Source organism: Onychomys torridus, chromosome 21 (assembly GCF_903995425.1).
Source record: "Onychomys torridus chromosome 21, mOncTor1.1, whole genome shotgun sequence".
In the NCBI taxonomy this organism is placed as follows: Eukaryota; Metazoa; Chordata; class Mammalia; order Rodentia; family Cricetidae; genus Onychomys; species Onychomys torridus.
In genome coordinates this window covers 19,247,078-19,490,870 of record NC_050463.1, presented here as the reverse complement: position 1 = coordinate 19,490,870, position 243,793 = coordinate 19,247,078, and the positions used below count along the sequence as shown (strand labels likewise).

Sequence of the window (243,793 nt, the reverse complement as noted above, 5' to 3'; positions counted from 1 at the left end):
GATTTTCTTAGATCACTGTCTGTTTGGTGACTCGAGACACAAGCTGTCAGGGGTCAAGAACCATCATGATTCCAGGGTGCTATCACTAACATGGCTTGAAGGCACTCATGATGTTAATTTTCCAGTGTTTCCCCATGAGAATGAAATTCATCTGCATATGAATAATAGGAGCTGCGTCCACTTACCTCGTATCTTCAGTAGGTTGAAATCAGTGATTTCAAAAGAGGCTTCTCCCTGTGGGACTCTCTTTGAACTGCCTGAATAGGTGATCATCTCTAGGACTGTCTATAACTGATGTGACATATATAATCAGTAAGGCATTGCGTAACTATTATACCGTAATCATCAGTGTCAAAGACCTTTTGTAAAACTTGACAGTACTGTGCTGGTAATATACCAATGCCTCAGATCCTTAAATGCAGTTCTAAGCAATAGAATTTCACTGTGGCTTCCTTCCTACTATAATGGGAGACATTTCAAGTGCTGTAATTTATCATTCATTACAAGCTAGGTCACAGTAACGGAACAAGTTCATGGGCTCTCTCTGAGAGCCTTGCTCATAGTTACCATGGTGACATTGAGAGAATTAAATTTCAGACTTGTTCATGAATTTCTTGCAGATCAATGAGAAAGATAATCAGTCACTTAGCAGAGAATCCATTTTTAATAGCCCACACCCATCATATCATTCCTGGGAGTATGTACTGTGGGTGTGTGTTTGCACTTATCGGCGCCCTTCATCTCTGCAACTTAAGAGCTCTGCTTAGGGACACTGCATAGCCACGGTTCTCCAGACTTACATAGCTCATTTCTCAGTCACATTCTGTCCAGAAACATTGAATTTTAAAAGGTAAACTATGATGAAAGTGAAAAAAGCAAACATAACCTTCAGAAGTCTGTCTGATACGTGGTGTTCAATGTTCAGCATTTTCCTGGGGTTTCTTTGCTGTGTATCAGGGGTGTTCATCAACATCTGTCCAGCAGCTGCCTGATGTGATCAGGTGACCAGCCTCATCATGTGGACAAGCACATGTACGTGTGACTTTCAGATGGCAGCGGGGCTCCTTAGCCCCACTGTAGAAGGCTTTCTCCAGCAAACCCAGAGAACTTTTTCCTGTATTGCTCTTGGTCAGTAATCACACACACTTTGGTTTTACCAAGTTCTTTATCAAATGTAAACATGATCTTTAAAACAGGCTTATTTTTCTGTGTCTAGAAAAAAAGTCAAATTAATCTCCCATAGGTTTATGAATTATTATTATTATTATTATTTACATCCTTGGACCAGTTCATTCACGCTTTCCAAGTACCACATCTCCCCACAAGCTGGACCAGCAAAGGACTTTGAGCAGTTTCCATTGCACTTGGAGGCCTGGATGGGTGCAAGGGTCACAAGTGGAATTGTTGTGATGGTTAGAAGACAACACTCCTCTGTTGTCCATGGCAGGCACACCTGCCCGTTGAACGCTTTCCTGGCTGGGATGGTAACTATCTGCTAATAAGGTAGTCCCGGACTTTAAAAACCAGTATCCCTAGGGTGACAAGCACTGGGATGAATGCATATAAGATCAGAAAGTTTGCCGTGAATCTGGATGTGGCCCCTGGGCAGGTTCTCTCGATGAACTGGATTCCTTGGGTCATGGAACACATTGGGTTATATGGCATAGAGGTATTGGAGCTACCTGCCAAGGGAAAGATTGACAGTGTCAGCGCTGATGCATTTCAGGTTATTTAATCACAAATATTTCCCTGATGTTCAGAAAGCATTCAGCACGCTAAGTAGCCTTCTTAAATGAAAGGCACATGATGTTCCGGGGAACCCGGAATTAACAGTGGAGCAAGAGTGAGTCTGGAGGTCCTGGCTTGGTTTGAAGATGGAAAAGTATTTGAGCGTATTTTGAGAATAGATACATTCCCTATTCCTGGTTGTTGCCTGCTATCAAATACCCCAAAAGTTACTGGTATTGTCATCTGAAAATATTTAACCACTACTCTCCACCATACACTGGGATTTCCGGTGGCTGTGGGCCCTTGTGTTCCCACTGCCCTGGCTTGGAGGTGGACCTTTGTCTTAAAAATTAATGGGTTTACCCATCTGTATTCTATACACATTTGGGGAAACAAGAGGCCACATTCGCTTGCTTTGGTTTGTTCAATGATCTAGGAATGATCTAGATATTACTAGCAATTACATAGACCTGTCACTTGTAAGAATGTCATGTGTCCTCAAGACTGTTGACTGGAGAGTGACTTGACCAGTGAATATTTCCCATTAAAAATCAGAGAAAATGGTGGGCTTTATTCAAATCAAGGCTTGAACATTTCATTATGAAAATACAACATTTCTAAGAGTTTGGGGAGATGGTTGTCACAGAAGCAAGAAGACCTGAGTTCGAGTCGCCCACATAAAAGACGGGGCACGGTGACACACACTTACAACCCCAGCACTGGAGAGGCTTGTGTCCCTTGTGCTTCCTGAAGCCAGCCCAGCCTAATCAGAGAGCCCAAGTCCCAGTGAGACTCAGCTTCAAACAATCAAGTGGGCGGGCAGCTTCGAAGGACAGAACTCAAGGAAATCCAAGGTCATCTTCTCTCTCGCTCTCTCTCTCTTTCTCTCTCATAGCATTTCATCCAAAAATACATTCCCCTAAGAAACTGCTCACTTAGAACAACATGTAAAAATAATATTGTAAAATGGAATACTTACCACAAGTGAAATTCAGCCCATAGAACTCATTGACTACAAGAATCTCACAACAGTATTTTTGGAATGTAAAATAACTCAAGATTTTAAAAGGAATAGGCATTTCTTCTATGTTTCTTAAGAAAAAGAAAAAAAGAGAAAGAAAATTCAATAAGTTCTAGTAAATAGTCTTATTACATGAACAAAACCAGTCTATTTTTCTAGTCTAAATATAATCTTCCATCTCTATTATAAAATGATGCTTACTATGAAGTCTTCAATTAACACTGAAAATGGTAAGTCTTCAATGAACACTGTCCAGAAACAGCTGTTGGCATTTTGGTGCTATGGTAGAAAATGTGTGTATTTATGAAACTCCCACTGTGTGGAACCAGGCTCCTCACACTCTTGACCTTTATTCTCCCAAATAGGTCTCAGCCATCCCGGCATGTCAGGAAGTATGGCACTTCGTCATTTCTAACCTGGCAGCTCATTTCAGTAGAAATTTTGGCTGGTTCTCTCGCTCTTGCTCTCCCTCTCTCTCCCTCTCTCTCCCTCTCTCTCCCTCTCTCTCCCTCCATCCTTCAACATTACTTATATAAAACATGCAAGAAATCATACACATAGCAATACTATATTAGGTGATGACTGGCGTCTGACTAAGCAGAGATCTGAAGGTCCTCAGGGTGATGTGAGGACCAGGCTAGCATAGGAGGAGGAAAGATGGAGGCTGCAAGCAGAAGTTTTTACTTGGGCTTTGGTTTGGCGGATTTTCGTTGTTTTGGGTTTGGGTTTGGGGGTTTGTATATTTGTTTGTTTTTGTTTCTCCCTTTCCTTATTCTTGACAGAAAAGCATGGTCCTCTCCAGTCTGTCTCAGGAGAAACTTCCTGCCAATATTGATTGCCTCTTGGAGCACAGTATGGTTTCTATCAGTAAAAATATATCATGGGACTGAAGAGAGAGCTCAGTGGTTTAGAGCACGTGTTGCTCTTGCAGAGGACCTGGGTTCAATTCCACACCTACATGCTGGCATACAGCCATCCATAATGCCAGTTCCAGAGGATCTGACACCCTCTTCTGACCTCCACAGGCACCAGGCACACATGTGGTACACAAACATACACAAAAGCAAAACATTCATACACATAAATTAAACATATATTAAATAATTTCTCTTTATGAGATTCTAATTCTAGGTGCTTTGGGGATTTTTAAAAGTATCCTATCCCTAAAGAAGTCATACCATAGTTAGGGACATAGAATATGTATCCTCGATTCCACAAAAATACACAGAAGTGAACTGTTGGTGCCAAGAGCATGTAAACAACCAATACCACATGTCCTTACAATTCTTATTTATTGTCTCACCTATTCCCGGGTGGCCCCTGAGCCCCGTGACTTTAGTTACTGGAAGTTTTCCAAGAGCACAGACTTGGACTGGAGAGGGTAATAGGGACATAGGAAAAACAGAGGAGAAAGGCCACTTACGGAGCAGAAATGTCCTAAGCACGGCCAGCTGGCCCCACTGCCGGGGCCGAATACTTCTCCAAGCTAGAACGGAGAATGGCAAGAGGCAGACGAGCTTGGAACAACATGGCCAACAGTAGTTCCAGGGTCTTGAAATGAGTTGACATTGAGTAACCATGGAAACGATCAAGTTGAAATATCGTTTTAAGGAAATTAATGTAGCCCCAACAAGAATGGACCAGAATAAGGGGAGACCAGTAAAACAGGGAGAGCAGGCCACGATAAAAACGTTCAAGGATGAGGTGGCAAAGACCTGAACAAGGTGGTGGCCCCAGGGGGATGGCTGCCCTGCTGTGTGCTGGCGCTTTGAGGTCAGAAGTGTGTGGCCTCACCTTGCCCTGTGCACCAGGCTCAACACAAGACATGTACTCCACCTGCACTTACTTACATTTGTTATCAGAAAGGAGCCCAACATAGCCAGTGCCTGAGTCCTGTGTGGCAGCCCAAGGAAGGTCATCCATTTATCCAACAAATCCAACAAATGATTTTTGCAAACATGCTTGGCTCTAGGTCGTGGGCTGACCACTGAGAAAAACTGTAGTGATAAATGGGGCATGCTGCTCTCCAACTGGTAGTCTCAAATATAGAGAAAGGATTCAATGCAAGATGGCCCTTAATGGGCCTTGGGGGGGGAGGGCTTCAGAGAGAGCATCTTCAGCCCTGGGGCCAGAAGGCAGGCTCTGCACAGGTGACAGGGGGACAGAGTGGAAGGCACAAAGGAAGAACAAGATCCTGCCACAGAAATATTGGACTGCTTTCAAGAGGGAGGAACCATGAGCTGTTTATTGACATGTGTTGCTGTGTGGAGGTTTGACCAACAACAGGAGAGTGTTTGCCAATATGGCCATGGCATCCCTTTTAAAAATGATCATCCCCTTACCCCCAAACCCAAGTGTGTGAAATCATGCCCGACTGGCCGGCATTCTAAAGATCTGAATATATGAAAGAGGAGACGTTGCCCACCCTGAGGTCCACCTCGTTGGCCTGATTCTGAACCTTTGGGCTGACTTGCACAGTTTTCAGAGATGTTACCAACCACTTCATCAGCAGAGACAAATAGAGTGTAATAGAAAGGTTGTCCTTTATGGAGGGAAATGTGGTAGCTCGCCTTTATATAGTCTAGTATGGTCAGCTCATAGCATGCTCTCAAACTGGTTGTCTTATGTACACCCCTAGCCTGAAGAGGTAGCTTCTTATCTCAAGATTTTATAAATGAGGAAACCAGTTCTGATAGAAAAAAAAAGTGACTTGTTCACTGTCAGATGGCAGCTACGCAATAGAAGAAGCTTCTGGTCCAGGGTCAGCCGTCTCCAGGAAGCATGTGCACTGTGAGCATCCTCTGAGTGAGCATCCTTTGAGGGGTGGTCCTCAAACAGCCAAGTCCAAGCCTAACTTTCTTACTTGAAAACAAATTACTCCAACCCTCACATAAATGGAATTACATTTAAATAGATGCTCACTTTTTCATTGTTTCTTCCTTGATTTTGTTGTACGTGGGGGCTGTGTGCATGTGTGCACATGTATGTGCGTGCTCATGTGTGTGCCCCTGAGCACACATCGGGTGGCCATAGGAGGATGCCATGTGTTCTTCTCTGCCTCTCCCAGTTCTGTTCCTGTAAGACAGGGTCTCCCACTGAACCTGAAGGCTGTGGTTTGGGGGGTAGGCTGTTTGCAGCAATCCTCCTGTCTCTGCATACCCTACCCTATGTGCTGGAGCTCCGGGCCATGCCTGGCTTTTATGTGGGTGTGGGGAAGCCAAACTCAGGTCCTCATGCTTGCAGAGTTCACCTTTTCCTACTGAGCCACCTCAGAAAGTCATCACATTGTCTTAGGGTTGTAATTTACTTACAGGGTCCCACATGTAATGTTGCCTGGAGAGATTTTACTCTTTACCTTTTTTGACCCTTTTGGCTACTAATTTTAAAAAGTATGTGTGTTGCATGAGTGTATGTTCTTGGTTCCAAAATGATATATAAGAGAAAAAATTATAAAATAAAATGTGATGAGGAATTAAATATCACCCAGAGATACTGTTAGCACTTGGCACATGTCCACTAATTTTTTTTTGAAGAGTACTTTATACTATTGGCTCTTTCCTTATCTAACTGATTTTAATTCCAGAGTACCATTGTCCCCTGTGACAAAATCTTTGCAAGCTAGTGGGAGAGTAGGATGAACAGGGCAAGCCCCATCCCCCTTTACCAGAGGAGGGAGTTCTAAAGAGATGGCTTAGCAGTTAGGAACACTGGCTGCTCTTGTAGAGGACCTGGACTCAGTTCCCAGCACCCACATAGTGGCTCACAACAATCTGTAACTCCAGTTCCAGGGGATCCTATGCCCTCTTCTGGCCTCTGTAGGCCCCAACACATACACAGTGCATTCAGGTACTCACACATACACATACTATAAAAATAAATACTTTTTAAAATGAGACTTGAGAGCTGGAATGAAGCCTCACTTGCACTAGTTAGGAAGGAGCTCACATGCACACTGGCTCTAAATTGGGCTGCGGGTTTTCTTAGAGAATCTAGGTTAGTTCCTTCTCTTGTTTCCCTAGCTTGCTACATATGAGTCACATCAATAATGTGCTTACCTTGTTGTGTCCTGATGTCCAATAAAAAGACATCGTACTAACAGACAGTGAACAGTTCAAGGTCTAAAGCAATCTTGGTTGGCGAGTAATAGAAACAGCCCAGACTACAAGGTGATCACTTCAACCTGCGCCACTCGGCTCTCTGGGTTTGGTTTATGGCAGTCATTATTTGGTGATCCTTGACCACAAATCATGACAGACTACATCTTTTCAATCATTTCCTCTTACCTGATAAATCCAGATCCAATGAGCAGTCCAGAAATGCTCAACAGAGCCACAATACTGTTGACAATATTGGGGTTTTGGACCATCCCAAGCAACACAAGAGTTAGAAATTCTCCAATTAAGTGGGGGGCCAAGAGAGCAGCAGAGAAGTACCCAAATCTGGCAGCCTCAGGATACAAGCCCAGAGTCCTAAAAAAACACAAGTCTTCAGGTTTCTCTCCCAGCACTATCATTTAAGAAAAAGATGATACTTGCCTCCTGTGAATGATTCCTTGCTGGCTAGTGGGAGGGTGGAATTAGCAAGGCGAACCACATTCCCCTTTGTCAACCCTCTTTGGGACAAAGCTGACATTTGAGCCCACTTATTACCATCGACTTCACCTCAATGTGAATTGCCTGTTATAACTTCTTCAGCTCTCGTGGTAAAATATTAAATTGCTTAGACAACAGCCATACAGGCTGGCAGATGCAGGGCTGTTAAACTCTCTGGGTCTCTTCATAAATAACTGTGTTCTTCCCGCCATTCCTATGCTAATGCTGAGGGCTCCCCCACTGCGCTGCCCAGCACCTCATCCCTATCCTTAGGATTATTGTCAGCATGAACTTGCTCACTACCTTGTCCCTATCTATGCATTACCTTCCCACTCCTTCCTATGAGTGTCTTTTAATCTGAGAGCCTTGATTTGACCTTCATGGCCTTGTAACAAGCTCACCTGTATCCGTGCATTTTCCTTGTATACGTCTATCAGCAAATTGTTCTCACCAGTGATCATGTGTCTTAAACTCTCATTAGACTCGGGGGGTCCATCAGTCCATTTGTAGAGCAAGGAAAAGAAACCCCCATGTTTCAGCTATGCCCTCCCAGCCAGTCTTGAAGGCTGTCCTTTCCTCTTGCCCAAATCACCATGTGTTTTAATTATGTTAATTTTCTTCTCAACCCATAGCCTTGTGGCTTTGAAAACATTCTGTCACCTTTGGCAGTTTCATAGTATGAGGACAAGGATCATCCTTTCCACTCCAGTCTTCTCCCTCACAGTCTTTTAACTGTCTTGATAAGCCATCCGTAGAAATGTCTCCTAGTCAGCTGCTCTCCTTCCTAACTTCAGTCACTTGCTGTGTCTTGCACAGAATCTTCCAATTACTCAGAATCTTCCAATTCCAAAAATTCAGACTGCAGTTTTGAAGTACAGCCTTCTGCCCCATGTCCCCAGATCCTGGCCCATTTCTGCACCGTCTCCTTCCAGGAGCCCTGTTCACTTCAGGGACTAGAAGTAAACACAGCATATTGCTACACCAATTGGACCCACTTTGCTACTTTGCTGCTGTGACTTGGCTGGCTTTGGGATCTGTAACTGTAATTCCTGCTTGATAACTGTTCTATTATATGTAATTTTACTATGTTAAAGTTAAAACATTCCTTTTTGATTAGCTAGAAAAGGGAAGTGCTGGGGGATGCCTTTCTGTATGCTGTGAATATGTGTTGCTACCATTGGCTATAAATAATGCTGTTTTGGCAGCTTAGAGGCAAGCAGGAAATCCAAGGAACAACATACCAGCAGACTGGTAAGCCAGGGAACACGTGGCAAAACATAGGTTAATAGAAATGGGCTAATTTAAGATATGAGAGCTAGCTAGCAAGAGGCCTGCCATAGACTATACATACAGTTTGTAAGTAATATAAGCCTCTGTGTGTTTACTTGGGTCCCAGTGGCTGCAGGACAGAGGGCCAGACAGGACCAGCGAAAACTTCTACCTGCAGCAATCCCGTAAGGTTTTCTCATTACATCTTGGGGTCCAGTCTCCTCTCATCATGGTCTCATCATGGCTCTCATAAACCTCGACTTAAATTACTTCCTCTCCTGCTTCCCCAATGTCAGGAAGAGAACTCACCTGTTCTATGAGTGTGTGTGTGTGTGAGTGTGTGTGTGTGTGTGTGTGTGTGTAGTTTCTCTCCATCTTCGCCCAGTGTGACTAGGTCTGCTTGCATCCATGATGCCATGTTGTTCGAATGCTCCTGTATGTGCAGCTCAACTTGACTACTTCGGCTTGTATTTCCATCTGCTCAACCTAATTATTCGCTTGCGTGCTAATTTCGCAGCGCCAGAGAACTCTAGGAAAGGAGGCTCGAGGGAAGCCTTCTATCACAGAGCTGCATCCCAGGTCCTCCAATAGTTTTTGATGGTTCTCCTTACCACATTCTAAGACAACCATTCTTTAAGCCCAACAGTCATGGGATGAGACATGCTGATTTCTTTCCCTTGCTCTCCGAATGGACTATGGGGCCCCCAAGCCTACTGAGAGTTTAAGACACACAATCACCAGTGAGAACAGTTTGATGAAAGACATGTACAAGGAAAATACACAGATCAAACAAGTGTCCCTTTTCATACTATCCTCCACCAGCTCATATCTTCACTGCTACCTCCAGCTCATGCCCTGTTCCCCTGTAAACTAGAGTACACTCCTGAAGCTCTTTTCGTGTCTTTCCTTACCTCCTTCAATCTGTACTGGTACTGAACAGGCTTATCTCACACACACACACACACACACACACACACACACACACACACACACACGCTGAGAGAGAGAGAGAGAGAGAGAGAGAGAGAGAGAGAGAGAGAGAGAGAGTGTGTTTTGTGGTCCTGGGGATTGAACCCAGGGCCCTAAGCATACCAGGCAAGTGCTCTGCCACACCCCAGCCTGTTAGCACCCCCTTTTGTTGCCCATGCTCTTCTCTGGCTTTGGTTCCTGGGCCTTTCCAGACATGGAGCCTCCCTGGGCCATCCACCCTCTCCATCTGAAGTCCAGTCTGTTAGTAAAGAGATTCTGGACTCTCCAGACCCAACACAAGGGAGCCCCTGTCTCCTGCAATGTCCTCTCTTATGTCCTGTTACCAGGCAGTCAGCGCCTCCCTGACCAGACCCCAAGGCTTTCAGTCTCAACTTGTGCTCCTCTCCCCAACCCTTCATCACATGACCACAGCACACCAAATTCTTCCATTACAAAGACCTTCTGTGAGTTTGCTTCTGAACCTGTGCCCTTGTCTGCTGATGGTCCCTGCTCCTTCCTCTCATTAAACCATGGCTTATTCAGTTTTTCTACAGATACCTCCAAACTTCCTCTCCCCAAACTCTCTGTCCACCCTTGAACACAGAAGATTTTGAGTGCTATTGAGTGTAAGACAAAGAGTGAGCGAGGTTGGGGAGCTGGACCCACTTGAATGGAGAGCCGCTGGCCAGGAGACATTTCTGTTCAAGACTGAAGGAAGGGACTGGTGTGGGAACAAGCAATTCGTGCATCCTCTGTAAGCCACTAAGATCATGCATGTGAGCTAGGATGTGTGCCTCAGTTTCCTCCTCTGTAAACAAGAATGTTTCCTTGTCACCCTCACAAAGTGGTCACAAGGATTCAATAAATGAATACATGCAGAGCTGGTGAGTGCTTGCTAAGTGTGAGCTGCCACACTGATTGTGAGCTGCTGGGCTGTGTGTGAGCTGCTGTGTTGTGTGTGTGAGCTGCCACACTGATTGTGAGCTGCTGCCCTGTTGTGTGTGAGCTGCTTTGGGCATCCTCAGCACAGTGCTTCTGCCTCTGTATGAGGCTAATCTTACACTTCCTTGAATTAAAGTTGCCCAAGGTTTGCTCCGGTCCACAATCTCTCATCTGAAATGCATTCAGCAGATGTATTTTTTGAATGTGGAAACTTAAGAGTTTTGGAAACCAGGCCGTATTGCAGTGGGGTCTGGGGCTCTCAAGCATGTTAATATTTCTGCTAAGCAGACTGTTCGTGCGGGGTTAGTATAGAGACCTGGAGTTGGTTCCAGTCGTATTCTGCCATTGAATGAGTTCAGGTGGGGCATGCTGGGAAAGAGCTGCCAGAGCCCTCTAGAATGTCTGAGGGGTCTAGATTTCAGAATCTCAAGCTTCAGGGCAGGACCCTTGAGTTTATTGTTCATGAATCTCCTGTAGCACCCAGTACTGTGCCTGACACAGTGGGCAGTCTGTTGCTCTTTTTGTAACTAGATGGAAGCATTTTCCACGTGGCTAACAGCTTCATGCTACTAGAAATGATTCTCCTTTTTTTTTTTTTTTTTTTTTTTTTTTTTGGTTTTTTTAGAGACAGGGTTTCTCTGTGTAGCTTTGAGCCTTTCCTGGATCTCGCTCTGTAGCCCAGGCTGGCCTCGAACTCACAAAGATCCGCCTGGCTCTGCCTCCCGAGTGCTGGGATTAAAGGCGTGTGCCACCACCGCCCGGCTGATTCTCCATTTTTATGTCTGAAAAATAGTCATGATGTGCATGCCCGGGCTCCATCTGGTTTAAAACCATACCCAATCTTCTCAAGTCTGGTTGAACCAGCTCTTTCTCACAGTCAGAGTCTAAATTAAAATCAAAGTCTTTGCTTCATAGGTCTTAAAGAGCTATGTGACTTAACGTGATGATCTTATTATATGCAGGACCTAATTCAGAGACTGGGATTCTGCATGTGAAATAAACCGGCCATCATCAGTCCATGGCCATGTTGAGTAGAAAGAGTCTAAATAAACAAAGCCTCCAGTTTGCACCCAGCCTTGTTTTTACTCAAAAATAATCCCATTTTAAAAATTTGCTCCCAGGACATGAAGGGAACATTTTACTCTGAATCCATTGTCCTGAGTGAGATAGGCCTGTGGCTTGTAGCACCAGTCAGATCACCCCACATTGTTTCCAAGCTCAGAGAAGAGGGGTGCCATCTGGGCTAGCAAGAAAGGCTATGTGGTTGCTGTCATGGCCTCTGTTGGAAGTCCACCCTCATGCTGACGGAACACAAGCAGCCTTATCTCTGTGAGTAAAAATGTCTCCCAAGAGACCTGTAAAGCCTTCATTCTGGAGCTTACACCAACATGCCCTTGGTTATTTTGCACGTACATAGCATGTGGTTTGTAAAAACAATTCATATTGTGTGTCATGGCACTGTGGTGCTAGCAATTAGGAGCATCTGCAGAGGAATCCAGTCAGTGAAGAGGAACGGTGTCTCAAGATCTGCAGGTTCTCTCTTGGCACAGCTGAGTGCCTTGGCACTAATGGAGTCAGGACAGGCCGACTCACGTCCTCCATGTCTTCCTGTGGCAGAGCCACATGGGGAAGAGACACGGCAGAGACAGGTGAGGACCATCCGCCTTCTCGTGACAACAAAGCGAGCGTCTTAACCCTGCACGTTTTGAGTTCTTTCTAAAGTTCTAAGACATGAAAAGGCCATCAGTCAAAGCTCACAGACGTGATGCTGTCCCCAATGCTTCTTCCTGTAGCCGCTCTGCTTCCTAAACCCTGTCAACCCACCAAACTGCGACGTCCTGGCCCGTCAGCAAAACTTCAGGTTGATGGGGCTGCTGCAGCCTTGAGAGGCCGCCTGAGTCCTCCACCTGGGTCCCAGCTCCTTGTGAACACTCTTCTCTAGCCCAGACCCTCAGAGCACGAGGCATGCTGTTCCCTGGCATAGTCTTGTTGGCCTGCTCTTGGGTCCCATGCAACCCTCAGTGGGGTTATTTGTAATAAAATGCCTGCCCTGAAAGGCAGGTCATTGCACCAAACATGGAATGGAGTTAGTTTGCCCTCTTGCTATCTTCCCATGTGTCCCATCCGCCCTCCACGGGGAGCCTGGCCCAGGTGAACGCAGTGCCCCTGAACACCACCTTACCAGTAGCACACACTGCTGAAAATCACAGTGGCAACGATGCTGAAGGGGAGCGCATGCAGTACGTAGGCCAGCAGCATCTGCCACTTCTGGTACAGGCCATCCTGACTTTCCCGGTCACTGACAGCTCTCAGCATGGGAACTGGCATGGAAGGCATGTTCCGAAAATGGTCAGTCCCCACACCACGGAGGGAGGAAAGGCTACCGAAGCTGAACTTGAGGTCTATCGGGGCTGGATCAAGAAGGCAGCCAAGCAGACTCCATGATCATGGAACAATAAATCCTCCCGCTTCAAAATTCTACACACTACCTAGGGGCAGTGTGGTAGCAAAGACGCCACACTTTACTTTCTTCTCTGTAAAAATAATACAATGGTGGGCCTTTGGAAGGTAGCAGCTGGAGCAGATAGATTTGGTGGGGGGAGAAATGTACCTCCCACCCATAGGCACTTACACAGATTCACAGCATTGAGCATGCCGGTGTACGGGGTGGCTCCCACGAGCTGATACAGCAGACCCACTCGGTCCTGGATAGCACCCTTTAGTACGTTGTTCTGGACCCGGAGAAGGTAGAAAATGAGGAACAGACCCATGATCAGATTCTGAACAAGACGCATAATCACCGCCTGCTTGTTTCTCATTAAATTTCTCGTTACTCTCCTGAAAACCAAATGAGATGGTTTTAATCCATTTTATTTCATTATTGGTAAATGTCTGTAAAGACCCAAAATGGGCCTTGGCTGTGTTTCCAAAGCTCTTACCTCAAGAGGACACCCAGCTTACAGAACACTCCGGGAGGATCTTTCGTTTTGAAAGGAATCATGGGTAAGGTTTTCAGGTGTTTCGTTCTTTCAATATTCTCCAGGATTTTGTGACAGATTGCCGATTTTTTGAAGGCAGATTCGAGCATCTGGACTCGCTTGTAGGTTTCTATTTCTCGCTCTCTGCTCTGGGTATCCACTGACGTCAAGTCCACTAAAAGTTTTCCCCAAAAGATATGACTCATGTTCCTAAATACACACACACACACACACACACACACACACACTCACAGGATGGACCATGACATACCTGACCCATCAGTTGTTCTGACCCTGTCCCAGCAGAGAATGACCATCTGCTGCATTAAAATGTCTACAGCTACCCAGAGAGGCCCTGAGAATCCCCTAACAACTGCCCGGGAGAATTCAGAAACTCAGCTCTGACAGAGTCTGAGAGAGAGGCCCCATTTTATTCTCTAGTAAGTCACTGGGGCAAGTTAATGGACCAGCCAAATTTACTCCTTGAAAAATAAAAGAACACCAAAACAAACAAAAAGCAAAAACAAAAACCTAGAAGAGCAGGTATCACGGAAATCAAAGATAAAGAAGGTTCAGGGCTGGCGAGAGGGCTCAACAGGTAGTGGTGATTGCCACCAAGCCTATTGACCTGACTTTGATCCCTAGAACCCACATGGTGGAAAAAGAGAACTGACTTCTTCGGGGCTGTCCTCTGACTTCCACATGTAGACCATAGCGCACGCACACACACAGAAATACATAAATAATAAAATCCTAAAAAAGATTTTTAAAACAGCTGTGATGGTGCAATTTAAAAAACAAAACCAGAAAACAAACAAACAAACAAACAAACAAAACAACAACAAAAACAAACAAACAAACAAACAAAAACCACTTACTATAGAAATCAAAGGGGTTGGAATGTTCAGGACAAGGGTAACCACACTTATTGAAGAAATCAAGCATTTCCTCTGGCGAGCCGCAGAAAACCAGCTCTCCGTAAGTCAGGATGGCAATTTTGTCGAAATGCTGCTTGGATAACAGACGGTGTTAGTGAGTGCTCAGGTGACCATGTCTTTATGGGAAATGCATTTCCAAGCAGCCAGTTAGTCCTCTGTTACCTTGGCCATGCATCAGTATTTGTGTGTGTGTGTGTGTGTGTGTGTGTGTGTGTGTGTGTGTGTGTGTTGGGGGAAGGGGTTCCATTGGAGACAAGGGAGGACACCCCTCTGCTTCCCTGCATGGGTTACCTCTGTGCATGATGGGTATTGCTGTATGGCACTGGGCCTCAGCATCACATTTAGGCAGAGAAAAACCACTGAGAATGATGTGGAGCAACCCGAGGTGTGTGTGTTGGTTGTGTTTGAAGTACTAGATCCTATAATAATAATAATATTATTATTATTATTATTATTTATTATTATTATTATTATTATTATTATTATTATTATTATAACTAAAAGGATACTGAAGTTTCTTCTGTGGATAAAATCTGTGATTTGGGGGGGTTGGGGATTTAGCTCAGTGGTAGAGAGCGCTTGCCTAGCAAGTGCAAGGTCCTGGGTCTGGTCCCCAGCTCCGGAAAAAAAAAAAAAAGAAAGAAAAAAAAATCTGTGATTTAGTGACAAAATGGAGCTTCAGTAGCTAAATGGGCCATGAGGCCATATTGCTGGGTGTGTGTGTGTGTGTGTGTGTGTGTGTGTGTGTGTGTGTGTGTCCCTCAATTGCTCTCCACCTTACGTTTGAGAAAGCATCTCTCACTGAACCTGTCACTCATGAATTAAACTGGACTGGCTAGCCAGCAAGCCCCAGAGATTTTCCTGTCTCTGCCTCCCTAGCGCTGGAATTACAGGTATGTGCCTCTGTGCCCAGCTTTTATGGGCATGAGAAATCCAAACTCATCCAGCAAGCACATTATCAACTGAGCCATCTCCTCCAAGCTACCATAGACAGCAGTTTACCAACTGTATGATATTGGCTCTATTTTGAGTCATTTCTAATTTAGACTCTTCTTCTGTCGAGTGTATATGTGGATGGCCGGCCCCAGGACTGCCTTGTGGACTGAATGATTGTGGACCGAATGATCTAGTGTATAGAAGAGGCTTGGCACACACTAGGTACTGAGTAAATCAGGCCCCTGGCCCTTTCAATCACTAGTGTGTGCTCTTTACCCTGCCCTGCCATTCCTGGTTCAAGACACTACACACCCTTCTCTTGAGTCGAGTAGGACATGCAATAGCATCCCCTTACTTGGAAGAGCTCAGAGCGAGGCTGGTGGATGGTGACGATCACAATGCGGTCCCTGCGAGCCAGCTCTGTCAGGAGGATGACAATCTGATTGGCCGTCATGCAGTCCAGTCCTGTGGTCGGCTCATCGAACATCATGACCTCTGCCGGCAAAGAAGGGTCAGACGTCTGAACCACTGCCCAGCGTGCTCTGGGCTTAAAACTCAGTAAGTCCTTCATTAGGCTGTTGCACCCCATCCAAACTGCATGGCAAGAAGGAGCTTTCAGCCTGAGCCCAGGAGATAGAACCTGACCTGGGGGGGGGGGGGCAGCTCTCAGCTCTGGTGCACACCTGGAGACAGGAGAGTGACCAGATCAGGCCTCTTTGTATCTGGGCTACTTGGGCTCTATGCGGGGAACACGCGCAGAGAACAGGGCTAGCAGGCAGCCTTTGGGGAAGTCAAGGGGATGAGCCAACAATTGCCTAGCCCCCAACCTTGTTTTCTATCAGGGCACTTTCCAGTACTAATGGGGTGTTTGCACAGCAGAAGAATGAAACCAAGTCGGAGATGGGAGGAGGAGGGCGGTAGATGGGCAGGCATTGGTTGTGTTCTCTAGTTTAACTGTAGATTATATCTACCCAAAAGTGACGAGGACTTCTTAGCATCCCGTGACCAAGCACCGTTAGAAGAGGCAGGCTTGTTCTACCACAGGGTGCAGGAAGAGTGGAGGTACAAAATGCCCTCTCCCAGGTGCATATGTGTGATGATGAGGTTTGTCAAGTTGGGAGAATGACCAAACCAGGTAGAAGGAGGCAGGGGACTGGCTACCCACTTTGCAGTACCTTCCCCATGGCATATACACTGTGCCAACTCATAAACACTTCTAACAGAACTCACTGGCCTTCCCTACAGTGCATAATGGAGCAGCCCTCATAAGTTAGGGTGGACAGGGCGGGTCTCATAGTCATGGAGAGGGTTCTGGCACACAGATACACAAACGGGATGCTCTTAGGAGATGGTCAGTGCAAATTGGTCCTTGTCATACTAACCCAGTAACCCCGTGGGTAAGTGAAAACATGGTCCAAGCCGAAGATGCATGTAATACACCTAACCTACTGAGCATCACAGCTTGGTAACACAGCACACTGGGGCCAGTTGTCACCCCACAAGGTCAACCAGGAGGATGGCTCACTGCTGCAGCCCGAATACCATGAGAGAAGGGGCCACCATTTCTCATTAGTCTGAGAAAAGAGCAAAGTCCTGTTGAGTGTTTATCTTTCACTTCACCATAAGGCTGAACTGTGTTAAGTTGAGTACTGTCTCCCGAAATGATAGGCTCTCACCAGGAAATGAACTACATAGCATTTCCCAAAACTGGGGTCTCTGGTTTGGGAAACCTCAGAGATTTCAATCCTACATGAACCGTTTCTCACTGGGGACTGTGAGGAAAGGGCCTCACACACCTAAAAGACATGGAAGATCGATACCCTGAGAGCATCTGGGAGCAGGTCTGTGTCCACTTACTAGGGTCCTGAAGGAGTTGGGCTGCAATGGAGACTCGGCGCCGCTCGCCACTGGAAATTCCCCCAAAATTATGGTTGCCAATCATTCGGTCTGCCACGTGGCTCAGACTCAGCTCCTCCATGACCGCCTCTGCCTGTAAGAGACATAAATTCCAGGGCTTCCACCTGTAACTACGGCTGATACTTCAGTTTATGGGCAGGTGATGGCCCAGGAAAGATAACACTTCGCAGAGAGCAAGGGGCACTCTTAGACTTATCATACCCTTGGGGAGAAAAGTCCATTACAGTGAAATCCACTTGGTTTAATGTGTAATACAAAGGTCAGATTTAAACAAATGTTTTTAAGTTCCAGGAGTGACAATATGTTTATTCTTGCCTCAGAAAAATATCCCCAAGGTATAATTATGACATATATTATGTTAAGTGTTTGGGTTTTGAATTTTATTATCATAAATACTTTCTGTGCTTTAAAAAAATTCCAACTTGGTTTGAAGTGGCCCTGTCTCTCCTTGGTAACCCTAGTAAGTCCTGGAGTTTCGAGTGACCAAATGTGGTGTGGCTTTACATCAAAGGAGTATAATCCAGCTTCCAAAAGTAATTAAAAGCCATTCCGATCTTTACTCAAATCTCTTCGAGAAACTTCAAAGGATACGTACCATGTAATCCACAGCTCCACTTCCATGCTTCTAATTCCCTGACTCCCTTCACTTCGCTTACACCCCTGCGGCTCCTTGTAGCCCCTCTGTCCTTAATCTCAACTTTCCACACCAATAACATTTAAAAACAATCCTTATTAACTTTCTAAGAAGACTGGCCTTTCTCCCGCTCCCCTTCCTCAGTTTATTGCAGCCCCCAGAGACCTTTGGAAAAATCTCTACTTCCACGTTTCCCCTTCCTTGATCCCGGAGTCTGCAGGAAGCCCGGGGGAAGCAGAGAGGACACAATGGAGCCGAGAATTTGTTCCCAGCCGCCTCTAATGAGATTGCACCCCTTTCAAAGTGAAAAAAGAAAGAAAAAACAGAAACCAGCACATTGCTTTGAAAAATAACCACAGTACTGCAGGAGAAGAGGGGATGACATTGCAGAGGAGGTCCAGAGGACAGGACGTAGCCAGCAGCGTAAATGGAGCTCTGGCCTACTAAAGATGCAAAGGGGGAATGGAGGCGGAGATGTATCAGGAAGTTAGTATGATCTAGTCTGGAAAAAAAAAAAAATCTCCTCTTGGAATCAGATTGAAGGGTCCTAGAACTGAGCTCTGTTTGACATGTGGGTGCTATGAATGGACCCCCGGTCCTCTGGAAGAACAGCCAGTGCTCTTAACAACTTAACCACAGAGTCATCTCTCCAGCTCTCTTCTTAAAAACACGTTATGTGGGATTTAGATTTTAAAACATACTAAAGCAATCGGGAATCTGCCTTTTCCTGAATAGAGACAGAAGAGGAGGGGGTTTGGCTGAGGTAGGTGGGGAGGTGGGGGAGAAGTCCTGGGAGGGGAGCTTGGGGGGGAGAGGTTGTGGCCGGGATGTAAAATAAATAGATTAAAAAAAATACTAATGCAAACAGAGAGAGCTGCAGGGGGGTTGTGAGCTGCAGGGTGGGTGTGTGTGGCTTGTTTCTTCCTCTGTCGCTGGTTAGGACCACCAAGCCGTGTGAACATGTTTTTGCACACCTATCTCTCAGGAGAATACAGGTGTCTTTTTCAGGCTGCAGAGTCCTTCAGAAAGTATGAGATGGGGTTAGAAGGTGTGGATGTATCAATATCAAGATGAAGATAAAGCCCAGCCCCCAGCCAATATTCCACAGAAGTGAGATACTGTATTTGAACAAGCCTGAGGAACTCCAGCCAGAGGCGAGACCAAGGAATAATCTAGAGAAACAGAACCTATGTAATAGCCTTAGGGGAAAAGACAGAGGAGGGATTGCTCTGTGAGGACTGGGGTCCTCTTGAGTTAAAAATCGCCTCCCAGAGTTATCCAGGATTCTCAAGTGAAAACAGCCTGTTCTCTCTCCAGGGCATTGGTAACAAGCCCACTTCCCAGGAAGCTGGGCCTTTTGCAGGTGAAAGCCCTACCTGTCTTATTCTCAGGAGAGTTGGGGGTGTCCCAGTCCAGACAGAACTAAGCAATATTGCCAACTAAGGCTAAGGTGGGTTTACTTACAGCTACTTCCAAACTGGTTACAAACATCCTGGAACCTAGCAAGAGTGATGACTCCATCGTGTTTCTTCATGGAGGAAACTTAAGTCTGCGTTTCATGAGGCTCCTTCAAGACGAGATGGCTTCGTGGGTAAGGGCACTTGCCACCACGCCAGAAGCCGCAGGACCAGGGGCATCATACCAAAACAGATTTAGGTTGGACTGGTCACATTTCAGGTGTCCAAATAGCTCATGTAGCTGCCACTAAGGACCGCGGCAGCGGAGGTGGAGCAGAATAAGCAGAGATGAAAAGGGGCGGGCCAGGAGGTGGCAGGAGGAGGGACTTCTGAGGCCCAGGGCCTTGACCCCTGGGAAGTGGCCTTCACTTTAGTTTTACATACCTTCTTGTGGTAGAAGTCCGAAGAGCTACGGCGGAGGGCCAGCATCGCCGTGTAGCGCAGCGTCTCCCGCACCGTGAGACTGCTCAGAAAGACGTCGCTCTGCAGGAAAGGGGACATCAGGGTCGTCGGAGCCCCGGGGGCGGGGCCGGGATCCCGGGTGGGGCAGGCCCGAGACGCACCCACCTGCAGGACGTAGGAGAAGCAGTCTTGGAACTGGTCCCTGCGCAGCCCGCGGCCGTTCACAAACACCTCCCCTCCCAGGGTCCCTGTGCGCCGCAGCCTCCCGGAGATGGCGTCCAGCAGAGTGGTTTTCCCAGAGCCTGGTGGGGATAAGACAAGACCCTGGAGGAGCCTCCGCACGAGAATGGGGACACTTCTCCAGACCCTTTAAGCTTCAATGGAACCCTGACTGCACTTCTCCATGGCGCCCTGGGTGAAAATCCCCAGGTCTGAACAAATCCCATTTGTCCCCTGAGTGAAGAGGGGTCAAGCCACAGAGGCCAAACACCACACAGAAATGTCTTCTGGATTTGGTGACAAGAAAGTCTTGCCCTTGGTAGGGCTGGAATCAGGTCTGAAGATGTTCTGTATTTGCTCTTTATACAAGATGGCCCAGCCAGTAAAAGGCCTTGCAGCCAAGCCTGAGGACCTGAGTTCAGTCCCAGAGGTACACGGTGGAAGGAAAGAATGAATCACCAAACGTTGTCCTCTGATTTCCATATACATGCCACGGCATGCATTTGCGCATACATATACACACATGCATAATAAATAAATGCAATGAAAAAATCAGGGTAAGAAAAATACAGGATCAAAAAAAAAAAAAAAATTAAGCCTGGTGGTGGTGGTGGCACATGCCTTTAATCCCAGCATTCGGGAGGCAGAGGCAAGTGTTTCTCTGTGAGTTGGAGGCCAGGCTGGTCTACAGCATGATTTCCAGGACAGCCAGGGCTACACGGAGAAAGTGTGTGTCAAAAAAAACAAAGAAGAACAAGAGGAGGAGGAGGAGGAGGAAGAGGAGAAGGAGGAGGAGGAGGAGGAGGAGGAGGAGGAGGAGGAGGAGGAGGAGGAGGAGGAAAAAGTAAAATACAGGTACAAAATGGGAAAGCCAGGGAGGGCTGTTGGAAGCATTTGGCCCCTAGTACCTAAATTTCTTTTTGTGATTCCTTAGGACTGTCCGGTGCTACCTGAATCTAGATGACGTTGCTGGAGCCGTCTGACCTGTGGTGGTCTGACACCCCGAATGTAGACTCTCAGCCCTAGTGAATGTGACTCTGCTTTTCAACAAGTTCCCATGAGTGTTAGAGTTTGAGGGGCACACTGGCTTAGAGGCCATTGGGGGAGCAAATTGACCTCAGCCTGCACCATAGCTAGCCAGCTGCTACCAAGAACATCCCTGAAGAGTTCTAGCCTGGTACTTGAGGTAACAGGGGACATGTCTCCCCTGTTTTCTTTTCCCAAGGTCACATCACACACAACTTAGCCTGGGTCCCAGATTCCCTGGAGACAGGACAGACTTTTTCCTAGCCTTTCCTAATTCTGCCAGGCTGGAGGAGCTCACACAGGACCAGATACAAGGTTTTCTATTCAAGAGCCTTGTGGAAGCTGCTTTTACCACGAAGGGTCCTAAGATAAATTCCTATGGCAGTCATCATCTGTCCTAAACCATGTCTGACCAAGCTTGGGATCAGCACACCTGTTCAGGTACAGTGGCGTCGAAAGGAAAATGGTCATATCCTTGAAAAGGAACATGCTTTCTGGTGTCATCATTTTAGGATAAACCCTGTAAATGTTGATAATATGCTGCTTATCACACTTCGGTGTTCTCGAGACACACTCTGTTGCCTTTCTGCCCACGTGTATTGTGTAGTCTGTTTGCAATTGTTTTTTTTTTTCTGTGACATTAAAAGAATAGTTCGTGTGGTGAAACATCGGTTGTTGGATCCCCACCTGTATTTATGGGTGTTAACTCAACAGCTTCGCTAGTGGCAAAGCCTAATTATCACAGTCAGGGTACTTACAAACTGTCTGAAACTAAAGGGTAGGAGCAAAACCATCTTCTTGCATTTAAAGAAAAAAATGAATCGTGGGTTAGGGAAACGGCTTGGTGGTAGAGCACTTGGTTCAATCCCCTGTACTGCACACTCACGGGAGGAGAAGGGGAGGAGGAGGAAGAAGAGGAGGAAGGAGAGAAGGGGGGAAGAAGGAGAAAGAAGAGGAGAAGGGGGAGGGGTAACCTACGTGAGCCAGTGGGATTATATCCTGACTTCCCAGACACAGTCCCTGTGCTTCCCAAGTGGTTTTTCCAACCAGAGCCTTGAAGACCTCTTGTGCGGTGCCTGGTCCCTCAGTGGCACTTGGTGCCTCGGCCTGTCCTTTCTCTCTGTCACTGCAGGTGTTCACACTATCAAGGTTGAGGCTTCTCAGCCTCACATGGAGATCCTTGGGGGTTCTCCCCCGCCACTCTCTTCCCTCCAGCTGTCTATCTAAACAACGTGAAGTACAGACTTAACTCCGCAGCAGAGAAGGATGCCACTCTGGGGATAGAGTCTTAGTGGCGCACACACAAGCCTCCAGGTGACTGAAGTCTATTGGGAGCTGACTGGGGTCAGTGTGCTTAGAAAAGAGCTTGAGGGTCAGGGAGATGGGTCAGCTGGAAAACAGCACACACTTCAAGCATGAAGACTTGAGTGTAAACAGAGCCAACGCGGTGAGGCATGCTCCTCATCCTGCCGCGTGAGGATCCTGGGGCTCACAGGCTTTGCCAGCCTCAATGAACCAGTAAGTTCCAGGTAAAAGCGAAAGACCTTGTCTGAGGAAGACAATATGGGAAGCCAGGCATGGTAGCACATAACTTTAAGCACAGCACTCCGAGGGCAGAGGCAGACAGATCTCTGTGAGTTTGATAGCAGTCTGGTTGATGGAGCAAGTTCCAGGCCAGCCAGGACTACATAGTGAGACCCTGTCTCAACAACACAAAAACTACAAGTCTACCCATTAATAAAATACATACACAAGATAGAAGACACGCAAGGTTGGGCCTTCACAAACACATGCACCTGCACATACACACGCAAAATAATTTAATTAATTAACTAATTAAAATATAAAAGACTCGGAAGAGATCCCACAGCCCTTCCATTATGTGAATAGAGGCAGAAAATAACTACGTATGAAGAAGCCAGACGTGGCTTGAATACAAAATGTCTCTTATATCCCCAGTTGGCAGTGCCTTTTGGGGAAGGTTCTGGAAACTTGAGAAGGTGGAGACTAGCTGGAAGATGTTGGCCACCGGAGGTGCTCCTTGGGTATGTCTGGTCCTGCCTCTGCTTCCTGTCCATCATGATATAAGATGCGTTACCATAGCTCTCACCATGGTGGGCCAAACCCTCAGGAACCATTAACCAAATAATCTCTCCTCCTCTAAATCATTTCTGCCAGGTGTTTCATCCACGGTGACAAACACCTAATACCACAGCCCTCAGCACGTGTCAGATCTGTCGGGCCCTTGGGTGTCAGTCTCTTGCCCACAAGTCCCCCAGTGTATGATATTTTCTTACAGTAACCCAATTAGACTAAGACAGCCAGGGAATTCCTTTTCACTTCATCTTCTCTGTATCATTTCATTTGCTTTTAAGACATTGCCATACAGCTGTGCTTGTATTCAATCTAAGGCTGGACATCATAATCCCTCCTGTATTGCCTGAGACTGGACACCTGAGGCTGGGTGATTTGTACGTGTGTGGTGTGTGTGTGTGTGTGTGTGTGTGTGTGTGTGTGTGTGTGTGTGTGTGTGTGTTGACCCACGGTCTTGGAAATATAGAGTTCAAAATGGGATAGCCTCATCTGTTCAGCTCCAGGGACAGACGTCAGGCTACACCACATAGTAAATGGCACCACTGTGAGACAACACGTGAGAGTGAGTGATCGTATGATAAGCCAGGAAGCCAGAGGGGTTCAGGCACCAAGCCTTCTTTACATCAGCTTTGTCTGGTGAGAGCTAGTGTGGACACCTCAATAACCACATCAGTCTCTTCAGAGGGTTACACCCCCATGGCCTACCCACCAGGTCTCTCATCATTTCCACATGGGGGGCAAGCTTGTGTCACAGAGCTTTGGGAGACACACTCAGCTCTATCCAAACAGTGCCACACCTGACTCTCACCACAGACTTAAAAATGGCCTATTCCTAAGAAAGAGCAAGGCGAATGGACAGTGGATTAAATGCCAACAATTTGCAAGCAGCCGCTCAGTCAAGAGGGTTTTATGAATCTAACACGTCAGAATCTTTTCATTTACATAGGCAGGAGAACCGCTTGTCATGAACACTGAGGTATGCCGTGCAGAGCCCCTCTTCTGGGCCAGTGTACCCCCTCCCCAGTGGCTGGAATCTGAGGATTTACAGCTATAGGCTTTGCAGGGACAGGAGAGGAAACTCCTCTGAGGATAATGACTTGTTAATGCCAGAACACAAACACAAGCATAGAAGTCACGTTCAAATATTCAGCTCTCCCCCGGAAAGAAGAGAAGAACATGGGGAGGGCACACAGGGGACCCCAGTCTGGAATGCCCGACTCCTTCTGAGCAAGGCTCAAAACAAACAAAACAAACAAACATGGTGTACCGATAAGACTTGATGCTGACATGAATTCTTTCTTAGTATTCTCTGGCCTCATTTGTCTGATGACTCTCATAATGAACAAGGCCAGGGATCAAGAACATGAGTTGAGTTCCACCTGCTGAACACCTTCACAAGAACTTTCCAGAAGTGGAAATACCAAATGAAAATAGAACGAGGGGGGGCGGCACTGACTGCTCTTCCAGAGGTCCCGAGTTCAATTCCCAGCGACCACATGGTGGCTCACAACCATCTGTAATGAGATCTGGTGCCCTCTTCTGGTGTGCAGGCATACCTGCAGGCAGAACACTGTATGCCTAATAAATAAGTAAATCTTTTAAAAAAGAAAAAGAAAACAGAGCTGGGGCTGAGGCTTGGTGGTAGAGGGCTTACTTAGCATGCCCAAGGTTCTAGATTTTATCCCCTGTACCACCAACAATCAATCAAACAAGGAAACAAACAACTTACTTGTTGGGCCGGACTTCCCACTCTTCCCAGGGACTTTTCTCAATGCCTCACTTTGGTACCAAGTCTCATTCACAGACATGTCATTAGATTTCATTTCAGGGCCAAATGCACGGCCTTCTAGTGAAGCCAAAGCCTCACCACAGTCCTCCTTGGAAGTGTAGAAGCCCTCCAGTTGCTTACCTGAGCTGCCTAAGATGCACATTATCTGTCCACTCTCCATGTACAAGGAGACATCTTTGAGAATTTGCCTCTCCCATCGCTGCTGGAAGGATCTGATGTTCCACCAGGGCCCGACACGGTTGCTTTAAAGTAAATTCCATGAGGGCAAGAGCAGTGTAAGGTCCTGGAAGGGGCCAGACCCTTGCTTCCCAACCCCAAACCCAACTCTAGCCCATCCCGATATCCCAGCTGGTCCTGGAGAGTTTGGCAACTTTATTTCAGTCTCAATGCCCCCACTTTCCAGTCCTTGGAGGTATAGTGGCTGCCGATTGGCCACCACCCAAGGAACATGCCTCCTAATAGCTCCTCTGAATACTGGGTCTCTCTGGCTGGCTGCAGGATATTAACCTGCACAGTGTTTATTCTTGAGGTGAACCCTGCATTCCTTCAGCAGGCTTTGTTCCACCTTGGGCCCCCAGGACCCCCACTTTCCAAACCCTCTCCATCTACGCAGGGCCAAGGAAGGGGTGTGAATAACATAAATTGGGGCCAAGCAAATGGGCAGGGGAAGAGCTACTCACTGGTACTCACTCCCCACTGGCAGCTTTGCCTCCTTCCACCCTGATCTGTTAAACAGGAAGCCCAAAGCCCCCAGGCCCACCCACCCACTTGGTGGGACAAGGCAGCAGAGAGGTTGGGAAGCCCAGTTTTCTGCTGTGGGATACCCTTACCTGACGCTGTAGGAGACATGGAGGACGCTTAGGCTGTGCCGAGCCTCCGAGCCAGTAACAGATCCCTCCTCCAGGGAGCTCTGAGAACTTCTGTTGATGTGAGGCCCTCCGGCTCCTTCTGGACTCAGAAAGGGCAATCCACTCATGGTCAGCAGGAAACAAATGCAAGTGAGTTTTCTAGTGGCCTGTCCCTCTCCAGAGTAGCTTCAACTGAGCCAGTGGGAGTGTCCCGTCTGATTTTGCCCAGCCCTGGAATATCCCTTGTGAGACAGCAGGACACCGATTTGGCCACCAATGTCATTATCTGATGTACCTTTAGCCACAGCGTTCTTATCTCGACAATAGGCAGGACACACAGTGTGTGTGTAGGAGGGCTTGCCAGAGAGGGGAATGCTGGGAGAAAGTCAGCCGCAGAGAAGGAAGGCTCAGGTGGCCCTGCTCTAAGGGACAAAGACAGAGCACCGGCCCGGCCAGTAGCAGGGAAGGCCCGCAGGAGCCACACAGAGGGCACAGACATCAAGGGTCATGGCTGAGAAGTCCACAGAGGAGACCCAGCTGTGGAATGGGGCTATACTTCAGGATGCTTCGGTGAGTAAGCTTAGCCACCCTGGTCCTGGAGTGGGGTGGGGTAGAATTGATCTTTCTTTCCTGTCACAGGAGTTTTAGCCCTAATTCACCACCTAGACCTCAAGGAGAGTGGAAATGGGCAGCAGGGCCCTGTCTCCTCAATGTTGAGGGGCTGACAGGAGCAAATTCAGGAGCCAGGAGAACTGAGGTCTCTTCCCCGACGTTCTTGTGGGTGACTGGGAGTGATGTAGTTTTCCAAGTGACATTCCATCACAGAAACTCCCACATGCAGAAAAACTAGGGCTTTTCTGAAGGAGTGTTGGCCCATGTGGGTGTCAGCCCAGGAATCTCAGTGGTAGCAGAGACACAGAAACGAGAGAACTTTTATGGGAGCACCAGAATTTTCTGCTTGCAACCTATGAACTGGGGGAGAACTGGAATGAACAGACAGCAGCCAGGTGGCTAGGAAGGTCTGAGGCGTCCTTCCTCATCAAATCAGAGAAATGTTTGCTTGATAAACAGCCTCTGACTGGGCTTGTGGGAAGGCTTTGAAGCAGGAAGCAATATTGGGAGATACAAAGAGGATCCCCACCCTCAGCTTCCACATCCCGCCCACTTTTCTAGAGAGAAAAGACAAGAATGAAATGTACACATCTGACAGGGAGGCCACAGTTCCCTGTTCTGGCAGAGGTAGAGTTGCCTGGGATTGACCAATCCAAACACCACTATCTACCAATTCTACCGCCACAGCAACAGCCAACTCTGCTGTCTGAAATCCCCAGACACAGGCAGAGACACCCATGAGGAAATGACTACCTCTGTCGCTTGGGACATCCACGATCGCTTCCTGAGTAGGATAGAAAGTCAGTGGTGGCTTTGGGTCTTCAGCCCTTCAGGTTACCACCACAGCTAAAGAGGCAAAGAATTATCATTATCCCGAAGTGTGCCCGGGTCCTGCCACTTACAAGTCCCTCCTCCTCTTTGGTCCTGTTATTGTAGATGCCCTGTGGTGGTCTGCCACTGACGACCACAGAGGCTTGGATAAAAACAGTGAGACTGACGTGCCCTGTGTGCCCATACTTAAAAGCTGTTCAGTCGAGCTAAATACTGCCCAGTGGTTTTCACCCCTCTCCCTTCTGCACGTAAATTTAGAAAATGGAGGGCTTCTTGAGGAGCTGGTTTCTGGTCCATGCCTTACCCATCCCCTTTTCTGCCCACCCAGCATCTCATACTCCACAAGGAACTCATACAGGGGCCGCACATTCTTCTCACCCACATTCTAGTCAGGCCTTCTAAAGACAGCTGCTCTTCTAGCCTCTGAGCACGCCCCTTAAACAGCACTACCCATCAGAAAGATGGCCTGGGAAGAGGGATGAGATCAGGGCTGTCTATCAGGGAATTGTGGCATTGAGTATCAGGTGGCAGGGCCGGTGGTCCACAGGAACAGAGATAGGAAAGCCTCGGCCTCGGTAGAGACAGGTGAGATCATGTTTAGAGGTGTCAACAGAGGGCCAGGCATGTGCCTTGGGCCAGAGACTTACCCTTTTTGTCCCAGCCGGCCACAGTCCTCTACACATTTCTTCCTTTTTGCGCCCCATGAAATTCTGTACTTCTCTGCGCTTCTGACTCAGGAATTTAACCAGAAGTTAGCATGAGGAGTCATTACACTGTAGCCCTGAAGGCGCCGCACCGGTTACCTACAAATAAACCCGCATTCGCTTTTTAGAGTGTCACCTGTCACAAATTCAAATGATGTTCTGACAGTCACACTGATTAAAATGTCAGCTGAATAGATATTTAAGTATTTGAAAAATATAGAGAATTTGTCAAAACCTCAGGAAGAGTCTAACAAATCCTTCCTGGGTGCCAAGGGAAATATTTTAAAATGGAACAGAAGTCATCCACAAGCCAGACATTAATTTTTTTTTTTCCTGAAAGCTGATTGTCTGTGTGGCTGGGATCCATGGGCTCCGGTGACTCAGAGTAGCCAGCTGGGCACTGCTCAGCTGCATCCCTCTGTCCCTCTAAACCCCGGGATCTTCCTGTCTCCCAAGTCACAACAGCACAGGAACTTGAGAACTAACCACCAACACACCAGTCACAAAACGCCTGGTGTTCCTCCCTCAGCAGCCGCCCCGCCCCTGAATCCAGCAGAAACTTCGTGTCTGCAGAAGCATCTTTAGGACTAATTCCTGTCTGATATAAATCCACTAAGATCTCTCCCGAAGATCATTGATTTAAAAACAAGAAAACCTAGGGACTGGGGATGTGGCTCTGTCCCTCCAGCGCTTGGCCTAGCTTCACGCCATGGATTTGGTCACCCAACACAGAAAAACCAAAAGGCAATCCCACTCTAACTCTACTGCAGAAAGTGGTAGGGGAGGGGATGGAGAGTGGATGGATATTGGGCATTAAAATGAAATGGTGCTGAGACTGAATGCTCTGAAGCACATTGGGGTGATAATAGTTTTTATTATTATTATTATTATTATTATTATTATTATTATTATAATAATGTCCGAGAATGAGGCTGAAGAGGTGACTCAGACGTTAAGAGCACTTGCTGCTCCTGCAGAGGACCCGGGTTCAGGTCCCATCACACACAGGATGGTTTATAACTGTCCTGTCCGTAACTCCAGGTCCAGAGGACCCAATGACCTCTTTTGACCTCTGAGGGTACCAGGCATGTATGTGGTACACATATATACACACAGGCAAACACTCACACACAAAAAATAAAATTTAAAATTTTATTAAATTTTTTAAATTTCAATATAGATGACCAGAGGAGAAGAATGTGATGGTTTCCAACATGAAGAAATAATAAACGGTGATGGAGATGGAGGTGCTGAGCACCCCATTTGGCCATTACACATTGAATACATGTATTAAACAATCACACAGAAAATTCACATATATGCCACCTCAACAATTACAGAAGCGTAACCATTGTGGTGGTGATGAGGGCTTCCTCTGAAATGTCACCCAAAGGATATTCAAGGGCTTTGTAAGATGGGTGGCATCTTCACAGATGCTCTGGGTCAACTCGCCGATGTCTGTCCTCTCTCTCACAGCGTGTCTATTTGGCAGGAGGTGATATTAGGCCAGGTACAGCAAGTGAAAGTCTAAGGTGGGTTTACTGGCTCCCAGTTCCCTGGTCTGCTCACTGAAGTCTGGAGAGCCATTCTTTTTAAACTGTGGGTTCAGGTGCATCAGCCCGAGGCTGAGGGTCTCTGAGGCTGCAGCCGCCCTCCTGGAAGGAGATGTACCCCCATCAGTGTTCCTGTTTTCCTCAGAGCCCTGAGGTGCCGATCCCACTTCCTGTCAGTGTGGGATCTTGACCTCACTGCCAGTGGCTGCCTGTGCTGCTCAGGCCCCCTTCTGTCTTCTGGGTCCTCAGCTGCCTCTGACGGGGCCCCTCACCTGTCAGGTCTCCCAGCAGGGCCTCCAGGACAGCTTGTTCTCCTCTGAAAGTGACAACAGCCTCTACTTCACCTACTGTGGCCAATCCAACACTCTGGAGGTCAGAGATCTCACCTACCAGGTAGGGGCGCATGCCTGAGTGGAGGGGAGAAGAGTGAGCGGGATATTTGGGGGAAGAAAGGGTGAGCCCACTCTGTAAGTCTAACCCCAGGGACAAACTCTGTCTACCCTGGGGCAAGCTCACCTGCAGCGAGAGGTGGGGGAAGGGGTGGAGCCCCCTGGGAAGATGTTAAGGTTCACTATGAAGGCCTGTGGGGAATGTCTCTGGAACTCGTAACTTTAAAATTTGAAATCACTCTAAACATATATATGTGTGTGTTTATCATATATCCATGATATATGTGTGTTTATGTATAATGTATATATGACATAGCTATATTGTATATGTGCTATTATATGTGATATATGTAAACATATTATAGATAGATGATAAACAGATAAGTAGATGATAGATAGTTGATAGACAGATAAATAAGTAAGTAGATGATAGATAGATGATAGACAGATAAACAGATAGATAGATGATAGATAATAGATAAACAGATATATAGATGATCGATGATAGATAGCTAGATGATAGATAAACAGATAGCTAGATGATAGATAGTCGATAGACAGATAACAGATAAATAGATGATAGATAGATAGATGATAGACAGATAGATAGATGATAGATAGATAGATAGATAGATAGATAGATAGATAGATAGATAGACAGATAGATATCAAAGGGGCTGGAGTGATGGCCCACTCTGTGAAGTGCCTGAGACAGGAGTGTGAGGGCCTGAGCTCAGATCTCCAGAACCCAGAGAAGAAAATCTGGCCTGGGTGGTCCATGTCTGCAGTCCCAGAGCCAAATGGATCCATAGATCTCATTCAACTGTTCCAGGTTCAGAAGAGACCAAGTCTCAAAAGTAAGGTAGAAAACAGTTGTGGAACACAGTACCATTCATCTCTGGCCTCCACACGCATATGTGCAAGGTGCAATTTGCACCCACATGTGCATGTACATACCTGTAGAAAACATGCATAGCAAACCACAGTGCTTCCACGTACCCTGTCTGGCTTCCTTTGAAGTCAACATCTTATGAACTACATTGTAATTACCAAAACTAAGAAACTAACAATAGGCTCTTAACTAAAAGGAAGAGTTTATTGAAATTCCATCCTTTTACAGCTATCTATCTGTCTGTCTGTATGTCTGTCTATCTATCTATCTATCTATCTATCTATCTATCTATCTATCTACCTACCTGCCTACCTACCTATTATATATATATACATATCATATATATATATATATATACCTATTATATTTATATATATATATATATATAATCTATCTATCTACCTATATATGGTCTATTTTTATAAACTATGTTTATGCAAATAAAACATCCTGAATGAAAAGGCCACCATGGGAGGGTCTCAGGAATGCCCTTGTCAGAATTCAATGATCCCCATTCCTCCACTTCCCCAGGGATAGACCACCTGCTGCCCAAGTAGGATGGTGAACTGCAGAGTACCAAGCTGGCCTTTGGGTGGGTGTGGGCTAGAGCAAAGGAACGAGCCACATTAGAGCCTCTGCTCTGTCTTACACTGTAAGCTGTGTGAGCTCGAGTCAATTCCTTAATTGCTTTGAACGTGGTCTGTAAAACAGAAGCTGATAGTACCCACGCCATATGCTTGCAATGAGCAGTAGATGAGATAAATGATGGACAGTGATCATTGTCATGCCTTGCAGGAGGTAAACACTTACTGGTTTTCTGCTGGTTCACATGCTTTCTGGTCCCCTTAACTCTGGACTTGAACCAGATGGTGGGGCCTCACTGCCATGTTTGGTAAGATCTGGGCGCCTCAAGACCTAGCATGTCTCAGAAGCAGGGTGTCCCCTGAGAGAGGAGTTATACAAGATGCAGGAGAGCTTAACAGAAGCTGTTGAAGCCCTCTGAACCATTCAGCTTCCCAAGGACTCGGCTAACATTTCCCCACAGGTGGACATGGCCTCTCAGGTGCCTTGGTTTGAGCAGCTGGCTCAGTTCAAGATTCCTTGGAGGTCTCACAGCAACCAAGACTCCTGTGATCTGGGCATCCAGAATCTGAGCTTCAAAGTGAGGAGTGGGCAAATGCTGGCCATCATAGGCAGCTCAGGTACCAACAGAGGCAGTCGTGGGCAATGGCTTTTCTCCCCTGGGACACAGAACAGCCTTCGGTCATGAGTCCTGCTTGCAGAACTCTGGGACAGAGTAATACAGCAGAGTGGCTGAGAACGCACACAGACCTAGGCTCTAATGTCACCTCCTGTACCCACTGACTCCTGGGGGGTTGCTGCTATTGTGAACCTGAGTGTGACTGTAACCCACCTGAAGCTGCCTGCAGCCATGGTGTCTGCCTCCTGTTAACACTGAACTAAGACAATACACAGGCAGCTGCAGAACATGATGTTCCTCTACAGCCAGACTCAGGTCATGGACAGACAATGACTCGGCAGGGCCCGGACACCACTGACCCTTCCACAGTCCTAGAATGACCTTCAACCACCTGCAAAGATCTAGATCCTTGGAGGTGTCTCAGGCAAGCACTTCCACAGGTCGAATCTGAGGTTACAGAACCTCACAGGTGTGGAGGGCTTGGAGAACAGTACGTTTTCCTTATTGCCTTCTGCCTTACTCCCTTCCTGTCTGGAAGCATTTTAGGAAGAAGATTTTCAAATCTCCTAGTCCTCCATACTTCTAGAGTGTTCTTTGTGTGCATGCATGTACACACACACACACACACACACACACACACACACACGTTCATTTGACAAGTGAGAACACTAAAAACCAAAAAAGCCTAGTGAGTCTCCTAAAGACCCAGTTTAACTAGACTTGGGTCTTGCACTTATGCTTGGCTCTTCCTGGGACTCCTTTACACAGTATTAGAGAGAGTACTTTATACTTTTTAATTAATCATTTCCAGGAGGAAAGATTACTCAATGCTTTGAACATCTGTTCCAAACTTTTACACTCTTCTGATAGAGTTGTTTACTGTCTAACCAAAGATCAAATAAGCTACGATATGCAAACGCACTTTGTAACTGAAACAACATGCACACTCATTCAGGCCCTCTCACCTCGGCCCTGACCCTGTGACGCTGTTCTAAACAAGAGAAAGGGATTTCGACTTATCATGTCTGGTAGCTTTTCTTGTATCTGTCTTGCTTGGGCATCCAGGAGACACGTGGGTCATTACTCCGAATGTTGGTGAATACTTGGTCTATGACACTCTAGCCAGCAGCATCCCTGGTCTGTATGACTCTCTAGCCAGCAGCATCCCTGGTCTGTATGACTCTCTAGCCAGCAGCATCCCTGGTCTGTATGACACTCTAGCCAGCAGCATCCCTGGTCTGTATGACTCTCTAGCCAGCAGCATCCCTGGTCTGTATGACTCTCTAGCCAGCAGCATCCCTGGTCTGTATGACTCTCTAGCCAGCAGCATCCCTGGTCTGTATGACTCTCTAGCCAGAAGCATCCTTGGTCTGTATGACACTCTAGCCAGCAGCATCCTGATTTTTCATAAGGAAGGTGAAGTTCAGAGAGGCTGAGCAGGAATCACATTGAATAATGTCCAGCTTGAGGCTGCACATTGCTTTGCCTCTATATCACTTGAGTGAAATTGTTGAACCTTTCTTAGAAGGATTTATTCATTATGCTTCCTGTGACTTTAAGCACCTTTTTAAAAAGATTTATTTATTTATTGTATATACAGTATTCTGTGTGCATGTATGCCTGTAAGCCAGAAGAGGGCACCAGATCTCATTACAGATGGTTGTGAGCCACCATGTGGTTGCTGGGAATTGAACCCAGGACCTCTGGAAGAACAAACACTGCTCTTAACCTCTGAGCCATCTCTTCGACTTTAAGCACTTTAATTAGTATCATACACAGAGAATATGAATCTGCATACTAGCCATAATAATAATTTTTAAAAGATTCTTTAAAAAAAAGAGTTCCAAGCATTTACTTTGTTCTGTAGAATCAACCATACAGAAGGATTTTCCAATGAATAAAGTCCCTGGTGAGGCGATGGCAGCCACATTATAAAGCTCTTGAGTGCCGTGACTCTTTGGAGAACATTTGCCCTAATGCTCCAGGCACCCTCTTCTGGAAAGGCTGCCTCTGTCTATTTTTTGTTGTTGTTGTTTTGTGGGTGTTTGTTTGTTTGTTTGTTTGTTTTTTGAGACAGGGTTTCTCTGTGTAGTTTTGGTGCCTGTCCTGGAACTCACTTTATAGACCAGGCTGGCCTTGAACTCACAGAGATCCACCTGCTTCTGCCTCCCGAGTGCTGGGATTAAAGGTGTGTGCCACCAAGGCCTAGCTCTGCCTCTGTCTTTTGCCACAGTTTTGCTTAGGAAATGTGATCTTCCTGCCCTCTGACTGGGGATCTCCTGGTACCTGGAAATGCTGGCACAGGCCTGCACTCACCACAGAGCCTGGAGTCAATGTCTGAGGCTGAATAGGGAGCAGTGCTGAGGTCTCTGGTTCCTCTTGGGGATGTTTCATTCAATCGAACTTTTCAGGAAGCCTAAATAGGGCACACCCAGCAGGCAGCTGACAAGTTGCTCCCACTCCAAGCCGCTGGACAGTGAGCAAGAGGATCACATGCAAAGGCCTCTGGGCTCTTGGATTTTGCCAGCAGCATGTGACATGTTCCAAGGAGGACTTGTTACATACTGTCTATAGGCATTTGCCTTGCTTACAAAAGAAAAAGGAAAGTTATTAATTCCATAAAAGACTCCACTCTGAGGAAACCCAAACCTTTCCTGGGACATCCAGGCAGAATGTCTCCAGCTCAGTGATAGGAAGGTGTTTTCCAAGTTTGAGGCAGGTTCACATCACAGTTTAAATAGTCATAGGAACCAGGTGGTGGTGCACACCTTTAATCCCAGCACTTGGGAGATAGAGGCAGGCAGATCTCTGCATCTGAGCCAGCCTGGTCTACAGTGAGACCCTGTCACAAAACAACAACCATGAAATTAGTTCTAGGAGTGAAAACCTCATCAAATGCTTTTGGAGACTAGATCCAATATGATGCTCTCTTCTCCACATTAATACACATTAACACGTTGTTTAGAAGTGAATGAAGGAATAGTTTTCCTTTTTTTAAGGCAGAGAGAAAAAAGACACTGATTTTGAAAATGAGAAAGGGCTATAGATCTATAGATACACTTAGAGACTATGCATTATGCTATGCTTGAAAATGACATCCCATCTATTACTCACCTATTATTTTTCCCTTTTATTTCTCAAAGTAGGTTGTAGTTTTGGTATTTTTTGTGTGTTTGTTTGTTTGTTTCTTGAGGCAGGGTTTCTCTGCATAGCCCTGATTGTCCTGGCGTTTGCTCTGCGGACCAGGCTGGCCTCCAACTCAAAGATCCACAGGCCTCTGCCTCCCAAGTGCTGGAATTAAAGGCATGTGCCACCATCGCCACGGTACGATGCAGTTTTGAATTCTTCAAAGACAGGCTATGAATGTTCCAAATTAGTCATTTCCACAAAGCCACTTTGGAGCCAAAATAATGATAAATGATGAGATGCTGCCAAGGGTCTTTTTCAGCCAAAAAAAAAAAAAAAAAGCTATACTTTGCGATGTAATTAGCCCCAGCCTTGATTGGGAGAAAGCCATTGGTTTGCAGTGTGGGGGCGGGAGTGGGGGGATGGGGGTGGGGGAGGGGTTGGAGGGTGGGGAGGGGATGCAGCAGGCTTGTAGCAGTTGGGACTCCAGCCGTCTTCTATCTGACACCTCATTGTCAACGTGTCCCCACACACTCAAGTCAACTGTAGAAGAAAAACCCAAAAAAGGTGCACCTGCTGCACTGTCCTGTGCAATCTAATAACAGTGTCCATTTGCCCCGAGCTTGGTTGCTTCTGGAGAGCAGTCCTGGTGCTTGGAGAGTGTGTGGGGGAGCGGTAGCTGGTAGGCAGGCTGGCCCCGCAGAACCTCTGCCCTCAGGGATGTCTCTGGCTTTGCAGGCTGTGGGAGAGACTCACTCCTAGACGTGATCACAGGCAGAGACCATGGTGGCAAGATGAAATCAGGACAAATCTGGATCAATGGGCAACCCAGCACACCGCAGCTGATAAGGAAGAGTGTGGCCCATGTGCGCCAGCATGACCAGCTGCTCCCCAATCTGACTGTCAGAGAGACCCTGGCTTTCGTGGCCCAGATGCGTCTGCCCAGGAGCTTCTCTCAGGCCCAGCGTGACAAAAGGGTAACCAGTTGGCTGGTCGGTGATCCCTGGTGTCTGAGACTGCCCTGCTTTGCCAGAAGACCCAGCCAAGCTGGAATTTAACCAACCCACCTTACACGCCAATGTACTTAGCCCCATGGGTTCCCTTCCTGGACCTGGTCAAGTGGGCAATAAGTGTGTGTTTATTTGTGTAAGGCTTTTGGGGTGCTTCATGTGAGGGGGGGCAATTATCTGGTCTTAGTACCCAGTCTGGTTACCAATGGACAACCTGGCTGAACCTAGGGACATAACAAGGGAGGCAAATACTCCTGAGGAAGCCTGTATGCTAAGCCTGTCACCCTCAGGTAGAGGACGTGATTGCGGAGCTGCGGCTGAGGCAGTGCGCCAACACCCGCGTGGGTAACACATATGTGCGTGGGGTGTCTGGGGGCGAGCGCCGGAGAGTGAGCATCGGGGTGCAGCTTCTGTGGAACCCAGGTGAGGGCTGGAAGCCTGAGGGGAGGGGGCCTGAGAAGGCATCCGGCATCCTGCCTGTCATTGGGGCTCACTGGGCGATGTCCCCAGGAATCCTGATTCTGGATGAACCTACTTCCGGCCTTGACAGCTTCACCGCCCACAACCTGGTGAGAACGTTGTCCCGCCTGGCCAAAGGCAACAGGCTGGTGCTCATCTCCCTCCACCAGCCTCGCTCTGACATCTTCAGGCTGTTTGACCTGGTCCTTCTGATGACATCTGGCACCCCAATATACCTGGGGGCCGCGCAGCACATGGTGCAGTACTTCACAGAGATTGGCTACCCTTGTCCTCGCTACAGCAATCCCGCTGACTTCTATGGTGAGTGAGCCAGGCCGGGGCCTGCAACCTGGTGCACAGCTGTGGAGCAGACACCCCTCCCCGCAGCCAAACAGAAGAAAATGAAAACAAACAAAATTAAAAAATCAGGAGATACTGGAAAGATGTAGGGGAGACACTGTTACCCGTGCGTCAGATGAGGAGGAGCCAGGACAGAGTGGTAGCATGCAAAGAGGAAAATGGTCAGTTTTCCAGGATCAAATGCAAGGTGTGAATACAGCAGTCTTCTGACAAATTGCCCCTCTGTGCAGGACACGTTAAGAATAGGAGAAGTTTGCAGATGGCTGGGGTGGGGGCACAATCCAGGAAGTCTTGGATCAGGTTGTACAGTTGTGGTCTTCATGCAGTCTGTAGGAAACTACACACACACACACACACACACACACACACACACACACGCAGGCCCTTGTGGTCCACAGAGTCAGACAGCATAGGAAGAGGGGACCAGGGCAGGGCCAGGGACAGACTGCTTGACTTACCTTTCTTGGTGGTCCCAGGCACTCAATAGTCCATGAAGAACACCATGAACCTCTTCATTTATGGGGAGCAATGGCCCTTTCAGGACACCTCCCTATAAAACCCCCCTCAAGAGTGCTGAGGAATAGCCTGGGTACTGAACAAGTGACTACTTATACCGGAGCCTGGGAAAGCAGCAGCTCTAGCCAGTTCCCTAGGTGACCAAGAACTCCAGGTTCTTCCTAGGATGACAAAGTGCCCAACCTCACAGTGTCTCCAAAGTCAGCTCTGGCTTTGTGTATTACCCGAGGAACCTCACCCCTGGCCTCCTATGCTCTAGCATGCCTGTGGGGGCAGAACCAGAGCTCCCACAGGTGTGCCTGGCCCTCAGCCTTGACTCCTTAGCCACGCCATCCACATGGTCATCCCAGCTCCTCCAGCTACCCAGGAGGAAAGGCCATGTTCCTGGCTCCCTGCCTTGCCCTGCGAACTCATGCTCTCTTTGAACTGCCACAGAGGTCACCTCTCCTCCCCCATGCTCTGTTTGCCATCCTGACTTCCTGCCCATGTGTGACACTCTGTCCAGTGTCCTCAGAAAAGGGGGCAGAGGACAGCTGCCAACCGGGATACCAGGGGAAGTTTGAAGTGAAGCCTGGGAGGGCTGCCCCAAACCTCCCAAAGTGCCCATGGGAGACTTGAAAACTTCTATTATTATTTGGAGACAATAGGGACAGGGTCCTTGTCTACTAGGCTGGAGGCAGGTGGCTATCACTAATCTAGGATGTAGGAGCTGCTCACATGGAGCCCAGGGTGCCCAGCAAATGTGATATTTGAGCTTTAGCCTGCACTGAGGGAACCTATGTGGCTCCTATGTCCCTCCCACAAATGATCTTGTGATGGCCAATGAATGCAGAAGAGACCCCAGCCGTGCAGAGTCCTGGAGTCTCCCAGGGACAGGACAGTCCTGGCGGTGACTGGTGGACCTGGCTCTTTCTGGCACTGCAGGCACATTGGAGGGAGGAGAGGGCTGCAGGGTGGGCCTGCCACGTGCAGGGTGGCATCTTCTCAGATTCAAAAGGTAGCTCTTCCAGTGACCTGGCTACAACTGGGTAGGCTACCCTAGACCATTCTGGGGCAAAGCTTAGCATGGGTAATGTGAGCACTGTACTTGGCTGGTTCCCAGCACCCTGGCCACTTGGGAGGTCAAATTATAAATTCACAGTGACAGACAAATAGATATACAGCTGAAGTTAGAATTATTATATAACTATGATGAGCCACCTGGCCCTGAGGGCAGCTGCCTACTCTAGGAATACGCCGGGATGAGTCTGGGGGTGGGGCTGGGGGCTGGAGCCAGGGCCTCTGCTCTTGGCCACTTCCTGATCTATGGCCCACCTGAGGTATCTGCCTATATGGTCAGATGAGGCAGAGCAAGGGAACCAGGTCTCTCTGCCTCTCTGCTCTGACCATTGCCTCATAGCGCCTTCTCAGAGGGTGGGGAGAGCCGCCAGGGACCACGTTGCCTATGGCCCCGCATCTTCTGCTTACAGTGGACTTGACTAGCATTGACAGGTGCAGCAAAGAACAGGAAGTGGCCACCATGGAAAAGGCTCGGTCACTTGCAGCCTTGTTTCTAGAAAAAGTGCAAGGCTTCGATGACTTCCTGTGGAAAGCCGAGACAAAGGAACTCCACGCGGGTACCTGTGCAGTCAGGTACTGTGGGTCCACTGCCTGAGTGGGAAGCCCCCTGTGGTGGGCCCCCCTAACCTGACCACACACTGTTTCCCAGAAGCCAGGCCCTCCCACAGGACGTGGACAGTGGGACTGCTGCGAAGCTGCCCGGGATGATACAACAGTTTACCACCCTGATCCGGTAAATGTCTCTTTTTTTATTTGTCCCTCTGCTCCCCCATGCCTCTGAGTATCAAAGTAAAACATTCCTACCCAAGAGACATCAAGGGAGGGAGCAAGCGATGAAATGGTTTGAAAACCAGCATCCCTAGGACCAGCCTAACCCTCCCGTGACACGGAGCGCTCCTGATAATCTTAATCTCGAAACAAAAAGAAAATCATGTTAGTGGTAATCATCATGGAAACCGCCATGTAAGAAACTCGGACCTGGGAAGGGCAGCATTCCTACTGTACCACGCTCAACAAAAGCTAGGTACACTCGCCACACCCGTCTTTCTGGGGGGGGTCTGTGCGGACAGAGACAAGGGAGCAGGCTCGTGTATTGTTTAAGAGCTGTGTTCTGCTCCTCTCTGATTAGAGTCCTGTGGCTTAGCCATTTAGTCCAGGCTATTTGGATGGTCTCTCTATTTGGGAGCTGTCGCCATTACGAGACACACCGTGGCCAACATCTTTACGATATATCTGATTTTTTTTCCCTGTAAGCAAACTCACCACTGATGATAAAAAGTAATCATTCGCTGTGTGTGGTGGTGCATGTCTGAAATGTCAGAAATGGGGAGGAGATGAGGCAAGGGGATCTCAAGTTCGAGGCCACCCTGGGCTTTCTAACAACAGACCCTGACTGAAAACCCAAACAAGAAAGACACCCCCAAACAATAATCATATATTCAGTACCCACCCTGTCAGTTTTCTTACTTGTCATAAACATTCAATGGTGGGTATTACAGTCATGTTTTACACTTGCGGACATAAGGTTTCTGGCAATGTTATGACATCCCTAAGGCCATAAAGTTTTGTTTGTTCCTTTGATGCTTCTTTTTTCTTTTTCTTCTTAAAGTCGTCAGATCTCCAATGACTTCCGAGACCTGCCCACTCTGCTCATCCACGGGGCGGAAGCCTGCCTGATGTCCCTCATTATTGGGTTCCTTTACTACGGCCATGAGGACAAGCCGCTCTCCTTCATGGACACATCGGCCCTCCTGTTCATGATAGGAGCACTTATACCTTTCAATGTCATTCTGGATGTCATCTCCAAATGTGAGTGCCACCTGCTCTCCTCATCTGGGCTGTGGGGCAGCTGGGCACAGGAACCTCGGCAGCTAGACAAGGGCTTCAGCCTTCTCCCCCTGCGCTAGTCTGAGGCTGACCCCTGTGTCTCTCCCAGCACCTTGGGACAGTGGCTTTATGGAAACATTTCATCATGCTTGTGTAACAAATGAGGCAATTGTTTTAAGAGTTTGCACATTAATAGGAGCATACAACGAAAGCAAATCACGGTGTCTTAGCTGTTCCCATCCTAACAGGATGTATGCTTGGCAGCGACAATGCTGCCATACCTAGAGAGCCTGTGGGGAACATCTGGAAAGGCTTCACCGTGCCTACAATTAACAAAGCATATGAACAAATTTAGAAAGTGTAACCACTCCCCTCCCCCAGTGCCGGGGATCGAACCTATAACTTTGTGCAGGCTGGACAAGGGTTTTGCCATCGAATAACACACCAGCTTCAGATCACCGCTTTCAACGGTATTACGAGAGATAAATGACATCCTCAGGCGCAGCCATCAGTAATAATCTAGATGACTTTCACTCTTTTGTTTCCTTCTCCTCCCCCTTCTAGGTCATTCGGAGAGATCGATGCTGTACCATGAGCTGGAAGATGGGCTGTATACTGCTGGTCCATATTTCTTTGCCAAGGTCAGGGCTGAGGGCAAGGGTTGCGGGGCAGGGTGTGGTACAGACGCTGCAGGGAAGGGTTCTGTGGAAACACTTGGCCATGCATTCTCTGTGGCTGCAGACACCGAATTCTCTGGAAGAGTCTCAGAGACTTGCCAGTCATTAAACGGTCCACAGGAAGGTCGGGACTGAGAAGCAGAAATGATACTTTTCTGGGCAGCCAGAACCAAGAGAGAAAGAAGTGGGCGACACCAAGCTGTACCTTACACCTCCAGAGCCGCTGAGCAAGCCAGGCAGGCGTTTCCAGAAAGTGGCTCAGAGAGGTTCTCTGACTCCCATAAAGCCACACAGCTGCCAGTTCTGGGCAGGAAGGGTGGAGAATCGAGGTCTTAGCACAGCAGAGACCAGCTCCCTCCATGGAGCACAGCTCTGAAATGGGCCTGCAGTAGAAGCCCAGGTCAGGTTCATCGGCCTCACGGGCCACCTCCTCCTTCACCCAGAAGGAACACTGGCATCCTAGGATCTGCCACTCCTTAAAACATCTTCCGATAACAGCCAACGGGGGGTTGGCCCCATCTTCCAGCAAAGGCTGTGCTTTGCAGGTCCTGGGCGAACTGCCTGAGCACTGTGCCTACGTCATCATCTATGGGATGCCCATCTACTGGCTGACCAACCTGCGGCCGGTCCCTAAGCTTTTCTTCCTGCATTTCATGCTGCTGTGGTTGGTGGTCTTCTGCTGCAGGACCATGGCCCTGGCTGCCTCCGCCATGCTGCCCACCTTCCACATGTCCTCCTTTTTCTGCAACGCCTTCTACAACTCCTTCTACCTCACTGCGGGCTTCATGATAAACTTGGACAACCTGTGGATAGGTGAGGCCTGCTCCTCTTTGCTTGACCAAGCGTCTGTAGGTCTCTATGGCCGGGTAAGTCCTCAGCTAGAGGTGGAAGTTCATCGGTTAGGTGTGTCTCTCCAGGTCTCCATCAGCCACACTGCAGGCTGCAGGGTAGATGACGCTTCCTCGCAGCCTTCACCTATACCCAGAAGTCACCCCGACTCCCTCTCTCCCTCACCACATCCACCAGTGATCCAGGCCTGAAATATCCCCTTGGCTTTATCCCAGCCCTAGCCCTCATCATTGAGCCCCAGGCCACCATAATAGTCTGGTCTCTTGGTGGCCTTCTCTGAGGGAAAAGTTCCTGTCCTTCCTTTGTTCAAAGCCTCTCAGAGCCACTGGCTCCCTGATGTTCCTTGTCCCCCGGAACCCCAACTCCTGTGAAGCCTCCAGCATCTCTACCTTCTCACTGTGGATCCTGTGGGGTCTCTTTCCTGCGTTCACCATTGCCCATCACTGTCTCCTCAGCCAGCCTTTCCTGACATCTGGGCAGGGCTTGTAGCTTCGTCCTCTCCCAGCAGAGTACTCCCCAGGGTCAAAGTCCTCCTCTCCCAGCAGGGTGCTCCCCAGGCTCAGGGTCCTCCTCTCTCAAGAGAATGCTCCCCAGGGTCAGGATCCTCCTCCTCTCCCAGCAAAGTGCTCCCCAGGGTCAGGATTCTCCTCTCCCAGCAGAGTGCTCCCCAGGCTCAGGGTCTCTGGTGTGGGGCTGGCTGAGCATACGCAGCACAATGAAATGACTGTAGGGATTATGAAATTGGTAGGGATCAAGCATGTGAGTCACCCTGTCCTTGGCCTCACCAGCACAGTCCCCAGCCACAGATGCTGCTCCTTCGCCCCTTATCTCTTTTGCCCCTTGGTCCTCAGAGGACTCCTCTCCTGGCCCCAGCCAGCATGACTCCTCTCTCGGGGAGCGGTTGGAAACTTAGGCAGGGCAGCCAGATGTGGCAGCGGCGACCGTGCGAATAACCAAGCTCTCGCTGTCTTCAGTACCTTCGTGGATTTCCAAGCTGTCTTTCCTCCGCTGGTGTTTCTCGGGGCTGATGCAGATCCAGTTTAACGGATACCCTTTCACGATGCAGATTGGCAACATCACCTTCTCCGTTCCCGGAGACGAGGTGAGCGGTGAGGGCTGGGAATTCTCAATGCAAGGGCTGCTGAGGACGCAGTATCCTTGGGAGCTCACCAAGCGTCCATCCGTGTCCGCAGATGGTGGCTGTCATGGACCTGAACTCACACCCGCTCTATGCGATCTACCTCATCGTCATTGGCATCAGCTGTGGCTTCCTGTTCCTGTACTATCTGTCCTTGAAGTTCATCAAACAGAAGTCAATTCAAGACTGGTGATGCTCATCCAGGCTTGCTCCTGCTGGTGGGACCCTTCTCCCAGGCCTGGCTGCCTCCTGTGGAGCCCTCCTGATGCCACTAAGGACAAAGATCACAGATCTCAGCAGCGGCCGCCCCTTGGCGCTGCAGTGGCACAGGTCAGCCACAGGATGGCAGTAGAATAAAGACAGTTGAAAGGGATTTCTGATCACCGGCCTGGGCTTGTGATGGGAGGGGAAAAAAACGGGACTTGGCGCACCCGTAATGTTGCTCATTTATTTCCGTTGGTTATATCTTTATATAAGCAACCCAGTTTAGATATAAATTGAGTAGCCAGGACATGCAGAAATTTCTGGAACTCAGAGAGAGTGGTGGTTTAATAGCGAAATGTTGAGCTTTATCTCCCCCAGTCCTCATATCCTGTGTTGAGCCGTTCCCACCACAGAAGGTGACCTAAAACAGACTAGCGAGACGTTATTTCTTATCTTTGTGTGGATTCACAGACTCCAGCCCCCAAAGTTGAACAACTAAGAGTTTATTGAGCATCTACTCGACGGTAGGTACGGTATAAAGCATGGCAGGTGGCTATCACCACTTGTTCTCAGAACGACCCAGCATCCTGTTTTACAGGTGAGGTCAGTGAGGCAAAGACACGTTCAGTTGTCTCGGCTTACATGGTTGCTTTGTGGTGGAATCAAAAAGATCTTGAGGCCTTTGGGAGTTAGAGAGCAAAAGACCAGGCCTGAGATACTGGCATTGGAGTTCAAGAAGCTTCTAGAAATAGTTTAGAGAGGTTTTGCCAGTTCAGGCAAGCCTCGGAGTTGCATCCCACTGTCTGGGTCTCAGAATTAGCCTTGAAACTCTCCTAATGGCCAGAGGATGGATTGATTGCACACCCAGGTTATATGCTTCAGGCCTGTGTTGAGGACCATTTGACTCAAAACACAGAGATGGGAGGTGTTTGTTCCTAGACAAAAGCCAGAGTCTGGCACTTAAAGGAACAGTGAGGAGGGTGTTTGGGGCCAAGAGATGTTCTCCACCAATTTCCCATGTCCAGTGTGGTCCCTAGGGTATCATTGGGTGCAGATGAGGTAGGCAGAATCCCAGGGTTGTCCAGACCCATGGACTCAGCAGCCGTGTGTTCAGACTACCCTGTGACATAAGTGCAGACCCCAGTATGAGCAGCAACTGTCCTTCCCAGCACCCACTAGACTCATGGAGTTCACACAGCTCCATTGCCACCGTTCAGTGCACACATGCCACTTAAGATCCAGAAAGCGATCCACAGTGCCCTCCTTGTCCAGGGAGAGTCCAGGGCACCGTCTGACACCTGTGTCTCTTTGGGTCCTTTCAGTTTGGAATGCTCCTCAATGCTCCTGACTCTGGGGCAGCTTTGAATTTGGGTTTATCTGGTATATTTCATGATTAAATCTAGGTCGGGCACCTTTGGTCAGAATATCCAGAAATGACATTCCCCACCCCCATGTGTCCCATCAAACGGCACATATTGTCATATGCCAATGTTCACTTGGATCGGTTCATAGAAGGTATGTCTGTCTGTCTGTAGGACTCCTACACATTCACTATGTTCCCCCTTCCATAACGAATAAACCTTTTGCATGCCAGTGCCTAAGAACTATTTATCACTCACCCCTCATCAAACTTTCCATTTACTTACTGAGTTATTGGTATAAACTATGTACTTGTGGAATCCCATTTTAATCTAGCAAGCTATAATCCATTGCTATCATTAATTTTGTTGCTTCAGTTGTCCCTGATTTGGCCAGTGGAAAGCTCAAGCTGGCTTCTGCATCCTCTTGATCATGTCCTTGTCAGTCATTGAGGACCCCAACAAAACAAAGTATTTGGGGATCATCTTGAATTTCCCCAGCCCAGCCCTGGAATTGTCCCTGAAGATGCTTGACTCTTTTTAGTGGGAAGTGATGGTTAGAAGTCTAGATCTGAGTGAGGACTCTGCTCTGCTGCTGCACATGCTGCTTTAGGCTTTCAGTGGGCAGAAGGAACGAACACATGCATGTGTTATGGTCATGTATGTAGTCACAGTCATAACTGCATGTAAGTTCATGCACACGCTCTGTAATTTCATGTAATGTTCATGCACCCTGTAACCACCCAGGCTCTTAGCTCTGTCTTCCTCGGTCTCTGGGAGACACCTGGCTTCGGTGTCTGTATCCCTCATCTGCCGAATCCCACTTGTACTTTATCTCCCGTCACTGGCCTCCTGCATGGACATTCTGCTTACTCTGCATCCACAAAGCTCCCCTTCAGCCTGTTCTGGGCTCCCTCCCCAGAGCCCAGCTCTGTTTTGATTAGATAACCTGCTGTCTTTAGGCCTGGATGGAGAGGCTGGGAAGAGGAAAGTTGGCAGCCACTGAGAGATGTCATCTGACTTGGTGAGCTTGGTGATTTCTGTGGTACCCAGAACTCGGAGCTTAAGAGATGCTGAAAGTCAGACAGTTGCTGGTTCTTTGGAGCCTGTCTTCAGAGCAGGAGTCCTCCATCCTGTCTGCCCACACAGAGGCCGGTATCAATCTACCCCAGTACTCTGACTTTGTGGGTTTGTTTTGTTGAAAGTGTTCTCCAGGGCACACAAGGCCTGGGAAGAGAAGGGCCCTAGGGACACCCAATATCCTCCAGTGACCCTTCTCCTGCATTGCAAAGGGCCAGGATTTTCTTGTGGGTCACACATTTTCGCTGCTAAGGATACATATTTTAGGCTCTGACAGCCATCTAGCCTGCCACGATCTGTCACTCTGCTGTCCCGGTGTGGAAGCTGCCTCAACCGCACTAGAGTGTGGAGGGTGTGGATGTGTTCCAACAAAACAGCTTACAGAAATGCACAGCTGCCGGATTTGGCCCTGAGGCTGCAGCTTGCAGACTCTTGATCCGAAGATGAAGGTTTTGAAATTTACATTTTAAGCTCTCCAAAGTCAAGTTATGCTATTGATGGGGGATATAACAATTAAACCAAAAATAATCACCTGTGTTGACTCAAATAGTTCTCGTGATTTTTTTTTTTTAAACCGCTCTTGTTCTTATAAAGATTACTTGAGACATAATCTTTGAGCCTGTCCACAGAGGTAGTTCTCCTGCTTGCTTTTGTTTTTTGTTTTTTTCACTCATTCTTAAAAATCTCTTGATCTCAGATTAAATGGCTCACACACAGCAGAGATATTGAAAATTATGTCAAACCCAAGAGGTAACAGGACCTGTGGTGAAGGGTTCTTCCAACACTCACATTTAGTCACTTAACAGCAACGCTTAGCCCCGCACAGGGGACCAGCTTCTCTAGCACAGACCCACCATGAGGCACAGGGCGGGAGCCAGCTGCAGAGGAAACAAGTTCTTGGGTATTTCGCTGCCGACATAGATGTATTTGGACAACACAGTCACTGCACATGCCTGAAATGTTATTTGCAAATAGTCTGCACCAATCTCAACTCAGATGTCACTTGCAGTTGATAAATTGGTTCTTCGTCCAGGATGGTCCAGGTGAATCACTAGGGCCAATAGCAGAGAAAGAAAAAGAAGCTTTAGACTCAAGCCCCAACACTAAAACAAAAGAAAAAATTCACGGTCATGATCCAGAGCAACATCCTGTGTCCAGGTTAAGGTGGGCGGGTAGGTGGTGCGCAGAGAACAGCAGGTGTGTGGGCCTAACAGCTTGTAATTAAAACAGTAACATATAAGACGTGGGTTCAGCTTCCCCAGCACATGCTGGCTGCTGCCCATTGGCTAGGCAACATGCTTGTTTACTGTTTATATGACAGCCTTGTCTGTCTGTAAAGTGTTTTCTCCAAACTGAAGACAGCTCTGCTGTGCCTTCTAAAAAAGCAAGCTTTTGTTCCCGTTAACTCCACTACTGCACCACAGACTCCCTAGAGTCCCAGAATCTGCCTTGAGAACAGTTTTGTGGCTACCTCCTCCCCGCACGGTAACAAATATCTGAAGTCATCGACTTATTGGAGATTTTAAATCGTGACCTGTTGGCCTCGCTCACGATGCTTTTTGTGTGCACTTTCATTTTGGAGGACTCCTTGGGAGTCAGGTCCACTCTCCCAGCTGAGCCATAGGTGGGAATCCAAGAACAGCACACAGGAGACATTGTCCAATGTGCACTAATCAGGCATCTTACAAACAGAACTTGCAAGAGGGAAACATGGCCTTGAGTCCGTGTGATTCATTCTAAGAGACCTACTGGGAACTCATCAGGTAGATCTTCAGAACACTGGAACACTGCCCTTGGAAAGAATACAGAATGGTTCCCAGTGGCTGCCCTGGGCAGGGCAGTGAGGATGCTTCGGATGGATCTCAGCCCCAGCCTCGTCCAAGGCACCTTGCTGGGGTAGCAAGTCAAGTCTAGTCTGTCTTACCTGGCTCTGATGTTCCTATTCTTTATGCAAAAAAAGAAAGAAAGAAGTGTGTTCTGCATTTGCTAATGCAGCCATTTTCTTTATTTGTACTAAGGCTGCATAATGTGGGCTTTGTAAGTCTGCTGGCCTGAAAGCAGGATACATTTCTAATGGCAACACTCCCACACATGATTGTACAACAGCAAAGCCATAAATTACCGTGATTTTGGACCTCCTGTGGCTATTAGTCCCACCACACTTGAGGAAATGTTGCTCTTGCTTACAAATTCTACAAATATGTATTTTTTTTTTTCAGAAAGGCAAATATTAAAAGAAAATTGTGCTGAAAGCCATGAGGAAAAACATGCAGGATGTACACACGGCAGACTGGAGACGTGAATTATACCAGGAGTGATTTGCAACATAAAGCTCGCTTATAATTCGCTGGGACTCATAAACTTGATTATACCAGACATTGGGTATTAAATTAAGTGGAGGATTTTTTTTTTTTTTTTTTACAGTAAGATTTCCAGAAAGTGGGAACACGGTATTATTGTGAACACTGCACTATGTTTTGTTGTTTAAAGAGTCCAGTCTGACTTTCAGTCAGATTGCCTTAGTTTTGTATTCTCATAGGTACTTTGTATTTTAGTTTTTGAGACAGGGTCTGTGTAGTCATGGTTGGTCTTGAACACAACCTGTCCCTACCTCCCGAATGCTGGGATTAAAGGCATGCATAACCATGCCCAGTGGGAACGACTTTAAAGAACATTATTTTACTGAAGAGATGGCTCAGAGGTTAAGAGCACTGACTGTTCTTCCAGAGGTCCTGAGTTCAATTCCCAGCAACCACATGGTGGCTCACAACCATCTGTAATGGGATCTGGTGCCCTCTTCTGGCATGCAGGAATACATGCAAACACTGTAAAACACTGTAAATGTAATAAAAAAATCTAAACACACACACACACACACACACACACACACACACACACACACACACACACAATTATTTTACATTTGTTTTGCCTGCATTTAAATGCACCATGTGCATGTGGTGCCCAAGGAGGCCAGAGGCAGTTCTGGAGGAAGTTACACACAATGGAAGATCGTGTGCAATCATACAGGTGCTGGGAACTGAACCCACGTCCGTTTCAAGAGCCACCTCTCTAGCCCCAAGGAGAAGCCTTTATAGAAAGTCCTGGCCATCTGACTTAGTTAGGGCTGTGACTCTTTGCAAATGGACTCGTTTTCTTAGCCCGATAATCAGGCAAGATGTGATATGGCAGTCAGTGTTTAGTGCTAACCATACAGAAGCCATGGAACTCCCAACAGATAATCCAATTCAATGTGATTCTGCAGGTCTGAGGATAACTATGGAACCAAGAGCCAGAGTTCACAACCTGTCTGAAGGTAACATGAGATTCATGCAGCCACAGGAGCCTTGGGCAGGTAATGCTGACGGCAGTGAGCATTCCTGTTAAGAATGTGGTACCAAAGATCCTGTTGAATGTGAGCTCTGCAACCATCTCCCCAGAGCTTAGACATCTGCTCCCTTCACTGAGTGTCAACACATATCAGAACTACGGATCTCCCAATTCTCATTTCTTTGAGACAGCTTCCCCATGTAACCCTGGTGTCCTATTTGACCAGGCTGACCTTGAACTCACAGAGATTCCCCTGCCTCTGCCTCTAGTGCTGGAATTAAATGTGTTCACCATCATACTTAGCTCCATTTCTCAATTCTTGGCAACTCTGTTCCTCAGAGATCTCAGACCCAATTTATCCTCGGCACAGGTGAGTGTGGAGAACTCACTGGTTCTCCACAACAAACCAGAAGACTCCTGACTTTGATGGAGGTCACCACACAACTTCCAAAAATTCGAGACTGTAGTCCTCCGAGATAGCTTCAAGTCATCAAATATTTGATAGGAGTAAAAAATTTTAAAAAAGGCAGTTCACAAATAGTATATACTTTATTCAGAGAAATTCCCATTTAAATTATATTGGTTCCTTTTTAGAATTTGTTACTTTGCTCACTCTGTAGTTCTATTTATTTCAAAGTAGATATGACACATTGGGGAAGCACTTATAAGCCCACCTAGAATATACAATTATACACTATAAATATTAATATTCAAAATGGGAACAAAAACAGTGGTAGAGATACTTAAGCAAGCAGTCTTTGAAAACATATATTCAGAATGCTAGCTGGGGACTGCTTCAACACTCCTCTATCACTCCATGCAGATGTGACTGCACCTCTGGTTTCCAAAAATGACTGTGAAGGCCCCATTGGGCCCCAAAGATGTATTTCATCCAGAGGTGTATCAGTGACCATCAGGGAAACTTGAGCTCAACTACTTTGGGCTGGCAGAGACTGCCCAACTCTTTGGGCTCTGGAGTCCCTGGAGACAGGTGTGTAAACAGAGGCTCCTGGCCTGTCACACAACGGCCCAACCACACATGCAGGTTGTGTGCTGGGTCACGGTGTCTTCCAGGCTGGCTGAGCTTCTGGGTCTTGCATCTCACTTGACAAAGCCAAATGAACATGAAGCAAAGCTCACCCCAGGCTCCCAGGGACACACACGTGGCTTCTCTCCATCACCCTCCACAGGCTGACGCTGGACGAAGGAGGGTCAGTCCCACAGTCAGTAACTGCACAAATGAGAACCACAGTGCTACCCTGTGGCAAGGGGGCCTCCTAAACAACGGCAAAAGTAGACACCAAATTCAAATAAACACGGACTACAAATTGGGGGTAATTCTCAAAGAAAACAGTCCCAACATTTGTGATAATCATTTCATTCCCAAATATGGGAATGTTGCATATTAACTTAGAAATGGCAAATTCTCAACTATTATAATTTGCTTACTAAATTAAATTAAATCTACTTACATGTAGATTTTAACAAGTGTAAGGGACAATACAGGCACTACTGTCTATTTTACTTATTCCTATATGAATCACAGATGTACAGCTTATAAGTTTACAGAAATGGGCCTGGTGTAAGATGTAGCATGTACTAACAAAATCCTGAAATCAAAGAACTCAAGACCAAGATTCCATGTTAGAAGCTTCTAGAAACAGACGTGGGAAGCACTGTGGTAGAAGAAGGGAGAGGCTATGGAGCTGCAGGCTTGGCAACAGCACGGCCTCTGCTCTCAGCAGCTCCCCGGGAGAGCAGGGCTGGCCTTGAAGAGGCATCTTAGAGAAAGTGCAAGAAGGCCAGTGACAAATATATGACCTTATTGGTAACAAGTGGACAGTGTATTTATATACAAAAAGACACAAGCAAATTCAGTTTCATTTGTTTATTTTTCCTCAAGTACATTTTAGAAATAACACTTAGATGCAGGCATACACACACGCGCACACAGACACACAGACACAGACAGACAGACAGACACACACACAGACACACACACACACACACACACACACACACACACACACACACTTTCTCTCAGCGCTGCTTTTTTCACGAAGGGTTCTCCCTGGCTTCTTTTAGCTGCTTCACATAAAACTCAAAGCTTTCCTGTAAGGAGAAAGAGAAACGACAGACAGTTAGCAGCAAGCTCTGCAGACACTGAAACCACAAACCCTTGAACACCGGTGCTCCACGGCTGGTCACCTGCTCTGGAAGCCCTTGGGTTTTGTGAAATGCCAAGTTCAAACACCTCAAGTTCTGAGCTAAACCCAGCACCAGGGCCAAGTCACATGGAGCTCAAAGAGACACAAGAGAGTTGCCTAAGAGTTTGGTAAATTCACACCCGGCTGAAGGTCTGGAACACATCTTGCATTTACTCCAAGGCTACTGCATCAAGTCCCCAGCCCTCCCAAGGTTCTCCACAGAGACCTAGTTCTCGGTCATTAAGTATTCACCCTGTTTTCTGGCACAGCCTTAGTGTTCTTAGGTATTTTCTCTCTTAATTAGTACTCACCGGGGGCTCTGCAAAGGGGACGGGCTCGCCAACTTCCTTGAGCAAAGTGGCATAGCGCTTCAGAAACAGCTCATCCGGCTTCACACTCTTTGCTGTCAAGTGCTCGTACAGCGCTCTGGCGGAGGCTACATCTTTGTCTAAGACTGAAGGAGGTGCAGGAGAGAGGTAAACTGCAGGGAAGGGAACCACCCTCCCCTTCAGCAGCACCCTTGGCTGCTCAGGCGCTCCAGGAGCCAAGACAAAGGACGGATGGCTCCAGGAAGAGGCCACTGAGAATCTACAGACTGCCACTCCCTGACAGGGAACGGGGCAGGGCGGCCACCCAGTCTGAAGGACATCACGACTCCAGATCTATCACAAGGTCTCAACTATGAGGCTGTGAGGAGAGTGGGGATGAAGCAGCTCAGCCACTTCCTCTGTGGACATCTCTGCCCCCCCACCTCCCAGGGCCCTCACTCTTTGCCTCCTCCTGTCTAGGGCTCCTGGCCTGCTCTGAGGTCTACAGGACTTCTCTCTCCCCTTCTGGCCCACCACAGCAGCGCCTGTTTTATGCACTGGATACTCTTGAGGTTACTTATCTAAGGAGGTCTAGGATTTCAGCAGTTCCGAAAGACTGCAAGACTCCCGTGGAAACAAAGACGACTCACTAGTTCGGACTAAGTCCACTGCTCTAGCAGACTCTTTCTTGACAGCAGTGAGCAAGTGTGGGGGTGGCACACTGACAGGCCACCATGGCTTGGAGAGGACAGCATTTTATCTTCCTAGTGAGACAATGTGAGACTGGCTGACAAAGAGGAAACAAGGAAGAAAAGACTGAACTCCAGATGGGACGTGAGGCGACCCCCCCATGACAGTGGAGGAAAGTGGGAGGAGACCTGCAGAGGTCCCGAGTCCAGTGACTAGTGTCCACACGGTGGCTCACAGCCATCTGTAAGGGGACCCGATGCCCTCTTCTGGAGTTCAAAGACTGAAGGCTCACAGACATAAAAACCAAAACATTCTAGAGCTAAATGAATAATTATCTAAAATTTAGGATTATTCCTTTGAGCTGGACTCTTAGTTGACTATATTTAGCCTATTTACATCACTGACTAATGTAGTATGGTTAAGTTTATTACCAAAGCTTTTCATGCTGCAAGAATATGCTTCTCTCTTTTCACGTAATTCAGGAATCAGTTCTAACAAAGTCTTCAGAACTGGGGCCTGGGAAGGTAAACAAAGACGACAAACTCCTAAGAGCTTTAAAATCACTAATACACCAGCACTAAGGTCATCACAACACAGTCAATCACTCAGCCAACTGTGCACGCCTGTGTATCTCAGCATTTGATGTCAATCCAATAAATCATAGCCAGATAAAAATCACCATTTTCAATAATTAGTGGCATTTCATTTACATTTGTGGGTGCTTTCAAAAATACATGTAAATAATAAAATCAAAGCATTAAATGCTGACTCTTTTTCAACTGTTAACTTACCAAAAAGTTGTAAGATCTCAAGGGTAAAAGAAATAATGGATGTATTTTTGGTTTTGTTTTTTTCTGTGTAGCCCTGGCTGTCCTGGAACTTGCTTTATGGACCATGCTGGCCTCAAACTCAGAGATCCCCCTGCCTCTGCCTCCCAAGTGCTGGGATAAAAGGCGTGCACCACCACTGCCTGGCAACAGTTATATTTCAACATTAAAAAAATTTTTTTTTTTCCAGAATAAAATGTGAAGATTCAAAAATTCTGCAGGGTCCCCTATTTGGTCCTCAAAGAACGTATTCCTAGGATTTCACTGACCACTATACCCTATTTACTGCAGAGAAGATGGAACCTCCCCCACTGAGTGAAAGGAGATCAGCAATGAATTCCATGTATTTACACCCCGTTCTCACCTAACCAGAGAGCAATCCAGCTAATTAACTGTGGCCTGCTAAGGGCAGTGCGCCGGCACTTACAGACCCTAACTCCTCCTTTAGCATATTCATGTAGTCAAACCAAATCGAGATCCACGTCTTTCCTGAACTCCTGCTTGTCCAGCCAGCCCTGGGTACACACTAAGCAGGTTCTACCAGTGAACTATACTCCAGCACCAAATAAAAGGGGGAAAAAAAAGAAAAAAAAATTGGTTCTTAGACATGCACGCTCGCACGCATGCGCCCCAACTTTAAAAAGAAGCCAAATAAACAGACATGTCTTCCGTTCATTTCTGGTGTTTTCAGGTAAGGCGCTGAGCCACGAAGAGGAGTTCAAGCAGGAACAGGGTCGTCTGTCTCACAGGGCTGCTAGGAGGGAAGCACAGCACAGTACCTTTCCTGGTCTCTGAGCACTCCTGAGACAGAACACCAACAAAATTGGGCTTTGCTCGGCAATGGCACCACATCTCTAAAAAGGAAAACACTGTTCAGTCAACAAGGTTCTAAATAAGCAGCTCCAAGTGAATATTCCCAATTACGGAAGGTCACAGCAACACAGCGCTGTATCATTCCCACAGGGGAGCCTGCCAGGCACTCAGGCTTACTTAGGCACGAGGGGACAGGTGAAGGCTGTGCCAAGCACTGGAGAGAGTGCTTCTTTGCATCCAAGGAGGAAGTTTGTTTAAAAAGAAAAGGGAAAAATTAAAATAATGCTTCAACCAGCACAGAACAAGGCTTAGGACTGCAAAGGAAGAGGAAAAAAGAAACACGGCTCCTCTCCAATTATTCTGCCAAGCATTCACAAGTGAGCTAGGGATCATAAGGTTAATTCTACATTTAATAAGGTGTCAGGGAGATAACTGCTCATTTCTTTATAAAAATTAAAATGTACAAAGCACGTTCTCTTTAAAGTATAATTACCTACACTTATGCATACAAAAGGACCGATTTCAATCTCTCCATTTTATAAAAGGCTTTCATTGCAACAGACAGCCAGTGCTTGAGGAAGAGACAAAAGTTAAACTAAAAAAAAGTTTAGATGACAGACCAGATAAATCAAGTGTCTATCCAACCTTGGATGCTTTAGTCAAATCAAATATGGCAAGACAATATTTTAGTTTATACTCATTGCAGATGTCACCCTCTAAGTTTCTAAAGCACATTGTTCATTCAAAGCTTTAAAACACTGTCAGTGCTAAGATGAATAGTGTAAAAAGAACTTCTGTGGACTCGCAGAACATTTACATTATAAACTGATGTTTTCGACATCTGGGAATCAAACGTTCCTCACTAAAGCGGGCAAGAACAACACTTTACTGTTTGGCAAGCAGGTAAAGGATGGGGCTGCTGTGGATCAGCACGCAGCCATCAAGATCTCCTGGGTCTGGCCTGCGGCTAGAGGCTGCTCTGGCTGCGCAATTCTGTTTCTATGGAAGATGGGAGAGGAAGCAAGTGCCTCTTCTGGAGAACAATCCAAAGAGCACGGTCAAGGTGAAAAACCATCACACGTGTACTAGGTCACGGTGCTCACATCCCTTGGTGCTTCGCTGCATAAGCAGGAAAATAAATCATAAGGACATTCAAGAGACAACAATGGAGATCCAAAGTTCCCACCATCAATCTCCCACCAAGAGAAGTCAAGGAAGCACACCAAAGAGTTTCAGAAAGCAGAAGCAGTTTGCATTTTCATGTAACTGCTAACTCAGAGGAAAAGCTCCAGGCATGCCTTTGCAAAGTGGCTGGGGTTGTGCTGCCAAGCTAGATGAACTTGGATCCACCTTGGAGCTCAAGCCAAGTGGTACTGCATCACCTTCCCCATCTCCTCCTTAAGACACCTCACAGCTGGCAGGAACGTCAGTGAATGTAACACTATTTACTATCAGAATTGGTACCAGGCCTCAATCTGACACAGGGAGTCTACACAAACACAGTCGCTGGCGGATCACCGCGACTGTTTGACTGCCACCTGCTGGGAAGGGCCCCCAGCGGTGCCTGTTTGTGTACACTGCCATAGCAGCTTGATCCCCCACCGCTCCGCCACCATGCACTCGGCACAGCTTTCTATTTAGAGCTGTTAAAACGGCATGAATACGGTTGTCTCTTTTTCCTCAAGATTGCTAATTCAACAGAGTGCGGGCCACAGAGACCTGCATTTGTCATTTCGTGTGTCTGTGACACCTAAGTGAATAGAAAGCAAATTCAACTCTTAATAAACCACTGAGAATGTTTGAGTATTCAAGTGAGAAGCTGTACATGGAAAGCAAACATTTCCTACTTCTTGTTTGCAAACTGTGTTGCCATGGTGATGCACAGTATTTAGAGCATTACAGAAATTAGGAAATCAAAGGAATTGTTGCTTTGCATTACCCATCTTCACAGAAACATTCATCCCGTCTTCCCACCCGATGCCTATCCTTTTACAGGGATACTCGCAGCGTTACCTGACATCTTTATAGAATTGGCAATCTACTGCCCAGTCCTGCCATGTAATCTTGACTTACACTGAATTCCAGGGTTCCAGCAGGAGTGTCCTCCAGCTCCAGGCTGCCCCTCCCTCACACTCCTGTCTAGTCTTCTGTTTACATCCCATAAGCCACAAGCCCCATGAGTCTTTACCTCTAAGAGAGCTCTGGCCTCATCCACCTTGCCTGAATCCACAAGCTGCAGGAAGAGATCAGTGACAGGCTTGTAAAGTGCAAACTGATTGGCCAATCTCTCAGACATGATGCTTACTGCAAGGACAATAGGTAAGGAAAAGCTTTCATTGAAACAGGGCTGACTCACTCGCCCAAGAAACCTGCCCCAACTCCCCGAGGAAAGGAAGCTGACAACTTACACTGCTCTAACGCTGGCTCCATCTGTTCTTCTATTACTTTTCTGAATAAATATGACAAGCCAAAGTACTGGGGTTCTACGGTTCGACTCCCTGAAGTAAGCATGTGTTCAATATTTTCTATGGCGACACCTATGTTATTACTGTAAAAGAAAACAACTATAATGAAATATTTGCTTCTACAAAAATTTCAGCTAGTTTTAGTCAGAAGTTAGTCAGAAGTTAATTCATGTGGGCACTCATGCAGATATTTCAGAAAAAGGAAATTATATTTACAAGCAACCCGATTTATAACATTAAGTTTTCAAAGCAGATCTTGTAACATGACCCAGTGATGTCAGGTGATAACCACCACTGAGTGGCTCACACGATGGGGCACTTGTTTTAAAACAGTGAGAGACAAGACCAAACTGAATTTATCTTGAATATTTAATTTGATTTTGCAGCTCACTGGATATAAAATGCTATTATTTTGGCTTTATAAACCATAATGAACACTAGTGTGTGAAGCAAAGACAATACATAACATTTAGAGATTAAAAAAATAAAAAGATCACATAGTCAAAAAGTTGTCTTCATGGCTAACAGTCATGGGGATTTCTTTGCATCAGGTACCATACTTTTGAAAAAAAAAAAAAAAATCACTACTAGAATCCTCAGAACAGGGTACCTTTACACTTTACTTTGGGAGGAAAAGAGAAATTCTGTGTCCTTCCTGAACAAGGCAGGAAAAAAAATAAGCTCATGGCAGTCATTTTGATAAGACAACCGCAGCTAGTGTTGTGTGGTCATAATGTGGTGCCAGAAATCAATTTCATGTTGAAATTATTACATTAAAAATAAGAACTCTAATAAAAATGAGTATATGTTAGATCTTATGAGTTTAGGTAAAAAAATTATTTTCAAGTGATTAAAAACATGTTTTCTATATCATAAAAAATAATATATTCTAACTTTAAAATAAATGCTCACCTAGATCTAATTTTAAAACATGATATTTTTCTTATTAAAAAGAAAGTTTGAAACTCTATTTTGGGGAATAGTTTTGGAAAATATTTTATTTTATCTAAATATGGCCGTTTGCCTGCATATTTGTGTGGACAGAGAAGGTGCACGATCCACATGGCTGTGAGCACCAAGTGGTGCTGGGAATTGAATTCAGGGCCTCTGGAAGAGCAGCCAGAGCTCTTAACCACTGAGCCGTCTCTCCAGGTCATGGGAAATAGTTTTAAAGGTTAAAATCAAAACATTTTTTGCTAAAAGAAATAGGAATAAACAAACAAACAAAAAACCCTTGCAAAACAGAACTTTAATACATCCATACATCCAACACTGCCTATCAAGATTTCCCTCAATGTGTTATGAATATCAATTCTAGAGTTATTCTTAGGACTTTTTTCTGAGAAAGGTTTCATCACATAGCCCAGATTGTCATCAAGCATGTGATCCTCCTGCCTCAGCCTCCTGAGTTCTGGGATCACGGGCCTGAATCATGTTCAATCTTCCAGCAATGTCACACGTAGAAAACACTAGGATCAAAGGTATGCGAGACCACCACCTGGCAGAAATGTGTATTTTTAATAAGTTTTGCAGGCCCTGTTTCACTATGCTAACAGTGAGCTGCGACTCTAAAGAACTGCTGACTAGGGAATGAAATTGCTTTAATTTCTGTAAATGAAGTGTTTTGATAACAAGACATACACACACGCACGCGTATATTTTATACACATGTACATATTTCATATACATATACATAAGTAGACATGAGCACACACATATATACACTTGTGCATAACACATTCTATATATACGTGAGTTAGCAACTATGGAGTTTATTTTATGGATGATAAATGTTTAGTCTAAGATTTCATTAAAGATAAAATACATTTGAACATATCATTAGTTTTAATAGTAAATTATCGCCATAATTAGGATAGAAAATTCCTGTGTTGACATGGCTTCCAAAGGTGTCAATGGAGATGAAAACACTCACTTCTTCATCTGGGCCAAAGCAAGGTTATTGATGAAAACCATACTGGAGAGTCCAACTGCATCGAGTCCGTGTACCATCTTCTGAATGGCCTCTATGCTTTCCAGGTCACCCTTTAAGGCAAAGGCCTGGATGAGGCGGGTGATGGCTACTTTAGAAGGAATCTGCTCCAGATCCAAGGCTGCTTTTAGAGTTGCTAGAGCCGCTAAAACAGAGAGCAGAGGACTGAGTTTTTCTTAAATAACCCACACTGACTTTAACACATCCTGAAAACCAGCTTTTAGACATCAAATGGCTAAATACAAAAAATGAATAATTTATTCTAGATTACAGAAAACATTACTACTTCATGAAAAATCTTTACTAATGGACACATCTATCTGGCTGTGAAGTACAAGAGAGGGGCAAACTTCCTGTCAAGAAGAAGAAAATGTTATTGACAACAGGAGTCCTATTCAGGGACATGATTTCATGAGTCATCAAGGAAGGTGACAAGTTCTGAAAAGTATAAACAAGGAAGAACTTTTTTAAACTGAAGAACTGACCAAAAAACGAAAAACAAAAAATAAGGAACTTCTGCTCACGTTCATAATTGCCTAGATTTTTACTAAACCAAAGCACACATAATTATCAAAAACTTTTAACTTCTGTTTTCTTGACAATGGTCCAGACAGGATGGAACACACACACCAGCCGAGCTCAAATTCCACATGAACAGATTTATATCACACAATTAGGCTACTTGCAGATACTTGCTGCATTTAGTTTTCAAAGAAAATAAAGCTCATTCAACTCCTCAGACCACAGGCAAGGGGGTTTTGTTTGTGAAAATGATCACAATTACAAGTACTTGGTTATGGGTAAATATGGAATGCCGCTCTAATTTACAGACTCACATGCAAGTGTGGTGAAATCCTTGTATTAAATAAGGTACTCGATGGGAGGGCTGCACCAATACTTAGCATAACAATCACCTTTACCACCACTGAAGAAACTTCCCTGCTTTGTAGCAATTCAAGCACTGTAACCTAGACAAAGCTAAGGCTCTCTCTCCAGGCAGCTTCCAGAATGAGAGCAGCTTATCTTCACATGGGAAGGGAAAGGGTACCAATTAAACAGTCTGTTCAAAACAATACAGTAAAAGACACGATCAATTTAGCCTTCTTTACTGAATAAACTATTATAATTTCAAATTTACACATGATCCAGACCATTGACAGTTTAAAAAGTGGTAAGATGTTACAAACATGTACGCACATACCGGAAAAAAACTGCCTCTATTCTATCTTAAAATGGGATCCACAGAAAATCAGCTTGACCGTGTCCTGTTAAAGGGTGGTCACATACAAACAACTGTGCTCAAACATCCTTGGTGTCCGAGCACATTGTAGGGAATGAAGTTAAGGGAAAGGAGAGGAGGATGGCGGCTCACACTGCTGAAGCATTTACCACAGTGCAGGGGTGGGACTGGAAGCCATGCTCAAAGACCCCCTGAAGCAGTCTTACAGGCAGCCCACTGAGGCCCACGGCCAAAGAAAGTCGTAGTGCTAGTCACAGATGCCAAGCTAAGCCTGCACCCCGTTCCAGGTGCTGCACCTAGGGTACAGGAGCGGGAGGGGGAGGCAAGCAGTCTGCCTCTCCAAGGGGAATAAGAGAGCTTATGATCTAAACCATGCCACAAAATCTGCCGTCTGTGCCAGGGATGACCTAAGGAACACCAAGAATGAACACCAATGAATCACATCCCTCTTCCCCAAGTCTTCTCCGACTATCTCTCAGTTCCAACATTTCTCTGAATTATTCTCTAGTAATACTGAGTACATTGCTACACAGCACTTATCAACAGTCTACGAAAGTCTAGTTTATAAGTTTCTGTAAGATTTAATTGCCTACTTTATTGCCATGGGTAAGTTTGGTTAAAATAAGGTTGAAAAGAGGGGGCAGATCTGAAGCACATCAGGCACTCTCTCAGGCTAGAGCAGATGTGGACAGATCAGCACCTAAACCATTCCCGCCCTGGTGAGCACTGTGTCTTCACCATGTGTCAGTCTGGTGAGGCTCGGGCAACGAGGGCTGCTGGGTGGAAGTGGAAAGCGGGGTCAGGGGTCATGTGTGCAAACATCTGAGAACAGGTAAGACACCACACCAAATATGACCTTGGGATTTTCATGGGCACCTAGTAAAGGCTGGGAATCAGAAAAATGCCTGAAGTGTAAACTGAAATCTTGAAGTTAAAATAAAAGTCTTATTTTTCGTGGCTACAGAAACATTAGCTATTTAAAAATTTTACAAGGAGCAGATTTTAACTCCCTCTTTGTCTCTCTGAGACAGCCTAACTCTGCAGCCTAATGGCAGTCCAGGCTGGCCTCAATCCTGAACAATGTTCCTGCCTCGGCCTCTCATATGCTAGGACTGCAGTGTGCACTACCATGCCCACTTAAATTTTTCATGTCTTAAAATATAAATGAAAAATAAACCTCACAAAATCATTTCTATCGAAAATAAAAACAAGCCTTGATTTTACAAACAAGCCTTATCCCACCTCCCAATTACATACACCTGGAGCCTGTCCAAGACTGTTGGAGTGTCCAAGTGCCTGTGGAAACTCACTGAGGTACTCAGCCACCGTCAGTGAGGAAGACAGCTGAGGAGCAGCAAGACTAGGGACTGTTAGCAACAGAGACTGAGCAATTAGTTTCCTCGGAGGAGATGGAAGATTACTACGTGATGAACTGCAGAGCAAGGATCTGAACTTAGGGCAGCCAGGGGAAGGAACGAGAAACACAGGGGAAGAGCCAAGGAGCTGAACTTCCAACCTCAGTGTCTCCTTGATGAGGCAGCTAGTGGTGTTAACCAAAAGTCAACCGTGGAAGTTAACTGAAAAGCTACTTTCCTAACTTCAAGAGTCAAAACTGTCCCCTTGAGAGCTAACCTATCCCACTGTAAACCCAGAACAGCCTCCACGGAACCACCAGCTCCCACATCCCAATCCTCAAAGTCGCCTCCACACCTTCCCAGTGTTACCCTCTCCACACTCATTTAAAAACTCGATCCCAACAAACACTGCATTCTACTGCTGTTGGTATTATGAACTATTAAAAAAGTATTGGATTAGGTTTAAAAAAAATCAATATTACAATCATTTGGTGCACAATCCCACACACTTAACACTCAATTTAACTCATTTGCTATCTCATATACAGCCAACACAACACTCAAGAAATAACTGCTGGGAATTGTTTCAGACCTCCAAAGTATGTTAATTTCCAAAGCAAAATGACTTGTGCTGTGAATCTGAACGCACTTGAAAGCCTGTACTTTCTCGAGCTGGAACACAAATTTTGCATGTCTGAAGAGCGGTGATTCATCTTAAGAAAACCCATCTTGTGTTAAATGGAACGGAAACTGGACTAAGTGGTCAGATGACAAGCACATTCATATTCACGCTGTATTATAAATGCATGTACAGTAATTTACGTCTCTCAGCTACCACAAAAGGCTCTTGATAAGCAGGTAATTTGCTAAATGGACTCCTTTATCCAAGTATTCGAAGGGCGTTACAAGAAAAATCTGCAGAGGCATTAATGTGACGTAAAGGTCAAGCATTGTGACATACCTTTCAAATAATCCCGCCTAACTTGCGTTATGATGAGGAGGCTGTTGGCAGCATCGTTCAGTGTGAAGCCCTTGATGTGGGTCTCGGCGCTAAAAGAAGCAGACATTTAGAAAGGAATTACTGACATGCTTCTGATACGATAATAAATGGTTGAGCACCAAGGTGAAATTATAAAAACTACTGTTCGTATGTTAAAAATATTGCTGCAAAATATCGACCTGGAGACAGCTTTTGTGTTATCCTGTCAATGGTTATAGAAGGATAATTTTTTTTTGCATTCTGACAGATGACAAAGTTGGAAATGAGCAACAAAAGAAACAAAGTACAAGATTTTTTTTAAACAATCGGTTCAGATTCTTGAGTGCTGACATATTAGGTGACTAGAATAACCGTGTGCCCTGCATTGTTCGCTGTATCCAAGCTAGATACTTTCTCTCCTCTCTCTCTCCTCTCTCTCTCCTTCTCTCTCTCTCTCTCTCTCCCCCCTCCCTTCCTCATTATAAAATGTAAAACTATTCTTCCAGCAACAAAAATGAACATTTTATTTTCAGCACTGTATACTTTAAATACAAACTAAAGCATATTGCTAACCAACACCATATTATTTGGTTGATTAATTCTCAAATTTCTGTCATCTAGACACAGTTTTTAAAGCTTTTAAACAGAGCACAGGACCAAAACCATTGTTTCGATAAAATTTAAAATTCCACATAACCAGACTGAAAAACAAACTTCCTAACTTTTTAAAAACACAAGAGCAAAACCAGCTTTTACTTAGCACCAAATCCTAGAGGATTAACCAAAACCAAATAAAAACAAACAAACAAAACCCTAACCGGAAGTGGTTTGTTTGCCGTACTCTTTGGACATCTCTTGTGATGAAATTTTAGCATCCTTAATGCCTCCGAGCTGAACTCGATTAGGAAATAGTCACAGGTCGCAAGGAGCAAGGGTGGTTGAGGCCACTTGCCAACGGCTCAGCAGTGACCTCGCTGTCAATGCTCCACAGTTTACTGACAAGCCTAAAAAACCTCTGAGCACAGGACAAGAGAAGAGGGACCAGTATTCCTACCAATCCAAGACACCTTCTCAGTCACTCCGGCATCAAAGGCTCACCCTGCAGTCCCTGGACGTAGACTCCTTGCACACCCCACAACCCCCACAGCCTTCATTTTGATTTTTTTCCCCTTTGTCCCATCTGTCAAAGCTCCTAAGCCAACAACTCCTATGTGAGACTACCTGCTTAAAGGACTTGCTTTGCCAACGTGCAGCATGACTAAATAAAAATCTCACCTCTCACACCAATATTATTATACCATTATTCACTTCAGAGTATCGTTTACAGCCGGGTGGTAGCACATGCCTTTCTTCAGTCCTGGCACTTGGGAGGTAGAGGCAGGTGGATTGCTGAGTGCCAGGCCAGCCTGGTCTACAGAGTGAGTTCCAGGACAGCTAGAGCTACACAGAGAAACCCTGTCTTGAAACAACAACAAACAAAACAAAACAAAAAATCCAAAACACCCAAACAAACAAACAAACAAACAAAAGAGTATTACTTACAGTTTAAAACCAGCCTGGCATGTTAACTTAAGACTTTAATCCTAGTAATAACACTCGGAAGGCAGAGGCAGGTCTGTGAGGTCAAGACTAGCCTGGTCTATATAAGAGAACACCAGGCCAGCAAGGGCAACACAGTGAAAAAAATTGTAAAAACCAAACCAAACCACCAACAAATCCCCAAATTAACAACAACAAAAAAGCCATTAAAATAAGATGATAACTCTTGTCTCTCCACTGACAACAATAAGCAACGTAACATCATTTACTATCTTCAAGAAATTCCCTGTGCTTGTTCCAAATCCGAACGAAAGTGGAGGTTAGTATCAGGAACAAAGTTCCCCATCTAAGGCAGACAAGAGGGCCAAGCACAAGGAAAACGTACTCTAGTCTGGCCAAGAGAGAAAAAGCACAAAGCCACTCACAGAAGCCTTTGATTGGGATCTTTCAGACAACACAAAGAAACTGAATTCTGGGTCCTAACCATCAGTCTCATTTTTTCAGTTGCCAAACAAAACTTTCAGTTAAAAAAACATTCCCTTCTCTTCTCTATGCTATTCAATGGAATTAGCCACTAGCCACAGACAATATGCAATTAATTATATTTCATTTTACACATTTCAACAGTCACATTAAGGCTGGTGGCTACTGAAGTGGGCTGCACAGAATTTCAGACTTTTTTTTTTTTTGGAGCTGTCAAAATAAAGAAAAAAAAGGCATATGCATCATACAGCTTACCACTAACAGTAAATATTAATCTTTCTCAACTAAAGAAGACCAGATTTCAAGGAAAATTCACGATTTTCAGAGCAATGAATGGAATAACACTGCTACTTAGGCCACTCCACTCCGAGGTACAAAAACTGGCCAGCCCACTGAAAAGAAGACAGACTTAGCAGTGTTCCTAGACAGACAGACAGGGAGAATAAGAGAAAACGAGCACTGTTCTTACGGGTAAGGCAGGGCTGGCGGGAAATGAGTCTCAGCTCCCTACGAAAGCCATTCAGTGCATGTTCCCAGAAACTCAGAATCACTTAAGAGAGTACCCTGGACAGAGTTACGAATGGCACAGGCTATGGCAGCCTGTATGGTGGTTACCACACTAAAATCAAGTGATCTGCACAAAACAACCATTATTAAAAAATAAATAAATAAATAAATAAAAACTCACCTTTATACTTATTTGTGTGTGTGAATGTGCATGTATGTGGGCACACACAATCTATGTAGGTCAAAAGTCAACTTTCCTTCTACCAAGTGAGTCAGAGGCTGTCAGCCTTTGGACGCTGAGCCTCCTGACAGCAGATACAGAGGTAGGAGGGGAAAAGACAGCCAGGAAATGAATCCAAAGAGCTTAACAACACATGCTTCCAGTAACACAATTAACTGGAAATTATTCCCAGTCCAAGGGCTGTCCTGAAACTCTCTCTGTAGACCAGGCTGGCCTTGAACTCACAGAGATCCACCTGCTTCTGCCTCCTGGGCACTGGAATTAAAGGTGTGCACCACCACCTGGCTCTTTTCAGGAAAGGTACCCAAAATAGGTTTCACCCAGGTCATTTTATTGGTTCAAGATTAAGGCCGTGTAACCAATCCTGTTAAAGGACTTGGCTCTTGGATTCTCTTGGGTCCACCTAGCTACATAGAATAATCCTTGTAGGGTAACACTGCTGAAGTATAAGCACTCTGAAGTGTACAAAGTCTTACCTATATGAGGAATCTATAAAGAGCCAACACAGAAACAGAGAGTAGAATGGAGGTTGCCTGGGATGGGAGGATGGGAAATATGAAGCCGATGACTAACATGTACCAGCAAGGCAAGGTGAGTCCTAGAGTCCTATCCGCCAGTGTCTACAGTTACTAATACTAAGAGGGGAGCTCATCAGCAATTACACAGACTCAGAGAACCCAACAATGACAATGATGACGAGGATAAAGAAGGTGGGAGGAGCTCTGGATGGTGATGGATATGTTTACGGCCCTGATGCTGGAGGTAGTTTCATTGGTATATACTTATCCCCAAAGTTAATGAGATGTATACATTAAATATGTATATCTTTTAATATGTCAATCATATTGCAGAAAGGCTTCATCAAAACCTAGAGAGGAAGAAAGCCTATCAGCCTGTGTCTTACAGGCTGTGGGTGGAAGGAGAATGAAAGACCCATTCTTCCACCATTCAGGCCGGCCAACCACCTCTAAGACCAGGACCTGCAGCAGAAGGCAGGAATGCCGCTCAGCAGCTACACCTGAGCAAACACAAACAAAATGCATACCCATGGAAATCAATACGCCATAGAATCATCTTTACTACTTGAAGTGCTTGGTATTTTCCAGTCTGTTTCATTGATAAATGCTCATTCTGCCCCACTAAATAGTGGCGACTGCAGTTTGGAACTCTGCCAGGTCAGTGTGGCTTTCCTTGAGAGGAACACACAGCACTGACCACGCTAGGAGACAGGGAGCCATGAAATACACATGATACATAATATAATTCCCATTAAGGGGATGCTATCACAATGTTTTAGGCACATGACTCACTGATTATCTGAGACTTTTGTAAAATGCACAATCCTAGGTCATTCAAAATCAGAACCTTAGGCTCTGAGAAGAAGGCTCAATTGATGCTACCAAGACAGGGTCACTTTGCACAAGCCCAATTAAGAAGTTTTTGTAGGGCTGGGGAGACGGCTCAGAGGTTAACTGTTTAAATCTGTAGTTATTTTAGCCTGTAATTCAGAGTTATATACTGATTTTACGTCTCAAGATTCAAACACTTGGCAAATATAAGTGCTTTGAAAGTTCAGTGCTGGGGCTGCAGAGATGGCTCAGAGGTTAAGAGCACTGGCTGCTGCTCTGCCAGAGGTCCTGGGTTCAAGTCCCAGCACTCAAGAGGCAGAAGGATTTGCTGCAAGGGGGGCCGGCCTGGAAAACACAGGGAGACTGCTTCAAACAAAAGTCGTCAGCATGAGTGGCCTCTGGTGTTCTCTGTGTGCAGCCGAGACATCTGAGCAGTATTTCTGTACAGGCAAGGGCGTTAGCAATAAGCTCGTACTCACAAATCCTTCACTTGCATTGCTTCAGGGAAACTGTCCTTGTGCAGCAGCAAGCCTATCAGAGTGCTATACGCTTCACTGCTAAACACGACGCTCTGCTTTTGAGCTCGGAGGAAGATATTATATGCATCTGTAAGAGAGAAAAAAGATGAGAGAGAGCGAGAGGGAGGGAGGGAGGGAGGGAGGGAGGGAGGGAGAGAGAGAGAGAGAGAGAGAGAGAGAGAGAGAGAGAGAGAGAGAGAATGAATAAGAATACATTATTCTAAATGAGCAAAAACATAAGAAACAAAACCAAGACCCCAAACTCTGTATCTACCCACCGTTACCAATTCTCAGAGATGGGCACTGACCATGCCATCATCTTTCAAACTATGAAGACAAAGGGCAGCTGTAGGAAATACTGCTCCATTTAAAATGACGGTGCCTGAAAGGGTTTCTTTTCCAAGTTATTTCTTATCCTTGCCTTAGGTCAATAAATTATGTTCTTGCTAATAAAAATGAAAATCAGCTCTTCTGACTTCAAAAGATGATAGCAGTTTCAAAATAAATCACAAAACATGTGTTAAAGTCCAAATAAACCAGAGGTATAATTTAGATTGAGGGGCGCAAAAGATTCACTTTCAAGCTATCTTTAATCTATAAGTGGGTGGTTACAATGGTTCATATTTCAACACAATAGCATTAAAGTGAATATAGCCTATAATTCTAAAATTAGAAGATCAAATTATTTGGCTACGACAGGACTTATACAAAAACATACAATTTTCAAATATACAGATATCTAACAAGTAAACTAGGCAACATTTGTTTGACTGATTAACAGTTTTATTTCACTTGTTCACAATAACTGTCAGCGAATGAAAAGATGTTACCAAAAGAAGTATCTACACTTTTCAGTCACTTACTTTTCTGAAATAAAATTGCTTGGCTCTAAAAACTACAATCCACTCTTATGTGTATAAACACATCACAACAGAGATCGAGAAAACTGATCCACCACAGACGGCCCTCTAGGAACATAAAACTCAGTCGGAGAAAAACGCAATGTATTTAGATAGGTACAGACATGATGCTAGTGATCACAAGAACAGGCAAAAGTATTTGTGATTATATGTACAAGTTAGGGAAGTTTGTATTATCCTCTCAATAAAACTCAAGTGGTAATGTCCAAACTTTATTTAAAACTAGGAATTAAATTGGGAGGGGAAAAAAGATAAGGTCTAAGAATGTCTTAGTGAAGGAGATTAGGTTTGTGTGAATAGTCACAGTCATGCAAGTTAATCAGATTTTGAATAAGCGTTCCAAAGCACACTCCTGGTTAGTGATCACATTACTAAGGACCTTGTATCAAATTTCTGTTAATGCCTACATAAGCCAGGCACGAGGAGAAGGTAGAAAACACTCAAGGAGGAATTAGTTAATGGCTATGCCAACAGATACCTAGACTACTCAGTGTATTTTACCATCTGAAATGGGAGGAAATGAAATCTTTTCTCCTTTATTCTTCCACACAAATAAATACATACTTTGATCATGTTCAGCCTCCCAATTTTCCTGTCTTATCCCTCTGACATTCTCACCTAGTCAATTCTCCCCACAAGCCCCAACCCTACTTTCATGCTGTCACCGCTGTTGTGAGTGTGACCCACTGCATTTAACTGGGGTCGCTGGCACCAGCATGGGCATGTTGGTACTTAAGCAAGAGCTCCTTTCCAGTGGTAGTGCAACTGGGAATGACTCATCATCTCCCCAGCAACCACTGCCCAGATCCTCTGGGAGACATGGAGCCCCAGGAGTCTCTTCTCCTGAATGCCAGTATCAACAGCCATCACACACTTCAAAACAAAGCTTGATAAAATACAACAAAATTTACTAAAAATAAGTCCTTTACAATCATTGTACACAGAGTGAAGCCACAAAAGAATATTACCATGCACATGTTTTCTTTTACAGGGGACTACAAAGTTAGGATGTAATGTTAGTTCACACTGTTTGTTATGAAAATTCAGGCCAGGCACTATCTGAATATTCGAAATTAATAAACAAAACTAGAAAAATCTAATATTGTATTCTGATACCACAGGAGCTGAGTTCACTACTATCTATCAACTGTTTATGTGAGCACTTCAATGAACCAAACCCATTAACCACAACTATCCCAACAAATACTACTATAAGCACTGAATTTTCTTTTCTTTTAATATATAATTTATTGGTGTTTTGCCTACATGTACATCTGTGTGATGGTGTCAGAAGCCCTAGAAGTGGAGTTACAGACAGGTGTGGGTGCTGGGAATTGAACCCAGATCCTCTGGAAGAGCAGCAGTGCTTTTAACTGCTTAGTCATTTCTCCAGCCCTAGCACTGAATTTTCAAAGTACTTATATTTGCCAAGTGTTTGAATCTTGAGACATAAAATCAGTATATAACTCTGAATTACAGGCTAAAATAATTAGCTGAAAGACTGAGTAATATTTAATCACTTAGTTAAATATTTTTGTTTAAAAACAATCTTTAAAAAGGTAATATATGAGCTAGGCATAATGGTGCATATCTATAATCCTAGCACTTGCCCTAAGCTGAGGCCAGACTGGACTACAATAGTGAGACCCCCGTCTCAAAAAGAAATCCCAGCCAGCCAAGGCTCTCAGCCTCTCATATGCTCATAACCTAAACCTAACAATTATTCTTAACATCTGGCCAGAATTACGTTGTTCTGGTTTTCAACTTTAAATATTTTATAAAGATCTCAAATGGACACTGGCTTATAAATTATAATATTATCATAACTAATAAATTACTTAGTATCACCTGTATTATGCTGATAATTAAAAATTTCCCAAATGCGCCAATACCTTTGCTAATCTAAATGCACGTTCCTGGGGCACATCTGCTCCCCACAGCACATCTCTAGTGTGCCAGGCTCAGCCCACGTGTTGCCAGCTATAGAAACAAGACAGCATGGGCATTTACCTTTGTTCTTTCTCAATCTGCAGGCATTCAACAACATCTTCTCAGTATTGGTTTCTATTGCGGAGGGTGATGAAGAACTCAGGGAAGGTCGGTCATCTTCAAACCACAACTGTAAAACAAAATGACTCAGTTCAACAAAAACTGTTAAATCCAGCGACCTTTGCACTATAAAACTGGGCTAAACTAGGGCCTAGAAATGCATGGTAACAAAACTCTGCTGGGCTTGTGCTAAAGACAAATTACCTCAGGAACGTCAAAGGGAACTTCCTGGTTGCTGTTTTTCAGGATCTCTGCTAACAGTTGCAATGTCCTTTCCCGAGGGATAATGTTTTCCTCTTGCATTTTATTCCAGACAGCATCAGCTCGCTGCCAGTCACCATTTATTTCTGCAGAATTTGAGTAATCAAAAATCAATGACTATGCTAAGCAGAACTGGTAAAGGTTTAGGAATTTTTTATTTAGGTTCAAGAAGGCATTGTTCCAAATGCTGTTGTCAAGGAAAGGAAACATTAGTGACTGCAGCCCAGAGGTGAGATTTGTTTGTGTATCTTTCTAATTATGAGACACAGAAACACTTTCTCTGCCAAAACAAGCAAACAGAAACAAAATAGTAACAAACCACTCCAGCCTTTTATCCAAAGCTTTGAAAATCATGTTGCTAAAAGTTTTTTTAAAAGATTTATTTATTTATTATGTATGCAATGTTCTGCCTGCATGTATGCCTGCAGGCCAGAAGAGGGCGCCAGACCTCATTACAGATGGTTGTGAGCCACCATGTGGTTGCTGGGAATTGAACCCAGGACCTCTGGAATGTGTTCTCCACCGCTGAGCCATCTCTCCAGCCCGATAAGTTTGTTTTAAAAATAACTGGAAAATGCTCGATGTGAAAATCAAAATAGGAGACAAGTTTGCAAAGATAATAAAAACATGTACGCTGCCTCTGCACACCTTAGGAATGCTCGATGCATGTTTTTTGTTTTGTTTTGTTTTGTTTTGTTTTTTAACAAAGTAACGAATGTCCAGGTGCCTTGGCTTGGGTGAGGAGAAAGCTGTCTGTATCTCACCTGCTGGTAAAGGATCTCTGCCCAGGTGTTATACAATTCTTATGGCAACACTGCTGAATAAGTTTTAGGGCACAAGAAGTCTCTTGTAGAGGAAATAGGTAGATGTCTTTGTACCAATAAGCTACTTACTTCAATGTTGTGATACCTAGTTTTTACAAATAACAATAGTCCTGCTTTAGATGTCCTTTTCTTTGAATTAGGGAGGTAAGCTTGACCACAGTATCCTGGAAAACACGACTGTTTCTACTTCTTACATCAAGAGGGAAAGCATCACCACTAAAGTGAGTGGCACCCCAAGATTCTTCCTCTCCAAATCCTGCCCTCCAAAAAATATTAAGGTTTTTTAACAACTAGTGACTGCTAGAAGCACAAACTTTGACACACTTAACTAGCAATCAGCAACAGAGACAAAGACAAAAGGTGAGCAGGACTGGCACCACAGGCCCACAGCGGCAACTCCTGGTCTAGACAGTGGGGTTAACCTCCAGTTCAGAGTGATTTTATAGACACGATTAGAAAGTCAGTCTAACTGACATAAACCTCACACAACTAGCTTTTACAGCAATAGTCTTATAACTGTATCTTCCTTTTATTAAAATCTCCTCCTGTAACATAAAAACCTAAGTGTTATAAATATTTAAAAGTATAAAACTTGAGTTAAAAAAACCGTCCAAGCCCAAGAGCCCTTACTGTGTGCAAAGCAAGCCCAGGAGCAGTTCTTCTGTGGCACAGGTCGGGCAACAGAAGGGGGCTTCCAGGGTCAGGGCAGCAGGGCTGTGCGCTACATCTACAGCCAACACAAGGATTCTAAGCAATGAATACAAGATGGGTGGATGATTTACAGCTATCTGCCACATAGACCACAAACCATTGGAAGAGAATTTTCTTCTTTTAAAATAGGCAAAATGGCTGAGCTGCGTGTGGTGGCGCACGTCTTTAATCCCAGCACTTGAGAGGCAGAGGCAGGTGGATCTCTGTGAGTTTGAGGCCAGCCTGGGCTACAGAGTGAGTTCCAGGACAGCCAGAGCTACATATAGAGAAACCCTGTCTCGAAAAACAAGTAACACCCACCCACTAAAGAGAGGGAGAGAGGGAGAGAGAGAGAGAGAGAGAGAGAGAGAGAGAAGAGGAGAGAAGAGAAGAGAAGAGAAGAGAAGAGAAGAGAAGAGAAGAGGAGAGGAGAGGAGAGGAGAGATGGCTTTGACTGACAGCAACCAGGTCCAGAGACCTGAGCCTGCCTACAGCTTTAGCTCTAGAACAGGACACACACACTGGACACAGACTGGGTAATTTAAATATAAAAATAACTGAAACAACAGGTTTTTAAAAAATCCATGAATCCATTTAAGAAAAAAACCCATCAATTTTAGAGGTTTCAAGGACACCAAACTCTTACAAACTGAAAATAAAATATAAATTTTTGTGTTTTCCAATAAATGTATTTCTTACAGTTAAAAAAAAAAAAAAAAGCCCCAGAGTGTAGACTGAATTCAATGTGGAGTTCCAAACAACCCAGAATGCAGTCAAAACAGTGAGTGACGGAGGTCACCAAACAGAGCGCTGACAAGAACATCCTGGGGCAGGAAGTCTGCAGACGGAGTGCCCACTGACTGGTTCACACTTAGCCCGCAAACTGATGCTCTGTGGATCTTCAGAGCTCACAATATATCCATTTTACTAGCATGGCAATGGAAGGAAAGGCCACAGAGCATGAGGTGTCAGTGACTATATGTGCCTGAAGGAAAAATAAAACAAATAACTTCAAGTAGACTAAAACACTAGGGCTGTAAAATTATAAAAACCACAGCTGAGGAATTTTTAATGCAAAACAACAAATCAAAGGCAGCTGTTTTAGACAGAGCAATCTATGTATGCAAATAAACGTCTACTTTTTTTATTTATGAAGGTAGCAAGGCCTAGCTCGGCAGTGCAAGGCTCTGAGCCCAGGACTCAGGAGACAGAGGTGCTCAAGGCCAGCCTGGTATACACCTGAGTTCCAGGGAAGACAGAGGACAAAGTAAGGCCTGTCTCAAAACAACAGCAACAAAAAGAAAGAAGACCAAAACACCATGTACAAACTGAAGTACCTTCAACGTAAGAAAACAGTGACAGTGGCATTAAGGAAGCTTCCACTAAAAACATGTTTAAAAAGACAGGACCATTAACTCATCCGCTGTCTGTAAAACCAGAGACAGCTGGATAAAATGACCTCCACTTCAGTATCATAGCAACAGCCAAACGTGGGTGCTGGTATAAACAGAATAGAGCATTACTTGGTTATAAAAAGACAATATCTCAAATCACTCTCCAACCTTCAGAAAAATACCTGGAATTCAGTCACATGGAAATTAATGGTACAAACCAAGATTCAGGTACATGGAAAACTAAAATCTATTCAAAGAAACGGGGGACTAGTGAAATGAATTCTAGGATATCCAACCAGTATATTAGTACTTATAGATGATTAAAATGGAGAAAAAGATTGTACTTGAGTTAAAAAAAAAAAAAAGTAATATGCTCATATGAAATAACAGTTTTAACACAGGTCGTGGTGGTGTAGGCCTTTAATCTCAGAATTCAGGAGGTAGAGCCAGGCGGATCTCCTTAAGTTCGAGGCCAGCCTGGTGTACAGAGTGAGTTCCAGAACAGCCAGGGCTACACAGAGAAACCCTGTCTGGAAAAACAAAAACAAAACAAATAATATATATGGTTTTTACACAGATGTGCATGTTCCTACAAGACCTATGCCTATATGTTTACAGCTATTACAGGAATGACTGGGAAAGCTACTTCAGGATTTACATAAAACAGGAGAGAAAAGACAGTGATCCTCAAAACATTCTATTAATATTAAATTCTGTGGCTTTGAGTTCTTTTTCTGTTCTGAGTTGGCATAAAAGATTTGGAAAACATCTACTCCACTGTGTAAAACATGAGTGCTCAATGAGCTGAGCAAGGCAGGTTGGCTTTAGAGACAAGAAGGAACCAACCCAACCACACACAAAACCAAACCAACCAAAAGAAAACAAAAGGACCCTGCCACACTAACTGGCCTGTTTGTAGACTTGGCAATTCCCATTCTCATTTATCTCCTTCTCTGTGTGTCTGTCTTTCTCCTGATTTCTTACAAGGTAAACTAATTCAGTTTGGGTTTGCTTAGCATGGATCACCATTTTGATCTGGCCTCTCAGGCCTAGTGCAGAACACTAGTATGAACCAATGGCTTCCTACCCAACTCACAAAACAGCGAGACCACTAAAGTGAGACCACTAAAGAGACCATTTTATGAACCCACTGGATCCACACTCAAGGTACCACTTAACCCTGAGCACTACTACTTCCTTCCCACAGAATCAGACAGCATGTCCTATGTCCCTGGTACCATAGGATGACCTCAGTTTTAAGAAGGAAAAACTATCAAAAAGAAATCTTTCTTTTTATACCCACCCAATCTCAGTGTCCGCCCCATCCCTCCTCACACAGGCAGATGTGTTAGGGTACACACAAGTCTCCAGCCTGTAGGTGTGAATGAGTACAGCAGATCTTGAACACATGGATGTGTCACCTGCCCTTCTGGGTGCCAGGAGCACAGAAGAAAATGACTGAGCAGAGGACCTTGACCTTCTCGTTACTGCAGCAAGGACCGTCAGATCTATAAACGTGTCTCAACAACATTGAGTGATACAACGTAATGTTCTGCAGGAAGGCCAGCTAGTCTTCCCTTTGGCCCGTGCTGAGGGCTCCTATTTGACAATCCTCAGACTTCTCCAGAGCCCAGTCAGTACTCCTTCCCTGCTGTGGCCTCTGCAGCCTGGAGGAGGACGGACAGGGGCGCTGTTACTTACTGTGCACTTTTAGTAAGCTGTAGTACATCTGGTCTCTATCACATTCAAACAGCTTCTGGGTCAGCTCCACTAACTTTTCAAGAGTTTCAACCTTAAAAAGATTAACAGATAGATTTGCACAATGTACGAAGTGTATTTTACAGTTAACAACACAAGCAGTGGACTGTAGTTGGAGAGCTTCTCTCCAGGTTCCACCAAGCCCCCGCGGTCCCACAACCCACGTATAAAATAATCATACAGACACTTATATTATTTAAACTGCTTGGCCATTAGCTCAGGCCTACCATTGTCTAGCTCTTACTCTTATATTTAGCCCATTTCTGTTAGACTATACTTTGCCACATGGCTTGTGGCTTACCAGTGTCTTTATATGTTGCTTCTCATGGCAGCTGCTAGCAGTGTCTCTTCCCAGCCTTCTCCTCTTCCTTGTCCCGCCTACCCTATCCTTTCCTGCCTGGCTACTAGCCAATCAGCACTTTATTTATACAGAGTGATATCCACAGGTTAACTCCACCAAAAGACTAAGTGTCAAGCACGACAGGAGGCCAGGCACGGCCTGCCTAACACCAGAACCGTGCATCGGAAAGTAGTTAACCCCATCACTCATGTTGTGAATATTTTACTACAGTAACAAGGTGCTTTAAAGTTTAAAAGGCCCTTGAAATCAAACAACACAACATGAGTCACAAAGTTATAGACTCTCCAGAGAGCGTCTCGATGGCATAGAACCCGAGGCAGGCAACAGTGGGGAGCACACAGGCAGGCAGCCTGACAGTGTGCTGCCTTGTGCCAGGGTTTTGCTTCTGTGATAAAAGCAGATGCAGTGAGCTTGGAGAGAAGGCACCTCCTCCTGCCACAACACACTGTCCACTGCTGGCTTGCTCACACCAAGTAGAAGGCGGCAGGTGGAAACCTCCAGAGCCTAGACCAACACTCTTGGACTTCTAATGTACCCCCAGGAACACAAACCACGCTGTAATTTATTTGGAGGAGCACTGAGCGAACACTGTGTCCACAAGGACATCTCGGGAACCCCCAAATGCTGGCACTTGCTTACTCCTGAGTTTTAAGTGCTTCAGACATCAGAAATCAAATACTGACCTGATTGTTGGAAATGCATCTATCACAAAACCACTGAAGTCTTGCAGGCCGAGCTCTAATGCCTGGAGTCTGTAATACAACCACCACATAACACTTGAGATTCGGCGTAATCCTTCCTTGAAGCCAGTTTCTCCCTCTAATAAACTTGCTGCCACATATGTGCTACAACCAGACCCCACTGTTAGCACAGACCTTTAAGCATATAATGGACCCCGTGTTTAACAGATATCTACAAGACTTAGGTATTTCAAGATGCTCCTTCCCAGCTCAATAGTTATTCTATAATCTTCTCGTTTTATGTGTTTGTTTGTTTTGGTACTAGGGATTAAACCCAGGGCCCTGCATGCCATTCTAAAGATCTTTAAACACTAAAATGATTCATTTTGTTTAGTTCAGGGAGAAGTAATTAATTAAATCAACCAAAGAATATGTAAAGATAAACACATACCTGCACATGCCAACTCACCCCACAACAAAACTCCATTCCCTCACTTCAACATCCCAACAGACTGGACAGACACAACTTACTAATTTGCTATGTAGAATCATAAAGAAATCCTAATTTTAATAAAACCCAGTAGCTTTCAATTTTAGAACATACTTTGATGAAAGTACTCTACCACTCGCTGGATGTGCTGCCGAGCATTTAAAACTAGCTAAGTCCTTAGCATTAGTTTAGTCTTGGCTTATTTCAATAACTGAGATGTATGTTAGTTATACACTCAATTAGAAATTCTGAAGGTTTAGTCAGTAACTCTGGCTTCAAGCACATATTTCACAATGTTGGATATTGGAATAAAAGACAAACCATTTCAACATAATTCCAAGGATTTGTACCTGTAATGATAGCATTTGCATCATCTGTAAGAGGGTTTCACCACGGAACGCTGCCTTTCAATCACAGCGTCAAGATAAGACAACTACATACTCATCTGCCCTGGCTGCGTGCCAACCTAGAGAAGACACTGTGCCTGCTCTCTCCACTGTCAAGCCAGGTGTCCCCAGAATGCCAGGGCTTATTTATAAACCCCAGGGCTGTTGGTATTTTCAGACTGAGGTATTGCTGTTGCCCTGGTTGACCTCCAGACTCCAGCGGTCCTCCTGCCTCAGCCTCTCCAGTAGCCGACTACAGGAGCACTCTACCACACTCTGCACCCCAGTATTTCTTAGTTAAAAAGACACTGCGCAAGTGGAAATGAAGAGCTGATGTAGAAAGTACCACACTGCAGCCTGAGTTGCAGGACAGAGCCTGGTAGAGTTTAAGTTGGGTGCTCTCATTTTAACCATGCAACTATCTGTACTCCGGGTTATAAAATCACATACTGAGTAAAGTGACCACTGGAACGCACTTTCAAATATTAACCTCTACATCCAGACATGGACTGTATTCAAGGATCCTCTCACATCTTCTTTTCAACATACATCTTAACAAGTATGAAATTAACATCAATGTACACAGAAAGCCCTTGAAAAAGAACAAATAATCCTCTTTAGAACATGGAAAATGCAAGGGCTACATTCACTTACAACCTCCAGTGTTATTGCTGATCCAAATCCATAAGATCTAAAGAGCACAACATGGAGCTAACTCTTCCTGTTCAGGGCTGATTAATCCCCGCTGCTGGCAGGACAGCTGACTTAGATGCTACATCTCCCCCTCTGTTTCATTTTGAAATTGAGAACTGTTTTCATATACAAACCTCAATCATCAAAAGAACATCTAGGTCAGATTAACTAAATCTCCTAGGCTGCTGGAGCAGCCAGCACTTCTGGCTTATCTCTGAGCATCTAACTAAAGTTAAACACTGCAGTTGAAAGCAGCAATAGAAAACGCAATCAAACACAGGGAAGAAGTGAATTCTAACTGGGATGTTAATATAACATCAAAGGCCAGCTAGTGCACATTCAAATAGTGAGGTAACCTCCAGTTCTTTCTGATTTTCCTTACATATAATTTATTTAGTGGATGGGGAGGCTAAATGGTTACTCTAGGAGAAAGACTGCCATGTTTGTTGTTTCTAGCCAAGTTCCTGTGCCCTAGAGCACAGCTTTCTGCAGTTCTAACAACACAACTGCATAGGCAGAAAGTTAAAACAAAATGTTTTCATCACTTGATAACTCTGTGACACCACTCTCTGGGTACAATGCCTATGCATGTTAATAAAGATAAATATAAAACAATTTTCAAGTGAAGGGACATGAACATTTTTTCTATTGCATTTCAACCTTTATTTCATATGAACTTAAATTTGTCTGGTAAGAGTAAATTTTTCCTTGCTTTGATTTTTCTTGCTAATACTAATGGAATGACGAAAACGGACTTCAAGGAAACACACTCCATGGCCACTCCCTCTAGCCAGCGCAGTAGAAAGTAAAATGACATGCACAGGGCTCCCCGACGCCGACTCAACTGGAGCCCTATCGCTAGGCTAGACCTGGGAGGACAGTGGGCACCACAGTGAGCCTTTTAGCCTCTCTCCCTTTCTCCGCAAATGTCAGAGATCAGGTGTATCAAAGAGCAAACCAAATGAACAGCCTATCACTAGCCATGGTCCTCTTCACCAGGCGTTACATCACAACTGGCATTAGACTCTGGAAGCCAGAGAGAACACTAGCTTTGAAATCAGCACAGCGTACAAGGACCGAACTCGGACCCTATTAAGGAAAGCAAATTGAGATCAAGTTTGTAATTTCCTCAAGTAAAGAACAAAGGGTAGGTAATGAAGACTGCACTAGAGTCCTAACTACTAGTGTTAGACCTAAAGGCACCAAAGACCAAAGTGAGAAACCCCCCACTACCCAGGACAGTAAGTTGATCTCAGTTCAATAAAATGGAAGGGAGAGGGTGAGCAGAGGAGGGACGATAACCCCAGAGAAAGTGGTTCTGATACATTCAAAAGTTGGGGCAGCATGTCCGAAGAGCATGGGTGGGAAGAGTGCCGGAGAAGCCACAGAAAATGGGAACTGTCCTGACCTCAAACTCCATGGCTGCCACTACCTGACGTTCTTTGCCCTAGCTCTTTCTCAGAGCGGTTCTCTGAGGCTCAGGATGAAAGTCCCAGCTGTCCTTACACTGCCTAGCTGGAGATGCAGGTTTGAGTCCCAGGGAAGGAGGCTGGAGTTATGGTAAAAGCTCACTTGTGACCAACGCTATGTAGTGCCTGGCCCACGGCCAGCAGTGAGTGACTACTGAGCCACACAGATGGCTAAGGATGGAGTTAGATGGCAGACTTCTTCATGGAAACTTTTAGGAGCTGTGTAAAATTTCACACCATTATTTAACCTTTCCTGCTCAAATATGTCATCTCACACAAAGTGGATCAGACAAAACCCATTTTATCTTATGCTCTGAAACATGCCAGTGCTAGGAGGTCAGTCAAGTGCTCAAACAGCCGCTAAAGGAACGAGGTGCCATTTTGTTTTCCTCTTTACAGAGAAATACCATCTGACCTGAACATAACTTCTAAAATGGAATGCTATATTAAAATTGGGAAGACCTGGTTTCTACTCAAATCTCTAGCAGGATGAACCAGAGAGAGGGTCTTGATTTCTGTCTTGATTAACTCACTGTCCAGAAACCACCTGGAGAAGATGGTCTGAAAACCGAGGATGCCAGCCAGATGTGAAGAGGTGGACAGTGTCGACTTGTCAAGGGAGGGAATTTCTCGAGGAGAAACTAATCAATTGTGTTTCATTTACCCATCAGACAATGTGACAAGACTGTAAGACATGATCTATTTGTTATGGAAGGAAAGAGAGAAATTGGTCAAAATGGGAAGCTGCTTAGATGCCATCAGTCACCTTAGCAGGAGGTTTCAGATGACAGCTAGCACATGTCCACCACTCATGGCAGGGGTGCTGTCAGTGACCGTCTGCCAACTAATGCCATTACACTCAGTATAATCACAAAAGATTCTCATGCCTGCAACCCTGCGATCTTCATTAACCTCACCTGCCTGAATCTCCCAGGATCCTCCTTGGGTGTACCGGGAATCTGTTACTCTTTGACTTACTTCATCTCCTTATTCTGGTCCCCAGCGTTTTTAACTCCCTTCTGAAGAGTTCTCAGTCCTCCCCAGAACAAACAAACGGGAGTGGCCATTCTTTGTGGCCTCTCTGTTTCCTAATGCTATAAACGCATGGATGCTTCCTTAAACGCATTTGCTCCACATGCATTTCCTCCTGAGGGGCCCCAATCTCTACACAGGGAGAAGATTGACTCTCCTAAATGCTCAGACCCCACACATTCCTCAAGCCAGTCAACATTGTAGATAGACTTCTTTCAGACCCCCTCCTTCTCAAGGAGTCACTTCAGCTCCTGGAGACTCAACCTACTGTTTAATTATTGTTTTCTCATTCTATTCCCCTTTGAAGAAAACATTTCTTTTTCCAAGTACAAGCTACTCACTGGAAGAATTTAGAAATTACCTACGATATTTTAAAAATCAGCTATAACTCACCCTCCTTTAATGACCCATGTATAGAAATAAAATACTACATAGCATATGTATACACACCAGCTCATTTTAAAAACAAAACAGGTCATGTTATTTATAAACTCAATCTTGCTTGTATCTTTTTGTCAGTGTTACGAATCCTCCCCATAGCTAGCCCTCCATTAGCTATGAACCCATTAACAAAAGCAAAACAAACCTGCCCTTCAGCCTTGACAATGAGCTAAACGTTCTCACATACCACACTCCCCACTGTCCCTTCCTGTGCCTGGCCACTGCCGTGGTTGTACCGTTCTTCTTTATTTTTCTGTGCATGTGTGCTGCATGTGTGTGTTCCATGCAAGTGTACATGCCTATGCTTGTATGTGTGGAGGTAGAGGTTTACTCCAGACATCTCTCCTAATTGTTCTCTTCATTTCCCAAGACGGTGGCCCTCACTCAACCTGGAACTCACTGATTAGCTAGACTGGCTGGCCAGTGACCCTCAAGAACTCTCCTGCCTCAGCCTTCTACTGCTGGGTAACAGGCAAATGTTGCTAGATCAGGCTTTTTCCACGGGTGCTGGAGTAGTGAACTCAAATGTTCGTGCTTGTAAGGGACGCTATCTACTGAGTCATCTCCTTCACCCCTACACAGATTCTCTATCTACTGAGTCTCCTTCACCCCTACACAGAATTAATTCCTTACTGACTCAACAGTTTTTTATACACACCCACTGTTTTTAACAGTCATCCTAACTGACCCATACAGGCAGAGTCCTAAGTAAAGTTTTAAAAGCCAGTTTTCTCTTGCCTACCTACATGACCTTACATTGAGCATCGCATGGAAATCATGTAGAACAAAGGAGACAAAACAATCCCTACCTTTGAGGGGCAAAGAGAATTAATACTATTGATCATTTACCATAATCCGGGAAATGTGCAAGCTTCTTTACACACATTATGTGACTGAGCCTTAAAGACAGGTATTACATTCCCTCTTATAGATAAGGCAGCTTAGGAAAGTTCAATGGATGGCAAAAGGGAACTCACTCTTAAGGCTCTGGTTTTTGTTTTTGTGTTTTTTGTTTTTCTGGGTCCTGCATATACTACAGAGGGACACAGTGTCCTGCCTCAGTCAGCGGCCCATGGACGGTGCCCCAGAGCAATAGACCCAGAAGAAGACAGTGCTTCCAGTTGAAGATCTCCTGAAACCATTTTCTAGACAATACAAATTAACTGTGGGAGTTTTAGAAGTGTTGTCTACAAGACTGACAAGTGTGTCGACAGACAAGACAGAGAAACTGAACAAAGTTCTGCCTTAATTCCACAATCTCCTATACTACATTTTCCTTCTTTAAAGACATTTGAAGATACAAGCCAGCCATGGAGGCCGCCTCTCATCTCAGCATCTGGAAGGCAGAGGCAGGTTGGCCTGCTCTATAGTGAGTTCTAGGAGCCAGAGCTACAGAGTGAGATCCTGTCTGGAAGACACAGCAATGACGTTCTGGGTCATGTGCCTACACCTTCAGTCCCATGACCAGGGATAATTTATACAAAAATAAGGAGACCGAGAGCCAACCTGGGACTCTGTACACTTTTAGACAGGGTACCAGCCAAGCCTGACTTGGAGCAATGTGATTTCTTTGGGGTTCGCACAGCAGTGGTTTCCGTAGCAAGGCGGCACTCTTAATGCACCACATCTGTTTTCTGTGGAATATTTTCTTACTAGATATAGAATTGTTTGATAATGAAATTAATCACCATTTGGACAGACTTTCCGTTAGCTGTTGCCTTATCAATTCTAGTAAGAAAAAATTCAGTAAAGCCTAGATAAAATATACTAATCCCAAAGAGGCCAGGTTTGTCACCTAGTTCCTATAAGCTGCTTACCATAGTGGGGACAAAAAAAAAAAAATTTAAATCAAATGCCAAACCATAGCAGACAGTACTCGTTTGGCTGATTAACTTGTAGACAAGCATCACAAATAAATGTGAGCCTGGTCTGCAGTAAATTGAATTTTACTGCTTTTGAGAACAAAGAATTCTTTGGCAAAGAGGATTAACAACTTTACACCCAGGAATACCAGTTTAATTTAATTGTTTCACAATTCAAGATGTAATATGCAAATATCATTTTGATATATAACAGTGAATTTAGCAAAGTGAGAAAACAAATTCAATATACAACCAGACTGCTTTTCTGTACTGTAATTATATACAATAAAGCTGGCCCAGCCACCTCCTCCCATTATTATTGGGATTGAATTCTATTAAGATGAATCAGAACAAGGATAATGAAAGGTTAAAATTTTTAAATGTATTCTAATTAAGAGTCTAAATAGCTGTACATTAGAACAGCAAAGTTGAAAAGCATACCTCGATGATCTTCTTGGCCTCTTTGTAATTTCCTGTCTGTAGGAAGGCAAAGAAGAGGTCATACAGCATTGTCATTTCCCCTTGCTCTTGGCTCACAAAGTCCATTGCTAGATAGCAGAGAAGGGAGAATACACAGAGCATGAGAAAACCAGACAGTACCATGAAAATCTAGATAAATCAAAATGAACAAACTTGGAGACTAGAGAGATTACAGCCTTATCAAATTTACTATCATAGCCTTATCTGATGGCACATATTGATGGCATTAAATACTGAAGACTAGCACTAAAGAGAGCCAGTGAGGGTAAGATCAACAATGGTATATTCATCAAGGCAGCTCACCAACACTAGCATGCACATGAAATAACAGAGGGGCAATATTCCCAAAGGAACAGCTAGCGAAAAGCAGGGTGTTTCAAATATTTAGAAGCACTTCCTTTCAGAAGACTGACGGTTTCTCAGGAAGTGTTTATCTGCTCCTACATTTTCCTTTCACAGCTCCACAGTCAGACTAAAGACTCAAGAATAAAAAGGTGGACAGTTACTAACCTTTCTGGATTAAATCAGTCTCCCCTTTCTCTATCAGCTTACACAAGACATCATGAATCCTGGGTAATATTTTATATTTCCCATGGCATTCAATGCTGGCTTCAAGCGCGGCAGGTAAATCACCCCTTGGAAAAATAAATTGACAACAAAGAAAAAGATGTATCTAAATTCAGTTTAGGCTCTCAGAAACAATGGAGACAAACATATAATGAACAAGGAAACCATCAATAGTGAACTTTCCTTAAGACAAAACCATTAAGCCCACATGGAGAAGACAGGACAACCTCTCCTCTAAACGAGAGTTCTGACACGTTCTACGGTTTTCCTCACTTTGATTTTATTGCTCTGCTTCTTAAAGAGTGTTTGGGGGAAGGCTGAAAAGATCTGAGTATGCACAATAAACCGCTATCAGGCTGTTACTTCTCAAAACAAGGCCTACTGACCATCACATTGTCTTCCCCACTAGTTCAGATCCCTTTGGAACCAGCCACAATTTCAGATTGTGGAAGCTTTTGGCAGCTGGCAGGTGTGTGCAAGCACTGAGCCACACTGCTGTGGAACTTTCCATCCCTCAGCCTCACTAGATGAGTAGGAAACAGCACCAGTTTCAGAAGTACAACAGGTCCTCCTAACACAGGAGATTATTTTTAGTGATCAGCGAACTATACAATTCTAAACTTTATGTCTTCTTGAAAAAAAAAAAAAAAAAGCTTCATTAAAAGTCACAGTAGCACACACCTTTAATCCTAACACGCGGGAGGCAGAGCCAGGCTGTGATCTCTGTGAGTTCGAGGCCAGCCTAGTCTACAGAGCGAGATCCAGGACAGGCACCAAAACTACACAGAGAAACCCTGTCTCAAAAAACCAAAAAAAAAAAAAAAGTCACAGCACCTTTTTAAATGTGATATTTAAAAGAAAAAGATAGCTTCACTAAGTCAGAGTTTCCTAAGCATGTACTTTTTCCCTTTGAAAGGACAAGTGAGTGTGAAGAATTCTGAAGAGTCCCAGAGATATCAGAGGCAATTCTCCTGGCAGTTGCCCTTCTTCTTTCTTCCTTCTCCCCTCCTCCCTCCCTCTCTCCTCCTCTCCCTCCTCCTTTCTTTTTAAAGAGGCCTCTGGAATCATGGCTTTGCCTGAAGTACAGAGTAAGCAGATGGCAGCCCTGGAGCAGGTCCCTGACTCTCAGCCCAAGCACTTTGTTACATACTTCACTGTGAAAACACCAGGGCAATCATTTGTTACTAGACTGCACATTTTTTTTTTTTTTAAAGATACCATGAGATCTATTTCTAAAGCACAGTTCAATCTATAGACAGAAAGCACACCTCGTGACAAGCAGAGGTTCCTTCTGGAGAAGGCATTCATCCTCTTACACACGCCGACAGTTCTCACAGAAGGAAACCTTTCACAACGTCGTTAGAAGCCTTACATTCTTCCCTTATACACGTTACGTTGCCCTAGGTTAGATGACTACTGCATCTGGATCAAGATTTTTAAGCTGCACCAGAAAGTGAAATACAGAGCTCCTCACTGTGCATGAGGAGCTGACATGGCGGGAAATGAGCACACCGTCAAGCCAAGTCGGCTGTACCCTGCACCAAGTCCTGTTTACAGTGCATCTTCTGGCACCCCACTGAGTCATTTGAATTTTTGTCATTTGGGGTGAAGACTAAATTACAGGTTAATTTCAAAACCGAAAGTAGATGTTGCAGGCTAGATTACTGTCATATGAAGGAAATGCTATAGTCGCTACCACATATGCTATAACGCTTCATATAATCAGTATTTTCCCTTGCTTCAGACACAGGCTCGGTTATTGCCTTTCCACAGTTCCCCTTCATGGAAAACTATGAACACATCTGTAAGAAGAAAACTAACACATACCATCTTTTGACACAGCAAGATCTGCTTTTTCAGATCAACTCCCAAACCAGAACAGCACTGTCTCAACTGTATTTCCCCTACATTAGGTCAAAACTATCAATAAATGAATGAATAATTGCTCTGTCAATCAAAGCGACATGTTAATAGTCTTCAGTCTCCAAATATATGCTTCTGAAGATTATCCATGCCCAGAACAACAACAGAAAAGACAAAACAGAAATGGAAATAATTCATATATGTTAGCACTCCCTAGGGCTGCCCACAGGGTAAATTCAATCTACAAAACACTCCCTACAGACTGGATGGAAGACAGAAGTAGAGGAAATGACTCGTTGGCTCCTTGCTCTCTTTATTCTCTACATGCACCTTGTGCATGCCGGTGTCACTTAAAGCAGAAAGTCCTTTATATCATTCTGACCTTTTCGGGTAGAACCTGGGAACAGGTGACGAAACTTGCACATCTGTAGGACTCCAGATTTTGACCTTCACCTAAGAGCTGTACCACTGAATGTGGGTCCTTCAGGTGCCCAGCTGGTTCTAATCTTTGCTGATTAGGGTCACGTGTCATGTACGTGAGTCATTCCAACAACCACTGATAAAAATACTAAGTAGCAAAGTACTAAAAGAAAAAAAGGGAAGATACTTCCTAGACAAAATGTGGACCAGCACATTGCCAGCCTCTGCATCCTAAAGTATTCTATGATTTCTTCATACACTTGGCAGACCAGAAATGACTGAAAATGTAGTTAAACACAATAGTCCTTTGGAAAAAGTCTTTTAATGTTAAATCTATATTCAAAAGATTTTTTTAAATCTGTTATTTCAAGTCTATTCTGTGCCTAGGTTTGGTATACAATTGCAAAGTCCATGCATGAAAACCAAATTCCAGCTACGGTTTTCACAAACCACCCCCCCCACCCCCCCCCCCCTCTCTCTCTCTCACACACACACACACACACACCCCTACTGCATGACACATTATTATTTCTAAGACAAAAATATATTTGCACTATCATTAAACACCAAAAACCCTGTTAAAATATGAGGGATCACATAAAATAATTCTCACAACTAAAACTGTATGTTAATAAAAAGCAGTCAATTTTGAAAAAATAGTATTTTGGCTAATGCAAACTTACAGGTGTTACCAAATCATAAATAAATAAATACAAATACCAGAAAATAAACACAAATATAGACATAAAATACAAATATAGAAATTAAGACAAAACCAGAGAAAAGGGGTTGGGGATTTAGCTCAGTGGTAGAGTGCTTGCCTAGCAAGCGCAAGGCCCTGGGTTCGATCCTCAGCTCAAAAAAACAAAACAAACAAAACAAAAAAACCAGAAAAGATGATTCTGCCATTCTAAATATTGAGGACATGTATACATTCCTAATAGAGTGCATGTCTAGTAAGAAATCTGACAACTGAAGAAGAATTACATTTATTAATCAGAGTGGCCCACTCAACATTCACTTGAGTCTCTTTCCGATTTGTGGGAAATGCGACTCTACATACAGACTCTACACTTGCACGAGTAGGCGCACAGAACTGAAACAGCACTTGTGATGCTTGCTCACACGGCAAATCTAATGCTACCGTCACTGCAGTCTTTGATAGGAAACCAACGTGTGCAAAGTCAACGACAGAAGAACACGCGCTAGCTCGGCTCAAGCTTGCGGACACACATCCACAGAAGCAGCCCTTCATACATGTCGTCATACACGTGTTCCACGCAATGCTGAACTACAGCTAGAAGACCTGTGACAACCGTCTATTCACATCTGTAGCTTTTGACTTAGTCTCTTCACACATCTGTAGGAAATGACTTTCGAATCCGAGGTGGATACATAATTTAAGCAACAAAAAATATGACAACTATTAGCTTCTAATTGGAATAAAGTACTTCAGCATTAAGCACAAAGTATTAGTGAAGTAACAATTTACTGAAGGACTTAACTGAACAGCCCTCAAATCAGAAATGGCAGAGATAAGTAGACGGAGGTAGAGGTGGGCAGCATTAAAAAAGAAGCAAGTAAGAACTATGTTTAGAATGGGGAAATGGTCCAGGAGGAACCACTGCCTTCACAAACGCTCTGTCCAGCACCTTCAAAGAGCCAAAGGGTTTTCCTTTTTGTTTTCCCCATTCATCATCTATAAATGAGAAATCTTCAAGGAGACTGGTGTTGCAATTACAACTAATCCTCCCAAAATTAACTGTGCTGAAGGCTTTGTAGCCTAGGTACAATTTAGCTGTCACTACTTGAGAATTTACTCAAACACGCTCGCTCAGAGCGGCGCTGACTTCGCATGTCAAGTGCTTTCCAGCCAATTGAGTCTAAACTGGAAGTCGGTGTTAAACAACTGAATGATTAGACAAGGTAGCTCATTTCCCTGCTCTTTTGTTCAGAGTAAAATGCCACATTTACATTATCAGGCTCAACAGGATTTTCTGACAGAGGGAGAAAAAAACCTCCCTGCACACTGTCCGTAAGAAGCACATGAAGCCTGTCATTTACCAATCATCCTTCAAAAAGCAATAGCCATGAATGTAACTTAATTACGACCCAATGATCCTTGACGAAAAATCATCTTATCACTGTCCTGTCCCCCTAGGGCAAATGAAACACTTTTTGTCCTTTGGCACTGATGATGCTAAATTCTTAATTGCAATAATGGAGTAAAAGAGCCAAGCCTCTCTAATTTCCTTTCAACATATAAAGAGTTTTACTCGGGAAGGCAAGCATTCCACATCTAATAAAAGTATCCAGTACAAATGAAGACGCTCAAATTGAAGGGGAGTGTTTACCCCACAATAACCAGCATTTTAGAAGTGGGCCTCCCATTTATGTGACATATATGTAGCTAGGCTACACTGTTTCAAATTTAAATTTTTACAAGTTCACCTTAAGGAAATTAGGACATTTATGAAGAACTCAACATTAATTTAGCAACAGTTCTGGGAAGAGAAATGAACAAAATGCATGCATAAATTAAAGCACAAATGAGCACACACAAAACTCCTTAATGGAAAGCAGAAATTAGAGCGCTTTGATCATCTGTACTTATTATAATCCAGTTAAGCAGCCTCGAATACTTTCCACACCAACAAACAAATGGATCTAAGGACCTGTGAGTGTGGAACAGCACCACACTTTGAGTTGTTTCCTTTAATATAGTGTGAAGACTACTCAAAAGCTCTTACCTCATTTTAAATAAGTCCTTTCCGCTTTAGTAACAGAGGACCTCTGTCATCTCCCCGAATCAATAAGGAGTTGAATCAAATACACACAATTTACAGCAAAACAAAATACTTAAGGGAACATTCAAAGGACTGCATGTAAATAAAGGGCTCAAGACTGTGACAACAGGAAGCACACAAAAATCCAATGCTCTTTCCTGTTCAATGTTAAATGTTATCACACGAATAGTATAAAGCAGGTGGTTTACCAAATCCTTTATGATTATGTCAACCTGTGATTATATTGCTTTTCCTTCTCAAATGCATATAAACAAAATGCATTATTTCCAAACCCACAAAACAATTTTACAGTGTACGTGTAACATAAGCTACTATTTCCTGTGTTTTATCCAAATGTTGAAAAGTCAGTTCAAAATGAAAGCCGACAGAATCTTAAAGACTTGCTATACAACTGTAATGTGAAAATGATATCCCCTTTAGAGTCTTGTATAGTGACATGCCGAAAACAAATGAAATGGAGATCCTTAAATTGGTGTTCTGAAACTGTTTTCATAATTTTATCTCAAGTTTAAATAAATAAATAAGGCTCATTTTGCAGATGAACTCATAACCTGCTAGAGTCAATTATGTGATATTACTGAAAAGTCAATGTTATTAAATCAAATCAAATGCCTGTGGCCATTTGGGTGGCCTTGTGTAGTTAATCTTGGTACTTGTCATGATTCTGAATTAATTAGCTGTCTTCTATCAGTCAGACATGAATTGAATCAAAGTTTCAAAGTTAATATCAGTTTTTACTAATGAAATGCTACTAGAAGGGTGGTTTGGTTTTGGGGGGGTAGTTTTATAAATATGAAGTTTCTTTTGTTTCAATTTTACTCTTCTCATGAATGGAGGGCAGTCAACGTGTTTTTAGTTATGACAGATCAAACAGAAAGACCTTGTCATGGAGGCTGTCTCTGGAAAGACAAACCAGACAAACCAGTAGATACTACAAAAAACGACCAAGAAGAGAAGGAACTGCCTCCTCCAAGTGTCTGCGTCCAGTGGCACCCACTTCCTCAGCCCAGACAGCGAAGATAACCAAATGTGACGGGAGACAAACATCTGCTGTTCTAAACACACAAGGACAGAGCCTGCTCCAGGTTAGCGCAGCTCACGCTCTGTCCACTTCCCCTGCCTGGTTCACGAGCCCCATCTGCAGACCTCTTCTGGAAACTTTTCATGTCTGTCTTCAAAGTACTCCTGTTTGTGAGACTCTGCCGTGACCTCGTTTTCTTTGTTAGTTATTTAGTTTAGCCCAGTAGTGTAGGAGGGCCTCATTCTTCTGGGCACTGGGCCCACTTCTTTCAAATCCCCGTGGAGAGTTCCACATGCAATTTGCAGAGATGGGCCTTTTAAACAATCAAAAAATTCCACTAGGAAGCATATTAATTATAGGATTTCTATTTAAAGTTGGCTGTGAGTGTGAAACTCAGGAACACAGAACTGTTTGAATCACTACTTCTTGAAACGGATAGAACCCTGAGATTGTGAAGGTGAAGATTTGTACAGTCATCTAACTTGGTAGCTGTTTATGATTGAATGGCCAAGCAATTGTTTTGGTTATACATATATCCAAATGCACAAATACACATTTCCTAATAGAAAGCTAGTTAGGAGAGATATTTTCAATTTTATATTTTAAATCCAACACTAGCATTTATATATACAGTCACTATACTACAAAATTAAACTAAAACTACCAGAAATTATGAGAAACAATGAGAACAATATATTTTAAACTATAAAGTCAGCCCACAGGAAAATCAGGGACTACTAGTCACAAGAGATGCACATTACAAACTACATTAAGCCAGGGAATAGATAACAAACAGGTAAAATCTAAAATAAAAAGGAGGCAAGAAATGCTTAATCAATCACCCGAGAACTCTTCCTCCTTAAAAAGCACTGATTTATGACTTACTCTACAAATAATGCCTTAAACTGGGCACCGACAAGGGCATTGCAAAGGGAAAAATGTCAACCTCAGAAAATCTTGCCTTACCAACAAAATTGATTTTCCCATAAAGAGAAACACTTCTCAAATAGAATAATTGCATTGGTACATGTGGTTGAATATCAAACAGGAACACTAGGAGAAGTCTGTTTATGACCTGGATAATAGTCATGGGGTATAAGAAGAAAAATCCAGAGGATCCTTGTTTCTTATATTCATTAATAAGCAGCACTTATTAGACACAAAACTCTGAAGAACCATTATTTCTTTAGACACTGGGTTCTCAATGTGTAGGCCAGGCTGGCCGAGAACTCAACAGAAATATGCCATCCTCTGCCTCTTGTGTGCTGAGACTAAAGGCGTGCGCCACTGTGCCTGATTTGTTTTTAGGTTTTGGAGTTTGGGTGTTGCTCTGTAGCTAAGGATGGCTTAAGAACTGACTGGTCTCAACTTGCTATAAGCCTCCAGCATCAACCTCCAGAGTGTTGGGATTATAGGTGTATGCCACCACACACAACCACAGATACAATTTAATGTGATACCATTACATGCTCCTTAAAAAATAGTCACCAGAGACCTCCACTAATAAGTAAGACACAGGCACAGGCTGCTGGTGTCTGAAGGGTTACCCTGGTGCACTTATTCACCAGCAAATGACTCTCAACGCTTCCAAGTCACCAGAGTACTTGCAGAGCATAATCCCAAAACGATCAGGCTCATTCTTGCAATTCCCACATCTACCATGGCAAATTCAATGAACTTACTTTTCCAGGTGCACAGTGACCAACGGGACACTTATGCTGGTGGACGGCTGTGCTAACCCAAGAGTCACGATGGCTTCATGCAACTGTTTCACTGTTTCCATTTCACCTCTTAAAGCTGCGCCATTTAGGATGTGGAAAAAGGACACTGTTGCATCTTTGATAACAACACCCTTCTCTTTCATCTCCTTTAGAATGTTAATAGCATCTACAATGAGGTAACACAAAAGACCCTTAGGTAATTTCATGTAGGGAAAACAAACTGCTATTAAAACAGCATTTCAAGCCCGGCAGGAATGTAAATTCTAGTGTATAATGCCGATTTCAAGTTAATTACTACTTGCATTTCTAAACGAGACTACAATTATAAATCCACAATAGCATGGTTTTATCATTTCCCTGCAACTTTGACTACAAATTACAGATAGGGACCGTGTGCCCACTCTGCACCACATAGCCCTGCATGGTCTGCCCTGAGCTGTAAGATCCTCCTAAATGGATGCTTTTATCGTTCAGCACTAACATCTGCTAAATCACACCATTGTTTCTTCAGCAGATGGCTTGTCAGGAGGCCAGATAATAAAGATGTGTTTACACTGTATATACAGCCAGACTAATGGTCTGATACCGATAGGGCCTGTTTGCTATGTCGATACTAATTAGCCAAGCAGAGCCAATGAAAGCTTTCCAAAAGACTGCATGTTAATACATTAGATTCATTAAGCTTCATTAGGAAGGCAGAAACAAACATTTTAGGATATGGAATAAGTGCATTTTTATAATATTTGTTCTTAATTATTACAGACAAAATGTTTTGACCACTTTACAAAAAGTGATTTTTAAAAAGCAGGCTAATTTGTGTTAGAAAGGCTTCCTAGGAAAAAAATGTCAATATTCAAATCAAGTAATTTCCCCTTCTGTCTCTTCCAAAAACCAAAGAGAGGAAATGTAAGGAGGAAGTTCCCATACAAAGCTGATAGACACACCAAGAACCTGCAGGAGGAAGACTGGATTATCAAGTGCAACTCATTATTATTATTATTAAGCTTAGCAATTTTTCAATGAGGAAATTAGAGCATGCAAATCATCCATGTTATCAAATTTGCTTTTTCAACTAAAATATATATTTTGTTAATGTTATTAAGGGTTAAGACAAAACTGCACAGTTCAGATTCTTATCTACCAGGTTATGTTTACAGGTTTTATGTTCAGCCTTCAGATCTCTTTAAGCAAAAACAAAGCCATTAGTGCAGGCATATAAGCAAATTGTGCCATAAGTCATGATCTTCAAACTCCATCCAAACAGCAATGCTAATAAAAACTAGCTGCAGAAATGCAAAAGGCATTGAGCTGTGCAAATGTAAATGACAAGCTTGCCAATCCATTAAAACTAATGGCCTACACTGTCCATGTAGCTCTGGTCGGATTCACATGCAAATTTGTATGCAAAGTGTTCAAGCTCTTTGTAGGACATGATATACCATTAATATCAATTCACGTGTTATTCCAGTGGCAAGGGCTGGCACCACATCTTTCCTCTACATCCAGAGGCTTACCTTGGAGCTTGCCATGCTTTGCCAACACTTTTACAAGGCCTATATACTTGGCAGTGTCAAGAACAGCGGAAGGATCCAAGCGGTCACTATAAAATAAACCATAGTTATATTAAGTCAATTAACTAAAAAAGGATAGTCATATTCATTTGACGACTTGCCAAAAGCTGATCAAACAGTTTGATCTGTTATGATACTGGCCTTGACACATAACATGATTGAAACCACATTTCAATCCAGTTAATTGAAGAAGTAAAAATGCACACACGCGCACACACCGCCTCACACGGCCTCACCGCACAGGAAAATGCAGATGAAGACACACTTTGCCTTCACAGCCCTTTACACGACACTAGCTTTCACTGCAAACACACAAGCACCTAAAAGGACGTGTTTCCATACTATAAATGACAAAGTTTTGTGTCCATGCTATAGGAAGGGAACACTACAGCTGGCAACCAGTCACCACCACCGCTCCTTGCCTTGGAGGCCTGGAAGGTTTTACTGAACTGAAGCGAATCCCCAAAGAAAGAATGACATAATTAACTAAAGAGACTTTCTAGCACAAAATTAAAAAAAAACAAAAAACCATTGACAACAAAAGGACTGTAAAAATGATGTAAGTAAAAATGATGTAGTCACTAACAGTCAACCCATCAGGAGCACTTCAGACACTGGCTGACCTGTTCAGTGCCAGGGTACTTACAATTCCTGTTTCAAGTTCAATGCATCTTCTGCATTATCATGTCGACAGCACACATTTATTAAAGCTGCATAGCCACCGATAACCATGTCAGACTCATACTTGGCTTTCACTTCAAGGGCTTTTTGCATATTCTAAAATAAAAGGATTTAGTGAAAAAGAAGAAAATAATATAAAGGTAAAAATATCATGGTTTTTGTTGTATTCAGAGTATAGGAAAAGCTAACAGGACTTTAAAAATAAATGGTTTCACACCCTTAACCCTGCCCAAGGGCTGTGTGTTGTGCGTGTGTGTGTGTGTATACGTATGTATGCAAGCCAGTTATAAATATGCAGGGCTTAAAAGATTTGTTTGTAATTAAAAATTAGAATATTATAATATTTCCCAAGTCTTCTCTAACAATCTAATTTCCAGATTTGGTAATACACATAATTGAAAAGTTCCTCAGTATACAAGGAATGTGACAAAATCTGTTTTAGAATGTAACAGAGCCACGATGTCATCTCAAAGTTAGTCACAGTATTTTCCCCCTAAAATCACAGGCATAAGAATAATAGTACTGAACCAGAGACTACCCTACCAACTTCAGATACCCTACCATGAACACAAAGTACACCGCATGCCCGCTGCAGAAGGCAAGGGACCCTTTATCTCAGAAAGCTTTTTCCTAGCAGGAAAATGGAATTTCAATCCCTGCATTAACAACCTCATGTTATTTGACTTGCAAATGACTGCTGCATGTATCCATTGCTTGACAATCTGGATATGAGAGACCGGAGCCATGGCTTGAAAGGACATTTGGCATGTATGATAAACCTATCACGGCTGTTACTATCATTCACTTTGTAGATTATCATAAACAAACTACAGCAACCCGAAAACATGCCATTCAAGGTGTCGCCAAAATTAGTTAACCTTCCATTTAATTGCACTGTTCTCAAGTATGACACCTACCAATAAAGTGTAAAAATCATAAACATTATTATATTGTGTTTTACTTCTGTGGTAGAAGTCTCTGTAGAATCTTTCACCCTAAGAGCATATGTGAAAGAGAGAACTGGTAATGGTACCTCTTCCGAACAGAGTAGCAGGATGAGCTGCTTCAGGACATCTCCTAGAGGCTGACTTTTAGCTTTTAGGTTTTCAAGTGTTGATTCCAAGTCAGATGAGGTAAGCTGGGAAGTCTACATGAGAAACAAAAGTGTACTATGAAAAGAAAATACAACCCTAGTTATTCCTCCTTTCAAGCTGGCTTTCTTAACTGTCATAAGTGCTGCAAGGAATATTAAATTTGGGGTCTGTGGATAGAGTGGACTCCAGGGGTTTATGATCCCCAAGATTATATGCTAATATCCTAGACCTGTTGGTTTTTCTGAGATGAGGAATAATTTTTCCAACTCAGAGGTATACAAGATGATTTTACAGGGATATTATTTGAAATTCTTATTAGGTGTATTTAAAAAAACAAAATAAAACACTACTTACTTTTCGAGAATCTACCTTCTCTTTGTCAACCAGCACCTTAACATCCTAAAATTGGGATTTAAATTAGTATAGAATTAGAAAACAGGGGAAAAAAAATGTTAGTGAATGTCAAAGGCAAATTTTGCAAGCATCGCCTCATTTTAATGCTATCTTTCTAAAATTCTGCAGAAATTCTATTCATATACTGCACTAACCATTATAATTAATGTTTTAGATGTTCCCTTTAATATGTAAACAGTTTCTACTATCAATAAAAGCTTTATTTTTATTGTTATTATTGGGACAAAAAAATTTCTGCCCCTCCAAATTAAATTTAAATGAGATTTTAACAAGTCTCTACGTATAGGTGAAGCATTTAATAAAGTTGGTTGCTTACACTCACACACCTTAATCAATTCAGGAACGTGGTAGTTATTCAGCAAATTACGAATGCCTCTGTAGATGTTTTCAGGAACTTTAACATTCTGTGAGAAGGAAAGGGAGAGGTAAAGAAAGCACTGAGTTTTAGACAACCAAACTGAAATTTGTCTAAGAGAAATTATCTCGGACATAATTTAAGTCTCTAACTCTTGCATGTCATTGAGAAGTGGTCTGGTTGTACTTAAAAGCAGCAATTTCAAGTCTAATAGATACATGTCAAGCAGGACAGGCATTATATAGCAAAAATGAAATGGTACCATCTCCTTCAGCTGATGGAAGTATTGTCTCAAATGCTCCTCCTTGGCCTGTACCTCTGAGTCACTCATGCTGTCAATCAAGTTATAAAGAAAATAGCCAACAGCTTCTGTGGAAAACAACAAGAGAAAGCATTCTACTGAAATTACCGCGACTGTCATGTTATCAAGATTAATTTATAAGAAATCATTTTGGTGTGAGATGTCACCCTGATGAGAGGCTCTGAAATGGCAACAATGATCACTGAGGCATAGAGATTATGTGGTTTGGGAGCACATATCTAACTGGTGAGTGAAAGGAATATTAATTATTTTCAGCCCGAGTGACAGCTTTGCAGTACAGAATCTTACTTCAATCTATTTTCTCCACCACTCTGTGACAGAAGCGGCTCTGCCCAAGGCTTCACCCCTCTCCTGTCCAAAGCACAGGTAGAGAGTGTAAAGAAATGTCTTTACATATTTCTGTACTAATTTTTTGTGGACAATATTTTGAAAATTAGAAATGATTGATAAATACTGAGCACAGAAAGTTAAAATACTGTTAATGAGCAGATACAGTAATCCCATGGAGACCTGCCTATTAGCCAATGAAAAACCAAGATTAACAAGGATGTTTTGTAACAACAGTAATTTTCTTATGCATTCAAGCATAAAATTCATAGGGCCATGTGTTAATGCCTATGAGGAGGTTTGAACTTTCAAGAAGGGTACTTTCTTATAGAAAACTATACAGTCCTGACTTCATTAAATGCCTGAATTATATCTTTTAGGTAAGTTATATTTAAGTGAAAAATCCAAGACCTTTTCCTACTTTATGTATGAAGTTAACCAAACTGCAAAAAGCTGAAAACATACAGACACCGAGCCTCCCTGGCTTCTAGACCTATCTCCACAGACGCTATGAGGAACACTGCTGTATACCTCAAAGGCTCCACATTTTGTCTTTAAAAAAATAATAATAAGATCATTGAGATCTCAAAATGCAGGTATTGATACAGATCATTAGAGTTAAGTGTTTTCAGATTTCACTTTCAAAATCAAGAGCGTTGACTGCTGTAATCCTTCTAGCCATCATTACGTACAAGAATGGGTTTGTGGGTTAGTTAGTCATCTAAACAGAAACGCTACCTGGAGGCTCTCGGCAGTACCGTCCACTCTTGTACAACAATTCTGTTATCTGGTAAGACAGAAAATCCATGCATCTCAGCAAGAGGAGCAAACAAAAACAAATATAATATGAAACTGAATTCTTGAAATAATAACGTCTGTCCCCAGTGAGGCATTATTCTATGTCACAGTAATCCCACCCACCCCACCACAGAGGTCATTTGTCTTTTAAATAATAGGTTTGTCTTCTAAAAACAAAAAAACCACACGAAGGAAAACTGCCGTATTTTATGAAACATCACAAAGAAAGGTGCTAAAGTGATGTTTAAATCTGAATTTAAACACTCAAGCCATTCTGCTAACTAGAAAATCTCCGAGGACTGTAAAGCCTTATTTCTCATTAGTGTTTATAGTCCACTCAGACGGGATCAAATGGCCCCTCTGAATGAAATACCAGGGAAACAGTAAGTAAAATGTGCTGGACCAGAAAATAATATGTACTTTTTATTTCTCAGTGACATTTTTTTCATTCACTTAATGAGTTTAAAATATGAGTCAAAGACTCAAATGTGTTTGAATTCAGATTCTTATCAATTCAATTCACAAATACTAAAACCATACACAAATTAATTTTTCAGCATTCATTTCTATGACCAATTTGTAACTTAAAAAATCCAAGAATACACTTTATAATCAAAATTAATATAGACCTAGGGTACTGAATTGTAACCCTATTTGAACCTACAAATCTTCAGGCTGAAGTCAGCAGAAGCATGCAGTATTTGTCTAAACGGCAGGGTCAGACTAGCCCGTGAAGTCTACAGCTGAGCTTTCCTGGCATAGATAATTAATGTTAATAAAAGCCAAACTTCAGTTACTTGTATCATCCCTTGGCTAATAAGGCAAAGTGGACAAAACTGATCCTATGCCACCATGAAATGCTTCACTTAATGGTAATCCAAAGGGTAGGTAAGATTAAAAGAAAAGTAGCCTTGTACAGGCTGTCTATTAAGCAGCAATTCTACAGAAACTGAGCTGCACAAATGTGTGAGACAGGTATTGTATTTAGTAACAAATCTGAACACCCATTTAACGAATAAACCAATCAAGTCTCTTAGGTCAGTGAACCCAACTGCATAGTAAAATCAAGTATAACGTCTCAACGGCAGCTGCAGTAAAATGAGGTAGAGAACTGGTTCAAACTACGTTAAAAAGCACTTGGGCCTGATTTGCATATGTAAGGCCTTGTGTTCACCCTTAGAACCAAACATGAAACCCAACAAATTTAAACTGTGAATTTGAGTCTGTATTCTGATCTTCTTGGGCTGAAATTTTTCATGAAATCGTGAACTGTTCTGGCATACAAACCAGCTGACTTCTTTCAAGGCAGTGGGTTGGTCTATGTACCATTACATATAGGAATACATATATACAGATACACATGGATGTATCCAGAAAACCGGGCTAGAGATGAGCTCAGTGAACAAATACTCACTCAGGAAATGTGAAGCACCCTCCCAAAAATTATTAGGTCTGTACATTCAAATGCTACCACAAGAGTTTTAGAAGTTTGGTTTTGAAAGATGAAAATCTCAGTAAGAATAAAATAAGTCAGACTACCTGAGTAACATTGTTCTTGCTGTTTTAAAACTACCAATATCAAGACTTTCAACCCATCAGCTTGTAGTGATATATCAGAAATGTGTGAAGCTATTAAAACTCACTCTTGATGGCTTTTCATGCATCACATTATGGTTTGCAGTATTAGGATCCTTACCTTGCTCCAAAGACCTACATCCATAGACCTGCAGAGGGCAGCAAAGGATTACAAATAAGCTCAGAGGTTCAAAAAGTATTTTAAATCAAAATACATCAGTAATTGTATTATGTAATATATAAAAATCACTGCTTTAAAAGGTAAATAAATATCAAATTGAATTATTCAAGGAAAGAAATTTTAAAATTTTCAAAATAAACTTTGGTTTGGATAGGAAGGAACCATTAAAAAGCCACCTCTACATGTTGAGGTCTAAGTCTGAAAGGGCAGGTTTATTTGCATGTACCCCAAGTATCATCTGACTTACTTGCAAAGGGGAAAACAGCAACTACCTTGACAGAGTGATCAAGACTAACATCACTCCTGGGGTGATAATGGATACTATGCCTTTGGACGTAACTCCCTGAAAAGGCAATCAAGCAGGGAAACACAACCAGAAACTTAGGGGGGGGGGGGGCATTATGCAGTACATTCTGTAAAAACTGCTCAGGTCATAAATGACAAAGTTATTCCAGAATACAGAAAATTGAAAATAGAGGAAAACTAACAGCTATCCCTGAACTGGACTTTGTACAAAAGAGTATGAAATACGAAATATGGAAAAGGATATAAACTATGTAAGCTAAAAATAGCCCATCAATGCTTAACATCCTAAATTTGTTAACTGTGCTGAGGTTACATAAGATTGTCCTTTTTGATCACATACTGAAATATGGAATGGTAGAGGCTCATAATGCTAATTAAGCTCAAATAACTCTGAAAAAGTTCATCTCATATAAATCTATTTTTCATACATACAAACACATGTAGAGGCAGTAAAAATGACAAGACAAAATAATAAATGCTGGAGTATAATATATATGGATTCTTTGTATTATAAAATCTGAAAACAATTCAATGAAAGAAAGAAAAAAAACCAAGAATCAAATATGGTCTATTTACATGAAACACCATTTTCAAAAAATGAGTGCTGGCTCCCCATGACTGCTGAGCTTTGTACCCCAGTGTCCAGAAGCAGTACATATCCAGTGCTTCTGTGGTAGTTTTACAGTGTTAACAATGTTCGCTTTGCAGGAAGGTGCTAAAGGATAGATAGCCTCTACTAAATACGAATAAAGAAGAAAAACATCGGGTATGGCTGCAGTGATCCAACGTGGACAAACAGAGAGAACTTCCAGGATGAAGGTCATCCAGCGGGAGGGAAGACCACTGTGAACAGCACATAATGGGTCTACACCACAGGCCACCAGCACCAGGCACCTATACAAAAATCTTTTAGCATAAGGTGCTGATGGGTCTAATTATCCGTCGATCGTGAACTGGTAGAACACTTCCTTACCTCTCCATGCCTGGCACTTGAAGTTGATGACAATATTCATGGAAGCATTTTCTTAAGTGTATGAGGGAGGCCATAGTGAGCCTATATTTAGTCATAGGTTCCCCAAATACACTGATCCCTATGCTTCTCAGGACTAACCTCTGACCTTCCCTACTAAACTTCCCCTGGAAGAGGCATTTACAGGCTTTTAGAAAACCTGCCCAGACACTGCACATGAGTCTCCAGGGAGACTATTGCTTTCTCTGTATGGCCAGGCTTCTGTTTAGTCGTTCAAAATTAAGTACATATTGTTGAGAATATATAAAATGGCACAATGGTAGAGAAACTCAGGGGAAGGGCTCACATCAATGTCAGGACAGCAGGGAGCTTCAGAAAGACATGGAAATGAGGAAGGATATGTAGAGGAACTTACAGAACCATAGACATTCTGTAGGGGACAGGTGTGTGTTTGTTTTATATGGTGATTCAATTCTGAGATACTCCTCTAAATGTATAACAATGTATATAACTCACATTAACAAGTGCAATAGAAATTTCCCAAGTCCTCACAACTAATAAAACACTGGACTCATTCTGAACCCAGATAAGATGTCTATGTATGAACCTTGGCACGCTCTCTGTATAATAAATTAACGAATAATTATTGCTTCTTTACTGTCTACAAAGAAAATAAGTTTCTGAGAAGATAGAATCTGCGTTTGAAAAACACACCAGCACCATTTCTGTTGAGGACTGACTGCAGGTTTTAAGCAAGCTTTTTCTAGAGGGATAATGGACTTTGGGAGGGTAATTTGTAACATAACATTAACATTTTGCTTCTGTTAATGGAGTTCAGGAGTCAGAAATGCCTGGGTGGCAATGATATGCTGCTCTGTTTCAGCCAGCACTGTTCACAACTATCTACCAGTACCTCCTTCAGAGTTTGTATGGTAAAAACACAGAGGGAGCTGGAACAGACAGACATTCTCATGGCCAAGAGGAGTAGCAGTGAGCCACATTATTTCATTCTATACCAGTTAGGAAATAGTTAGGAAGCAAACACCTCAATCCACCTCTCAGTGCTGGTGAGGTCAGGATACCATCGACAAGAAGGACTTGAAGATCTGACATTAACTTGAAGACTCCAGTGGGACTAACATTGGTCTTAAGTGCTTTAGGTTCCAAAACCTGATCTTCCCTTTCAACATATGGCAGGCAGCTATCCCTAACACTACAGACTTTTAACTACCAAGTTCAGATTGTTGCCAACAAGTCAGGAACCCCTTCTTCACCACAGATCTCTTCTGTAAGAAGCACTGGCCTGCATCTAGCCAGTTCTCCAACATCTCTGAAACATGCTACTGTCCCCAGCCACGTCTATGCTGGCTCCAGTGCCCTATCTGCCTAAAGACAATGGGTCAACACTTTGGAGCATTTTCAATTATACAGTCAAGGACGCTTTCTGGTTCTTCACGTAAACTTTGTTCTATTGTCGATAAAAGTAAAGCAATGTCTTACACATTCTACACACAACTTCATCCTCGATTTGACAGAAAACTTAACTTCCGAACGTGGTTTATTTCATTATTTGAAGACAGGATCCCAGGTAGCCGGAGTTCACTATGGCGCTGAGGCTGTGATAAACTCCTGCTTTCCCTGCCTCCACTTGTAGAGGGTTGAGGTCACAGGCACAGGTCATCCTGCCCCATTTCAGTGGTACTGGAACCGAACCCAGGGAAACATGCATGCTAGACACGCAATCTACCACCTGAGCTATGTTCTGAGGCCACAAAATATATTTTATATAGCTTCATTTTAAAGAAAATTTATAGTAGAAAATCTCTTTTATAATAGCCATGAAGCGATATTCCACCTACATTTAAGTGACTTTGCCTAAGCATGTTATTAAACAATTTATAAAATGGGACACTATATACAGACACACACAGATAAATTCTGGTGTTTTTGTTTTAAAAAGACAGCATGTTTAAAATGTTTATTGTTCCCTAAATGGTTTAACGAGGTCCAACAAGGTCCAGATAGAATGTTGCAGGTAAGTAAGTGTGTCCTCGAAGCAGGCATGGGCAGTATAGGTACCTGTGAACCATTTCGGGAACTTCTGACTCAACACTATTCTCCAAAAAACTATTTTCCAAAGAAATAAATAAGAAAGTGATGTTTTTCAAATTGATTATGTGATAGGGCTGGCAAAGTATCTCAGTTGGCAGTCCATATAAACTGGGAGGGTTGTGCACCTGAGAAGTAGAAGTATCACAGTTCCAGGTCACCCTCAACTGCACAGCAAGCTTAAGGCCAGCATGGGCTTCAGAAGACTTGACACAATGAGCAGGAAATAGAGACAAGACTAGTGAGAAGGTTCAGCAGATAGAGGGGCTTACAAGCCTGTCACCCCCATTTGACCCTCAGAACTCAGTGAAAGGACAAAAGTCAACTCTTCTGAACTCTACACATGCACTGTCCCCACCCAGTAATAATATTTAAAAAAAGAAAGTATATTGGTTAGATTTTTGACAAGTTGACACAAGACAGGGTCATCTAAGAAGGAAGAAACCCAATTGAGAAACAATTGAGAAAATGCCATCAGATTGGCCCAAAGGAAAACTGCAGCCTTTTTGTTTTTTTTTTTTTTGACTGATAACAGATATGGAAGGGCCCAGCTCACTGTGGGTGGCACCACCCCTGAGCAAATCATGGGAAGCAAGTCAGTAAATGGCATTCTCCATGATCTCTGCTTCACTTCCTGTTCCCAAGTTGCTGCCTGAGATCTCTTCACAATGGACTGAAATAAACTCTCTCAAAGGCAGAGTTGCTTTTGGTCATGGTGTTTTACAACAATAGAAACTTCAGAAAATCTGAGCCAAATACCTTACTGCCCAAACACGCTAGGAACAACTGGCCAGTTGGGCCCTGGGCCTACTATAACTACTAAGAAGGTTTTATTAAAGTTGCATAATAATAAGATATGTATCCAAATATCCTGTGGGCTTATCTAAAGTGACTTAGGTCTGTAATTTCCTGGATTTCTGATTAACTTCCTTCTGGGACCAAGTCTCTCCTGATGAGCCTTTATGTTTAGTGAGTGTAAGGTACTTCCTATGCTAACAAGGACCTATGGGCAATAGCATGGCTGACCCATTACGAGCCAATGTTGAGTCACGTTTTGTCCCAGTCATCAAAACCATTCTACATTTGCGCACATACAGCACGATGCTCCAAAGCACACACAACAGGTGGCTTGACTCCTGTGAGGAATGTTCTGAGAGATCTTAAAATATAATACTATTCATTTTGACAACAAATAAAAGACCTGACTATATTAATGCTGACGTAAAGGACTGTAATTACTCTCACATAGTTTTGAGTTTTTGTTAGTTTTGGGGTGAAGTGGAAGGGAAAAAAGGACCCCAAGTTACAAATGCCTCTGACAACACCCCTACTCTTATAGATAATGTTACCCCAACTTAAAATCTTCCTGTATCTACCACAAGGCACCGAGAGCAAAGCTGGGACACACTAAAGAGCTGCAGCAGGAGCCCCAAGACTTCGGTCCGCTGTCCTGGCACCCCTCAGGAGTCCGTCCCCGTCGATGACCTTGGCTTTATGGTCCAAGTACTTCCACAAGTCTCGAGTTTTGAAATATAAACTGACAAAAATACTGAAATCAAGCACTCTGGAGGCAGAGCCAGGCGGATCTCTGTGAGTTCAAGGCCAGCCTGGGGTACCAAGTGAGTTCCAGGAAAGGAGCAAAGCTACACAGAGAAGCCCCCCTATCTCAAAAACAAACAAAGCTGAAGTCAAAAGAAATATCCATAACTTGGAAGTTTCATCAAGGACAAGGTTAACGCCATCACAATTCATTTATTAACACAGTATGGGTTACTTCTTAAAAACCTGCTTCTATAGCAGTTCTATCTGTTCAACTATAGCCTATGCTCTGAAACATCTTCTGACATCCTAGCATTGTACAGATGTGTAGATGTGCAGGAGGGTGGGCATTATGGGAAGGACAAAGGACAACTCCTATGGACTTGTTGGTTCCAGGGACTGAACTCAGGCCACCAGGATTCCCAATGCTTTTACCCACTGAGCCATCTCACTTTTTCAGATTTTATCTTTTTTTAAAATTGTTTTTAAATGGGAAAGACTAGTCTATTTTTAAAAAATGTCTATGTATTTGTTTGTTTGTTTATTTATTATGTATAGTGTTCTGCCTGCACATATGCCTGTAGGTCAGAAGAGGGCACCAGACCTCATTACAGATGGTTGTGAGCCACCATGTGGCTGATGGGAATTGAACTCAGGACCTCTGGAAGAACAGCCAGTGCTCTTAACCTCTGAGCCATCTCTCCAGCCCAGATTTTATCTTTTTTAAAGTATGTAGGAGGTATGTATGCATTTATTTGTGCAGATTTTATCTTTCTTTTAAGTGTGTAGGAGGTAGGTGTGCACTTATTTGTGCAAGTACAATTGGGTGCACATGCAGATGTGTGGAATGGCTAGAGGCCACTTCAGGAATCTTCTTCAGTCACCTTCCCAGCTTATTTTGTGAGATACAGTCTCTCACTGAGCCCAGAGCTCATTGACTGGGCTAGGCTGGCCAGCCAATGAGCTTTGGGGAATTGTCTGTCACCTGGGAAGCACAGGAGTACAGTGGCAGCCATCACACCCAGCTTTGCACATGAATGCAGCCCAGGGCCATCAGAGGACAGCTTGGGCTCTCTCCTTCTCCCATGTGGGACCTGGAGACAGAACTCAGATATCCAGGGCTGGCAGCAAGTGCCTCTGCACACTGAGGAATCGCACTGGATCAATTGAAAACAGAAACATTTAAGCATGGACTTACGTCAACCAGATGACAATATACTTCAAGCACCTTAGGGTACAAAAGTACATGGTGCAACATCCAGTGTTGTGATGTCTACAACTTAGAGTAGTTCAGCAAAAAGAAACAAATGTGTATCTATACGCACAGCAAGAACAGAAGAAAGCAAGTCAACCGCACTTGTAACTGGTGAAATATGGAATAGGCAGGCAAAGAATCACTATTCTTTGATTTTGTGTGTGTGTGTGTGTGTGTGTGTGTGTGTGTGTATGTGACTATCTAAAAAAAATAACAAAATTTGAGGGTACTAAGGTATGGCTTCAGTTTCTTCCCAAGGGTCCACATGATGGACACTTGGCTCTTTCTCGCTGTGGCCTGAGGGAGACCTAACGGCCCTTGCAGCTGTCTTGGGGGTGGGTGGGTGGAGCAGTTCTCCTGAAACAACGGAGCCTTTCCCAGAGCAGGCTGTTGAAGTGAGTAAGGCCAGCCCTCAGCTGCTCTCTGGCTTCCTGCTGTAGGACATGACCACTTGTTCTCATCACGATGTCACGTGTCATCGTGTGCTTCAGCCAAAAAAGCCCAACCAACAAAACTCTTCTCTGTAAAGTTGGCCTGCATTGGTATCTCAGTGTAGCGACAGAAAACAGTAACACTCAGGAAAACTCACTAATTTTCCTTGAACACGTAAGGGAGTACAGGCACATACGGAACTGAGTCATTACAACTGAATGCTCAAACAGTAATCTGAATATGCACGCACATCGCTTGCTCCTTCGGTGAACAGAGCTGTATTTCTCAGAAAAGGTAATAGACCGGCTGTCCAAAACTAATTCAGCTCAGAGTAAGAGCTTGTCTCAAAAGTGGTTCCCATCATCAAGAGATCACAAGGACAAGGGCAAGGGCAATCAGTCCAATGACAGAGAACATTTAGGCTGGTAATCTTACCTCCGAAAGCCTAGAATTAGGCTGCTTCTCAAAGAATTAAACGATAAAGGCACTGTGTTCGATTCCACTGCAAAAGAAAGTGACTGTCAAAACATCCCAGGCCAAGCAAACAAAACGACCCACACCGAGCCACACATCATCTGGCGACCGGGTTCACCTACTTTATCCCGTCCAACTGGGAAACATTACTCAAAAGTAAAACAGCTCATGTAAAGGTACTTAATGAGGCAACACACACATTTGTAACAAAACACTCTTTAAAGCCTTTTGCTTTGTTTTCATCAAGTAGCAAATTCATAATTATTCCTTAATATAAATAGTAATTACTTGGATCACCTTGCTACATAACTGAAACTGTATGTTACTGGGCACTGTGGCACAGTAAGGAAATTAAAGATGACTTGGATCCTTACCAAAGACGAACAAAGTTATTTTCTGGGAGTTGTGCCGGGTCCTGGGGGACCAGTCCCTTTCCCACTGGGACCAGTGTCTACATTCACACAGGAGCAGCCGCTAACCCTTCTGCTCGACCACCAGCTCCACGGCCCTTTAACTTCTCTGAGTCCCTGCTTGTTTACTATACATACGGCATTGAATAGTGCACAACTTGCAAGGTTTCATGCTGATCGCTAAGCCTGACTTTTCATGTAAACGGCCATAAAACTTTTGGGCTGGGTAGTGGCGGCACACGCCTTTAATCCCAGCACTCAGGAGGCAGAGGCAGGCGGATCTCTGGGAGTTCGAGGCCAGCCTGGGCTACAGAGTGAGTTCCAGGACAGCCAGGGCAACACAGAAACTCTGTCTCAAAAAACAAACAAAAAGTGCTTTTATTTTAAAAAAGAGAGGTATGATTTAGTTGCTGTTGGTACTTTTGGAATCTATTATAATGGTATGGTCAAGTTAATTAAATCTTTACACTACATGTACAGTGGCTTTGAATGATAGAATGAATGGGATGAAAGAATAATAGAGGCAAGTCCTGAATGAGAAACACAACTTATAAAGAATCAGATACCTGGCTTAATTTTTAAAAGGCCATAGAAAGAAAATCATTATTAGTTTTAACTCACTCAAATGTACAAAAAATTTTTACTTCCACACAGGAACTGTTTTAAACCAATTATGAACCCTTTCACAAGGAGCTTAAGTTTTCCCATTAATTTCACAGCACTTAGATATTTCTTCAAAATATCTAAAAATCATTTACAATATGACCCCAATGAAATTATTCAAGAAACTTGAAAATGGACACACCACATGCCTCTAAGCCACCTTGAGTTTTGCCATGCCTACAAATAAGACTGCGTCCTACACAAATTTGATCAAGAGAGCACATCCATTCCTCCCCACAAGGCAATATTCTCTGTGCACACCTGATAGCTGCCAAGGGCAGACGCCCGCAAGTATGGCTCTTCAAAGACTCCAGTGGGGGGAGACTGTCAAAAAGAAGCTCAAATATTCTTTGGTCTTAGCTTTAACTCCTTTTTAAAGTTCAATAGACAACTTCTTACAAAAAAATTTGGGGGCTGGAGAGATGGCTCGGTGGGTAAAAACACTGGCTGCTCTCCCACAGGACCCAGGTTCAATTCCCAGCACCCACATGGCAGTTCCCGATTGCCTCTAACTCCAATCCCAGGGGACCTGGCACCTTCACAGACATACACACCAGCAAAACAGCAATGCACATAAAATTTAAAAAATAAGTAAATCTTAAAACAATGTTGATGGTATTTAAAATAGTATTTCAAAAAATACTGTCAAGTTTTTCCTTAAAAGGGTGGCCAGGAATAGCCAGGCAAGCTGGATGGCTGTTGACAAGAAGCATCTTATTCCCTTAGCAACAACCAAGTCTGAGGAGTCTAGAGCCTGACGACGGTGTACACCTCACAGCCACACTCCTCTGCCAATGCTTCCACCTTTGTCTTCTCAGTGTGGAAACTCTGTACATTACGATACAGTAGAAGGCACAGTCTGTAGACCTGGAGCCACCAGCTTTAGTAAACCTCTGACCATCACTTAACACTGGATGCTGGGTCTCACCCTACCAACATGAGCTAGTTTTAGTTGATGGACGATTGTGAACAGCAGAACGGGAAGCATGTGCTAATAATCTGCTCTTACAAAGCGTTGACCTGTCTTTACAGGTTACAAAGAAACACTGTCTGAGAGAGAGGGAGAGAAAGACAGACAGACAGACAGACAGACAGACAGACTGTAATTTATTAGGGCTGGAGAGATGGCTCAGCAGTTAAGAGCACTGGCTGCTCTTCCAGAGGACCTGGGTTCAATTCCTAGCACCTACCTGATAGCTCACAACTATAACTTCAGTTCCAAAAGATCTGACACCCTCACACAGACATACACGCAGGCAAAGTACCAATGCACATAAAATAAAAATAAATGAAATCATTTAAAAAACATGCCGAAAACGTCAAAGTTAAAAGCAGATTTTGCTTCTAGCTCAAAGAACACCTTGATCAAATCATTCACCCTCACTGTGCCTTTCTGTCAATGGATCTGACTTGGTGTGAGGTACATTACAATCAACTGTTACTTTTAAATGCTCAGCAAGCATTAACTGTGCTTTTTGTTAGCCAAATCCGGAAAGAGCTACCAGAAGCCTCACGAGATTTCCATAATCTCTACATAGGCTGTGACATCTCAATTTCAGAAAACTCAAACAAGTAGATGCTAACAGATTTCTTCCATGTCACCTACAAGCTCCTATGACAAACAGGACCCAGTCTTCGGGTTAGCACATGCTCAATGACAACTCTAACACCATGGCATCTTCAAGCTCCTCCCAACTTTAAAATGACTTCCAAAGCAGCCATGAGTTCAAGCCACACACACATATTGGGTTCTCAGTAGGACCTTACCACAGTTGGAACCATCCTTGCTCACACTGTACGAAGTATCACGTACATATTCTCAACAGCAACTGCAGTCAATCAGCACTCAGTCTGCTTATGTGGATACTTACAAAAGGACAAAATGTTCTTTAGGTTCCCATTTATTGCTTCATTTCTCACTTCGGCTTGAGCAAATTTATTACCTGTGGGTAGACATTCATTTTCCTGGGGACAAAGCACACATCAATGGTGATGGCCTTCATCTAACACTGTTCTGATATGCCATTCTAATGTCCCACCTTTCCAATATGTCTATCACCATGTACCAAGTCAATCTATTACCTTTTTAAAAGATAATCTTCTAAAACTAGATATAGCTGAGTAACCAAAACTTGGTAAGAAGAAACTTGATCCTAGAGGGCCAAGACCCCAGTAAGTACTATCAAGACAGATGATCATTCTCATGTTTACTACTCAGGACATGACAATCCTCTCATTAACAAAGCTTCAAGACAAAACTAAAATAGTAGTTTGAAAGAAATACACATTTTTACTTTATGTTTATGGATTTTTTGGCTTGCATGAATATCTGTGTATAAGAGGCATGCCTGGTGCCTGTTGAGCCCCAGAAGAGGGTGTCAGATCTGCTGGAACTGGAGTTACAGATAACTGTGGGTGCTGAGAATCAAACCTGGCTCCTTACTGCTCTACACCCCTGAGCCATCTCGCCAGTCCCACTAAAATGGTATTTTGACACAGATGGTAAAGATCAAATTTATTTAACGCTAAATGGTTTATCACATCTCAACATTAAATAATGTGTATGAGCCAAAATTTAGCTCAAATGCTTTTATATAGTACATTACAAACCACCCAGACAATAAAAGGCAAAGAATAAAAATAAATGACATCTATAAAATATCACAGAAGCATTAAAATGATTTGTTGAATTACATATTGCTATAGGATATCCACTTTTTCAAAGAGATTTCTTTCTTTTTTTTTTTTAGTTTTTCGAGACAGGATTTCTCTGTGTAGCTTTGCGCCTTTCCTGGAACTCGCTTTGGAGACCAGGCTGACCTCGAACTCACAGAGATCCGCCTGACTATGCCTCCCGAGTGCTGGGATTAAAGGTGTGCGCCACCACTGCCCGGCTCAAAGAGATTTCTTAAGCATATTCACATATGAAAGGAAAATGTTAAGAAAAAATAATCATCTAAAATACAAGACTATCTCAAGAAAATACCCATGGATGAGTTACATAGACTTACCAAGTGACTAGTAGTCTCCATGTATTAACGAATGAAATATAATATTGTCATAATCTTAGACTTGATGAAAATGATTTTTTTATTTTTATTTTTATTTTTTTGTTTTTCAAGACAGGGTTTCTCTGTAGCTTTGGAGCCTGTCCTGGACTAGCTCTATAGACCAGGCTGGCCTTGAACTCACAGAGATCCACCTGCCTCTGCCTCCCAAGTGCTGGGATTACAGGCGTGCGCCACCACCGCCTGGCGAAAATGATTTTTAATGCGTAATATTAAAAACTAAGTATTAAAAACCATAGTAATACCATAAGGTCTATTAAGCATTTAATAGCATGTTTGATTCTGAGCCAATAATGCTTAATTAATTGAAATAAGAAAGAATGTAATCAAAATTCACGCAAGTTCACAATTTAGGTCTAATTTTTTCCTAAGAGTTCAACAGTTCTGAAAAAACAAGTCACAAGACAGCAGTGGAACCTGGGGCTGCATTTCTACAAAGAATAAAGTGTGCAGAAAGTCACTGTTTACCAGGCATTTCTAATGTAAGCACACACAGCACGAGGCCAATAGCTTCTTTTGGGAGCTAGAGAAGAGAGCTAGGGAATGGAGCTCATTTGGTAGTTAATTCCTGACAGACACCAAGTCCTGGACTTGGGCCCTAGCACAGCATAAAACACCCAACATGCTAACATATGACTACTGTCCCAGCACTCAGGAACTGGGACGAAAGGTCAGAAGTGTCTCCAAGCCCCCATCTTCTACTGAAGAAGGAAGTGAGGAAGGTAAATAAAAGATACTCAAGATATAACTCCCAATTTTAAGATGATTATAATTATGAAGTTATTTCAAAGAAGGGAACATTCTTACAAAAATCTGGACAGCATGTAAATAACTTCTGCTCTATAGCTCTTCCTGGCAAAACACGTATTACACTTTGCTTTGAAATTAGAAATGTAAATTTGTTTTGTTTTGTTTTTTTGAGAGAGGGTTTCTCTGTGTAGCCTTGGTTGTCTTGGAACTTGCTCTGTAGACCAGGCTGGCCTCAAACTCACAGAGATATCTACCTGCCTCTGCCTACTGAGTGCTGGGATTAAAAGTGTGTGCCACCACTGCCCGACTTAAAAAATGCAATTCTTGCATGGTTCAAGTCAACTTTCTTTTTGATTTCACTATTTTATGTGTATGACTGTTTCCAGCACTCATGTCTATGTACCATGTGGGCCTAGTGCCCACGGAGGCCAGAACAAAGTGTCAGAGCGCCTGGAACTGGAGTTACAGACAGATGAGCTGGGAATCCAATCTGTATCCTCTGCCAGAATGGTCAGTGCTCTCTCTTAACAGCTTAGCCATCTCTCCAGCCCCCAGTAAACTCTTCAAATGTCACTCACAACACCTTGCCATTTCTGGTAGGGCCAAAAGCATGACAGGAAAGTAATGTTTCAAAGCCCACCAAAGATTATTTTTTTCAAATATGGGTTAATAAATATATTAGTAATAATGTATTTAGGAAAATTTGTAAGAAAAAAATCATTAAAAAAAAAAAAAACTGCAGTTTCTACAATGAGACCAAGGAGTGAGTCTTTTTTTTTTTTTGAGCTGAGGATCGAACCCAGGGCCTTGTGCTTGCTAGGCAAGCGCTCTACCATTGAGCTAAATTCCCACCCCCACCCCCTTTTTAAAAAATAATTTATTTAATTTTATTTTATGTGCATTGGTGTGGGGGTGTCAGATCCCCTGGAATTGGAGTTACAGACAGTTGTGAGCTGCCATGTGGAACTGAACCTGGGTCCTCTGGAAGAGCTGCCAGTGCTCTTAACTACTGAGCCATCTCTGCAGCCCTAGAGTGAATCTTGTTAATGCTTCAGCTATCAAGACAGTCTTATCAACACATAAGAAAGATGCTGTTTAGACTTTTTATTACATCTCCTAGCCAGTGTATTCATAACGCCTTAAGAATTGTATACACAAGACCATTTTGAGTTCTCTACTCAATGGGTGATTTTTTTACAATAACAAAACATTAGGGGGAAGTGTGTTCTTCAATTATGCCATTAAAAGCAGACTTGTACCCACCTGCAGAGCAGCTCGGACTGACTCTACATTATCAAAGCATGGAAACACATACTGTATGTATGTGTCCTGATCAGGATTTACACCCAACTCACTCATTATTTTGAGGACATCCATTATTCCTATGAGATAAAACACAGCAGGGCAGAGATAAATAAAGGGAAGTCACAAGGTTTAGCCTGGTTATTCACTGAATCTGTGAGGAAATGAATCCTCAGCACTTTGTCTAAAAAACAAAACTCTGTAGCAATTAAAACCATCCAAACTCTAGGGAAAGAGACATGATTGACCTGGGCCACTGTCACCTAATAGACTGTCACATAACTGCTACAATCAACCAATACACTGGCTTTTACTTTCAGGCTGGCCTCCTTCCAAACAACCCACCTTCATGGTCTTTTCTCTGTTGTTGAGACAGGGTCTCACTACGTAGCCCTCAGACTTGGAGAGCCAGCTGCCTCTGCCTCTGCTAGGATTAGAGGTGTGCTCAGCTCAACCCTCCATGTTATTTTGATGCCTCCTGACTATGTCAAAGAGAGTGTGGTCCCAATCCTGGGCTCCTCCTCTCATCCATGCTGCTTGCTGAGGACGGTCTAACGGTGCCTTTTCTCTTCATGCCACAGAGAAGGGCGGTAGTAAGAGGACGCAAAAGAGTCTTGTTGGAGTTCAACAAAAATGCAATCATCCTGTTACTGAATCTCGGTTCAATTTCATGCGACCTCTGGTTCCAAGGCTCTTCTTATCCCTTACTAAGCATTCCTGAGCAGCTGCGGCCCCAGGAGTCATCATACTGGACAGACTGGACCAAGAGCAGTGCATCTCAGCAGTGAGAATGGGGCTTTCTAGCCTTGCCGTAGGTCAGAAACTACACAGAAGCATACGGCCTCTTGACAATTACATGCAAGGCTACACAGAACACGTTCCTATCTTCAGAACCTCCAGAGGTCTAAAGAGCACAGAGGGCTTTTAAAAACTGAAGGAGAACTGACACTCTCCTGTACTATCAAGTCAGTTCCTCCAAAAAAGCACAGGCTGCTTCTGTATTTTTCCAAGTAAAACGTGGACTGGTTTAAAAATCTTGTTCCTGATTTTATGATGTCCTTAATGTAAAACCTGGCGTCTAATTTCCAAAGGACTATAACTCCAATTCTAAAAGGTCTTTAAAAACAACCCTGAATCATTGGGATAAATGCTGAAAGGTCAGAGAGACAAAGGAACAAGCCACGGCTACCAGCTCTTCCCTCACCAACTCCTCAGCCTGAAAAAGCCTCAGCCCATAGGCCTCTAGCCAATCAACTTCCTCAGCAGAAAAGCCTCTAGCTGAAAGGGACACTTGCTGAAAAGTCTTTAGTTCCTGTCTCCTCAACGCCGTATATACCTTTCTCCACCAGCCATCACTTCCTGGGTTAAAGGCGTGGGTGCTTCCCAAGCAAACGCATGAGATCTCAGTGCTGGTGTGCCACCACTGCCTGGCATCTATGTCTAATCTAGTGGCTTGTTCTGTCCTCTCATCTTCAGACAAAATTTATTAGGGTACACAATAAGGTCACCACAAAGGACAAGTGAGAATGTTCCTAAAACAATGTAATAGTTACAGAGTGGCTGTGACCGGAAAAAGTATTACAAAGTGCAGAAATCGTTTTTGATCCTGACATAGTGCCAGCATCTGTGGTCAGTCCCTGAACCTTTGGCTCTCAGTTCCCTCAATAATATATGTGAGCTTTCAACAAAGCATCCTCAAGTCTCCATTCTCAGATGGACAAGCCATCTTCTACACTCTTAGCTCACTCTAGCTACAACAGTCCTGGACTTCTAGGTTCACTAACTATTAATGTAGCAGCTACTTCAAAGGGTAGACATTACAAAATGGTGCAACCAGGAAGCTTACCTGATACATGGATATTTATTTCAAAAGGCACCAAAAGTATTTTCCTACCAGGGTCAAGATAAACAAGCCCAAGAGTTTGATGGGATGCTGTGACTGTCCTGTACTGCAGAAATACTAGGCTAAAGGGACTTCATGCTTTCAGAACTGGAGGATATACAAAGAGTTAACCAACTCATATTGTTTTCACAAAGACTTTTCTAAAAAGGATTTAGAGACTTTTATAACCAGAAACAATTAGGGAATACTTGTTTCCCTATTTCCTTTAAAGCAGAAGACAACCGTATATTTAAAATAAAATTGCAATGGGAAAGTCTGCTAAAAGCACTTTTTGTTGTTTGTGCATTCTGTTTGTCACCCAATGTCACACTAACAACCCTGCATCTCATTCCAAAGCACATTATACTGGGAGATAAAATGAAAAAGGACCATTTTTGTTTCCCCAAGGGGGAGGTACTTCTGTTAAAAGCATCTTTTTATGAGACTACTCTTTCTGATTACCAGTAATGCAAACCAAAGAATTAGATACTATGCTCTAAAATTTAATATTTGTTCCATTTCAGTCATATCCTATAGACATCCCATGTGTACAGGGAAAAGTATGCTAAATGCTTCCATGTACTTAAGAAGCTCAAAGACTGAGCACTTCTGTCTTCAATCAGCAGGCTGTCAGGTCACACAAGCACTACTTTACAATCAACGCCCAGAGCTGAGCGCAGGGAAGCACAGGCTGGCCCACTGAGGAAAGGGCCACACTTTCTGTTTTATGAACTCCACCATATATAACTTCTCTATGGCTAGACAAACTGTTTACACTACACTCCCAAGTATGAATATTTGTTGAAGAGGTGAACTAAGAAATGAAATTACAGTGAAAAACATCTACTTTAGTGTTACTTAGCACAATTCCAGTTTCTCAGGAGATCTAATTCTCAGAAATAAGTGTGCTTTTAAAGAATTCAAACAGATGTGTGTTTACTTGCAAGCACTCTGACCAATTATGAGTCCATAAAAGACAAACCTCACCTTGAACATTTTTTGTTTTCTGATGTCCAGCTAGCAATGGCCAGAAATAGTGAGTTCGGATAGGAAACCCTTCTTCCATCAAAGCCTGCATCACTGCTTTAGCCAAAGCTGAAAAACAACCCATCATATGTCAGCGTGCTACGGCAGAGAAACTCTGCAATGCTGGTCTGAACTGCAAGGATACAGTACCGGTGTTGTTGGCCAGGAGAGCACACTGGAGAGTGAATTGCAAAGAATAACCATGCAGCTTGGCTTCCTTCAGCTTCTTACAGTAGTCGATGAGCTTCTCCACAGGCTGAGGGGAAAGACACCGAGTCAGTTGGACAGCCTGCAAATACAGTCTTTGGCAATGAAAAGTCTCAATTTCTCCCTTTCTATCCAGAAATCTTCAACAGGAAAAGCTTCAGGTTGCTCACAACCTGTCTCATCTCACGAGTGCTCCCATTTTAAAGCATCTCATTTCACTACCGACCACACAATCTACAAAGTGAAAACAGGCAGAATACCGTATTCATAGTCACGCAGTGCCGCAAAAAGAAACTGCCAAATACATTTCCGTTCTCTTCCTTTGACACTGGTAATGCTAATAAAATCTGGAATGCAGTATCTTCCAACTTTTCAGTGACTAAAAGCAAAATGAGGTTCATTGCATCTGGGAAGAAAATAAAGACATCTGTTGTTACTAAACAGAGCGATCTGTTTAAACTGTAATCAACTAGTGAAATAACATGGCCAGCAGATAAAGGCACTTGCTGTCAAGCTGTGTGGTCTGAGTTCCACCCCCAGGAAAGATCTGACTCCTGCAAGTTGCCCTCTTTGACCTCCACACACACCCGAACACCAAGAACTGCAAATGCCAAGAGGATATATCTACATATGTAAAATACTTCCTATTACCACATCCTGGAGCACTCAGTTAACTAACATAGCTTCCTGTACTGACCACGAGTCCTATGTTTATTTCCCACAATCCACTACTATTAAGAAGTACCCTTTGTACCAGAAGTATCTTTGTACCAAGAAATAGTAATCCAGGTAATCACAAAAGTCATGTAGATAAAAAGTTTTAAGTACCTGGAATATATCTTCTTTCATAGGAAATCTTTTCCAGAATTTCTGAGACGTACTGAGGATACCCAGCCTTACTAAAGGTAGCAATAATTTGCAATAAATCACGGTCCATAAGATAATGATCTGACTTCTCCACTTTCTCCAGAATCTAAAGATGGTTGTAGTAATTAAAATGAAACATTAGAAGTATTAAAGCTAAGTAAAATAACAACACTTAATACCCTAATCCAACAGTAACTATCACATATCAACATCAAATTATCCAACTAATAATTTTCTTTGAATATTACTCTTTACAAGACATTTTTAAGACAGACACAGCTATGTTTTTTTGCTTCACATAAAATGTAGCACAAGTTCACACTATGACTTCAATATTGACTTACACAGCATGAACCATACCTGCTTAACATGGTCAATGTCACCCTTCTCAGCATATGCGTTCAACAAGGCCACATACGTGTCTGGCCCAGGTTCAATGCCAGTCTCTTTCATCACTGTGAGAATATTTTCTGCGTTCTCCATATCTCTATAAATTATTTCAAAGAAAACCTAAGATTGCTGAATAAAATTTTTCAGTCTAAAACATATGCATAAGCTTATTAAAATCATTAATTTTAAATACTACTGGGAATTATACCCAATAAGGACAACTACTTGTTAAATAGATTACATATTTCTGAAATAATAGAAACTATAAGTATCTGAAGCATTTATAGATAAGGTCACCCCCATATGTAATAACTGCATAAAAATTAAGTAAGGCACATTCTTATACTAGGTGTGCAAGGGCACAGGTTTACCTATGAACAACAGAGTAGATTACTCACTTGTGAAAAATAAAAATACTTCCCAGATCAGTAAACTTTAAAATTTAATCACCTCCAATCAAGGCCAATTTTTAACATCGAGTAACTGTAAATTCTGTATAACAAATTTCAGTGTGCTCCACCTCACACCAGATTGTTTGGAGGAATAGATGAACATGTCCTCTACAGTAATTTTCTAGGACCAAAACCTTGCTGACAAACCAAAGCCCCGTGGAAAATTACCCAGCTCTTGCATGGCCTGTAACAAGAGCACTGAACACTGCCTCTGTGACGGGAAGATCCTTTGTTTTCATAAATCCAAGAATCTTGCTGCAACAAAAGAGAAGTAACATTTATCAGTGACACTTGCTAATGCGCCTATGAACTGGGCCCTAAGTTCTTTCTGTTTAGCATAACAGGTCCTTCTTTAAAAAAACAAAACAAACAAAAATCATGGGGAAAATAGTCCCCTTCTTATAGTATGGTATTCCTTGAGGTGTCAACAGTTTTGAATCCCCTTGGTAGAACTACTAAGTAAGGCAGGACTGTGGCTCAGTGGTACAGGACTTGCCTCCTAACCTGTGTGAGAGGCCCTAGGTTCAATCCCAGCATGAGGAGGAAATAAGGACTCATTTGGGAGGGAAAAAAATTAATACACTGAGTTAAAAATGGATTGCATAGTTCAACCTACTCCTTATTTCCTAGGCTAAAATGGCAATAATATTTTTATAGGCAAAGAAAGACTGCAGTTAAATTTTACCTGAATCAGTGGGCAAAGAAAATATTCCTACTTTTACAAATGAGCAGTTTAAATGGCTAAGGATAGCTCCCTTAGAAAATAGTTTTTTAAAAACAAGTAAATCCAGGCCAGGTGGTGGTGGTGGCGGTGGCGGCGCCGGCGCCGGCGCATGCCTTCAATCCCAGCACTCGGGAGGCGGAGGCAGGTGGATCTCTGTGAGTTCGAGGCCAGCCTGGGCTACAGAGTGAGTTCCAGGAAAGGTGCAAAGCTACACAGAGAAACCCTGTCTCGAAAAACAAAAACAAAACAAACAAAAAAAAGGTAAATCCAGCTTTGCATATCATATCAACAATCTATATTTCGGTTCTAATTAAGAAAGCAACTTTTATTTCTTTCCCTTTTATACAACAATTTTTTAAAATCATATTACTAAATTTAATATATTAAGATACTTCTAAAAGAATTCCCTTTATAAAGGATAAATTTTCAAAAAAGTAGATACATTTTAGGATCATACAATTTGCAAATCTATTTGTATAAACCTATACTTAATGATGATGAGATAGTTTTTTTTGGGGGGGGCAAAGGAGCTTATGGCCAAGCCTAACAACTGGACTTTAACGCCTAGAGCTGAACCCCAGAATCCATGACAGACAGAGCCAACTCCTGCAAGTTGTCCTCTTGATTCCCAAACTCATGCCCGCCCCCATATACACACACACACACACACACACACACACACAGAAACACAAAATAAATAAAGGGAAAGGAAACTAAACAACAACCACATTTGTAAGACATACATACCTGGCACCTTCAATATCTCCAGCATCACAGTAGGCAGCAATCAACCTCTGGTATGTCACCTGCCAATGAAACAGGCAGCTTAACCTTTCCGACATCTACCCTTTCCTGGGAAACAGCAGACGTGGGCGTGGCTGCTCAGCGCCCACACAGCTGCTACCTACCCGATTTGGCTGAACATTTGCTCCCTCCATCTTAGCCAGGAAATCAGTAGGTGAGAATTTATGTTCATTTTGAAGATAGACTTTAAGTAACGCATTGTAATGACTAACGTCATACACGGTACCTATAGATGAAATTGAAATCAGATGTTTAGAAAAGCATTTACCATCATATCCTTAGAACAGCCAAACTGCAGATACTGAAGGCTGCTCACTTATGAACAGTAGTGTCTTCCTGTGAGGACATGCTGCCAACACCTCTGCATTTAGGTGACAGAGGCATTCCTCTGTGAGGCAGTCCTTACCATGCTGCAGATGAACTGTGACTACAAGTACTTTATCAAGTAGAACTGTTGGCAATTTTTCTTAATCTTTACCAGGTCACCCAAAGCCTCTGCCTGAAGGACCTGTTCCTCCTTTAATCTGAACACCATTTCCAGTCTGCTAGCATTATTTACCCATATTCTAATGTCCTTGTCTTCTTCCTATGGATACTACCTAAAGTCATATCTGTTAGGACTCTCCCCACAAATGACATTATTGTGGGCAGGGCAGTAGGATCTCTCACCTACAAATGCCTTGGGCTGCATGTGACCTTCAGGTCACAGATTGGGCACACTTGAATGAGTAACATGTTGCATTTAATTTCTATTAAATCTTTTATCCTTAGTCAATTAATTGTATGTTGCACAGTAGTGGTCATTATCTGGGATCAGTTTATAAGATTCTAGGCAGTTATATTAAATAAATTCTTCCTTGTTTTCATCTTTACATACATATAAAATACCATTTTTCAGGAGCTATGCTAAGGGGTACACACATAAAGGCTTGGTTATTATTCTTCACAGATTTTCAGCAAACACTTTTATTTTTTCTCACTTTACAGACAAGGGAGATAGATATTTCCTTCCAACTGTCTATAGTCACATAAATGACAAGAGATTGCAATTTCAGTAGCATGAACTGAAGCTAATCTCTTTTTCTGCTGTTTTGGGTCTTGCTCATACCCTCTGACTGTTTTAGGATCTGCTATCTAGATCAAGCCAAGCATCGAACCCTGTGGTGATCCTTCTACCCTGTCGTCCAAATGCTGGGATTAGAGGCATCACCACTGAAGGGGTCTAGACTCTTCAGTATTGTAACATTTGAAGTAAGGCCTCACCAGGAACTGTCAGTCACACCTGTAACATGAGTATGTAACAAGGTTACCAGAGAATGTCTTCAACTGTATATTTTAGAAGCCATAACACTTACTTAAAACAACAACAACAACAATCAATTTAAGGGTTGGAAAAGATAATTCACTCAGTCTAATTTTTGCTACACAAACAAGACCTGGGTTTGATCTCCAGCACCCATGGAAAAAGCCAGGTATGATCTCAATAGTCAACTTGGTAAGCCCTCGACTCACTTGAGAGACAAGTTTCTAGACATCTGTGAGAGATTACTTTGATTAGGTTAACTGAGGTGGAAAGACCTTCACCTGGGGATAAATCTCTAGGCATTTCTGTGAGGGAATTACTTTAATTAGTTAGATTAACTGAGGTAGAAGATCCACCCAAGGCAGGTGGCACCATTCCCCAGGCTGAGAACTGGGCTGTATAAAAGAAAGAAGTACAACATGCTGACTGTGGAAACAATGTGACCAGCTCTCTCTGGATCGTGCTGTCTTAACTACCCAGAAATGAAGGGCTTTACTCTGAAACTGTGAGGCAAAATAAATCAAATAAAGTTGCTTTTGTCAAGGCATTTTATCACAGCAAAAGGAATATTAACTAATACACCAGGCATGGTGATATAACTGTCATTCTACTCTTTGAGGAGCACAAACTGACAAATCCTGGGGCTTGCTGGCCAGCCTGCCAAACATAATTAGTGAGTCGGATCACAGTGACAGATCCTTAAGATCTTAAGAAAAGAAAAAGTGGATGGTACTTGAGAAAAACTCTATGGTGCTCTTTGATGTCCACATATATGCATACAAATGTGCCCATGTACCTGCACATTCACCCCCAGGTATTACATCATTTTTCAGTGTTCTTTCTTTAAAATTTTATGTTAAACTTATATCTGACTGCCTACCCTCAGAATAAAAATGGGTCACTAAAACCTGATTGAGTCATTTGGCTTCTGAACTGTGCTAATGTTTCCTATTTAATGAAGCAAAAATCTGTAAACAACAGTCACACTGGCAGTCCACCAGGCTCCTGGAACCATTTATTCAACAAGTCTCAAGTGTTACTGTAACAAAGTGGAACCCAGTCCATTCTCCAAAGACTGCCATGGCAAGGAAAACCTCTGACAAAATGGCAACCAAGTATTTTCATTCCTGCTAGAAAAGACTGTTTTCTATTTTAGACTATAGTCGTTTTTGCAAATACTTCTCTCATTTTAGCAAGTTTTTAAATTATACAGCTCACACAGAAACAAGACCTTTGCCCATGCTAGCCCTAGAAATTACCCTCTCTCCCTGTTCTCCTTCTTCTGTTTGTTTTGTTTATTGTTTGTTTGTTTGTTTAGACCTACCTCTGCCTCTCCAGTGCTGTGATTAAAGGCATGGCCAGTCCTAAAAGCATATATGTATGAGTACCATTCAATGGACTCAGCAGATTGGTTGGTTTTTTTTTTGGTTTTTTTTTTGTTTTTTTTTTTGGTTTTTCGAGACAGGGTTTCTCTGTGTAGCTTTGCACCTTTCCTGGAACTTGCTCTGTAGATCAGGCTGGCCTCGAACTCACAAAGATCCGCCTGCCCCCGCCTCCCGAGTGCTGGGATTAAAGGCGTGCACCACCACTGCCCAGCAGCATATTGTATTTACATAATCATATATATATGTGACAGTAAGTAAAGAAAAAAAAAAGCTATGAATTTGAGCAGGATGATAATACAAAGGAGGAGCTGGAGGAAGAAAAGGGTAGGAGGATAATGCAAAGCCAGTACTCATATGTGAAATTCTCTCAAAAAAAATTTTTTAAGCTTCTCCTTTTTATACTCCATTCATTACCACCTTTCTGCAGCTTTTATACTTAAAAATCCTTTCCCATTGTGAATCCAATATATACATAAGTATCTTCTAATTTTTAAAATACATTCAAAGCTGTGAGGTTAAGCTCACTCTTCACTCTACAGCTTTTCCATACAGCTATAGCAGAAAGGCCAGTCCAGACATCGTATGTGCTTGTCACTGTCCTAACTGGATCCTAAGGATTTTGTAATTAGGAAAGCTATAGGTTTCTCCTTTAGTATGTGCAGCTAATTACACTAAACTGACTTTCTGGGGCTCTACAGACCAATAACCACCTGCAAGCCAACAGTGCTGCTGCATTGCTGGCTTTAGATGTTAACAAGATGAAGAAACTTCCTTCTACCATTCAAGGACTTTAAAAATCAGGAATGAATATCAATTATCAAGTGGTCTTTAAAATTATTTATTTTTTAATATTAAATGTTATATGGTTCAAAAATTTTAATTTTGGTTATTTTTTAATTTTAATTTTTTTCTTTTAGATAGTCTCACTCTGTAGACCGGACTGGTCTCAAATTGGTCTCAAACTGTCTCTGTCTCCTGAGTGCTGGGATTAAGGACATGTGCCACCATGCCCCAGCTGGTTCAAATTTTACAGTATCAAAAAAAGGGCACTTGGCCAAGCACGGTGGCCCACACCTTTAACCCCAACACTAGGGGAACATTCTCTGTGAGCAAACTCCACACTAGCCAGGGCAGCATGGTAGAACCCTGTCTTAACAATAACAACAACAAATGTATGAGTAAAAATTTATCAGTGTTTATCATCCTTCCAGACCAGAAATATTTCAATATAGTGGATACATGTACATAGGAAAACTCACTGCTCATAGACGATGGTACACTGTGTATACTGTTCAACATCTTAATTTTTATGTCTATTTCACCAATATGTGAAGATTCATGATACTCTATCATAGAATTGCCATAATTTATTGACCTGATCCCCAGTGAAAGGCACTAGGATTGAGTCCCGTCCCTGCTTTATAAGATACAGTAGAGTACCCTTTTATGTGTGAGTACATGTGTACCTAAATTCTAACAATACTATAATACTGTAGGTTGAGTTAAAATTGACAGCCCAAATGTCTATTGTTTCACTTATCAAAATTCTAATTCACGATATGAAAACTATTTTCCTCTTAATGCCCCTAGATGTCACTGTAACTCACCAAATAGACATATTGCCAAAATAGTAGTGAGTCAAGAAGTCCTATGATAAAATAAGATTAGAATACTGATGTGAAGAACACTTTCAGTGGAACAAAAAACTACCTACACCTTTATGCATGTCATGCACTAAACCAATCATACCTAATTTCTGAAGTTTGTCCCATATCTTATGAGCAAACTCTGTCCTTTCTGCAAGACTCAGCTCGGGCAGGAGTGAACCACAGCTGCGCAGCAGCAGCAGGGCTTGATTACCACCTGGGCTACCTGCAGAAAAACAGTTGATAGATTACAGGGAAACAGAGGCAAACAGCAAAGCTCCATCTGAAGTTTATAAATTATTTGAAAATCTTCAGGCTTTTCAAAGGGATTAAGAAAAATATCCATTAATGATCCACAACCACTCCCCACCCGCCGCAGCTCACCAAAGACGAGAGGGTAAACAGCACCAATCCATACCACTATTAAACAGCACAACTGAAGTGTGTAGCAGTGGTCTGCTTTAAGAAATCCAAGGCTATGAAAGAAACCTACATACTACTGTGTAAGACTGATGGATCCGAGGAGAACTCTAACCCCTAAGCAGTGACTGCTGCAATTCACAGGCTCTACCTCTCAGTACCTTAATGAGCTCCCATTATCACAGCTAAGCTTGGTCTCCATGTCCCTTAGAGCAGACTTTAAGACAACACAAGAATAAACACTACTGTATAACTCCATCTACAAGTGCATTCGGAGCACGTAACTAAGGGCAGAAATCACACTTGTGTGTGCCTAGGACTGGAGAGGGTGGAAAGGGCTGGAGAGAAAACGCAAGTTCCTAAACTGCTGACGGGTGAGCATCTCTGAGTAGATGCCCATGACTAACGTCACGGACCTCTTTGTACACCTCATCCCTGGAAACTGCTCTCGAATGGAACGGATGCCCACCAACAGGCTCTGGGAGAGCCTTCTTAAAATGCACACAAAATTGTACAGGCCAGTGCGTTGCGTTTGTATTTGCAGGAGAGGGAAGAAGAGCCTGGGAGTGAAGGACCTGCAGCTCCTGTCAGACTATCCAAGATCTAGGCGCTCTGCCTGCTCAGAGGCTGACAGAACCGAAGGGAAATGGCTCCCAGTCTTCACTGTGCTCACCCCAGGAAAACCTGGGGCCTTCTCCACAGTGTACCACTGAAAGCAACTCTAGGGACCAGGGGGAGCAAATGGCTATTTGCTGAATCTGAAATGAACTCTGAACTCTGCCTGGGTGAACTGGAAGGACAGCAGGATGGTAGTCACAGGACACTTAGTATCCAAGATACTCCTTAGTGAGCTTCCACACACTCAGGGGGAAGTCCCAAATACCTGAGCGACATGTGCTCTCAAAGACTCTCTGCAGAAGTCCCTTTGTAATGCGGCCCGTTCTTCGGACAGAACTATCCAGTCTCATCAGAGCCCAGTCAAACTGACTCCTTCTCACAGGAGCAGGCTCCTCTTGAAGATCCCTCCTTTCGGCGACAATGGCATATAACCTGGCTTGGCTCAGCTGCTCTCTGTAAAATAAAATACAATTAGTAACAAACTAAGTAAATTGCTATCTAGTCAGGGCATCGCTGGTGTGAAGTTTATACCAAGTTCTGACAGTCACTAAATACCTAATATTGCAATGCAATAGCAGAAGTACTCAGAGAAGTAAAGTGGTAACAAACCAGTTTTCATTTTACACACAGACACACACACACACACACACACACACACACACACAGATATACACACACACACACACACACACATACACACACACATACACACACAGATACAGATACACACACACACACACACACACACACACACACACACACACACACAGATACACACGCACGAACGGTAAAACTCGGGTGGATTCTGAGTGTATTGATAACCTAACGTGAAATCATTTCAAACTAAGCAGCTAAAATTGAATTTCCTTAATGAAGGAAAATTAAGCAGCTCATGCAAGAAGCTCTTCTCATTTGTATAAACAAAAGGCCAAGGTGCACTCCAAACTCTAAAACTACCTTCAAGGATTTGTTCTGGCATGAGCTTATTACAAACTGACATTAAAAAAAAATGTTTTTCCCAACTTTTACATCAAAATAACTTTTTAAAAAAAGATTTATTATACATAGTGTTCTGTCTGCATGTGTCCTTGCACACCAGAAGAGGGCGCCAGATCTGATTACAGATGGCTGTGAGCCACCATGTGGTTGCTGGGAATTGAACTCAGGACCTTTGGAAGAGCAGTCAGTGCTCTTTAACCACTGAGCCATCTCTCCAGCCCAACAAACTAACATTTTACATCAGTTACTTAACACAGAAGGAGAAGTTTATTCCAAGTTAAGACTGCACATTTCCTTCACAGGATCACTCAAGCCCAAGTCATTTCCCATCTGTCTAAGTAAAGCAAGCATCTCAATTTCAGAGCTTTGCACTTTCCAACACACTATGTATACCTCCCTAACTCTTCAAAGTGGGAACCATCAAAAATAAAACTGTATTCTGGGCTCAAGCAGTATTAATTTTAAAGATGTCAGGTAAGAAATGAGTTAAGATCAGAATAATACATATTTTTACAGAATCTTTTTTGAGACAGCGTCTCATTTAGTCCAGGCTGGCCGGGAACTTCCTATGGAACCAACAATGACTTTGAACTGCTGATGCTCTTGCTTTCCACTCTGCTGGCATGCCAGGCCTGTGCCAAGGGTTATCCAGTGCAGGGATGGGACCCATGCTAAAGAGCACCGTACGTACTAAGCTAGACACCTCCAGAACAAGCAACTCTTTAATATATTAATAACGCAGTTTAATATACAACTAAACTTCTCAACTGTGCAGAGGTATTTCATACTACAGGAATAAATGCTGTACTTGATTTACAACTATCAAACCTAAAAAATAAACTCTACATGTAAAGAATACTGTCTTAAATCCTTAATTTTGAAAGGCTTTCTCTGAATTCAAATATCTCACTTTCAACATATTCAATTCTTGGGGATCTGTTCTGAATACTTTAATTTTAATTGCACTAAATTATACTAAGCATCATGTCTAAAACTATTAATTCAGAAAATGCCTTCAGGATGATGACCACACTTTCTGGCATAGAGACCTTCTATACCATATATCAGTGTTGAATGTAAGAATAAAACTATAGGAGCTAAGTGCAGAACTGAGCGATGGAACATGTACTTAGCATACAAAGCCCCTGGGTTTGGGCTCAGCCCCCCAAAAGCCATTGTCTTCCTATGTTATTAGCCAGTCACAAATTGACTGTGTATGTGAAACGTCATCAAAAGCTCTGTCACACAGTAATGTAAACTAGAGTCTGTAATTGATCCTGGAGTAGAAATTATACCATGGTGATCAGAGACAAATCACAACTGCCTAGACATCATATATAAAGAAATAAGTCAGAAACTATGGTAGGGGAGTAGGGATACTACTAAATACAATGACATCCTCTGTGTGCATGTGCGTGTGCGTGTGCATGCATTGTGTATGTGGATTGTGTAGACAGCTGCTGGTTAGGAGCGCAGAATTACTTAAATGATAGGTTATCATCCACAAACTAGATGCATGTCTCTCCTTATTTATCAAAGGTCCCAATGGTTATTCATATTTCACTGTAATAATCATCAAAACTATGTATGTCCTTGCTAGTGTGCGGTAAAGAGAGCAGCAGTGTTTCAATAATCCAGAATAACGTGCAATAATTCATATTCATGCACAATGTGTTGAGCAGTGGAAGTGAACTTGCTAATTTCTACATAACTCAAATCTGTGACTACTAAGAGCTGTGTGTGCGAGTGCACATGCACACACATACACACACTTGATGGAACTTTAAATGCTAGCGTACATTAATAATACAGTCCAGAATTTGTTTTTTCCCCGTTCATTTTCTTTTACAAGGCTGGTGACTGCACCAGGGCCTCCCACATGCAAAGCAAATGCTCTACCCTGACCTAACTCCAACCAGAACTGACTTTGATCGTCAACTCTGACGTGCCTAGAAGGAACAGGAGCCTTGGGTCACAAGCAATGGGCATGCTGTGATAGAAAGGAGGGGACATGCCCGTGGTTGGTCAAGCTGGGTCAATACGAGTTAGGAGTCCACCAAACGGGCTTGCACACGAAGAAGCATCCTTCCTCTAGATTCTAAAGCCTCAACTGATGTAGCCTTATCAGCTCATGCAGCTACCACTGATAACAGCTTCTTCGTGTTTTAAGTCAAACACCTTCCTTTACCCTGAGCCTCTGGTAAACCCCATTCATATTCCAGTTATCCATGGATTTCCTCTGGTAAAATCTGGCATTTTCAAGTTTATTTTGTTGCTGTCTTTTTATTTTTAAACAACAATAGTGTGGCAGAGTATTTATCATCCAGGCGAATGGATGGTAAACTTGAAGCCGGTGCCATTTTTTAAAAAGAACTTTTTTTAAGCATACAGAAAAGTACAGCTCACACACAGACACCTCCCTCTCCAGTTTTGCCAACCACCAAGCCACATCAGTGTTCTGCATTTGCAAGAATGACAAACTAACCACTGTTACCTGGTACCTCTCTGTCCTGGCCAGCTTTATGTCAACTTGGCAGAGTGAGAGTCCATCAGAGAGGAGAGGGCTTCAATCAGAAAATGCCTCCACGAGATCCAGTGGTAGGCCAGCCGGGGGCATTTTCTAGAAGTTAGTGGGCCCAACCCATGGTGGGTGGGGCCATCCCTGGGCTGCTGGTCCTGGGTTCTATAAGAAAGCAGGTTGAGCAAGCCATGGGGATGGCTTCTCCACTCCTACAGTGTCTTTTCCAGGTGTCAGACAGCTGCACAGTAACATGCGGCCATTTCAGAATGGCTTTTCCCCTTGCAATAAACATCTCAAGTTCTTCCATGTCTTTCCACAGTACGATGGTCCATTTCTTCTAATGGATGTATAATATTTCATAGTGTGGGTAAATTTACTTCAACTCAGCTACGGAAGGCTATCTTGGACTTGCCAATGTTGAGTAAAACTACTACACATATGTGTATAATCTTTGTGAGGACATAACAGCTGAGCTCACTTGGGCAAATACTTAGTGTGAAGTCTACATTTAGCTTTGTAAGTGGCTATGAAACTAGCTTTCAGAAGAGCTATGCAATGTGCATTCCTCCAGCAGCTAATGGGAGCTGTTTCTTTGTATCACTGGAGCGTTCAGTTTTCAGTGTTTGGGCTCCAGCAGACATTCTTCCAGGTGAGCTAGCCCGTCAGTGTTTTCATTTACAATTTGTTAAGGACCTATGAACTCTTAGGAAGTTTTCATGCTTATGTGAAGTCTGTTTTCTCTAGTGAGCTATCTGCTCAGAATTTCTGCCCAACTATAACCTGGGTCATACACTTTCTAAATACAGAATTTTAAAATATTTAAAATAAAATACTCTTTTGATACTCAAGTGTTACTCTTTCCTTTTAACTGAATATGCACTAAACTCATCACACACATTCTTCAAACTCTTCTCCCCTGGTTAATGATTTGGTTTAAAATCACTTTGGAGCTATCAGGGTTAAAGATAAGGATAGGCATATAAGACAAAAAGTGTATTGTTAATAGCTACTTTCTAATGCATGCTAGGTAATAGTAAATGATTATGACAACCCCCACCTTACACGTGAGAAAACTGACCAATGTTCCCCAGATCACAGAGAAGCTAGTTAAAGATGTGATGAGAATTCATATCTGCATTTGGGTGGTCCATCGCAAAGACATCACCCGGCTGCAATGCTGGAGCCGTACTTCAAAGTGGTCAAAATTAAACCCAGATAAGAACAACTAGATAATGTGGAGCCTCCAAAACCACAATTATAAATTACTCAGTCTCAGACACTCTTAGAGTAGCCCAAGAAGTCTCTACGCCTAAACCTTAAAAGGATGAGGCAAGAGAAATGCTCAGTGATTAAAGCGCACAGGCTGCTCTTCCAGGACCCAGGTTCTGTTCCCAGCACCCACATGGCAGCCAAAAACAGTTGCAAAAACAGTTCCAGGGAATCCGACACCCCGTCTGGCCTCTATGGGCACCAGGCACACATGTAGTATACAGATATATATGTGGGAAAACACTCACATAAAACTAAACATTTTTTTTTTTTACCGGAGCTGAGGACCAAACCCAGGGCCTTGTGCTTGCTAGGCAAGCGCTCTACCACTGAGCTAAATCCCCAACCCCAAAACTAAACATTTTTTAGCTGATAGAATAATAGTGTTTCCCTTACAGGAGCATTAACTGAGACCAGGAAGTTAGTCTACAACACACTTCTAGGCAAGATGGTTTTGAGACTGCATTTAGGCAAGGATTTTCTATTTCTGTAAGTTTTACTTTCTGAAAATTAAAAAAAAAGTAACTATCAAATTCAGCTCTTTTCTTATTAATGTTTTTGCTTAAGACAAAATAAAGTTATAAAAATGTTAGTTTAAGGGCTAGAGAGATAGCTCAGTGGTTAAGAGAACCAGCTGTTATTCTAGACCAGAGTTCAATCCCCTGCACCCACTTGGTACTAGCAACCATCTATAAATCCAGTTCCAGGGGATCTGACGCCCTCTTCTGGTTTCCATGGGCACTATATGCACATGGTCAACAAATAATACACATGTAGGCAAAACACCATACACAGAAGGTAAAAATGTTTTTTTTTAATGTCAGCTTTTTAAATGTCAGTTTAAACCCAAGACCAATAAAAAGAAAAATATTAAATATTTAAATAGCAAATACACAGAATGGGCCCCAAAACAAGTAAAAATCTGCAGACAGAACACAATGCTCTACATTTGGGCCACGCTCCCTTTGTAGACCTGGCAAGTCAGCTTAGCATAGGTCAACCATAGCATCTCCTAAAGCATGGCCCCTCTTCAGTCCATCAGATGAGATCTCAACACCACTCACCACCTTCAAAGACCTGTTCAAACCTAAGCTGCACTGTGACAGCTGCATGATTCAGGGAGACTCATTACTGGAATAAAAACAGCTGCCTAGAGCTGGAGATGCCAGCTCAGTGCTAGAGCCCTGGGATGACCCCCTGCACCACACACAAGTCTACCTTGTGAAGATGAGGGCAGGAGGCAAGCAGCTTCTCACCCTAATAAAACAGTACTCACCAAGTAACAGCTCCCCTACCCTTGGTTTTTCAAGACAGGGCTTCTCTGTAGCTCTGGCTGTCCTGGAACTCCCTTTGTAGACCAGGCTGGCCTGGAACTCAAGAGATCTGCCTGCCTCTGCCTCCCGAGTGCTGGAATTAAAGGTGTGCACCACCACCACCACCTGCCAAGCAATAGCTCGCTCGCTCGCTCTCTCTCTCTTTTTACAGTTTCTTTTCTTTCTTTCTTTCTTTTTTTTTTTTTTTGAGCTGAGGATCAAACCCAGGGCCTTGTGCCTAGCAAGCACTATACCAATGAGCTAAATCCCCAACCTGCAATAGCTCTCTTATGGAAAGCATTCCGTAAATTTGTGACTTTTCTAAACCTTTTGTAAAATTAAGTTGTAATGATTTTTCTCTTTGAAGTATTACTCCAAAAGCCTTACCAAATTCAGCTCTCTCCCAACATGGTTTCATGCTTTACGACAATCTAGGAATTTTAGGGCAGAAGGGCCACTTGCTCCAGCTGCTGTCCTGAAACGGCAATTCTTTTCAGGCTAGCTCTCCCCTCTGTACCAGGTTCTCCAGTCCAAAGGGCTGTATGCCTTATCTTAGTTATGGCAGAAAGTGCTGGAGAATGCCAGAACCAGACTTGGCCCTATGGTGTGAAATGAAGCAAGGTATTTTTCAGTCTATACAATTAGAATGGCATGGACTAGACTCTAGAGATCTCATCCAGGTCTTATATTCATTATGTACACTATATGTCATCCATTGCTTTTTAAGAAACATTTTTATGGCCTAAAAGATAGCCGAGCCACAAGAACCACATATCGCACTTGAGAAACACCCATGTTTGGTTCCCAGCACCCATGTCAGAAGGGTCATCTGACACCTTCTTCTGGCCTGTGCGGGCACCTGTCCTCATGTGCGTACACAGATCACATTAATAAAAATCCAATCTTCTTAAATAAATGTTCTAATTATAAGTCACCCTTCAGCATCTAAAACACATTCCAGACTATCTCAGAATCAAGAAGCACAGTCTGAGAAGCTTCCATCTCCCTACTTGTATTATCGGCCCAGAGAATGAGCTGTGGGTACTCCACATACGAAGAGTCAGTCTGGATCAGGGTTTGTACTAATGACCCTTGCTTGTCCTGGTCCCCAAATCTACCCTTCCAAGTTCTAACACTCACCAACCTCCTGGTCTCTCTCCAGGAAAGGAAGATTTTCAGTTCTGTGCCGCTAGATGAGGGCCCAGTCTGCAGCACCAACACCATTCCTAACTGGCAATGCTTCCTTCTCACAGTCCAAACAAATTTTGTCAAGACCCATCACATTCAAAATCCTCCTCTGGGTCGAGACCCTTCTACAATCAATCATGGAGCTAGTATGGCATCAACTTGTAGTACCAAATTTCACCAGCCTGCATAAGATCAAAGCGTGGCTTCCAAGTCCATGGACGTCTTTAGCCTTCGAACACTGAATCCGCAGTACATGTCCTCTTGACGGATGTGGCTCCTTCTTGGGCTGGGAGGTGCTCAGTGGCTAACGGCACTTGCCTCTAAGTCTGACTTGAGTTCTGCCCCTGGATCTACATGATGGAAGGAGAACTGGCTCTAGAAAGCTATCCTCTGACCTCATAAGCCCACAGTGGCACATCACCTACACACATTGAGAAAGAAACCTACAGGCGCGCGTGCGCGTGCACGCGCGTGCACGCACGCACGCACTCATACACACACACACACACACACACACACACACACACACGCGCGCGCGCGCGCGCGAGTGTTGGTCTCCTTCCCGAAAACAAGCCTGGCTGCCCTCCTCTGTGAAATACAATCTCATATCATCTTATGAGCATGTAACATCACAATGGGACTGCCATAGCTTTCACAAACTTATAAACAGAGCAGGGCTGAGTCTTAGGTTTCAGAGGCCCAAAGGATTCAGGCTCTAAGAGCTTTCCAAAATGCCAGTGAAAAGGAAAAGTTTTCTTCTGTCTCTATGCCGACTCTCATAAAGACAGGCAACCTTCACCTTTAGGCCCCAATTATCAATTTAGGTCCACTTTCATAGAGACTTAGCTTCCAGTTTATCATTCCTTAAAGGATTACTTTAAAATCTTAGGAGAAACACGGCTGCTTCAGAAAAGAATAGGAGAAAGGAAATCCTTCTCATCCTCCTCATGGAGAAGGTAAGGGCCAGAAGAATTTGCTTCCAAAAAAGAGACAAATACTAAAAAGTAAACTGAAGGGCAAGACCCAAGAATACAGGGGTGCACATTTCTGGGTGCTTCAATTTTGAAAACAGATCAAGCAATGCTACTCAATTACACCTATAATAATAATTCTACTCAATAATGCCTATTCATCTAAGTCAGACATAGCACAGCTGGAAAGCACAATGCAGAGCTGCACTACAGCACAGAGGTACTCCTAATCTTCATCTCGTACCATCCCTCTCTCAGTGTATGATGGTCCTTGATTTAGTCAACAAATGTCTGAGACCTACTCCATGAGCAAAGCAGACGTCGAAGGAGGCAGAACAGTAAGATCAAGTGTCCTTGCCTCTAAAAACTAACAACAGGTCTACAGTGGCGCAGGGAACAGCATCCGTTGCTTACACACAGTAACAGGACGAGCGGCATCTCACCCTTACAGGAGCTCACAAGAGGGCATCAAAGGAACACTCCCGTGGACAGCAGCTGAAAAGCCTTCAGAGGACGTGGATTTCTCAATACGAGAATGAGCATCAGACCCAAAAGCAGAAAGCTACGCACCTTGGCCCAGTGGGCCCTCCTGACTCAGCCCCACAGCACCTCTATTATCTGGAGGCTTGTTAAGACATTTTGCCTAAGTCCTGGCCAGATCTTTATAATGCACTTTCACAAGATTCCTAGGGAAACAGCCCTCACTGTAGTTTTTACAGCCTGCCATGCAAAGACAGAAAAGGTGAGGCATCTGGTTTTCCAAAGCACCTGGTAGGACCTTACCCTGGATACAGTGGGAGCCACCAGAGTGCTTCACTGTGAACCCGAAGGGACGCGGTGAGGGTTATCAGGAACTCTAGAGAAAGGATGATTGTAGTGGGTAGCCATCCCAGCATTGGCCTGGAAGTTCCAACCCCCATTGAGGCTTCGGTAATGGTCACGCCCACAAGGCAGGGCGGAGGAGGAAGCGGAAGACCAAGGATCGAGAGGAGGTCGCTCTCTTGGTTCCGGGACCCTGGACGCTGGAGGTAGACCGAGCAGAGTTCTCCAGAGAACACCGCCGGACTGCGCTATACCTTTGCCAGACCCTGTAACCTACCCCTTCATTTGTAAGTTACCCCACAAAATAAACCTCCCTTTTAACTACGTGGAGAGGCCTTAATAATTTCACCAATAGCTGATGGGGTCGGGAGAGATGGGGTATCCATCCCAAATGAAGCAGAACTCCAGCATTCTATCATTTGTTGATGAAAAGGGAGAATGAGATGTTAAGGGAGGGGAGGGAAGCAAGCATAAACACGTGTGGGCTCTTTCTAAGTAACAGAAACAGCAACACTCACAGCACAGACTTGGGAGAAAAGCTGAGTTCCACTCAAGATGTGCTGGGTTTGAGGTACCTGTGGCTAAGCATGAGGGAACTATCCAACTGACAGCCCATGTCCACGAGAAACAATGCAACCACAGTGCTAGAGGCAAGAAATGACTAAACCACCGAAACAAAAGGGCCATCTACAAGGAGAACGCAGAGTGAGAAGATGTAAGCTGCCGGCAGCAGAACCTCCCAGTACGTGAGCGCCTGACACACGACAGCAAAACCTCCCAGTACAGGAGCATCTGACATAGGACAGCAAAACCTCCCAGTACAGGAGAACCTGACATAGGACAGCAAAACCTCCCAGTACAGGAGCATCTGACATACAACAGCAAAACCTGAGTAGGAGGTAGGTGCAAAAAAATCCAGAGATGCAAGAAACTGACAGTGCCATCCTAGCTAGCACCGGGAAAGGGCCATCATGGAAAGAAAGGAAAGCTGGAGATGCCAGAGATTCAGGCCCAGAACACAGATTTGGTAGTCACGATGTCTTCTGCAAAAGTGATGTAAAACCAACATACAGCCACATATTTATAAATGACCAGGAAGATATACTAACGGTATACCAATGGCTCTCTCTGGGTGACAGTTAAGGAGGTTTTTGGTGTTCTCTCTCTGTAATTTAGTTGTTCCTCAAGGAACATGAATTTTACGATTCAAAAAATAATAATAAATGGGGTTGGAGAGGTGGCTCAGCAGTTAAGAATGCTTCCTGCTTTTCCAGTGAACCCAAGTTCAGTACCCAGTACCCATGCCAGACAGCTCACAACTGCATCTAACTACAAGTCCATGGGATCTGACATGCTCTTCTGGCATACAGTACACACCTTTAATTTCAGCACTAAGGAGGCAGAGGCAGGCGGTTCTCTGTGAGCTTGAGGCCAAGCTGGTACAAGTCCCAAGACAGCCAGGGCTACATTAAAAAAAAAAGTAGTAAGACATTGATGGCCTCAGGCAGAGGTATGAGAACAGAACAGAAGAGTAAATGAAGAAAAATGAGCAAAGGAGACAAGGGACCCTAAGCAGGAAAGAGACTAAGAAGCTTCTATAATAAATAGAGCCATGAGAAAAGGTTGTGTTTTTCAGATGCAAAGTTCTAGGCAGACTTAGAAGTTGTGGGATAGCCAGGCGGTGGTGGCACTCTCCTTTATCGGGAGCTAGAAGCAGGTGGCTCTCTATGAGTTCAAGGCCAAACTGGTCTACAAAAGAGACAGCCAGAGAAACCTTGTCTTGGGGGGGAGTGGAGGGATCAAAAGACAAAACAAACCAACAAACAAAAAGACGTTGTGGGATGGACAGGAGACTGTAGGGAAAAGAGTTTAAAGTCCAGCGAAAGTCAACAAATACTACTTTACTGCCTACTGAGACCTGAGCACACAGCTTTGTGAACCAAACCAAGCACTGTGCTCCAACGGCTTCCTCTCCACCACAGAAACTAAATTCATGACACAGGTGGGTCAGGCCACAGACAAGGCTCAGATTCATTAACGCCACTGCTTCCTTTTTCCTTCCTCTTTTATGTGTGCACACAGGTGGAGGTCAGAGAACAAGCTGCAGGAGCTTCTCTCCTTTGACCTGGATCCTGGGGGATCAAACTGAGGTCCTCAGGCTTGCAGGGAAAGTGCCTTTTCTAAATGAGCCACCTTGCTGGTCCGCAAGGTCACTTTTTGAATCATGTTAAGGCGAAGCTTCTTCTATAGAGACACTTGAGTCCTGAATGACAAAAGATCAGCTCTACAGAGACATCTGGCACCTCTCCCTGACAGACACAACTAACCAGTTCAGAGAAGCAAGTAAAAGGTCTAACATTGTGCAGAAAATAAATGGGACCCAGATCTGCTGAACATCCAGACCAGGAGTCTACTGCTAACATGTGTTCATTGTTTCCCAAACATGACAGAGATCAACAGCACTTCGACACTGACCTCTGGCCTCTGGCCTCATGTTAAGGACTAGAGTAGTGGTTCTCAACCTTCCTGATGCTGTGACCCTGTAACACAGTTCCTCGTGTTGTGGTGACCCCCAACCATAAAATTATTTAGTTGCTGCTTCATAACTTTAATTTTGCTGTTATGAACCATAATGTAAATATCTAATATGCAGGATATCTGATATATGCACCCCCAAAAGGGTCTGGGCCCACAGGTTGAGAACCAGTAGACTAAAGGAACGTAAAAGGGATTGGGGATGAAGGATGAAGAGATGTGGGGATGGCAAAGGCATTGACTGCTGAAGGTTCACCGTTCAGGCCTAACACACAAACACAGGCAAGGCCCCAAACTGCTTCTATTACAGCAGGAAAGCAGTTACTACATGTAGGCCCTGCATCTCATGAACTGCTCCCCACCTCAGGGGAATGTTGAGTGATTTGTCCAATGGCATAGTGCAAATAAATTGAAGACCCTCAGTCCATGGATCTCCAACTCCAGATAAGTTCCTAAATCTTCTTGCTAGACCCCAACGTTCTTCTGTGGGTCATTCAATTGTCATTTTCTATCTGGTGCTAAAACTGAAGTACCCATCTTCCTTTTTCTGGTGATTAGAATACGCATCAAATGAACACTCTTACCTCCCTTATAACCTCATTCCACGAGGACGTATTCATACAAACACTTGACACTAACTGGGTATTTAACTTGTTTTTGCATACCTAGATAGATCCCAACACAGTGCCATGCATGTGTTCTTGAACCTATTCTTTTGAGACAAAGTCCAACCTATGACACTAAAGGAAAACTCCATTCAACAAAACGCAGGCAAAAATAGAACTGGCCAGGCAAAAACCCGAACTGGCCATAATCCAAAGGTCATGCTCTAAACTACCCCTCGGTCACTCAAAACTTCAAACCCCATCCCCAGGGGGGGAAAGAAAAGAAAACCCCAAGTTTCCTATGACCACATACTAGCAGGTTACTGATCAACAGTGTGGGACAGTATCCAAGAAGATTACTCCTAAATAATGGCACAAACGCCTGCATCCACCGCAGCAGCACCCCCAAAACCCCTCAGCTTCCCGGGCCATCTGCAGCCGGAGGGCAGGTGGCGACCTCAAACATCAGGCCGGAAGCCAGCCATGCCCTCGACCATGACCTTCCCAAGACGCTCAACCCTGTCACCCCAAAATCACAGGCAAAGCATTGACCAAAGCATGGGAGGCTCATGCCTGAGCTGCCAGCAGCACGGTGCCGGAGCGTGCGAGCCCGACACCGGCCCGTCCGCCGGCAGGAGGAAGGGTCCCGTACTCACCCCGCGGGCGGCCTGCCACCAGCGGCCGTCACCCGGGGGACGGAAAACAGCCGGCCCGGGCCGCCAGCAAAGAGACGCAGGGACAGCGGGAGGCGCGGGGCCGCCGAGGCCCCGAGCAGCCAACGCGCGGGTCTCAGCAGGGCTGCCATGGTTCAGCGTGCCCAAGCCAGGATGCACGCTCCTGCAGAGGACCTGGAGGAACACGTGATGACGGGGTCGCCCCCAGTGGGACGGACCAAGAGCCAATTGGAGGGGGGCTGGAGCCGGGCCAGGGCACACACGAGAGGAAAGCCGGGCTGCCTGGGGCATGGAGATCCCGTTTTTGCTTTAAAACAGATCATGTTTGTGCTCTATCCTCAAAATCCCTATTTTCATATATCTTGTCCCCCCCCCATTCTTAGAGAGCTCGGCCAGATTCCCCCCCTATACTTTGCAGTTGGTAGAGCCCTTAGAGGTCGACTCCGCCCATGCTCGCGCAAGGGCTTGTGGGGGGCCAACTAGGTGCGACCCCGAGAGTTGCCGGGAAGGGCCGACCGTGCAGATCCCGGAGTGGCCCCGACGTTCCTTCCCTGCTCCTAAGTTGCTGCGGCGCTGCGGCCCTGGTTGCTCAGTGACGTAGTTCCTGCCCTAGCTCTCAGAAAGGCGGGCCAGAGGAAACCTTGACGAAGGAAAATGTGTTGCTGCGCTGTGGGTCCCCAAGTTAAATATATGCGATTCGTGTGATTGGGGCTGGGGATAGGGTAGACGAATAAACGCAGACCTCATCCTAAGCGCATCGGCAGTGCCTCGCTTTATGAAATCAGTGGATTTTAACAAAGGTCCTATAGTTTGAAATGTTGAGATTGAACTTTGTCTTTCTCACTGATCCGCTCCTCCTTTCAGTTAATACACCCATATAGCTATTCAGAGAATGGTGTGATTGTCTGCGGGTAAGTCTGGAGCTAGTACAACAAGTTCTTGTCTGCGCAGGGCTGGCGGACTGAAACGGTTCCCTGTGCGCTCTCCCGAACTGGGAACAGGCTTCCACCCTCTACCTTCTTAGCTGGTTCCTTGGCTGCCACCAGGTGAACACTCAGATTCTTTCTCCCTCTGGAAGTTTCCGATTCGGCTGTTTCTCCTGCTGGATAACAAACTCTGAGAGCACGGACTGCGACCTCTTGGGTAGTGGAAGCTCCTGCTCAAGTTGAGACACCCTCCATACGATAAGCATTTATTGAACGGATATACGGTTACGTTTCTTTTGGAGAAAAGGAAGCTTGATAACCTCAGGAAAAAAAAAAGAAAGATTAATTTACTCCGAGTTCCACTCTATGTTTTTTTGAGACAGGGTTTCTCTGTGCAGCTTTGCTCCTTTCCTGGAACTCGCTCTGTAGCCCAGGCTGGCCTAGAACTCACAGAGATCCGCCTGCCTCTGCCTCCCAAGTGCTGGGATTAAAGGCGTGCGCCACCACCACCCAGCTTCTGCTATGGCTTGCTCTGACCCCAAGGCAACTTTATTAATATACAAATAAAATCACATTTTACAAATAAAGTATCACCACAATGAGCAGGGAGTGTGGGGGTTGGACAGGGAGGTCATAGGGGTTACCTTGCACACATACACACACACTCACACACAGAGAGCTAATTTTTAAGGCTTAGACTTTTATATAGATGAGATGGAAAAAAAACATTGGAAAATTTGGTGTGTTGCTGGGGTACTAGTATTCACTTGCATTTAAAAAAAAAAAAAGATTTATTGTTATTTTATGTGTATGAGTGTTTTGTCTTTGTGCATGCATGTGACCACAGCACCCCATCTGTAATGATTTAGTGGGTACCTTGGCGAGTTGGAGCCAGGAGGTACCACAGTCATACCGTGCAACAGAGCTCAGGTGAGAGTTTTATTGGTGGGGTGGGGGGGTTGCAGAGGCGGCCTCTGAACAAGAGCAGGAGGAAAGAGCAGGGAGAGAAAGCACTTGCTTGGTATGAGGGGATACAGCACATGTGGGTAGGGAGAGTTCACTACTGTCCGCAGTAGCCAGGATCAAATCTTTGGCAACTGCTGATGACACGTCCTGCTGTGGCTCAGTTTCCGGTGTGAATGCCTGAATGCTAACGCCATCACTGCACTGGACTGTGTTAGCTACTTTTAACTGCGTGGCACATGAACAGCTTCCAAGGAGTAGTCTACTTTGGCTCACAGTTTCAAAGCTCTCAGTCGACCGTTTTCCTTGCCTGCCTCACTTGAGCAGAACACCATAGTGATGGGAACGTGGAGAAGCGGAGGTTTTCATGTTGGACAGGAAGTAGAGAAAAGGGGAAGAGACTGGAGACGGGGTATCAGTTTCAAAGGCATGACTTAGTGGTCTACTTCCGTCCCCGAAGCCAGTGGTTCTCAACTTTTCTAGTTCTGCGACCCTTTAATTGTTCATGTTGTGATGACTCTCAACCCTAAAATGATTTTCATTGCTACTTCATAACTAATTTCACTACTGTGATGAATCGTAGTGTAACTATCTAATGTGCAAGGTAGCTGATATTCGACCCCTGTGAAGGGGTCATTCAGCCTGAGGAGTTACAACCCGCAGGTTGAAAAATGATACCCCAAAGTTCCCACTGATAGAAAACTACAACATGTCCACAAGGTTGGGCTTGCCGGCGGACCGCCTAATTGTTTCCGGTCTCGCATGGCTAGGATTCCGTGGCTTTACATGGTTGCGTAAAGCGCCCACGGCCATGTAATCTACGCGCATGCGTGGAGTAGCCACATGCGGTCCTGTACGCATGCGCGGCTCACTCTTTAAAAAGCCGGCACCATTTTGCACAGGTCTCTCTCTTCTCTTCCCTCTCTCCTCTGTCTTTTGTCTCCTCACTCACGTGTGTGCTTCACACAGGTCTGTCACGTCTCTTCCTATCCTATATTAATAAACCTCTCTTCCGTGGATTTGTCGTGTTCGGGACGTGTTCCTCTCAGGGTAAGAGCGCCGCATAAATAACTAACACCCGCCATCTCCCAAAACAGCAGCACCAACCAGGGACAAAGTGTAAGAGTTTGTGAAAGACATTCCACATGTAAGCTGCAGCTTTCTACCCTTGGACCCGGAAGGGCCATAGTCATCTCATAATGCAAGATGCCTATAATCCAGCCCAAGGGTTCTCAGAGTCAGCACAGTTAAAATATTCTTCTTTGTGTCAGAAGTCCCAATTCAAAGTCACTGCTGAAACTCAGTGTACAATCTTAGATATGAGCCCATGTTAAAAAACTAAAAATAAGCTGGGTAGTGGTGTGTAGGGCCCTGGCTCCCTGTTTTGGGGTCGCTGTTGCCTTGCTTGCTGACCTTGACCAGATGTCCTCCCTATACTGATTCCCTGCCGGTTTGTATGCTCACCAGAGGTTCTTTGTGTATACTGCATTTGGTGTAAACAGCTTAGATGCAAGAATGTAGAACATTGGGTAGCGAACTTCTGCCCTCCGGGCTCCTCCACTGTGCTGTAAGCCTGTATTTAAGGCCTCCTCCCTCTTTCAATAAAGGGCATTTGGCATTCTGCTGGGGCGAATGACCTGCTGTCTCTTGTCTCTGTTTTTTTGATCCACAGCCCCTCGCTCGGACAAGGTGAACGGGTGGTGGTAGCACGGATGTTACCACTACAGTTATCGGGAACTATGTGGGTCCAGCCCCTCAATAGTCCCCTCCCAGGGTCCGGGAAGAATCTACAACCAGCTGATAATTATCTTTGATGAAAAGAAATGAATCTATGGGACCAGGCGGTGGTGGTGCACGCCTAATCCCAGCACTCGGGAGGCAGAGGCAGGTGGATCTCTGAGAGTTCAAGGCCAGCCTGGTCTACAAAGCGAGTTCCAGAACAGCCTCCAAAGCTACAGAGAAACCCTGTCTCAGAAAAACAAACAAACAAAAACTATGTACACGAAACTTCTTAGTTCATACACTTTATTATTCTGTGATTGTTTTCTCTCTACACAGCTTCTATTCTGCTCTCATGTCTAGCTCCTTTCTTGCCTGATTTCTCTCTATATTTATCTACTGCTCCCTCTAAATTCTATCTTAATTCTCTCATCTTAGTTCCGCCCCATGTAGGTTCTCATCCATCTAGTTATTTCCCCCTATCAGCTCCTCTCCCATCTCCTTCTCTCTCCTCTGGCTCTTCCTCATCTTCTTCTTCCCCATCTGGCTCTTCATCTCCCATCTCGTTCTTCTAGTACTCCCTTCTAGCCCTTTAATCAAGTTCTTCCCCATCTCAGTTTGTTCCTCTCAATTTCTTACCCATCTAGTTCTTCCATTCTCTTTTCTCTTCTCTGTGCTGTTCTCTGGAAGTCCCGGTGTAAAAAGGGAAGGTCCGAGCTAAATTGTGTAAACCTGTTACTTAATATCCACCTGACCTAGGCAGTGTCCCCTTGTGGAATTTAAGACAGGAGACTTGTATGTGGGCTGCTATCACTGTTAATCCTTGGAAGTTGGGCGCCCACCTGGGCGGTGTCTCCTTGTTAGTCCTTGAAAGTGGCTAAGGGAGATATCTGAATCCAGAGAAAGCCTTTCCTGAGGCTGTTCTCCAAATACCTGGAATGTGTATGTCCAGAGAGTGATCAGTCCACACTTTAGCCCTTCTTAGGGAAAAGTCAATTGGGAAAACTATGAAGGCACACATGATTTTCATAACAATACAGCTGATATATAACAAACCAAATAACACCAAAAACTCCTTGGAATTTGGCTTCCTCTGGAGGAATTCCCTGATATCTCCAGGTAGTGACTTTGCTATAACCAGCTGAGTTCTTATGATATATTCCTGCGGCCTGCAGCATACAGTGGTGGTGCACACCTTTGATTCCAGCACTCTGGAGGCAGAGGCAGGCTGTTTGTGAGTTCAAGGCCAGCCTGATCTGGAGACAGAGTTCAGGACAGCCAGGACTGTTACACAGAAAAACTCTTTCTCAAAAAAGCCAAAGAAAAAATTAAAAATAACAACAAATTACGTACTTCAAATGTACAGTGACATAAAGTAAACATTTCCATTCCCAAATGAAGCCATGGGGGCACAGGAAAGAGAGATGGGACCCCAAAAGGACCAAAACCCAGCAGAATAAACATTAATTGCTATAACTATGTCCAGCATCAAGGCATGTGATATTATAATGAAAGTATTGGACAGCCCCAACACTTGGCCTTGCCATTTGCAAGTTCGGGGGGGAGGGGGAGAGGCCCATTTTCAGTTCAGACCTTCCCAGCGTCTTCAAATACTACCTTAGACGTACTCCAGCTGGGTGTGACTGAAGAGAGGTCCAGAGGGATTGTCCTTGACCTCTCTTTGGCTTCTTCTGAATAACATAAAAGACTCAGAGTTGGTTAACTATCAGGATTTCCAGGGAATGGAATAGTCTAAGTAGAGTCTTACTGAGAAGAACAACTTAGAAGTCGAACTTTGCAAAAGTCTGAACACCGTGGTTTTCTAAACTCATGGTTATGTAAAACTAGTTGTCCTGGTTAGTTTGGATTGTCAACTTGACACAACCAAGTGTCATCTGATAAAACCAAGAAGGAGTCTTGACGGGGAGGGGCGTCGGCGGCAGAAGGTCCAAATACCAGATGAGGTCCACACAAGTGGCCGCCCTGAATAGCCCCAGCCGTCTTTATTTATTCTTCAAAAGCAGGCATGTTTTTCCCACCCTCCAGCACTAACCTCCAGTAAAAGCAAATATTTTTTTCCAAACTTTTACATCAAAACAACTTTTAAAACAAAAACAGTGCTTAGCAATTTGGTAGCTTGGTTAAATATCGAGCCAGGCACATCCCATCCTTACATAGGCACACATTCTCAAGAACAATATCTTCCAAAACTTAAAGCATACCTCCAGAAATAGGGGTGATTTGCCATAAGCTGCTTGCATAGAGTTAGCTTGTATTTCTTTAATGGTTCCCTCGTTTTACAAAATCATCCTGCAGGGTTGAGCCTCTCTATAAGAAACCTGCGATGCATCAGTTCCCCCCCAAAATTAGGGTAAAATAGTGGAGAAAAAAAATGGGGTTTCCAGCAATGATTACCTCTGTCCCATGTGTGATTGACAAAGTGAAACTAAAAAGCGCCAAGAGAATCATCAATATTATGAGAGAGAAGACAGTGTGCAGGCTTTGTGGTCTCAGCAGTGTTCTGCATTGTCCTAAGGTCCACTGGTCCTTGCCAAGTGAGAGCCTGTCTTCATGGGTCTTGCCTTGTGGAGAGCCATTGGATAAGCGTTCTTATGCTGATCCAAAACTAGGCCACATGACTCCCAACAGAGTCTCAACTGAAGGATTGCCAAGATCGGATTGACTTATGGCAATGTCTATTGGGAGTTGTCTTAAATGCTGATTGATGTGAAAGGGCCCAGACCATGTGGTGGTGCCACCTCTGGGCAGGAGGTCATAGATCATATAAGAAAATTAGTAGAACACCATCAAGAGTGAGCATGCCAGTATGAAACATCCATGGTTTCTACTTCACTTCCTTCCCTGACTTCCATCAATGACAGACTGTGACCTGAAAGAAGAAGCCAAATAAACCCTTTTCTCTCTGGGTTGATTTTAAAGGTCCTGGTGTTTATCACAGCAACAGAAAGCACACTAGAGACTCTATGCCTTCTTTCCAGGATTTGGAGAAATACTAGGTAGATAAGGGAGCTGCTTACAGTGCCATGCAGTTAGAGGTCTCTGAAAATATTGTAACTGTTAGAGGTTAAGCATTCCTAACCTCCAAATTTGAAGTGTGAAATATTCTGAAGCCCAGAACTTTTTGAGCAGTGACATAATGCTCAAAAAGCTTTAAATTTTGGAACAGCTTACATTTTGGGGTTAAGGATGCTCAAACTGGTAAGATGCAGCCAAAATATTCCAAAATCCCCATGGTGCCAAAATCTGAGACCTTTCTTCTGGCCCCAAGCATATTGAATGATTATTTTCCAACCTGTGTTATTGTTATTGTTGCTTTTCATGGTACACCTCACCAAGTTGAGTTCTTTACCAGGCTCCCCTTGCCGATCTGCATTTTGACACTAATGTCTTCATTGCCAAAAAACCTCTTGACAGTATCTTAGAACTCATATATTCAGTTAGATAATTAGTTTATGTAAAGCATATGCCAAATTACATTTCAGGACAAAAAAGTTAGTGTATTCCTCTTAGTATTGATGACTACACTTTATTTATGGAAAAAAGATAAAACTCTGTACACTAATCACATTATATAAGACAATGTAATGAGCATAACAAAAAAGAGGGTAGGCAAGTAACAGCTGGTTGGGACGATAAATGGTCTCCTGAGGGGAAGGGCATCAGCTTTTGGAGGTTAGAAAACAGTGCAACAGTATACGTGGTGGTGAGCAGAGAAGTCGGCAGAGGGGACAGGAAGTCAAGGTTGACAGCTCTCCTGCCTGCCCTGGACATGCCTCTTTAGTTGTAGAAAGGGAACATAGACCCCACTTTGGAGGTGTTCACTCAGAGCTTATCAATGCAAGGAGAGAGTCCCTAACCCAGCAGTTTCCAAGCCACTGTGACTGTGCCCAAGAATAGAAACAGTGTTTCACAGAGGATACAAATACACACACACACAAGGAAGTTTAAGACTAGGGAAGTAGCTTAGTTGGCAGAGAGCTTGTCCAAGTACGTGAAGCCCTAAGTTCGAATTTGAACTCCAGCATGGAACAAATTGAGCATGGTGGTACAAACTTGAAATCCCAGCATTTGAAGTGGAAGGCAAAAAGATAAGAAGGTCAAGGTCATCTTCCTCTATGCCAGCCTACACAACATTTAGACCCTATCTCAAAAAAAAGAAGATATCACAAAAGAATAGTTAGCTTTATTGGGTTATACTTGTCTCTTTTTTAAAAAATGGTAATTGACTTAGTATGAACAAACTAATTGTAGTGAGACATTTTGTTTGAGACAGAGTCTCACTATGTAGCCCTGGCTGGCCTGGAACTCCTTATGTATGACAGAATTGACTGCTTCCCACACTCTGGGATGCCACCATGCCTGACTAGAAGACACTCTTGAGACATTCAAGGCAATTTGAGTGTGCTGGATAGTTTTATGTCAACTTGACACAAACTAGAGTTGTCTGAAAAGATGGAACCTCAGTGGAGAAATTGCCTCTATACGATCCTGCTGTGATGGGAGAGGGTCCAGTTCGTTGTAGGTGGTGCCATCCCTGGACTGATGGTTCTGGGTAGTATAAGAAAGTAGTCTGAGCAAGCCATGAGGAGCAAGCCAGTAAGCAGCACTCCTCCATGGCCTTGGCATCAGCTTCTGCCTCCAGGTTCCTGCCCTGTTTGAGTTCCTATCCTGACTTCCTTTATTAGTGGAATATGAGCCAAATAAACACTTTTTTCCCCAACTTGTTTTTTGGTCATGGTGTTTTATTATAGCAATAGGAATTCCAACTAAGACTTGGAGTTTATACTGTGTAATACCAAGAACTGTTAATTTTTACATATATGATAATGGCTTTGTAATTACAGATGAAAATACATTTCTTTTCTTTTTTTCCTTTTAAGGGAAACCTATTGTCACTGACCTATCTATTTGTGAATTATATTAACATGACATCTAGAGTTGTCTTTAAGATACTTCCTGGGGGCTGGAGAGATTGCTCAGTGGTTAAGAGCATTGTCTGCTCTTCCAGAGGACCCAGGTTCAATCCCCAGCACCCACATGGCAGCTCACTACTGTCTAACTCCAAGATCTGACACCCTCACACAGGCAAAATATCAATATACATAAAATAAGAATAAATAAGTATTTTCTTTTTTTAAAAAAAAAGATGCTTCCCCAAAGTGGGATGGTGATGTAGCTTAGTTGGTAGAGTGCTTGCCTTCATTACAAAAAGTCTGGGCTCAATCCCTAGCATCATATAAAACCAGGTGTGGTGGCACATGCCTATAATCCCAGCACTCTGGGAGGCTGGGGCAGGAGGATCAGAAGTTCAAAGGCATCCTTGGCTTCATATAGTGAGTCTGAGGCTACCCTAGGCTAGCCTGTCTCAAAGGAAAATAAAACAAAACAAGAGAAACAAATGTAACAGTGCTTTGGGGATTTGAGAGGTCGTTTTACTCTTTGTAATTTAATGTGTTGAAAAAATGTTACATGCCTGGGATGTAGCTCAAAGGTAGAGCACCGGCCTAGCATACACAAGCCCTGGGTTCAGCTACTAATACTGAGAGAAAAACAATTCACTGAGAATTTAAACGTTGTTCGTGCTTTTATTTCTCTGCTCGTGGTTGGAGTGTGAGTCTTAGTTTTAGAAACATGTTCTCAGGCAAGTCAGTGTAAATGCAAGTAGACAGAGGCACCAGGCAGGCAAAGGTACCCACCCGTACCCAGGAGCCACGTGGCTGTGTGGCTGAGTGGACTTTTCCAACAAAGCTTTCCCAAACATCAAAACATGCTGTCAAGGGATTGGGGATTTAGCTCAGTGGTAGAGCGCTTGCCGGAAGCGCAAGACCCTGGGTCCGATCCTCAGTTTCACAAAAACAAACAAAAAAACCATACAGATGGCTGGGCGGTGGTGGCGCACGCCTTTAATCCCAGCAGTTGGGAGGCAGAGCCAGGCAGATCTCTGTGAGTTCAAGGCCAGCCTGGGCTACAGAGTGAGTTCCAGGAAAGGCGCAAAGCTACACAGAGAAACCTGTCTCAAAAAACCCAAAAAATAAAAATAAATAAATAAATAACAAATAATAAGTAATAAATAAATAAAAGCAACGTGCTGTTAAAGTGTTTTATGCAAAATAATGGAGAACTGATATTTTAGCCTTCATCGTCTAAGATGGCCATTTTCATTGAAGACTGAGGTTTCAAAAGGGAAAAAACCTCCAAGATTCTGAGCTGAGAAGGGGGCGCTTGGCACCCTAAGCAGAAGATGTTAATCGTATTTGGCTTTGATCAATGAACTTGTTTCTTGCCTGATAATAGATTGTGAGACTCCCAAAGAATCAGAAAGCAGCACTGCTTGGTCATAATTTCATGTTGGCCTCTTTGGAGTCTCCTTCAATCTTCACACAAACACATCCAAAATAGTGTGAGCACAGAAGCAAATGATTGCCTGGAGTTTAAATGCCTATTTTGCTTAGAAAGTCTTAGCATATTTTAAGCAGCAGATCTCATGTTTAGCCAGGCCTGGGTTTTCTCCTCAGGCAACTTAGCTGATGAGTCAGGGGCTTCTCCCATCTGTGACAACATTTTTCATATCCAAGTTTATTCATGTATGTAATTCTCAATTATTCCAAAAATATTCTGCTCAGCCCCTTGTTTGCATACAGCCCCAGGATTCTCCTCAAGAGCAGAGATCCAAGCCTTCATAGCTGCAGCCTTCAGCTAGCTTGTCTTCTGTCAAACAGATTCTTTATAAGTGCACAAACCAGGAAGACAGACGCACGGTCATTTACTATACGAAAATAACCCGTGCTGGCAAGAAGGAGTTGTTGCTGATATTTTCCCGATGTCTCCAAGTGTGAAGGCTGGCAAGTCTATGTGTTTCCCATAGGGCAGATAGTGTCTGGGTAAATCAATATAGAATGCTGCTCAAACATAATGGGCATACCAGTGCACTGACTGATAGACACCACTGACTCCCTTCAAGACAGGAACTGGTGATACCACACTGGAAACAAACTTTAGGAAGCCCTATTGAGCAAAACGGTTAATTACTAAAATGTGATGTGTCTCTTAATGTCCTGGGTGTTTGATAGTTTTTTTTTTTTTCATTTTGTTTTAAAGATTTATTTATTTATTATGTATACAGTATTCTGCCTGCATGTGTCCCTGCAGGCCAGAAGAGGGCACCAGACCTCATTACAAGTGGTTGTGAGCCACCATGTGATTGCTGGGAATTGAACTCAGGACTTCTGGAAGAGCAGTTGGTGTTCTTAACCACTGAGCCATCTCTCCAGCCCCACATTTTGTTTTTAAAAGAGCTAGAAAATGATTTCATTTTCTCTGAGCATATGTAACATGGAATTTCTGTTATTTTCTCCATGGTAAAAAGATAATTTCCCTTGAACACTTTTATGCAAATTTCCTTCTGATAATTTCAATTAAGTTAAGGGAAGGAAGACCAAAAGATTTTGTTTCACTTTAGTAATATGAAAGGAGATGTTGCTCAATGGTAGAGCACTCACCCAACATGTGCAAGGCCCTGGATTCAGTTCTCATAACTAGAAGGGAAATTGTTTTTAATTGCAATACGTTTCAAGAGCCTGATATATAGACTTATCTAGGTCTAACTAATATGTTGCCTTGGTCAAAGTAGTGATACTATAAATAAAATCTGGCCTAATCAAAGTTTTATAGGAGCTAGTAAGGGAGGTGTTTTAATTAGTGTTCTGTTATTGTAAAGAGATACCACGACGAAAGCAACTCTTATAGGAGAAAACATTTAACTTTCAAGAGTTGGTAGGAAGCAGGCAGGCATGGCATTGGAGCAGTAGATTTATATCCTGATTCCATGAGAGAGAGAGAGAGAGAGAGAGAGAGAGAGAGAGACTGACTCTAGGCTTGATGCGGGGTTTTAAAAACCTCAAGGCCCTCACCTAGTGACACACCTCCTCCAACAAGGCCACACCTCCTAATCCTTCCCAAACAATCCCACTAACTGAGGACCAAGCATTCAAACATTTGAGCCTATGGGGTCCATTCTCATTCAGACCACAGCAGAGGGTAGTGTGGTTTATAGAGGTAGGTGCTCTACAACCAAACTACATTCCCTGGGGAGGGTGTCTTAATGCTTAAGGCCATGGGACTTGAAGAATATGAAGACCTGCCTATCGACAGACAGCCTCTTCTTTGCTGTGTGAAAAGAGTTCATTTTCAAGGGCAGATACTAAGATCAATATATAGGAAAATGCAGGGAAAGAGTAAGAACGAGGCAGGAGAGAGGGGAGGAGAAAGAAAATAATGACCTATTTTGATTCTCCAGCTCTAGATCTCGCAGTATCTGAATTCCATTCTTGGGCTCTCCAGTAAAACAAGGCAGTATATTCCTGGTGGTTCTGACACTCAACCTGAGTGGGAGTGACTTTGAGATTTTCATCCAAGAGTCCTGACTAATGTGGACTCGATATGGAGAAATAGACTTCTATAAGGTGGTTATTAAGCTTAGAGTCTTAGAGAATTTCTTAGAAAAAAAAAAAAGCCAGCATATCAAGTATGTGTTTACACATACATACTGTCTTTTACTTATTTATTTTACTATTTACTTATATATAACTAAATGCACACTCCTCCACTGGGCTACATCTCTAGCCCTACAAGTTTGCTTATTCATTTTTGATTCCCAGCACTGTCCCGGCAGGGAGGATCAGGCTCCTTCCCACATTATTATTTGAGAGCAGAAGGAGACTGTCACTTGGGACACTCCACACTGTGAACACTGCCCTCCCTTCCCATCGTCACCAGAGGCAGCTGTGACTGCCTGAGCCAGAGTCTCTCGAGATGGAGCCTGTGGACATTCCTTCACTGAGTGGAAAGGGAGGCAGATTAGATGCTCGCTTGAGATGTTGGCCACTCTCTTATGCACCCCCTGCCAGCAATGTGTCATTGTGACCTGATTGCATGTGGTCCTGAGGTCTCAGGAAGTGCTAGAGGATATACATAAGGCAGGAAGTTAACTGAAGGTGGGGCACCACCTGTGCAATTATGAGGACATTGTCATTTGTGTGGAGTGAGACTTTTCTGGGGTGCTACTGTTTTAAGGTCACCTACGCTCCTGATAGTAGCCCCTCACCCACGCTCTATAGGTCACTCTGATAAACTCATTGGCCTGCCAAGTGCACTTTGATGGACTCAGACTTGGTCTGTGGCTGGTGCCCTACCTGGCATGAATAGGCACTTGTTTGTGTCTCCCCAGAGAAAGTTCACAGAACACACCTTTGTCAAACAGTGGTCTCTCCGGTTGTCCCCCAGCCATCTCAGATTGCTGACAGTCTGATAACACAGAACTTGAAGAGATGTCCTACATGGATTTTTAGACTTTACTCTAAATTGGTGTTTAGTTAAAAATCACAAGATTTAGAGCTGGCATCCAAGAGAAATCAAAAAATAGAGAGACGCCTTCGGATTGTTTTTTCCCAAGTCATTTTTCCGTACTGCTTCTCTGATCAAAGTAACAAATCCCGGCTCTGGCAATGGCCATGCTCTAGGACAACCTGGGATCCCATGACAGGTCCACACTGTCATTTCTCACTAATTCATATGTTGCCTGCCCCGGGGAAATACTGAGTTTTTGGAGGGCAGGAGGTCTGTCGGAGTGTGTGCCAAGAACTCCGTCTGTGGGTCATCACAAAGCGTGACTGGGCAGAGAGAGAAGTCAAATGAGAATTCATTTACTACTGAGGCCTCAGCATCCAGAGAGCTTCAGATGTGAGAGGTGTTGCCACATGACCGTATATGCGCTGTCCAGTAGCCAAGGAAGAGGCCAGTCATCCTGGGGCCTTACGTCTTCCGTGTCACATAATCCATGTGCATGCTTGGTGTAGCTACGTAAGCCCATATGCGCATGTGCGAGGGAATCCATAAAAAGCGGGTCACAGACTCCTCCCTGCTCTTCTTCTTCCTCACTCTCCATGCACGATCTTCCATAGGCCTAAGCACATGCCCCTCTGTTCCTTCTCTTAACAGACTCTTAGAGTGGGTTTTGTTGTGTCTCCTGGCTTTTCTCTCACGGTCAACAGCGCTGCTTAATGAAAAACACAGTGCCACATAGTAATAACTAACAAGACGACCCTTCCCAACTAACCTGCCTTCAGCTAAGCCAGTCAGGCCTTTGTGTCTGTCACTAGTCTCTTACCGTCTCAGTGATCTCCCGGCAGCAAACCATGACCATAGGCCAGGGGAGGCTTCAGGTGGCTCCCAGTTAATGTCAGCTGAGATCCACTGGCTCCCAGCACTCAGAGATGCTATGAAAATGAAGACTTCAGTCCTAACTGGGACGTATGTGGTAAACAACCTCTGCCACACCTATCTGTGTGGTGCTTCCTTCCAAGGGAGACACTGTTTGAAAGCTGTTGAGACTAATTGGGAGGATGCACCTTGACACGATCTTGGCATTGGTCACCACCTCCTGTGCACCCTACAAATCAGCCAGTTGACTAGAGTCCCAAGGAGAAAATGAAAAATGTACTACCAGAGAAGTTCTGACCCTTGCAAACAGGGACTTGAGAGTCTACAAAGCTCACAATCCTGGAGCCCTCTGAAGATGAGGGACGAGGAAATCATTTCATCAGGTAAAACCATTATAGCCAGATTACAATCAAGAGAGTCACTCCTGCCGGGCGGTGGTGGCCCACACCTTTGATCCCAGCATTTGGGAGGCAGAGGCAGGCGGATCTCTGAGTTTGAGGCCAGTTTGGTCTACAGAGCGAGATCCAGGACAAGCTAGGGCTACACAGAGAAACCAGAGAGAGAGAGAGAGGGAGAGAGAGAGAGACTCCTGGGTGTCTTGGAAAGGACGCTATAATCCCTCCAACAGGAAATTTCTACCTTTACCATTCTTAAATGAGATTTAAATTGTGATTACCTGATTTTCTTTCCACTTCTATGCCTTAAGCGTGTTTGGTGGGAGCAATCTAAAATTTAGACGCAGGCTGGTAGGTGCTGATGAATGAGAAGACTGTAAACCACCTGCAATTATGGAACACAGTAGGATGTAAAGAGGTGTTTCTGTCTTTGGGTTGTCTCCCACTCACTGGAGGGTAAGTGGTATTTTTCTAATTGAATGTGATTCAGTAGAATTATGTTAAAAAACACTTTTGGAATTAATTATGGAAGAAAGACATACAGTTATTGTTGCATATTTGGAAGGCTTTAGTAATTGATGCTGTACAATGATTTTCCTGTAGGCCTACTGTGTGTGGTAGATGTAAATGTAGGTATTTGTATGTGTCCAGCTGTACGTACGCGTTTGATGCACACTAGAGGTTGACAGTGAGTGTCTTCCTACTCACTCTCTATTTTCTTTTTTGAGACAGGGTCTCTCACTGAACCTAAAGTCCACTGGTTCTACTCAACTGATGGGTGCCTAGGCCCACAGATCCGCCTGTCTCTTCCTCTATAGCACTGGGATTACGGAGGTGTGCTGCCCTGACTGGCTTTTTATGTGGCTGTTGGGCCCCATGGTTTTGATACAAGCACTTTACTGAATGAACTGTTTCCCCAGCTTGTAAATATACTGCCCTTCGCCCCTGAGACAGGATTTCTCTGTGTAGCCCTGACTGTCCCAGAACTTGCTCTGTAGACCAGACTGTCCTCGAACTCAGAGATCTGCCTGCTTCTGCCTCCCAGGTGCTGGAATTAAAGGTGAACATCACTATGCTTGACTTAGACATACTTAGATTTTCAATGTCACAGAGATCAGCCTGTGGCACAGGCCTAGCCTATGAGAATTTTTAACTTTGGGCTAGAGGCATTGTTTCGGGAACCCAAACCAAGCCAAATACGATAATTCATCTGATGCTTCTACCTGCAGTTAGTGGGGAAGGAGAGCTGTCTAATCTTAGGGTTTGAGACATAAAAATGCAAACAGCAATTGCTGGGGATGACTTTCCTGCTCCTGCTCCATGCCAGTCCAAACCCTGCTGTATGAGAGAATGAGGGAACCACCTCAATCAGAGAGAGGCAAGGAGAAGGGGCTGATGACGTCATCCCAGTTGCTTTGGTTTAAGAGATTGTTTTGCAGTCTATCGTAGAAAAGGGTCTGACTTAGTACATGTTGAGCTTGGCCCGGAACCATCACTTTCTTCTTTAGATTTAGTCCTTTTGTTGTTGTTGTTGTTGTTGTTTTGGTTGTTTTTTGTTTTTGTTTTTGTTTTTGTTTTTGTTTTGTTTTTTTCAAGACAAGGTTTCCCTGTGTAGCTTTGCACCTTTTCTGGAACTCACTTGGTAGCCAAGGCTGGCCTCGAACTCACAGAGATCCTCCTGCCTCTGCCTCCCAAGTGCTGGAATTAAAGGTGTGCGCCACCACTGCCCAGCTAGATTTATTCCTTTAACGTCATGCTTCTAAGCATGAATTATAAGCTTTCATTCTGCATGGTTATGTGAATGTTTTTGTTAATCCTTTGCATTCTCATATGTTATTTTAAAATCATTTTGTGGGGTTGGGGATTTAGCTCAGAGGTAGAGCGCTTGCCTAGCAAGCACAAGGCCCTGGGTTTGGTCCTCAGCTCAAAAAAAAAAGAATCATTTTGTTAGTTAGAACTTCATTATATTTTAAAAAATGAAATGCTGAGGACTAGTGAGATGGTTCAGCTGGTAAAAGCATTTAAAGTGAAAGCTGGGGGGTGTGGTCTTCATTCTAAGAACATACATCCACATAAAGATGGAAAGAGAGAACTAACTCTACTAAGTTGTCCTCTGACCTCCACATGTACACTGTGGCATGTATACATACACACACACACACACACACACACACACACACACACACACACACTAATAGTAAATAAAAATACTATATACTGAAAATGGTGAGCTGGGCAGTGGTGGCACACATCTTTAATTCCAGCACTTGGGAGGAAGAGGCAGGAAGATCTATGTAAGTTCAAGGCCAGCCTGGTCTACAAAGTGAGTTCCAGGACAGCCAGGGCTCCACAGAACCTATCTTAGAAAAAATTATCTTAGAAAATGTTGAAAGACTAAAAGAGAACCAAGCTCTCCTCTAGTGTGAGACAGCCATTGTTGGACTACCCAGACCTTATCATTTAAACCAAACTAATATATTCCATATCCTTTTAGAGAACCCTGGCTAGTACAGCCAGCTCTGGGGAGGCAGAGATAGGTAGCTATCCCTGGTATTCATTGACCATCTAGCCTAAGCTGCTTGGTGAGCTCCAGGCCACTGAGAGAAACTTGTCTCAAAAAATAAGGTGGGTGGGGTTGGGGATTCAGCTCAGTGGTAGAGCACTCGCCTAGCAAGCACAAGGCCCTGGGTTCAATCCTCAGCTCCAAAACAAAACAAAACGAAAACCAAGGTGGGCAGCTTCTGAAGGACAATACTCAGGACTGTCTTCTAGTCTCTACATGCACACACATACACACATCCATCTACACTTGCACATATATGTGCACCCATGTGAATATGTGTGTACACACACATACACACACAAAATAATTAAGTTGAATTTAATGTTCCAAAAACATTCCACATTAAAATGGTGCAAAAAGTTAAGATGCAGTGTAGCCAAAGTAACATGGCCTGCCAACTAAAGGGCTTAGATATGAGACTTTGAAAGACAAAGCTTTCAATTAACTTCTATGCTCCATACTACCACTGTCTCCCCAGATAGAGACATTTTCTAGAGGACTGACTGTCTTCAACGTCTGCAGATCCCATGACATATACTTCAGATAACTTCCCCAGGAGAGGTTGTACACTACACTGAAATTTCACTGAGTACATTCTGTGTTATTTGGTTTCCCTACAGGCCTGTCCCAGCACTGGCATGCCAATGTAACCTGCCGTGATATCTCAGGCGCTAGTACTTACAGGTGGAGTTTTTCCTTGGAGCTGCCGACTCCCTAAATAACCACACAGTGACTAATTATTAATTATAAATGATCAGCCAACAGCTCAGGCTTGTTACTAACTAGCTCTTACAATTTAAATTAACCCATTTTTTTTTTATCTCTGCTTTACCACGTGGTGGTAACTTTTTTTCATGCTCATCTCCTGCTTCCTCTGCATCTGGCTGGTGAGTCCACTCTCCTTCTTCCCAGCATCCTCTCAGTTTGGCTCTCCCACCTAACCTCTTCCTGCCTGGCTATTGGCCACTCAGCTCTTTATTAACAATGAGTGCAACATATACTCATAGTGTACAAAGGATTATTCCACAGCAAGGGCCTTGCTGAGAATCTGCTTAGGCCCTGGTCCAGGGCTTGTGAGCTGCTACCTCAGGGGGGCCTGGCCCTCAGGTCATCTTGGTGGGATGGCAGATGTGGTTATGTTATTGGTTCATTTGACTAACACAAAAGAAGAGATTGACAGAGTGGCCAGGGCATATAGGGTCTATTACATCCCTGACCCTAAGGGTGAAGATGAGGGCTACTAAGTGGATAATACAATAATAATGGATTTGACTGGACCAAATGGAGAGTTCCTAGGTTATTTTGGCCAAAACATGGAGAATGCCTGTTCAATAACTACACACGTGGGGTCTCACAGGAAAATGATGTATCCAGAGTGGCAGGGTGGCATCACCAGGTGCAGAATTCCCTTGCTACAGGGGAATGGTCTCCCACAGGAGCCAGTACATAAAGCAACCTTTGGGAATGGCCTCCACACCCTGAGAACATGTTTTTAGATGGGATGCTATCCTTGAGTTCAGCCAAGATTCTCTGGTGAGTATAACCTAGCCTGGAGTTATAAAGGGCTAGAGTAAGCATGCCAGTGGAGGGTAGGCCTCACAGAAGCAATAGGGAGAGGCATCCTGGTACATACCCTTGGGAGCAGGCCCTCAGAGCAGCATTGCAGCCTCCCCATGTCTTGGATGTTGCTCATATGCATTATGGGCTCCTCATCATGTCTCAGACCTTGCTCATATGCATTTTGAGCTAAATTCTACAGAAAAGAAAGTATTATTTCCATAATGTTTTTGCTTTCTTCAACTTGAATGTTTGGTGGTTAATAGTCAAGACAGATTTTGCACCATTCAAAGTTAATTTTGGCAGCCACCTTTAGCTATTTTGATGTCTGTGGTCCATGTTGCCCCTGAAGGCCATGTTGGGGTTCATGGTCCTACTGCAGCTGGAGGCCATGTTGTTATCTGTGGCCTGTGTTACCACCGAAGACCACGTGGGTGTCTGTGGTCTGTGCTGCCACTTGAAGCCATGTTGCCAGGGGACATATTGGTGTCTGTGGGCTGTGCTGCCCCAGAGGCCATGCTGACGCCTTTGGCCTGTGCTGCTGCTGAGGGCTAGGATGGTGTCTATGCTCTGTACTTTGAAGAGGGCCATGTTGATGTCCATGGTCTGTACTGCCACCAGAGACACTGTGGCACTTGCTGATGTCAGAGACCACGTGGTTGTCCCTGGTCCATGCTGTCACCAGAAACCACGTGGAAGTCGATGGCCCATGCTGTCACTGACTGTAAAGGGCAAGGAAGCTTCTTTTGCAGTGGTATTGATGGCTGCAGATTCACAGTTGAGAAAGAGGGACATGAAAGGCTTCTGAGACACCCTCCACCCCAAACAGTAACAGCCTAGACAGGAAGCCATGGAAGAAAACTCTTAAAAATCATGACAAAATGCTGAACTGCAGCTCTCCACAAGAGACGGCTTCTGGCAGTGGGGAAGATGGGGAAGGACTCAGTTTTCTTTAAGGGGCTGGCCACTGGGAGTTTGTCCGTGCTCCAGTGAGTACTCGGGCAACACAACTTGAACTTTTTTTCCCTCTTTTTTCTTTTTTTGGGGGGAGGTCACAAGGATAGTGGAGGACCTGGGAGGACTGAGAAGTGAGTGTGACCAGGGTGCATGATGTGAAATTCCCAAATAATCAATAAAATATTATGTTGGAAAAGTTAATTGTGATACTTGGAAGCAGAAATTAGTCTTGTAAATGAATGCCACTGTGGGGTTTGCATTTACTTCCCATCAGCAGAGGCTGACTCGAGTACTGAAGAAGTCAAGGCAGGCCCACTCTTATTTAGAATCAACTGTTGAATTCTTGCGTGTGCCCATGTGTGTTTAAATAGCTAAATGATTTGTCAGGTTTTCAATGACATACAAAACGGAAATGGAGACTGACCGTGACTGTGATAGAGTGTATTTCTTCATGTACTAGATTGTACTGCATATAAAATAAAGATGTCCTCAGTTTTATGAAGGAAATAGTGCTATAAAGTAGATTCCGTCATTAACCCCGTTTTTATAAGAAATGGAGACACAGAAAGGACGAATCACTAAAGATCATCCTTCCAGCAAATGGTCACGCTGCGTTTGAAATCCAGGTAGGCTGATTCCAAGCCAATGTGTTTAACTACTTCTGTATATTATTTTAAAGAACGGCTTTCACACATAGGCCCAGCAAGAAGGATGGCAATTGCACACAGGTCAGCAGAAGATACATTTGAGCTCATTTGACCTGTTGTTACACTTCCCCCCAGGAGTTCTTCTGGCCAACATTGCTTTCTCTCATTCCCAAACTCCTGAAGCTCAGTGTACAGCCACTTAAACATTCCACAGTGCCCCTTCATGCTGCTCACCACGCCTTCTCAACTGTACGAGTCAGGACTTCTGGAGAACCAGCGTCCAGTTTTACAGCTCCTCGGTTATGAGACCTGGGACAGCGCCATGTTCATTGTTGGTCAGATTTGAATGGCCGAACTAAACTCTTGAACCCTTCTGGGTGTTAGGTTCACTATTTGGTCAGTTCCTATTCTTCTGCAGTTTTATACCCTTCACCGTTTCCTTCCTTCATTCAGGCCGGATATCTTTTTGTTGATCTCCACGACTTGGAAGTCCACATTGATTTCTGCTCATCAAACTGGTGTGGGGAAGGTGCAGGCCCTTCCTGAGGAGGAGAGCAGTCCCTCAGAGGTTTTCCTTTTGCCAAAGCATTTGTTTGTCTCCTAGAAATAAACACGCTGGGACAAAATGACTTAATCCAGATGCCAGTGATTGAAATGACATTCTAATTATCTTTCAAGGGTAAATCATAAAATGTGTCTCAAAACCCATTTGTTGAGCTTCTGAGCATTCAGGGAAAAAAAAAGAGTGGTTCACCTGGTACTATTAAAATAAGCCAGGTACTGGGAGATGCTGAAAGCTTGATTGCACTGAATTACAGATCAAGTCATTATTGACTTAACCTCCGGGAGGTGTCACATGATTGTTGTGTTCAACCTTCCTGGCTATGCTGCCCATAACAGATTCGGCAACACTTCCCTTCTCAGCACAGGGGACTGCCCAACCTTGCTGCAAAATCCTTGGGGCTGCACTTGCCCTCAGAGTCTGGAAATATCTAAGGTCTTAGGGGACTGCAAATGTGTTTTTTCCTTGTCTTAACTGGCAGACTGAGCCTCCGGCGTTTCCAAGTCCTCGTCATTAGTGTCCGCCCCGGTGATGCTAATCCGTCTGTGTTTCAGTCTCAGGACATTTTCCAGTTGCTTCTGCCACAACGATCTGTGCCATGTCAGTGCCCAACGTCCCCCGTGAATTCACGGAGCTCCACGGCGCCGGCAGGATGTCACAAAACTGATTGCTGACTCGTCTTCTTCATCTTTCAATGTCAGCCAAAGCCCTGAAGCTTCGTTCAAAGGGGGGCTTTTGTTTGGCATGTTCACATCTGAGTTAAGACAAACTGTTCTTGCTTTCTTTAAAAAATAAATCACCAGAAAAGAGACTCCCATTCTGAATTCAGGGCTTTAGTAATACAGTCTGAGGGACTTAAACTGATAGGTATCATATTAAAGAGAAATAAATACTAAAAGGAAGCGATATGAGGGTACTAGAAGGCAAACAAAATCAAGTCAAGTGGATGGTTGCGAGGGGTCCAGGATGGTCCCACGAACACTTGAAATGAGTGTGAGAAGGCAAACGATCCATGGTACATTGATGGACATAAGGCTCTGGGTTCAATCCCTAACTCTACAAAAAAAAAAAAAGTAAAAATAAAAAAGATGAAAAGATGTGAGCCATAAAGGGCTCTGTGGAGATACCTCAGTCAGTGATGTAGTTGCTGCACAGGTATAAGGACCTAAGTTTGATTCCCAGAACCCACATTTAAAAAACCAGGTGTGAACAAAAGAGTCAGGTGTAGTAGTTACGTATGTAATCCTGGCATTGGGAAGGCAGAGATAAGAGGATTCCTGGGGTTTGCTGGCAGGCTGCCCAGGCTAGTTTGCAAGTTCTGGGGCAGTGAGAGACCCAGCCTCAAAAAAAAAGGGTAGACCACACCCGAAGACCAACAACCAAGGTTGTCCTCTGGCCAAGGCATGTGCACCATAGCATAGACAGACAGACAGACAGACACACACACACACACGCACACACACGCACACATACACACACACAGTGGTGGGGTGGTGATGTGGGAATTGTCATGACATCTTATCCTTGTCCATTTTCCTCCAAGCTGAGGAAGTCATGGCGGTGGAGGGATGGGGAGGTTCATCTTCCTCAGCTCCCCCATCCTTCCATTTGTTAACATGACATGAAGCCAAACTGAACAGTGGAGCTGGTGGATGACTGTTAAGAGCCTTGGCCTTTTATTTAATTGTCAGCAATTCCAAAGCTCATGGTTGCTGGTAAAGTGCCAGGTTGATTATTCAGAAACGAGTGCCAGAGCTTGGACCAAACACTGTTTCATTAGCATGCAATGTCCATGCTGGCTCCTGGTTAGAGAAACCACAGAGACTACAGGAAGAGTCAGCGGGAAGGGAGTCAGAAGGAAAACATCCAGCTTTCCCTAGACTGTACTGGGAAATCCTACATTGACCCACTAGCTTTCTCCTGGGTACAGGGCCACTCTCCAACAACGTCCTGAAGATATGTGAGCTGATGATTCCCCCCTCCCCTGCATCTGTGCCCAGCCATCCTTCCTCTCACAAACCATTGTGTGCGAGGCTGACCCTTGCATTTATATTCAGATCCCACCTCCTTCTCTGCTCAGCTGCTCCGCGGCTGAAACCCTCTCTCCTTCCTCCTGCATATTAAGTTGCCCCTCTCTGCTAAAAGAACCCCATCAGTATATGTCATTATGTGCTTTCTATCTTGAGAAATAAAATCAGGGAGGGGTTCTCAGACTCTACTTCTCTTTCCAGCAAACTCCCCAACCAGTTTTACAATAAAACACTCAGGAACAAGTTTTTTAAGTTGCCATTCACTCTGAAGTTTTTTGTAATCAGGCATTCATTTCCGTCATTCTGTTTACCAACAGACTTCATGTAGCCAAACCCGGAGTGAATACCCCTTCTGAGTTCCTTTTATTGGGGTCTCCACTTTTTCCAACCTCTGAACACTAGGCTTCTTTCTTTTCTACCCATCTTCTTTGCTCACCCACTGTGCTCTCTTGACTTTGTACAACATTTCATAAGGGTGACAATGACGACTCAACCTCACTTCTCCCCAAGGGCTAACCTTCAGTCCCTGCCTGGATAGCTTCTGCTGTAGATATTGATCACTCTGTATGCTGTGAATGTGTTGCTCTGATCTGGTTGATAAATAAAATGCTGATGGGCCAGTAGCCAGGCAGGAAGTATAGTACAGGCAGGACAAGCAGAGAGGAGAATGCTGGGAAGTGGAAGGCTGAGTCAGGAGACACTGCCAGTAGCTGCCCCCATGAGAAGCAAGATGTAAGCCACAAGCCACGTGGCAACTTATAGATTAATAGAAATGGGTTAATTTAAGATGTAAGAACTAGATAGTAAGAAGCCTGTCATGGCTCATTACAGTTTATAATTAATAAGTCTCTGTGTGTTTACTTGGGTCTGAGCAGCTGCAGGAGCCAGGTGGACACAGGAAAACTTCAACTACAGTCCTCTTCCTGGCTCTTTCACTCTCCCAATTGTCCCAAGCCAAAGCCTGACTACCACCTGATGTCCTCCTCTCTAGAACACACAATGTCTCCAATATGGCACTCTGTCAACTCCACCATGAAGACAGTGCACAGCAAAGCACTCCTTACCACCATGCCACTGCCTTCCCACCCCATCAGCTCTCACCTGGAGAAGAGGAGGGCCTCCTAATTGTTCAACTGTATTCTGTTTGGCATGCAGCAGCCAAAGGCCCATTTTCTTTCCTTTTTAGAGGGTGAGGTGGAGGTGGGAGAAGCATTGAGTCCAGTTATCACGTAGCCAGACTAATTTTGATCTTATTTTGTAGCAGAAGATGATCTTGAACTCTTGAGCCTCCTGCTTCTACCTTCCAAGTGCTAGGATTACAGGTATATACTACTGTGTCCAGCTTCTAAGTAGTATTTTAAAATATAAACCTAATTAATGCATTCCCCTGGTCGGGAGTGTTATAGCTTTGTCATCACACTTAAAAGAAAAATTCTTGGTTACCATGTGTCTTAGTCAGTGTTCTATTGCTATGAAGAGACACCACGACCATGGCAACTCTTTTTTTTTTGGGGGGGGGGGGGGTTCGAGACAGGGTTTCTCTGTAGCTTTGCACCTTTTTCCTAAAACTCACTTGGTAGCCCAGGCTGGCCTTAAACTCACAGAGATCCACCTGGCTCTGCCTCCTGAGTGCTGGGATTACAGGCGTGTGTCACCACCGCCCGGCTTATGGCAACTCTTACAAAGGAAAACATTTAATTGGGGCTGGCTTACAGTTCAGAGGTTTAGTCCATTATCGCCATGGTGGGAAGCATGGTGGCATGCAGGCAGACATGGTGCTGGAGAGGAGTTAAGAGTTCTACATCTGTATCTGCCTGCAGCAAGAAGAGAGAGACACTAAGCCTGGCTTGGGCTTCTGAAACCTCAGTGCCCCCCCCCAAGTGACATATTTCCTCCAACAAGACCACATCTACCCCAGCAAAGTCATACCTTCTAATCCTTTCAAATGGTGCCACTCCCTGGTGACCAAGCATTTGAATCTGATCTATGAGCCTATGGAGGCCATTCTTATTCAAACCACCACACCATGGTTGTGTGGGATACAGCCTGATGTGGTCTCTGCTCATTTCTCCATCTCAACAACCTGCAAGCTCTGGGTGCTTCCTTCTACTCAAGATAGTCTTCCCTGAGTGCCTCAAGTTGGCCTTTCAGATGCCATAATCCCATTTGTCATTCATTGTAACTTCATATCATTTATTGAACTTGCTCTGTGTGAGCTAATACATTAGGTACTTAGCATGATAACTTGTGTGCATGCACATGTGTGTGTATGTGTTCCTGCACACATATCCAGAGGTTGGTGTCCTGTGTTTTCTTCAGTTCTTCTCTACCTTCTTTTTTGAGACAGAGTCTCCCACTGAACTTGAAGTGTACTGATTGACAAGACTCATTGTCCAGCAAGCCCCAGGAATCCTCAGCTCTGAGGTGTACATAACTGACTTATTACACAGATGCTGGGGGTCTGAATTCAGGTCCCATGCTTGAGCAGCAGGCATTTCACCAACTAAGGCATCTCTCCAGCCCCAACACAGGTAATTTTTCATAACAACAGTTACAGCCTCCATGCAGATGTCTACCTTCTCTTTAGAAAGAAGGAAACTGAGTTTCAGTGAGTCTTAGGTATTTTTTAAATTTTATATGTGTTTTAAATTTTATGTGTGTTCTGTGTTTGGCCTGTATGTGTGTCTGTGTGAAGGCATTGGATCCCCTGGAACTATAGTTATGGACAATTGAAAGCTGCCAGGTGGTTGCTAGGAAATGAACCAGGGTCCTCTGGAAGAGCAGCCAGTGCTCTTAAGAGCTGAGCCATCTCTCCAGCCCCAAGTTTCAGGTATTTTGCTCAAAGTAGCCAAGCTAGGCAGTGACACTGTTGGAATCCACATCCAGATGGTTATGGTTTTCAATCCAAATTCCTTTCTTTACATTGTGTCGCCTCTTTTATTTACTTTTATTATTTTATTACTTCTTTTTTTTCAACCAATTCTTATGTTTCTATGTGGCCCCTGGTTGCTCAGAACTCACTATGCAGAAAAACTGGCCTCTGACTCCCAGAGATCCACCTGGCTCTGCCTCCTAAGTGCTGGAATTAAAGGCATGCACCACCATGCACAGCTAGGCCATATTGCCTCTTTTAAATGTAATCGTTTCTGTGAGGTTTTAACTTTTTAGAGGGTAGGGGAGTCTGGGCCAATGTCTGATGCTGAGGAACTTTACCCTATGTGAAACTTCCTGGTCCTGAAGAGCAGTGAGAAGTATACACAGCATCCTGTTACCTGAGTGACAGGGCCCACGGGTCTGAGAAAACCAGCTCCCGGCAAAAAGCTGCGGTGAAGTCTCTCTTTTGTCTCCAAATGCTAATAGTTCTGGATTCAAAATCTTTTCTCTCTTTGACTGGACTCAGATATAATAAAACAAGAAACTTACAGCATATAATTTGGCATTTTACTAGTATGGTAAGCTCACAAAAATTTTGTTCTTCCTGACAAGGCTCAGCTAATTCTATCAAAATAAATCTCTGGAGGGGAAAAAAAGCTCTCTTTGAAAGACGACGAGAAGCCCTTTCAAGAACAAAAATAACACTTAAAACCGATATTCTGTGCATCTTCTTTTTCTTCTCTTTCAGAAGAAATCCTGCCCTTTCTGATAATAGGAAATAAAGAATGTGGTGGGAATGTGCCGACATTCAGCGTGCTGAGAAGAGAAGACATTTCCTCACACTGCACTTGGAATTCTAAAGGGTTTGGGGACACAGACTGTGTAGCAATCATGTTTCCACAGTAAGGTGTCACTTGCCAGTGCCCAGGGCTGTGACGTTGTACACCATTAGCCAGACCTTGGCTGGAGAGCATATTAAAATTTATTCTCCTTATGGTGGTATCTGAAGCAGGGCTGTGAATGAGGCGACCATGTTCTGAAGGTGGAGCCCAAACACATGGGCTGGTGTCCAGAGAGTGAGCTTGCCTTCTTCTCTACCAGAGGAGAATATCATAGAAAGACAGTGGTCTGCAACCCAGATGAGGGCTTCACTGGACCCTGGCTTAGCTAGTTCTCTGATCTCTGGCTTTTAGCCTCCAGATCTGGGAGAGTGTTTTTTTTCACCAGACATAATGGCACATTTTTAAAATCATGACACTCAGGAGGCTGAGATAGGAGGTTTATGAATTTGAGGCTATCCTAGGGTACTTAAGTAATGCCCCATACCAAAAAGGAAAGAAAGGGAAATAGAAAGAGGTGGGGAAGGGAAAAGAAAAAAGAAAAGCAAAGAAAAACTAATTTCCACTGTTTATAAGCCACCTAGTCTCTGGCATTTTGTTATAGCATCCCAAACTGACCAAGGTAGATAAGACAGTGTCTTTCCAGGTGACAATTCTGTTATTAACTGAGAATTTTTAGTGTTTATAAATCCTCTCTGTATAGGGATGCTCAAATCACAATTTGTTCTGCTCTGTGATCAAAGTATTAAGTTAGTCTTGAGGAACAAGATAAAATATTCACAACTTTGACCATTTTTAATGTAAGCACTGGGCTGGATGGACCTTTAGTTCTCCACCATGGTCCCAGAGTTAAAAGAAACAGCGAAATCTGCTGGGCAGTGTTTGGTCAGTACCACGGACAGCGCCAGCAGTCCACCTGCAGGCCAGGCACCAGGGCCATGGAATTTACTCTCTCTACTAGGCCCCTTCTCATTTCCACTGGGGAGGGAGCCTCACCTTTGCTCTCTCCCTGGAGACTTAGTGTACACAGGTGCACAGACACTCAAAGCTTTCTGAAAATCTAAACTAATTCTGCTTACAGAAATTGAGGATGCTGGAGGGGACGATGTGATGGTTTAAACATGCACTTTGCCCTTCTGAACTCAGTCTCTCATGAGAAGGTACAACGACTCTCACTGATGTGAAACCCAAAGCTTGCTTCTTGCTGTGGCCAAAGGTGTTAAAGGACCAAAAAAATCCACAGAGGTTTGGTTGCCTAATCCTAACAGTGTGTTTTTAATGTTTGGTTGGTCTTGGGTTTTGGGTTTGTCTGTTTATTGACTTGTTATTTCTCATCAGTAAATGTCTTTTAAAAGCCTAGCTTAGGGCTGGTGAGATGGCTTAGCAGGCATAAGTGCCTGCTGCTGAGCCTGAAAACTGAGTTCAATCCAGGGACCCACATGGTGGAAGGAGAGAAGGAACTCCCACTAAGTTGTCCTCTGACTTCCACATGTATGCTGTGGCGCGCGCGCGCGCGCGCACACACACACACACACACACACACACACACACGCACACGCACACGCACACGCACACACACATACTCACACTCATACACAGTCACAGAGTTGCACGCTAACACTCAAGCATGCTCTCACGCACAAACACACACTCACACACACACTCACACACATACTCACATTCATACAGTCACAGAGTCACACACTAACACTCATGCATGCTCTCACACACAAACACACACACACACTCACACACAAAATAAATAATACTTTTTTTTTTTTTTTTTTGAGACAAGGTTTCTCTGTAGCTTTGGAGCCAGTCCTGGACTAGCTCTGTAGACCAGGCTGGCCTCAAACTCACAGAGATCCACCTGCCCGTGCCTCCCAAGTGCTGGGATTATAGGCGTGCACCACCACCGCCCAGCATAAATAAATATTTTAACTCTAAAAAAAGATTTATTATATTTTATGTGTGTGAGTGTTTTGCCTGCATGTATGTCTGTGGAACTCTTGCATGCCTGGTTCCTAGAAGAGACCAAAAGTTGGTGTCAGATGCCCTGGAACTGAAGTTACAGACTGGTGTGAGCTGCTATGTGGGTCCTGGGAATTGAATCTGGGTCCTCTACAATAGCAGCCAGTGCTCCTAACCACTAAGATACCTCTCCAGCCCCCTTTTATAACATTTTAAAACAAAATAGAATAAAAGCCATAACTTAAATTTCAGCCTAAGTGACATTTCAGGGTTAGAGCCAGGGCGGAGTATTCATGGAAAGGGTCACAGGGAAGAATGCAAGGAAGCCTGTAAATGGATTTAAGGTTGTAGCACATCTCCTTAAAGTGGTGGTGGGGTGTTCTGCTAGGGGGCATCACCAGCCTTGCTGCCACTGGGGATATTAACACTGCTCTGGGAGGACCAGTTTCTGACTGGGCTCTGAGTCCTCAGGCTTTGGGCTTTCTGCATCTCTGATGAGGCAGTCTTCATGGTCCTGCTGTCAGACTGGCCCCTTGCTCACTGGAAGTCTCACTTTTTTCTTCTAGTGGTTTGTCCCCACTGGGCATCAGGGGTTTGCATGCTGAGCTCCCCACACCCCTCTACGTGGCAAGCTCTAAACACGCCACACATTTGTTTCTTCCTGAAGATGTTACCCATCTTTCATGGCCTTTGTTTTCCTAACTTGCCAATGGAAGGAGAGACTTGGTGGTACCTCCCATGCATAGCCTCGCTTTGAATTTGGATTATTTTGTTTGCGATAATGGCAAACTCCTCCGGAGAAGCTCTGTGACTTGCTTTGTTTGTAAAGAAAACATTTGAGGTATCAGTCTCCACCTGCACACCAGTCCTTCAATGAGACCTTCAGCACAGACCTTGAAGGCTGAGAACTTTCCTGAAGTGAAGGAGAAACAGATAGGGATGGTGTAGATGTCCATCAGTAACCCCTCCGTTTGTGAATTCCTTTGTAGCGAAGAGAATGCTCTGTTGATTCCCTCATCTAATCATCACTGTGGTTTTTGAGGCTCTTAAAAATTAACTTTGCCCCATGCCTTCCTAATGTGCCTTGACAACAGTGTACAGGTACTTTACATAACGGCTGTGTACCGGAGGTGTCTTCAATAGAAGGTAGTGATCAAAATCCAGATCCTAATTATATCCCGTCAGTGTTTCCATTATAAGCTCTCCCCAGAAGGATTTGTTTCTCGTTTGTTTAATTTGTGTAAGGCTTCAGCCTGACATGCAAGTTCTCCGTCCTGCGGCAATGCAGGGAATCTTTGTCTGCCTTAGCACATACCTTTTAATCCGTACAGCGATTCTCTGCGTGGAAGGCTGTGCTTGTCTGCTGGGAAAGCCAACCCAGCCAGTGCTGGACATTCCTAGGACATTTGTATTCTATCCCACAGGTGATTCTGACAGTCTGAGCTGTGGTATTGGTCAGGGTCCCCTGTGAGTCATCCTATGTATGAGACATTATCCTCGAACACAAATGGCTCAAGGGCTTTTAGGAACGTGAGCACCTGCGACTTTGTTTAAATCCTGGGGAAAAAAAACGCTAAGGACAAAATCCTTGGACATCTCTCGGGCGGGATGCCTGGCCTAGGCTATTCTATTACCTGCTCACCTTGGCAGCCACGAGTCCTCAGAACTGAAGGCTGTTTTCCTTACTGAGAGCAAACATTTTATTTCCTTTCCTCTGGGTTTGTTTTAACCGTTGAGTCTCGAGTTTGATGTCTCTTCAGTCCTGCTATCCTAAGAGCTTCTCATCTGGCGGAGCTGGGAGTGTGGTGGGAGCTGTTCGCCCATGTGGGAGTCTTCCAGGATCCAGGCCGTGTTCCACACCTGTCCTCTTTTGCTCCAAGCCTTCTTCTCTTCTGATACTCAGTTTGTTTTCAGGCATCTCCAATGGACTTTCCTTTCTTCGACTTTACACCCACTTCCTTTGGGACCTCTCTGGTACCAGAGAGTAGAAAGAGTGGAGACTGCAAGAATCAAGGGAATGGGAAATTAAAATTGATTTTTGGTTCTTCCAAGTCTCTTGCAGGAATTTCTCACAGAAAAATTTCTATTTAGAAACGTCTTGCTAACCAGGCATGGTGACACGCGCCTTTAATCCCAGCGCTTAGGAGGCAGAGCCAGGTGGATCTCTGTGAGTTTGAGGCCAGCCTGGGCTACAAAGCAAGTTCCAGGACAGCCAGGGACTGTTACACAGAGAAATCCTGTCTTGAAAAACCAAAAAATAAGAAAAGAAAAGAAGAAAAGGGGGCAAAGGGAAGGAGGAGGAAGAGGAAGAGGAGGAGGAAGAGGAAGAGGAGGAGGAAGAGTTACAACATGAAGGAACAAGCCATAAGATGACATAAATCCATGAAATGTATTTTAGAAGTTTACGTTTGCTTGTTTTCTTGTTAGCTTGTTTACTTGTGTATGTAGGGGGCTGTACACAAGCCCTGGTGCACATGTGGAGGTCAGAGGACAACCACATGGAATCAAACTCAGGTTATCTGGCTTGGGGGCAAGTGCCTTCCCCACTGAGCCATCTCACCAGCCCCAATATATGTATTTTTTTAAAGGAGGAAAAGATGTCTCCTTTTTGATCTGTGGCTGGATGCACAGTGTTGCATGTTGAGATGTAATTCCTATATACTTGTCACGGACTGGACAAAAGCTAGTTATCTTTGCAAACTTCCACCCAACAATCAGTATAGCCGGGTTTCCAGATCCACCATCACTCACCTCTAATAAAAGTGAACTTTTATACATTTCTATTTTGAAAAGCTCCTTTCTTAAGAAGCACTGAGCCGGGCAGTGGTGGCCCACGTCTTTAATCCCAGCACTCGGGAGGCAGAGCCAGGCAGATCTCTGTGAGTTCGAGGCCAGCCTAATCTACAGAGTGAGTTCCAGGAAAGGCGCAAAGCTACACAGAGAAACCCTGTCTCGAAAAACAAAACAAACAAACAAACAAACAAAAGAAGCAATGAATATGCAAAGAGGAGAAGTCTTTAAATCAAAGACCAGGGGCTGGAGAGTGGGTTCAGCAGTTAAGGGCACTTCCTGCCCCTCCAGAACACTGGAATTTGGATCTCAGCACCATGTTAGGCAGCTCCCAACTGTCTCTAATTCCTGCGTCAGATCCGACGCCCTCTTCTGGGCCACCATGGGAACTGCACTCCTGTGACACACTTTTCATGTGCTCCTTTCTGCCCTGAACACTGCTAGAAACTCCCAAACATTTCTTTTGTTTGTTTGTTTACTTTTTGAGATAAGATCTCTCCGTATGGTCTTGATTGCTCTGGAACTGGCTATGTGGACCAAGCTGGCCGAGAACTGAGAGATCCTTCTACCTTTGCCGCCCAAGTGCTGGGATTGAAAGTACGCGCCACTGCATCAAGCTCAAACCTTTCTTGTTTGGAACTTTTGTGTCTAGAATCACATTTCTTAGGCTAGCAAGATGGCCCAGCAGGTGAATTCAGTTGCTACCAAGCCTGACGACATGTGCTCAGTCCCTGAGACCCACATGGTAGAAGTCGAGAACTGACTCCTAACAATTGTCCTCTGGCCTCCACATATGTGGTGTGGCACATTTGCATGTCTGTGCACCCTTCACACACACACACACACACACACACACACACACACACACACATTCACACACTTGCACACACACAAATAAATGCAATGATAATTCTTTAGACTTTATAGTTACATGCTTTTATTATTATTTTAAGTCCTACTAGCAAATGATGTAGGTACTTTGTACTTCTGGATGATCACTCCTTCCATTAGAATATGCAGGAGAAAACACACAGAGCCACAAAGTATCGTATGGAAGGAGATGAAGGCTATGGAGATGGATTCCAAACTGTTACACACTTTCTTTTGAGATAAATGCATACAGTTGACTCCATATGCATACTATGTAAATGAATATGCATGCATATCATATAACTGAATCCATATACATACTATATAAGTGAATGCATGTACACACTATATAAGTGAATGCATATACACACTATATAAGTGAATGCATATACATACTATATAAGTGAATGCATATACGTACTATATAACTGAGTCCTCATACATACTATGTAACTGAATATACATGCTATATAATTGAACGTCCCAAATTAGTTTTCACAAGGCATCTATTTATTAAAAGATTTGTAATAAAATCGGGCTAATGTGAAATTTGTTATACTCAAATACATATCACACTTCCCAATATCCTCTGTTGTTATGTTTTCTATCTTAGAAAGCACTTTCCTTGTAGAAGATTATCATTTTTAAGTTCACCTGCAATTTTTTCTCTGGCCTTTTATGAATTTGTGTTTTATATTTAAATTTTTGGCTCATTCAAAATTAATGTTGACACATAGGGTGACTGATGTATAATTGGTCTATCCCCTAATACAAGACAAGTCACATGTTCTTAAGCTAATTAGTAAATTACCAATCTTTTTTTTTTTTCAAGACAGGGTTTCTCTGTGTAGTTTTGGTGCCTGTCTTGGATCTCGATCTGTAGACCAGGCTGACCTCAAACTCAGAGATCTGCCTGCCTTTGCCTCCCAAGTGCAGGGATTAAAGGTGTATGCTACTGCCGCCCAGCCAAATTACCAGTCTTAAAACAAGGTATGGTGGCACATAGCTATAATCCCAGCACTTGGGAGTATTCAGGTGGATCATAAGTTCAAGGCCATCCTTGATTACATAGTTACTTAGAAGCCAGCCTGGGATAAATGAAACACTGTCTCAAAAATCAATACACACATACATAAATATATAATTCATCTAATGTAGAGTTACCCTTTTAAGGCAAAGGAAAGGACTGGCATTCCTGAACCTCCCTGTTGCCAAGAATCCCATAAGGCACCCACTGACATGTGATGCCTAAGATACTCCCCAGAGATTGACTGTACAGAGGGAGGAGCCCAGGAAGTGACCTATGTTTAGCAAGCACCAAGCAATTTTTTTGTTGTTGTTGTTTTTGTTTTTGTTTTTTGTTTTTGTTTTTCGAGACAGGGTTTCCCTGTGAAGCTTTGCACCTTTCCTGGAACTCACTTGGTAGCCCAGGCTGGCCTCGAACTCACAGAGATCCGCCTGGCTCTGCCTCCTGAGTGCTGGGATTAAAGACATGCGCCACCACCGCCCGACTTCACCATACAATTCTGTCCATCTGGAAGAGGGGTATTCACTGGAGTAGACAGATGAATGTAGATAGTCTGAACCATATTGTTAGAGGCTTGATCCTGATATTGCTTAAGGGGCCTGTGAAGCTGAGTTTACCCATAATTCTTGCAGCCATGGCTCTTGTCTTAGTTAGGTTTCTGTTGTTGTGAAGAGATGCCATGACAGCAGCAACTTTTATAAGGAAAATATTTCATTGGGGAGGCTCACTTACAGTTTCAGAGGTTCAGTTCATTATCATCATGGCGGGGAGCATGGCGGCCTGCAGGCAGCCATGGTGCTGGAGGAGTAGCTGAGAGTTCTACACTTTGCAGTTAACAGGAAGTCAACTGACTCACTGGGAGATATCCTGAGCATAGGAATCCTCAAAGCCCGCCCTCATAGTGATGTACTTCCTCTAACAAGGCCACACCCACTCCAACAAAGCCACACCTCTTAATAGTGCCCATTACATTCAAACTACCACAGCACTCAATCTAAATTTAAGTCCCAGATCCGTCTCTCATTAACTCTCCCTGTCCTTGCTGTTGTATTTTCCTATCATTATCTCATGTAACAGTTTTTGTTTGTCAGTGGAGTTAGAAACAATGTTTTTTATTCACTGTTGACGCACCAGCACACCAGCAGGAAAATGGGTGATTTATCATACAGTAGGTTCAAAAGCAATCATCATTGAGCCAATGAATGTTTCTCTGGTTGAAAGATCCACTTTAAGATCTGGGCTGGCCTGGTCGATATTTCTGCTTGAATGCCTCATGGCAGAGCCAAGATTGAGCTCATCATTCCTTCCACCTCAGCCCAAACCCAACCTCCTTCCAGCACTTCAAGTTCTTCCATAAAGACACTGGTCCTTTTCTTACAGCTTTCCTTCAAGCGATCTAATTATTTCTCTCTGCCCCACCTCCTAATTCCATCATAAAGATTCTAGGGTTTCACTATAGGACTTTCAGGTAAGCATCTTTAGTAATTAGTCAACTGTCAGTTATAAAAATGATCATGAAAGGAATGTGTGAGGTGGGGTGGCATTAACTTCTCTTAGCCAGGACTCAGTGACACTGATGTCACTGCAAACTGACGTACCACTTCCAGGTAGCTTCTTCCCCCTCTTCAGTGACTGTCTATAGTTGGGCAGTGGTGGCACACACCTTTGATCCCAACACTCGGGAGGTAGAGGCAGCAGATCTCTGAGTTTGAGACCAGCCTGGTCTATCTACATAGAGAGTTCCAGGACAGCCAGGGCTCAGAAGTAAAATCCTGTCTGTCTTAGTTGGGGTTTCTATTGTTGTGAGAGACACCATGACTGTGGCAACTCTTATAAAGGAAAACATTTAACTGGGGCTGCCTTACAGTTTCAGCATGGTGCTGGAACAGTAGCTGAGAGTTCTACATTTGGATCCTTAGGCAGCAGGACGTGACGGTGACACACTGGTCAGGCTTGAGCTTCTGAGACTTCAAAGCCCATCCCCTAGTGACACACCTCCTCCAACAAAGCCCCAGCTCCTAGTAGTGCCCCTCCCTGTGGACCCAGTGTTCAAACACATGAGTCTATGGGGCCATTCCCTATTCACATCACCACACCATCTCAGAAAACAAAAACAAAACAAAACAACAACAACAACATGGGTGTATATGGGGCTGGAGAGATGGCTCAGAGGTTAAAGGTACCGACTGCTCTTCCGGAGGTCCTGAGTTCAATTCCCAGCAACCACATGGTGGCTCACAACCATCTGTAATGAGATCCGGCACCCTCTTCTGTATACATAATAAATAAATAAATCTTTTTTTAAAAATGACTGTATGTGTCTCTCATGGCCTCTGAGAGCAGGAGCACACTTGCTATTAGAACAGTAGGGCTAGGAACAGCAGCAGCTGAGATGGGAATCTTTTCCCACCTGCTGATATGGGACCCTTGGCCATCAGATACTTCTTCAGAAGTGACACTTTTCTTGTCACAGGTTGGGGCCACCAGAAGTAGGTTCTAAGTTCAAGCACAGCAGTCAGTGGGTCTATTGGGTATTGTGTCCACGAGCACTATCTATGGAAAAGAGAAGAAGAAGTTCAGGTTGGGCAGACGGGGAAAGTGAAGTTGTAATGTCCTCCCGATAAAGGCTTCTCTGACACCACAGAGGAGTCTGTTCACCAGAGTGACCCTGCAGAATCGTCCTTACAAAGTTGCCTCATATTAGGCTCTCACATCACTCTACTCCTAGAGGACAAGTGATCTTAAGCAGGAGAGTTTTCTTCATTCCTGGCAATTCCACTAGTGACTAGCAACCACCTCCAGCAGCTAGGGGAATAAACTCTTCACCACTGAAGGAGGATCTAGACACTCTCTCAGAATACCCTGTTCTAGCTCCCCGAAGTCATAGAGGTCCAGATGAAGCAGGGCCAGAGGGATGGCTCAGTGGTTAAGAGCACATACTGCTCTTGCAGATGAGCTCCCAGCATCCACATCAGGCAGCTCCCAATTGCCTGGAACACCAGCTTCGGAGCATCCAACTTCCTCTTTTGGCCTCCACTGGCAGCTGTACTCATGCATACACGAAGCCACATGTGCACAATAGGTAAAAATAAAATAAACCTTAAAACAACAAACAAACAAGCAAACAAAACAACAGCAGCCTTCAGCCCAAATGACTGTCCTCCCTTTCCATCCACTTCTGTGGTCGGTCAGTTTCCACCTCTCATTTTATTGAAAACATGGAAAAAAATCTCTTTCTCAACAGTTGACATGTAAAAAGAGGAGTGTGGTCTGGAAAAATAAACCACCCAACTGGAGAGAAGGATAAAAATAAGAGGAAATGAATTCAAGACGGACCTGAGAGTGGTGGGTGGTTGGGAAAGGCATCAGAACCCCATGGTGGATCTGTTTGGGTTATGCTAATGGCTGGTGAGAAGGTACCACATCAGTTCCGGGACAGATATAGAGGTCATTCCTAATTCCTCTTCCAGACACTGTATGAGTCCCTTAGACATATTGGGAAATTATTGTGGAAAAAGGCTAGAGTTTGCCCTCGCCCCTTGGCCAGCCGTGCCCTCCCAGCCGGCTCCAGATCCCCACTGCTCCAACCACAGGCCCTCCAGTGCACCAGAGATGAAAAAGAAAGAAAACATCGTTGTAAAATGAGGATAATATCCCCAGTCTCTGCTCACCCTAGAGGCTTATTTTGAAAAATCGCAGTGATTTAACTTGTTAGCAGTTTAATTCACTTTAAAAAGATTAACCAGACTAATTATTCATCAGATTTCACCATCTTTGTCAGCCTCAATAAGGATCTTTTGTTACAGTGATTAATGTGTTTTAATTGTAGCTTCTCTCAGGGCAATAATTCGATCGCACAGTATTTGCCGAATCCATGGAAATCTTGGAAATGCTTTGACAGCTGAGCTATTCTTGGGAAACGAAAGTAAAGGAATATATGTACCTAACAAAAAGTGTTTTATAGCATATCATTAATATGGATTTTTCTCTCCCTGACAGAACTTGCTCTGCCTCAGTCCATGGAACTGCTTACTGTGCAGTCAATTTTTCCATCCAGAAACATCAGGACAGAAAGATCAATTAATACAGGTGACTAGACTTTCTCCCATCAGTGTCCTCCATGCTTGCTAGTGACAGTAACAACCATGACAGATGCACATAGATCACACAGAAAGTCAGTCTATTAGCCAGTGTCCATAAACCATCACCCAATTAAGAGACGGGGTCCTGCGTTGTCTATTCAGTTTTCTACATAATACCACATCTTCATCCACCACCTAACTATGCAAGCTAAGGATTTTTACATTCAAAGATGTCTGCAGACACTGGACCAGAGACAGTTCTATGAGCCACTATGAATTTCCATTTAAAATGTGGGTTAGTATAATTTTTACGTTATGATGGTTCTAAAAATTTTGATGTCAGACATGGGTGGGTTTGATTCTTGACTTTATTATTAATTAGCTAAGAGGTATTGGGGGAAATTAGTAGCATGCCCTATCTGTGAGACTTATTTCCCCATCTGGGAATCAGGTATAAAAGGACTCAACTCACAGTCAGGATTTAAGAGAGCCATTGATTGTGAGATAGTGTGATTTGGTCTACAGTAATCACAGATTAGCTTTTGAGAAAGCCATGGCCTGGAGAAATGCCTCAATGGATAAAGCACTTGCCATACAAGTGTAAGGACCAGAATTCAGCTCTCCAGCACCCACATAAAAGCTGGGCCAACAGCATTCTAACTTTTGCCCTCAAGCAGTGAGGAGAGGGTATCCCTAACGCAACCAAGCTAGCTAGCTAACTGTCGCCTTCATGAACACAATGGTTATTTCATAATAGGGGCGGAGCAGTCAAACACTGGTCATCTGAACACTGGAGATGTCAATGAGCTGCTCAGTCCAGAGAGTTGTATGTCTCAACAGTCCCAGTTTGGCCACTGAAGGCATGGAGGATTTCTGGAGAGCTGCTGGTCTTCAGTCCCTAAAGCTGGGTTCCGATGTCAGTAAAGGATGAAGGTTGTGGTCCACCTAATTCAGCAGTAATGGTTCAGTCCATGAGGTTGGATGTCCCAGCTGGTCTTCAGTACATGCCAGGATCTGGAAGAAGTAGGCTCTAATGCCATTGAAGGAGCAGACTTGCCAGCAAGGGTGAGAACAGGCAAAAGCAAGCTTGCTTTTCCCATGTCCATTGTGTAGGCTGCCAGCAGAAGGTGTGGAACAGAGTAAAGAAGGATCTTCCCACTTCAAAAGATCACTATTAAAATTGGGTCTTTCCAGGGCTATTCTTCCACAGGATCCAGGTTCAATTCCCAGCACCCACGTGGCAGCTCACAACTGTCTGTAACTCCAGTTCCAGAGTACCTGACACCCTCATGCAGGCAAAGCACCAGTGCATATTTAAAAAAAAAAAAAAGTAGGTCTTCCCAGTTGAAATAATTTAATTAAGGAAAAAAAAATCCCTCACAGGTGTGCCCAGCTGCTTGCTTTTTGGTTAATTCTGGATGAAGTCAAGTTGTCAGCTAGCTAAAAAAATAACCATCACACTCACCGAATTGGTGAGCTCCAGGTTCAGGGAGAGACACTGACTCCGTGAAGGGATGAGCTATGGAGAAAGACACATGATGTCACCCTAGGGCTTCCAAGTGCACACACATGTACATGTACCTGCATTCACTGGTGCTTACACACATGCATGCACCCCCGACACAGACACACTTACAAAAGAGAAAATAGGTCAGAGCTGGGGAGGTGGCTCCAGAAAGCCCTGGTCTTGTGAGTGTGAGGACTTGAGTATGGAGCCACTGACCTCACACGAGAGGCCAGGCATGGTAAAGCACACAGTAATTCCAGCAAAGGCGAGGTGGGAGGTGGAGACAAGCAGATCCCTGGAAGCCGGAGGGATTGCTAGCCTTTCCCTGCATGGTGGAAGGTGACTGAGGAACGATACTTAAGATTATCTGCTGACCTCCACACATGAGCCTGGCACCCACATTTATGGGCATGCACACGCACATACACACCCAGGGAAGTCATCCCAAACTAGCTCTCATCTGTAATTCCAGAATTTGGGAAACAGAGGCAAGAGGATCATCATTTCAGGCTAACCTGGACAACATAGCAAGTCTTGTATGAAAAACAAACAAACTAACTAACTAACTAACTAACTAACTAACAAACAAAAAAACAGACCAACAAATAAATGAGCCAACAGACAAACAAACCAGAAAGTTGTACGTACCTCAGCATTGGAATTTTCTTCATCACTGCGGAACTAGTAGAGAATCTGTACTCTGTGTGTTGTTTTCAAACAACACAATTGGGCACAGGGATATGGAAACAGTTGTAAACATAGTACCAACTTTACTATTGTTGACAAAAATTAGCCTCGTTATTGGGACATAGGCATCACTAATAACCAGTGGCTCCAACGATAAGCTAGGCAGATTTAATCTGAAAGACAAAACCTAAGAGGTGAATAATCCCATCGTCCCCACTACCCCGATTTATAGCTGAAGGCACAGAAGCCAACAGATTCTAAATGATCTGTTTTAGAAGCAACCCCCGGGTGTGCCCAATTCCAGGATCTGTGTTTTAACCCTATGGTATTCAGACAAAAAAGGCTGTTTTAGAAAAAGGACTGATGCCAGGGATGGTAGCACAGACCTGCGATTCCAGGACCTAGGAGACAGAGGCAGGAGGATTACAATAAAGATTGAGGTCAGCCTGGTCTAGGTAGTGAGTTCTAGGCTACAGGTTTACACAGTAAAACATAAGAGTAATCATAAAATGAAAGTTTATGAAACTGGAGTTTTTAGTGAGACCCGTGATTTCTCTATGTTAACCAAGGTCAATTGCACTAGCCATGGTTGGAATTACTGTCATGGCGCAGGTACACAGCACAACAGGCCCTTTGTCTGCAGAGTGAGAGCTTGGGCACCCTGGCATCCCCGAGCATGGCGTCATCACTGACAATGAAAAGAAAGCTTTCGATGGTCAAATGTGAGTAAGCTCTCCCCTGGGTGTTCACAACACACATTTGCAGAGAAGGCGCAGGGGGAAAGCCTGCTTCCCCAACTTCATTTTGACCAGAGAAAGTTCTTTATAGTGATGGTAATTAAGAGGCCATTTAGTCCCAGAACTCATACGGATTAATTCATGTTCCAATAATCTTATGAGGCAGGTGTCTTTAAAATAATCTCTTGAGGTAGATGCTTTCACAGATCACAAGTTGCGGTAGTGAGTTGTAGAGCTAGGATCTGATGGAAGATGTCTCCCCGGAGCCTAGATTCCATGGAAGAGCTAGTTCATTACGTCACGCTCAATGATACCCCATATTTTTTCCCTAATTTAAACCTGAGACAAATACGCCACATCAAATTGCCATTTGGTTACATTGCCCCAACTAAAAGGAAATAACCAGACACATCCAAAACAACCAGACTAATTTTTTGTTTGTATGTTTTTGGTTTTTTGAGACAGGGTTTCTCTGTGCAGCTTTGCACCTTTCCTGGGACTCACTTGGTAGCCCAGGCTGGCCTCGAACTCACAGAGATCCGTCTGGCTCTGCCTCCTGAGTGCTAACAACCAGGCTAGTTTATCTGATCTCAAAAAGTGCAGTTTGGTCCTTAGACACTTTTGTATTTCCAGTAATAGACATCTACTTGGATTTTTTTAACCCCAGAATGCTGCGGTTTCGGTCTGTGCCCCTTCCCTAAATCCTCGGTGGAACAGCTTGGGAAGGCGAGAGGTTTTAGCGGGTAGGGAGCGGAGCTCAAAGACACACTAAGGCTTTTCTTATGGGAGCGGGTTATCTGTTGGGGTAGTTCAGCCTCCCTTTCTCTGTTTGGAATGACCCCGCTTGCCATTCCGCTTTCTGAGGCTACAAGTTGAATTGGGTTGAGGCCCTAACCCAAAGCTGGCAAGATTCCGGTGCCACCCTCTTGGACTTCCCAGCCTCTACGTCTACTGAGTTCAGTACTCTCTGTGTTACCCAGTGGCAGGCATGCCACGGCTGCAGACGACAGGAAGTGACATCCTCTTACCATCTCTTTCCTCAAGAAATAACCGCTTTCGTTTTTCCTCTGAGCCGTGTGGACCAGAATCAGACAACCGAGAGCGTTCACTCAGAAAGAAACGCTGGGGAGATGGCTCAGAGGGTAAGAGTACATAGTGCTCTTCCGGAGGACCTGAGTTCGGTTCCCAGGATCCACGTTAGGTGGCTCACAACTGCCTGTAACTCCAGCTCTAAGGGATCCAGTACCTTCCTCTGACTTCTGTGGTCCCCACACAGGTGGCTGGTGCCCGTGCGAGCACACACACGTAAAATAAACCTTAGACAGAAAGAAAGGAAGGAAGGAAGGAAGGAAGACAGGAAGGGAGGGAGGGAGAAAGAAAGGAAGGAAGGGAGGAAGGAAGGAAGGAAAGAAAGAAAGAAAGAAACAAAGAAACAAACAAACAAAAAGGAAGACAGGAAGGGAGGGAGCGAGGGAGGAAGGACAGGAGAGAGGTTTTCTTGTCCAGCAAGGCAAAAGGCAGACATTTTCCTTCTCGTTACCATTTCCTTTCCTTACTTTTTGCATTTTAAGAGGGGAAGTGGTTGGTGGCTGACAAAGTGTGGAACTCACTCATTTAACTAGAGATGCCTCAGCCTCGAAAAGGGGCCGACAGAGCAAAGCAGTGGCTTGAAAGCTTCCGGGACCGCCCATGGCCGCTCTTCTTTGATCCCTTCCCTACAGAATGGCACTTTTTTTTTTTTAAAGCATACTTTTCCAAGTTGTTACATTAACAAATTTGCACCGGGTTCTTGATCCTTGTCATCTAAAGACTGCCTTGTTGGCGGATGGTGAACTTTCCTTCATGCCAGGCCTGCTGCTCTGTCTAATGTCACAAATGTCTGCTCGCATTAGCTCCCGGAGACTGGAGAAGGTTCCGCATGGAGCCTTTCCGGCAAGTTGATTTGACAGAATGAGTCCCCATGCTAGCTCATGGCACTCATCCGTTAGTCAGCCTTCCTCGGGGACCAGAATTTAGAGTGCACCATATTCGGTTTCCAAATCAACTGCTGTCCCCTCAGGAAGCCCTCCGTTGCATTATTAAAAGAGATGCCTTCAACCACAGCACCATACTTAAAACATTCATCTACATTTAAACAGGCTGGAGAGAGACAACAGAGCTGTGTCCCAACTTGCCATTCTGTTAACCCTTTCCCCACAGGTTTCTTGCCTCTTCCCATGCTCAACAAAGAGCTCTGGAACTTTCTTAGGGAAGCATTTAAATATGCTTCCTTGCTCATTTTAAAATGATCTTTAGCTGGGTGGTGGTGATGCACACCTTTAATCCCAGCAGATTGGGAGGCAGAGGCAGGCGGATCTCTATGAGTTCGAGGCCAGCCTGGTCTACAAAGCAAGTTTCAGGACAGCCAGGACTGTTACACTGTTACACAGAGAAACTCTGTCCTGGGGGAGTGGGGGAGATCTTTATTCACAAAGGGCTGCTTCTCCATGACTGTGTTTGTCTATGCAACATTCCCTTGCCTTGTAAGGTCTAGGGCCTGAGGTCCCAATGCCTCTTCTTTGTAAGTTCCCATTGCACAGTTAATTCTGGGTGTTTAGCTGGAAGAAATAACAATGGCTTTGATTGCACGCACACACACACACACACACACACACACACACACACACACACACGTGAAGTGAATGAAATAAAGAATAAATTCTTTCATAAATGAACAGCCTTGGAACTCAAGGGTTAGTAAGTATACCTCTACAACTCCAGAACTTTCTAACTTTTAAAAGTAAAATATGTCCTTTATACCTTTATCTTTGCAGACAAGAAATTGGCAAGATTGCTGGAGAAAAGAGGAGGTCCTTTTAAAAGCTGCATGTTGATGTAAATATGAAAATGGATTAAACTGTGCTTCCAATTTCCAAACACGTGTACTTCAATGAATATTAAATGGCAGGCCCCTATCACCATTATGACTTATTTACTCACCAGAGTTTTTATCAGCAGGGGCCTGGAGTTGCTTCTGGAGCGTGAAAGCCTCCTGTAATTGAGTTTAGAGTGGGAAATCCACTAAACAGGCCATGGCCCCAGAGACACCCCCCGAAACCCACCTGTCAGTTGGTGTTAGATCACAACTCAAACGAGGCATGGCTGGCCGCTCCTGCTTAAATATTGCTGTGACCAGAAAAAAAAAGAAACGAAAAGAAAAGAAAAAGAAAGAAAGGAAAGAAGAAATTATCCCCCAGGGGCTGAGACAGGCTAGGGGCAAGTCATGGGGGTGGGCAGGGTTGGGGAGACCTCTTCTAACAGCTGCCCAGTGTCAGCCAGAATCAGAGTCTACAGCTCAGCCTGGGAGGGGAGCCGGCTGGGCCTCCATCAGTGAGGTGTCATTTCTTCATTTCAGCATCCATGGCCCGCAGGGCAAGCAGTTCTCCATCAGGCCAAGACTCAGAAAGCAAAAGCCAGAATTTCACTGAGGACTGAGATGCAGCAGCCAGAAGACTAATGGTTGCAGAAAAGCCTGCACCCTGGAATGCAGAGACATTTCTGACTAAGAAACAGGTCTCCCTCCAGGAGGTAGTTGGATATGCCTCAGTTGACTAAACCAGCCAGAGCAGGAAAAGAACCCGCCCTCTGTCCCATTAACACTGCTCACTGGTGCCATTATTGTTGCCATTGTTGAATTTATTAAGGTAACATGTAGTCCTTGCCCGAAGCAATTCGAAACACAATTGGGAAAAACATGGAGATAAATCCATTTGGCGATACCTTGTCAAGGGCTGCCTTAAAATAAGTCAGAAAGACTGTTGGGGGGATGTTGGTGTAAGCAGGGACTTTCAGGAGGGGTGGGATTTTGCCTGGCACAGGGGAAGGCAGGCATGGAGATAATAAGAGCAAGGAGACGTGTGCTCTGTGGAGGAGACACACCATTCAAAGACTGGAATAGGGGCTGGATAGGCTTTAGAGCCAGAGGCTGGGGCGGGTGGTGGGTGGCGGAAGGGGTTAGCGCTAAGTGATAAAGGACTTTAACAACTGAAACTCAGATGTTTAAATTCTCGAAGAAACAATAGATGCTTTTAAAGTCTAATGTTCATTCTGAAAGTTGTGGGGGGCACTGAGAAAATCTGAGCAGGGGTCACAAGAAGAAAGGAGGTTGTTACTCCCTTGCTCCGCATGGCTTGTGCAGTCTGCTTTCTCATAGAACCCAGGACCACGTGCCCAGGGGTGGCACCACCCACCGTGGGCTGGGTGGACCCTCTCACATGAGTCATTAATAAAGAAAATGCCCCCCAGTCCCCTGCATGCCCACAGGCCAATCTGACGAAGGTAATGCCTCCACTGATGTTCCCTCTAACCAGGTGTGTCTAGGTTTGCGTCAAGTTGACAAAAACCAGACAATCCCAAGCATCCTGGACGATTTCCTTCGGTCCATTGTCTGAAAGATGAACCAGAACAGAAACCACCAGCCTGCCCTCAGAGAGAAGAACAGCACAAACCGGGCATGGCAGCATTGTGTAAGTGGCCGTGGGCTGTCTACCGAGCTAAACTACCATAAACGGCACTCACGGGACCTGCAGTCCGCAGTAGGCTGCGGCTGTCCAGAGCTCAGGAGAGAGGAGAGCCTGGTGGAGGGAACTGGTTTTGGTGAAGATGGGCTTTACATGGGAGATGGATGCAGGATGGCTCAGAGGGGAACAATGCGTGGTGCCTAGTTTGGCCATTTGAGTTCCATCCCTGAGACCCATGGAGTGGTAGGAGGGAACTGAGAATTATGGGCAAGAAGGTCAAATGCAATCCTTTTCCTTTTCACACTTTGTTTTTCAACTCAACCTTAAACTCTACCGACAAGTTAAGAGAAATGATCCCGACACAGCAGAATAATGTTTAAAAGGTTTTATTTTTCTTTCCAAAGCATTTCTGTCTGTCCTGCCATACACTGATATTCGGCACTGCCAATACATTCTTTTTCTTGTTGGATTTTTGTAGTGCTGAGGATGGAACCCAAAGCATGGAACATGTTGAGCAAGCACTCCACTATTGAGCCACACCCTTGCCTCTAAACTCATGTAGCTTTATTTGGCTGTATATTTCATATATATATATATATTTTAAGCTGGGTGGTGGTGGCATATACCTTTAATCCCAGCACTTGGGAGGCAGGGCCAGGTGGATCTCTGTGAGTTCAAGGCCAGCCAGGTCTACAGAGTGAGATCCAGGACAGGCACCAAAACTACACAGAGAAACCCTGTCTCAAAAAAAAAAAAAAAAAACCCACAAAAATAAAATAAAATATATATTTTATTATTTATTTACATATTTCATGATCTGACTGCTGTTTCCTCTCCTCCCTGTACACCCCCCCAGCCACTCCTCCATTTCTATTCAGAGGCGGGCAGACCTCCCACAGATATTGGTTGAATATTTTATCATTAGCTAGGCGGTGAGTATGTCCTTGTGTGTTATGGGGTAATCTTTTTGTATACCATGAAGATTTGTCACTTTGATTGGTCTAATAAAAAGCTAAATGGCCAATAACTAGGCAGGATTGGGAGGCAGAAAGGATGATGGGAAGAAGGGCGGAGACGAGGGCAGTCACCAGCCAGATGTGTGGGAAGCACCATGGACATTACAAAGTAAAGGTAACCAAACTATATAAAAGAATGCAGATTAAAAGAAATGGGTTAATTTGAGTTATAAGAACTTGTTAGAAACACGCCTAAGCTATCAGCCAGGCTTTTATAATTAATAAGAAGTCTCTGTGTGGTTATTTGGGAGCTGGCAGGCAGGACAAAAAAATCCGACTACATTCATGTCCTGTGGGTATTTGGACATTTGTACATTTTCTAGTGGCTATTCTAGCGTTTGTGCAATTTATACATATGTAATTTTTTTAAGACTGAGATTCTCCGTGTAGTCCTGGCTGCCCTAAAACTCTCTGTAGACCAGGCAGGCCTCAAACTCACAGAGATCTGCCTGTCTCTGCCTCCCAAGTGCCGAAATTAGAAGTGAGCATCACCACCACCCAGCTGTGATATATATATCACAGCTTGAACTTCTGATCCTGTTGCCTCTACCATGCCGAGTCATGCTATACCAAGTTTGGCTCATGCAACTCTGCAGATTGGACCCAGGCCTTCATGCATGTAATCTCCGGTCCCTGTGTGTGTGACTGTTTTTTAATGTATTTCCACTTATAAGCACATAGGTGTGTCTGTTCCTCAGAGTTCTGTTGGTGTGTGTCTTTGCATGAATATTATGGACAATGCTAATCATTTTGCTTAGCTACTAGGCAGTCCCTGACTGATCCTGTGGAATGATACCTGAAGGATCTCCATGAAGTGGGGCGGCTGTGGGATATCCCAGAGGAGTTTTAGTGAGGATCCAGTGTGCCGGAAACCAGAGGCCTTGAACCAGACCGGTAGCTCATTGCAATGAACATTTGCTAGTAAAACTGACAGGACAAAAGGGTCTACCACATGACACATCGCTCCCAAAGCCACCAGGATGAATGAAGAGGGGTTTGAAGAGGCAGGAAAAGTAGAGAAGCAAAGAGGTTTCCTTTTGGTTTGGTTTGTTCTTGTTTTTGTTTGTTTGTTTGTTTGCTCTGCTTTGTTTGGGTTTAGTTTTGCAGGGAGGGCATTGCAGGCATGAGAGGATGTGTAGGGACTGGGAGGTGAGTGGAATTGGGGTGCATGATGTAAAATTCCCAAAGAATCCATAAAGAAACTATGTTTAAAGAATAAATAAAATATGAAATATTACGAAAATAATAAAAAATAAAAACCAAATAGGCAGTCCCTGGAATTGCCAACAAATAGCCTTTTCCATGTCTCTCACACAGGTGTCTCTGGGTTCATTTTGGAAACTGCGGAGTAGTTTTTAAGAGGTTAAAAAAGTTATATGTGTGTATGTGTGGGTGTTTGTGTTTATGTATACGTGCTGGTGCCCAAGGACACCGGAAGAGGGCATTTGATCTCCTGGAGCTCGGCACAGGCGATTGGTATGTTAGGAGTGTGACCTGCTTTGGGATCCCGGAAAAGGGAGCCTCAGGTGAGGCCTCATGCTCAGGAACTGAGGTCTGACCTCCAGTTTGGAGTGGGTTTCTCCTTGTTCTCATTACCCCCATCTTCAAAGCAGCCTGGCTCTGAGACTCTGCTTTGGCCAAAACCCCTCATGGTTTTCTTCCTAGAGGCAGAAGGCCACTGATGGCCTTGCTCCCAGGACCAAATCTGCACCTCTGCCCTTTGGTTTTGTCTTGTCTCCCTGTGTGTCCTCATGCTAGCTGCACATCTATGTCACTCAGGGATAAGCACTGGCCTGTTTCCCGCCTGCAGGTGTCCTTTGTAGAGCACAGGGAAAGATGCTCAGGGCCCCTCCTACTATGAGCCCCTTGCCAAATCTGGAGTTGTTTGTAAAGCCCCTTGAGAGTCCCGGGAGCCAGCATCCACTTTCTGGGTTTACCATTTGGTTCTGAAAGGCACAGCTTGGGAGGATATTGGGCTGTGAGGATAACTATCCGTGAATTGGCTGGTTAACCAAACAAGCCATTCTTACTCGTAAAAGACAGGCATGAAGCCCGGTGAGCGTGGGGGGTGGGGTGGGGTGGAGCACGCCTTTAATCCCAGCACTCAGGAGGCAGAGGCAGGCGGATCTCTGTAAATTCGAGGTCAGCCTGGTCTACAAAGCTAGTTCCAGGACAGCTGGGTCTACACGAAGAAACCTGTCTCAAAAATGAGAGAGAGAGAGAGAGAGAGAGAGAGAGAGAACCAGAAATGCTCATTCCTAAGGGGAAAACAGATTTAAAGTCGGTGTAAAAATGCACTTCAGTCAGGTTCCATGGAATCCACTATTAAAAATAAAATAAGGATGTATATGCCTGTGAAGAGGCTAGAATACACACAGGTGCATACACAAATGGTGTGTGTGTGTGTGTGTGTGTGTGTGTGTGTGTGTGTGTGTTATGATTTTATTTCTCTCAAAGTAATCATTTGCCATTAAATTGTTAGAAGCCTTTGGGTGGAGATCTGTGGCTACTTCTTGATTTTATTTCTTTATATTTCCATCAATAACCGTTCAGTCTGGAACGACTTTTAGTCATTTCCTAAAAACAAGCCCGTCCTGAAGTCAGGGAGGGTCCTGAGCCAAGACAGCTTGCTGGTGCCTGTACGGGCCAGATTTGAACACTAGATGGCAGCCTTGCCTTCAGGATGAGAATGCTGTATCCGTTCTAGCTTGGAACCCCTGGGCTTCAGTATTACCCAAGTCCCAACAGATTGCCAAAGGTGCGATTGACCCCCGGGGACGGGTCCCTGGAGGAATCTGGTTTGAGAAACCTGCTAATCCTTTTCAGCTACAGTAGAATCAAGATTTGGGCCCATTGCAGCTCAGACTTCATGGCATCTGGCTAAGGTGACCAGGCATTGGAGCAACTGCCATGCACTCTTCTCACCTGCCTTGCCCACGTGCTGGCCCTTGAAATACCTGAGCTTTCCGGGGGTTGGCTCTAGTTGCAAGACCTCCCTCAACATAGGGCGTTTGCACTTTATATAGACGGCTAGCAAATTGATGGAGGATCTCGTCCCGGGGCGAGGTGTGATGGTGGCGGGGTGTCAGAAATGCTTGTGGTGACTCCACAGAGACGTGAGCGAGATTCTGTGAACATTCAAGCCTCCTGGAAGCATTCTTATCCGCTGCTTCCAAACCCCTACAAACTCCCAGATGTAGACGCTCGGTTTAGCTTTTCTCCGGGGGCAAGACCCTTCCTTAGCTTCGTGCTCCATGTTCCCGGTGCTGGTGCCCAGTGAGAGTTCCCTGAATGCTTGCCAGATGAGGCAGTGAGGGAGCACATCAACGCCGGGACTACAAGGTTGCTTGCCTTGTTCTAATTCTGGAAGGTCAGGGGATTATATTTTGTGAGATGTCTGCTTTCATCTTTGCCCTTCTTCCCGACTCCTGCTTGCTATTCCCAGTCAGGATCTCAGTTTTCAAGTTCATGAACCCCAGCCGAGTGTGCACATACCACAGACAGACAGATCCCCATTGCTCTGATTTCAGTGCAAGCCGAGGGTGAGACACTGTTTTCCCTGAAGTTCTTCCTCGGGAATGTGAGGTGCCCAGATGTTCCTTGGAGAACATCTTTTAGTTGGAGAAGGCATCAGGGTGCTCCAATCCACCAACTTACAAAAGAAGGAGATTCTTACACACACACACACACACACACACAGACACACACACACAGAGAGAGAGAGAGAGAGAGAGAGAGAGAGAGAGAGAGAGAGAGAGAGGTGCTCACACATATGCAAAGCATATGTGAACACACACGCATACTTCCAAAATAAAAATCCATCAGGGATGTGGACACTGACAATGTGAGAATAATAGAGCAGAGAAGATGGCCATCAGCAAAGCAGGATGTAAAAGAGTTCTTCAGAAGGACAGAATTGGTAGATGATTATATACTACAAAAGATTTATTAGACTGGTTTACATGATGTGGTCTGGGTATTCTAACCATGGTATTCTGCACACTGGAAAGGCTGAAGGCCAGTAGCTCTTCAGTGGACAGACTGGATGCCTCAGCAGTTCCGGTCTAAGTCTGAAGGTCTGAGGGATTCCTTCAGTCGCCACTGGAAGGCTGAAGAAGCTGAGTTCTGATAGCAGTGGGGGATGGGAATAGCCGCAGTGAGGAGATGCAAGGACAGACCAGCAAACAGCATGGCTTTTCCCTCTGACCCCTTCCTGTATCTGGGTGCTGCCTGGAAGATGCTGCCCCCCATCTTGGGCTGGGGCTTACCACCTCAATGCCCCATCCCCAGGTCTGTCCAGGGCTGTGTCTTTTAGTTGATTCCAGATCCAGTCAAGTTGACAGTCAAGATTAACCATCAAACAGAGAAAGGGGCCTAGAAGAAACCAAGCCCACTGATACCGTGATCTTAGACTTCCAGCCTCCAGAACTGAGGCAGACTATTGTTTAAGGCATCCTTTCTGTGACTTCTCTCACTAATGCTTGTGAATACGAATATGATATGATAATGATATGCAGATGTCAGGCATATTCTTACAATATAATAAACATGACATACCATGGGATGTTTTGCTCTTCTGGCAACAATCCAGCCCCTCTAGAAATACTCTTTAACTGATGGGGTGGTAATAGGGTTTGCACACATGCCTCTGCTCCCTGCTCTTCCAAGGTGGATAGGAGGGGCAGGGGGAAGAAAAGCCTCCAGAACAGAGATGAGTTCACAGTTGGTTGTGGTATGAGCTGCCCTTCCATGTCCCTTCTTAAAAAAACAAGCTCAAACGTGGTGGACAATAGCCTGATTCAGGTCCCAGGAGACAGGGCTCCGGATCGCTACAAAAGCTAACCTCCCCAAGAGGTTAGCAGGTCCTTGGTGGCCTAAAGGTCATCATCCCATCAACACAAATCCATCTTGTCTGAGACAGAAGGTAACAACAGAGTCTGCTCTTCAGAGATTAGATGAGGGCAGGGCAGTACAAAAGCTGTGTGACCTGCGGATTACTGGCAGAGGATGGGAGGAGGGAGGGGGTGAAAGGAAAAGGGAGTTGGCTGTGGAGGTGACAGAGACAATGAAACTCTGCAGAAAAACAAACAAACAAACAAACAAACAAAAACAAACCTCTTCAGGGAATGCGTACATCTTCTGGAATGAACTCTTGAGGGGAAGCTGGGACAAAACAATGTCTCTGCTCCTGTGTCACATTAAGTAGCAGGAAGTGGTCTTTTGAAAGCAGACTGAAAAACAATGTATTTTCTTTACGGTGGATTTTCTAGGTCATAGTGCAGGTAGAGGGGACCATGATGAATGAAGGAATCTAAACCAGACTCGGCTCTCCTGGCTGTGAGGCCACAGGACATTTCCATGGCATAGCCTGACCTTCCCCTTCCTCACACGACCCACCAGAGACTTCTCTCATCTCCCATAATGTTATTAGGTAGAAGAGATTTTCTCCAACATGAGTAAAAGCAGAAGAAGCTATTGTAAAGAATGTCTCCCATCGTGGCACCGATCTCCAAAAAGGAAGTGAGAGAAAGACAATACCGTTTAGAATCCTTCCTTTGTCTGGCTTTTTTCTGCTGTCCCTAGTTTCCAAGTTAGCTTGGCTCAGAGAAGGGAACTAAGAACAGTCCTACCACTCCCGATGTCTTGTAGTCAGAACTCAGAGGATTTTCCCTTCTCTTCACCCCAAAACCTTACCCCTCTGCCTAACCCAGTTCCTCACCTGTGTACAGGTGGGGGAGGACCTAGTCTTGCACCACCAAACATGTATCTATGGACAATGGAGCTAGGAGCTTGTCCTTTAGTATTGGACAATACCTGTGCCCCCCAAGAAAGAACAAATCATGAACAGTTCAGAGAGCATCAAATTCACACCCCTGTTTTCATGATGAGACTGTTGGGAGCCAAATAGGGAAACTGCCTCCTGCAAGTTTAATAAAGATCTGATTAAATGCTCTAGTAGGTTTTATTAAATGTATCAAAGCCAGGAAGGTCATTTTGAAACACTTCTCAAGGTTGAAGACATAGTTCAGTTGATAAAATACTTACCTAGCATGCATGAAGCCCTGAGTTTGATCCCCAGCACTGTAAAAAGCTGGTGTAATGGCACACTCACCAAGACTCAAGAGGTAGATACAGGAGGACCAATTCAAAGTCATCCTTTGTGTACTGGGTTCAAATCCAGCCTGGGATACCTAAGACCATGTCTCAGAACAAAACTCTTCCCAGCCAGGTATGGTGATACTCACCTATAACCCTAGCGTTCAGAAAGCAGAGGCAGGGGGATTGTGGCAAGCTTCAAGGTCAACCTGGTAGGATTGCATACTAAATCCCAGACCAGTTAGGGCTCCAGAGTAAGATCCTATCTCAAAAAAGGGGGGTGGGCTGAAGAGATGGCTCAGCAATTAAGAGCACTCGTTGCTCTGTAGAGGACCTGGGTTCAGTTCCCAGCATCCACATCTTCACTAACAACCATCAGTAACTTCAGGGGACATGACCCCCTCATCTGGCCTCCATGAGCACTGCATGTATGAGGTGCACAGACATACATGCAGGCATACACCCACATACAAAAAATAAAAATAAATAAATCTTAGGAAAAAAAAAAAGAACAAGCCCTCCAAACACATTCCCAAAATAAATAAATAAAAATATGTTCGATACAGCAACAGCTCGAATTCAGTCTGTTTTTAGAGAGCCTGTCTGGATTACTTTACAGTCCCTGTAACTATTTATGTCAAATGAAATTCTAATATGTACGTGCATGCAAGGAGAAAGAAGGCTCCCATAAAACCATGTACGGATGTGTAGTCAAATCAGAACTGGGGTTGTACTTGGACATCAGCAAGACAGATGAAGGACGACAGCTGATTGGTGGAAGGAACTGAGAAGCCTGGTCGTGATAGCACACTGGAGAAACCAAGGATATTTTGCATGTAAAGAGAACACTACAGGAGATGTGAATGATAATGGTGAAGGTTAATAATAGGAGACATATTAATCATCGGGAAGAAACAAGGACCAAAACCTTGTCAGAGTCTGGTCAAAAGCAAAAAGCGGGGTTGGGGATTTAGCTCAGTGGTTGAGCGCTCAAGCACAAGGCCCTGGGTTCGATCCTCTGCTCAAAAAAAAAAAAAAAAAAAAAAAGCAAAAAGCACCCTCCAGTTATGATAGAAGGGGATTTTCTTTCCTCTGTGGGAAAAGGACAGGAAAATGGGTACAATATGAGTCACAAGAGAAAGACTTTAGGAAGATTCCCTCAGATTCCCTCTGAGGCGAGTTGAGGGCTGAGGGCTGGCCCTGGTGTAGCCCAGGCAGAGAGATGGAGAAGGGGTGGGGCCCTTGAATGCGTATATACTAAGGGGCTGCTTAAAAGGGGAGCTGGTGGTTCAGCCTCAGGGGTATGTGTGCAGGATGTGGGTACTCTGGGTAGATGCAGTACTGACACGTCCTGTGAGGGTTGTGGGAACGTTCTGAACGCCCGGTAGAAGGAAGGCCCGTAGCTGCAGCGTGGTTTCCTTTGTGTTTCTGAGTATCCGCTCAGGCAGTGGCCATCACACGTGAGATGTTCTTGAACAGGATGCTTGGCATGCGTGTGTGGCTAGGGATTAAATGTAGGGCCTTATGCGTGCTAGGCACTCTACTCGGAGAGACACTCTAGTCCCATTTAAAAGGCCAATGGTGCAGGTTCTGGCACACTTTGTGATCTCAGCTATTTTCAGTGGGATAGTGTGAGCAAGGTGTCGGTGGTAACCGTGGGAAGGCCACAGTTAGTGAAAACACACCAAATATTTGCCCACAGATGTTTTCTTTAACTCATACACGTTACATTTTCTGGAGCCAGGCTGCTGTATGTACTTTGGTTGTATGTTGCTCTACTTCTAGAAGCATCATTTACAACACATGCAGCTCTGACCAGCAGTTCAACATGCAGGCAGGGTTCCTGAGAGAGGCCAGGGTTTCTCACTGAGAGGGGCCAGGGTTTCTCACCGCACTGGACTGAAAAGGTCAGGACCCAAACAGCCCAGCTGGTGAGAGAGGAGCGCCCCGCCCGCTGTCCCCAGCAGTTCTGCGATGGACAGGCTTTCAGGACAGTCATCTCAACTCTCATATTCTCATATTGATAGCATTTCATTCTATTTTACATTATTCAGAGACAACTTAACCAGTATATTGCACGGATGGAAAACACTGAGCGCTTGCATCCCAAAGTCTAAGCGATCGGACTAATTTTAGTCTAACAAGATTTGCGATGGGAAAACTAGTGTGATTAAACCCCGGCGGGGGTTTGGGGAGAGTGGAGACACCACAGACCCTCACAATAGCTCACTCCATGCAGTAGGCTAATGAAATCATGTACCTGCTACACAGTGTATTTTCTGGAAACCGGAAACGTACTTCACATCTCCACAGTTGATTAGCCAGGCATTTTCCCCCCTATGGTGAAGAACATTCAGTTTTAAAAACGTATTCGTTATGTCTTTTTAATTTGCTAGGAAAAGAATGTACCAGTCAGTGCTCCCTAGTAAAGAATATACAGTTCTCTTGAGAGAAGCTGTCTTCCTTTCCAGGTTAGGAAGATCTTTGGAAAGAACACTGGCTTTGATATTAGAAGTGAGGGGGTGGTTAATGTGGTTGGGGCCAGTGGCTGGGCTTAGCATAAAGGATAGCTGGCCTGGTTTTCTGAGAGACTTGCATGGGAGATGCCTCTAAACCATTGATTCTCAGCCTGTGGGTTGCAACCCCCTTAGAGTCAAAGGATCCTTTCACAGATGTTGCCTAAGACCATTCTGCATATCAGATATGTACATTATAACTCATAACACTAGAAAAATTACAGTTATGAAGTAATGAGAATAATTTTATGGTGGGGGGTCACCACAACATGAGGAACTTTGATTGACTTCTCCTGGTTACCAAACTGCAGAAGTTCACTATGCCATAGCTGAGAGTGTAGCTCAGTTGGTAGAGTGCTAGCCTAGCATGCAGAAAGCCCTGAGTTCGGTCCGCAGTACCCCAACTGGGCGTCATAGTGCAGGCCTGTGACCCCAGTACTGGAGATGTGGGAAGAGGAGGTTCAAGGTCATCCTCAGCAACTTTGAGGCCAGCCTGGGCTACAAACCACATCTCAAAACAGCACAGCAGCCAAAAACCCTTCAGTGTTTCCTCCTGATGCTGCTCCAATTCCAGCTTTTGCTTCCACAGCCTCACAGGCCTCGTGCTTGCCTGGGTCAACACAGTTCCTGGTCCTGCCCAGTTGTGCTCTCCTCAGAGCATGTTCCTCTTAATTTGCCAGTCTTTCCCAGATTTCTTGGGTCCTGCTCCTTATCCTTCTGCATGATCTCTTCATTTAGATGCCTAACAAGCATTTTAATACATTCCCAACTAGACTCAGTATTTACTGTGTGATTTTGATTTCTCTGCATACAAGTGAGTGTTCAGGCCAAAAGTCCTTTCATCTTTAATTTTTTTCTCACAGTGTACAATAAATTCTTTTAAAAGATGATTGTTATTGTGGTGGTTTGAACAGGTATGGCCCCCATAGATTCATGTGTATGAATGCTTGATGTTGTGTGATATTTTGATTGTGCTCTGACAAATAAAGGTTGCTTGGGGTCAGAGGGCAGAGCTAGCCACTAGCTTACCATAGAGGTTTGGAGGACTGGAGAGACAGGAGATAGGAAGTGGTAAGGTTAGGCTAAGAGAGGACCTCTTGGCCCTTTTGGTTGGAGGAACCGGAGAGGTGGGAAGTGACTGTGGCTGCTCCCCTGCTTCTCTGATCTTTCAGCTTTTTACCCTGATATCTGACTACTGATTTTTTTTTTTCAAGACAGGGTTTCTCTGTGTAGTTTTGGTGGCTGTCCTGGATCTCACTCTGTAGACCAGGCTGGCCTCAAACTCACAGAGATCCGCCTGGTTCTGCCCCCAGAGTGCTGGGATTAAAGGCATGTGCCACCACCTGGCCTGACTCCTGGTTTTGTTGTTGTTGTTGTTGTTGTTGTTGTTGTTTTTAATTGATAAAGCTTAATTAGATTAACACTTCAGCTTGGTCCATAGGGAGTGGCACTATTAGAAGGTGTGGCCTTGTTGGAGGAAGTGTGTCATTGTGGGGGCAAGCTTTGAGGTCTCATATGCTCAAGCTACACTTAGTACCCACTCTCTCCTTGTGCTGCCTGTGGATCAAGATGTAAAACTCTCATCTCCTTCTCTAGCACCATGTCCTGCCGTGACAATAGTGGACCAAACCTCTGAAACTGTAAGCCAGCATTAATAAGAGTTTATAAGAGTTGCTTTGGGGGTTTGGGGATCTAGCTCAGTGGTAGATCGCTTGGCAAGCGCAAGGTCCTGGGTTCGGTCCTCAGCTCCAGTAAAAAAAAAAAAAAGAGTTGCTTTGGACATGGTGTCTCTTCAGAGCAATAGAAACCCTATGACAATTATTGTCATTATTATTTATGTGTATATATGTGCACCTGCATTTCTATGTATGTTCCACATGTGTGTAGTACCTGTGGAAGCCAGAAGAGGGCGTTGAATCCCCTGGAACTGAAGGTACAGGCAATTGTGAGCTGCTGTGAGAGTTAGGATACAAACCTGGGCCATCTGCAGAAGCTCTGACGGTCCTTAACCACCACCCATCTCTCCAGCCCCTACAATCAATTCGTGATCAAATCCTTTCAACTCTGCTTTCAAAATTGAGGATCAGGGCCCAGAAGGTTGCAGGTAAACATGCCTGCTGCACAAGCCTGGGGACCAGAATTTGGTCTCTAGAACTCACAGACAGAAGGAAAGAACTTCCACATATGCCCTGTGGCATACATTCTATCTCAACAGCCACCACAACAATAACAATATCATCTAGTGTCAGAACCTAATCTTCGCTCAGCACATCCACTGATACCACCCTGGTTGAGGTCATCCACATCTCCCCCTATGATTACAGCAGACCTAAACCACCATCTGCTTCTACCTCTCTTCCCTACCTTGAAGGCTATTTGCAACACGCTGAGCAGAGTGTACCTGTCACAGCTTGAGTCAGGTCATAGGATTCAAACTAGGGACCCTGATTTTTTAAAAAAATTTAACTATAAGAGGTGGTGTTTTATTTTCCACATTTTATAATACAAAAAACAAACAAATAAAAAACCCACTGTTTTGGTACCACTTCAACCCTCCAAACCTATTCTCATTGATGAGTAAGGGCAGGAAATCTTCCTTGTCCCACATAACACTTGACCTCACCAATCTGGCTATTGGCCACTCTGATCTGCAGGGTCAGGAAACTACTAGTCTCTTTCTCCATGGTCCTGTGGCCTCCGTCCAGATAAGAAGGGCACGCTCCCCTCTAAGTGCAGTAGCAGGAGAGAGCAGAGAAAGAGCTGGTGGAATTTGGACTGGAGTAACCAGGTAGGATCTGATGGGCAAAGAGAGCACTGGAGCTGGGTGAGCGGTGGCACTCGCCTGTAATCCCAGCATTCGGGAGGCAGAGGCAGGTGGATCTCTGTGAGTTCAAGGCCAGCCTGGTCTACAGAGAGAGTTCCAGGACAGCCAGGGTGGTTACACAGAGAAACTCTGTCTCAAAAAACCAGATCGAGAGAGAGAGAGAGAGAGAGAGAGAGAGAGAGAGAGAGAGAGAGAGAGAGGAGAAAGCACACTGCATCATGGGAAATGCCATAGGTAACATCTTCAAGGCAGTACGTCTCTTGGTGGTTTGGATCTATTGGGGAAGGGGACCTTCATAGTAGAGACTACTTGGAAAGGTGGGTGAGAGTCAGTGAGATGGTGGAGGCTCTTGCCTGCCATGCTCAGGACTTTGGCCTTTATCCGGCATTTTCCAGGAAACTTGGACATCCAGGGAGTGAGAATAGTCTGCAATTCACTTAGCATAGTTATCTCAGCTGCCTGCCAAGTAGTCTATTTAGTCCAATTCACAGGCAGAGCTTTGTTGAGCATTGAGAAGTCACTTGCTCCGTGTGAATCCAATCACCACGGCAGGCACACCTCAAAGAGGGAACACACAGCCGCCTCTGAAAAGCCTGCCCCACACTCAGGCGGCTCAATTCATGAATATGCTTTTCCAACGCCTGACGCTGCTGCTTAGCAAAGATATTATGGGACAAATCCTTGATTCGACCTTTTGTATCCCTATCCATCCCACTGTGCTAAAAGCAATTATGTGCATCTTGTGTGTGGCTGTTGGAAGAGGGAGTCACTTAGCGACTGGTCCTTTTCACACCCCAACTGTCCCCTCGTTCATTCCTCTCCTCTCTCACAAGGCCGGCACAGCAGGCCTCCACTGCTGCTTGGCAGAGTCTGAAATGGCATTAGGGGAGGCGAGCCTGGACGTAAACAGGTTTCTGTCATGGCGATTAGCATTCTCCTTGGGCAGGCACAGCGCTGGATGAAAGAATGGGGTTCTGAGGGGACAGGAAGGAGAGAGCTGGCTGGGGAGCGGGAAGCAGAAGAGGATGAACTCATTGTCCGAGGCACAGACAACTTTCTACAAAAACTTCCTCAAGAACAAAAGCCATCCTGGTGGCATCAGTGTGGGTGGTATTAGTCTGTCTCTGCTGGGGAATAGATGTCCTATCCGCTGTCAGATTTATGCATGTTCATTGGGTGTGTGGCTTAGTATGTGTGGAAGTATGAACACATGATAGGTGTGAATGTCTCTGCAGGACGGCATGTAAACAGCAGTTTCAAGTGTGTAAACTATGACTTATCTATGTGCATATACTTGCTCTGTTTAGATGTATGGCTGCCTCACAGAACATGTTAGTGTGTGTCTGCATGTATGTTAGGGTGTATCTATGCAACATCTGTGCATGCACACATGGCTGAGGGAGAGCCATGTCTAGGTGTGGTATTTTTCTCTGGCTGTACATGTGCATGTGGTATGAAGAAACGGTGTGTGGAAAAGAGTTCCCCTGTCCTCTTCAAGGGAGCTCTCAGCTTGGCTACTGAGATCCTGGCCAGAGGGAGGAGCCCTGATCTTGCTGAACGGTCTGAAATTCTGAAAAATTGCGAGAAGATAGAAGATTTGTTTCCTAAACTTTTTTCTTTAAGTTTTAGGTTTTTTGTTTTGATTTGATTTGGTTTTTGCTTTTGTTTATTTTAGGCAGGGTCCCACTATGTAGACCAGGCTGGCCTGGAAGTTGCTATGTAGACCAGGCTGGCCTTGAACTCATGGAGATCTTCTTGATTTTACTTCCCAAGTGCTGGATTAAAGGCATGGACTACCCTGCCCAACTGTTAAGATTTATTTTATTTTTAATTCTCTCTTTCCCTCTGTGCGTGTGTGTGAGTTTGTGTGTGTGTGTTTGCATTTGTGTATGCAAGTGTCCATGGAGTCCAGCAGAGGGTGTTGGAACCCTTACAGCTTGTAAGCTGCCTGACTCTTCTGCTGGGAACTGAACTCCAGTCATCTGGAAGAGCAACAAGTGGTCTTAACCACCCACCCACCTTTCCAGCCCCTTCCTGAGCCTTTGGATATAGTAATTTACATCAGGAAAGCGAGCTGGACTCTTGGGCAGGAGGCGAATGCAGGCCATGAAATCACAGCGAGAGTAAGTAAAATGGTCGGCTTCCAGCCCAGACTCACCCCTGCTTGGGTGGATGGAGATCCAGCTAGGAAGGGTAGGCACAGGGGCAGGCTGTGACAGAATACCTGGGGAGATCTATTTGAAGGAGGAAAGAGTTATGCAGGCTCAGGACCTCAGAGGTTTCCGGTCTGCAGTCTACAGTTACATGAGCCCATTGTTTGGGACCTGTGGTGTGGCAGAACATCAAGGGGGTGGAGTAAAGATGCTCCACTTCTTGAAAGCAAGGGAGCAAGCTTGCATTTTAACACTCCCCACCCCACCCCTCCCCCGGCCAAGTCCAAGTAAGCATTATCCGCAGATGGATTAAGCCATTTATGAGGGTACTTCCCAAAGTCTTCTGGACAATGCTGTATTAGAGATTAAACCTATAACACTCTTTTCCAGGGGTGGTGGGGTGGTGAGGGTGGGCATTCAAATCCAAGCCACAAAGTGACCGGCTCGTCTTGTCTGAAGACAGAGTCACTGCTCCCATTTTGATGGGCAGCACTGATTGTGGATGCTAGAGCAGGAGGAAGGGAATCGGCCATGTCAGTGATCACAGCTAAGGGTGTTACCCAAACACAGTCCCCAATGGCAGCATTTGCTGGAATTGGCAGCTTCTTGTCACTCCAGCTGCCAATCAGCCACTTGTGACCTGGCATGGTCTTGGCCCCTGCTGCAGATCACCTCTGGGCCTTTCAGATGGTTCTCGAAGCAGGGAGGAGTGTGATGAAACCTCAGGTTCAGGCCCTTTGCTTTTAAAATCATCCAAAGGGCTTACTCAGACAGGCCCTTCAGGATTGTACCTTGATTGTTCATTGTGTGAAAATTAGAAGAGAAAATAAAATCATCCGTGAGAGTACAACCTAGAAATAGCCAACACTGAGCATGCTGCTGGGTAAATGCCCGAGCTTGTTTCTGTCTGTCCACACCTACAATTCACTACACTTTTCACTTAAATCGCAGATATCTGTTTATGCAGCCCTATATGAATACAAAATATCCCATTGAGTGGGCTTTTTTTTTTTGGTTTTTCAAGACAGGGTTTCTCTGTGTAGCTTTGCACCTTTCCTGGAACTCGCTTTATAGACCAGGCTGGCCTTGAACTCACAGAGATCCACCTGCCTCTGCCTCCAGAATGCTGGGATTAAAGGCGTGTGCCACCACCACCCGGCTCAATTTTGTTTCTTATGTGCATGTGTGTGTGCCTGAATGCATGACTGTCAGGTAATATGTGTGTGCCTGATGTCTGAGAAGACCAGAAGAGGGCATTAACTGGAGTTAGAGACATTTGTGAGTTGCCATGTGGGTGCTGGGAATTGAGCCCCGGTCCTTTGGAAGAGCAACCAGTGCTCTTGACTACTGAGTCATTTCTCCAGCCCCTTAGTTAATATTTTTTAAAATATATTTATCCTTTAATCCCAGTGTTTAGGAGGCAGAGGCAAGTGGGTCTCTGTAAGTTCGAGGTTAGCCTGGTATACAAAATGAGTTCCAGGACAGCCAGAAAGAAACCCTCTCTCAAAAAACCAAATATATATACAGTGTGTGTGTGTGTGTGTGTGTGTGTGTGTGTGTGTGTGTGTGTGTGTGTACCACATGCATGCAGGAGTCCTTGGAGGTCAGAAGAGGGCATCAGATCCCCTGGAACTGGTGTTAAGCTCAGTTGTGAGCTGCCATATGGATGCTAGGAACCAAACTCAGTAAGTACTCTTGACTGCTGAGCCATCTCTCCAGCCCTGATATTTAACTAATACTTATTTATCAGATGCTTAAGGCTTTTGTTTTGTTTTGTTTTTTGTGGGGTAGCGTGAACCTGTGCACATGTGTGTGTGCATGTATGTGTGTCTGCATCTGTGTGCAGGTGGGGGTACATGACTCACGTATACATGGTATGGAGGTTAGGGGCCAACTTGGGGTGTCATTTTTCAGGCAACTTCCACTTTTTGTTTGAGACAGGATCTCTCATGATCCTGAAATGTTGTTAAGTGAACAATAAACCCCAGGGATCTGCATCTCCTCTCCTTCTCATCTCATCTGCTGGGGTTACAGGCATGGGTTACAGCGCCAGCTTTTTTACGTGGGTGCTGGGGACCCAAACTCAGGTTTCTCATGCTTATAAACCAAGCATTTGATGGTTTGAGCTGGCTCTCCAGCCTCTTTCATGGATCGCTTTATTTTGTTTTGCTTGGGGGGTAGTCTGGGTTTAATTTTTTTTTTAATTCAGTGATAGAGTGCTGTAAAGTACAGTTCAGGGGAGCAATACCTCTATTGAAGATTCTGTGAGGCTGATTAACTGATTAGAAGTTCATGAATAAAAAAAAAAAAAGGAAGAGAAGGAAAGGAAAGAAAAGATCCAATATGGAGTCAGTGCCCACCATCAACTAGAGAATTCTGGAAGTAAGTAGATCACAGACTGTTAGGAGTTACAGTCAAGGATAGATAGGCGCTATGGGGATATGCCTGGCACAGGCTGTAAAGCTGACCTGAAATCTGAAGGACACAGTATATTATCCAAAGTCCAGTCAGTAGATGAATGCAGGGAAAGAGCAGGATTACAGTGTTACCAGGATAAAAAAGTTGGGGCCATACTAAAGAGTCATACAAAAGAGATGGCTTATATTCCTGAACCCCAAAGACTTGTTCCATTGTTCCTGGTTCCCAGTTCTGATGTCTCTGAATAGATAGGGCTTAACATCCCACGGGGATGGGGAGGGACCAGTCTTTTATTTGGAAAAGAATAAAGAATTTGATCTCTAATTGTGAAGCTGTACAAGGTAAGGACAAAATCATTAAGAGGTGAGACAGACACTTTATTATTTATTTTTGTTTTATTTTATTTATTATTTATTTTGTTGTTGAACATAGACACACAGTAAGACATAGCCCCCAGGTTGTCACGTGATGCCACCTCGAGCGTCTCAGAGGCACAGAGGAGATTGCTGTAGTGAATTGGGTTGGGAGGGGTTGCCTACGTGCACCGATGTGACTGGGTGGAGTCTCATAGAATGAACGGAGAAAGAGAAGGGCTCTCATCCAGATTCATAAAGGCATGTTGACCTGGAGGGGATGAGAAATCAATATTGTTCTCTAGTGGAAAGTTTGATTGTGGATCAAAGTGCAGAAGAAGCAGCCGATGTTTCTCATCACAAGACAGCTCCTTGATGGTAGGCCTAGCTTGAATTTTGTGTTGCCTCCTGGGGCAAAGATTATAAAAGAGAATTTGAAAGCAGAAACATGCTCTGTTGCCCAGGGAGTTGCATCAGATCTGACTCTTAAGTTAGAGAAGGGGCTGTCATACAGGAAATGGAAAATAAGGGCCACCAGGGCCCAGGCGCTGCTTGGCTTTCTCCTGGCCCCGCACCGCTCAGGAGGACTACCCATTCCAGCTCCTGTTAACCTCTCCTGCTATCAGTTTCCCACCTCCTTTCTGAGAAAAACCTCTTCATAAATGTATTTGTTTGCATTTACCTTCCTTTTTAAATTGTTGAGTTCCTTTCTAATGGGCTAGCGGCTTATATAGTTTTCACACTCTCCTGGGGGAAAGCAGACACATACAACATTTACAACGCAATAATTTTTTTTAAACAGAGAAGTGAGCTTGGAGTAACAGGGAGAAGAGAGACCGCAATGAGTATTCAGAAGTTCAGTGCCAACACCCATTGCCTCTCTGTTCTGCTGCCAAGAAGCAGACAAAGCAAGGGCCCAACACAGAGAGTGGGGCGGGGTTGGGGAGTCAATACCGAGAGAACATGCCCTCCAGAGGGATACGGGTGTCACCAGGTTCAGTGACAAATTCTAGATGGAATGTTTCAGTTGAGTTATCCTCGGATCTTGGCTTCACACACATCTGTTCTCTTGCACAGAGAAGAAGGGCTAAGAAAACATGTTCTCAAGCCGTGCAGGGTCTCACTGAACCAACAGAAGCCAGTGTGATGGCAGATCTTGGTGATCAGCTTGATTGGTCAAGTGTACTTCTGAGTTTTTGCACCCCTGGCATATGGGTAAGCAAATAGGGGAACGGTACATCCTAAATGTGGATGGAGCCATCTACTAGGCCCAGGTAGGATAAAAAATTCAGAAAAAAGAGTGAGTCTTTCTGGGCCTATAGCTCTGCGTCTCTTGAACAGATGTGGGTTTGGCCTCTGCCATCCCTGGTGGCCATCAGACTCCAGGCTCTTCAGTCTTGGGCTATGAACTCATGCCAGCGACTCTCCAGGCTCGGTCCTGGCCTGCATCATTGGTCTCTCTTGATCTAAAGCTTCCAGCCTCTTGGACAACTAGTTCTAATGGCTACTGGTGTCTCTGGTGGCTTGGGGACAGCCATGTGAGACTATCCAGTTCTTGATGGCGTAAGCCAATCTCACAAGTCCCTCTTAGAGTTACACATACTTTCTGCTGGTTCTGTTCCTTTCAAGCAGGATTTCTCACGTGTTTTTTCCACTCACAGCCTCTTTGTATCTAAGACTCTTTTATGTGATCTCAGCTACATAAGTATATAAAATAGGATATGCATCAAACATTCCTGATCATTCATCAAGAAATTTATTTTAAGAGTTCTTTGCTATATACATAATTTCACCATTTACCAAAGATAAAAGCAAATTGCTTTGGTGAAATCAATGTGCTTATTTGTCTTTACAAAAATAAATCTTGGCTGGATATTTGATACTGCAGGACATAGAGTATCTTCAATGTTTTTTAGAGTTAATCAATATCTTTTATTTTATAATTGTCAATGCTGAGAATGCCACTTCACATAAATATGTGTAGTATAAAAATGGCAGAAGCCAGGCGGTGGTGGCGCACGCCTGTAATCCCAGCACTCAGGAGGCAGAGGCAGGAGGATCTCTGTGAGTTCGAGGCCAGCCTGCTCTACAGAGCTAGTCCAGGACAGGCTCCAAAGCTACAGAGAAACCCTGTCTCCAACAAAAACAACAACAACAACAACAACAACAGGCAGAATTGCATTTAAAGCCATTTTGGAAGTTTTGGAGATCTTCATGCTAACCTCAAGCCAAAATTCATGTATCAGTTTCTTCTGAAGCTCAAGTCAACAGGTCATACAGTCATTTTTGTTTATTGAACCTCTACACATAATATTTAGGTCTATTGTATGTGTATGAGTGTTTTTCCTGCATGAATGTATGCACACCATCTCCATGCCTCGTGCCTGAGTAGTTCAGAAGAGGGATCCCCTGGAACTTGAGTTAGGGATGCCTGTGAGCACCATGTTGGTGCTGGGAACTGACCCCAGGTCCCTGTAAGCACAAATGCGCTTAAATTCTGAACCATCTTCCCACCCGCCTCAAACAGCAACTCTTAAAAGCAAACATTCTGCTGGGCATGGTGATGCACACCTTTAATCCCAGCACTAGGGATGGAAGCAGGCAGATCTCTGTGAGTTCATGGTCAGCCTCATCTATATAGTGAGTTCTAGGACAGACATATCTATGTAGTGAGATCCGGTCTATACAACACAAAGCAAAACAAAAAGAACAACTATAAAAAAATAAAACATTCAGGCTGGAGAGATGGCTTAGAGGTTAAGAGCACCGACTGCTCTTCCAGAGGTCCTGAGTTCAATTCCCAGCACCCACCTGGTGGCTCACAACCATCTGTAATGAGATCTGGAGCCCTCTTCTGTATACATAATAAATAAATCAATCTTAAAAAAAAAAAACATTCTAACACATTGCACTTCAAAGATATGCCAACTTAATATTTACGTGCTGAGGAATGACAGGAAAGAAATATTAAGTCCCCATTTTCTATAATTAAGCCATGATGCTTATATAATAGCAGACAACTGTATATGTAGTAGAAACACTGCAGCTCATAATGCAGGACAGTCTTGAGTCTGAGAAGACTTGTTTCAGACAGTGTTCACAGTATTGCATGGCAGTATGGGCAGGCTGTATGTTCAGAGCCAAAGATGTAGTGTGGTCATATGCATGGCAGGAGAGAGAGCTGCCAGAACACACTTCAGGTTCAATTATGCATTTTATTTTGAATTAATTTTTGGTTCTTCTGCATTCAGAAAACTTGCTGCTGTCATGGGGAGGGGGCTCCCACCCATCTAGTTATGTGAACCTGATGGGGTTCAGAAGCCACCGTGAACATAGTTTTCTCTAAAACTTGGGTTCTCAACATGTGGACTGAGACCTCCTTGGGGTTCAATGACCTTATCGCAGGAGGCACATATTAGATATTCGAATTATGATTCATAACTGTAGCAAAATTACAGTTATAAAGTATCGACAAAAATAATTTTGTGGTTGGTGGGGTCATCATAACATGAGAGATTGTATTGAAGGGTCACAGCATTCAGAAGGTTCAGAACTGGCTGGAGAATCCTGCTAACCCAGAGAGCAAGCAGGCATGGGTAAAAGGGTTTTTTTCCTTCCTTTGTTTTATTCTAGAAGCTGAGTGCTTTCCAGATGGATAACAGAGACGTACTGGGCTAGTGTGATTAAATAGAGTGCTAACCATCTGTTCAGGCTTCCCGGATAGTTTAAGAGAATGGTGGGGGTACTTCACGATAGACAGTGGGTGATATTGCAAACAATTTTATGAATGTCATATTCTGACTGCAATGATTGTGGAGCTGTCTTTCCCCAATCCCCTCTTCCATTTCTTTTCTTTTGTTTTTTTGAGACAGGGTTTCTCTGTGTAACCCTGGCTGCCCTGGAACTCACTCTGTAGACCAGGCTGGCCTCGAATTCACAGAGATCAGCCTGCCTCTGCCTCCTGAGTGCTGGGGTTAAAGATGTGTGTCACCACTGCCCTGACTTCTAACCATTTTCTGGGACCAACTGTGGATGATTTTCACTTCTCAAGAATCATTGTTCTGTAGACTAGGCTGGCCTAGAACTCACAGAGATCCAGGACAGGCTCCAAAGCTACACAGAGAAACCCTGTCTCAAAAAACCAAAAGAAAAAAAAAAAAAGAATAATTGTTCTAGTTTATGTGATAGCTAGTGTCTCGAAAACTGTTCTCTCTCTCTCTCTCTCTCTCTCTCTCTCTCTCTCTCTCACTCACACACACACACACACACACACACACACACACATACATACACACACACTGGTGAGAGAGAGACAGAAACAGAGAGACAGAGAATGAGTTTCCGTACTGATCAGCAATAGATCTAAACAGTTCTAGGAAAGGTGTATCAGTATTTATACAGCTACACACAGTGGTGTTGTCTGATATTTTATTTGTGTTCTGATTTTAAAAAAACTTGCCTGGAGGGCAGAGGGCAGAGGTAGCCACTAGTTAAACTGTAGAGGCTAGGCAGTGGTGGCACACACTTTTAATCCCAGCACTTGTGAGGAAGAAGCAGGAAGATCAGGAGTTCAAGGTCACCCTGGGCTACAAGAGATTGATCCAATCTAAAAAAGAAACAGAGGTGGGTGGTAATGGTGCATGACTCTAATCCTAGCACATGGGAGGCTCCTGCCTTTAATTCCAGCACTCGGGAAATAGTGACAGAAATATAAGGTGGGTGAATCTTGGCACCATTCGGTTTGAGGATTCGTAGAGACAGGATCCCACCCATTCGGTCTTAGGATTCGTAGAGGTAAGAAGACTCTGGTGACTGGCTGCTCATCTCTGATCTTTCAGCTTTCACCCTAATATCTGACTCTGGGTTTTTATTGTTAAGACTAATCAGGATCACACTTCACAGTGGTGCATGTTGTAATCCCAGCACTCCAGAGGCTGGAGCTAAGATATGAAGATCACAAGTTTAGGGACAGCCTGGGCTATAGAGAAAGACTATTTCAAAAACTCAAAGTAAAATAAAACACAAATTTTATAAATACTTTTGAATGCCTCACGAGAACACAGAGAAAAGCCGCTCTGAGGCTGGCGCCATGCTCCTTCAATTCCTTATTTTTAAAATGAAATCAGTAAGGCTGAAAGTGCAGCTCACTGACGGGGTGTGTGCTTAGCAACGAGGAAGAACCGGGAGTCTCCCCAAAGGACAAAAGGAATGTGCTGGCACTGTGTCCCCTGAAATATTGTGCATGCTAATAAACTTATCTGGGGTCAGAACGGAACAGCTACAATATTAAACAGAGGATAGGCGGTGGTAGCACACGCCTTTAATCCTAGCATTCCAGAGGCAGAGATCTGCCTGGATCTCTGTGTGTTCAAGGAAACAGCCAAGCATGGAGACTCATGCCTTTAATCCCAGAAAATGAGCCTTTAATCCCAGGGAGTGATGGCAGAAAGCAGAAAGGTATATAAGGCATGAGGACCAGAAACTAGAAGCTTTTAGCGGTTTAAGCTTTTAGCAGCAGTTCAGCTGAGATCCATTTGGATGAGAACTCAGAGGCTTCCAGTCTGAGGAAACGGCATCAGCTGAGGAACTGGCGAGGTGAGGTAGCCGTGGCTTGTTCTGCTTCTCTGATCTTCCAGCATTCACCCCAATAACTGGCCTCGGGTTTGATTTTATTAATAAGACCTTTTAAGATTCATGCTACAAAGGACAAAAATAATGAGTACTTAAGTGACTTCTCACAGCTAAGTGGTCCAGCCTCCCAGCATCCAGACTCTACAGTCTTAACAGAGGAATCTTGGACTTCCCGGGTGTAGATCTTCTTTCCTCGTCTGACCATAACTGTCCTCTCTGATGAGCTAAACCAGTTCTCCTGAGCTCTGGCTAGAGGCTCTGGGGGAAGAGAATGATCCTGTCTGGCTAGTCACGCATCATCTCGGTGGCTTTGACTTTCTCTCAGCTCCGAAGCATGCCGTCCTCTCTATTCTACTCATGTCTCGACTGCCAGGGACATAGCCCAGCTTGAGGTAGTGTGCTAGTTCCCTAACAAGAGTGACAGGAATACTGTGTGGGAGAAAATGAATTTCTCTTCCGGATTTCCTCCATGTATTCTCTCCAGTCAGTCAGGAGCAGCCATAGCGTTGATAAAGAATCAAAACACATTTCAGGAGCTCTGTCTTTTTGTTGTTATGTTTGTTTTTAGAACACAGTTGGGAACAGCCTTGAGGTCATGTTGGAGAAGGATTTTTCAAAGAATTCCCAAAGTTTCTCTCTACGACTCCATATAGGAGTCCAGTTGTGCTGAGTACAGATACCACACCAGATCCTTTCACCAATGGAACTCCCTTGAGGAATTGTTCCCAGGGCTCAGGCGGACAGAGGGGAAGAATAAACCCTGAAATAGCCCAGGTAACGGCGGTAGGTGGCAACCGCCCCCAGCCCCCGCATAGAAACAATGGAACACAGACTTGCTCCTTGAACTTGGGGCCCAACGAAGGGCCCCCGCAGAGCTGTGAGGAAGAAGCAGCTGGCAGCTCTGTGAACACCAGGAGGTTGGGCCTGGAGAGCTGAAGGCCACTGAATGGCTGGCCCCAGCTCTGCAGAGAGCACTGTCTCCCATAGGGAGGACTCCCCATAGACCAACAAGCAAAAGGAAACCCTGTCTTCCTCCCCCGTCTTCCAACCTTCCCCTATGCTCCCCGCTGTAAAGTCTAATGAGAAACCTGCTGACAAAAAAGAAAGAAAGAAAGAAACTAGTTTGCAGAGCCCCAGACCGAGCGGCAGGACCGAAAAAGAGAGAGGAGCTGGAATCTTTTCCGATGGTCACGCGCTCACCAACACCCCAGGGGCCGGCTGACTTGGATGGCAGGATTTTGCTGCCAGCTGTGGAGTCCCCACCAGAAAGAAAGAAGTGCAGGTATAATGCTGGCTGCTGAGGGGAGCGAAACATCCTGCACTCGAATGACGGGTTACATTGGCCTCTGAGGGACCAGACCTCTGCCACCTGGCTAAGGTTGGGATAAGTTAACGGAGAATGAGGATGAAGGAGAGGGGGCACGTTGGCCAACTGTCCATTTTGAGTGTGGGGAGATTGGAGGCAGATGTCACTGACCCTGAGGGCTGCGGCAGGGGGGAATGGGTCAGGAGGTGTAGTGCCTGCTGTATAAGCACAAGGACTTAGGCTTGGATCCTCAGCACCCCCCTAAAAGCTGGGTGCAGTGGTGTGTATATGTAGTGCCGGTACTGTGGAGGCAGAGGCGGGGGGATCCCTGGGACCAGCTGGCCAACTCTCTAGCCTGATCTGCAATCTCCAGGTTCAGTGAGGGAACCTGTCTCAAAAACAGAGATGGAAAGTCGTTGTGTGCTATTTTGATCACATCCTGAAAATAAAGTTTGCCTTGAATCAGAGGGTGAAGCTAGACACTAGCCTATCAAAATTAACCAAAGAGGTTTTGGAGGACTGAGGACAGATAGAGAGACAGGAAGTAGTAAGGCGGGGCTCAGAGACGATCTCAGTCTTTTTGAATGATCATTCAGGTTCTTACTCCGATATCTGACTCCCAAGTTTTATTGATGAAGAATAATTAGATAAACCCAACAGAAAATGACTGAGGAGGACACCTGATGTAAATTTCTGGCCCCTGCAAATGTACGTGTGCATACACACACCTCACACACTGCTCAATCAGAGAAATGTACCCATGGATCAACCCTTCTGAGCCTCACCAGCTGCCCTATAGCATGGAAGAATCCAGAAGCTATCCTGGTTTATTGGGGACCACTGTCATCAACGCTTCCTTAAAGAAAGACAGGAAGCAGGAGTCAGGAGGAGGAGGTTGGGTTGTGTCCCTAACGTAATAAAGGAGGCTGTGAAGCTGGGCTGTTTTTCTCAGGTTTTCGGAATCAGTCGGGAGTTGCAACCTGACTTCAGAAGGCCTGCAGAACCAGTGCAGTCAGAGGTATGATCAAGTTGTTAGGAGGAGGTGGCGCTTCTAGGGTAATGGGCCACAGATGACCCCAACCCAGGGAACATAACTTGCTTTACACCAGCCGCAGTACAGAGGTGAAGGGGACAGCGAGGGTCATCTCTAGATAAGTAGGGAGAGACATCGCTGTGGGAAGATGGGATGAACGGCTCTGATCCACCCTAACCATATCCCTTTGGGGACAAAAAAGTGGAGGCCAACCCTCTCAGGATGGAAAAGACAGATCAGCCACGGAGCGTTTGGAAGACTAAGAAATTTGCATTTGAAGACGGATTTCTCAACTGAATCTGGGTTATCGACTTCCCACCCCCTCGCCCTGCCAATTTTTCAAAGCCAGATGGGACCTAATTACTTTTAATTAGGAAGTTTAAATTGTCACTTTACCCTGGCCGTGATGGAAATGGGTCCTTGAGAGAATGATAAAACTAGCTGTGTCCTTTTCTTAGACAGGAAGGTGGAGGGTGGTGGCCCATGCAGAACACAGCACAGAGGAGATGCCACGCTTGGCAGGGAACACAGTATGACAAAACAGGTCATTTCTGAACCCGGAGGCCACTGTTTCAGGATTTTCCCATTTTCTAAAAACCAGTATTTGACTTGGTTATTTTGCTGGGAATCGACCTCTGATATTGCAGTAGTTTGTCCACTTGTAAAATCAGACCCAGACACAGTGATGGATGCTTGGGTAAGTAGCAGAGGTCTTGCCTGGGCTATATAGTGAGTTCAAGGCCAACTTGAGCTATACAGCAACATCCCTTCTCAAACAATCTAGACAAAGAGTGAAAACCAGCACTGCCTTCCTCTTTTAACAGCACATTTCACTGGGCTTAAGAAAAACACAGATTTTCATAGATTCCTTTTCTTCCTGAGACAGGATCTCATGAGACCCAAAACTGAGCCTTATCAATTAGGCTGTACTGGCTGCAGTGAGCTCCAGGGATCCTCCTCCTCCTCCTTCCCCTCCTCCTCCTCCTCCTCCTCCTCCTCCTCCTCCTCCTCCTCAGTGTTGAGATTACAAGTGCTTGTCACCCCAGCTTTTTTTTTTTTTTTTAAGATTAATTTTTATTTCATGTGCACTGGTGTTTTGCTCTCATGTGTATCTGTGCTGGACCCCCTGGAACTGGAGTTAGACAGTTGTGAGCTGCCATGTGGGTGCTGTGAATTGAACTCAGGTCCTCTGGAAGAGCAGACAGTGCTCTTGCCTGCTGAGCCATCTCTCCAGCCTGTCACCCCAACTTTTCATATTGTCACTGGTCCTCATGCTTATGCAGCAAGCATTGTAGTGACTGAGCCATCTCCGCAGACCCCACAGTGGGCTTTTTAGACTTGGTCTGAGAAGAAGAGTGTGAAGTACCTCATTAATGGGCCAGTAGGATGGCTTAGCAGCTAGGAACACGTGGTACACCCACTTGGTGACCGGAGTTCAATCCCCAGAATCCTTATTTTAGTTTATTTTTTTAAAGGCCACAATAAGTGGTATTTGTCTATAATTCCAGCACTTCTGTGGTGAGGTAGGAGGTGGAGACAGGAGAATTAACTGGAAGCTCAGAGGCCAGGTAGCCTGAGGCATGTAGCTCAGAAGCAAACAAGGAGATCCTGCCCCAAAAGGCTGGAAAGTGAGGATGGACACCCAAGGCTGTTCTGTGACCTCCATGAACTCTTTGGCATGTACACACAGACACACACACACTGACACACAGACATAGATATATACAGACATATACACATACATGTATACCAACACACAGACACATACAGACATATATACACACAGACACACACACAGACATATACACATACATGTATACAACACACAGACACAGACAGACATATATACACACAGACATATACACAGACACACTTACAGATATACATACCATATGCACACAAACATACACAAAGAGAGACACACAGACACACATATGCACACATATAGACACACACAAGCACACATACACCATACACAAAGAGACTACAACTCCCTGTTGTGGAATATTACTTTAACTAGGCAAGATGTGCTACATTTGTTTATGCTGCATTTGTTCAACAATGTAAAGATGTGTTGCTTTGCCTGCCTAATGCACCTGATTGGTCTAATAAAAAGCTGAACAGCCAATAGCTCAGCAGTAGAGGGATAGGCAGAGCTGGTGGGCAGACAGACTAAGTCGAGGAGGAATCTAGGCTAGAGAGGAGAAGGCAGAGAGGAGAGAGTTGAGGGAGACGCCCGGGGCCATCCAGCCACCAGCCAACCAGTCAGTCAGGGAATAGGACACACAGAATGAAAGAAACGTAAAAAGAGGCAAAACGTAGATGAAGAGAAACAGGTTAAATTAAGTTATGAGAGCTTAAGATAAGGGGTAAGATAAGGCCAAGCATTCATGACTAAGACTCCGTGTCATGGTTTGGGGGTTGGTGGCTCAAAGGAAAGCCTGCTGTCACCCCAGTGTTCATGTTTCCAACAGCTGATTTTGAACAAGTGACTGATTTTAATCCATCACTTACTAGGTTTCAGTTGTAAACCAGGGGTAAGTGTACTAGCTCAGCTCGTGGCTCTGAGTTAAGTGGATGTAAAAGCTTTCCTGCACAGAGGACCTCAGCACACTCCTCAGTAAGAATAAGTAGTCACAAGCAGGGCATGGAGGTACATGCCTGTAACCCTAGTACTTGGGAGGTGGATGCAGGAGGATTAGGAACTCAAGATCATCCTAAATTACACAGTGAGTTCTGAACCAGCCTGAGCTACACAAGCCCCATCTAAAAAAAAAAAAAAAAAGCAAATCAAAACAACATAGTTGGTCATTTCTATCTGGTAAATTTTATAAGATGAATGTGAATATCTTATATGGAGAAGAGTAAGAGAAATTTGGACCAATTTAATTAACAAATAAAAACAATCTACTTTTGACTAAGCTCAGAAGCTCAATGCTGATGTTGTTTTAAAACTGTATATACTGTTTGCTTTGTTATGGTGTGTCTCCCAATGGCTCTGACGACACACACAGGCCATCACGGATTTTCTTTCTTTTGTATGTGTGTGTTTACATTTTTAAAATTAATTCTTTGAGAATTTGGTACAATATATTTTGACCATATTCACCCCCGTTCCTCTCTTATCTCCTCCTAGATCCACCCCCACCTCCCTACCCCCTCAACTTCCTGTCCTCTTTAAGAAACACATCTAGGGGGTGGGAGGCAGAAGCAGGCGGATCTCTGTGAGTTCGAGGCCAGCCTGGGTTACAGAGTGAGTTCCAGGAAAGGCGCAAAGCTACACAGAGAAACCCTGTCTTGGGAGAAAAAAGAAAGGGAGAGGGAAAGAGAGAGAGAAGGAAGGAAGGAAGGAAGGAAGGAAGGAAGGAAGGAAGGAAGGAAGGAAGGAGAGAGAGAGAGAGATAGAGAGAGAGAGAGAGAAAGAAAGAAAGAAGGAAAGAAAGAAAGAAAGAAAGAAAAAGAAAGGAAGGAAGGAAGAAAGAAAAAGGAAGGAAACACGTGTAGTTTAATTGGTTGTGCTCATGCACACTTGGATGTAGGACCATCCACTGGAATGTAGTTGACCTACCAATGGGTCACACTTTTAAAGAAAATTGACCCTCTCTCCCCCAGAAGCCATCGGCTATCCATAGCTCCTCAGTTAGGGGTGGGGCTCATGAATTCCTGCCCGCTTCTCTTTAGAATGGTTTTGAATGTTTACAGGTCTTGCCGGTGCAAGTGTGACAGTCCAGAAGACATTGTTTTGCTCAGGTCCTCCCCAGCCTCTGGCTCGTACACTCATTCCACACCCTCTTCTGCCATGCATGGTGATGTCCAAGGCTGGGATGCAGGGTGATGCTGATGTAGATGTCCCATTTAGGGCCGGGCATTCCACTGATGCTGTTCTCTGTGCTTTCACCAGTTTGCACGTAAACCACCGGCCCCCTGCCCAAAGCTAGTCTCTGATGAGGTGTGGGAGTTGCACTAGATTATAGATAGTTATAGACTTACAGGGCAGTTTGATAACATGCCCATTTAAAATAACAGAAGTAGGCTCACCTCTGGGGCCTATGAGCTTCCCAACCGTGGGTTCTCAGCCAGAGTCACAGCACCAAGCATGTTTCCTCATGTGGAGTGGGCCTTAAATCCAATTAGAAAGTGGTCAGTACCACCCACCCTATAATATTTGTGCTATTATTGTACCCATGGGCATGTGGGGTTTACAGCTGGATAAGACTGTTGATGATGTTCCCCACCCCTTACCCATGCCTGCAGCCTACATAGTACCGCCCAGCACTGTGACCACTACCACCAGCGAAAAACACCTCTTAGTAGTAACTTCATTTCTCCACATCCTGTGACAAACTTGTGTGGTGGGGTAGGCACTACATCTGACCCTAAAGTTCTGGTAGGCAATGGTACTAGCCTGCCTTGTTTTGGGGGGTCTTCAAGATAACTCTAACTAACAGCACAAGGGGTGGGATCCCACTCTTGGTAATGGGCTTTTTATTTGGCAACCTATGGCTTCTGGGAGAGCCACAATCCTCAGTGTAGGGTAATTCCAATTAAGTTCTATTGTATTAGTATATATATATGATCATATAACTGTATTCATATAAATATACATTCATATTTATGCATTCATATAAATATTATTCATATTCAAGCATCCTTAGTGTTAGCTATCCCTCCTCCATCAACTACATGCTCACAAACTCTAGGTGGAGTGCACTTGGGGAGCATTACAAGTGACCATTTGTTAAGTAATCCGATTCTCGCCGTCTGCCCTGTCCTTCCCCTACCATGAACGGGAGGGCAAAGTTGCATCATGGTTCTCCCTGGCACAAACAGTACACCAAGTGTTCCCTATATTTAGCCAACATGAAGTCACTGCAACCCTACGCCCGCTCCATGCAATCACGGCTTTGTCTTGTGGCCCACAGGGCCGATGCCCTGCCTGCCCTACACGGTGTGTGGCCTTACATGAATTTAAGGGCACTGAAAATCTTTTGTTACTAGGAAAGTTGTCCTTGGTGAGCAACAATTGCAATCCTAAACCAAGAGGACCCTAAAATGAACCTTTGACATCTCCTGCCACTAAAGGAGACCTTGACTGTTTTCTTCTTGGGTAAAGGGGGAGATGCCCTGAGCAGGCAGGCAGGGGAAGGAGACACTGCCAGTATTCCCCATTCAACCAGTCAAGAGATCTGTGGTTCCCAACTGTGGCTTCAACTCACTTCTTCCTGCAACCTGCAGGGTCATGCAGGTCCAGAAACAGTGCAACCAGGAAGGTAGACAATCCTCTTGGGCAAGGGCCAGGGAGGGTGCTGCTCACATGGCTTCGGAAGTTCCATAGTTGTCGGTCAATTGAGTCTTGGAGTCTACTTGAAGAGTGGTGTGTGTGTGTGTGTGTGTGTGTGTGTGTGTGTGTGTGTGTGTGTAGTTATTAACAATAACAACTTCCAGTCTTTGGGGGTGGTGTTTGAGACAGTGTTACAGCTATGTGGCCCTGGTCTGGAACTCACAGATGTCTACCCACCTCTGCCTTCGGAGTACTGGGATTAAAGGCGGACCCCAACCACACCCAGCTGCAAGTTACAGTCTTAAATCCCAACTTTTTGCTTCTCACTGTGGATCACAGGAAAGACGGCTCCTCCTACCAGAGGATCCCATTTTGTCTTGCTTCACAAAATAACGTCAGGGGTGTGGCCATGAAAGAAGGAAGCACTCCTAAAGGTAATTTTACCTAACAGAATTTTACCTGAAGCAATTCAATGCAAACTTTGGAGAAGACAGGGGGCATCACTGTTTGTCCTTCTGGGGTTTTCCTGTACTCCATTCTCACCTGGAGATTTTCTTCTTTCTGCTCTTAACAATAATTTATGATACAGATAATTTTTTAAGGGATATTGAATTTTATTTAGGAAAAAATTGGAGGCTAGACATGTAGCTCAGTCAAGTGTTTCCCTGGCATGCGTAGAACACCGGCCTTAACCTTTTGCACTTCGGAAAACTGGCTGGTGGTAAGTGCTGTACTCTCATTACTTTGGAGGAGGAGGCAAGAGGTTCAGAAGTTCAAGGTCATGCTCAGCTACCTAGTAAGTCTGAGTCCAGTGTGGTAAAAAGCACAGATCTTATCTTAAAGGGAATAAGAGAGTTTATATTGGAGTCATACATGAGTGACTATGGCCAGGAAACACAGGTTTAGCGTTTACCCCAAATTCCATGTTCCAACCTGGGATCAGTGTCATGAAGTTTTGTAGTTTAGAACAAAGGAAGTTATAAATCAAAGCAAGTTTAAAATATGTTGGTAAGAGGCCATCACAGAAAGATGGGGGCCTAAGATGCTATCTGATGATATTCTTAGCTTTGGGGTTGGTGGAAGCTAGTGGTCTGCTAAGGTAGATTCCAAAGACTTTTATCTACAAGTCAGAGAATATTAGTTGAACGCACAGGTGAATAAGGAACAGCTGTTCAGTGGGCTAAAGCTAGCCTGAGGTGAGGTAATTAGCCTCTGGACCTGCAACATTCCAACCTCTCCACATCCCTGTAAATTCTGTCAGCCAATCATTCTCTATAGACAAAGCCTCTTTGCAGGAATTCCCAGTGACAAACACTATTTGTTTCAAAAGTATTTTTCAAACTGCTGCTTTTACAACAAAGAGTACATAAAAATAAAAAGCAATTTGGAAAAGCATAAACCTGATCTCATTAACTGTATTTATAAATACAGAATGTATGTTTTAAATGTCCACGTACTCATTCATTTAATATTTATTGGGTGCTCAGTGTAAGCAATACTAGTGTACATTTCATTTGTTTACACTGTCTCCCATTGAATAATTATTACTTGTCTATTTTCATATTTTACTTTAATTTGCCCAGTTTTCATTATTTATTCTTAGAGGGTACAAGGTAAATTTAAATTTACAAATACAGCGTGGGATAATTAAGCAAAATATTTAACATATTCATTACTTCAAATATGTTTGTGTAGAGAACTCTTGAATACGCTCTAGAAATTATGAGTTAATCAGAGTTTTTATAATTTTATCAAAATATGTTTTCAGTATCACTTTACTTCAGTTGCAATATAGATTTTTCACTAATTCTTTTTCTTTAGGCAACATTAAAAAGAAAATGAGGCTGAGTGTGGTGGCATAAGCCTGCAATCCCAACACTCAGGAGGCAGAGGCAGGCAGAGCTTGGTGAATTGGAGGCCAGCCTGGTCTACATAGCAAGGTCTAGGCTAGCCAGGGCTACATAGTGAGACCCTGTCTGGAAAAAGAAGGAGGGGGATGAGGAAGAGGAGGAGGAGGGGGAGGAGGAAGAGGAGGAAGGGGAGGAGGAGGAGGAAGAGGAGGAGGAAGGGGAGGAGGAGGAGGAAGAGGAGAAAGGAGAAAATAAAAGCAGTCAGAAGAGCTCATTGTACAAGGCAATCCAAGATGGTCTTGGCTTTAATGGTGTTTCATTACATCCCTGTAGGCTATCACTTAGAATGACATGACCTATGGACAATTATCAGCACACATTTGTGTAAAATGTAATGTGTAAAATAGGCAGGCGAGATGGTCTGATACCTGGATTCCATCCCTGGACCATCCATGGTAAAAGGTGAGAACCAACTCCTGAGAGTTGTCCCCCTGCCCTCCCTGTGTGTGTTCTGGCTTGCACACCTCACCCCTTCAACCTACTTCCTACACATAGAAAAAAGAAGTAAATAACTAAATGCATCTTTTAAATGGAAGGAGTTTGGAAAGGAAGGCTGGGTGAACTAATTTCAAGAGAGGCTTCGAGTTAGCTCAGACTGACTCAATTATTTCAGACTTCAGTACTTATTATTAGTAACAAGTTAATTTCCACATACCCCGTCGTTTAACGAGATCGGCTGTGCTGGCTGGTTACCAGTCATCAACACCTCAGTGTGAATGGAGGGCTGGGAGGAGATTCTCAGAGGCAGGGAAAAGTCCAGAACAGTAGGCATTCAGAGCAAGGCATGGGCATCCTGGGGAGACATGTCACTAGAGGTCAAGTTCTGTACAAGGACACCTCTCTCAGAGACAAGAGAAAGTCCCACAGAGTCTAATTCCACTTGCTTCGAAGATCACAGAAGCCAAGTTCTTTAAAATTGTGACTCAGATTTTACTTTATCTAGACACTAGGATCAGCACCACTAATTATCAGGGCGAGAAAGAGAAGTTGCTTCTTTCCAAATTCATACATGGCAGGCTTTGAGGTCGCCATGAAAATGGTTGAGTGAATTTAGGAGCAAATGTGTGCTACAGTCTTAAAAATGATAATACAGAAATAACTATTCTCTAACAGTTGAAATATACCATATGAAGCCAGGCAGTGGTGGTGCACGCCTTTCATCCCAACACCTGGGAGGCAGAGGCAGGTGGATCTCTGTGAGTTCAAGGACAGCCTGGTCTACAAAGCGAGTTCTGGGATAGCCAGGGCTACACAGGGAAACTCTGTCTTGAAAACACACACACACACACACACACACACACACACACACTAATATAAAATAATTATTGTCAATAGTTCATTCAGGCCTTCATGCTTCCTGAGTTCCTACTCACCATAACTTCTCATACTGGTGAAAAGCATCTTGGCCCTTCTCACATAGCCAGGTTTCCCTCCTTCCTGATACCTATTTGTTCTCTTTCTAAAGGCAAGGTGCACCCACCCCCATTCTTCCTTTACAGATAGTCGTGGCCATGTCCAGTCTGCTCTCTTTTCTATCTGCTCTGGACCCTTCCTTCTGAATTCTCTCTCTCTCTCTCTCTCTCTCTCTCTCTCTCTCTCTCTCTCTCTCTCTCTTATTCACAATAAAAAGTCTTCCTCCTAATAATGGAATGGTCATTCACTACAAATATTCGAAATGATAATTTTTATCATAAAGATGATGGATTTCAAATCCGTATGGAAATGACAGTCTACTCATTAAATGACGTACCTATTTGACAAAATAAATATGAATCTCTGCCTCTCTCCTTATGTAAAATTTCTTTTCGTCTGGCAGTACTGAGGATGGAAGCTAGGTGAGCATTCTACCACAGAGTGACATGCTGGGCTGGAGACACTATGAGATCATAGGAGGAAACAGGTGCAGAGATGTTCAGTAATGTGCCTCACATCACCTATGCACATCAGATGTGGACAAAGAGAAGATGAGGTTGCAGCCCTCCCTGTTCGTACCCGAGGATGCCTTGGGATGACTGGGAAAGGAAACAGGAGAAAGGGGGATTCCCAGGCCCATCTGCTCAGGAGCTCCCAGGGCCTGTGGTTGGAGGACAACAACCCCCAGCCCAGCTCTGCTAAAGTCATTCATTACCTGCAGGGCAAAACTTGTTTCCAACGGTTGCAAAGACCTGGCCTGCCTTCAGATCTGGATGGATACTGATGCAATCTGAATGGGAACCAAGAGGAAAGCCAGATATGTAGAATGCTAATGGTCTTAGCCATCACTCAGGTCTCAGTCAAGGGCTCCCTAAATGTTCCCTACACACTCATGAAAACATAGGAATGCTTCCACCTGTCTCAGTATTTATCCAAGCAACCCCTGGCACATGAGGCCGTCATTTCAAGCATATAGGTGTTTGGTTTGAGGAGGGACCTGCAGTAAGTATTTAGGTTTAAAAAAGTGACTTCATTTAAAAATAGTATTAAGGGGCCAACGAGACGGCTCAGCAGAGAAGGTTCTTGTTTGTCCCCAAGCCTGAGAACCTGAATCCACATGGTGGGAGAGAACAGACTCTCGTATGTCATCCTCTGACCTCCACCAGACATGCTATGGTATGCCTGCCATCCACAAAGAAAATAAATAAGACCGGAAAACACAAAATGAAACAGTACTAAGGCCAGCAGAACATGCCAGTGCGTGCCTGAAACCCCAGTACTTGGGAGGTGGAGGCAGGAGGATCAGAAGTTCAAAGTTATCCTCAGCTACCTCTTGAGTTAGAACCCTGTCTCAAGACAAAAAAAAAAAAAAAAAAAAAAAAAAAAAAAAAAGAACAAACTTCTAACAGAAAAGTAATATTAAATAGTGAGTGTTGTATGTATTAATTGAAGTAACTGATTTTTAAAAAAACACAAATCTGTTTCAGTATAATATGATCCTAGTCTGGCCTGGAAAGAGATGTTTTATCATGCCCGCCTTCCACACATACACTCGTTGAGCAACTATGACAGAGGGTTTTACTCTTACATGTCTGGGCACCCTGGGCCACCTCTCACCCGTCTCTCTTCCTTTTTTCTCTCTTCCCATTTTCCTATCTAGGTACCTCTGAACCCTTTCTGACGGCAATACTTCTAGAGGTCCTTTATTTGTTCTCTTGCCATCTGCAGAACCTCTGCCCCCATCACCTTTCACCTGGACCAGATCCTAATAGCCCTTCTTCCAATCCAAGTCTTCGCCATCCATCCACCCTCACGCCACTGCCAAAACGCCAGTCTGACCCTGCCATGCCCCAGAGCACAGGGTAAAGTCCGAGCCTCTCGACAAGACTCTAAAGGGATTTGGCAGCTGTTCCGTGCTAAAGTTTCCGAACACAATCACTGCCAGAGTCAGGATGCCGGAGTCTTATTTCTCAAGCCTGGTGTCTTCTTCACGCATCGGACTGCTTGCCTCTGCATAGGGGTTTTCAGCCCACACAGGACGCCTGCAGAACTGGTTCCCACCTCTCCAGCACAAGCATTTTGAATAAATGACCTGGCATGGATGAAGCTATTTGAGAGACGCTCATCTCCCTCAGTTTGGCTATCAGACGGTTGAAATGAAGGACCCCAGGAAACAGGAATTCCCCCCAGAAGTCCTGTGATAGGAGAAGGAAAGCCTGATGCTTGAACTAGTCAGAGAGGACATTTCCACACAAAGGGATTTACAGCTTTTTAGAAAAGAAAATGATAGGCCTGTAGTAGGGAGGATCACCCCTTGACCAGGACTAGTTAGGTACATGTAACTTGGCCGTCTACTTAAACCTTACCCTTACTTCAGGACCCCGAGGATGGACTTGAGGGAGGTCCCTGGATCTCTTTGTCTCCCTTCCCGACACGGCCACATGGAATAGATTTCTTTTTTTCCTGATAATTTGGCTGTTTCAACCTGCTTATTGGGGGGTGGGTGATGAACTTGATTTGATGGAGCCCAGGCTGTGACCCCAAGGACACAGAATGTCATCAATTAGACCCGACATGGATCGGGATCTTGTGTTCTTGAACACATGGTGCAGGAGGTCATAGCTTGAGCCAGGGGATACAGAACAAACGACAGTGCTTAGTAGGTGCCAATGCCACGTAGCCATGGCCCGCGCTGTCTTCACTTTGGTTCTCTCACAAGAAGCAGGTGACGGACACTAGGGAGGGACTGGTGACTCATGAGTTGACTCCCCTCTGGATCAGCTCAAGAGGTGCTGCCACCTCCAGCTTAACCTTCTGTAAGGAGCGACACACCCCCTTGCCAGGGACACGGGGGACGAATCCTGAGATCCTGGCCCATCCTGGCCCTGGATGTTTCTGGTTTAAAGGTAAGTGTTAGAACCTTATAACCTTATATGCTAGGTGCTAGATTAATTACAGATATGCAGAGGTACACCGGTGTGCAAGACAGTTGGGGCTGTTTTCTGTCGTTTTAAATGTGTACATGGTTTCAGGTAGCTCAGGCTGTCCTCAAACTAACTCACTATGTAGTGAGGATGACTTTACACTTCTGATTTTTCAGTCTCCATCTCTCAAGTGCCGGGATTACACATGCTCACCACCGCACCTAGTTTACGTGTGGAACCCAGAATATCAAGCGTGCTGGGCGAGCACTCTACCGACTGAGCTCCATCCCCAGCCCTATTTGGAGGATTCATTTGTTTGTTTGTTTAAGATTTATTTTCACGTATGTCTATATGCTTTCATTAGTTTGTGTGCACCATGTGGATGCAGGAACTAGTTTCAAGTACTTGGATCTGCCTGCTTGAGGGTGCTGGAAACTGAATCCCGGTCTCAGGGAAGAGCAAGTAGACACTCTTAAACTCCAGGTGCCTCTCTAGCCCCAATTTGAATTCTTACCTGAATTCTCCATCAACACTGCTTCAGGAGGTGGAGGCGGCTTTGCTCACCATGGTGTGTTCCACGCCCGGCGCAGGCAGGCCTTGGCATGTGGAAGATCTGTTTCGTAGCCAAATGGGTAAACAAAGGATCCCTTCTGGATTGTTCCATCCACACCACCACACTCCCTTGGTCCTTATGAGCTCCTGACGGAACAGTTACAAGATGGCGGTTCCTTTGTTAGCCCTGGCCCTGACAGTCCACAATGAGGACATACATCGAACTTTGGTTTGGATGCAAATTATCCACCATTGTAATAAGCCACTGAGACTAGGGGATATAATTTAAATGTGAACACATACATATTTATGTGTCCTATGAAAACAATGATGTAACTATATAATCATGTGATCCATTCAAGCCTGGAAGGCAAACATTTTACACTCAGGGGATTAAAGTCGCTTGTTTGGGACTTGGGGAACTTGAGCATGCCACACACACAGTCTAGCACTAACTCACATTACCAGCCCTGTTTATTTCACTCTGGAAGAACTCACCAAGTTGCTCAGGCTGGGAATAAAAGCATGGACTATCGTATCTGGCTTAAGGGTTTTCTTTGAAAAATGAAAGGGGAGAAAAAAGAAGTTCAGAGTAGTGGCTGGAGCCCACAGTCCCAGTCCTCAGGAGAGGAGGCTGGGGTAAGAGTTCAAGGCCAAGGTGGGCTATATAATGTGTTTCTGGTTAGCCTGGGTAACAGAGTAAAACTCAAAAACAGAAGGAGGGAGGGAAGGAGGGAGGGAGGAAGGGAGGGAAGGAGGGAGGGAGGGAAGAATAAAGCCTTTCATAATGTTATGTTTAGTATTTTAACAGCACATAAAGTTATTTGCAGTTCCTGGGCTGGAGAGATGGCTCAGAGGTTAAGAGCACTGGCTGCTCTTCCAGAGGTCCTGAGTTCAATTCCCAGCAACCATATGGTGGCTCACAACCATCTGTAATGAGATCTGGCGCCCTCTTCTGTATACATTAAAAAAAAAAGTTATTTGCAGTTCCTTACTTCCTCCCCACAGAATTATGCATGGCCACACTTAGACATGGGACTTCCCAGGGCTTCCTCTGGAGGAGGCAGCATATATTTCTTATTGTACTCCAGCGCGCGCACACACACACACACAGACACACACAGACACACACAGACACACACACACACACACAGACACACACACACACACACACACACACACACACACACACACACACACACGGTGCTGTGTGAACTTGGGATTTGCTGTGGCCAGTAGAGTATTCAATGATATCAGGCTAGGAACTCCTTCTGGTTTTGCCTGGGTTCACTTGGGCCTTGAACAATGAACCCTCTGAGATGGGATGAACTTCCTTTCTGGTTCCTTTGCAGGAATGGAACAACTTGGAGTCGACCTGTGTGGGACCTTGAGCCTGGAGTCCTGCCTAGCTGGTCAGGTCAAGGCTGACTTTCAGGTCCATTAGCAAGAAAAGCATAGATATTTGTTGTCCTCAGCTGCTGAGATTTTGAGGTGGTTTGTAACACTTCAAGCAAATGAACTAATTTGAAAGTAAAGTAGGTCTTGCTTTTGTGTTTATTAAGTTAGAATTCGCCCTTCGTCGTCTTTTTGAGATGGTTGTCTAGGGTAAACAGTAATGTGGCTCTGACCTTCTCCCTCTCCTAGCACATTTCTGGGGCATCTCCCAGCATGCCGGTTGTGTAATGCAGAAAGCTGGGCAGCCTCTTTCTCACATTAGCCTGACAGGAAAGTAAATTAGGACTACCATACTCCTTCCCCCACCGAAGTCCCTGGGAAGCCTGAGGCTGCACTCAAAGTCGCTGGCCTTTGTCATGAGACAACCAATCCGCTGCTGCTCCCTAGAGTCTGAGGATTTTTCATTCGTATTTATTCACTCATTTATTTATTTTATCTAGGTTGCCCACTCGTGAAGACCCTGACCCCACGCATTTCAGCCCCAACATTTTCTAGCTTAGAGTTTATGCGACGTTGCTCACACTGTCCTCCAGGTGGCAGTAGAGAGCCGCTGCCTGCCCAGCTCGCTGACGTCACCTTGTTTACCCGGTTCCGGGTCATTTTTAGATCTAAGATCATAGGATGCTGTTAATCCGGCCAATGATTTCCCATTCGTTTGGCCAGAGGCCCTTCTCATGGGCATCAGGACAAGCATGGTGTCCTTTTGGACAAAGAAATTTTGCTGCGGAGAGTACTTATTTGCAAACACTTGGAATTTCATTTCTAGGAGATGGGAAAACTCTGCATGGGTCGGTGCTGTGGGCACTTGGGGTCACTTTGATTTTGCAGCCGGAATGCGAATGGCCTGAACTTCAGAGAGCCTTCTCAGAGGCTCAGGCGTCTTTTTGCTTTGCCTTCCCCTTTATTTACATAGTATTCAGCAAGAAAGCATCTGGACTTGAGGACCTGGAGGGAAAAGGAAAGGCGCCAATTTACTCTAGCTGTGTTTTGATTGCCTGGGAGGCAGCCTGGAGTTGAGGGTCTGGGAGGCCACTACCTCACATGCCGCATCCAGGAACCTCAAACCATCCATTCCCTACAGCGGAGCCTCTCATCCTAACAACAGCACTCACAGACTCTTCCTTATTTATAATTCCCGAGCTAGCCAGCTCCGGGAGAGGCAAGGCGAGCCACAGTAACTAAATGGTCTGGCTCACTGGCTCATCTTCCAGCCTCGCCTGGGGCCAGAACAAAAGGAAAATATCAAAAGCAGAGAAGGATTTTGTTCTTTCGATGTCAACTGGGGTGCGGGAGACAAAAGGGGCCGAGAGTTCATCTGACTGTTCAAGAAGCAAAATAAACAAAATTCTTCAGATGCTGGGTATGGGGTGCCAGCCAGTAACCCCAGCCCTGGTAGAGGCTAAAGCCAGGTCACAAAACCAAGGCTTATCTGGGCAACAAGAGGAGGTCAAAACTTGTCTGGTCAACTTAGCAAGACTCTGTCTCAAAATTAAAAGTTTATAAAATGAGGCAGAGTTGGGCAGTGGTGGTGCAGGCCTTTAATCCCAGCACTTAGGAGGCAGAGGCATGAGGATCTCGGTGAGTTCAGGGCAATCTACAGAGTGAGTTCCAGGACAGTTGGGGCTACACAGAGAAACCCTGTCTCGAAAAAACCAAAAAAAAAAAAAAAAAAAAAAAAAAAAAAAAAAAAAAAAGCCTTCAATTTTTTTTAAGCGCCTGTTCTCTCTATTTTGTCATTTGACAAGTTGCTGCTGTTGTGGCCACACAGAAACCACCTCCCAGAGAGTCCAAAGTCCCTCCTTCCCCAAAGGAGTCTGCAATCCACTGGAGGGTTCACACCATCCTGGAGAGATGGATGACTTTCTTGAAGTCAGGAAGAAAAAAGATATTTAATTCAGTTAGTTACAATGCATTTATTGAGCTCCAAATCTGACTCAACTCCTTGGCCAACACTACAGCTTATAAAACCATGAGAACATGGTTCCTGCCACCGTGAACTTTGAGCCTATAGAAATGGGCGTTTTGTTTTTTGTTTGTTTGTTTGTTTTGTTTTTGTTTTTTTCTGAACCTGTCCTGGAACTCGCTTTGTAGCCCAGGCTGGCCTCAAACTCATAGAGATCCATCTGCCTCTGCCTCCCAAGTGCTGGGATTAAAGGCGTGCTCCACCACCGAGTGGCAGACATGGGCCATTTTTTTGCTCCTTTTTTAATGCATAGAATGAAAGAAGTGTTGAGACAGACAGTATAACGGAAGGGCAGACTGTGGGCAAAGGCTTGGAAAGGCACTCCTCTGCTTTTTTGGTGTCTGCTTAAGAGTGGTTTGGGGACACGGATCCTGGGAACTACAGCAGAGCCTGGCCGGTGCTCTGGAGCTCCAAGGAGGTTGAGAGAGGCCGAGAGGAGAGGCTTCTTGCTCAGAGGCCAAACTGGGGATTTGGAGCTGGTCAGCAAGGGCCATGGGACTCTGCAAAGAAATGGTAAGTGTCCGGTGCAGCCTCTGAATGTCCAAGGTGCAGAAAAGCAATTCGACTCCACGGTTTCCTACACCTGGGACTAGAGAGAAGTGGGAGGTCAAAGGTCCACTCGTTACCAGTAACCACCTTTTCTTTCTTTTATTTTAGGTGCACCTTTGTCTGTGAGAGGGTGTCAGAGCCCCTGGAGTTACAGACAGGTGTGAGCTGCTGTGTGGGTCCTGGGAATTGAACCCGGATCTTCTGGAAGAGCAGCCAGTGCTCTTAACCACTGAGCCATCTCTCCAGCCCCCACATCACCTTTTCGAATGCTCACTGACAAGAGCCTGGCAACAATTCAGGCTCTTCCTAAGCATGGGGAAGGGCAAAGGAAGAGAAAGCCAACAACGAAGACTTGTTTTTTTTTTTGTTTGTTTTTGTTTTTGTTTTTGTTTTTGTTTTATGACTACCTGACATTTAAATACACTTTTGAAAGACTGTTTTGTTTGCACTCTGTGGTAGAGTGTATGTTTAACTAGTGCCAGGCCCTGAGTGTGAACGAAAAGCTTTTTAATTGTTTAATAAAAGGTGAATACAAACAACAACACGAGGCAAATGTACAGAGTCATAACGCATAAGGCAAAGGCTCTTGTAACGCTGCTAGCCAGCAGTCATGTCCAATGTCCACCGCTCGGCAAGAACTTTCAAGGCCACGGGAACAGTTACAGTCTCCAGTGATAAGTTAGGAATCCTTTACCAGGTGTTTTGAGGCCCGTGAAGAAGGCAAAGACACGTTAGCCCCCAGCCAAGCAACATTTGTTGAGCACCTATGGTCATGTACAAAGTAGGGGGGCCCTACTGTAGTTGGAGACCTTCTCTCCAGCCCCCCCCCCCCAAGCCCTGTCAGTCCGACAACCCACTTATAAAATAAACACACCGACGCTTATATTATTTAAACTGCTTGGCCATTAGCTCAGGCCTACCATTGTCTAGCTCTTACTCTTATATTTAGCCCATTTCTGTTAGACTATACTTTGCCACGTGGCTCGTGGCTTACCGGTACCTTACATCTTCCTTGTCATGGCAGTGGCTGGCAGTGTCTCTCTGCCTCAGCCTTCTACTTCCCAGAATTCTCTTCTCTACTTGTCCCACCTATACTTCCTGCCTGGCTACTGGCCAATCAGTATTTTATTTATATAGAGCGATATTCACAGCACCCTACCCCCAACATTTCCCTGAAAGAGATGAGAAAGGAAGAAAAGAAAGGATCTAGCATTTACCAAGTACCCTATGCTCTGCTTTTTTTTTTTTTTACTGTAAGATAAAAAACCAGCACTGCTGGGTGCTGGAGAGGTGGCTGAGCAGTTAAGAGCACTGGCTGCTCATGCAGGGGACCCACATTCAGTTCCTAGAACCCACATGGTGGTTCACAACCATCTCTAACTCCAGTTATAGTGGAATCCAATACCCTCTTCTGACCTCAAGGGCACCAGGTATGCTCATACATGCAGGCAAACACTCATACAAAATAAAGAAGTAAAACAGTACTATCACTGTAAGGTTGTTACTATCTCTATTTTTTACTTATTAGTTAATTCTTTTTTTCTTCTTTTCTTTTTTTACAGAGCTAGGCATTGAACCCAGAACTCTGTGCATGCTATGCAAGCTCTCCTACAACCGGGACACACGCTCGATCTTTTCATTATCCCTACTTTACACACAAGGGAATAAATTCATGGAGACGCTAGTTCTCCCAGAGTAACATAGCTCATAGGAGACAGGCTCTTGAGCCCAGGCAGCCTGGTGTGGTGGCACACAACAGCTGTAATCCCAGTGTTGAGAGGGTGGAGGGACAGGGGCTAAGATCATCCTCAGCTGTATCGAGAATCTGAGGCCAGCCAGGTCACCTGGGCTACGAGAGACTCTAGCTACAAACAAACAGACAAACAAAAATAAAATAAATAACAATTGCAAAGTGAGTCCTCTGGTGGCTGCTTTACTCTCCTGTCTTCTACATTACTCTCTCTCTAACTCCAGTTGAGGCCTCAGGATCCAGTGGCTCTGGCTTCTGATTGGCTGTACTCAAGTGGGACTCTTAGCTCAGGGGGAAAGGTCAGAAGCAGAATTGGGGTGTTACTGCCCCAGGCTGCCTCTGTCTGTGGCTTGTGGTCACAGCTGTTGTGAGGTGGCCCTAAACACATAGGACACACTCTGTAGGTTCTGATGACCACACCTCCCCTCACCCCTGCAGGCCCAAGGGTGGTCAAGTAGCTGTGGCTTCCCCCACATCCTGCCCACACTTTTGTAAATGGCCTCTTTATTCAACTCTCTTTAAATTACTCAATCGGAGTGCCCCATCTGTTTCCTGCCCAGCTCTGGCTTGGTGTAAATAGGAAGTCAGGAGAGCGGGAGGTTAGAGGACTTAGTTCCTCGTGGGTACAGGACTAGTCATAGGTGGATCAAGGTGACCTCTAATTTGAAGGACTTTAGGACAGTCGTGGCGTGTGTGAGTCACTGCAGAATGAGGTTATCCCTTTCTGGGGCATCCTGGGTCAAGACAAGCCACTAGTGAGAATATCGTTTAACAGATCTTTGTCACCTCCAAGAAGGAGTATATGAAGGAGGAAGGAAGCCAAATGTACAGAGATTAACGAGCGGGCCTCTATAATCATATCGCCTGCATCCAAACCCCAATGCTTCCACTTACCCAGCATGCAGAAGGACTGCTTCTGTGTGCTGCATGAACCTGGACAGTTACTTAGCCTCTGGCAGGCTATTTAACCTTCTCTTGCCTCAGTTTCCCCACTCCTAAGGAGGCATGGTACCAGCATTTGCAGTCCCTAGCTCGTGTCAAGGGCTCTATTGTTAAGAGAGATCTGACATCAATTGTTAGCTTTTGAAGATAAAGAAACAGATGAATCATGTGAGTGAATCAGTGGACTTTGAAGAGCCAGACAGTGCATCCTGGAGTGGATCATCACAGCTTGCTGGTCCAGAAGAGGAAGGCTTGAACATAAGGGAAAGAATCCTTCTGAGACCTCTTGTCCTCATCCTGAACTAGACAGCTATGTGAGGGCAGAGGGACAGAACAAACGAAGCTGTGTAGGAGCTCACACTAAAGACTGGGATGTAACTCCATGGTAGAACACTCTACTAGCATGCAGTGGCCCTATGTGTGACCCCCATCCCCACCACCAAATAAGTAAGAAAGCAAGTAAACACACATGAGACAAAGCCAAACCAAGCCAATGATAATGCTCTCCTATTTCCTCCCCCTGCCAGCAAATATTGTGTCTGTCTCCTGCATTACTCCCCAACTTACTCTTTATGGGGGTATTCTCATCAGTATCTAAGGATGCTCCAGTACTTGACATTTTCTTTTCATTTTCCAATCCTTGTCTACCTCTGTGGTTCCCTTCACAGCTCAACTTCTTTTCAGAATCGTCAGTAGATGTTGTTTCTTTCTGTTATCACCTCAACATGATTCATTATTGTGTCAGCCCCGGCCACTCCCCCAATCTGGGCTCACCATCTCTGAAATGCTCCACATACAGCATTATCTCACGGTCTCCACCCTATCTGTGCCAACTGCTCAGCCACCTTTGGCAAAGTGGGACACTCCTCACATTGAACCATCCTCCTTCCTTGGCTTCTGTAAATCTCCTGGACCAAGAATCTTGTGGACTGTCATGAATCTCTGTCCTTGGATCCTCTCTCACTACTGTGGGTTTTTCTGTCAGAGAGATCTTCTCACTTATCCATTCTTCACACTGCCTCAGAAGATGTGAAGAAACTTCAGTCGTTAGGTGACCAGTCGTTGTGTGAGACTGATGGAAATGGGGAAAAAAGATGGGTATGTGTGGCGGGGAGACATTGGGGCTGGTCCCCGGTGGTCTCCAGTCTTCCGCATCAGCATCCTCAAGATCTCACAGTAACCAGATGGTAACATTCACTTCCAGGCTTTTATGGTCAACAACACTTAATTTTCTATTTTACAGGGGGAAACAGTATTGCTAACAATGTGGGATTTATTCATTTCCCAAGCCAGGGGCACACAAGGAGAGGCACTATCCTGATGGATACCTTCCTCCCTGAAGAGTCTCTGGAAAACTCAGTCCCCAACACCTTCCAATGACTTCACCTGGGTCGTCTCTCTTCAGCAGCCTAGGGTCAGATTGGGACCAGAGCTTTGTCCCAAGAGGTCATCGCCACTATCCTTCCCTGTTTCTACTGGGCACCATGCTTTGTCTTTGGCAGAGAAATGTCAGAGGCAGAGCAGGAGTGAGGAAGAGACAGTCAGACACAGGAAACAAAGCTGGTTTTGATCTTGTGTGCAGAGGCTTTGACACGCAAGTGAGAGTCACGATTTCCCATGGTGGAGCTTGTGTGAAGGTACCTCGTGTTAGTCTTCAGACTTAAGAAGCTTATATGTTGTGGCATCTTTCTTAGGAGCCCCAAAGTAAAAACATTTGAAGGTGCTCCCACCCCTTTGTCCTGCTCCTTGAAGCAGCATCCAGGACCTTGGCTGAAGACCGCTTTGGAGGGGTTCGATGCCTTCACTATCCAGACAGTTACTGAAAGTGGGAATTCTGTTTCTTTATTCCCCCTGTCCCGTGCCATCAACCAACTACAGAGGCAACTTGGGTTATGCTGGGGCTAGGTCCCGAGAAGCTCATGTAAACTGAACATAGCATACAGTGGAAATGTACTCAATTTATCTAAACAAGTGTTCTTCTTTAGCAACACAGTGAACTGCAGAATAATCAACAGTTGACAATCACAATCATATCGCTGTATGGGAGCTCACTGTCACTGCCCAGCATGGGGGGGGGAGCAAGGGGATCACACTGTTTACCACTAGCCTACAGAAAGATGAAAACTGAATTTGATCTGTGTTGCACTACGCAAGTAGAAGATTTATACAAATGCATTTGTGCTCTTAGAGCTTAATTCACTCAACTGTAAAATAGAAGCAATAAGCATCTTTTTATTAAATGTTTTGTGTTGGTTGTTTTTGTTGTTTGTTTTGTTTTTTGAGACAGGGTTTCTCTGTGTAGCTTTGGAGCCTGTCCTGGAACTCACTCTATAGCCCACGCTGGCCTCGAACTCACAGAGATCTGCCTGCCTCTGCCTCCCAAGTGCTGAGGTTAGAGGCATGCACCACCAACGTCCAGCTTTTATTAAATGTTTTAAAGTCAATGTTTCTAGAGTCCTAGTACACATGATAGATGCTTAGTAAGCAGTGTTACACTATAGCTCCCAGTAGGAAGGATTTCCACATAAACCTCTGCTATACGTAAGTTACTTTCGTCTGTTAGAATGCTTCCAGTTGTGAGAAACAGAACATACAGGGGCCTGGGGTGGCACACACCTCCAATTTCAGCACTTGGGAGTCTGAGGCAGGAGGATCATCAATCCAAGGCCAGCCTGAACTATATAATAAGGGCCCCTCTCTCAAAAGCAGTAACAAACAACACAAAACAGCAACAACTAAACAAAAGCAAAGCCAAAACAACCTATAAAAATAAATGAACAACCGGGCGGTGATGACGCACACCTTTAATCCCAGCACTCGAGAGGCAGGCAGATCTCTGTGAGTTCGAGATGAACAAAGTAAGAAAGAAAATTGTATTCAGAGTGTCTTGACCATAAGAAAGCATCCAGAATGTCTGCAGGTGCCCACACCTACTTTGTAAGAAATCCAGAGGTACCACAGCTACAGGACTAGCTGATGCATCCTTGTCAATGTCACAGGAGCTACCCATCATCCCATCTTCCTGTTCTATCTCTTCAATCTGTCTATTTTATCCCCAGGTAGCCATGACTTCATGCTGGACACAGCTCTAACGTCATGTGGAAACATAACAACATCCAATTGCAGAAAGCTGTTTCCATATTTGATCCTCACTTCTTGGAATTTATTTATTTTATCCCACATGTATGAGTGTTTCGTCTGCATGTAGGTATATGTACCATGTGTGTGTTTAGTGCCTATGAGGACAGAAGAGGGCATCAGATCTTATCCACTGAGCCATCTCTGCAGCTTGTATGTTTGCCTTCTTAAATAAGGGATGCTTTTGAGAATCTCAGCAGCCTTCTTTTTACCCCATTAACCAGAGTTACCTCATGTGCCTGTGTTTGAGAAGAAATGTAATCACTTCAATTTGTTGTTTCAATTAGGTGTGATTCCTCAAGCGAGGAGGATCGTTATTTCTCTACTCTTTAACAATAGCCAAAACACACATATTTGGCACCTTTGCTCAAGCCCAGGAGGTTTCCAGTCAAGCACTGCATGTATAGAAACTAAATACTGAGGACCTTGACTCATAGAGAAAAGACACACGGAAACTGTTCTCCAAAGCTAGGAACTGAGAACATGATTGAGGTGCTTGGGCCAGGTTCACAAGCATGTATGGTTGGGAAGCAACAGTCGTAGAAGCAGGGTTTGGCAAAGAGGAGAGGAGCTCCCCACATTTCACTGGCACTCAGCACCCAATTACGATTCCAGAATTATTAGCTTTGATTCTGTGAGAAAGGAACACATCAAAGCCAGACTCTGATGAATTAAAACGTTGACTAATCGAGCTAATTATAGTTCAGTCATCTGAATTTTCACACAATGAACTGAGTTCTCATGAAAGCCTTTTCTTGAGCAGGAAGCTTTGATGATGTAGCAGCTATTTCTGCCCTAGACCCAATCCCCCTCATTCTGGCCAGGGACTCTGTCATGGGGTGCCTTTTGCCCACTCAAACTCCTCATGGATTCAGCCCTAGTTTCTTGAAAGCTAAGGCAAGCTCCATGGAGGCAGGGATTATAAAGATGCTGGGAGCAAGATCCCCTTCCTCGGGGAAATATCTAACCAGCATGTCAGGATGTCATGATGGCATTCTCATTTTCAATTTTATTCCAGATTTTCAAATACTTAGGTAATTTTCATAGCCTAATTCTACTTCAGGGAGAGCCTTCTCTCTTAGTGTGTCTTAGTTATCAGATACAGAGTGCTATAATAAATTTTAATCACAGTTTAGATGTTCCTTGCTGAAGAGTTAGTGATGTAGATGAAACCTAAGTATTTGATGAGCTAGCATGGTGAACTCTAGGTATAAGAATGCCTTTTCACTCGGCGGTGGTAGCGCATGTCTTTAATCCTAGCACTTGGGAGGCAGAGCCAGGAGGATGTCTGTGAGTTTGAGGCCAGCCTGGGCTACAGAGTGAGTTCCAGGACAGGCACCAAAACTACACAGAGAAACCCTGTCTCGAAAAACAAAAACAAACAAACAAACAAAGAATGCCTTTTCAACAGAGAATTCACTCATTCTGAATACCAGTTGGGTACCAGGAGAAATGATGTGTTGAGCCACACCCTCTCTCCCTGACCTGCCAGGGACATTTGTCATGTCTGAAGACATTTTTAGTTGTCATCACTTAGGGTAGGGGTGGTGGCAAGTATTACTGGCAACCTGTCGTGTGCTGCTGAACATCTTGCAACACACAATCCACTTTCCCACAGCAAAGCTGGGTGTGGTGGCACATGCCGGACACCTCTACTCTCAGAAGGCTGAGGCCCAGGGATTGCTTTGACTTCAGAGCTAGCCTGAGCTACATAGTAAGACTCTGTCTCACAAAACAAAACAATCAACAAAGACAAAGAATTATCTGACCGAAATGTTGCTAATGTCAAGGCTGAGAACCCCTGTTGTATTAATCACCTTCCTACTGCGACGGTATATGGCCAGGGCCGCTTATAGAGAGAAGGGTTTATTTGGGGCTTATGGTTGCAGAGGGATAAGGGCCCATCATCATCACGACGGGGAGGCATGGCAGCATGCAGGCGTGGTGACTGGAGCGGTTCAGAACTCACATCTCAAACCACAAGCCAGAGAAACCATGCTCTGGGGATGGCAGAAGGCTTGGAGCTTCAAAGCCAGCTCCCATACCTCCAGATCTTTCCCAGACAGTACCACCAACTCCACCACCAACTCCAGACTAACGCAAATGCCCGAGACTTTGAGGGAAGATCTTGTTCAAATCATCACATTCATATAAAAGGGGGAGGGTTTCCCTTTACATTCATATGTATATTCCTATCTCTATTCACATGTGTTCAAAATGACAGCAGCTTTACTTAAAAGGGGTTACCTGCCCCCAAGACCCATATTTATACAGACTGCTTTACAGTTAGCACTTCTGAAAAATTGCTAGCAGTAAAAAGTAGATTGAACATAAGTCAAATCCTAGTCTCAAGTCTTTTATATTATTATTATTATTATTATTATTATTATTATTATTATTATTATTGAGACAAGGTTTCTCTGTGTAGTTTTGGTGCCTGTCCTGGAACTCTCCCTGTAGCCCAGGCTAGCCTTGAACTCACAGAGATCCACCTGCCTCTGCCTCCCAAGTGCTGGGATTAAAGGCGTATGCCACCATGGCCCAGCTCATCTTAAGTCTTATGGAGGATGATTAATTCTTCTTCCTCAATATGCTTGCTTTTTGGGTCCTTGGCACTTGAATACGATGACATCTGATTACAAACGTGCAAGCCAACTGATGAACCAGTCTCTCCAGGGACCTTTGAGGAAGTAGTCATAAAGGCTGGGGAGGCGGCCCAGTTAGTAAGGTGCCCGCCACACAAGCATGGGGACCTTAGTTTGGGTCTTTAGAAGCCATACAAGAGCCAGGTACAATGGTGTGTGTCTATAATTCCAGCACTGGTGGGGGCAGAGACAGGTAGATCCATGGAGCTCATTTACCAGCCCACCTCGCCAAACCAGCAAGCTCCAGTCTAGTGAGAGAACCTGTCTCTAAAAAGAACACAAAAGTGAATGAATAAATAACAAACAAAGGGGGAAAGGTAAGGGAGACAGCTGGTGGTCAACTTCTGGGCTCCACACACTCGTGTGCACATGAACTCACACTGCACATACCTACATTAGTATATACATACACCCCATAATAGTTTGCTATTTTTTTTTTAAATCAACTTGACACAAGCTAGGGTCATCTGAGAAGAGGGAGCCACAACTAAGAAAATATCTCCATCACACTGACCTGTAGGCAAGTCTGTGGGGCATTATTTCTTCACTCAGGATTGACGTGGGAGGATTTAACCTGTAGGAGGCACAGAGATTCTTGTGCTCACTGATAAGCACTAAGGGAAACGTGAATGTTAAACACACAAGGTTGTTCCTTCAAAGGAAGGAATGCATAACTTGCTATCCCACCCAGAAGGCTGGGAGCAGATGCGATTAATTGTCTGGTGACTTCTGTGCTGTAGGTGTGGCCAAGACCACACAGTTCCGCCCTTGGACCCTGACCATGAGGTCGTTTTTCTCAGTCAATCTGCAGAACCTATCTTCATGAAAAGTGTCACATGTGCTTTACAAAGGTTTCAGTGAAGTAATGTCTGACTTTATTTGACTTACTTTGCTCTTCAAGGAGATTTGTGCATGCTTTGTTGTGCCCATGGGATCGAGTTAATTATCACCAAGAAAGTTTTCACCAAATTGTGCTGTACTAAATATGCCTTCAAATAAACTGCTTGGGGTCAGACTCCTGAAGTTTGAACCAGCACCAGCCACTTAGTCATGTTCAACTGACCTGCCTTCTTGCCTCCCCTGGACTGCTACTCTGCTGGCTGGGGTGGTTTCGGGGACCCCTGAAATTAGTACATGGTGGATGATGTCACTCCTGGGCATGTGGTTCTGGGTATTATAAACAAAAAAACAAACAAAAAACAAGCAAAAGCAGCCTGTGGGAAGCAAGCCAGGAAGCGGCATTTCTCACAGCCTCTGCTTCAGTTCCTGCCTCAGGGTTCCTGCCCTGTTTGAGTTCTTGCCTTTGATACTCTCGGTGATGGACTGTGATCTGGGACTGGTAGCCAAATAAATCCTTTTCTCTCCAAATTGCTTTCCATTATGGTGCTTATCTCAGCAATAGAACTAACACACACACACACACACTCTACACCACACAGAGAGACACAGAGAGAGACAGAGACACAGAGAAAGAGAGAGACAAAGAGAGATTTGCAGAACATGATTAATTAAGGATGTTTTGGTCCCTGTTTATTGAAGAAATTTTGGCTAATTTTTTATTTTTTCCTTTCTGTTTTTGAGATAAAATCTCTTATAGCTAAAACTGACTTCGAATTCCCAATCCCTCTGCCTCTGCCTCCCAAGGGTTAGGACTACAGGCATGCACAAGCATGCTTGGTATGGCTAGAATAATTTTTTAAATTATTATTTTTGGTGCTAGATATCGGACCCAGGGCCTTGTACATACTAAGAAGTGATTGGCCACTGAGCAACATTGCCAATTTTAATTCCTATTATAATGTAATAGATAACAATGAGAAATTCTAAAACCATGCAATACACAAGTGCAAATTAAGTGTTCTTGTTATTTTTATTTTTTAAAGACTTAATTTATTTATTGTGTATACAGTGTTCTATTTGCATGTATGGCTGCAGGCCAGAAGAGGGCACCAGATCTCATTACAGGTGGTTGTGAGCCGCCATGTGGTTGCTGGGAATTGAACTCAGTACCTCTGGAAGAGCAGCCAATGCTCTTAACCTCTGAGCCATCTCTCTAGTCCATTATTTTTATTTTATGTGCATTGGTGTTTTGCCTGCATGTCTGCCTGTGTGATGGTGTTGGATCTCCTGGAACTGGAGTTACAGGCAGTTATGAGCTGCTATGTGGGTGCTGGGATTGAACCCAGGTCCTTCGGAAGAACAGCCAGTGCCCTTGCTGAGCCATCTCCCCAAGTACTCTTGTCATTGGACTTAGCAGTCACCCATCATGTGTAAGTCCATTGTCAAGTCCTTAGGTCTCCTTGGTTCTGAATCTTCCCATGTTTCTTGACGTATTTAGAATTTGAAGTCAATTTTGCCTTTTCAACACTCTCCAAACTGGAAAGACCTCCTGTTCCATTTTGGCCTTTAGAAGAAAGGTCATTTTTCAAGTTTGTTTCTTTTTTAATGAATACATGCACATAATTGTAAAAGCCTCATAATAGCATTCAAAGGCTAATGAAGCTGAAGACGGGGAGTGGCAACCCAAACTCAGTTCCCAGCACTCAGGAAGAAAGGAGAAATGAGCACGAAGTCAGCCAGGGTTGCACAAGAGATCGCATCTTTAGGAGAGAGAAGGATGAAGGAAATTCAACAGTCCGACCCCTTTATTTCTTCTTTACACATTGCCATAACTTAAACATCATGCGCATACAAATTATTCCCTTTACCTTTCTCTCCCCCTTTGAAATCTTTAGAACACATGTAAAGGTTGAAGAAGGGGAACAGCTCCACAGGCGCCCTCTGACCCCCACACTAGTGCAGCTGGCACACGCGCTCCCTGCCCCCACATAGTGTGCGTGCACACACACAGACACACACACACATACGCCACACACACACACAGACACACACACAGACACACACACACCATACACACACACAGACACACACACATGCCATACACACAGACACACACACATAGACACACACACATGCCATACACACAGACACACACACACAGACACACACACAGACACACACACACACAGACACACACACACAGACACACACACAGACACACACACACAGACACATACACATGCCATACACACAGACACACACACATAGACACACACAGACACACACAGACACACACACACCACACACACACAGACACACACACATGCCATACACACAGACACACACATACAGACACACACAGACACACACAGACACACACACACCACACACACATGCCATACACACAGACACACACACATAGACACACACACAGACACACACACACAGACACACACACAGACACACACACAGACACACACACAGACACACACACACAGACACACACACATGCCATACACACAGACACACACACATAGACACACACACAGACACACACACAGACACACACACAGACACACACACACAGACACACACACAGACACACACACATGCCATACACACAGACACACACACAGACACACACACACCACACACACACAGACACACACACATGCCATACACACAGACACACACATACAGACACACACAGACACACACAGACACACACACACCACACACACACAGACACACACACACATGCCATACACACACACAGACACACACATACAGACACACACACACACATGCCATACACACACAGACACACACATACAGACACACACACAGACACCACACACACACAGACACACACATACAGACACACACACAGACACCACACACACACAGACACACACAGAGACACACACACAGACACCACACACACACAGACACCACACACACACACACACACACCCCACACACAGACACACACACACACACACACACACACACACAGACACCACACACACACAGACACACACATACAGACACACACACAGACACCACACACACACAGACACACACACAGACACACACACAGACACCACACACACACACACAGACACCACACACACATACACACACACCCCACACACAGACACACACACACACACACACAAACTCATAGTTTAAAGACAGATGTATCATTTTCCTAGAACAGTAAAGGAGAATTCAGCACTTGTCAAACATCCCTCTCGTTTTTCTCTATAATTCTTTCAATAAAAATCCATTGTTTTTGCTAAGTCAGCACCCGGTGTTTACACGTGTAAACTACACAGATCGTTTGTAGGGTACTGTGATTAAATTTGCTACTTCTCCTGCTCCCTGGAGCTAACAATTGGCTCGCTTTTCATTAGTGACTTTAACTTGCTTCCTTTATAGTGATATTTGGCCAAAAATACTGTACTTGTGACCTAATTTCTCTTTGCAAGGCCAAATTTAGCTGACATCCTGAGATTTTAGCCCCTGGATGCCATCTACCTTTCAACTCACTGAAAATGCCGCAGCCTAGAGGCATAGCCCATTTCCCATGATTGGCTGTACTTCCCCCAAATGGGTCATTGTTCAGTGAGAGGCTTCGATTCACTGGAATCTGCGGTCAGGTATGTTAGCATGCATCCGTGGTCCCTGCGACTTACAAGGTTGAGGCAGGAGGATTGTTTGACCCTGGGAGGTCAGTGCCAGACTGGGCAACACAACAAGAAAAAGCAAATCAAACGTATGAATAAAAACACGCACAGTCAGCAGAGCGCCTCCACAGACGGGCTCCTCTCTGGAAGCATGCTGACTCCTCTGGTGCTGAGGCAGCATCCTGACTGAGCCGATAAGTTCTGTGCTTGGGGAGGGCGGTTAATCACAGAGACTTCCGGGTCGTAACTGCTGTCAGCCGGTTAAGCCTGTGTGTCTGTCTACCCCCTTGCCCACGTTGGGGCTGGGGAAGGTAGGATTTCTCCTCATCCAAAACTGAGGCGTTATGGATAGAAAGAAGTTAAGCAGTCTCCTTTTTAAAATCATGAAGCATTCAGCTCCCTCTGCAAACCTGAGGACTCTTCTTCCAGCAAACTAGAGGGGGTACCCCAGATACTGAAACTCCCATGGTACCAGTTCATCAAGTTCAGCCTTAACTTTCTGGGCATCTCGGCTCATTTCTTAACATGGAACAAGGGGGTTTTGTGACACAGACACACCCCACATTCCGAAATAACAGAATTTAGTTTTACAGTTAGAAATACAGGAATCACTGCAATCATAGGATTAGGAGGTGTGTATATCTATCCGTCTTCCAAGGAATGCCTGTTTCATGTTAACATTTAAAATGGTCTCTTGTTCTCTGAGCACACAGACTGTGTGGTGGTGGGGGGGGGGGGCGGGGCGGTAGAGAAGACAGGCGGGTGGCATGGGGAAAGCTGACCTAGGATTAAAAATTAATTGTGCTCAGTTTTCAAATTAGATCATTGTCGGCAGATGGCTATGAATTTTAATGTGATTTCATATTTAAATTTTTCGAGGAGACTTAAATCTCTATTATTCACCAACTGGGCAATTTACGAACTCACATTTCAGCTTTAATTCTAACTGATCACAAGTGGAATTACAGGGCTAGGAAAGCTCCACCAACTGTCTTCAGTTGTAAAGTCCACACCCAAAGCCAACCGAGGCAAGAGGGATCCCTCATGTACTTTTAAGGCTTCTAATTTAGGGTACTCTGCCACTGTCTTCCTTGGGAGTGAATTCTGGTGTTCCACTTTTCCATTCAGTTAGTCTCTGCTCTAATTCCTCTTTGTCCTCTGTGCTCCATGCAGCTCCATGCAGCTGGACAGACAGACAAGCCTCCCACCTTCCGCCCCACAGCCCCATTAGGGTCAGGGCCTTGGTATCTACACAGGGGCTGCCATCCTGTCCTATAAGCTGTGATGTTAGACATGTTAGAACAGGCTGGAGCTGCGGGGAGACACGTGGGAAAGAAGGGGAACTCAGGGGTGGTGTGCTCACTTTAGGAGTAAGATTCCAGGCTGGAAGGGACTATCCCAGAAGCTGTCCCCACAGGAGTGCCGGGTTTATTCAAAACCAGCAGTCAGGGGAAAGGACAAACAGTAAGAACAGGCATACTGTGAGGATGGTGTCATACAGCAGGAAGAGATTCCAAACAGCAGCAACAGTGTAAGATGTAGAGACAGAGTTGTGGTTCTGGGGGACTTGAGTATCTATGGGATGCATCTGCAAATGAATGAGGGCACAGAGATTTTTTTTTTTCAGGGAAAAAAATGGGTAAGCGTAAGTGTCCTAGTTATTGTTCTACTGCTCTGAGGAGACTCCACAAGCAAGGCAAGTCTTATCAAAGGAAGCGTTTAACTGGGGGCTTGCTTACAGTTTCAGAGGTTTAGTCCATTATCACTATGGTGGGGAGCATGGCGGCAGACATGGTGCTGGAGCAGTGGCTGAGAGCTTTACATCTTTATCTGCAGGCAGGGGGCGTGGCTTGGCATGGGCTTTTGAAACTTCAAAGTCCACCCCCAGTGACACACTTCCACCAACAAGCCCACACCTCCTAATCCTTCTAATCCTTTCAAATAGTGCCACTCCTTGATGACTAAGCATTCAAATATATGAGTCTATGGAGGCCATTCTTATTCAAACCACCACAGTAAGGTAAGCTATCAGGGCCCTGGATAAACTGAGAGTCAGAGAGCCCTTAATTACAGGAGGGAAAAGGGAACTATTTCTATTGGTTATAACAGATGCTGGTCTGATGCTCTCAGATCTGCCATTCTCTTGCCCCAGCTTTCTGAATGCTGGGATATAAGCATGCATCACCGGTCCCAGCCACACTTACTATGCTTTTGAAGTTGATGACTACCTTGGACTTCCATTTCTAGAATGACCTGGTGGACTTCCATTTTTAGGTCTTCAGTCCAGGACTTTTTCCTGGACTCCAGACTTTTCTACCCAGCTGCTACTATACATAGAATCTCACTGTTTTGACTCACCCACACCTCTAAGGGGGAAGTGGATCCATCTTAACTCTGCCTTCTTCTCTCACTGACCACATTTAGCCTCCCATCAAGTCCAGCTTCATCAGTAGCTATTGCTCCAGAGTCTCTCCCCTCCTTACAGTCCTCTCCTCATGTCTTACTTCTGTTAGGATCCTGCCCTCGCTCTTTTTTCTCTTTAATCCATTCATTCATCCTTTCATAATTGTGTGTGTGTGTGTGTGTGTGTGTGTGTGTGTGTGTATGTGTGCATGTGTGTGCCACAGTACCAGTGTGAAAGCCAGAGGACAACTTGTAGGAGTCTATTCTCTCCCGATACCATGTGGGTCCCGGGATGGCACTCCACTCTTCAGTCTTTGTGGCGATTATCTGACTGAACACTTCCTGCCCTCACTCTTCCGGTATGGCGTCTTAAGTCATCAGGGGGCACTGGCAACTATGTACCCACTACATGGTCACCCAATCCCCTGCCTTAAAAAGCTGGATGCGGACCCCTCCCCTAAAAGCCAGATGCGGGACCCCATTTCCTCTCTGCTCCCTCTCCTGCCAGGCCTGGCTCCTCTCCCAACCCCCCTCCCATCTGTTTTCCCTCCTAATAAAGCTCTAAAAAGATACCACTGGGTTCTGCAGTGGCCTGTGACTTTTTCCCACAGGTAACCAGCACCACCAACCAGCACAGTATTACCATCAACTTCCAGTCACCTTTAGCCTTCACTAGAATTTGTATCACAACTGGTTAACTCTTCTCCCTTTTATTAGACATAGTTTTCCTTTGTCGGTCCTTCCTCCTCGATGTGATTCCGATTTCATCTTTCTTTGCTTCAACTGTAACCCCCTGCAAAATCAAAAAGCAGAACACACACTTCTAACATACAATGACACAGAACATACATTACCATTCTAAAGGAGAGCCAAGTGGAGGAAATACTGGACTAAAATGATACTGAAACCCAGAAAGACAAACTCCAAACTCTGCATCTCCATGTCCAACTTCAAAGAACTCCTCAGATCACCCACTCTTCCCAGCTCTGTTGACTGTAGCACATTTCTCTCTCGTGGGTTGGTTCCACACCCTGTAAGCCGCTCTCCTTGACAGACATCCCGTGACTCCAGCATCTAGTATCTTGAGGTCTCCAGTGTAATCCAGGCGTCACCTTCACAGCTCCACACGTGGCTGAAGTTGCCAAATTTTTCTGCTTGCTGGGGCTGAAAACTAGCTCCCACCTTGAATGGCGTTTGCGTAAATTTCTGCTGTTGTTTAGGCCTAGGGAATCCCTCCAACCTTTTCTTTTTCTCAAAGGTTAGCAGGTGGGGTCTCGCTCTGAAGCGACTGCTTCCTTTATTGCATTTGGAATCAGACTTTCTTTAAGTTTCTTGGATGAGAGGCCCGGAACTTGGCTCCAACATCACATTTCCTGGTGTTCTTTTCCTCCTCCAATTGTATGCACTGTATCCCTCTTTGCCCTGCTTTCCCCTTTACATGGTCGTTCTGCATAAGAAAGATCACTAGTAATCACACGACACGGTCAATGCTAGGCTGTCTTGAAATTGTCTCTGCCAGTGACATTGACCCCAAACTCTTCAATTCAGCCCCAGGCAGATTCTTAGGTCAAGGGCAAAACCCAGCAACACTCTTTGCCAAAATACCACAAGAATGCTCTCTAGGCCACTTGCTAATATTCTTCCCCCATGAGACCTCTTGAGCAGGGCCTCCATAGTCCAAATCTCCCCTAGCAGTACTGTCTTCCATGCTTCTATTAGGATGGTGCATTAAGCCCCACTTCAACTGTTTTTCTAGTCCAAAGTTCCAAAGTCTTCCATACTCCTCCAAACAGCAACAGGCCTGCCACAGCTGATATACCCCAGACCCTGGCAGCAACTTCTGACTTAGCTTTTGTTCACTTGCTGTGGAGAGACACGCTTGTTTCTGTCCATCCACACCTACATGTATCTGTAAGCTAGTTTTCACTACTTTTTCCCATTTATTAACCTCAGATATTGCTGAGAAGAGACACCAGGACCAAAGCAACTCTCATAAGAGAAAGCATTTAACTGAGAGCTTCCTTACAGTTTCAGAGGGTTAGTCCATTATCATCGAGGGCAGGAAGTATCACAGCAGGCAGGAGTAGTGATAGAGAAGTAGCTGAGAGAGAGAGAGAGAGAGAGAGAGAGAGAGAGAGAGAGAGAGAGAGAGAGAGGCTCGGCCTGGAGTGGGTGTTTGGAACCTTAAAGCCCACTCCCAGTGACACACCTCCTCCAACAAGGCCACACCTCCTAATCCTTCCCAAACAGTTCACTATCTGGTGACTAAGTATTCAAATATATGAGCCTATGGGGCTCATTCTTATTCAAACCAGCAAGGCTACTTCCCCCAGGAATCCTTCTCTACGGAGGTATCCTTTTTAGCTGCTCCCAAGTGGTCTTTTCTGGACCCACACTTGTCTGTCTTCCTAATGAGCCTGTCAACACTTTAAAACAGAAAACAGCTCCTTTTTGCTAAGGAGTAAACCCTGCAAAGGGGAGAATACTGGCTTTTAAATTCACCAAACCTGTGTCTGAAAGGCAGACCTGGGGTGACACATTTGTGCGAGATTCTCATCTCAAGCTCTCCACCTCATCAACTGTAAAATAGATCACACTTCCTCGTAAGCTATTGTGAGTAATAACCTAAAACACTTGGCACTGAACCTGACGGGTTTTTTTTGTTTGTTTGTTTTTGATGCATAATCATGTTGGATGAAGAAAGACAGGAAGAAAGGCACAAATAGGCTTATGGGCTTGTGGTCAGTCAGGAGAGGGGAGGCGATTTGGGTCATCATGGCCTTGGCAGAGAGATGAGAGAGCTAGGTGGAGACAAGGTCGGATTGTTGCTCTAGAGATGAAATGCTCACTCTGAGCAGGAGCCAGGCAAGGAAGACTGGGCATGAATACAGGCAGTGTCAGTGAGTCTATGCCCAGCGTTTAGCTATGGCAAGCCTTTCCTGGTGACTAGTGTCCTGGCAGAGGGCAGGCTTGCCGAGTGCCATGAGCTAGGACTGGGCATTAGGAAGCACGGTCTCACCCTCACTCTGGACCTTTGATTGATGATTGATGTGAGAGGGCCTAGCTCATCATGGGGGGGGGCACCCCAACTGGTGGTCCTAGGTGCTATAAGAAAACAGGCTGAGCAAGCCATCCCTACAGTGAGCCAGCAAGCAGGGTTCCCCCCATGGCCTTGGCTTCAGTACCTGCCTCCTGTTCCTGTCCTAACCTCTGTCCTTGAGAGACTATGATTGGGACATGTGTTGAAATGAACCCTTTTTGGTCCCCAAGTTACTTTTGGTCCTGGTTATTTTTGTCACAGCAATGGAATCCCTAAGACAATGACTAAATTAGAAAACGTCTAGTAATAACTATAATACAGAAAAAGAAAATCTGGGCATATAGCTCAGTGGTAAAGAACCTGTCTGGCATGGGTGAAACCTTGGTTCCATCCACAGAAAACCAACAACAAATCAGAGGACATGTATCTGAAAACTGCTTGGTCCTCTAGTCTATGGATTTCCTATTTAAAAAGATGCATAGCATCTATGAACTGAGCAAAGGGACTTCATTATGACCCTTCCATTCATGCTTCTAAATGTCCTTGGACTGTATTCACTCCCCCTTTACTTCTCGTTTTACTGTATACCCTGGGTTTCTACAACCTGCATGTCTGTTCTTTAATCATAGTTCCACAAAGGACAGGCTCTCCAAGGAGTGACTATGTTTTTATTTTTTAAGATTTATTTATTATGTATACAGCATGTATGACTGCAGGCCAGAAGAGGGCACCAGATCTCATTACAGATGGTTGTGAGCCACCATGTGGTTGCTGGGATTTGAACTCAGGACCTCTGGAAGAGCAGTCAGTGCTCTTAACCTCTGAGCCATCTCTCCAGCCCCAAGGAGTGACTTTATGACATGGCTCTCAGTGAAAGCTGACATTTTTTTTTTTTCCTGTGTCCCTGGTTCTCACTTGGTCCTGAAATGTCTGATCGTGCAAACAGGATCAGAAATGACTGAGTGTGAGGGCCTGGGGAATGTGGCTCAGTTGGTAGAGTGCTCACCTAGCCCTGGGTTTAATTCTCAATACACGTAAAACTGCATGGTGGTGTATGCCTGTAATTTTATTATCTTGGAAGCAGAAGCAGAAGGAGTAGAAGGTAAAGGACATCCTTGGCTACATAGTGAGTTTCAGGCCATCCTGAGCTGCAAGGGATCCCTGCATCTAACAAAACAGCATCAGGAAGAGCTATGGATAGTGAGTCTACCCAGTGCAAGCAGCATCTTTTCAGCTCCAGCCTAGAAAGGGATTTTTAAAAATGGTGGCCATGAGTCTGTAAAAAGTATGTTCTTAATGCCATCAGTGTAGAGGCCTGGCAGGTTAAATGGCAAACCCACAAAAGGCAGGACTGTGAATTCCCGACCACTGTGTGTCCCTTAGACACACGCCTTCCTGCCACCTTCCACCAAAACCAGTTCTTTACAAAAATGAAAACTTTGGAGCTGGAGAAATGGCTCCGAAGTTAAGAGTGCTTTTTGCTCTTTCAGAGGACCTGGGTTCAATTCCCAGCACCCACACAGCAGCTCACAACTGTCTGTAACTCCAGTCCCAGAAGATCCAGCATCCTCTTCTGGCCTCATGTGAGCACTCCACATGTATGTGGTGCACAGACAGACACGCAGGAAAACACCCATACACATAAAAATAAAATGAAAAAAGAGAAGAAAAGAAAGCTCTGGGTCAACGGAATATTTTCCTTCCTGAAAACTGGGAAATTTTATAAAGTGGTTCATGGTCTTCCTGGAGATTACCTAATTGTAAAAAGACCCAAGACTAAAGGGACTCTTCCATTCCCTCTGGACAAAGAAGTGACAATTATTGTAATTCAATCATCTCTTCCCTGGAAATTAACAGTTCATGTCTCTACTGATTTCACACCCCATCCCTGGGATTCGGTGGGGTTTCACGTAAGTAATGAGGGCAGGATGTCTCACGATTACTTAACCCTGGCGGTCTTCGGTTTTGGTAGCTTTCTGTAAACACTAACAGCCCCATTACGTGGAAAATTCTGATGGAGGGAGAGAGAGAGACCAACATCTATACTTCCCCCTGTATCTTAACACATGAGGGCTGGGGGGAGGGGCCTCAGTGGTAGAGCACTAGCATGAGGCCCTAAGTTCAAGCCCCACCACCACCTCAACAACAAAGACCATACTGATAATTACCTACAAAGAGAGGATTGTAGACCGTGTTGTTTCCTGTGCTTCTGAAACCTCAACTACTCTCAAGAAAAAAAAAAAAGCACAATGTAAAAGGACAATAAGCAAGAGCCAGGGAGGGGACTAGAAGGAAGAAGGGCTGCTGTGGGCCCTGGTTTTCTTTCCAGAACCCTTGACTCTGCCTCAGGAGCAGGCTAGAGCTATGCTTGCTCAAGGAGATATCATCTTGTTGTGGGTAGAAATTATGACAGTGACCTAAATTAGGCACCATGACTTCAGCGTTGGGACCAGGAAGATGGAGGGAGGGAGAAGGGAAGGAGGAAGGCTGGAGCCTCTGTAGAAAGCACAGTAAGTGGAGTGTGGGATCGATCGATCGGTATGTTAATATGAAGATGCTTCCTCTCACCTAGAGTGAGGAGGAAGCTGTGGCCTTTATGCCCTGTCTGTTTAAGGACAAGGAGAAGTCTTCCAAACTGTGGAAGACAGATGCACACAAAAGAGAAGAAAATGTTTCATGAGCATGCGGGACCTGGAATTGGCAAAACAGAAGGTGCCGAGGCAGGTGTATGGATGCTGAGGAAACAGTGGTCCCCTGACTTGTACCACACTGAGGCGGTGTCTCCATGCCATCTGACAGCACTGGAGTCTGTCCCTGGGATCCCCCTGGACACTTCTATACTGTCTGGAGGGCATCCCTGTTGGTCCTGCTGGCTCCCCAGATGGGCCATATTTTCAGTTTTGTTGTTTAAATTCTGCACGGGGTAATGAAAAAGAACATTGCTCTGCCCCATGGCGTAATTTTGAGGAGTCATTTGTGTGTGTGTGGGGGGGGGGGTGAATTGGGTTTGAGACAATGTCTCTTGTAGCCCAGGCTGGTCTCAAACTCTAGCTGAGGTTAGCCTTGAACTTTTTTGTCTATTTGTTTGTTTTGGTTTGGTTTTTTTGAGACAGGGTCTCTCTGTGTACTTTTGGTGCCTGTCCTGGATCTCGCTCTGTATACTAGGCTGGCCTCGAACTCACAGAGATCCACCTGTCTCTGCCTCCCGAGTGCTGGGATTAAAGGCTCCCACCACCACCACCCAGCCTCTTTTATGTATTATTTTCATTCTGGGCAGCACTGTGCAGACTGGCTGGGAAGCGAGCTTTCTTCTAATGTGCTCCTTTGAGATCGCTGAGCTCTGCTCTTGTGGCATTTCATTGTCAACTCCAGAGATCAAGAGACCTAAGTTGGGGCTGGAGACATGGCTCAGAGGTTCAAGAGCATCGACTGCTCTTCCCGAGGTCCTGAGTTCAATTCCCAGCACCCACAAGGTGGCTCACAACCCCCTGTAATGAGACCTGGCGCCCTCTTCTGTATACATAATAAATAAATAAATTTTTATTATGTATACAGTGTTCTGCCAACACGCATGCTTGCAGGCCAGAAGAGGGCACCAGATCTCATTACAGATGGTTGTGAGCCACCATGTGGGTGCTGGGAATTGAACTCAGGACCTCGG

At 44.5% G+C, this 243,793-nt stretch overlaps 3 protein-coding genes across 4 annotated transcripts; 1 reads left to right on the top strand and 2 right to left on the bottom strand.

Moving 5' to 3' along the window:
* Positions 1-1,173: 1,173 nt before the first annotated feature.
* On the bottom strand, positions 1,174-26,025 carry Abcg5 (ATP binding cassette subfamily G member 5). The gene is made up of 13 exons (XM_036171036.1): positions 25,742-26,025; positions 25,032-25,153; positions 19,949-20,085; positions 19,766-19,864; positions 17,231-17,363; positions 15,729-15,868; positions 14,378-14,507; positions 13,461-13,674; positions 13,154-13,359; positions 12,704-12,842; positions 7,033-7,218; positions 2,708-2,820; positions 1,174-1,682 (listed from the first exon to the last, which is right to left on the bottom strand). The coding sequence occupies exons 1-13, from the start codon at positions 25,885-25,887 to the stop codon at positions 1,489-1,491; spliced, it is 1,959 nt and encodes a 652-aa protein (XP_036026929.1). The 5' UTR covers positions 25,888-26,025; the 3' UTR covers positions 1,174-1,488.
* Positions 26,026-26,136: 111 nt separating this feature from the next.
* Positions 26,137-43,193, top strand: Abcg8 (ATP binding cassette subfamily G member 8). 2 transcript variants are annotated; one of them, XM_036171114.1, is made up of 13 exons: positions 26,137-26,329; positions 29,751-29,852; positions 31,786-31,942; positions 35,806-36,044; positions 36,368-36,500; positions 36,588-36,857; positions 38,882-39,044; positions 39,124-39,204; positions 40,081-40,280; positions 40,863-40,939; positions 41,521-41,788; positions 42,799-42,926; positions 43,018-43,193. In XM_036171114.1, the coding sequence occupies exons 1-13, from the start codon at positions 26,267-26,269 to the stop codon at positions 43,153-43,155; spliced, it is 2,019 nt and encodes a 672-aa protein (XP_036027007.1). In that variant the 5' UTR covers positions 26,137-26,266; the 3' UTR covers positions 43,156-43,193. The 2 variants fall into 2 exon arrangements, with proteins under 2 accessions (XP_036027007.1, XP_036027006.1); XM_036171113.1 differs by having other exon boundaries at positions 29,748-29,852.
* A 7,732-nt stretch (positions 43,194-50,925) lies between these two features.
* Lrpprc (leucine rich pentatricopeptide repeat containing) lies at positions 50,926-136,045 on the bottom strand. The gene is made up of 38 exons (XM_036170536.1): positions 135,834-136,045; positions 123,220-123,407; positions 122,020-122,142; positions 117,687-117,808; positions 117,526-117,584; positions 116,223-116,309; positions 115,573-115,699; positions 115,174-115,318; positions 114,606-114,751; positions 114,289-114,394; positions 114,100-114,207; positions 111,192-111,310; positions 107,982-108,075; positions 104,999-105,065; positions 97,893-97,920; positions 96,137-96,185; positions 95,012-95,118; positions 94,721-94,798; positions 94,335-94,379; positions 93,920-94,033; positions 92,852-92,982; positions 92,149-92,234; positions 90,596-90,800; positions 82,746-82,870; positions 82,197-82,303; positions 75,386-75,454; positions 74,285-74,375; positions 69,619-69,761; positions 69,376-69,484; positions 66,407-66,533; positions 61,791-61,879; positions 58,178-58,379; positions 56,188-56,327; positions 55,968-56,083; positions 53,746-53,820; positions 52,571-52,655; positions 51,453-51,595; positions 50,926-51,046 (listed from the first exon to the last, which is right to left on the bottom strand). The coding sequence occupies exons 1-38, from the start codon at positions 135,980-135,982 to the stop codon at positions 50,990-50,992; spliced, it is 4,161 nt and encodes a 1,386-aa protein (XP_036026429.1). The 5' UTR covers positions 135,983-136,045; the 3' UTR covers positions 50,926-50,989.
* Positions 136,046-243,793: the final 107,748 nt, after the last annotated feature.

Bases quoted from the DNA above. Each gene is read 5' to 3' on its own strand.
- Abcg5 (XM_036171036.1), bottom strand. From the start codon at position 25,887: ATGAGTGGATTGCCCTTTCTGAGTCCAGAAGGAGCCGGAGGGCCTCAC. The intron at 15,869-17,230 runs GTAAGTGGACAC...CTTTGCCGGCAG, and splicing joins CCAACTCCTTCAGGACCCTA to AGGTCATGATGTTCGATGAG. The intron at 2,821-7,032 runs GTAAGAGGAAAT...CTTTTTCTTAAG, and splicing joins ATTGGATCTGGATTTATCAG to AAACATAGAAGAAATGCCTA.
- Abcg8 (XM_036171113.1), top strand. From the start codon at position 26,267: ATGGCTGAGAAGTCCACAGAGGAGACCCAGCTGTGGAATGGGGCTATA. The intron at 36,045-36,367 runs GTAACCAGTTGG...TGTCACCCTCAG, and splicing joins AGGCCCAGCGTGACAAAAGG to GTAGAGGACGTGATTGCGGA. The intron at 36,501-36,587 runs GTGAGGGCTGGA...CGATGTCCCCAG, and splicing joins GCAGCTTCTGTGGAACCCAG to GAATCCTGATTCTGGATGAA.
- Lrpprc (XM_036170536.1), bottom strand. From the start codon at position 135,982: ATGGCAGCCCTGCTGAGACCCGCGCGTTGGCTGCTCGGGGCCTCGGCG. The intron at 94,034-94,334 runs GTAAGTAGTGTT...TTTCTCATGTAG, and splicing joins AGAAGGTAGATTCTCGAAAA to ACTTCCCAGCTTACCTCATC. The intron at 53,821-55,967 runs GTAAAGACTCAT...TTTCCTTTTTAG, and splicing joins AGGCCAGAGCTCTCTTAGAG to AGATGTGGTGCCATTGCCGA.